The sequence below is a fragment of the Denticeps clupeoides genome, chromosome 14, assembly GCF_900700375.1.
Source record: "Denticeps clupeoides chromosome 14, fDenClu1.1, whole genome shotgun sequence".
NCBI classification, from domain to species: Eukaryota; Metazoa; Chordata; class Actinopteri; order Clupeiformes; family Denticipitidae; genus Denticeps; species Denticeps clupeoides.
This window is the reverse complement of record NC_041720.1, coordinates 14,517,457-14,755,964: the sequence shown is the minus strand read 5'-3', so window position 1 is coordinate 14,755,964 and position 238,508 is coordinate 14,517,457. Positions and strand designations below refer to the sequence as shown.

Below are 238,508 nucleotides of genomic sequence, written 5' to 3'. Positions count from 1 at the left end.
TGAGAATTACACAATAAAAAAGGGTGGGACAATAAATGCAGAATGAAGAAATATTGAGATACACTTTTAAGATTCAAAAGTTTGGATGCACCTACTCTGTGGCTGTTATGGAGAAAAGATGGAGCCATTTTGAAGAATCCAATGCAAGAAACATTTTTTGTATCGGGAGAAAGTGAAGAATGTTTGACTAATCTGTTTTGTTCACCTCACATTTTGTTCGCATCACATTTTTTATTTTATTTTTTTTAACCTTCATGGTGACTTTGTTCACTATTGTCATCATCAAAAGCCGCTTGATGAGATGCTCATTAACATGAGTGAATGATAAGAAAGTGTTCAGTATAAACCTCCAGGACTGTTGGAAACCGTCCCCGTCGTGGTGGAGAGAAGACGAGTGTGAAATTCTGCGATCACAGCAAAAGCTCCCTGATTTGGAGAGACAAGAATTTTCAACATTTTGTCTTGTTTGCTATTTTTTTGTTTATTCTATAACCCCCACGTGTGTTATTTCATTGTCCTGTGTCTTCAGTTTTAGTCTATAATGTAAAAAAAATGCAAGACTCATGAGTAGGTGCACCCAAACTAGATGGATTATTCTGATGGGTATTGTAGTGATACAATATATGACAAGAGCGGTTTGTAAAACTTTAAATTCTGCATAAACATGAAAGAAGGACCTGTGACCTATTTAGAAATAAGTTACCCTATGAATGATCATTAAATCAGCATAGTGATGCTGATAGTGACTAACTATCATGGTGCTTTTCAAACAACTCGTATTTATCAAGGATGGTAGTAACGTTCTGGGTAAGACCATTGCCAATGAACCAGAAGGCTACAAGTTACAGGTTCAAACCCCACTTAATACCATTGAGTCCCTGAGCAAGACCCTTAACCCCGAGTGTCTCCAGGGGGGGACTGTCCCTGTAACTACTGATTTTAAGTTCCTCTGGATGATAAAGTAAATGCCATAAATCTAAATGTATCAGCAGCTATTAAAAAATGTTTAGCCATTATACATTGCTCAGCAACACAAGGTAAGTAAGATGTTAAGAGATCCGGCTGAACACGCTGTGGTCCGAACTGTTATAATCTTTGTGAAATTACATAGCTGTACTATATATATTTTGATCATGAGTGAGGGCAAGTCAACATCAATAACAGCACAGGGACCGCGGGATTGGCCAGCAGCGGTCTGTCTCCTGTTCCAGGCTGATCAGACTCTGACCAATGGGACTGCGAGGATCGCCATGGCTTCACCAGCTCTGAATGTTTCATGAGTCTGCTGATGATGATGATGCGCTGTGCATTTGGTGTTTATGGGTGAGGTGAACACCAGGAGTAATGGGCCATCAGAGTAGGATCCGATTTCACGGCAGTACAGGAGAAGGGGAGACGGGAGGATGTCTGTGTAACTCTAAACATTTTTGTTGGAAGCAATGACCCTGGCAGGAATAAGGGCTCTCCAAACAATAAACTGATTACCAGCAAGAAAAAATGTTCAAGCCTGAAAAACAATGTCTCTGCTCTGTTCCTGAAAAAGTTTTTTTTTTTTTTCATAGGAATGGAATGTGAATGATCAAAAATCTCCAATGAGGGAAAATGTGTGTGTGTGATTACAATTATACAGATTATTCTGTGTGTTATACAATTATACTGTGTGTGTGTATATATATATATACAAATATATATATATATATATATATATATATATACACACACACACACACACACACACACACACACACAGTACAGGCCACAGTTGGACACACCTTTCTAGTTTCTTTGCTCTGATTACTGCTTTGCACACTCTTGGCATTCTCTCGATGAGCTTCAAGAGGTCTTCACCTGAGATGGTTTTCCGACAGTCTTGAAGGAGTTCCCAGAGGTGTTTAGCACTTGTTGGCCCCTTTGCCTTCACTCTGCGGTCCAGCTCACCCCAAACCATCTGGATTGGGTTCAGATCCAGCGTCTTTTTGTGAAGTACATAAAATGGTCATGAAAATAAAGAAAACACATTGAATGAGAAGGTGTGTCCCAACTTTTGGCCTTACTGTATATTGAGCAGTAGAGTGGACATGTTGAAACGGTGTAAAACAGTGTACTTCTCACTTCCGTGCAGTAAACAGTAAATACTTACTTCTTCGCACAGTTTGTGAATCTGTGTTGTCTGAAAATGCGGACATTACATCTCCAGCAGCAGCGACAAGTCAGACGATTTGAGTCGTGCCGTGTTCATTTTTCCAACTGCAGTAGTTTCGTTGGCCGCAAGATGGAATGTCCCAGTGTCTTGGGACCTGTGTCCTTCTAAACATGCACTACTTTGATGCAACCTAGAGAAATATGCTCATTCATATGATGAATACAAAAGCCAAGCCTTCCTGTAATGATAAGTACATTGAGTCGACTTTTTGACTGATGCACCATCTAGGTCACGATTATTAGTGAAGAACATGATGTGAGGCATCGTGGAGACTTCCTGTGATGGCTCTATCAATCACTGCTACCCTTTTCAGGGAAGCGCCACTGCCTCCCAGGCCTTGGAGTGCAACACTTGCAGCATGTGGCTGAAAGCCGACACCGGATTCCTGGAGCAACTCCCGGCAGTCAAGGACGTCTGACCCACACGCATTTATAAACACTGGGTGTCGGCGATGACCTGAAATGCCAGGTACGCCCGTCTGGTATCAGATCTGTGGCCCCCACTGGCCACCATTTCCTCTACCAGGTTAAGGCTGTACCTGAGCTGAGGCTCAAGAGCGTATTTGGCTGATTACAGTGTGTGAAGCTTCAAACTTGCTGTGAACAGGCTCACCTTAAGATTTCCTACATGAAGAGATCCTCAGATCAGAGCGTGGGAGACAGAAAACAAGTTATAGCAGATCCAGCACAGATTAAATATACAATTCAGTCAACTACTGAGATGCTGGGCACTATTTTCAAACTGGCATTAAGCTCAGAACTCCACTGCACATAGAGTGTAGTGTAAGGCAAGGTAATTTACATGAATAGGATTTACAAAGAAAAGAAAATAAACTACTACAATTTAAATCACCTAGATTGATATATTAATTGATATCTGATTGATTATTGATTGATTGATATTGGTTATGTCTGAGTGGAAATGGCCAACAGCAACATTGGGATTCAGCAGCACTACCAGTATACTACTAGTGCTAGTGTACTAACAGTATCTTATCATAACATCAGGAACCCTCAGTGGATATGGATCCCTAGGCCTGACTGAGTTCCAAAAATTGCTATTTAAAAAATGTCTCAAGCACAGACTAGAAGGAAGCCTGCTACATCCATGAGAAACAGCCATACAATAGTACATTTTCCAGGTAGCGGGCATGTGGTGAGGCAAGACCAGACAATCTTGGTGTGACTCAAATCCAACAGATGTTTAACTTACCAGACAATGGCATGTTATTAAAGCAGCAATAAAAAAATGAAAGTCTTATCTTCATTAGGAAGCACTAATTCCTCTGCATCCTGAGGAGATCTAACAACACATAGCAGTTGAGTTGACTGAGACTTTGCCAAAGGTGTGGTGACCGCAGGTATCTAAAATTTTTTGCCAGTAAGCCTTCCCAGCTTCAGGAAAAAAAAAACATTAAAAACCATTAGGATTCTAACAGGAAGTGGCCTTTAGTTTCATATCCCCAATTGCCATTTAGATCCTAATGGTTTACACTGGTTTCTCATCGTGGTTGAGTTTGATTCACAAAACCATAATTGCTCTGATTATTTTTTAGTATGAAAGATGATGCATGCAAAGGGAAAGTGGAAAAACACAGACTCTGTCTCATTTTGAATGAATCAAGAACGCGCAGGTCTTCTGGTCGCATTTGATCAGCCTGGCCTGCAAGTCTAAACTCTTACACGCCCACACCTTTCACCAAAACTTCCCCAGCGTCTTGTATTGGCTTGCTCAAATATTCGCCGAATTGTTTCGTCTCACCCCATCGGATTTGGACAAGAGCGCCGTGACTACGAATCACCAACGTGACTCAGGAGCTCATCATCTAAACCTCTCATAAGCAGAAAAGGAAGGAGAAGGGAAAAGAAATCCAAAAACAATGATGCAGAATCCTAATCAGAATGCTATATTAATTGCTCATTTGCATCGCGCAGGAGACAGATTCTTAATGCTTAATGTGCCCAAAGACCACAGTGTATCTTAACGGACACCATCAGCACATCTGGCAGTGAAATCCACAATAGCAGTAAGTGCAGGGGGTTTGATTGTGACGGGCGTGCGTTACGCGAGACCTGTGCGCTGGCCCTGTAGCGACTTGCATGCCCACCTCTTCTCCTTTCTCTCAATGTCATTTAAAGCCACACCATCGGCTATGACCGATATTTGCGTAGGTCGTCTCTTCTTGGGGAATAAAGTATGTGACTGGGCTCCAGCCTACTGCTCCTGCCTCAGCAGTGACACCATGTTCGTTCGTTTCACGAATGCCAATCAGCAGACCTGTTTCTTTTGAGGTCCCTCTTTTTAAACGTTCAGAAGGCCTGAAAACGCTGAAAGTTCTACCCGAACTTCAACAAATACACATTGTAGAAGAATCTTTAGGGTTCCATATGGATTTGTTTGGATTCTAAAGAAGTGCCTCTGCCTATCATGCCTCAGCCTATCAACACTGTGTTAGCAATGAAGATATTCAGCGAATTGGTTTGGTGGATAATGGATAGCCGAGATAAGAGAATACAATGTTGCATGCAGTGGGACTAAATGAATGACATTCTCAGGAAAAGTGGGTCTTCTAGATCATCAACAGTGGGCACAAGGGGTGGGTGCTGCAGCAGCCAGCAGGGTTCCCACATCCCAGAAGGCATGTGAAAAGAACAGGAAAATAGCACTACAGCACTACACTCGATGGACAGTGAAGTTGCTCAGGGGGGAGATGCGCATAATCTTCCCATCAAACTCAGCACAAAGGTTTAATATTGTCCTTACATTTTACTTTAAATAAATATATAAAATACGAAATCTTTGTATATATGTAATGGGGGAATGAAGAACCCCACTTTCACTTTCCAAAAAAAAGGTACACCTCAGATTAGATTTTTAGTTTGGGAGATATATGTAAAAACATAAATAACATTTATTAGGAATATATCAAAATGATCAATAATACAAATTTTAGATTGAGGTACAGTATTATGCTGTAATGAAACTATAATAAATGATAGTACAACAGTAACATGACATGGTCTTGAATTATAGCCTATTTGTGGTTTGTGCTTTCCTTGGCATAGACCGAGTGATCTGAGTCACACCGCGTTTTCCTGGTGCGCCGCGGCAGTCTGTCGTTGTTCTGCGAAGGGCTGGCAAGGGAGCCCAAGGGTTTCCCCTGTGTGAGGTGACAGATGACTGAGTCGGACGGGTTTTCAGGCCTTGTTGTCTAGGCTCATAGCTGTACAAGCCAATTCTTGCAAGTTCTGGAAGTTCTGGCAACTATGTCATGACCTTTCTGTTGATATATAACCCTTCAAAGATAAAAAGCCTTCTAAATACAGTTATTAAGATCATGGATATTTTGAAGATTCCAATAGTATTAGTATAGTAGTAGTATATTTAGTACTTGATGAATCTGTTTTTTTCAGATTCGCCTTTTTTACCTTCTTGATCTCTTTGTTCACTATTGTCATCATCAAAAACCACTTCATGAGATGCTCATTAACATACAAAAAGCATCAGAGGTGGGTAGTCACGAGTTACATTTACACTGTTACATTTACTTGAGTAACTTAACTTTTTGAAAATAATTACGTCTAAGAGTAGGTTTACAAACCCATACGAAACATTGGCCAGATAGATACAACACATGAAACCGTTTCACCAACCAGACGCAGCCATCCAGTCACTTTACCGCATTTAGCGGCACAAACTCTTTACAAAGCACAGAAACGGAATAGAAAAAATGGCTGATGCGACTAAAACCAAAGGTTACAGAAAGAGTACAGAATCGGCATCTTTCATATACACCGTTTAAACCTGTTTTTAAACCTTTTTTTAAATGACACTCCTGACACACTGCTCCCCGGGCGCCTGTCATGGCTGCCCACTGCTCACCAAAGGTGATGGTTAAAAGCAGAGGACACGTTTCGCTGTGTCACCGTATGCTGTTCTGCAGTGTTTCACAATGACAATCACTTCACTTTCAAAATTGATTTATGATACATTTGTAATTTCCCTAAAGAATCACACTGTACATTCGCTCACACACTGTGTTAGTCAGCTGCATAAGCATGGGCTGGGTGTGATATTTCAGGTAACAGCTGAATCTGTGATCTGTCTCACTGTTTATCTGTGCTGTGTACATGGTTGCCATGGTGCCGTCAAGTTTGTTATGGGCTCTCTTTATCTCATTTTGCAGAACATGGTTCATGTTTGGCCATTACCTTCTTGCTATTTACCTGGACAACTCATAGCTCTCTCCTTCTGCAACAGCCTGCAACCTTGGAGTAACAATAGACAACCAACTCTCCTTCTCAACTCACATCAGCAACCTTTCCCACTCATGTAGATTCCTTCTCTACAATATCAGACGAATCCGCCCTTATCTGTCAACACAGGCCACCGAGATACTGGTTCAGTCCTGGGTAATCTCATGACTGGATTACTGTAACTCCCTTCTAGCTGGTCTACCTCTATGTACCATCCGACCTCTACAACTACTACAAAATGCAGCAGCACGACTGATCTTCAACCTTCCCAAATTCTCCCACACCGCCCCTCTGCTACGTTCCCTCCACTGGCTCCCAGTAGCTGCACGCATCAGGTTCAAACTACTGATGCTGGCCTACAAAGCCAAACATGGAGTAGCACCATCCTACCTCACAGCCCTTATTACACCTCGCACTGCACCTCGTATACTCCGAGCCTCCAGTACTGCTCGCCTGGTCCCTTCATCTCTGGAGGTAAAATCCAGACTCTTAAGTAATTAATTAAAGTGAAGTGATTGTCACATGTGATATACAGCAGCACAGCACACGGTGCACACAGTGAAATTTGTCCTCTGCATTTAACCCATCACCCTGAGTGAATAGTGGGCAGCCATGACAGGCGCCCGGGGAGCAGTGTGTGGGGACGGCGCTTTGCTCAATTGCACCTCAGTGGCACCTTGGCGGATCGGGATTCGAACCGGCAACCTTCAGATTACGGGGCCGCTTCCTTAACCACCACTGGGCCACCACTGACCCCACCACTGATCTTCTCTGTCTTGGCCCCTCGGTGGTGGGGTGGAACTTTCATACAGCAGCTCAAGACCTTCCTCTTTAGAGAATATTTAGATGGGGTGGTAGTAGCCTAGGGGATAACACACTCGCCTATGAACCAGAAGACCCAGGTTCAAATCCCACTTACTACCATTGTGTCCCTGAGCAAGACACTTAACCCTAAATTGCTCCAGGGGGGGACTGTCCTGTAACTACTGATTGTAAGTCGCTCTGGATAAGGGCGTCTGATAAATGCTGCAAATGTCTGATAAATGCTGCATTAACTTGGTAACCTTCTTATTGTCTCACTTATGTATAGACACTTCAACAGAGTGAATAAAAAGATTGTATTCATAGTTGAGGGTCCTAATGAACTACAACTGATCGCTTCATTGATGGTAACATGGAAGTACATTGTAAGTCGCTCTGGATAAGGGCGTCTGCCAAATGCCTTAAATGTAAACATAAAATGTACATGTAGATTACTTAAATTCTTCTAATACATTAAAACTGAATCATTGTAACATTGTCTCATTTTCAATTACCTTAATAATGTTCCCTCAGGAAAATATCACAATGCACAGTACAGAAAGCTGGTTGGCCAATTATGCCAAATTCTGATATTTAATCTGCTGCCCTTTGATTTTAGAGATTCCGTCACTGCAGTGCAATTCTGAGATGTTACAGGAACAGAAGGCCTTTAGTATGTTCTGCTTGTGGAGCTCTGGCTTTAGTATGAAGCAGTCGGCACTCAGGTGTTCCAAACACATTATTATTTCAATCTCAAGATCAATTCCAACAATCAAATGGCAAAGTAAATCAGTAAAGCAGTATCTGTGTTACGATGCAGGGGTCACTATAAAGCACTGCATTTCAATATTTAGAACCCTAATGTACACACAGACCCTGGTGCATCCTTAAATTATTATTATTATTCCTTACAGTATACATAGCATATGGATGGAGTTACAGGGACCCCCAGGCTCTATGAAAAACCCACCTGTGTTCATTTGACCTATGTTGCTGCCCACACAGACCAGTTCCTAAGACCCGTAAGCTCCTGTCAGGGCTCAAACAAACAGGCACATGTGTGCTGGCCCCAGGCCAGTGGGGGAGCTAGCACAGCGGTGGCAGAATGGGGTAGGCCGTGCCAAGACCGACCCTGTTTGTTTAGCCCTTTTGGCTTTTAACCTCTCTCCGCAGCCCCTGCCATTCATCACAGCGCTGGCTGCTCGTCTGTGCAGAGCCGTCTGCTGGGCACGTTGTGGGGGGCACTGGGCGGGATGACACAGAACTCCGGAGTGAACCCTCTGCTCTATACATGTAGTCAGAGGTCGTGGGTTACAAGAGGCCGGACACACTTTCCTGCATATTTATGAGTGTTTACTTTAGGCTGTATTACATACGTACACCAGGAGGCTGCCGTACGTTTGCATTTAATGTGATTCATTTTGTAGTCAATGTAAATGATTGACATCATTTTTATTTTATATCTCAGAAACTGAGCAAATAGCATATTTTTTGGGGCTGTGTAAGGCAGCCAAAAACTGTTCTGATTAATCACCCCATATAGGAACATTGTATTAACCAAATCAAAAAAAAAAAAATCATGCTTTAAAAATCACTTAAATGAGCTCCAGAACGATGGGGGTGGCAGTGGGGGGTGGTAATGGATTTGGGAACCAGTGTTGGCAATTATATTTGACAGGAAGTAACTGAAGCTTGTTACTAGATGACGTACTAAAAATGCCTCTAGATTTGCCCCTACGAACATATTGGAAAAACATTCCTGACAAAGTCAATCATTTTGCAACAGTGATGCTAATCTCATCAGCAATAAAGTCTTAGGGGTGCAGTCATTTAAGCCCTGCAAAAATTGTTTACTCCATTATTCAGCACTGCAAAGTTATCTCATTTTCACCAGAGTTCTTCTATCTCCTTTACACAGTTCCAAATGCACTTTATCCAAAGCACGAAAATGCAGTAATGTACTCCTAAATTAACAGCTTTGTGTGTCAGTAATGGGAGGCTTGGCGTATTCTCAGTGGTATTAGTGTATTAGTGCAATTAATCTTTATTGATTTAAACCAACATAAGCCCCGTGGCACACTCACAGAAAGCTCCGGAATTTCAAAAGAAAGCATTAGCATCTTATTAAGCATCACTATTCATCACCAAATACCTGCGCTCATACTCATTGTACCCCTCAGGCTGATTCAGAACTCTCAATGGGAGCCAGAAGTGGGGGCCGCAAAGGGCAAGACAGATGTTCTCCACCCAGGAGCCCCAGCTTCAGAGAAGGGATGGGGATTATGTAGCTTTGCCTTTATGTTTGCCCCTCATGAGTACGGGCCCTGGCAGCTCCACAAAAGGTCACAACCCCCCTGTAGCTATTATCTGCAGAGTAAAAAAAAAAAAAGAAAAAAAAAACATCCTAATGGAAAACCCCACTGCTATATGGGGTCTAGTGGGGTGTTTATCTCTATATTGATGCATCACTGTCAATCAAAAGTCATCTCCTATTATGAGTCAAAGCTACGTCAATGGCACACGGACCCTTGTGTGTTTAAATGTTCCGAAAGCATCACTAACGTGGTTTTAACGGAGGTGGTATGAGTGGTCTGGGGGGTGACTGCCGTTCTTCACAGTGTATGGGGGCCTGGGGCGAGGGATGGAGGTGTGCAGAGAGGAGCTGGTGAAGGGGAAGGAAGAGGCTGATGGGGGAAAATAGGAAGAAGTCGTTTATCCGTGAGCATAAGCCAGTTCTTTCTGTTTGAAGACGTTGTTTGCTTTGGGTCTGGCCTGTTTCCTCTCCCTCTCAAACTATGAAACGAAGTCTCCCCTATTAAGTCAGTTAAGTCCAAAGGCGTCTCTCAAGAGCTAGATAGGGAATAACTGGGGACCACTGTCTAGCACTAGCCAAAGAAGAAAAGATAATCAAATAGCTTCCAAAATCAACACGCTGTTTTGAATTCACTTCTTTGATAGCCACATGTTCTTTCTTTCTGTCTTTTCTAGGACATCAAACAAAACTTGAAAGGGACTTTTAGCCTCTTATGGGGAGAAAAACTTCTCCCTACCTTGTGTTTCTGATGCTAGATGACTGGTTAAGAAAATCTTCAGAAATGTCATGTCTTGTGGGCCTTCCCACTGGTTAGCACTTACCTAGAGTGACCCAGTAAAGGTGAACAACAGGTCAACCAGTGGGCAGGGATCTCTGATCCAAAAGAGCTTCTGTAGCCCAAATATCTGGCCACCTTAATGCTGGTCAAGATAGAACCAACAGTTCAGCATGCAACCCTTACAATGGGCACACAGTGGAAGAAGGTGGCCATGTATGATGTCATGTCATGTCTGATGGCCAGGTGCGAGGAAAGACTGCAGCAGGATCGACTTCAGGCAGAAGGCGCATCCCCAGGGGCCGTGTAATTTTCCTGATCAATGTTCGGTTGGGAAACGTTGTGCCATGCTGAACACACACACCCCTCCATGGCAACAGAATTGACTGGAGTCAATTGGCTCTTTCAGCAAGATAATGCTCTCAGTCACACTGCAAAAATAGTGCAGGAATCCTCAGATCTAAACCCAATTGAGCATTTGTGGGACATCTATAGAAACAACAGGGTTTAAAAGAACCTGTTGTTAGCATCTTGCCAAACTGTCTATGATAAACCAAAATTTGCATGTCAATAACTCTTAGCGGCTACTTTTGATATCAAAATTGAATTTTTTTTCTGTCAGGGTATTTTTTGCAGGTTTCTTCGTAAGGGCTTGCCACAGCAGATCAACCGGTCTGACTGTCCGCAAATTTGATTTGGCAAAGGTTTTACGTCGGATGCCCTTCCTGACGCAACCCTACTCACCTACACTGTCACATGTGCATGTTTTCTTGGTTTTCTTGAAACCTTGAGAGTCCATACCTCAACAGATCCGAGATCTATAATTTCCAGGGGTGAAATTAAACCCTCCCCTCACTTGTGTCATCTTATTTATACATTTTTTTCTTTGGAGACTGCGTGTCAATATTTTTGGCATGAGAAATGCTCACACTCTAACGTGCTGGCTGTGTGAAGTGTTTGATACTCCCAGTGGAACGTTCTCGGTGTTCCTCCTCGCTCTTTGATAAAAGGATCCATCTCCCTGACCCCTGTAGTCCAATCCTGCACCTCTCTTTGGGATCAAAACACAGAAGTGTTGTTTTTGGGCTAGCCAAGCCGGGGCGTACCCACCTGCCTGGCTAGTGTGCCTGGTGTGTGTGTGTGTGTGTGTGTGTGAGCGTGTGAGTGTTTGAACGGAGGAATCTTTTTACAGCTGCCAAATGCAGTCGCGAGCCAGACCCCACCGCTTGTGTGAAACGTGTCGCCGATATTTGTTAGCGATAGCGTTTTCTTCAAGCTTTCCCGTCTTCGTATCCATTTATACCTGTTGGTCCCTTGCTTATTCATTTTTTTTTAACATGAGCTAACAGCTAATATAAAGGAGAGTTTTTTTGATATAACATTCCTGTTAGATTTTGTTCTGTGAACGTGGCATGGCAGCATGTTTTGGGTGAAAGTTCAGAAAAAACACCAATAGGAATTGATGAAATTATGCAAGAATGTCTGTCTGCCACCCACCTTCACAGCTGTGCTATGCTGCCTTCGGCGGTGGCTTGGTCTGGATTTGGATACTTTGGAAAGAATGGAGAAGACTTGTATGCTTCCATTCTATTTCTCGATAATATTAAGCATATCTCAGAATGATCTGAAGCTAGGAACCTTTTTTTTTTTTTTGTGAAAGTAGGGCACATTCTATGCTCTAAGTGCAGTGCTATGCTCTAAGCGTGGGGCTTGTTCACTAGTGTAACATCACTGGCGTTCTCAAGATGAACACGAATGTCACAACCAAGGTGTGCGGAGAGAAGATGGACACAGAGGTAGGAAAAAAGAGTTTATTTGGTACACATAAAATAATGGGAAACTGAAACACCACTCCTCATGCTGAATCAAGTCCTCTTAGGTGCTGGTCTGTGTCAGTCCAGGCTGCCAGGCCCATGCCAGTCTCCACAAGTCCACATGTGATGGCACACACTCACTCTTACATTCGCTTGGGCTGCGTGTTGGAGATCCATGCGGTACAGTGTTCGGTCACTGGGTAGTCCGGGACCGCCTCCCTGGGGGCAGACGTGTTAGCAGGGACATGCAGGGGCAGGGCCTACACATGCCCCAATTGATCCGCCCTGAGGTTACCATAGTTGCCGGAGCCGCCGCCATGCCATGGAGTCAGACAGGGAGGACCATTATTGCCTGCAGTGCCGCAGCCCTGGGATCGCCATCCTCTCAGCTGGTGATGGGGAGCTTGTTCGCTTCGGAGTGGTGCCCTTGAGGGGGGGCCTGATTAAAAGGGTCCTGACCGCTCCCACCTGAGGCTAATTGAGCAGGGGTGATTAGGACCTGTTAAAGACAGAGCGCCACCGCAGGACATGGCTGCTGCATTAATGCGGAATCTTACTATGTGTTTGTTCCTGTCAGATCGACACGTGCCTTAGGGGTGTTTTCCTTTTTAGTTTATTTCTGTTCATTTTGGCCCTCGTGCCGCTTTTGTTTGTGTTTATTAAAATGCCTTACATTAAAATTACATGCTTCTGCACTTCCTTCTCTTCACAACCCTGAGATGCAACAATGAATACAAAGATAAAACGAGAAAAAACCCACTTGGTGGTTATCTGTATGTCGAAGCAGAGAAACAAACTAGACTTTAGTTTTGTGTAATTATTTCTGTCACTTTGGGTTTAAACCAACCAAAATGGGGAAGCTGCTGTCAATCATCAGGCTCCTCCCATTTTAAACTCTGTTGTGTTCTGGTTGTGTTCTGGAAAATACACACCAAAAAAAGATGTTAGTTTGTCTTCTTCAAGATTCTTCTTTTATCAATTCCCTAAAAATACTGGGGATGCCTTTGTCCTTGCACAAGCAAATCAGCGCCACCTTTTGAAAATAGTTCCTTAAATGACTGCTATAGATATATGTAATGCCTCGCTGAAACTGTAGTGGCCAGACATCTTAAAAAGACAGTGGGGTAGACGGGGCAGACTGGCTAGGGTGCTGGGTAGATTATTACATTACAACTATTCATAAAATTGTCACGTCCATGCGGGCATGACGCGGCGGGTGAACGGAGAGGAGGACGAAGAGTGACGAGGAGACGAGGAATGAAGGACGCTTTCACCTGACATCACGGAACAGGGGTTTAATGGTGAAGCACAAGACAGGGGAGACATCCGAGACGTAGACGCTGGTGAACACGGAACATAACTTCAAAGACCTGACAGCGGACAGAAACGAACAGGGCAGCTTTATACAATTAACACAGGTGAAAACGATTAGGGAACATTACACAGGACAACAATGAAACTCCGGTCCGGATCCTGTTCCGGACCAGAGTAACCCCATTTCGGACCGGATCCTGACAAAAATGATGCTGGTACCAGCAAACTGGGACATGCCGGCACTCTTTGAGCACTGGTTGTAATGGAAGACAAAGACGCTGGTTTCCGCTTGGTGATCTGGTGTCCACCCACAGTCTATATGCTGGTTAGGGGAACTGGGAATGCTAAACGTGACCTTGATCTGGACAGGCAAGTTTGGAATATGGATGCGTGGATTAAGTAATATGCCAATCTGATCTCCAGGGTTCCTGGCAAGGTTATCAATGTAATCCTCCTGAATGCTGACCTACAGACATGCTGTGATGGAGATCTGTCTGGCCGAAGCAGATGTTGTGCTCCCACAGCTGCCTGAACAAAAGGGCCGGGGAGCGGCAGCTCTCAGCAGAGGAAGTTGTTTAGGGAAAGAGGCATTTTTTTGTTTTCCAGAGACCACGCTAGCTAACACTCTCACTGTTCTGGTTCCAGTCTGGTAATATAATTTCCATCCTGGTAGAGGCCAGACAAGGGAACTTCCCATCGCCCCCAGCCAAAGCCAGGTCATGATACAAGGGGCGGGAGGGAAGAAAGTTCAGGCTGGGCTTCAGAGGACATGATGAAGCTGGCAAGAACATCTGGACCTGGCCGGTCACCATGCTGTCTGGCCCAATGCCCAGAGGGTTGGCACAGGATGCCAGGGCTTTCATCTCAGGTCGGGCACGTGGTGGTCGCTGCAGAGCTGATTTCCCTTAGGAACCTTCAGTCCTTGGGAAGAAAGCAGGTGGGAGAACAAGGGAGGTGTGGTCCATCTGCTGCTTCAGGAACATCACAGGATGTTCACAGGATGTTTTCCAAGTGATTTCCTCTTTCGCTGTGATCATATTCATATTCAGGACTTTATTTTTCATATTTTCTCTCTCTCTCTTCTTTGTTCATTTACTGTCTCTGCCATCATCCTCCCAATCTCTGTCACATGCTGTTAACAGACACAGGGAGGTGTTGGGACGTAGTGAGAGGAGAGGTGGCAAGTTTTACACGTTGAGTGTGTCTCCAGCTAAGCTGCCACTTATAGCCCTGTCATGCACTGGTGACACAATTGAGGCGAGCTAAATTTCTCTGTTCCCTGTAGATATACTCAGAACTGAGACCAAGGTCTTTGTAATTAAAAATTGTGTTTACAATCATATAAGAACAAGAACCCCAATATCTGAGGGATCTTGTCTTCAAATTAAGGCTGTAACAGGGCAGCTGGTTATTACGCTGTTTGTGTAGACGATTAAAACAAATGGTTTCAAAGAAAATGAAAATAGATGCATTGTGTCTGATGATCCATGTTGAATTTAGGGGAAGTAGAATGAGCATGAGTGTCCATTAATATTTTTTTTTTAGTAATTGTTCATTACTTGCAACTAATTCAGCCAATTAGGTTAAGGGTAAGGAAGCAGACCCCTTATCAGAATATTGTGGGTTTGAATCCCAAACCGCCAAAGGTGCCACTTAGGTGCCACTGAGCAAAGCACCGTCCTCACACTGTCATGGCTGCCCACTGCTCACTAAGGGTGATGGGTTAAAAGCAGAGGACACATTTCATTGTGTCACCATGTACTGTGCTTGCATCATAATGACAATCACTTCACTTTCACTCGCCTATGAACCAGAAGACCCAGGTTCAAATCCCACTTACTACCATTGTGTCCCTGAGCAAGACACTTAACCCTGAGTGTCTCCAGGTCCCTGTAACTACTGATTGTTATTCGCTCTGGTGCATCACAAATGTAAATGAAGGGTGGGCACCAGAAAGATTGTTTGATTTATTGTTTATAGGGATGGGATCTGCCTCCAAGCAGATGCTTTTTACCAGCCAAGATTGAAAGCAGAGAAAAGGGAATAACTGGTGGTTTACTGGCGTTTTCTCTTTAGGAGCCATGGCTATTGATCAGTTCTAAAAATACTCATTCTACATCAATGTTTTTAGCTGGAGGCCGAGAGACCCTGGTCAGATACAGCCAATGACTCTCTGGGCACTGAAAGCCATATACCGGCATGGGTTTGAGGTTAAAAGGAGCTCCCCATCCCACAGTGCATGTGTTGCCACATATAGAGTGTCAGTGCAGCACCAGAAGAAGACGGTTGCATCATCCTTTTCTCTGCAGAGGAAGAGTGGGAGTCTGAGGAGAGTGTAGCTCGACCTCCAAGGTCACCTCTGGGAATGACACCGGTGAACCGGGACTGGCGCATGAACCAACGAAAGTCAAATGCAGATCTTCGATTCCAAGTGAATCAACCCTCACCTGGGGCACTGAGTGAAGCCATGAGGCAAATATACAGCAGAACTGAAGACAGTTACATTACATTAGCTAATGCCTTAAGATCTTCAGCATTCTCAAAGCATGATTCTTAATTTCACTCAATCTTATTGGATTAAATGCACATTCAGAACTTCAGTTTGTGGTAATTTTCTCTCCAAATTTTCATACTTGGTTGGAAACCCTTGTAATTGGTCACTTCACCTTCATGCATGTGGGTTTCATGACAAATTAATAGATATAATAGAATCGCAGTCGACATGTGCAACAAGGTTCCTGTTTCGGAATATTATATAAAATACCCAACAATTGCCAACTGACATATCAGTATCAGTATTATTTTTTTTTTGTTGACTGTCATCCACATCCAAGTTTGTGCACAAAGTAGATTTTACCTTTAGTAACAAAGCAAATATAGGTTATTCTCCTAATTTTTTAAAAAAGTTAGTGTTCTAAACAGTGAGAGTGATTGTTTTTGTCATTGTCATTGTTCCCTTGTACAACGTAACATATACACATCCCTGTTGAAGTGAATGTTCCTTCATTTTGGGGGGCAAAAGCCCAGTGGAGGTAAATTGTAGGTTTGTTTATGAACCTCAGGATATCAATGACATTTAATGACCCATCTTTTCATAAATACACTTTTTTTTCACAAAACACGGCACTTTGCATTGCTTTTCATAGCACCACAAGCATAGAAGCCCTTTGTGTAGCTTATTGGCATGTCCTCGGGCTGGGGTGTGGTTGTGTCTCCCCAGGAAGACATCAGAGGAGCTATTTCAAGTTGTCAAACACACAACGTTTCTGTCTGTTTGTGCCAGAATGGTAGCAGCACTCCTGGATTTTGGTTCTCGTGTTGTCCCCGTCATAAGACCTGTCTGTGAACTCAGTGCAATGCATGTCCCAGGTAATGCAATTAAGGCAAGCAAAGGAGTTTTTAAAAAGAGGGCTACACGGCTTTTATGCATGCTCCTGTGAAGTTAATTAGCCCTTCTAATTTCTACCTCTTTCTCCAGTAGAAAAACGTGATCTTGATATCTGCCAGAGCTTAATGGAGTTAGGGGTTGTCATTAACATTGGATCCTTAACCAGATTGATGCTCTAATGGATCTGTCTGACTGCTGCTGTTGAGTCATAAGGGTTACAGGAAATCGCAGGCCGAACTCAAGACTGGCTTTTTTTTTTAAAGGGACTGTGCCATACAAGTCCATTAAAAAAAGCCTTTTAAAAAAAGCCTTTAAAATGGCTTTATGAAGGGAGTAGATCAAAAGGTGAAGAAATATGAATACATGAATACATATTGTACATTTACAGCATTTATCAGACGCCCTTATCCAGAGCGACTTACAATCAGTATTACAGGGACAGTCTCCCTGGAGCAACTTAGGGTTAAGTGTCTTGCTCAGGGACACAATGGTAGTAAGTGGGATTCGAACCCGGGTCTTCTGGTTCATAGGCGAGTGTGTTACCCACTAGGCTACTACCACATATTCTGGAAGAGTTTTCTAGATGCAGAGCACATGGAATATTCACATCTTCTAATGTCATATACATTCGTTCATCTATCAGAATGGTTGTCTTCTTGGAGGGATGGGTCAAAGTGCCTGATGTTCCAGAGAAATAAACCACAGCATTTATAGTCTGATGAAGCTGTGTCCACCTAAACCCCACTGAAGATCCATAGGAATCTTCCACCATGTCTACTACCATTAAAATGTCAATGGGGAAATAACTTGCATTGATTTGAACTGTGTCTCTGAACAACAACAGGACTGTAGAAACTCTTCAAACTTCCTCCATCCCTTTGACCTTCCTCACACATGCAACAAACCAGAAGTGATTTGTATTGCTTGGAATGGTTTGGCCCGTTCTCCATCCATTTTTTTTTCTTCATTGTTGTGGCTATCAAAAGACCATGGAACTTGTTGTTAATATTTTCTTCTGTTCGAACTGAGAGAGGTCTCTCCCTCTCTCTCTTTCTCCACTCTGCTCCCAAGGCCGATAATAGAAAGTCCCTTAATGTGCGCACTGGCTTGGGAACAATAACATTTCCATTGTATGAACTCTCGAGTTCCTGTCGATAAGGAGCAGGCCGCTCAAAGCCAGGCTGTGTTTATGCGCATTTGTATGGGTGAAAACAACGAGCAGCAGTTTACAGGGGACAAGTGTAGTGTATAAATAGGCAACGGTGGATAAACATCAAAGCCCAGTGAATTCCATGTGGTGAATATTCCATGCCATGTTATATGAGAGGCCAGTGAGGCCTGGATCAAAAGAGAACAGTGTGCCAAAAAAATTTGGTCATGTAATTGCACAAAAAAGCAGGGTTGCTTCTCCTCTGCAAGGTAGGTGAACCCACACTTGCCCGCACAGCTCCAACACTTCTCAAAATCTCGAACGAACATGGGGGTCATGTGGGATCACGGTGTTTAGAGCATTACTGTAGTCTGCAAACAAGATCATGACAGATCATGGTCCTGCGAGGTCATGATAGAAAGACAACTCATCGTCTTATGACACAACTTCTGACATCTGTTGATGTCTTGATTACGACCAACTTTTTGTCGATCACTTTGGATCGAAACACAATCCAAATGAGCAAATTTAATGTATGTTGAGCCTGCTAGTCTAAAGACTAGTTTTCTAGTCTAAAAGTCTAGTCCTTTTGCAATTCATGCTTTTTTCTTACATTTACGGCATTTATCAGACTTATCCAGAGCGATCAGTAGTTATAGGGACACAAGTGTCTTGTTCGGGCGAAACACAATGGTAGTAAGTGGGGTTTGAATCTGGGACTTTGTGCCCTTCTGGTTCATAGGTATGTGTCTTACCCACCAGGCTACTTGAAAGCGAGCTCAGTGTTAAGGGTGGAAATTAAAGATCGATTTGTGTAATATGGTGTGCTCTTGACACCTAGTTTATCAGCATGCACAATGACACTTTCACAACTCCTATTGTGAGCAGAGCACCTCGTGCATTTGCATTTACATTTACAGCATTTATCAGACGCCCTTATCCAGAGCGCACCACGCATTTGCACCACTGAACCAACGCTCAGCTCTGAGGGCAGCGCTTGAGGCGGGCGGAAACACAAACACTCTCAGCAGAGCGGCGAAAGCCAAGCAGCTTGCATTTCGATTTTTTTTCTTTGTCGGTTTGATGCCTGGCATGTGGCATAACAGAATCAGCCAGTGATGCTACCATGGAAACGGGGGTTTGGGCTATCCTGTCCCCAGAGCTGTCCTGTTGCTGACTGGTGATGAAGCACACCACACCCTGGCCCGGACATACAGTAAACTAACACACAATATCCAAAAGAGCACCAAGGTGAAAGTTAATATACATGGATGATCATTTAATTACCAGTTGATCAGAGGCTAAAGACGGTCGTTGTTCATTTAATATGTCTGCATTTTGCATATTGTCTGCATTTTGTACCTTTCCTTACCTGGTTTCGCAGCTGGTCTATATAGGTCTATGCAAATGATTGTCTGACCTAAACCTTTTCAGTACATCTCTTTCATACGCATGTACATAATATGACAGGTAGAATGAGGGAGAGTAGCAGGGTTTCTTCCCTTGTCATACAAATCCACATGTTTTAAGAGCCTAGCCTCTGCCTCCCATGGAACACTTTTATGCTTTTGATGTTAATGCTATTGAGCTGTGCTGAATTGAAATGTCATTTCTGTCCCCACAACTGAACCAATCCAACTAATGGAGGAATTTATGAACACTCTGATTATGAACATATGAGTTCTTCACTAGCTATACCAATGCACCCAAGAGGAACGTGGAGGACACTGCATCGAACCAAACCAGGCTACAGGGCTGCTATTTGATGGATTTTAATTTGTGTATATCATAGTTGATTTATACACCACCTTATCGTATGCTTGATGTGGCGAAATCTGCTTGTAAATTAGAAAATAACAACGTTTCAGTGTGTATTTCGGCATCTCTGTGTTGTATTGAACAATGAACGACCTCATACTGGATGAATTTCTCTGTAAAATGAATTAAAATATAAAGGTGCTGTTTACTGCAGATTACTGGTTGTATTATAAGCTGAGGGTCCCTTAATTTCAATTGGAATTGGAAGTTTTCTCCGTCCACCAGGCACCTGAAGAGCTTGAGAGTCTTGAAGCGTCCGCTGTCCTCTGAAGAGCACGTAGCAGAATGTGTTCCATGTTGACACTCTAAAAATAGACTCCCCCCACCACCACCAATGACCCCGCCCGCTCCCGGCTGAAGGAGTCTCAGCTCCCCCCTCAACACCTGATCAGATGACAGCATGAGAGGGACTGGAGCGGGGCGTGGGCTTCAGTCCGAGGAGGGGGTTCAGACGGGCCTCTGGTTTAACTGGGAGCCATCCCCCTGTTCCTGTTTACTCGTAGCTTCTAGAATTGCGCGCTTCACAATGTCTGGAGGGCCGACAATAAACACATCACTGTTGTTCTCCTCTGGCTGCCATAACAACAGCTTCCAAATAAGGCGCCCAGTCTCGCTTCAGGGAGTTGAGGAGGAAGTGGCAGCTCACAGCAACGCCGGGCGGGAACGGGAGAGGGGGAGAGCGGATCGGGAAAAAGGACCTAACCGGGTGCACAGCTGTCCGTGCCCCTCACGGTCCCGCTGAAACCCCCCATCAACACTGAGAGCAGGAGCTGAGAGCTGAGAGCTGAGCTACTGGCATCGCCCATTTGCCACACACACACACATACACAAACAAACACATTTGTGTATGCATTTTTGTGACATTCTATGGTCAACAATGTTGCTATGTCACTTTTATTGTCGTGGTGAGATTAATTTGCAATAAATTGTTCTAATAGAAAAAATAAATATGATAATAATCTTAAAACGAATACATAAATGGCAAAGAATTAATCCTGACTACAGTTTGAGATGGCCTTCATGCAATGAATTTGGCATCTGGGTTGTGGGTCAGACCCACACAGGAAGTTAATAAAACTGTGTTAATTGCATTAATTTATTTGAATGTGTTACATACTTATACATTTATTGCAACAGATGTGTTGATGTTGGCACACAAAATTCATATGCAGGTAAGCAGGAGTGAATGTGAGCATAAATTAGTGGCTCTACTGCTGTAAAGGTCCCAGGTTCAAATCCCGCTTACTACCATTGTGTCCCTGAGCAAGACACTTAACCCTAAGTTGCTCCAGGGGGAGACTGTCCCTGTAACTACTGATTGTAAGTCGCTCTGGATAAGGGCGTCTGGTAAATGCTGTAAAAATAAGTGTCTGATGACTGGGGTCATGATTTGAACTAGGAAATGGGCCGTTATAGACAAACTGTTCAGACTCTGATGTTCCTGTACTGCGACTTTCGAAAAATTCAATTTCAGAAGCTTTCTTACAAATAAATGTTGAACTGTCCTAAATGTTAAATGCCCACCGTGTTACAGCAATGAACTAAAAACTATGGCATGGGAACCTGCAAGTTCTCAGTCTTAAGTCTGTCCATCAGCACCGCCTGATGTTTTATCCTGTCCTCCCCACACTCTGCTCCCCGTCGCCTGTCATGGCTGCCCACTGCTCACCAAGGGTGATGGTTAAAAGCAGAGGACACATTTTGTTGTGTCTACATGTGCTGTGCCGTGTATCACAATGACAATCACTTCACTTGCGCACACACACACACACACACACACACACACACAGTTACAATCTGATAAACTCATCAACACATAAATGCACAGTAGATGAGTATTTGTACAAATGCACACACACAATCATAAAAAAGCACAGATTCACATAAACACAGACAGGGTCCAGCATTCCTGAGAGTGACTGGCAGACATCTGATGGCCTTGCAGGCTCATTATCGGTGGCTAATCGCCAGCGCCGTTTAGTGTTTAGTGTGTGTGTGTGAGACAGCATGTCTGCGGTGCAGTAAGCAGAGTGACTGTGCTCTCTAATTCTCTTACAGCCTGTCCAGGGCCTGAAGCCACACCCCGCCCTCTCACACACACACACACACAAACACTCTCACAGAGACTTTCATGTCTGCCTTTCCCACGCTAGCCCAGAGACCCAGTCCTGCATGACCCAGCCTGGCTGCAGGAAGCTGGGAAACTGTGCGTGAATTTAGAACGACATCCTTTATTTATGTGTGTGTACTGTTTTTAATGGATCTGTGTACAATCTTTGTTGTGAGTTATATATATATATATATGAATGTGTTGTGTGTGTGTGTGTGTGTGTGTGTGTTTGGGGGGGGGGGGGGTTCCCAGCAGGAGCGGTAATTGGTGTCTCAGACATAAAAGGCAGCAGAAGATTAGCTAGTTGTGTGGACTCCCCTCTGGCTGAAATGAATTAGAGGATATTACAGCATTAAAGGTTGTGGCCTCCAACAAATAACACACTTTGCCGCTAAAGACAATGTGTAACACACCCCCTTCCCAGTCCCCAGTCTGCTGCTCACTCAGGTGCAGGCTGCACCACCAGCATTATCACCACCAGCTCGCGCTTTCCAACCTTTACCTTTTTTCTTCTGTACATGACCTGCCATGGCTGCTTAGACCATTCTAACATTCTTTAAAGCCAAAGCACAGCCTACATTAGACAAAAAGCAGCAGCCATTCAGCTACGTTATTCATAGAGATGGTGCACTTCTCCCCATAGGAAGACAGACATGCTTTCATTCACTTAATACAATGGCGCTTCATTCTCAATGAATGCATAAGAATACATTTAGAAGTAAACAAACTGTGTTAATTGCATTAATTTATTTGAATGTGTGAAATGTTTATACATTTACTGGAACTAATATGTTCATTTTGACACACACACACACACACGCATACACACAGCCATTGTAACTTGGGTCATGACCTATTTATGAAGCTGATGTTCCTGTAAATACGTCTCCAAATTTTAAATACATTCTCCAGTGTTTTGGGTAAATGTTGAACTGCCTTAAACTCACCATGCTGTGCCAGCCTTAAATAAGCTTACTTACTGTGCATGGATGCGGTATTATTGCTCATTAGTTCGACATATACAATGATATCCTGATTACCAACTACCACTAGTTACATGGTTATGTAATTCATTATTGCTCAGGGACAGGACGGTGGCATGGTGACTGTGGTCATATGAACTTGATGGTTCTGTCCTCATTCCCTTCAATTAAAGCAAAATGCTGAAAGTGGCATGAACTTTCACGTTATTTTAGCACGAAGGAAAATACGACCTTCTGGAATCCATATTGGAGTTATGTGAGCAGTCCTTACTGGCATTGCTGCTCCGTTCCTCAGCCAAAACCGTGGATTAATATAGCGTGATATACAGTCACAGGTGTTAGGTTAGGTTCATTTTTACCGTGGCTTTTGGACGTGGCTCAGCCAATCCGATTGCAGAACCAACCAGACGTCCGCACAATAAACATTATTGTGTGTATGAGCTTTAACGACACCCGTATCGTTTACCAAAGCCCAGTTCAGGTCCTGCATCACGCGGGCACCAAGTGAGATTTTTTCCGTGCTGGATTATCCACGCCGGCCCGCCGCTTTCGTCTAGCTTCTGTGGGAACTGTTGCTACAGCTGTTCCTTCCCGGGTCAGTCGCATCCACTCTCCGGCTGGGGTCTTGTGCAGTTGCTCTCGTCACTTGACCTGAACCTGTATGGGCCGGCTGCATGCGGCCTGCGGCCGGTTCTGGTCAGTGACAGCGTTTGCACGAATGGAGACGTTTCATCCATTTATGTGCATATGTGCAGTGGTGGCCTAGCGGTTAAGGAAGCGGCCCCGTAATCAGAAGGTTGCCGGTTCGAATCCCGATCCGCCAAGGTGCCACTGAGGTGCCACTGAGCAAAGCACCGTCCCCACACACTGCTCCCCGGGCGCCGGTCATGGCTGCCCACTGCTCACTCAGGGTGATGGGTTAAATGCAGAGGACAAATTTCACTGTGTGCACTGTGTGCTGTGCTGCTGTGTATCACATGTGACAATCACTTCACTTTGTTTCTCCTTTTTTTGAGGATTCATCGAGGATGAATTATGGCAAAGTGTCCTGTATGGCAAGTCCTCTGCTCTCACCCCCTTTTTGTCAGTTACCCTCGTAAGATTAGTCTGATCCCAGACAAATACATATGATGCATTTTGTGTTTGTCAGTGCAACCATTTGTAGAGACATCTGGAATGTTGGTGTGTCTCTGCTGTTGCATGTTTCGTTTCATCGGTAGTTTACTTTGTGTGACGTCGGGCTGTGAGCGTCCCGCGTCTGGCAGCGGTCGTGTCTGACATGCCAGCTTCTCAGCTCACACCCGATAAGAGAGTGTGCCGTGGCGTGAAGTGTCGAGGTGGGAGAGGCCGTGGAGCCTGACCCACTCAACAGAGGCACCTCTCTGATGAAAGGCTGAAGCACACGGACTGGACGAGGAGTCTGGGCTGGCTGCTCAGGGCTGTCATCACCTTATGGACCAAACAGAGCACCACATGTTCCATTAAATGTTCAAAAACACAGAAGAACTTTGAAAATCAGCAACGCAGGGAGACATAGCCAAGCCAGAGATGGTTGGGTGTTGGTTAGAAACGAGTGGATTACAGTAGAGAAGCTACACCTGGATCCTGCCGACCATTCAATTCTGTCTTGCACTCATCGGCGCTGACACCATGCGCCAAGCACCAGTCATTTTGGGATGTGTCTGGAGACCTCTAATGACCCTCGTGCCTGGAACACTTCTGGATTCACAATGATTTTTCCTTTGGCCCCATTGACCTCTATGTAGCACAGTGGCAGACATCCTGGTGATGGAAACACAGGCGCCGAAAACCGGGAGCCTTAACAGGGCTGATATGAACTTGCTAAATGACAAAATGTTTTAATTTTTCAAAAATTTTCGACATTTTTTAAAAATCATTCTTTTGTTCTAGTACTACTGTAGTACACTCAGTTTTAATAGGCTGGTGGAGTAACAGCATTAACCAGAACAATAAGCATTCATTGTTGCTGGTTTTAGCTCTATGTTCGCCAAACCCATTCTAGCATACTGGACCAAAAATTTGTCAAATTCCAAAAATGTCATCCTTTTCTTTACTGAAGAGAATTTAGTTTGTCGTTCAGACACCAGTGGTGTGCTTTTTAACTGGTTTATCGCTGTCCCACCCGACATTTGAGGAGCTGTGTGACTCTTTCATAACTGTGCCTGGAAATGAGTCCCTGCGAGGGAAGGGCGGCAAATGAAATCTTGGCAGCGCACACAGAGCGGCGAAGGGATGAGGTGTTCAAGTCACATGAAAGCCGTAACCAGATCTCATTCTCGTTTCTATCTCAAAGTGGAGGAAGCCCTTTATAGTGACTCCATAAAGGCCAAGACGGAGACGAGCCCTCCGCTATATTAGTTGGCTGATAATTTCACAAGTAAACTATCAGGCCAAGTCCACCCAAACATGGACTATGGACACTTGGCACAACTGAACGACCTGGCACTGTTTGAGAAAGAGGATATGATGGACCGCTTTTATTTGTAATGAGCTAATCCAGCACACGGAGCCAGAAGTGAGGGTGGAGCCGGAAATACAAATAAATGGGTGGATAGAGAAAGGATTCACGCCATAAAAGGCGAGTAGAGAGAGTCTGGAGGGGGTCGGTGCCAGGGCCATCTGACACCAAGCCCCCTTAACCCTTGGGAGAGGACCTGGCACGGGCAGACGGGTCAGAGTGAAGACTTACCGGTAGGCTGGATGTGGGCAGGAATTCTTGCTTGTATGGTAACTGGGGGGTGAGGGATGTTCTGAAGACAGGAATAGGCTGTTGAGGATAGGATCATGACCCCCTCTGTAGGGAACAGGAACAGCTAAATGGGGACACCTCAGCCAACGCTGGACCTAGATCTACTGGTGGTAAAAGAAAAACTGGCCCTGGTGGCGGTGGGGGAGTCAAGCCCCTGATCCTGGAGGTGTGAGGCCACAGCGTTAACCATTGCACTACTATCCTGCCCCAGACGAAAAATGCTTTACTGTGATAACGCACCCTGCCACACTGGTTGTGGTTTGCAGAACACAACAATGAGTTCAAGGGTCGAGTCAAGTTTGCAAATTTTTCAGATATCAATGCAGTTGAGCATCTGTGGGGAACACTGAAACTTGCAGGACTTAAATGACTTGAATGAAATTATGGTTCCAGGTGCCACAGAATACCTTCAGAGTTCTAGTGGAGTCCATGTTGAGTTGGTCCCTCGGTATCAGCTGGTAGTAGTAGTCGTTGGTTTTTATTGTCATTGTCTGGGTTTCTGGGTAATGTATACTTGCGTTATAATTTCATTTGTGTAGGTTGGAAAGGGCTCTCGGTTTATTTGTATTGGGGTTTTTTTTGTTAAGTTATTTACAGTAACTCATGTTGGCTTTTCTTTCAGTGTTTGCATACCCAGTAGCCTCAGAGACACTAAATAATATTTTACACTTGTATGAACTGAACAGAGTTCAAATCAACAACTTTCTAAATTTAAGTTGTCTTTTTATCAACTCATGTGTCATGTTTCGTAAAATGCATAAACATGCCATTTATTTGCATACTTGATACCACAGTGCATTCACCTCACATCACATTTTGGATTTCCATGGTGGGGACAGACCTATGGCCAGTCTACACATTTTATAAGTGTCACATAACTAATGAAGATATTTGCAGAAAATACTGGACTAATCATTTTAGGAAAGAAACAGTCTCACAGTGATTGGTCCTGTGGGGACCTGGATGTCCATGACAATGATGTGTCCTCAATTTCAGAAGTTTTGATTGTCTGAGTGTTGGTAGATTCGTCCCGGACATGTCCCCATCACCTCAGCCAGAAAGGTTTTAACGGGCATCAGCGTGCGTAGTCTTCGTTTCCGGAGCTGTGCTCACACTGCCGCCTGCTGACTGTAGCGAGGTCTGCAGCTCCTGCAAGCAGAACTGCCTAGAACGTGCTCAGGAATGCAATAAAGCGGTTCGATTTATGTCTGACACCGGTGCACATGGCACTCCATTATAACTAAACACGAAGGGTGTCGGCTATTGCAAATAATATGAAGTGGCAACAAAGCGTGGAATCTTTTCAAGCTGCAACACATTCGGGGAATGCACCACAGATGGCTCGGGCCCGACGCTCGCAGGGAAACACTCACATTTGTTCATGCACAATCATTCAGTGTCTCGGGGTCTTCTGAAGTCCACATCTCACCGCTTGAAGCTGGTGAGCTGGATGCGAGAAGTGAAAACTTGTGTCCACACGGCCACATGGAGCTGCTGCAAGGGGAGGTGGGCTGGGCCGCTTAATCATTACTAGTGTCCCCCCCCTCCGTCCCAGTGCTAATGCACAATGCACAAGCCAATTAATGGGTTGTCATACATTTACAGCCTGTTTTGTGAAGGCACAAAAGGCTCTTTCTGGACGCGTGTGATAAATCAGTTGGTGATGTCATTTGGCAACAACGCAGGACAATGTGATAGTGTGACACTGTTTTAATGGATGGGATTTGGTGTGTGTGACCCCCCCCCCCCCCCCCCCCCCCCAACACCCCTGTTCTTCCCCGTCCCGTGCCCTGTGGTGCTGGCACCGAGATGCTCAGTGTGTTGGTCGGGGTCTGTGAGCTGAGCCAGCAACGGACACAGGATCCCCCCTCGGGATCTTCACCTCTGTCTGAGGGACCTGGAGGTCTAACACTGTAGGGCAGCCGTTTTATTTATTTTTTTTTTCATTTTTTCCCGTGAAATACCTCCATGGTTTCTTTTCTACTTTTCTGCCAGCACCCCTTTGCCTCCTGTTTCTGTTTCCTCAACGCACTCGATTTCGCAGGAACACATGATTCAATTCACTTTCACCTTCTTTTCCTCCCCGCCCACGCACTCACACGCCCGTTTATTCACCCAAACCTATCATCTTTCATCTGCCTCTGGTCATTGTTTTTATGGAATTCTCTCTTGCAAGAGCTTGCCTTCCGCGGCGGCGTTAACATATTAAAGCGTCCGCCGTTACGCTTATATATCCTTTTGGTAAAAGAGGACCGAGTGTGTCTGTGTTGCGTTAACACTTTTTTTTATCTGGGATGAGACAGGGAAGCCGTGTCCCTGGTAAAGACGCATCTTTGCGGCAGCAGTGGTGGTGCCAGGGCTCAGATGCTGATAAACTGGGAGGGATTCATTGAACTGCAAACCTGCTAATGGGATCCCTGACAATATAATTAGACTGTGAGGTTGATGGGAGAGTGACGGTTCTCTGCCTCCTCTGCTCCACTCTCCACCCTGCTGACCCCTGACCCCCCGCCTCACAAGAGCATCCCCCTCATCCGCCACCTCTTTATTTCGCTCTCTCTGAGCCTTCATTTGTCTGTGCATTAGTCGCATCCACGGTGGGATGTCAGGAAGGGGGCGAGGTTAATATGTCCCCAAAACACCTCCCTCGCTTCACCAGTCCCCCCCCCCCCCCCCCTCCTGTTTTCATCGACGGATCAAGGTTCCACTTGGCTAATGGCTGACCTTTCTATCGCGGCCTGAGAAGGTCCCTTTATTGTCCTCCACAATACCTGACATTCATCTGCCACTCTTCTTTCAGTCCATCATTATTAGGCCGCAGAACCCACATGTCCCCAAAACGTCATCTGGAGGCTACCTACCGCATCCAACGGTGGGGGCGGGGCAGGGGCCCTGTCCCTCTGACAAAGTGTGATGTTGAATTTTCTTTATATATTGAATATAAAGCACTACTTTGACATTCTAAAGTGCCGTTTTTACCCAAGTGGCACCGTTCTAAAGCATAACATAGGATTTTGCAAACGTTTAAAGCATTAGGAGTGGTGTTTTGTTTTTTTTACTTGATGTGTGGCTGTTTAGCAGAATGACACTGTGCTCTTCAATATGTCTACACTCACGAGCGCTTGTCAAAAATAGAACCAACTGCCTGAGCAAAAAGAGCTGTAATGATTCATTTCCATGTCTAAACTACGTTTTTATGCAGGGACGGCATGGGATTGGATGTCTTGGCTGGCATTTCGTTGTCGGTGCCATTGTCGGAGGGATTTGGGACTTGTTGGCGTTCCCTGATGGTCCGGTGCACTCTGTTGGCATTGCTGATCTCCCAATCCTCATCTTGATTTCCTGTGGGCTTACAGCCCCCAAATGAAGCTCTTCCTCTCCCCGAGCCGGTCACACCATACTCCCGCCGCGGGAACAAAGAACGGGAGATCCAGGGGCTTTCCCTGCGGACAGCTACACATCTCTCAGCCGGACCCACACCGGCCTTGGTGTGGAAGACGGGGTGCACTCGAGGGCACCGTCGGTGATAATGATTTTTTTTTTTTTTAAACTCTTTAATTACACAGCCATGAACTGGTAATCCAGGTTGGTGTTGTCTTGTTGGAATGTGCCATAACATTTACTCCAACATTTCTAGATACCTTTATGATTTGAAACGTATTTTTAATTCATTTGTAGTACCATAGTAGCCCAAATATACCAAATCCCTGGATTGAATTTTTTAAGAATAATTAACAGTTACTAAATATTGTATTGCACCATCTACTGGTGTTTTGTGTTTCTCCAGCTGTCTCCAACAGCCACTTTATTGTCAGTCATAATTAGCAAAAAATAATGCTGTATTGTTCCATTGCATTATGGGAATGAGGGATTCCACTGACTTTGTAAATGGACTGTAAGTATTCGGCACCCAATTAGAACATCCCTGGGAGTCTTTGTTGGAGCCGCTGTTCTGCAGACATTCAACCTCCCCCAACCTTCTGTCCCTGGCGGTCTCTGCTGACCTCTCCACTGAAGGCCAGCATCTCCTGAAAATACAACCCCACCTTGAGCCCCCGGATCATGTCTCTATTCAAAAACGAGTCACAGAGCGACGGAGGTGCAGGGACAAATATAGGTACCCGTGACAAAGTGTCCAAACTGGACACAGCTGTGAACACCAAGGCGGCGAGCAAAGTAAGGGGGAGGGGGTTTAAGACTTTGTGGAGAGACCCTGCTGGGACCCCACTGGCCGACATGTGGCTTCCACCCATTACCCACGATGCCTATGTGTCTGTACTGCTGAAGTGTGACGGGGGAAAGAGAGTCAGGCTTGACCTTTGAACCCACCACTCCGCAGGAGTCTTCCCCCTGTCCAAGGCAGCTCAGCCTCTTGAGACACATGGGGACTGTGGCCGTCAATCAAATTGAACAACAGTAGAAGAGGAACAACAGCCTTTTTTTTTAACTTGTCACGTCTCATCCTGTTGGAAGCAAATGGTCAATTTTGATTCAATAATGGACACAAGATTCCCAGTAAAGAAAGACATGTCCTCGGAGGAAACCATTTTCTTTAAGGGTTAACCCAAGCATTGTCTCTGAATACACCAGTGGCCAGTAAAGGCTGAAAATGAGGTATGATTGTGGCTTGTCATGCATTGTTTCTTTCTCACCCTCCTTCTCGCTGTCTTTTTGTGAGAAATTATTCCAGCCTTTGGGTGTAAGCAGGGTATTGATTGATATTGATTGACCCATAACTGCATCTGAATAGTGCAGAGCAGCAGGGATGTTCCCCTCGGCTCTGTCTTCCTGAAAAAGGTTATGGTGATCGCAGAGTGAGGGGGGTGGGGTCAGAGGCAGCAGGTGACCCTGGTGGTTCGATCTGTGAGACACGGGAAGCCAGCTGGGCTACCAGGACAGGTCTGTTTAGCGGAGACAAGGAAGCCAACATTTTATTTAGATTTTCTGTATTGCTCATTATTGATGAGTGGGAAATACTGAGCATATATGCCTCTTATGACAAATGGCACTATGTTCGGATAGTTCGTACAGCCAAGAGACATTCATTTCTTGTACAGATATAAGGTTATATGATCATAAAAGACCATATTTCTTTCTGCAGCTCATACTGTCCTGAACCTTACAGCAACTAACAGAACCCAACTAACAGTGGAAGGCAGGATTAAATATAAATATATCATTTGTAATTTGTGCATATTTGTTACAGCAACCAAAACAATTAATGTGTACAATTTAAAAGAATAAGAAGGAGATATGGATTCTTTGGAAGAAAATATTTCAAATAGAGGAAACCTGAGAAGTAAGTGATGAGTTTGTATAGAAATGTGATCCCATTGTCTCCAGTCCAGGCAACTGAAAGGTCAGAGGATGCTGTCACAGTTGTCCAGAACCCGAGAGTCAGCATCCTGAGTGGGCAGCTGCTTCACTTAATTTTACCCAACCCATGGTCCTAATACCAATCTGCATGTGATTATATCTAAAATACAATACAATACAACACAACAGAAGCATGCCAACAGTGGGAGGTGTGCGACTTGATCTTAGTATTAATAAAGATATGTCCGTGACCCTATTGCGGCCATGCATCACATAAGCAACTTGTTTGTGTGAACGAATACAAATTCTTACATTTACATTTACAGCATTTATCAGGTGCCCTTATCCAGAGCGACTTACAATCAGTAGTTACAGGGACAGTCCCCCCTGGAGCAACTTAGGGTTAAGTGTCTTGCTCAGGGACACAATGGTAGTAAGTGGGATTCGAACCCGGGTCTTCTGGTTCATAGGCGAGTGTGTTACCCACTGGGCTACTACCACCCTTCTTCTAGTGGTGCTTCCTCAACTAACACTGAATACCCATAATCCTCTGTAGCTAAGATAGCTAAGAGACTTTCTAGCTCTATAGACCTATTTGTTTAAATTTTGAAAACTCCATGCTGACTGACACTCATTTTGATTGTCTTAATAAATTACCAGGGTGGTAGTAGCCTAGCCTACAAACCCTTGCCTATGAACCAGAAGACCCAGGTTCAAATCCCACTTACTACCATTGTGTCCCTGTGCAAGACACTTAAACCTAAGTTGCTCCAGGGGGACTGTCCCTGTAACTACTTATTCTAAGTCGCTCTGGATAAGGGTAAAAATAAATAAATGTAAAAATAAATGATCCAAAGACAACACTGAGAGGAAGGAAACTCCATATCATGAAAGAAACTACAAACCATCAGCAATATCTAGTGGTGCTTCCAGATAAAATTCTGATTACCAAACATCTGAATGCTCGATGATTACCAATCCAAATTCTATATTTGATAATAATACAATGTCACATTACGTGACCATCTTTTCCAGACTTGTTTGCTTTGGTACTGGTTGATTTACATTTTCCGGCATTTACCAGACGCCCTTATCCAGAGCGACTTACAATCAGTAGTTACAGGGACAGTCCCCCCCTGGAGACACTTGCTCAGTGGTAGTAAGTGGGATTTGAACCTGGGTCTTCTGGCTTATAGGTGAGTGTCTTACCCGCTAGGCTTCTACCACCCTACCATACTGTCACCCTGGTTGATGTGGTGAGCCAGGCCAAAATCGATCTTGTGTGGCGACGGGAACACTTTGTGGGTGATGAATGGGTGTGTTAAAGGAGGACTGGTGGGTGGACACCGCTAATGCCATTACTCCTGTGAAACGGTGCGCCTTTGCCACGTGCTAAACGGATTCCGCTTCCTTCAAACAGATCAAACTGGCAACAGCCATCCGTCAAGCCGTCCATCAAAACCCGGGACGATTGTTTCCCTTATTGCTTTCTGTCTGCCGTCACCATGTGTGGGTCGGGTTCGACAGCCAAAATAATCCTGAATGCGCGTAGTCGCTGTTCTCCAGTGACAGTTTCATAGCTCTTGTTACAGTATGCTCCGCTCTACCCGGCCCTCTCCCTAGCGGCTGTTGACCGGGCCACACCACACACGCCGCACAAAGGCGCTGCTTTGTGTCGGCTCATATGAATTTCTCAGAAGTCGTTCCGAACGCGACGGGAGGGTAGACTAGCATCCCCAAAACCCCCCCGCCAGAATCCATCAGAGGCCACCGGGGCACAGAGAGACTGTGTTCCAGCGCCGCGCGCATTAGCCTATCTGGGCACATCTGAAAACAAACCCAACAAGAACACATCTGACATTTGCATTCCGGCTAACCAATCAGACGTCCAGACAGAGGACGACGAAAAAAGAAAAGAGTTCTCCCATGGTTTTCATTACCAGGCAGCGCTGGTTTGTCTACGAGTGGCGACAGTCCGCTGACGTTGGGGAGACGAGCCGCCGTGGCGTCACGCGGAATCCGGGGCCCGCGCTCTCTGTTGTGGCGGGACGTTTTCTGAATGATATCATTGGGTTTCATGGTGACTTACAAATGTAGCTGGACACGCATGAAGCAAAAAAAAAAAAAAGGCCACAGAGACAATGGGGAGGCTGGGGGTCCCGTCGCACCAACCCTAAACCCTGTCACTCTGCGCCTTTGGACCTCTGCCAGGACTAATCAGACTCGAATGGCTTTTGGCATTGGGGTAAAATCATAGTTCTGCGCTGACCACGTTCTGCCTTGGGTGACTGTAGTAGCTGAGATCACTCTTCCGACTTCCTTCCATAATAATGGAGCTAAGCGGACAGCCAGAAAAGCATCACCACGTCATAATTGCACTTCATCATATCAGGATTTAGCGCTTTTCGCCTGCATCAGCTTTTGAAAGGTCGATCACATGGAGAGGGGCGCAGTCGGCCGCAAGTGTCATAATATTTGGGTTTTGTGCCATGACAACAGTCTGTTCGGATGTTCTCGGTTCATCCAGCAGCTGAGATAATGGCACGTTTTCATTTGCTGGTATTATTTGCGCTCAATTTATAACACTAGAATTAGGGGTGAATGGTTTATGGCTCAGGAAGTAAAAATGCTAAATGATAACTTCTCTGCAGTTTGGGGGTCATACTTGCCGTCTTGAAGCAGCCATATTGCTTTAGTTTAGATAAATAGAGCTGAAAAGTGTTATTTACCAGATAATTAGTCCTGGGGGTTATCAGTCAGCCAAACATGAATATCATTTTTTGCTCCATAACTGCTGCCCAACAAATGACAGGGTTTCATGCAGTGGGTTCACAGCCCAATACTACTTGTGAAATTTGTGTGTGTGTTTTTCTTAATGTTCAATGTGAGTGTCTAGCTTTTCTTTAACAGAATGGCCAGGGACTTTTGAAAAACTGTAAATGTAAAGTTGTTACTCACTGCTGATCCACATACTGTATTTAATGGGAAGTGGGAAGGATAACAGCTTCAAGTCTGTTTTGGTCACAATGTTGTGCTTTAAATACACACTACACAGTAATAACACTTCTACATTTTCTTATATCTACATTCCTTATCTTATGCATACAAATCATGTCATGCAAGTTGTAATGTTGTAAAAAATCCAAGAATTTCTGTAGATACTAATAATTGTATATTTTTCCCCCTGTAGGGTCGATTGCAGGTTTCTTTGAAAATGCAGTTTGGATTTGACCCTCAAACCGGCTCACCTGATTTTGAGGGTATAAATATTTTTGTGTTTCGATCCAATGAAAGTGCAGAATTGCTCCTGGGTATCCACCACTCAAAATACCTCCAGTTGGTGATGGAACAGAGGCCACAAAAGAGGCTTGTGCACATGACAGACGCCCGAGGAGCAGTGTGTGGGGACGGTGCTTTGCTCAGTTGCACCTCAGTGGTACCTTGGCGGATCGGGATTCGAATCAGCAACCTTCTGATTACGGGGTCACTTCCTTAGTCCACCAGAGCCCCATGCATTAGCATGCAGAGCAATGCAACACTATGCAATGACGATTAAAGACATTCTGCATTTCATATTGCAGGCAACGTGTGCAAATCCCAGGACTACAGCGATCTTTACTATGTTGGTATTCGCAATGCTTTTGACCCCATCTTCAGTAAAATACCTGTCACCTTGTTCTTGTCCACAATTAGTCATTTTATGACAGTTTAGGCAAGCCTGCATTCATTCCCTCTCTCCTTTATTCCATAAACCGCATGAACATGGTGCCGAGTAGGGTGTTCTGCTCTGGCTAAAGCAACTATTCCATTCAATGTATTTAGCAAACAGTGGGTAAAAAAAATCTACTTTCTAAAGCAAACAGACACATTAATGCCTTAGAAGCAGAGCATAAAAGGGGAGATCGTGTATTGGCACGTCAGACCTGTGGCTTAATTGGTAATGGCACAAGAATGTGCTTCAGTGAGCGCTGGAAACAAAAAGCTTCAGTTCGCGTCATCTCGCCGGAGACCCCATGCATCATCGGCCAGGGGCAACGCTAGACCCATTCCGAAGCGGTTAAACCCAACGGGAGCCACTGGTGACGGGCCCGAGTTTACCACAATGTGAGCTTGACTTGATTTAATGTGGATATAACCAAGGCGGGCACGCCTCACTGACAAGTTGGCCTTGGGACTGAGCGGCATCACTGGCAGTCGTTTTTTTTTGTTCTTGATGTGTGCTGTGCGAATCCAGACTGGTGGTTTCTGGCACAGGGCGTATGGCGGCACCCGTTCAGTCTGGTCTACTCTTTTGTGTCGTGGCCTTCTAATAAAACCAAAAAAGAGAAAGAGAGCCCAGCCACAGTAAAGGCATTATGGGGGCTTATCTTGAGTCGCCACAAGAGGGAAGGCCATGTGCTTTCCATTTAGACACGATGGAGGTTCACAAGAAGTCCCACAACCATCCCCTCCCCCATCGTCTACGCCAGTCGTGGTGGATGTCCCAGCCACCCTATTACAAAACCCTCAGCTCCAACCGATTCCCCAAAACTCATTAATTAATGCCATAATCTCCAGCCATGACAAGTTTAGCGTCATGCGTGGTCCCGACAAGTTGCGGGCATTCCCCTGTAGGTGTTTACGGACAGAAATCGCCAGGGAAACCGCTGTGGATGAGGTGTATGCTGAGGGTGGGGCATTGGGCCATGGATGGCACGTGCTGCCCGGGGTTGTGCGGGGCGTGGATCTACTCGCCCTGGTGCCGCAGGCAGCCCTACTGCCCCATTGCGTTAGAGGCGCCTGTTCCTGCATGAAAAAGCGAAACGCCCGACAGCAGAGCCAAACCCATGCAACTAGGCAGCAGGGCCCGCGGTCTGATTACTGTACGTCCCTCCGGTAAAACCGGGGCAAAAACAAGCCGGCTGTTGGGAGCTGGGGGTGAGGTGAGGTTTTTCCTTATTTGGGATTCATGAACCAATCAGCCACAAAATTAAAACTATAGACAACCGTAGAAATGGCATCTAATGGGCATGTGACCATCAGTGGTAGATAGTTTGACAAAAGAATCAGTTTTTTGACAGAATATGGGGGTGCAGGCAGTGTGATAGGTCCTGCATCCATCCATGCAACCTAATGATTGTTGCAGGCCAATTACATCACTGCATGGCAATAGTGTTCCGAAAGTCCTATTGACTTAGAGGACTTGCAGTCGGTGGCAGAAGGGGGCACATGGCGACATTAATACTGTTTCTGATCTGTATGTGCATTACTTCTTATAGACAGATATTAACGCATATAAAATTAGAGGGAACTGAAGTAGATATGAAAGCCTTTAAATGTATTTTCGAAGTATCACGCATTGTAGCGCATTCAGGGCTGAATTCATTTGGAACTTTGTTGTAGTGTTTCATGTTGAGTAATAGGGGACATTATTTTAGCCTCTTCGGCAGTCTGATAATGCCCCCTTGAGTCCAGCTAGAAAACTACGTCTTCGATGGGTCTTGATAAATACATATTTAATCATATAGACAGTAACCACAGAATGGATTAGGCCCATTAATTAATGAATTTCAACACCAACCCACCTTCTTCAACATGATGTGCCACTTATTAGATGATCGGATCAACTAGATCTCAACAAACAAGGAAAGATTTGAGAACAGCTTCTACTGAACTAAATATTTTATCTTTCTTCGACATTTAAACCCTTCCTAAACGTTATTATTATTTATCTAATTTTAAATACTTGGTTATATACTTAGTTGGTTGTGATTTTTTTTTTTTTTTACCTAATTTCAGCTAATGAAAGTTTTTGATGACAATTGGAGTTTTGATTAAAATGTGATTAGTTTTTTGAAGAATATGAATGACATTGTGTTATATTTTACACTGGCACAGAAAACATTGCTGATATCTCATTTTTTTTCCAAAATGTATTTTGACCAGTGATGGACAAAAAGTACACAAACCATAAACTTGAGTTAAAGTAGGGTTTGTCACGGTCTACGGAACGTGAACGTGAGCACGTGTAGGAGAAGACGAGGAACCCCAGTGCGGTGGGACGCAAGGAGGCAGGTAAGTTCCCTCCGACTTAATCCGGCGTAACGGATTGTGTCGTTCGCTTTGTAGTACAATTTAGTACTGGACAGGATGAGAGGAAGGAGTTCAGGAGAGAGGGTAAGGTAAGGTCAGGAACGGTCTTACTCTTCGAAGAAGGAGTGGATCCGAGTCTCGTTGACATGTGTCAATCAATGACTGAGCGGCGGGCAGTGGCCATCTTGCCAATTTATAGAAGTCACGTTACATCGTTTCCGTGTTGCTGCTCCCAGTCACATGGATGGAATCATGTGACAGAGTTACAATCTGGAGCTGAACAATCTGATGTTTGTGGCGATGACAGTGGACTTCAGGAGACGTCACTCAACACTGCTCCCTCTCACCATAGCTTTTGGTTCCTGGGTACCACCATCTCCCAGGACCTGAAGTTGGAGACCAACATCTCCCTTTTGACTTGCTGCCCTCAGGCAGACAGAGAAGACCAGGACCAGCATACACAGGAACAGTTTCTTTCCCATCGCCGTCACCATCCTCAACACAAAAAATAAATATGTTCAAAAAAGAAATATGTTTTTATGAAAGTTTTTTTGGTGTTTTTAATGTTTTTCATGTTTCGATCATAAAAAGTACAGTCTTTAAAGGTTTACTTTTTTTTTTTGCTTTTATATCGATCTTGGTGGAGAATTGGTGCATTTTGAGCCAGTCCCACAATGAGATCTGTGCTAATTTTTACATCTAATCACCGATACGTTTGCAAGCCATGATGGAGCTCGTTTGGAAAAATGTTCTTGCTGGGCAAAGCATAAGAAAGGAGAGGTAACCTTTCCCGCTATGATGTAATTTTTGATCATGTTTTCTATTGTTATTTATTGTTACTGTTTGTGGTGTTATTTCACTTTTTTTTCATGCTTTTATTTCAAACATGATGAGGAGGTTGTCTGCACAGCACCTGGATGATGCTGTCCCTCCACCTCTAAGTGTTCAACCTCCATTTCCTGGTGAAATATTCTCCAGATTTTTTCTTGTGTCAAAATGCAAACAAGAACGCTGCAACAAATAAAGAAAAGTGCACTGTGTGCAAGAGAAGTGCTGCTTGTGTCAGGATTGACTGCAGCTGCGCTCAACACCGGTGGCCAATCCTGACAGCGCTTAAATGCCGGATGTTTCCGCCCCTCCCGGGTCTCCGGCATTTTCGTGAACTTCACTTGCACGAACTTGACCTCGTTTTGGTTCAAGTGTATTTTGAGTTCTGGCAATCGGCACACGCCTACGGGTTTGTTTACGTTCTTCATTTAAGTTCAATCGTTTTCGGCCACCGCGCCATTCTTTATTTGTGTTTATAGTTTATTTGTTAATAAAACCCCCCTTCCCGGTATGTCAGACCTCTGCGCTTCCTTCCCCCGTAAGTCCGTAGTCGTGACAGCTTGGAAGTTTCACCAGTGCAATGTCGGCCTCTGCTGCCCTTCAAAGTTCCACCAGAGGCCAAAAGCACCCGGACTTTTTAGGACTAGAAATAAAGAGAATCTAAAAAGTAACTGCAGGTCAGGATTCCCCAATTCTTTATGATTTTTTTCGCTCCCTGTAGACAGTTGTAATGTTGTAACTACAGTGCAAAGCAAGAGAGACACATTACACAATACAGATGTTACCAGGGGTGGATGTGGTAGACGAGGCCAGCACAACAGTACGGCAACATGAACCTAAATGCCAAAAACGAACAGAAAAATTAAAAATGGGTCACGACTTAGAGGGTGACGTGGTGTTACCAGAACCTGAACTTCAGGTTGACTGGCCAGTACCAAAGGACATTCCGGAACTGAGACATGATGGTACTAGCCTAGTGGATAACACACTCACCTATGAACCAGAAGACCCAGGTTCAAATCCCGCTTACTACCATTGTGTCCCTGAGCAAGACACTTAACCCTAAGTTTCTCCAGGGGGACTGTCCCTGTAACTACTGATTGTAAGTCGCTCTGGATAAGGGCGTCTGATAAATGCCGTAAATGTAAATGAAACACTGAAACCGTGGTTCGATAAAGAGCAGGAGGTCAATTCTATAAAAACCTTACCCCCGTGAAGGGGGCAGTGGTGGCCTGTGGTAAGGAAGTAGACTTAACAAGGTGCCACTGAGGTCCCTCTGAGCAAGGCACCGTCCCCGCACACTGATCCACGGGCATAGTGATCCACAGTGGCTGCCCACTGCAGAAACATGGAATAAAGGTCTGATTTAGAATTTCTTTTTGTTTCATTTTTGATAACAGAAACTATTTTTACTTGGATTCCTGGAAGCCTTCTTAGTTTACAGCATTTTATTCACATTCACAGCATATGGTATAAAGATTACATTTATTTAGGATGTTTTGTAGTTTCTTCTCTGGGGACTTTTAAAGACCCCTTGCTGGCTGAAAAGCCTATTACGGGGATTATGAGCAAAAAAACACAGAAACCTTGCTGGTCTGCTCCATTTAACCCCTGGATCTGAAGCACTGGACTGTCCATTTGGTGTGACGAAGGCAGAATCTGCCATCGAAATGTCTCTCAGCGATAACTGGTGTTATTTTGGGTCATTTCAGAACCCACAGCATCTGATGGCCATCATTTTGACTACCCAGAAGACCTGATTCCCTGAGGCTCATGTTCGAGACAACACACCAGCACAACATATCAGATCTTTATAGCATGTGAAACATTTAATGAAAATCATTAATATTATATTATTAAAATATTGCATTCAGTTTCTTTTTTGTAATTATTACTTTGGAAGTTTGGGAAACTTTAGAAAGGTTGGTAGTAGCCTAGTGGGTAACACACTCGCCTATGAACCAGAAGACCCGGGTTCGAATCCCACTTACTACCATTGTGTCCCTGAGCAAGACACTTAACCCTAAATTGCTCCAGGGGGACTGTCCCTGTAACTACTGATTGTAAGTCGCTCTGGATAAGGGCGTCTGATAAATGCTGTAAATGTAAATGTAAATGTAGAAAGTCCTGTTTCTATTTAGTACTGAATCCATATTGGAGAGTTGACTTTGAGATCTGAATCTGCAGATACACACTTTTTTCTCGAATGGGTGCACTGAGCAATGAATCCCATCATTTGGAGGTCTCTGTGTTTTTGCGAATGGTTTGCTTCATATCATAGACCTGGGAGGGGGAAGAGATTTGAGTTCAACCTGCAGTAATTCTGGGATTTTTAAGTCAGATGTTCTTTTTCCATGTTAAGTCAGAAGAGGGGGCTGTTGGACTGAAAACAACCTAGATGATGCACTTGTTGCATTTTTTTGTGCGTTAAAATAAAGATTGCATTGTGTTGTATTATGATAATCAATAAGCCACAACATTACTTACTTTTCAGCTTTGTTCATGATCAATTGGTGATGGACGGTTTATGGCATTAATTAATCTATCTTAATTAGTGTTCAGCCACCATAGTAAACAGATGGACAATTCACAACTGGCCTCCTCATGGACTGACATAAAAAGGACACTTTTATTACAGAACCGCCGAAAAGAATGTTTGAAATAAAGTGACGGATAAGATCCATCGCTCAGGAACCATCGGGAGAGTCCCCATCTCCACTCGGGGGAGTAAGAGGCTTTTTTACTGATGACTCAAAACCATCTTCCCTCCCTCGGCTTCAAAACATTTTGTCTGTTCACTGTCTGATATGAAGTAGCTATTGTTCCCATCATGCTTTGCAGTAGTTAGCAAATCACACAAACATACTTTTATTGGTACATACGTGTTGCCAAGACACAGTCCTGAATTACAATTTATCGCATTTCAGGGCTGATTTAATGATTGCAACTAATGATCTGACTCACACCATAATAAGACTGCGTCAAATAAATGAGGGAAATCTAAAATGCATGAGCTGTTGCACTGGAGGTTCAGCACTGTGTGGCCCCATGTTTGATGGCCTGGTCTTGGTGCTCCAAACCTGTTTCCGATATATAAAATATCCGTCGATGTTGAAGCATTAGGCTGAGGCGTTTCAGACCACACCACATAGAACCACATGTACAATCATGTACAGTATATGACAATATAATTTAGAGCAGTTTGCCCAACCCGAATGTCTTGGGAACGTGGGAGGAAACCCGCGAACGAGGGGAGAACCGCACCAGGTATACCACGGACCACAAGAAACTTGAAAGGCAAACATGAGTTGTTGTGTGTGTGTGTGTGTGCATTACAGTCCTTTAAAAAGGCTGCCTTCCATGGGCTCATCAGGAGTTTGTGACTAATGTTCCACATTACTCCTGTGCTACTGCATTTTTATTCAACAGTGTTCCGTACTCCAAGTTCCACCTTTCACGTTCTTTGTTCCATTTTCACCGTTCCATGTATGGAATCCTGTGTTCTCATGAAGCCGGTGCTCCATGTTCACCTGCATGCTTCTGTGTGATTCTTCTTTTGGTTTTTGTATTCATCACTCTGTATGGATCAGGTCCGGATTTCTGTTGTTCTGTGTTCCACTGTCAGTATTCCAGAATTGTATCCGCTTCACTCATGATTCATTAGAATTCACTCTCCTTTGTCATTTTGCATCATAATACAAATGGTAAATATATACTTCATTCTAGAAAAATTGTGGAAACTATTATGGACCAAAACTGCTGAGAGCCACTCCAAAATGTATTAGTGAATTTGCTCTGTGGGTTTTCTTAAAATGCTATTATTTGATTTTAGCTTTATTTTTTTGCTATTTTCAAGCACTTTAAACAGTAAAGACGCTGTGACAAGGCTGGGGTTTGGTTCTTATCCTTCCCAATACAGACAAATTGGTGAGTGGGTGAGTGAGGGAGGTACTTTCTAAATTGTCTGTGTGCATAGAGAATTGAGGGCTGGAGAAACACAGAGATCCATCTGCTGTTGCTGGACTTCCTACAGCATGACAGTGAAACGATATCCTCATCGAAGTTGAACTCTACCTCTGATCAGACATGAAATGGGACATGACATCAAAGAACTCAGCCATGGCCAGCCATGTGCATCTAGGGATTGTTTACGAGCACTTAATCCATCAAACAGATATAAATCAGTAGAATAGAACATGTTCTTGTTCTCTTACAACTCCCCTATGCCTTTAAAGGTTACAACCCCAGTAAAATGATCAAAAAACAAAACAATAAAAACAATGAGCATGAATTATGGAGTATGAAAAAGTTCACAGATACTCTAAAGAAATAGTCCATTAGATGTTAAGTGTCTATTAAATGTTAAGATTATTACTTCATGTGGGTTTTTTGGACTTTTTCTGCTCTAAAAACAGATTTTCATGGGAAAGTCTGAGGGATTTATGGAGTGGATGTGAAATAAGGAGATTCGATTCGGGTCTTGGAATGATGGGCCCATCTGGTCACTGAGAGGGGAAAAAAAGCTGTGAATCACTTGAAAGTGCATTAGTAAAATTTTACTACAGTGACAGGAACCTGGAATCATGTAATAGACAGTTAAGCACCGACAATTTAATTTGGACAGAGACGTGTATCTACTACTGTTGAAATTAAAATACATAATAAATGCTGGGCATGAAAACCTATGATTGAATGTACAATGAAAATCTACGTTTCTCCCATAAGGAGAACTTTTCAAGCACTGTGCAAAAGTTTAAGACGGAAGTGAAACTTTTCTTCCCAACTGAAATTGCTCAGGAGGGGACTGTCTAAAAGTGTAAAACACATAAATATGTGTTTGAATGATTAAAAGGTGCAAATGGTGTCACGGCCGAGGGCTGGAGAGGTAATGAAGCGCAGAGGCTGGACATCGGGAACAATGGGATTTATTATGAAGAACAAAGAAAATGGCACGAGGGCCAAAAACAGGAACAAAGGGACAAGAAAGCAAACACAAACTGGAATGTGCGGTAAGTCTCTGTAACACATTAATGCAGCCGCCTCGTCCTTCGGCTGCTCCCTGTATTTAACAGGTCCAGTTGTCCCTGCTCAATAAGACTCAGGTGGGAGAGATTAGGACCAGCCCCTGGTCTACACAGTACCCATGTTCCCTCAAGCCCACCGCTCCAAGGCGACCAAGCTCCGTCACCGGCAGCAGGGGAAGGCGGTTGCAGACACCGCAGGGTCCCGGCACTGTAGGCACTGGAGGACCAGACCCTCTGGTTGACAATCTGTCTGCACAGATCCAGCCCCTCAGGCAATCTGCACATCCCTGCTGGTGTCTCCAGCGCCCCTCCCCGTGTCTGGCAGGGAGGCGGTCCCAGACCCTCCGGTGACTGTGTACTGTACCGCAGGGCGGAACCTTCCGGGACCATGCAACGCCTGAACGTCCCTGCTTATGTCTCAGGCAGGAAGGCGGTCCCAGAGGCACGTCCCTGCCTCCAGGGTAGTTAGAGACATGCAGGCCCTCTCCCTGCTTGTCTCTGCCTCTTTTGCGTCCATTGGGACAGTCATTCTTCCTGCCCGTCCCAGCTGGCCCTGGCTGCCACCACCTCTCTCTGTAGTTAACAGGTCCTAATCGCCCCCGATATGCCTCAGATCGGAGCGATTAGGACCTGTTGATCAGCCGTATGAGCGGCAGTCGCGTGGGCCCAGCCCCTGAGCCCACAAATGGCAACAATACATATGTCATACACATATGTCATTGTTTCACAAAAATAAGGACATTTTGCAATAAACTGTTTATCAACGAAATGAATATTGTTTACAGCTCCAGTGTTTTTATCCTGATTCGTATGTCAATTTAACACCACCTACCAGCCCGTAATTCCACATACCTCTTTCTGCTCACACCAGTTTTTCTTTGTGCTTCTCACTTTTTTTAGGCTTTTCCTGTGTGACCAGTGGAAAGTGTAAAAACGAGTAATATATAATCCTGTAGGTTGGTAACTGACAGACGGTTGAGGGTCAAGGGACAGACTCATCATCACAGTCTCAGTAATGGCAGTGGGTAGGAATGACCTCACTGGCTAGAGGCTCCTGTGAACAGCGCAGCTGTGATGCGAGTACTGGACATACTGCTCAGCTGGACCTAGATGGGACGCAGAAGTTGTGGAGCTTTGTCCAAAATGGAACGTGTTTTACCTTGGATGATGTTGCTAATGACTAGAAGTTGCTCTCACCACTACAGAGGCCTTCTGTAGCAGAGATCCAGAGATTCCATAAGGCCTGGGTCTCCTTGGGAATCAGGGGTGAACCTGTGATGTCCATCTGGATCAGATTACACCTCTCGCCTTCACTGAACAACTTTAAAATCAACATTTCCTCAATTAAAAGCAAATAACATAGCAGCAAATTCAAAAATTGTTAGACTAATTACATTTTATTGATGTAATCTGTTCAATTCTGACATACTGGAGAGTTAAGGGAGAGGGGGAAAGTCACATTTTTATCATTTCAGAGGTAAATGATGGATGATAGTTTATTAGTCTACGGCTGGATCAGAGCTGGCCAACATGTCCTTTTTTCTTCTTCTTCTTCTTCAATTGCTTTTGGAATACAAGCACAACTCCCATATCATGACGTGTACCAGCACAGAATGTGAAGCATGGCAATAAATAATGAAACCAGGAAACTGGCAGTCCACTGCAGGGAGCCATGAATTTCTCCCTATTCCAGAACTTCACGCTTCTTCACGTTAGCCACCCACTCAAAAGACCTCTTATATTTTTATCAAAAATTTAGTAAAAAAAATGATAACACAACAATTGATTTGCTAAGAAAATAGTGCAACGAGGCAGTGACACTGTTTTTTAATATCAGCCCTGGGACTCTGGAATCATTGCTCCGCTTGAGAAAAAAAAAAAAAAATTTTTTTTTAGATTATACGAATGATTTATATTCACACTACTTAAAAAATTCTGTCTTGGCTGACAGTACAACAGAAGATGTGTGCCAGCTTTGAGCTGTGTTTACGCGATTGTGCTCTATTAGAGCTTTATTGGCTATAAAGTACTGTACGCAAGTAAAATTAACAAGGAAGAGTGTGAGCGGATTGTCTTACAAAGCACTGCCTTGGCCCGTTTCACGACTTTCACGTCGGTCCAAGGAAAAGTAAATCTGCTTTCGTCTGTCTCATCACAAAGAGTATCATGATGGTATCATTTAAAAAATCTTCCCCTCATCCAGTATGTAGGAAGTATGAGACTGGTAGGTATGAGGTGCACGGTTGCTGAGTGCAGTGACTGTGGTTTGCAAGAAATGCCAGAGATATGAAGAGCGACAGCAGTTTTCTGCAGGCCTCAGCACTGGGCCACGGGGCCACTGCTGCCCCCCTCCATCACATGCTCCCCAGGACCGGAAACAGTTGGCACAGAGAGAGAGTGGAGAAAAGAAGAAGTTTGACATTGATCCATAACAGGAAGGTCCTGAGCCAAATACTGTAAACATCTCGAATGGGGACACCAAAACCAGGAATCAAAACCATTGCACGCTGGGTCCCGGGGTCACCAGCAAGCGGAGGTTCATGCTGACCTGTGCGAGTACAACTGGGCATCTGTGAGAAAGGGGAAGATGGTGTTCTTCTGAACGGTCATATTTGTTGTGCTGTTGCCATTTTCACCTCGGCATGAACTGATTGGGCTGGTGCTGCTGACTCAGCAGCTTTTAACTTCAAGCTTTAATGTGCATAAAAAAAACACACACACACATAGTACAGTTTGCTAACTAGTTTGCTTTGATTTATGAAGGTAACATCAAAATCAGAAAATTGCACCCTGTGGAAAAATTCTTAACTCCATTTCCTTGCTTGCTTAGGCTTAATTTTTGGACATTTCTCAGTCAGCATGATTTTATACACAATTATACTGAATTAACCAAAACATTTGGTGATTAGATGTACATTTTACCCTAGAACTGAAATCACTTACTTACTTATAGAAATACATATTTTTAAATAACCTCTTTTTTTATATTTTAACTAATATTTTTGGCAAATGAGTAGGATTTTTTCTGTATTAAAAACTAAGTGGAGCAGCTCGAAATAAATTCATAAATTGATCTCAAAATGGCTTAATACTTCACAGATTTTTGTTGTCTTGAAGCTGATCTGATGGAATTGACTGAATTGCCTCCATCAATTTTCGGTGCAATTTCGGTTGTATTTGGGCAAAACCTGGCAACACTGCTCTTGTGTTGTTTTTTTTTTTTTTCTTGTCAATAATAACCTGTGACTCCTCTCACTTCTCGTAAGGTCAGAGTGAACATCCAGGGCTCTAATGCCGTCCATTACCCCCCCTGAATGTGCTGCTGGCATTAGACGGGCGATGCTTGCAGGGATGGACGATTACAGAAACAGCGTGTGAGGATGGGGCACCTCGTTCAGAGGTGATTACCACAGAGGAGCCCGGAGTACAGGAGAGGGCTACAGGCTCCCTCTTCACCCGCTGGCCATTAACTCCCCACACGCACAAGCTGGCGCTGATGCTGGGGTCGTCATTCTTCGTCTTCATCTACCGTTCACTATTATGCGAACGATAGACTGATCTCACAATAAATAAAACAAGATTCAATAAAAAAAATAGAGAAATGTAATTAATATTACCATTATAAGTGTGAATGTTATCTTATTTTTATGATTTTGGTTATTGGATTTTATGAAGGCATCCCTAAAATCAAAAATATAGTTATGCGACAGGCAGATTATAAGACAGCGAAGGCGACCTGGAGTTCGGGTAGCAGATGGTTCATGTCAGCTTTTCCAAAGGTAGAAATTATGTTATGTTCAAACCACCAACTTCAATTTAACAGACACTGCAGCACAGCACACGGTGACACAACAAAATATATCCTCTGCTTTTAACCATCACCCTGAGTGAGCAGTGGGCAGCCATGACAGGCGCCCGGGGAGCAGTGTGGGGGGACGGTGCTTTGCTCAGTGGCACCTCAGTGGCACCTTGGCGGATCGGGATTCGAACCGGAAACCTTCTGATTGCGGGGCCACTTCCTTAACCGCTAGGCCACCGCTGCCCTTCTTTTCTCTTCTATTTTTTTCTTTACTTTTTTTTTTAGCTTAAAAAAATGAGAACAGTAAATGATTCTACCTGTTGAAACTCTGGAGAGAACTTTCCATCTCTGGGAAATGCAACAACATTCGACAGGCAAGAATGGAAGTAAAAATCCAGATCAGTATTTTCTTTTGACAAAAATGAAAAATGTGAATACCACCGTGTACACAACATGGATGCATCTATAATACAGATCCTGGTGAAACATCCACAGAGAACAGGAATTCGCAGATGATGTTCAAGTTCTTTTTATCTGGTCAATTCACGTGTTATGTCAGTTCAGGTTAGTTTAGGTTAGGTTAGTTTAGGTTGGGTTACTTTAGGTTGGGTTAATTTAGGTTAGGTACGTTTCGGTTAGTTTAGGTTAGGTCAGGTCAATTTAGGCTAGGTTTGGTGGGGTGACTCTAACACCTGCGGGGTTTGAGGTGGGCCCGCCGGGCCTTTTTTACGACCCCTGTCCTCCACACTTTCTGGGAAAACCAGCTAATCTCTCAGGATCTTGCTCAACGCCGCCCTTGTGTTAATGTTGTTGTTTTGCCTGCCGCTCCAACAGCTCAGATTAGAAATATGATACGACTGAGTAGAGATGTTGTAGGAGAAGGGTGGCAGTAGCCTAGTGGGTAAGTCACCTGAACGTTCACAAAGTCCCAGGTTCAAACCCCACATCCTACCATTGTGTCCCTGAGCAAGACTCAGGGGGGACTGTCCCTGTCACCACTTACTGTAAGGTCGCTCTGGACAAAGGGCATAAATATATTCGAGCTGTTCTGAATAGGAATGGAAGTGGCAGCTGGGACGTGGCTCGATTATTATCGATTATAATCAACGTATAAAACTCCCCCCCCGGGGGGGGCAGGCCGTGCAGGGCGGGTGTGGTCTCGATGACGTCGGACGCCGTCCGCTCCCGCTATGAATGCCCCTCGCGCGCGGCGCCGGGAGAGAGAGCTCGCGCACGGCGCCGCCGACGTGCGCGCTCACGAGGTGTCGCCTTTTTTTTGGGGTGTCGTGTTTTTTTTTTTTTTTTGGTTTTGTTTTTTAACGCGAGGTCGCAGCACATTTAACTCCCCTCCTCCCCAGACCACGCGAGGAGACCGGGCTAACTTTCGTCCAGACGACAGGAGCGACGCAGGCACCCCGAGGGAGGTAAGGTCCTCGCCTGTCACCGTGTCGCCATGACGTGTCGCCACTCTCGCGTTAAACGGGCAGCTCAAAGTCCGACGGCAACTTGTTGCGCTTCACGGCTTTTAATGAAACACTTTTTTTTTTTATTTAAATGTAAATGTCCCAAAAAATACCTTATTTGCTCGAGTATTGACGACTGGGGTTTAAAGTTGTCGCGTCTGTTTCTGTTCGCTTTGGACGTCGCGACCACTTGTTGCACAAGTCGTGGTCGTCAGGGTCCAAAAAAAAAAAAAAAAAAGAAAAACTAGACCGGTGTAAGTGTCGCATGACGAGTCGCTGTAAACGGTGACGCAACGTGAATAATTAGGCTCTTAATATTCCATCCGCCACATGGGAATCCTGCTGGAATTCCGGAATTGGAACTCTGCTCTCCATTTCATCTCTATCTGTTTGTAGGGTCCTCAGCCTTCACGCACCCTTTATTATGTAAGACACTTGTCAGGTCCAGAAAAATGTGATATATTACTGGCAGGGCCTATAATTTAGACACTTTCTGATGACATGATGCCATCAGTGTCACACGCGTGAGGTTTGAGGTGGCTGCGTGGGGATACGTGCAGGGCCTGCGCGGATGTGAATGGTTTGTTTAGAGCTGGTGGAGGCCGCGTGGGAGTTTTCCGCGGGGGTCAGCAAACTTTGGATGTATTCCGGACCCCGAGACGCACGCACGTATTCACACAGACTCAGAAAGTGGGAAAGAGAGAGAGAGAGAGAGAGAGAGAGAGAGAGAGATCGTGGCAATGGCCGTGGGTGGGGGGGGTGACCCCACTTTACCCCCGTTGAAGTTGGCTTTACATTTTACATGCGTGCTAGACGGCACACAGTGAAACGAAGGAAACCCGGTGCTGCAGGTAACGTTTAAACAACGTCACACAGTGACATAAAGTGCTCGTGTGCGGCACAGACAAACTGGGCAAGCAGGGGACACAGGCAGGGCAAGAGTTTACACTTAACCAAAAAAAACCACGAAGACAGCGATGAGACAGACAGCGCTAAACAGGTGAAGTGAATAATAAATATGTCCATATGCACCGTCCTAATTCTCCAACATGTGGACACCGACAGGAAAGCGTTCTCGAGACGGGTCCTGAGAAGTGCCCCGGCCTGCCAGTCAGGCCTTTCATTTTTTTCCACATGCCGAAGACTTGTGACGCAGAAGTGGGTCCCAACGTCCCAACGTCGGGCCGCTATAATTTAATGCGCCGTACGTAGAGGAAATATACAAATTCCACTGCGGCGGGAGTCGATGGTCCCTTCATTCATGGGGGGGGGTGTCCTGTTTTATAAAAAGACCCAGGTGGTCAACTCCCTAAAAATTCCTTCCAGGAGATAACAAAAAAAAAGGTGCAGGTTTCACTTGAGCTCCATTGTGTACGTGCGGCGGGGAATTTCTCACCCACGCAGCAGCTTCTCGTGGAAGCGGAGCAAGGAGTAAAACTCCGCCGATCCATCGATCACGGCTGTGACCGCGTTGTCTAGGTGATGGACTGTGCGGTAGCAGCTTTGCTCCAAGTGCGGTGCATCGCTAGGTTAGCGGCAGCATTAAATTGTCTGGACGCTGAAGTCGTCGTCAAGCACTGGCTTCCTAAAACGGAGATCTTTCGAAGACTAATTGGAAATGGAAAAAATCCGCACCTTCCAACATGTGGACACTGGACCGAGCACAAAATGCGCAACGTGCGAAAATGTGTTACACTGTGGAGGGGCGTACCAAGAAATTCTCAACCCCTCTTTAACTTTTCCCAAAAAACATGGAAGCTGGTACATTCAGTTAATTGCTTGTTGAATTGAGAAACGTCTATATGTCCGTGTAACACATGCACCTGTAAGTCTGTCTTGTCTGGCTTCTTGCGATTGTTATTTATTTGTTTGTTTGTTCGTTCATTCGTTTGATTTATTATTTGATTGGGGTGCGATGTTCATTTGTTCTCATTTGAAATTGAAAAAAAATTATAATAATAAAAATAGATGTATATCTTCCCCTTACTATGAATCAGGTAAAAAGTGCCAGTATGTACGTCGAGATTTGAATAGTTTGCTTTGTAGGGAAGTGCTTTTCTTAATCTGAAGCCAAGCCTGATAATTTAGTGTTCAGATGGGGAGTTTTGGCAGAAGTGGAAGGCGTTAAACCATCAGCACAAGTCTCATCCTCGTTTTACCTCGTGATGAGTAAAATGTGGAAAAAAGGATACAAGGATTTGCAGAGTCTGGCTCTGTGATTTGTGTGTGTCTGCAGTGATCGAAAATGGTAAAGCGAGACTCACAGATGTTGCACAGATCAGCTAACCTGCGTCCTGTCCCCTTCTGATGGGTGAAAGAAAAGGGCGATGCAGTGCAGTATGCATGGTTTACAAGATTTACTGTTGGGAGGATGGGTTGTGGGCAGTGTGTCATAAATTACCAAAAATAATTGTATTGGATAAGTAGGTTTACTTAAGGCATTTGACTCAGTGGTTGCAACTAAAATTGAGGACATAAAAACAACATTTGTAACACTGCAATTGTGTTCTTTGTCAGCGTAACTGACGTCCACAAAAAGTTATCTGATGAGAAGCCCCATCCATACGAGAGATTTGCGTCAAAACTCCACCAAAACTCCAGGCAGCACAAACTAGAAAGCAGGTGCTGTAATTTCAAAGCCAGCAGCCAGAGAACAGAAGTCCCACAAAGGGAGAGAGTAAATAAATTTTTTTTTTTTTAAATGATCCTTGCCATGTCTGTGCGACTTGTTTCATTTATACTAAAAAGTTGTGTGTTTGTGTTGACTTCCCCCCTGCTAATATTTTGGATGCAACTTAGGAGTTTTACTTTTTGTATCACATTTTTTCTCAGGTCTGTAATTTATTTTTCTTTCAGAAAAGTGTTTAATGTTAGAAAAGTTTTGTTCGATAATTCGACACAAATCTGATTCCATAAAGGAGTTAGATACTAACAGACAGGTTTCTGTGGTTGTGACCAGCATATAGCATGTGACCAGCATTGTGTTTATAGAGTCAGCAAGGCCAGTTGTAGTTTCTATGGCAACAAGTGTTACCCCAATATCACATCTCATTTACAGCAAAAGGACAACATGAAAATAAAGACAAAGATTCTCTGTAATTGTTTGTATCCTAAACCATTGAACAAACTATATTATATATATATATCAAAAATATATGATATTAATCAAAACATTTAAAAGGGCTGCCAATTGATTTAAAAAAAAACAACTTAATTACACATTTTGCAATGAATATAGATAAGATAAGATGATCCTTTATTAGTCCCACACGTAGGACATTTACATCATCATGGCAGAAAGTGGAGAGTACAAGATAAGAGCAGCAAAAAAAAAAAAAACTATATCACAGACAATATGCCGACTGTATAATATAAAAAAAAATTAAATGTACAAATAAATAATCAGAGAAAATAAAAAACAGTGGATGTGTGTATACATTATATATATATACACACACACACACACACATACACATGTTGCACATAAGAAAAATGTAAATTGTGTATTGGATGTGTACGTGTTAGTCTATGTATATACAGTACAGGCCAAAAGTTTGGACACCTTCTCATGTGTTTTCTTTATTTTCATGACCATTTACGTTGGTAGATTCTCACTGAAGGCATCAAAACTATGAATGAACACATGTGGAGTTATGTACTTATCTACCAATGTAAATGGTCATGAAAATAAAGAAAACACATTGAATGAGAAGGTGTGGCCAAACTTGTGGCCTGTACTGTATGTGTGGTCGGCTGTTGTAGAGCCTGACACCGGTTGGCAGGAAAGACCTTCTGAATCTCTCCATCCCACATCGTAGCCTGCCACTGAAGGAGCTGCTCAGTGCTGTCAGGGTCTCCTGCACAGGGTGGGAGATGTTGTCCAACATTCTCCGGTCACCCACCACCTCCACTGGGTCCAGAGGGCATCCTAGAACAGAGCCGGCCCTCCGGCTGTTCCAGCCTGTTCAGACTCCTCGTGTCCCCAGCAGGGATGCTACCTCCCCAGCAGACCACACCGTAAAAATAAAAATTGTGGTAAAGAGGCTTAGATGGTGAGTGACAGGGAGATGAACTAGTCAATTTTTGAAAGTACACTGACAATGGACATAATACATCCGTCTACTGGGATTCATGGAATTCTCCACACGCACACAAATATACGAGGCCAAAAACATAAGACATCTGGTTGATAATTACTTTATACTTTTTTGCTTTGATTGAAACATTTTAGAGATGAAACTCGTAGTTGTGGGAACATGTCAGGAAAACATGTCAGTCTGTTTTTGAGAGTGGCAGTAAAAATACAGTAAAGAGTGTCCTGACTTTCCTTTTCCATGCATTGTTGCTGGTTTTATTAATGAAACGCCTAAACTGTCTAACATCAGACCTTGGGACGCCGCTTTCTTTCACTTTCATTCTGTCCTCTTCCCCTCAGCTTGCTCCGCTCTGGACTCATTTAAGGATATGAGAAACATCTAAAAATGTTTTAATCGTCCATTCCTCAGCTACAACAACTTTATATTTCCCCCCCTTTTTGAATTTTTAAAAGGTTTAAACCTACAATGCTACAGCTATCCTGGGTGTTTTTGTCGGGATCAGCCACCTTTGATATCACACTATCTGAGATCAAAGTGCAACTGGTTGAAAAAGCTTCGCTGCTCATTCTAGACTAGAGCTGAACCTGAACGCCTCTGGATCTAGCGGTTCAGGTGAAAACCCTTTCTGATAACTAACATCGCATAACTGGTAGAAATTAGCTGTTGATCTGAATGCTACACATCAAAAAAAAATATTTTTTTTTTTTTAGATGTAAAAGTAGATTGAAAATAATGCATGCATTTAGATGCATGATGCATGTTAATACTGCAACTGTTAAGGTCCTTTTTTTCAGCTTTATTTTTAAGTTGCATTTGGGGGGAATTTAAAAGAACCTGGAGACATTGTTTGGGAGCCATTGCTGCAGCAAGAACTTACCAGCTAATGTGTCTGTGTTGGTACATGTGTCTGTGTTGGTTGACCTCTAGGTCAAGGTTGTGCAGGTTAATGCTACATTTGCGCTGGTGTTTGCGAGTGAGTTATAACTGTGCTCAATGCATCAGTGTCGTGATGTGTATAGAAATGAGAGTAATATGATGTTGATACACAAGCACTGTGGCTGATTATTAATAAATCTTGTGGTTTTGGGTGCTTATACCAGCACTTTTACTCCTGCAATTTTTTTTTCTTTATTGATTGATAATAATGATACAGATAAACATAATAACATGATACAGAAATAAAAATTATATTTTTGTAAGCCAAAGTTGCTGGCATTTTCTTGCTGTGGTCCTGACCTCTAAAATAATGTTTGGTTTGACATTAATGGGCAGTGGTGGCCTAGTGGCTAAGGAAAATGTTCAAATCCCGAGCTGCCCAGGCTGCCACTGAGGTGCCACTGAGCAAGGCACCGTCCCCACACACTGCTCCCCAGGCGCCTGTCATGGTGAATGGTAAGGTGAATGGCTAAATGCAGAGGACACATTTCATTGTGTGGCACTGTGTGCTGTGCTGCAGTGTTTCACAATCACTTCACTTTCACCTCACTAATGGCAACAAGGACTCTAGAACATTCAGATTCAAAGGGGGAGGAATTCATACTTTAAATGTCAAAGTCTTTCTAAATTCATAAGGTTTTATTTCTTGACAGGGATGCTTGTTCTTTTCATCCCTATTTGTCTCTTTTTATAGTTTAGCATTTGTAGACACAAATGCTGTGCCTTTTTTAAGGAACCACATCCCTCAGTGGACGTTTTCCCCGAGCCCCAGCCCAGAGGCTGCCATTTCATTCTTCCTCTTCCGTAGTGGGGAGTGTGAGAGCGAAGGAACATTACATCCTTGGGCCTCCGTGCAAAGTTATGTACCACTGGCCAGGGGCCACAAGATTCCCTCCCAGTGGGTGCGTGCTAGGTAGTGTCCAGAGTCCATGCAGTTCCTTTGGCTGCATCCATCCTCCCTAGCCTCACTCTTCTGGATCTGGCTTCTATATGGGGGCATGCGGGGGGTGAAGGAATGCTGTGGCCAAGGTCAAGGCTTTAAATGGAAAGGAAGAACTCCCTTACTTTTCTGCATCCCTTGGAGATATTCTTCTAGGATGCAGTATTATTTTTTTCAGTGGATCATCAGAAGAACGTCTATTAAAAGTTCCCAAAGTATTGCTCAAATTGATCTAATTAATTTTTTATGCATGTTTTTTTCTCAATTTGGCTTTTATCTGTTTCAGTTTTTAGTTTAGTTTATAACTGATATTTTGTATGGTTTTATATTTATGGTTTCAAATTTAAAATGTTAATATCATATTTTTAGTATTTGATCATAGTATTTAGTATTTGATTTTTAGTATTTGATCTTTATTTCTTTAATATGCCATACCTGTAAAGATTGCATGAATGGTGATAATAATGTTATTATTATTTCAATATTATTGTTATCTCTGCACAAAAAAATTATGCAAAGTCATAATGTATGGGGGTTGCACCCAGCAGTCTCATCTAATTTGCATTTTGATCATAAATGCTAAAACATATGTGACGGTCTTGCTGGCCTGGATGGCTGTCTGGATGATTCACCGTGGAGAAAAGCATCAGTGGGATGTGTGAGCGAGACCCCTACTTGGTGTTTAATAGCACTTGGTGCTTTTGTGGGTCCTTCTTATGGTTACAGTGTTGATCGTTTCTGAATATTGGAATTCTGCAACAACAAAATCCATAATGCAACAGTCTTTTACAGCCCTGAGATTACTGATTGGATTATTCTGGTTTATAATTTATGTATTATAATAATTACTCCTGTTTTCTCAAGATCCTTTTAACATAAAAAGACAGGCTACATCCTATCTTGGTTAAACCAAAATGCTTTTTGTAATGAATACAAACCCGTATGATGAATATGTCACGGAGGTCAAAGTCTTCACTTGACTGAAGCAATTTCACTTTTGGCAACCATGTGCAACAGACCTCCATTTTGTTCCAAAATTGAGGCTAGAAGTATTTATTTTCAAAGTTTGGCCCGTTGAAGGCAGCGAAAGCTACTCAGGGCAAATGGATATGCATATGCAAATATAATTGTTTTGTTTTGCCACCATTCTAATTGCGCTGCTGGTGTTTTCATAGACAGTCTTGATTATACCTTGCCTTGTTTTAATTGGGTTTTCTGCGAGTGCTTTGTCTAATTTGGATTAAAGCTGCTGCTGGGTTTCCCTGGTAAAAAATTACAATTAAAACATCTGCTCCTAATGGTGTGGAGAGGGCGTGGAATTGAAACAAATTTCCCAAAAAGCACGCTTTAGAAGTTGAACCTATTCCGTTGCAAGTATAAAGCATTTATTTCTCGTCACGGGTTACTCGTCACATTTTTACATATGAGGAAATAATGTAATATCTTAAAACATTTTTCCATTTTCTTACTTGCACGTGAACATGAAAGCAAGAAAGCCATCACAGAAAACAAAAAGAATTCATTATTTTGAACACCATTTTGACTCCAGCTATCGCTGTGTTATTATTTATTACAAAGTATTATTTGTACCTGATGTAAAAATCAATATAGAGGGTTAGAAAAAGGTTTTTATTTAAAAATAAAAAATGTTAAGAAACTAACTTTTTATTGAGACCAATTTCAGTGATTCAAAAATGTGTAACATTTTATAGGGTTTGGAAGATACAGAGCGAGGTATCTGAGACCATTCTTCTTTACAGAATCTCCTGTGTGCTCTTCTCTTCTTCAAAACCCTAAACATCAAGCCAGTAACCTTATTCTACTAATGAATGTTGATGTGCAGAAGTACGCACTGATATGTTTGGGCAGATATATGCTGGGATTTACCGTTCAAGTACAACAAGCTTTGTGGAATCAGCGATAAAAGCCAAGCAGCTGATTCAAAAAGCTGCATGAATCTTTCAGTGTGTTTAGGTAAGCACTCTGATTGGTGAACTAATGAATGTAAGTGCATATTTTAGAGGCATTCTTGTTTCTATCAGTGTCATTTATGTAAATCCTGAGAGCATACTTGACCTTTCAGCAAACAAGCAAGTCACAAGACCTCTATTATAAGCCTTTGAAAATAAGCCTGTAAATAATGTAGCACCGTGGAAATGGACATTTCTGGACATTTCTTGTAATGTTCAGAGTCATACCCAGAAAGAGCTTTCTGCTAAAGAGCTGAACTAACTTGTTCGGTTCATGTTTTTTTTTATTCTCCTAAGAAAGCGGAGTGCAGTTTGTTGTTGATATATTTTCTATGGGAAGAGTCTGTAATCATTAACTTATCCAGCCATCCTTGCGTCATAGCAGATCAGATTTAAGACTCGCTGTCCACAGACCAAGGCTTTATGTCTTGGTCTAAATTGCGAGCTTATTGACTGCAGGAGCCCAGTGTTTTCATCAAGCCATATTTTTCACAATGATCATGTGTTTTGTTGCTGTTCTAATTTTGAATATTTTTTTTTTTTTTTTTTTTTTGCAGTGGCCGCTTGATAACCTGAATTATTCTGGGATAAATCTGTGTCAGGGCTGCATTCGTAGCCATTCGGTAGTGGGTCACTAGCGTCCACGTCCGACAGTGGCTGAAGATTCAGTGATGTCTGAATGGTGCTGATACCATAGATCTGCCCCCACATCTGCACCAGCATGTCCGATTTCTCCGACCCCCTCCTCGTACAGCCTCAGGAGTCGGACTCGAATCAGGCGGTGAAACGTGCCATCTCTCCCCACTTCACCTCCACCTCTCCGGCCCTGGCCATGGAGGGCCATCCCATCTGCATCCCGTCGCCCTACACAGACCTGGGGCATGAGTTCACCTCGCTGCCTTTCTACAGCCCCACTCTACTAGGCTATGGGGGACCAAACATCTCTGACTGCCCTTCAATGAGGCCGACAATCAGCCCCACCCTCTTCTGGTCCTCACACAACGGCCACGTTTCACCTCTGGCAGTGCCCCGCTCTCAGTCCCGCCTTCAGCACAGCCAGCCGACCCATGGAACTTGGACGGAGCTAACATCCCGGGGCTCCACCCCCGAGGAGACCAGGTAATGGATTTATGTTTTAAACCACAGCAAGAATCAGGCAGATTGATACTAGGCTTGTTTGGACTTCACTCAGTTCAAAAATTCTGTGAGGTGCAGCATTGCCCCCAGAAATGGAGCCAATGGAGTAATAAGAGGAAGAATAAATAAATCTAAAACACTAAGGCTCTAAAACACCAAAACTACATGTTTGAATCCTTGGTGATGTTGAAAAATCATCAAGTACAAGAAAAATCCAAAAAGATATATCACAGAGTATTAGAAATAATTTAGGACATAATCCAGCCCAGAAATGCTTCTGCGGTCCTTATTGAATTGAAATCATGCATAATTATCCACCACTGTTTGGCAATGCCTGTAGACCATGGCTGTAATTTACATGTTTTTGCCGCAGGGACAGTTGCTCTCAAACGTTCTCAATAGTTTGTCTTACGGCAGCTGATATCACTTCACCTTCACACTTAAATTGAATGGAGTGCAGAGTCCCAACCCAAACGTATAGCTTTCCCTAAAAATCACTGGATGAAAAATCGTGTTTGTAGATACCAAAATGTTCCCAAATGTACTGAACACTTTTATTGCCCCTCTTTAATATACTATAAACTAAACTATACCTGTCAAGTAGGCCTGTCAATCAATTAAAAAGCACAACACAATCAGTAATGAATTAATAATGGGATTAATCAGACAGTTCCTCCTGGGTTTTAGGCCCTAAAACTCCTCCACTGTCCAGCTTCATCTTTATTTGCTTGGCACTTTTTGCATCTGTATCAGACCCCACAAAGCAAGTAGAGAAAGTGTAGCAGTGTTTATTGGAATATTTTTGGAATATTTGTCACAGTGATCAATACATACATTTTGACAGCCCTAGACTGAGAGCTTTACAGCTCTAGTCTACATAGCATGCAGGATTATCCCTTTGTGCGTGTTTATTGTTATTAAATATAACCTCTAGATCTCTGGCGGCCGAGGTTGAATTTTTCTGCCCTGGTCGATCAAAAACGAGCCACTTTAGATGGAGAATACCACTGATTTATTAATGATTTCTTTATGGTGCGATAAAATGAGAACTCTCCTGATTCCTCTGTTCCTGCAGCAAGCCTCTGGGCAGGAGGGCGCACGAGGCTGAGGACAGGGGGTTGGCAGGCATGAAGGCTGACATGCACTTCTGTGCCGTATGTAGCGACTACGCATCCGGGTACCACTATGGAGTCTGGTCCTGCGAAGGCTGCAAGGCTTTCTTCAAGAGGAGCATTCAGGGTACAGTACAGAGCACTCTGGCCATTTTTTTGCAGTGTGTCAAGGTGCTTTTTACAACCACAAAGGGTTCAAATTGACTCAAATTCTTTTAGCTTTAAGGACAAATTGGTCACGTTGCCTTATATATCCTACCCGCTGCCAGGTCCTGGTATAATGAGATAATCAATGGTCAGGGCCTTGGCAGAATCAAGTTTGCTGGTCTGCGTCATAATGCTTAAAACTATAGTGTGACTATATTTTCAGTTGTGTGCATACACACACACACTTTTTTTGGTTTGGACCTAGATGTAATACAAAGTAGCAGTGAACTTGTGTGTGAACTTGGCCGTACTGGCTTTATATGAGTATTCTAAGCAGCTCCTTTCAGTCATTGTGTACTCACCATCTCGGGACTCAGCCGCGGCCTCTGCCGGAGTCTCTGCAATCACTCTGCCCACTGACTGCGTCCCCTGTGGGGGTGCGGTTCTGGACCGGAGCAGCCTGTTCTCAGTCAGGGATCGGTCCACCACACATCATCATTTTTTTTTTCCTTCCTTTATCTGTGTGCATGTGTGTGTGTGTGTGTGTGTGTGTGCATGCAACATAAACTCCCTTCCATCAGAATACTGGCCGCCCCTCCCTTCCGAAGCTTTTCGAAGGTTGGATAGTTTTTTTTGTGTGTGTTTTTCTGTCCTTGCCCTTTTACAGCCACTCGTGTAGGCTGATCCAACACTGTCATTTCTGGAGGAACAGAGGGGGGTCAATGACTAACGCAGAAAATCCAGCTGATTCATAGCCGACGCAAACCAGGAGGACACAGTGTTAAGTGGGATATGTTTGGGAGGCAGAAATAAAATTGCTTCCTGTGCGTGCTGGACCGTTCTGAAGTGCTCTGCCAGTGTTCTTGGTTTTGGCGCATATACACACACACACACACACACACACACACACACACACACACATATATATATATATATATATATATATATATATATGCCAAAATCAAGAACACTGGCAGAATATATATTTGAAGAACATGATGTTCTAATCTGTATTGTAAAACAAAACGCCCCATTTGCTCAATTAATCTGTAAATCTATAAAAATCCATAATATATCCAATAATTCATCCTGGGCTCTGCAATCATTTCAGTCAAGAATTGACTGTATGAATAATGATACTTGTTAGAAGTTGGACATATCTGTATGTCATAATAGGAAGGCACATGGTACAAGTTCACATAAGGGCAAAGTGGCTAAAATAAAACCGAAATTAAAATAGCGTACTCACAAGCTAGGGTATTGTTGGCCAATAAATGACCGAGACCAGAAACAAACAGCACAATCAGGACCTGAGGGAGCACTTCAATTGACATTTGGTGTTAAGTTGGAGCAGAGACCCTATCCATGACATTAGCCATCTCTATCTGCATTATAGTAGTACTATACAAATATACTTGTAACACAATCGAAAGAATTTAACTGTGGAGTTAATTAAACAAAAATTTTCCTGACATGCCAGCTTCCTCTTGGCATGCTTAAAGAAAACCTCGGTGTGAGGAGACACGTGCAACTTGACGATGCCCGCAGTCCCTGCTGCGTGATTAACCAGACATTCCACTTCCCACCAACATCAACACTAGACAAAAGGGGATACGATCAGGTCTTTCCAGGAAAGTCCACTGGGAGTCAAGTATGTGAAATAATGCACATCTACCACACAGCCATCTCACCCTAAACCTGTAATTACTCAAACAATTGGGTGTAATCTTACACATTTCATTTTTGAAATGTTACAATTTTACCATTTATGGTGCTTCAGGATGGCTGCATACCACATTCAGTGATTACCGCGGTAATACTTACAGTACTGACTTTAATGTCATCCAACATGTTTCATTAGACTGGTAGTGACAGGACAAGCAGAAAACGTGCTGTTGACAGTTGGAAGTCCTGCCTTCACAGAAACCTGTTGTGAAAATTCCATTTAATCAAAAAAGCATCAGTCCCACATGATTATAGGGTTTGTTATCATTGCAGACTCGTGTCACGGACCCATTATTGTCCTTTTTCATTTCATAGGACACAACGACTATATCTGTCCTGCTACCAATCAGTGCACTATTGACAAGAACCGCCGCAAGAGCTGCCAAGCCTGCCGTCTCCGCAAATGTTACGAAGTTGGCATGATGAAGTGTGGTAAGTCCCCCCACACCCACCCCAAAGTCCCTTCATTTCTCACTCGTCCCCCTTTTTCATCTGCTTCTTTTTTAGTAATCCTAAAAAATCCCCGGCCAGGGTTTTATTTTTGTTCATCATTTCCTGACCTTGAACTTCAGGCAGTGTTAATCTAAACCTGTGTTTGCAATTCAGCGGATATGGCTAATTAATCACAGGACAGGAAGTTGAACTTGGTTAAAGCTGGTGGTATTAGTATAGGTGATCCTTGATACTGTTTGAATAGGTATAATGTGTTTGCTATTTACTTAAAAACCATAAACTGGACAGTTAAGCAGAGATCAGACATTTTTTTCAAAGAGGAAAAGGAACATGTTTAGGGTGTATATGAAGAATAATATCAAGTCTAATAATAATAAGCCTAAAGTTGACTATGAAAGTGTGCAAAATCCCCCTTTTTGTATTCCTGCGCTACAGTGCGTGGAAGTTTCTGTGAAAGACACCCTTCGTATTCATTTTTGCTGGTTTTGTAAGGAATGCATTTGTTGTGGATATTGTCCAAAATTTCTGCTTTCAGCCAGGAGGGGGCAGAAGATGTTTGAAAAAGTTGAAATGTTGGTGGGGGGGTGTTGGCACCATCATTTGTGCACTCTGGCTCCTGCAGGTCAGGTGATGCTGTTGTCTGCCGACCACTGACTTTACAGGGATGAGGCGGGACCGGGGCTGCTTCAGCCGAAGTGGGACGCAGCAGAGGCGGCTAGCGCGGTTCTCAGGCAGGTCAGGAATGGGAAGCCACAAGCAGGCAGTGAGCGATGGTCATCTGCCAACGGAGCCGGAGAAGGTCAGCAGCTCGCTGACGCCGGAGCAGCTAGTCTCCTGCATCCTGGCTGCAGAGCCTCCAGAGATCTACCTGAAGAAGGACATGAAGAGGCCCTTCACCGAGGCCAACGTCATGATGTCCCTCACCAACCTCGCCGACAAGGAGCTCGTTCACATGGTCAACTGGGCGAAGAAGATCCCTGGTCAGTCTGTGTTCCTTAAGCCTCCTTAAGCCAAAGAATTCCTGATGTATTTCTTACTCAGCATCATGAAAACAGAGGACAGGTCTTGGTTTAATGTGTGATGCAAAGTAGCATCAGCATCTAGTCTTTTTGCAGTGCCATGATTGGGAAAATCTTTACCAACCGAGACTAGTGTCTCGTGAGTTTCTCCAATCATAGCTGACATTCACAGAATGGGAATTTCAGTACAACACATGCTGGAAGGAAGGGAGTTGTAGTTCATTTTATGTAGCTACTGTTGCTACTGAAGCTATACGATGTAAAAAAATTATACACGTGTTCTCTTCGTTTGCAACATAATAAGTAAAACCAAAAAAAGCCTATGAATACTGGACTATTATTGCAGTTATGGTTCCACATTGCTGATCTTACATTTCCCCAGTTCACAGACATGTCCATGTAGGTTGAATTGGTTCCTGATATTTCCTGATTTCTGTATCACACCCCTTTCCCAGAATGTCAGCCTGCCCATTTTCACACTGAAGATGAGCTGTCTCTGTTCCTACCCCTGAAGCTGGTGAAGCTGCAGTAATAACTGCAGAACCCTAATCATGTAAAAATGTGCAGGTCCGTTTTTACACCTGAGGTGCATGTCTAACATTTGGGTCAAATTTTTTATTGCACAGTAGATGTAATGAGTCTGAATGTATTTTTGGAGAGGCTTGGAGAGACATGGAGTTGTTTGAGAGTAGTTGTTGCAGCAACTAGAAGTTGCCTTGGCTAATAGCACAGACGTATGGCCCCTTACAATGGACCCAATGGACCCTTACATTTTCAACCCACCCAGGGATGAAAAATGTCTTGGGGCAGTGGTGGCCTAGTGGGTAATCAGAAGGTTGCAGATTCAAATCCCAGAAACGCCCCACACGCTGCTCCCCGGGCGCCTGTCATGGCTGCCCACTGCTCACCAAGGGTGATGGTTTAAAGCAGAGGACACATTTCATTGTCACCGTGTGCTGTGCTGTGTTTCACTTTACTTTCACAGTCACTATTCTCCTTCTGTTTTGGCTCAGCATCCCATCAAAAATGGTCCCCGCCCGGAGTCTGACCTGGGATCCCATGGGCTTCTCCAGGTCCATGTTCTCAGCTGTGGATCCCTGAGTCAGACAGATGATTCAGCAGCTAATAATTCAAGTTAATTGTGTGTTTCTAGCAGACTGTAGTTCTTATCTCCAGAAAACAGGCTTCATTAATGATGGCGGCTGCACTGTCCTGCCAGACATGAATGGGAAGCCTGTTATATAATTTGATGAAATGAAGTTTAATTGGATGGACTGTTTACAGCCGGTCCTGTGGCGTCTGAAACTGATTAGAAACGCAGCGCCTCCCCAATGTGACACAATCAAGACACAAAAGTTTGTTTGCCAGATTTCTTTCACTTCTGTCTTGACCAATACATGCTAGTAAATACTGAAGGACATTAGCAGTGCTGTTGTCACATGCCATTTAAACACAAAACGGTGAACCGCAGGCAATTAATGTGAACTGTGACAAGAACAGAAAGTTTTGAACAGGCGGGCCTGAGGGTCTGCTGATAATGCGCCAATGCTCACTGATATTAACATTTGACCACCACGGCCTTCAGATGCAAATTTTATTTCGGGTTGCAATTGCATTAAAGCAGTAGAGTTCAAAATCACACACAGAATCTGCATACCGTCATGGACATCTTTTCATGCCATTTTTTTCAGAATTTTGTGCTTTGTGTCTGTGATTTATGTGATGATGATAATGATGATGACAAGAACCCTTTATTGATGCTGCAAAATACCATGTCAGTAGTAGCAACTACTACCTAAAAGTCTGCCCATCAACCCGACCATACATATACACAATACAGTATCACATTGGGGGTGGACCGGTCAGGATGATCAGAAAAGCAGGTGAGGGTTACATGATGAGAGAGGAGGAGAATAAATGAAACAACCCAGACTGTGCTTCAATGGGGAGTACATTGTGGGAACCGAAAAAAAAAACCCACCTCAGCAACATAAGCGCATATACTCTACACAACATAAAACGTAAAAGCCATTCGCAATAGCAAATGTGGTGGGTTGAATCAACACTTGTCGCTATTGTTAACTGTAATTGAAACTGACAGGGTCCCTACGATCATTAAAAACCTGGAAAAGTCATGGAATTTGAAAAGAGAAATGTCCAGGCCATGAAAAGTTTTTGAATATGAATTAAACATATAAAGTTTTAGAAAAGTAATTGAAATCCGATTGACACATGAATGTATAATGAAGTACATAATTCCCATAAGACTGCGCAAGAAACGTTTTTTTTTCTAGCCGTGTGCCTCCTTTTCAAAGTCTTGTAAATTACGGGTAATTATCTACGGCGGAACATGATGGAACCCATTTTACTCGTCTCTGGCTGCGCGAACTTGGAGGACGAAACACTGTCGTGGTCAATGAGATTTTGGGGAAATTTTTTTTCATATTTGCACAGATATTTCAGAGAACATGTGGTCATGAAAATTATTTTGAAAAAATGTGTAAGAGCCCTGAGCTGGAGATGGAGCCAGTATTCCCAGTATCTTGGGCCTGATCTAGTAGATATGTATGTAATGATATGTAATACATATAGATATGTAATGGTACAAAATAAGGAACTGTACTGTGTTCTTACATATTCTGTATCTTTTTAATGAGAAAGTGCCTGAGGTCTCTGGTTTTGAATTGAACAGCAGTCCTGAGCCGTAGGTTATGGTGTGCAGTGCTGACTTTTGCCGTTACCGCTGCAGCCTGCAGATTACGTTTCATACAGTACAGCCACAATAACAGCATGAGAATCAGCAGATAAAAAGCCCTGCGTAAAAAAAGAACAAATTATGCAGGCCTTATTTGTTATTCAAATAAACTGCAAATGCACTGGACTTTTGAAATAATTACATTTTGTTCAATTTTGCACGGCATTGTTCTGAAAGTGCAATTATTTCTGTATTCAGGAAGCCAGCAGGACTTCGACTGCTAGCCTGGCCTGTACCGGACTTTTCCTATTTGAACTGATTTGAAAGAGGTTGTCTCTCATTTGATCCACTTGGCACAGTTTCGCTTATTTGGCAATGCTCCCCAGGCCATACCGTACTCTTCTAACAGGCTTTCCAAAAAAGCAATATCTCTCTTGTCACTTCTACTTCGGACCCTATCAGATAAAAAAAAAAGTAAAAATATTAAACCGTGCGATACTGGTGCTGTAAACAGATAACATTTGGCGGTGTTGTGCTCAAGTCCACAGCTGGTCACATGATGCTGTGACCATAAACGATGTCCTCATGCGGAGCGGTGCGTAAACAGATGCGGATCCCAGCAGCCCCCTCAGCCAGTCGAAATGGACGCCAGGCGGTGTATAGCGTTATATAATACAATAAAGTAAAAGGACGTGGGAGTCATGGGAGCAGTTTATCGTACATTGAATTATTTACCGGAACCTTTCGAGCATGGTGGTCTGTTACCTGGTGATCCACGGTGTTTCCTGTTCCACCAGTGTAGTCCAGCCCACCTCTGCCTAGTCCAGTGTAACAGTGCGTACTGTGCCAGGCTGGTGCTCGAAAAAAGACCATGGAGACATGACAGGCTGGCAGCTACTGCAGAGCTGGCTGCATATAAACTAGCTTATCTGCCAACAAACTGGCATACATCTGAATTACCGACGCCACAACGCAAGCTGTCATTCCAAACCAATCCCCGTCTGATTGATTTACTGATCCACAGCCGCCACCCGATCCCTGCACCCATCATCACAGTGGTGCGGCGGTCCGAACTGCAGATGCCGCCTTTTCTTTCCAATCTTCAAACATGTGGAGGTTCGGTGGTCCTGGTGTGTGGACCTATTTGTGTGTGTGAAATGAAAGACGAGCAACGTGATGCCAGTGACGTACCTCTGGCCGCCACACATGGCTGGGATGTCACACTCGATGGCAAAATGGTTTAGAAAAATGATGGATTCTGCATTCAGTACACATCACATGGTACAAGGTAGTACTTATTTTACCAAAAAATCCACTTATAAGGATGTCTTTCTGCTTCTCAGGCTCAAGTGCAGATGCAATTTGACAGACAATATTAAATAATATTCATGTTGACATGCTGATATGGAAAAAGTAATTCACCGTCCAGAAGTATCGCAATGGAAAAATAAATAAATGATATTCCAGCACAGCTGCTGTTCACATTTTGCACGTAATTTATATGCATTCTAAAACCATCTTATCCATCATTAATTTGGCCAGCTAATGAGGTGGTGGCCATATTTATTCCACTACGCACACATAACACACACCGCAGACACCAGGTCTTAAACTAAGACAAGCAGTGTGCTGAGCAGGGGAGCTGTGTTGAGAGCAGGCTGAAAAGACGTTCTCTTATCTTCACTTATCAGTTGAAAATTGATATATGGTTTAATGGCGCCTCTTTTGATTGCGCTTTCCGCGTTGGGAACGTTGGCATAAATCAAGCCATGTGTGTGAAAGGGGGAAAAATGTGTGAATGATGGAAGAAATAAATTAACATGTGGTTTGGGAGTTTCTATCAATTTCAGCACATGAGATAAACAGCTTTTATTGCATAGTTTTTGTTGCTACTGTGCCTACTGCCCACTGCTCTCACTGGGTTAAATGCAGAGGACTCATTTCGTTGTGTCACCATGTGCTGTGTTTCACAATTACAGTCCCTTTCATTGATTTTTTTTTAAATGCTGATACAACGTCCTGTTATAGATCTTGCTGAAAGTGTCTTCTGTTGAAGTGCGGGATCCTCCTCTTTTCCACAGGGTTTGTGGAGCTCAGTCTGGTAGACCAGGTGCACCTACTGGAGTGCTGCTGGCTGGAGGTGCTGATGCTTGGGCTGATGTGGAGATCTGTGGATCATCCAGGAAAACTCTTCTTTTGCCCAGATCTCATCCTCAACAGGTATCCATCTGTCCGCTTTCCCTTATCCTGTGATTTTAGTATGTGTGTGTCTGTGCGTGTAAATCATACATTTTATAACAAGACTAAAAGTGAGCGTGCGTTTTGAAAGGCTGACAATATGGTGGTCATCTAAAATGTCTCATAGGATGCAACACAAACATTTTAGATTGCTGTGTCTGTTTTACAGAAAACTTTTCCTCGACTTGCCACCCATGCTTCAGAATTCAGACAAAACTTTTCCCACCCAAAAATGTAAAATAATTACTCAACAACACTATAACGTTAGGCAAATTTATTTATTTCTTTTTAAGATTGGCCCATTACTAGTGTAGGTGTCAAATCTTGATTTAGTTTTTATGACAATACTTTTTTTCTAAAATTTCAGTGGTTTACTCCAAATTCCTATGGCTAAACATACAAAATTGTAGGAAAGAAAAATAACATAACAATTTTCTGTCCGTAAGGGAATTTGCAGCTCTGTTTTCACATTTTCAGTGAACTGCAGAATATCACAGTATGTACAGTATCACAATGTATAGTGATATAATCGAATCGTATCGTGACTCACGCACCGTGATACCTATCGTATTGTGAGATCCTTGCCAATACACAGCCCTAGTGAGAATGCATGCTTTTTTTGTGTTAAGTGTTAATTGTTGTCCGTTCTCTCTTGTTTTGGGCAGAGAAGAAGGCAGCTGTGTGCAGGGCTTTGTGGAAATCTTTGATATGCTGCTGGCAGCCACCTCCAGGTTCAGGGAACTGAAACTTCAGAGAGAGGAGTACGTTTGCCTCAAGGCCATGATCCTCCTCAACTCCAGTAAGTAAAAGTGTGGGCTGTGTGTTTAAAAAGTCTGATTTCACTCCCAATAATGTGTGCAAATGCAGACTGAAATTGCTGATAAATAAAGACAAAGACCTAACAGAAGGATGCGCGTTTGTCTTCAGAATCGAAAAGAAGCATGATGAACAGAATAGTAGTTTGGAGGGACGAGTGGAAAAAACATAGATACTTCACTGTCGTTATTATGAATATTGGAATAAAAAAGGCACAAATACACTGATATTATTTTCATACGCTAATGATATCCATATTGTGTAATTCATTGAATTTGCACAGTTTGGAATGATTTATACTGCTATTAGTATTGATGTACAACAAAACACTGACTTGATTAGATGAGTTGCAGGATGCAATGGGCATTTTAAAACCTGCTGTGTGAGTTTTTACACTTGCGCTGTGTCTGACTGACCTTACGGGCAGTGAACACAAACAGGTTCCCCATGAACGCGTGTGCATGCACTTTTTGAAGACACATGACCTCATGCGATCAACAGATTCTTGCAGATTGTATGTCTGTGTGCTGCCGTGAACTTGGCCCTCCATCGATTAAATTGTCTTAGGCAAGGGCCTATAACTCAATCAGAAGGTTGCTGTAATCGTATCCCTGAGAAAAGGGAGTGTTGTATTGGGCAACTGCTCTCATCCACTGCAAAGACCTAATAGGAACACGGCACAACTGTTTTGTTATAACACACAAAGTGCCAGTCGGTTCTTTGTTACCACAAACCGTTTTGGTTTTCAGATTCTGGGTTTTGGTTCATTAGGATCTGCTCTGCCAAAAGGGACTGTGTTATTCCATCTGGAGGACAGGGCTCAGTTGGGAAGCAGAGACGTACGGAAAACATTTGCTTGAACAAAAGTAAAATATACACTGTGGACACTATTGTCGAGCGGCAAAAAAAGTGCAGCACTACGTTTGGGGCTTGTTCACTAAAAGGTCAAAGGCATCTTCAGGATTTAAGCAAAAAACAAATGCAATCTTTAATGATGCTTGCACATATGGCATATTGTAAAAGTTTTTTCTTTTTACTTCAATAATATATACATGCAATACAGGCCAAAAGTTTGGACACATCTTCTCATTCAATGTGTTGAATGAGAAGATTCAACACACGGTAGATTCTCACTGAAGGCATCAAAACTATGAATGAACACATGTGGAGTTATGTACTTAACAAAAAGTGGAGACCTGGCCTCCACAGTCACCGGACCTGAACCCAGTCGAGATGGTTTGGGGTGAGCTGGACCACAGAGTGAAGGCAAAGGGACCAACAAGTGCTAAACACCTCTGGGAACTCCTTCAAGACTGTTGGAAAAGCATTTCAGGTGACGACCTCTTGAAGCTCAATGAGAGATTGTTAAGAGTGAGCAAAGCAGTAATCAGAGCAAAGAAACTAGAATATAAAACATGTTCTCCGTTATTTCACCTTTTTTTGTTAAGTACGTAACTCCACATGTGGTCATTCATAGTTTTGATGCCTTCAGTGAGAATCTACCAATGAAAATGGTCATGAAAATAAAGAAAACACATCGAATGAGAAGGTGTAGAAACTTTTGGCCTGTACTGTACCTACCAAGCATTTTTTTTGTGTTTGATCTACTTATGTAAATCCTGAGGAGGCGTTTGACCTTGACCTTCTAGTTCCCTGTGTGACTGATTTGTGTGTGTAGACATGTGTCTGGGCTCGTTTGAAGGTGGTCAGGAGCTTCAGAGCCGGGCGAAGTTGCTGCAGCTGTTAGACACGGTGACGGATGCGCTGATGTGGGCCATTTCTAGAAGCGGCCGCAATTTCCAGCAGCAGTCCAGCCGCCTCGCCCACCTGCTCATGCTGCTGTCGCACGTCCGCCACCTCAGGTACCACCGTCACTCTTTCTACCCACGTTGTCTTCTGCGCACCACTTTGTCTTCAACATTGGCTGTGGCTTGAGGTCATCATTCATTTTAATATTATTGAACAATGAAACTGCAACCCCTAGTTTTAGACAACTGTTAATTTGCATAACAATTCCTACTACTACTGAAGTGTTAAATGATGGGATTATGTAACAATAAACTGAGCAGCAATTGCACGGAAGGACCCTGAAAAAAAGAAATGCTGATGCTCTCATTTTAACAATATCTATAGCTTCTCATCAGGCCAAAAGCTAGTTAGTTGGTAATAAGTGCTGACTAGCTGGAGAAATTAGGTAAATGGTAGTAACACACACTGTTGTTAAAAAAAAATAGTTTGAATGGAAAGCATTAGAGAATGAAATAAAGAAAAATGAATTGACAAAAAATGATAGCGGTGCATTTGTTGTTTTGGAACTCACTGATGACGTCCTTACTTCATAGTAACAAAGGCATGGACCACTTGCACTGCATGAAAATGAAGAAGGTGGTCCCCGTGTACGACCTGCTCCTGGAGATGCTGGACGCCCACGTGATGCACAGCTCACGGCTACCCCCCACTATCCCACCGGACACGGTGCTGGGAGAGAGCCCCAGTCCCACAACCCCTCTCGGCAGCCACAGACCACAGTGGCCCTCACCTGGGCTCGGGGACCCCAAAAAGGAGCCGTGAGTGCCATGTCTGCTGAACTTTTTGCCGCAGTACACCTTAACCGCTGGTCCCAATGGCAGTGTTTACAGAAACTGCCATGGTAACATTAGTATATTTGTATAGAGGCTGAATTCCATTTTCTTTCTCTCTTCATCAGTGGCCCTGAAAAGTGAAATCTCAAGGAGGGACTGCTCTAGCGGAAAATGGACTCTCCTACCCACAAGACTTAAGGTCTTCATTAAACTGCACTCTAAATGAGCTCATCACAGGGGACCCAAAGAACTGCATCTCATACATTTGGAATTTGGACAGAAATTTGCGGTTTTATTAATTTGTTGTTTTCTGAGAAGGTATTTGTTTACCTTTTGTTCAGATTTTTCTCGGATTTGTACTATTTACCTTTAACTGACAATCAGAACGTTGATCAGCCTGTACATGAGCAATCTGTACATATACCATTTTTTTTTTTTTTTTGGTTGTTATTTTTTAGAGTAAATGTGAATCATATGACATGTAGCAACCTGCCTTCACATGTACAATCAGAACCGTCCTCTCAATACTGTGCTTCAGTTTTTTCATAACGTTGTTGAAGCTTCATTGAAGCATCATTGGTCAACAGTAGTTATGATCGTCTAAACCTGTGTGCAGAAAGCCATAATGTGAAAACAAGGCTGAGCTAATGACCCACATAAAGGTGTTTGAATCTACGCGTTTAGTCAATCCGTGCCATTTTATCCTTGAAGTGAATGTAGGAAAATGTTTGCACATGCTAACTTCAATTTCATTTGCAGTACTGGAATGACAGACTGTAGCATTGACTTTTGTAAATGCCCATGTTGTGTACATTTATGCTTCTTTTAACTACAAGGTTTGTAGTTGTTCACAACTGTTGCCATCATTCTGCTTGCCACATTTCCTGCTTTGATGATGATGTGTGGTAGTATTTAAAGCCTTTGAGATACGTACGTATCCCTCACCAGATCTGTGCCTTCTGACATATATTTTTGCTTTGGTTCTTGTGGACCACAGATTCCTCAGCACTATTTAACCAAATACAGAGTTTTTAAACCGGCAGTTTATTCAGGTTTAGAATTACTTAAAAACATTCACTTCACATAGCCACTGTCCTAAGGTGGCCAGATAGTCCATTTCAGGGAGGACTCTTTGACAGGAACTATCAGTTGAAAGGACCTGGAGAAAGGGCCAGTCTCTTCTAGTCCTGCACATTTCACTAATGCTAATGTATTTCAATCAATAAAACAAATTCATTGAACACAATCAAGTAGAGGAGCTCATCACTTTTGAGTAGTTTGTAAATTAGCTGGAATTGTCTTCCTTGACATGGACTTGGCCACCCTTTACTGTTCAGCCATGCTGTACACATGACACCACTAACACCACTAATCCACAAGTTAAGATAGTAGTCTGGCTAGTGTGAAGCTAGCTTAACCTGGGTAGTTTTCATATGTTTTTGCTGGTCATGGGTACTGGTCTTTGTCAGTCACGTATGACACCACCGAATCGCCATTTTGGAGCGAACAAATGTAGACAAAGCTCATGATGATTGTAATGGTTTGTTCATTTCAAACATCTTCAAACAGGAGAAAGGTGAAGAAAAAAATATAATCATTAAACAAACAGATCCAGAGAACACCTTACCTTTCAAAGATTGACTGAAAGTTGACCAGTTAGTTTCACCATCTCAAGTTTTTGTTATAATATTCCCTTAAAATGTTTTTTTATCTTCTTTTTTTCACTAAAATACTGCTTGTATAAACATCTTAATGTGCGTTCTTATGTCTTTTTTTTCATTTCAGTGTTAACCAAACCAAAACGTAGAGTGCGCATGAATATATTGCAGTAGCACAAAAACAGCGTTATTTTAATAAAGCAAAAACCAGCTCTAAATACGTCTTTAGACCACGCAGCACTGTAGCAAGTGGAGACCGCATCGCATGCTAACGTTGTTAGCACATTTTGACAAAATGACAACGGCTCTTTGTTCTGTTTACGTTTATTCGGGAAAGATTTTCTTAGTGAATTTCAAAATCGAATGTGACATTTAGCAAAATTCTTATTTGGCATTAAATGCAGGCCGTTCACGATGAAGAGTTGCACTACGGTGTTTTACTGAGAAACGCCGAGCACCATGAGTGCCACTGAGGATGCAGTAGCTTTTATTCGTACATTTCTGTACTGCTGGGCTCTTGCAGAGGCACTTTTTACTTTTTTTGTATGAGCAGTGAATGTCTCTCTGTTGGGGTCCAGAGCACTGATTTTTGGACCCACGCAGGCTTTTTAAAATGTATTGTGAGTGCTTTAAATGTCTGTAAACTGAATTCTGTATAAATGGCTCACAAAACGCCAATGTATGTATGTTATTTTCTGCTGTTCTCTCAGGGCTTGAGATTTGTCGCACATAAAACGTTATTAGCTTTAGACTGTAGTTTAAATGTTTAACTGTATTCATGCATTCTTGGAAGATGTTTCCTTGACAAAAATCACTTTAGAAACAAAACATGGGGCTAGATTTTATATTATTTTTGCACATCCAATTGTCAGGTATGATATTCACACAATGCCTTCATAAGTACACCATTGGCGGAGCAAGTCAATATTGAAAATAGAAAGTAATAAGTACTTGGAGTGGATTCTTTGAGAAACAAGCAGACCACTTACTGTTGAGTGTAATTTAGTGTTTTTGTCAGGTTTGTAGCTGGCACATATAACACATTTAAAATTAGCAAAGAATGACATTTATTGCATCAAGACCAAAGTGCCCCATTCAACAGTGCACTGGTAACTGTGGTGATTTTATGTACATTATACAGACATGATAAAATAAAAGCCAAATGTGATTGAGACAGTTAATTTATGGTAAGCTTCTATTCATATATTGGGGGTAATAATCACAATTAATAGCATGCAAAGATTTGATTTACAATCAGTGCTGTAGGACTCTGGTCCTATACAAATGTTTGGCTTGATTGGGCTCAGAACCATTAAAAAATGAGTGTCTGTCAAGCCCACTCCACAAAGTGCATACTACACAGTTCATAGTACACATTAGGCAGCACTTTACAATATATATTATCATGTGCAGCAAAGCAACTCGGTCACACTTGGAATACATTGAAAAATATATCAAACAATTGCAGCAGGTTCCAGACTGATTTTGCAAATATAATTTTTTCTTTGGAATTTATCTGCCCAGGCCATGAAAGGGCTGGACACACTTGTTACTCGCTTATCAAAAACCGAGCGCCATCATATATATAAAAAGTGACAATTCTGATCATGTTGAATGTTTGCATGAAGGAATAAGTAGTATGATTTTTTGAGGGAATAAATACATCAAATGTATAAATAGAAAGAGTTAAAAAAAAATCTTAAAACAGTAGCGCACTATTCGAGTGTAAAGCGGTTGATTCTGTCAGATTGAATGCATTTGCGCGAAATTTGTCTGTATGTGTGTGTATGTGTGTGTTTGTGTGGCCAGTCTGGTGACATCACAGGGAGTGACCGTAGTGTTGGAGGTCATGTTGGGGGCGGCCCGTTGGTGTAGCGTAACATGGGATGGAAGGAACGGGCAAAGTTGTTGGACAGGGTGCAGCTGTAGTCGTCTTCAGAGAGCGGCACCAGGCACGTCAGCACCAGCAGCAGCAAGAAAAGGAGGTGCAGGGGGAAGGCGGCACGCAGAACCCGATGGAAGAAGGACGCCCGTGGTGTCTGGTCACGCTTCTGCTCCCTGAAACGCAGCCGTAATTTTAGTGGGTTTTGTATTTGTGAGCCATGTTCCTATGGCCCCTCCGACCAGAACCTCAGTCGGCTTTTAAACTGTCACTTTAGACCGTGGCAATATGGCTGTCACTTTGACAAAAAAAAAAACTCAATATATTCCAAAAGCAACAATTTAACAAAGGCAGGTTTGCGGGGAAAGGAGCGAGGGACGTTTTTGAAAACCTAAGGAACAATGGAGCGCTGGTTCAGTACTGGCAGCTTTTAGCACTGACTGGTTAACAAAAGGTTGCACTAAGGGGGAAAAAAATGTTTTTTTTGGAACGTTGGAAAATGGAAACTAACTCCTGCAAAAAAGGGTCGCCATTCCATTTCACATCAATGTGGAGATAAAGTTAAACATTCACATTCTTATGGCACAATGTGAGAAGATGGAGCAGATATGGCAGCAGACTGATCCATGGTATCGTACCTGGTGCCTGTGGTGGGTCCTCTTTCTTCGGCCTCAGCTGGACTTTCCTGCAACACACAACGTTGACATTTACATCTATGGCATTTGGCAGACGCCCTTATCCAGAGTGACTTACAACGTGATTTCAAGTTACCATTAATGAAGTGATCAGTTCTGGTTCACTAGGACCCCCGACTATGAATACAGTCATTTTATTCACTCGGTTGTAGTTTTTCTCATGTAAGTCAGACTGTTTGAAAGTTACGAGTTAGTCGAAGTATTCTCGAAAGAGGAAGGTCTTGAGCTGCCGTTAGAAAATACTCGGTGACTCTGCTGTTCTGACTTCGAGGGGAAGTTCAAGGTAAATTATTGGTTCATGGACCAAAACTAGCTACTAGACTGTACTAATTTATGTGTCAATATATTAAAACCACAGCATCCATAACTGTCCATCCTCACCAGGCGCAGCTGGACAGTGTCCAGGTCTTGGGTGACCTGACGCAGCAACAGGCGTAGCTTGTTCGCGATGACGTGCAGCTTCTCCCTGGCCTCGCCGCTGTCCTCCCCGCTGTCCTCCGGCAGCAGCTGGCTGGTGATGTCCTGCAGGGAGCCCACCTGCCTCTGCCTGCTCCCAAGCTCCTCCTGCAGTGCCTGGACGCGCGGGGGGGGACGTGTTCATTAACTAAATACTCTTCATGTTGTTCGGTCATTTCAAGCAGCAGGGTTAACTTTTTACCGTGTAGGCCACATCACCTTATAATGAACCAGATTAGCATTTTACCTGCAGGGAGGCTCGGTGCTCTTGCAGCGCTGCAGAGGGCGTGGCCTGGTCGTGGATGTTCACAGCGAATCGACGGCTTTCGGCATGGGGCAGCCACAGCAGCAGAGCATGCATCGTCTCATGGAACTCCTAGGGTCAGAGGTCAGATTGGAACTTGTAGAATGGAAGTGTGCATTATCAGAAGATGATGTATTGTGTATATGTGTATTGATCGCTTTGCCCTCACCTGGCAACGCATGAGTGTGCCGCGCAAACTCGCTTCCCAGCGCTCCAGGCCACTGCGGGCGTCGGCCCAGCCCTGGTTCATGCGGCGTAGGCCGTCCTGCAGGTGCTGAGCCTCTGCGCTCTCCACACCCCGCTGCAGATCTCCTCCTCCCAGGTTGAGAGAGAGCATCATGGCCTTGTAGTGGGCAAAGGTCCTCTGCATTTCCTGCAGGGCAGAGGGAGGCACGGGGTCTGGCATTATTGGCCTGTAGTTGTTGGTAAAAATGTGGCAAATGTCACATGTCAAATGTCACAAATGTCCAATGTCACAAAACCAGTCGATTAGTGATTTGAACGATCCCCCCAACCCTTTCAGTACAAGGAAACTTTCGTAACAAACCAGAGCTAGATAAAGAGATGGACAAGGCGAGAACACAATACTTCCCAGTTGTATGGAAAACATTCCATACAACATCGTTAGAACGTTAGATCCTAATTACTAGGGAACCTTGAGCAAACTTCTTGGACCTTCCACTGTTTGCTGAGTGGTGTTCTGAAATGGGAATTTCCTTCTCTGCTCCAACTCAAAGATGATCCACTTATTTTACCAACTTATTCAGATCCTGAAATCTCCTGAATTCCTTAGACAGCTATCTTTTCTAACAAAAGCAATTTGAAAAACACAGTTAGAAAAGGCTTCGATAAAACACATTTGATTTCTGTGGTCTTGATATGAATGTATTTTAGTCAGAGGTCAGTGACAGATTTAAGCGGAAAGACAAAAGGTCTGCTTCGGCTGTACAGATTTTATTAAAAATAATTAAAATTAGATTGTTGTGCTTAAAAGTATCCCAGATGTCCTAACTGTACACTTGACTGGAAGAGATTTGAGAACTTAATAAAGAGTGCAATAAAAAGAATAAACTGAATCTAGTTGGTTCAAGTTCTGGGTTCCATGGATCTGGGTTAAAGATCAGCCCCACACTTAGCACAGCCAGCAACTATTTGTCTACCTTTAACTGTTTTACTCGGTCCTCCATGGCTTTCACGCTGATGGAGGAGTCCGACCCCAACAGCTGCTCCAACTCCGGTGTCACCTGACCCAGCCAGAGAGTGATGTCCTGGAGGTCAGAGGTTGTCTGCTGGGGAACTCGGGACCTGCGCATCTCCTCGTTCATTGCCTGGGCCTGCAGCAGCTCCCAACGTTCTATCACACCTGGCAGTGAGAAATGGAGGAGACTCTTTCAGCCAAGGCAACTGTGTTTGCATGGAACATGGTGCCTGTGTGTGTGTGTTTGTATGTAGCAGGGTTCCTGTATGTGTGTGTGTGTGTGTGTGTGTGTGTATGTGTGTTTGTATGTAGCAGGGTTCCTGTATGTGTGTGTGTGTGTGTTTGTATGTAGCAGGGTGCCTGTATGTTTGTGTGTGTTTGTATGCAGCAGAGTTCCTGTATGTGTGTGTGTGTGTGTGTGTGTTTTTGTATGTGGCAGGGTTCCTGTAAGTGTGTGTGTGTGTGTTTGTATGTAGCAGGGTGCCTGTATGTGTGTGTGTGTGCGTGCGTGTGTGTGTGTTTGTATGTAGCAGGGTTCCTGTATGTGTGTTTGTGAGTTTGTATGTAGCAGGGCGCCTGTGTGTGTGTGTGTGTGTGTGAGAGAGTGTGTGTGTGTGTGTCTTTGTATGTGGCAGAGTTCCTGTATGTGTGTGTGTGTGTGTGTGTGTGAGAGAGTGTGTGCGTGTGTTTGTATGTAGCAGGGTGCCTGTATGTGTGTGTGTTTGTATGTAGCAGAGTGTATGTATGTGTGTGTGTGTATGGGGGAGGGTCGTTACCGGACTGTGTGTCCCCAGTGCCCAGGCCTGTGAGACCCTGTTCTGCCTCCTGTTCTTCATCCAGGATCAGGGAGACACGCTTCATACTCCTAATACTGCCACTGCATTCTGACATGAGACGGGCCTGGTGCGCACACACACACACACACACACACACACACTTCATGTATTAACATTTTATAACATGTGCCATGTATGTATATGGCAACATTGTGGACGTGACCTAAAATGACCCAAACTGAACTAATAAATGGACGCAGATGAACCCTGACCTCTTCAAATTGCCAAACGTGACATTCATTTCCTATCATGCTGCTTTATTTATGGCCATCTTTGACACACACCCCTGTATAGTGTGTGAGTGTGTGTGTGTGTGTGTGTGTGTGTGTGTGTGTGTGTGTGTGTGTGTGTGAGAGTGTGTGTCAGTACTTACATAGCCCTGTGTGTAGGGTGTGCTGGTGTGTGTGGGGGAGGGGTGCCCGCTGTCCGACGGGCCCTGAGTCCGGTCTGGGCCTTGGGTTGCGTGCCAGCTCTGAGCTTCTGATGCGGCCAAGCCTGGACCTGGGAGAAAACGCCCACAATCGCCTCAGCACACATCCCACCAATCACAGCAAGCCTCACGCTCCAGAAGCAGATGAACTCCCAACTCTTACTATAACTTTACAACAGCAGTGACTCGTGGACATTTCATCAGTCAATAAAAAAAGCTATTAAAAAATAACCAATTTATGATGGAGCAAAGATCCCTCTCCACCATGGCACATGACTCATCTTTAATACCACTGAAATATCATCTTTAATATCACCGCCAATCAGAAGTGGCTGGATTGATGAAATGCTTTGTTGTTTTGATAATGCAGCCATGCAGGTGACGGGTACAATTTATGGCGGCAAAATGACATCATGCACAAGCGTTAATTGAGCCCCAGACGAATCTCAAGACACAGCAGCAGCAGCAGCAGCAGCAGCGGGGACAAGAACGGGGATCCTCGCTCAACCCTCCACCCTGCAGGACACCTCCGGAGACCTGCGCTAACAAGCTCCGCACGCCCCGTTCATTCAGTGTGAGGAGGAGGAGGAGGAAGAGGAGGAGGAGGAGGAGGAAAGCAGCTTTGATGACGTGGTCTAGACGAAAGCGCAGGAGAACATAAGAGAGGGAGAGGAGGGAGAGAGGAGGGGTTTTCGGGATTTTTTTTTTTTGCGAGCTGGTGCCAGGCTGCTTTTAGCGGCAGAGAGACACATGCAGAGACGGGTCCCTACCCGAGGTCTCTCCCAGCAAATGGGAGGTCGCTTTTAGAAACGACTGTGCGCTCTCAGTCACTTCCACATCTGGAGGGAGAAATGTTGGTCAACTGGGCAGAATGGGTGTCTAATTCATGGACAAAACCAATCAGGGTAAAGATGGTCTGGGTTGTAGAGCTAGGAGTGAGATTTTCACAATTTTCAGTCCCACTGCTTGAAAAAAGGTTGATAATAAATAACTTAAAGAATATACAGTTATACAGTATATTTGCCTGAATCTCATTAAATCTATTCAATGTTTCATATTACTGTTACTGAGGATTTCTATCCTTTTAAAGAGCTTTTTAAAACCTTTATATGAATGTTTATTGGGACCAGTTTCACATTCACAGTGGTAAAATGGAGAAAGTTCCTTCGTGTTCTGGTGTTTCGTCATAAGTATAAAATCCAGGGCGCCGCTGTTTTTGTTGCTGTTGATCAGACAGCAACGTTATTCGAGATAATATCAGTTCCACCTCGGTCTCTTGTCATTTTGGCACAGCGTGCTACATCTGGGCCCAACTAAATCGCAACAGCTACACACTACAATGGTGCAATCAAAAAAAAAAAGTATTCTGTAAATGCTGAATTGAATCCATTTAAAATCCGGTATACAACACTGTAAAAGATTTTAAGATGTTAGACTCTGCAGAATATGTTTCCAGTGTGAACAGTCTTATTAATGTAGGCTGGATTGTTAAAAATAAATAGGTTTTCTCACTGACAGCTAGGCCGTTTATTAAAAATGTACATTTGGCTTTCTGCAACCTCATTGCATTGGTGTGTAACAGGCGGTGTATAGCTTAAATTCGTTGCCATGGTTACCTGATAGTGAACTGAAAAAGTTGCCATCCTCGTCATCCTCGTGTGAAGAAGATCCGCCCACGTCCCCAGTGTGATCCCACTCTAGCGGAATGGAGTCCACGCTGACGGGGGAGTCCCGGCCTGAAGGTCGCACCGAGGGGCCTGGGAGGCAGATGGGTAGCTGGCTGGATTGGTCCCCATCTCCTGTCTCCACCCCAAACAGCTCAGGCTCCTCCTTCAGCTCCTGCGTTAATTCATGTCCCACATAATCAAGTTTGGGAAAAAAGGTGCATGGACGGATGGATGGATGGATGGATGGATGGATGGATGGATGGAACGTCTACATGTTTTATGGTAGATTTCATACCGGATGTGGGCTGGTGAGGCGCTGGTAGAAACGGGCCACCCTGCCAAAAACCTCCTGGCAGTAGGAGTGCAGTTCCTCCAGTTCATCTTCTATGAGCGCCGCGTCCAGGGGCGAACTGCGCTGGATCAGCACTTCCCCAAAGACAATGAGTGCATCGATCTTCTTGGTGTTCAGGGTGATTTGCTTCTTAAAGCCCTGCATCCAGTAAACACAGTTAAGGACTCAAAAATACAAAGAAATGATAATACAGAAAATGATGCAATAAAAAAAATGCAAGGAAACAAAACATTTTGGGACAGGAAATATCTCAGCAAAAATAAGTAGAAGAAACAGACAATTGCAGCTGAAAACTGTGTGTGGATGGTACTCATCCTGCACTACTCGTTCCATTACATAATATACAAATGGGAATGAGTGGATGTGCTAGTCTGGCACCGTCCAGGACAACAGTTGGACCACAGGTGAAATGAAGGTGGGCCAGAAGCATCCAGTACGTTGGTGACCTACGTTCAGCTGCTTCATCTTGTTGTGGGCGTCACTCTCGGTGAAATGCTCCACGTTGGTCAGCTGCAGGTCCATTTCCGTCAGCCACACCAAGAGGCTCTCCCGCGTGCCCTCGAACGCCTCTCTCTGCGCGGTGAAGTGCTGCAAAGGCAGGGCCAGGTGGGGCAGAGGGCGAGGGAGGGATGGGTGATGAGAGATTCATTGCTTTAATTAAAACCCGAAAAGCCCCATAAATACACACTCACACACACAAAAAAAAACCTTCATGCCCAAACAGCAGCATTTTACTCAGCACACCACATCCAGTTCATGTAGGGACAATTTATACTAAATTACTAAATCAATTATGCAAAAAAAAAAAAACTTTTTCTACATTTTTCACAAATTTGTTCCAAAGAAAAAGGCTAAGTCACAGAAAGTCACATTACTTTACAGCGCCTTATTACACTGCTTTTCTCTGTATAAGGCAAGTGCAGTGAGGCGACTAGTCTCATAATTCCGTATGCCTCACCCGGAGTCTGCGTAGTACAGCTGCCACTCGCTTCTGCAGGGCATCCCAGCGCTGGTTGCCATGGCGCAACATGGTCTTGAGCTTGTTGCCGCCGTCAGTGCGGTTCTCGTGGGCCAGTCGCCGGTACTGGCTGTTGATGAATTCCAGTTGAGTGAGGCGCTCGTTTACCTCCCGCTGGAACCCCTAAACGGGATGAATTAAAGTATCGTGGTAAAACACCTAGTGGGAAAATGGCCTGGTTTTTGTATGGCTTCGGTGTGATGGGTTGTGTGTTTTGGTTATTCGCACAGAATGATTTGCCAATAGTCGGCATGAATAATCGCAAGCATTATTCCTGAAACCTCAAATCTCTTGAGCTCCTCCTTGGCGACGGTGTAGAGCACATCGGATGAGTTGGGGTCAGCCGCAGTGCTCTCGGCGTCCCTCAGCCACTCCTCATAATGTGAGAAGTCATCTTGGAACTTGCACCACAGTCGCCACGTCTCTTCGATCCTGCACCACATGGAGGAGAGCGAGAGGGCATCTGATCAGCCGAGTACAGTCTCACACCGGACGCACCAGCGGCCTGTATTAGCCCAGTGTTAGCAAGATTCGCTGATTTGCATGCATTCGGCCAAGGTAATAAAATTACATTTTATGTTTATGGTATTTATCAGATGCCCTTATTCAGAGCAACTTACAATCAGTAGTTACAGAGACAGTCCCTGTGGAGTGGGGGACACAATGCTAGTAAGTGGGGTTTAAACCTGTGACTTTGTGGCCTTCTAATTCCAAGGCGAGTTGTGTTACCCACTAGGGTACTTCCACCCTTGTATATTTATTAACTCATCCAGCACAAAAGGGAAAAAAACGACTCTAAATTTACCACTCTTTACAATTTCAATGAGTAAAAAGAATTTGAAAGAATTTCCACTTGACCTACAGAGTTTGTGTGGCTTGACTTGGCCTGGTTTTAGAATCAGTGAGACACGTTCCCATCAAACTGAATAGCAATGTCATTTTTAAAAGGGAAATAAAGAGCTTTTTTGAATCTACGGTGCTAAGATTAGTTGGAAAGAACAAATTAAGGTGAATTACATTCTAAAATCTATTTTGCGTTGTCTTTGTAACTGTGATGTCCTCCCTGTATAGAATTCATTTAGAATTAACACGGTGCTCAGAACGCAAGTTGATGGGACCAGTATTCAGGTGATGCTCTGATCTTCTGGGTTACAGCACAGACAACAGGACGGTCCAGCATTCTGACTTAGTGTTTGGTTAGAGGCAGTAAATTGCTTGTCTTCATGAGAGCGGTAGTGTTGACGCGTCCCTCACCACATCCTCCTCTCCATCGACGCGGTGCATATGTCCCTCCAGCGCTGCTCCAGGCTGCGGCTGGTCTGCTGGATGGAGTCGTTTTCGGGGTTGCCCTCACACGCGTCCTCGTCGCGAAGCAGCACGTCGCACAGGTTCAGAACTGAGGTCACGCCCTCTGTGTGCTGCTCGATGTCCCACTGCAACTCCTGCACAGCGTTCGCCACAGCAGAACATGATATCACAGCCTTGCTGACTACTGCTTGCTGGTTCGAGAGGTGCCACACCCAATCATATACAAAAACACGAGTGACATTATTTTCGGAGAAATATTCGTTCATAGAATTCATGGTGTTTTTGGTCTGAATGAAGGGACTGTCACTGGCAAAATGCATTGACTGAATGAAATGACATGTATTTTGTGAATTTTAATGGACAGAGTGACTTTCAGATGTTGACGGAACACATTTTGTCAATGAAACGGTTGACAAAATGCAATACCTGTCCCTTCAATACAGATTCCGTCCACAAAATGGCATGTGCCGATGCCCGTTGCACAAAATGAATCACTACTTGTGTACAAGTACATGTGACAGTAGCTTTTCTTTCTGTGGACAAAATGAATCAACGTGTTGAAAAGTTGATTTTGTCGTTATGTGATCCCTTTTGTGGCACATTATCTATTTTGTGCTTCTACGCTGAGGCTGTGTTTTCTGTTTGCACTCAAGCAGAGCTGGAACCACGTCATGGGAAAGGGGGCACGTAATGCGTACCTGCTGCTCGGCGAGCCTCCGCTGGATCTCTTCGCTGTGGTAGGTGCTGTACAGGACCGGCTTGGCCAGTTCGGCTTCGATGCGGCACAGCCACGAGCACAGGTTGCACATGTTCTTGTCCAGCTGCTGCACGGTCACCAGAGTGTCCCTCAGCTTCCTCACCCTGGACGCAGTCAAGTTAACAGCTTCAAAGTTACCAAACAACCCAGAAGAAGGGTCTCTCACCACGGTATCTAAATCATGTCGGTCAGACTCCCCCCCCCAGAAACTCTTTCAGCTACTCAATTTAGAGATGACCAAAAACATTAATGTTTCTATTAGTGATGCTCCAACATGAAAACTATAAGTTGAACCAAAAGTGAGTGAAGGATTTAATGAAACTGAATAACAATAAGCTGGATCAAACACATACTAAATATGAAATTATTATCTCTCATAACTATGGACAAAACACTGGATCAAGGGTCACAGCTGAAAGATGTCTTAAAGTCCCAAAAGACCCCCCCCTTCACTCCTCTTAAGCTTTAAAACACACCATGGCAACGTTTTTTTTTTTTTTTTAATCATTAAAACTGGTTGCTATAGCTACCCTCACTTAAGGCAACTTGAGCACCTAGCACTCTCAACTTCAGGAGAGGACCTCGTCATTTTGTTCATGCATCTGCTGTCTGATGAGAGGGACATTGTTCATTAAGACATGCTGGTGGTGGTAAACGTTATTAAAAGGAAAGGACAGGACGATCTGTAACCAAAGAACAAAGGTGACACCCCTGGTCGTCCAAACGAGGTTCTCATACCTATCTGCTCATAAATATTAAAGATCAAAACTCCAATCCATCGGTCTGTTCTGCCAAAAACGTGTTTTAAAAGCAACGTTTTTCAGGTCAAAAAGAGACCTCCCACTCCCTGTCCTTTACTTTTCATCCTGTTGGACACTTCCACTGTGACTTGGCCTATCTTACGAAGAAATTTTGGTTTCAAAATAGACAACCCAGAGGAGAGAAGTGCTACTGAGAAGTGCATTGTTGTAAAGGGTCAGATCTTGGGTTTATAGGCTCCACTAGGTAACACAATGATGTGTGGCCCTTCCCATTGTTCTGGCTGACGGTAACAGCATGGGCCCTTGAGTTAAGCTGCTGCAGATGTGTGCATCTCACAGACACGTGTCCCCCCGGCAACAGGGGGGGCTGTGGCGGCTGCTCCTATTGTTCCCACACCACCCCCTGATAATTTGAGGTGACAGCCAGTCGCCCAGTCCCCTCTAGTGCCCCCCTGGATGGATGTAAAGGGACAATGTAAAGGGACTAGGCTTTGGCGTAATGGCCCATAGGCCATATGGCAAAGATGGGGACCGCGTCGCCACCGAGGGACACGCTAACACCCCCACTCCCAAAATAAAACCATCTGTTTGGGTGTACAGGGATCCTCACAGCAGCTAGACATTACATGTGTGCAACACTCATGACAGGAGAAGTTTTGGACCGTTTAGAATATTCCATTTTTGTTTTCCATGAACAAAAAAAAAAAAAGTTTGAGTATTTCAGACCTACAGTAGTGTACATTTTGCAACTAGTGTTAGACAGGCCATGGATCTTTCATTAATGACTACTTATCACCATTATTAATCAAGTCTTAATGGCAAACAAACCACATTACTGTATTATTCCCAATCTAGACAGTCAATAAAAGCGGTGGTTGGCTTACATTTACAGTCTAGACAACAATGGCAGAAAAAAAAGCAAGGCGTGTCATCTTTTCAGGTTTGTCTTAGATTCTGTCCAACAGAATTGTAATTGTAAAATTCAATTTTGTTGAATATGTGCCATTATAAGCCATTGAGTGCAGGTAACGTATGTTGATGAGTGTGTACACCTTCCAAAAGTAAAACCTGGAATTGTGACATCACTAAGGAAAACAAAAGGTCACTGATGCAAAATTTTAGGATAGTCTTTTTCACATAGAATCTTAATTTGCATGTATCATTTATTTATGCAATTTCTGTAATAGAAACAATGAGTAACTTATTCTAAAACTATTTACACTGAACAATTATCAAATGCTCAGTGCTCCAGTAGACCGCAGCAGCGGGGAAACGACCTTCCGCAGTATGCGCTACGCTCATCGCCGGGGAGCTAAATTTGGCACTGTGAGTGTAACCGCGCTGCTGCTAGTTTGAGAGCGGAACACCCGCGGACCACTCAGCGAGATAACAACTTAACGAGAACACAATTTTGTGCAATTTGAAGTCAAAATCAGCACCTGGAAACCCATGGGTGCATTATAGCACACCGAAGTTGCGAATGGATTATGATAGCACCTTCCCGTGGATTTAACTTGGCCAACGATGTTGCCCACAAAGAGGCTTTGTAGAACAAACATGATATTTTGTTATCTTCTTCCATGGTCATATAATTAAAAACGCTAAAAAACACTTTATAAGCAAATGTGACAACAAACAATGTGACAGTGACGAGGTCTTGGGGGTCTTGCTGAAGGATCCCATGCGAGAACAAGAACTCACAAGCCTCCAAGCACTGAGCCACAGGTTCTAATGCACGTTTCAAACTCACGGCCTGCTGGATGAATCCCGCAAGCTCACTTTAGATAGATTTATTATTATGGCCTGACGATATGATGCTCTGATAACACACAAACTACAGATCCCATAATGCAGTGCGCACTTTGCACATTGCTTTGGTGACACACAAAAAAAAAGAATTTAGAGCTGCTTCACAACCCATTTGCCCTTCTCGTGGGATCTCGTGGGATGTGGGAGTTTGTCACCCCTGCTCTAATGGATCTCTTTAGCAATAATAATAAGCCAACCTTCAATCACAGAATGTTCAATAATTAATAAAATAAAAATGGTCCACTATCTACTCACCGAGCCTCAATGTGGTTGACAAGGTTCTGCCAGCGTTCGCTGACGGTGCCCAGAGCACCGCTGATCTCGGCCTCCTTGGCCTTGTCGCTGGCTGACAGCAGTTGTTCTCCCAGCTGCTTCAGGTGGCTCTTGTTCTCGCTGAAAAGGTTGATCTCCTCCATGCAGTCCTTCATGGAAGAGATAAGAAGCACAGCGTACCTTTCAAGCTACTGCGGCCATATTTTCCTGGTGGGGCAGTGGTGGTCTAGCGGGTAAGGAAGCAGACTCGTAACCAGAGGGTTGCATGTTCTTGAACTGAGGTACCAACCCCACACACTGCTCCATGGCTGCCCACATCTCAGGGTGGTGGGTTAAATGCAGACGACACATTTCGCTGTGCCCTCACGTAGTACACGAGGCGTGTTAAAGAATGTCACATTCACCAGTTTGCCTATAAGAACACATTACTGTGTGACATCTAGAAACATTGGGCAGTCACCGGGTCATCAAATCGTCCCTGAGCAACACATTTAGCCATGGTCATGCTTGTCCTCCCCTAAAGATCCCACCGTTTTTCAGTGTCCATGGCAAACCTGCCACCCTCATACTCCTGGCACTTATTTTACTCTAATCAGAGATTTCAGTTTCATTGCTCACAATAGAGGCGCATCATTAATCTGTAGCCAGCCCCTGTGTGTGCTAATGGCCGACCTGTCAGCACAGCCCCTACAGCCGATGATGAAAGAGAGGCTATTGTACCAGAACAAAGAGGCAACTAAACGTGCATTCTGCCCTAAATTCCCATCGGAGCGGGATTGCATAAGGTTTTTTTTTTCTTTTCTTTTTAAATGCCTGAGCATATCTGAGTTATTCTAGTTCTTCTCTTCACTCACTGTATTTGCACCCCCTGACCCACTTCCCAAATAAGCAATCCAGAAACCTGGGATTTCACTACAGATTCATTTACCAGCCGTTGCTCTGAGATCTTTGGCCAGGACATTATGTTAATGAAGTTACAACTTCTCGCTACACCACAACACACACACACCGCCTCATCCTAAATGGCAATACAGTTATATATATGTACATATTCACACGTATGGCATTTTACACGAATCCTGCCACTGAGCAAAGCCCCACCCCCACACACTGCTCCCCGGGCGCCTTTCATGGCTGCCCACTGCTCACCAAGGGTGATGGGTTAAATGCACACAACATTTCACTGCTGTGCTGCAGTGTTTCCTGTATCCTGTTTCCATCACAGATGGAACTATTTTTCACTGGGACATACAGAACTATAAACCTAAGAATTTGCTACGGTTTGTGTCTTTTTAATGCTGTGGTTACTACTGGAAATAAAAAAATCCAGAGGATGCGTTCTTCAGCTCTCACCTTCTTCAGTTTCTCCACCATCTCCTCGATGCTAAGCTGCTCATTCCCATGTGACACTTTGTTGTCCATGTGGAGCAGCCAATCGCAGAGCTCCTTGTTCTTGTCGTTGAAGATGTTCCAGGCATTGAGGCGGTCTGCTATCTCCTGCTTGCGCAGGGACACCTGCAAGTAGTTGTAGGTGGATGTCAGCTACCCTCAAATGATCAGCTTTCATAAAACATGGACTCTTCCACAAGAAATGGTAAGGGTGTGCTGAATAAAGAGCCATCTTGTCATTTATCTACCCACCTGCAGATAAATGACAAGTGAGAAAATTTTAAGCCAATCCATTATCGATTACGACTCATCAGTCTTACTGACAGGCCCAAATAATAATAATATTGCAATATTTAAATTCAAATAGAAAAAAATCTAAGGCTACATTCAGATATTATGAATGTCATATCTTGAGATTGCTGTACAGTTCACACTACAAAATTTATACTACATGACTGTAAGGTGTCGGGAAAGTTTCAAATTTAGTGGTCTAAACTAGTCTAAACAAATATCCCTGCGTGCTTAAATATACATTAGAAAATGCACCTGCTGGTACGAACACTGATTCGAAGCTTTATGATAATGGTTGTACACGGTATTAATCCATTAAAACTATTTTGTTCAGGATTTTAAAATTGTTTTCAATAAAGGACATAACTCGTTGTTGATCACTTGTCCAATGCCTAGTTATTATGTACTGTGCTCAACATGTTTGTTAGTGTCCCTTTTAATTAATATTCATACCATTAGCCTAATTCTGACTGGCTGACTGAACCCCTGCCACATTGATTGAGTGAGTCTTGACCTGTTTAGAATATTATGTTTTATTGCCTTTTCATTAGCTGCTTGTTTCTGCCCTTAACATGGCAGTTAGCTGTTCCCCTGGGGCAGCAGGGAGTGTGTTGTTGGGACCAGGGTTTGTTTTTCTCCCCCTTCGAACGTTGACACAAAAGCCCCGTCACCAGTGGAGCGTTCGGAGGACAGCCGGGCCATCTGCTGTCCCCCGTCCACTGACTGCCTCCACCTGCAACCTGTTGGCCTACAGCCGTGGAGCGCGCACACACACACACACACACACACACACACACACACACACACACACACACACACACACACACACACAGACAACTACACTGCATGCCATTGTGAGCAAATCTGATGGCATATAATCAGACAAATATGAATGCATGAACACACACCTATACACTGACGAATCTAACGCAGCCTTTAATGCACTTTAGCGCAGCAGTTACTTCCTTTGAGCACATTACGGTCAATCTAATGAATACAACCGTTTAAAAACGTCCCCAGGCACCCAGCGCCCGCGATGACACAGGAGGCTACATTGGGTCAGAGGTCAAAAAACACAGAACATGGCTGCAGTTCACGTCAACGTTGATTCGTCGATGCAGGTAAAGACTGTTAGCAATTTTATTAAAATGGACAAGCTACATGGCAGTTTAAGAACAATAAAAAAAAGTCTGTGTGTATGTCCTTTTTTTTGATGCACATGTTATGTATTTATGAATGAACTTTCTTACTCTAATATGTGATCTGCCACAACTTGACTAAAATTATAAACAAGATGGAAATTAATCACTTTTCATACCATCTTGCCCTTTTTAGAGTCAGTGTCTTGATTTCCCTCTCTTTTTGTGTGTGTGTGTGTGTGTGTGTGTGTGTGTGTGTGTGTGTGTGTGCTTTTGTTCTGAGAGTCTGAAACTTTCCCCCCTTTTTCTGAGAGACCCAAGACCTCTAGTAGCAGGAGAGTCATTGTGTCCCCCTCGCTGCTGCTGGGACAACAGCCACATGCCTTTTCAGCATGTCTGCTCTCTCTTACTTTCCCTCTCCATCAGTAAGAGTAAAGCAACTAAAACCACATGACTCTTACACACACACTTGCTCGCTCACCTGAAGACAGAGATGCTCCCACAGGCCATGCAGCTGATCCAGCTGTCCCTGCAGCAGGGCGGTGTCCCCTGCCAGCACGTACTGGGACAGGTCGGCCCTCATGGTTCCCAGTTCCCTCAGCCCGCTGCTCCAATGCTCCAGAGAGTCCTGGTCTCCCTGCATTAACACAGCCGGCACAGCGTCAGTTGGCCAGGCCCCCGCGGCGCCACTCTCGTCCTCGATCCCTCGCTGCCTCTCCCCGACTCGCCCGCTGGCCTCTGGGATTAAGGCCTGATGACCAGAACGGGGGAGTGGAGAGAGAGGAGGTGGAGAACTTGGTTGGATTTGGGGGTGAGAGAGAGAGAGAGAGAGAGAGAGATAGGGGGCAGGGAGGTAGTGAGAGGAAGGAGGGGTGGGTAAACCCATAATGACTCAATGGGGGTGACGGGGGGGGTTTTGTGAGTATGGAGAGCTCCAGTACCTCACAGGAGCTTGAATGGCACTGAAGCACCCATCCAGACACTCATTCAGTGGGATTTTGATCAGCACAAAATAATGAGATGAACTCATCTGAGGGGACTGTGATTCCATCGCTTTAAGTGTTTGTTTCAACTTTCATCCTGATTCAATGGCCATGAAAACTCTCCATTAGCATGTCAGAGCGGGTCACTGTGGTTGGGAGCTTTTTAAGAAATGCAGGGGTGCATTTTGTTTTTTGGACCTGGACTAGATGAAAAACCATCTGCTTTTCTAAGAAATAAAGGAGCAAGAAGAAAGAGATGAAGAGGTAAATTGCTGTCACCTTGGAGAGCTTCTCCTCTGCATGTAGCTCAGCCAGCTTCTCTGGCAGCGGCTGCTCCAGCCTCGTCTTGATCTCCTCCAGCTTCCGTCTGCTTTCATCTAGCCTGGCCCCGCAGCACCTCCAGTTCTGAAGAGTACAAGGTTCATATAGCTCTTTTTAGGTGAAACTTTGCATTGTGATTTGTGTCCCTTTATTCTGTTAAAGTGTGTGTGTCGGAAGGAATTGGGTTTGGGGGGTCCTGGCTTGTCTTGGACACTGTTGGGGGGACTGATCTAAATGAATGGGCTATCCATTGGTCAGCAAAGACAATCCTATTCACCAGCAGTCATTTGCAAATGTCTTTGTCTAGAGAAGCGTATTTGATTTCATCACTGCCAATAAACATAAAAAGAAAAGTTTGACTGGTATTATAAAAAATATTTTATAACAAAAGTATTATAATATAGAGTTAATACAATAGGAGCTATTGTTATATAGTATCCCTTACTTTACATTAACAAACAACGTCCTACAAAACAAGATTGTCATGTACATTGGTAAGTAAAAGTATTCCAATACTTATACATGGCTGCCCACTGCTCCCTCAGGGGATGGGTTAAATGCAGAGACCACATTTCACTGTGTGCGCTGGGTGCTGTGCTGTCAAATGTGACAATTAATCACTTTCACATGTTTTTTTTTTTCACAAACCAGTGGTTGTTCAATACCACTCCACACGACTGTAAATTCAAATAGTTTTATCCTCCAGAGCTTTTATTTTGCCTTGTACATAAATGCATGTATTACTTCATGAGTGGCTCTAGAACCACTGCGTATTAGACTGAGAAGGTCTTCCTTCCTTGGTTTCCACCATGGTGTGGAGAGATGCTGCTAATTTTGCAGTACTGCGTTTCTGCTGGCTTCCCTTGTCCTCTGTTATCATGACTCTGATCTGGATTTCCCATGCACTGGGGCTGACATAAATTGTTTAACTTGGCCAGCCGGACCTGACCTCTGTGAGCTGCTTTCCAAGAGGTTGGGACAACTATGGTGACCCACACCCTGCGAACCAGTAAACAGACTGTGATGTCACCTCTCTGAAAGTTATCATCAGGGCTTAAAGCACAGCCCTGGTGCTGTAATGTTTTGAAAAGTGACCCACAGTTTGGGAACAGAGGGGAAAAAAAATATATAGAATCCCTGCATTAGTAGAGCAGTTAAAGAGGGTCAAAGTTTATGTTCGTTCCGCGTGCACTATGGGTATTAATACAACAGATGGGATTAGAGTAATCTGTCGGCAGGATCTGGAGATGCATCGGCATCCCAGCGCCCCTCTTGTTCAGACAGTGAGAGATTCAGCTACTGTCACTCTTCACAATGCTCCCCAGCACAAACAGAAACAGCTTGGTCCAATATAGACACTAGAAACTATTCCGTCATACGGTCATTTGTCAGGCTGCAAAAACAGTCCCAATCTGTGTCCAGTGACGTAGATTCTGTGGTTTCATGCCATAGTCTATTGCAGATTGAAAGCCCTGCTGTCCCATATGTGGATAATGACAAGAGTATAGCCGATCTTCCATCCTGTGTAATTTGTAATGGGGGGAGTGGTATGTAGGTCAATGGGAGCTGAGGGGACCGACATGACAGCAGCAGACACTCGTTTGCCCAACCCCTAATATACAGAGGATTTGTGAGGGCTGAGAACAAAGAGGTATTTTACACGAGGTGTCATAGCTAATCTCACAAAGGACTTGGATTAAGATGCCTTTTTTTGGGGATTGGAATCCCTGTCTATGCTTAATATGACTTTCCTGTCATTTATGTCCATGCAAATATCGACCACAATAGAAAGTGCACATAAATCCCCTTGGCATCTGTTCAGTAACAAAAAGAGATTTTGTTTTCACATTGGTCTTTTTAATATATAAGACACTATGATTTATTAGGCTCTGAATACAGATTTTTGCTTCAAAAAAATGGTTTTTTGGCTGGCCACCCATTGACACCTAGCCCGATAAACCAATGTTTACCTCCATGACCGACTCAGCCAGTGTCCTCCTGTTTCCTAGAAGTCTGAGGGAGTGTTTCCAGGCTTCCTGCAGGGTTTGCAGCTCTTCCTGAATATTGGCACGGGTCTGCTTGCTAGTTTCAGCCAGAAGTTCTTTCCCAGCCTGCTGAACCTGATGGTAGAGTTCACCATGGCGATGAAGCACCTTCTCAGCCTTCTGCAAGGTAAAACCAAACTGTACGTTAAACCCTAAATCAATATACTCCACAAAATAAAAATGTGGCATCCCACAAGGATCTTAGCTTCTATTTTGGTAGAACTTTGTTAGAACAAATCTGTTCCTAAACACATTCTGACACATCAGTCAAATACCGACCATAGTTGTTTTCAGTCAGTATGTTTTCTCTCTGACATGTTTTGCAGTTTAAATATTGTGAAAGACCATCTGGGTGAACCATGTTCTTGTCTTGTCTGGTGTATCAATGAAGGAAACGTTATTTTCTAGGGAGATTTCAACAGGAGAGGTCACCTCTACATTAGCTACCTCAAAGTTCTTCAATGTGTCTTGGAGTTGCTGTACACTGCACATAGCCAGGCCAGCAGGGGGCAGTAGAGGCTCTACATCCCTCAGAAGTCTCCACAGCTTCCTCTGGCCAATGGACAACAGCCTTCCCTGTGCAGTTAGCCGCTCCAACAAGGTCCCCCGTTTCTGGGCCCGAGGCAGGACCTTCCGCCAGCGGTCCTGTAGCTGGGTCAGCTTCGAAACGAGGACATTCCTGCTGCTGAACAAACAATGGCTAGGTTCTAATCAGGATGTCTAATTAAGGACATGAAAAAACAATGACACGGCAATGATTACACCAGCAGTTCTTAATCTTGCTCATCATGAAGATGGCTTTGTCTTGGCTCCATGAAAAAAAGGATGCCGTGCATGCATGCCTTCTTATCTGAATCAATACTTTCCATATGATGTAGTCTGGAATGATGGCTTTTGTGGACCGAAACAAACTCTGTAGAACTCTGTACATACGTAAAAGTTACAGTTTGGTGTGCCCTGTGGTGGGTTGGTGCCCTGCCTTGGGCGAGTCCCAGCCTTGTACCTGATGACCCGGTTGTTAGGCTGATGTATATGCATACAAAAAGACAACTGGGGCTTGTGAATGATGATGGGGTGAAAAAAGTTATCTTCCAGCAGCCAGATTAAGAGACACTGATTATGCAAGTACTTTTTCTTTGAACGTTTTGAGAAACCACAAGCACCATGTGAGTGAGGACCATTGCTTATTTCAACCAATTGCAGACCAGTTAAGACCAGTTAATATATTTAAATCCTGTATTGGCTCCTTTGCAGTCTTTAGGGAACTAGCTTTTTCTTTTTTTATTTAGGAGACAAATAATTTAAGATCGGTTTCCATGCTGGCAGAACAGAGCACTTTATTTCCTGACTGAGATCCAGCCTGTTGTTCCAGACCTGAGCATGGAGAGATGCTCCCCGGAGTGAATTACGGCCCCAGCTGGAAGCCAATTACGCTGCTAGAAAAAAATGCAGCCGGAAAGTCTCCATTTTAATTACTTACACAACGACAAGAGGTATAAAAAAATGGTATGGGAGGGATAAATATTATACCCTGATTTCTTAACTCACTCACTTTCCATAACCGCTGAGCATGTAAACCCTACACAACACTGTGGCCCAACACTGTACACCGTATATACTAAAATATATTGCAACTTCACCAATTGATTTTCTAGTGTTCTAGTGGGTAAGACACCCGCCTATGAACCAGAAAAAGTCACAAGTTCAAACTGCACTTACTACCATTGTGTAGCATTGTCTCCAGGGGGGACTCTACTCTGGATAATGCCACAATTTTGAAGGCAGTAGCTATCTGAGTTTTTCTCCTGCTTTGCCTCACCTGTCTTCCATTTGGCTACCCTGCTGAATCAGCAACAGCTCACTGGCCACCGAGTGAAAGAGCTGCTGTCCCATCAACACCTCCGCTTTCAGCTTCTGCAGGGTGAAACGACAGAGTTGAGTAACAGCACTGCGCGCGACTTCAAAGGACCCCCAAAAAAAGTTTATGGCTGTAAAATACAGTTGTCCACAGCAGTAGATCTGAGTGCCGAAGAGTTTTATCCGTCACCTGATGTAAAGCGAGCTGTTCTTGAAGAGAAAGCCGCTCTGAAATGATATCTGTCGCCAGATTGCGCTCCATCCTCTCCAAGAGGGACATCCAGGCTTCACATTTGTGCTGCAAGCTCTGGGAAGGCAATTCCAGGGCCTGCATCGTCCTACACCCACATGCAACACATTTCAAATGGTTGAATCAGTTTTTTTCATATGAGGTGCAGAGAGCAGATTACAACGTACATTTGCATAACAGAGCAACATTCTGCATTGATTTCATCTTTGGCCAACATTAAATCAGATTACAAAGTACATTTGCATAATATACATTTAACTTAAATTGCTTCTTTAATTGCATTTTTGTTGCACTTTTACATTTAAACACACATTTCACATTTATTATCATAATTCACTCACCGATATCTCTCTGTGACCTGCGAGAAAACCTGGACCCACCGTTGGTTAAGTGCTTGAAGGCGACCCGCTTGCTGTTCACTAACAGGGAGCCCAAGACTCACTTCATTCAAGGCGCCCAGATCAGGGGTTAAGGCACTTAGCTCCAACAGGCCGATCTTTTAAAAAGATAAAAAAGAGAGGCGTACTCAATTTAAAATGTTATATTTCTTTATGTAATAAATGCATCTTGCCCCACAGTAAAGGTCTCTGCTTTCTCGATTCTATTCTTTGATATGGCCATGTGAACAACCTATTTAATGCTATTTAAAGAATGGAAATATTAGTTCAACCACAGAAATGGCAGATGCACTGAAATATGCAAAGGGTTAGTAAGGAAAAACATTCTGAATTGTTATAAATTTGTTTTTTTTTTTAAAGTGTCCATTGCACTGATGAAAGAAACGTTTAAATCAGTTCAGTGCTAAAAATACTTTCAAATGTTGTATGTGTAATTTTACATACAATCTTAGCCCGGCCCACCAACCAAACTCAGCCTGGATTGTCTGACAGAGCACATATAAAACAAGTGCCCTCTAGCAATGATTTAGCTTGCTATCTATTGTTAAAACACAGCAACACATGTCTAAGAAAATCACATAATAGCTCAGAAGGCCAAATATTCACCTTCAGTGTGTCCATTCTGAGGCCAGAACTGAGACAGCTAATCTCCACATCCTTCAGGTTCTGCTCTAGAGTCTCCAAATTCCTGCTGATGCTCTGATACAGCTGAAGGTCCTCCTGTGTAAATAGGCAAAAACACACATCGGACAATTCGGTCACTCTCAAATACCATAGTTTTCTGTTAAAAGGAGGAAACATTTGATTCTCACCTGTAAATGTTTCTGTCTTCTACACACCTCCTGGCCCAAATGAACCAGGTCACGTGATAACAGTCTGGTTTCTGATTTAATCAGAGAAGATCCTTCAGTGTCCAACTGGCCAATGAGATGCTGGGCAGCCTCCAGCACCTCGCCGACTCTGGCCTGTGCGGCCTTCACCTCCGCCGTAAGAACCTGCTGAACAAAATCTGGATTAGCCCTACTGTACTGAGACAGAGGATCGCCCTGGACCACTTTCAAGGTCTCCAGTTTATTTCAAGATTTCAGGGGGGGGGGCCAGACTCACTCATCCCATTCATCATTGGGCTCAAAACAGAAACTACTTTGTTAAATTGTCAAATATCACCTTTAAAGCAGTGTTTTAATACCTTTGGCAGAAATGAATAAAGACCAGTAAGTGTCCAGAGAGCTTTTTTGTTGAATTAAGACCTGAATTCTCTAGCGTTCTGTAACAAATGAACGTCCCACACAATAGGGGAAAAAGCACAGGTGAGGGACACAACTATGCTGGGCACGTTTACGGAAGCTCACACTGATGATGTCCATGGCATGCTGAATATGCTGAACAGTGTCCTCTTGTCCAAATGAGGGTCGGGACTGATCCTCGATCTGCTCCCAGAGCTGTTGTAGATGGGTGGAGAAGGCAGCAACAAGACGGTGGTACTCCTGTCTGAGCTGCTGCAGAGTCTGGGCATTCTCTAGCTCTTCCCTCATGGCCTTCATCGATGCTTCCCACCTGATGGAGCGAACAGATTAAAACATTAGTGAGTGCTAAATGAATCCATTCTATATTAATCACCACCGATATGGAGATCCACTCTCCCATGAAGGCGTGCCTGTTGGACTTTTTGCCCATGCATCCAGAAGAGCATTTGTGTTAGAGGAGAAGGCCAATCAACACCATGCCTAAAGTTGAGGTGAAGTCTTGGTTTAGTGCAAAACATGAACCAATCCCTCTAAACTGAAATAATTCATTCCATTCACTAGAACAAAGGTGACCATTATACTAGTCAGGCAGGTAATGTTCTCCAGCCAAGCCAGCAGAGCCAGAAAAGTATAGACATGCAAATAGACATAATATTTCTATAAAGAACACGTACGTCTTTTGTTAGTTACTCACCGGGTTTTCTCCCTCTGCACCCGTTCGTTCAGCAGCAGGGCAGCACCAGGGCTCACTCGCTCCCTCAGGCTAGACAGTACGCTGTTGATGAGGAGCCACAATTTCCCAGCTTCTTCTGCCTTTTCCTGGAGCATCTGTGGTTAGAGGTGCAGCGTAAAGTATATAGATATTTAGTCTTTTAATATGTCCCCACTCCATGCAAATATGACAACTCTATGTCCTATTTGTTCTAGTCTCACTGTAACTCACTGTCTTGTCATCTCGTCTTTCTGTATACTCGACTGTATATACAGTAAAGGCCAAATGTTTGGACACACCTTCTCATTCAATGTGTTTTCTTTATTGTCATGACCATTTACATTGGTAGATTCTCACTGAAGACATCAAAACTATGAATGAACACATGTGGAGTTATGTACTTAATAAATAGTGGAGACCTGACCTCCACAGTCACCGGACCTGAACCCAGTCGAGATGGTTTGGGGTGAGCTGGACCGCAGAGTGAAGGCAAAGGGGCCAACAAGGTACTAAACACCTCTGGGACCTTTTTTTGTCAAGTACATAACTCCACATGTGTTCATTCATAGTTTTGATGCCTTCAGTGAGAATCTACCAAGGTAAATGGTCACGAAAATAAAGAAAACACATGAGAAGGTCTACAAACTTTTGGTCGGACTGTAGCTAAGATGACAGTAAAGCTTACTTTGAGCTAAATAAAATGGCAGATTCATTCAATTCCTGAATTTAACCTCCCAATTCAAGTGACTCGGAATCAGAATACGAGGGTGGAGAAGCGGAGCCACCTGCAGCCGTCGTATACAGTCCCTGCTGTCCTGCAGTGTCAGGCGTGGATATCGGCAGCCCAGCTCCACACTGTAGAAGGTCCTTGCAGTGTTAAGCGCTGCTTCTTCCAGCAACTTCTCAAAATGTCTCCACTGATCCCAGACCTGTTGCAGGCTGGGTCTCAGCATTTCCACCTAAAATTAAGAATGAGATGAGATTCATCTGAAACGAGAAAATGTTTGTGTTTATCTGATCCAATTCATAGGTACAGGTATGTGCGTTAACCTGTTGTGTGAGAACAGAGTAGTTCTGGATGGTTCTGTCCAACTGGTCGCAGAACGCCACATCGCTAGGGTGCTCAGTATCAGACAGTCTAATGGCCTTCAGCTCCTGAAGCTCAGAACACTTCCCCTTACACTCCTCCTCAATGTCCTACAGTCAGACATACAGAGAGGAAGTCAACAAAGGTTAAGTGAGGTGCAACCCACACACTGTATACTCAGACACACACCGTACTCAGCTATTTATCCTTCCCATATGTATATAGAATACATTTTTGGTAATTTCTGCTATTTCTGACACATTACTGTATTTTTGAATATTTTGCATTTTTTCTGTATTATTTTCTACATGCATGTCTGCACTGAAGGAGCTGCTTTTAATGGCACATCTATTTAATGACAAGAAAAGGTATTCTATTCTAAGGTTTCTTAGAATACCAAATGAACTGGCTCAAAAAAACACACACTATGTGTTCTGACCCATTAAAATATAGCTGTTTTAGTTTGTATCTGCATGAACATTATTACATGAATGCATTTTCGTGCTTGTGATATTATAAGAGAAAATCGGTGAATGCCTTATTAAAAGGAAAACGATTTGAAGCCATGTTGGTGAGAAGACCCAGACCCCAGCCGCACCCTGACGTCTCACCTGACATTGCTGCAGGGCCTTCTCCACCTGTGACCAGTGGTCTGGTTTCTCGCACTGACCCAGCTTCCGCCTCTGGGCTGCAACCCAGCCGCCCAGCTTCTGCAGACGGCCCTCCCGGCCTGCACAGACGTGCAGCTGCGCCTCCACGAGACGCGTCTATAGTGAGGAGCAAATTCTCAATTCAGACTCTTGGGATTCGATGGAGACTGAGCGGTCCAGTTGGCAGGTGAGATTACTTTAGTCTGGAAATAGAAGCCACTACAATTTTCCTTTTTTTTGGACAAAACATGCTAATAAATACTCATTTCCACTCTGTAGCACAACTGTAATTTTCCCTGCTGGCATTACAATGGACAGTAACATCAAGTGTGTCTGGCTCATTTCATCAGGACGTGTCTCAAAACAGGGTGTGAAGTTCCAAGAGCAACCTACTGAACTTGTAAGGAGACATTAAAAGGTTTAAATAATATGAGGTGATGCACTTATGGTTTAGCATTGTAACATTCCTGTTAAAAATGAGCCTTTCTAAAAACAAGTTCAATGCAAACTTGGAAACATGAATCCACTGGTTTCTACAAAATATGGGACCCGTAATATGGGAACTTTTATCCTCTACACTGCAGGAATTTCCTATGCCAGGATCTTTTTTTTTATGACTGTGTACCTGAATGTTTTTTCTTTTTACATTTTGTATATGTATTGTTTGTGTGTGTGTGTTGTTCTTTTCCCTTTTCTAACGTGAAGGGTGTTGATGTTGAAAATTCAATAGACATATTCTATTTCTATGTCTGATTAGATCAGATCAAATGTCGCCAAAGAGGGAAAGGTTTGAGAGTGTATTTACCCCTCCTATTTCATCCTGTTTTTAAAAGTGTACTTTTAAATAGCTATTTTTAAATAACTCGACTGTGTATTTCTCCCTCTGTTTAACCATCATGCTCTAATCATGCTCAAGTAATAGTAATGGATTAGAAGAACTGAAGCTAGTTCCTACCTGGCCATTTGATGCCCTCTGCACATTGAGCCAGCGTAGGTTTAAAGCTCCAAGCTGTTCAGCTAGGGTTGAACGCTCTGTATAACCAGCCAGAATATCCAACGGCATGTCCTCTTCCACCGACTGATTGAAGAAGTCCAGATAGGGCTGACGGCTGCTTATCTCTGCCTTACGATACTATGGAATAATAATCATGAAAAAAAAAAACTATTAAAAAAAAAAAAATTATACAAAGAAAACAGTATGATGTATATAGATAATATAGATGTGGCATTAATTATAGAATATTTGACTTAACAATGTGACAGATTTTATAGTTTTATAATTATACTTGGAGGGTTATTATATGGAATTGTTATACACAACAAAGTATTTAGACTATATTATGAACATGTGTATCTAAAATGGAAGGAACCTGATGATTGACATCCTCATTCTGGATGATTTAAACCCACACCTCTCAATAAGTCACATCAGTGCCCCTGTAAATGTGTCTTGGATTATGTTAGGATGGCGCGGTGGGTCTTTCATATACTGAATGACAGCGAGGGAGACAGAAACCTGACAGCGCTCCAGTTTTCCAGCGAGTTCAGCTGCACCCAGAGCCTGGAGCGTGTCCCCCACATCTTCCTCCAGCCTTCCTTCCATCTCGGCCAGCCAAACATCAAGGTCTGACATCAGCTCATGCCGCGGCCTCGCCGAAAGGACCTAATAAAAGGGAGATAATAAAGCTTTCAGGGCCTGGGTGGTAAATCAGAGTCTGCGGAGATAAAGGCGTACCAGCAGCTGCGCGGTAACAGCGCTGCTCTTGTTTCTCCTGGAGCGGAGCGCCGGTGATCCGCGTGCCAGGTGTTAACAGCACAGCACAAAGGCGGAGGCGAGGGGGGGGGGGCGAACCTGGAGCCCTCGACTCCTCATTATAAGGGGCGAGTGAGAGAAGAGGAGGGAAGATGGGAGAAAGGGGGTTGAAGGGGAATCTGTGCCGCGGTGAACTAGCCTTCGCGTCTGAGGGAGAGAGAACAGGCTGAACTGCGAGAGAATGGGAAGCCCCAACGGGTTATAGGTGAAGGGCGTCGTGTGGGTGGATGCTGGACACTAGAGGACAGGAGGGCAGGACGTGCTCGGTCACGTTGTGCCGGGGGGGGAAGTGTTGTGCTTCGTGACGGTGTCCGTTCTGCCAGACGGCAGCGTGTGAATGAAGCACTGGAACAGCACTCGGCGCCACGCCCCTAGGTCTCTAAAGAGAAGCTAAATGAGTCTGTGACCTTTCCAAAACTATCCGATTATTTCAGTACATCGTGAACAAGAGAAAAAAACGCACTCTCTGCTTTTCTCTTGTCTCTGTGCTGCTGTAGGCACTAAAAAAGTTCCACTTTATCAGTACATTTGTTAAGCTGTGACATACTGTTCTACAAAAATACTGTTTACTGTTTCAAGACTTTTATCCCTTTAGGCAAATATTTCTTAAATGCTGAAGCAAAACGCTCATTTTCTGACCCGGTGGTCACCAATTAACAATAAAATCCCAAATCAAGCAAATGAAAAAGAACAGGATAGTTGTTATGTATTACTCAGAACATAAAAGGGTTACTCCACCTCAGGCCTCACCCACCTGCTGAAGCCGGCTGTGGACAGCCGGTAGCCTGGACGCCAGCTCCGCCCAGCTCTGTTCCAGCTCTGCCAGACATCCACGCAGATGTAGAGCCTCACCGTCAGTCAGCTGCAGCAGCTCTGAACCAGCCGCGGTGGCTGAAAGCTTTTGAGAAGCTCGCACCTCAAAGCCCATACAGAAATCCTGCCAGACAAAGCCACCAACCCAAAATGATTTTTAATTTTTTTTTTTAAGTCGACAGTTTGTTCATGTCACAATTATATAAAGGATAAAATAAAATGAATGCATGGACTACACATACGTTACACAAGAGCTTACATTGCTTCTGAATTATGTGTATTTGTACGTCAATGAACTATTTATTTAATTTTAGCCACCATAAGTTGAGTGACATGGGTTCCGGAAAGCTCCTGCGGCTGGGAGTCGGGGAGGAAGCCCCACGTCTGCAGCTGAGATGTAGCCCCGCTCATCCACTCCTTCAAAGCCCGGGAGTCACGTACAAACCTACAGAGCAGAAAAGGCAAATGTATAGATTAGTTCATCACAAAGTTCATCTTATGAAGTACTGCAAATGAAACGCCTAATCGTTTGCTCTTGATTTGTAAGTTCAAGAAATGCGTAAGTTTTATTATTAAAGGTTTCCTGACATGAAAATTTCACTTTGAGGGATTATTTAACATTAATACGAGTTCCCCGAGCCTGTCTATGGTCCTGTAGTGGCTAGAGATGGCGATTGTTTTGGTCATTCTGCTTCACCATTCAGAGAGCGGCAGCTCAGATGGTCGGATCTGGAATTTGTCCCCTTATGTCGTGATTTCCTGTCTGTGACAAACATTTGGTTTGATGAATAGTGTCGATGATGTTATTTCCGCAAATTAAAAAAAAATTATGTCAGGGGACCTTTAAGATGAATTCATCACACACATTTGTGGCTTTACCTTAATCTATTGAACAGTACTCTCTCCACGTCTAAGGAGTCTGATGTAATTAGCCTCTAGAGTCTAAAGCGAACCCTTTTTGGCAAGGCAGTCATTGAAACCCCGAATTATGAAAATTGGAATACATTCATTAATAAGTTCCAGGTGATTGTTGATATGTCAGTATTTTTAAGATAAACAAAGAAACTTCTTCCAACCATAATTTAAAAACCTATCTGTGTAATTACACCGCAATCAGTTATATATGTGAGAGTGTGTATAATAAAAATATAATGCAGATTTTTCTAAAGTGTAGTATTTTATTTAAATACACCGAATCACAATCACACACTTTTATGTAAATGAATGAATAGACCAGTTCATACTTTTATATTTTCTACAGATTTTCTACCTGTCCCAGTGTTTCCTGCACTGTTCTGTACAGAGCTCCTCCTGCTCCAGCTTCCTCTGGACAGAGCGCCAGCGCAGCAGAAATGCAGTCCAGCACGGCCTGGTGACGTTACAGCCCCTCCTCTGTAAGGCCCTTCCCTGATCCAGAATCAGGCCAAACTCGGCCCTGCTCTGCTCAAACCTCTCCCGCAGTCGCTGCAACAAGTAGGCAATGTGCAAGATTGAAAAGAAGAAAAAAGGATAATATATGGTGGCAAGAATGAAAAAGAACCAAAAAAAAAAAAAAAAAAAAAAAGAAAATGAGAAATTGAATTACCACCTTCATCCAAAACTACCTTTCACAAAAAGTTATACTCTAAGCGGCATCAGCCATTCCTCAGGCCCCGTTTTTCAGTTTGGCCGGGAGTCTATTTCAGACCCTCCCCTGCTCCGAGCCCATCTCCGGCTGAGTAAGAGCTGAGTAATTGCAGGGGAGGAAATAATATCTGAAAGCGCGGAACCAGGAGGGAGGTAGAGGGTATTTGGTACATGAAGTTCTGCCGTTATGCAGTTCGTCGCTCAGTGGATAATTTGATTTGGAATGAAGTGTGCCACGGCCACAAAGAGAGGGAACACACGCAATCCGTAGCCCACAGACCTGTGCTGAACTCAGTTCTCTCATGTTCCAGTAAAACTCATCTGCCCACAACAAGGAAAAAAATACAGCAGCAGATTAGATCTTGTGCTGCAGCAGGAAAGTTAGAATTTCATGTGAAGAATGAGCCTGAAAATACAAAATTATAGACTAACACCCCAAAGGCTCACAGGGTGATGCTAAAAAAGTGGGACAAAAACAGGGATCCGCAACCCACATAATGTACAGTACTGTGCAAAAACACTTTAAGCAGATGGGAAAAAGATGCTATAAAATAAGAATGCTTTCAAAAATAAAAGTTTTAATGCAGTGAATGAACAGAAGAGAATTTTCCACCGATCAGTCCAGAGCACCTGCTGCCATAACAAATGAGGTGTAAATTAATGCACTTTAATGTACATTTTTCCAAAAGTGCTATAATATATGCGGCATCTGGGGCTCAATCTGGATCTGGATGCTTTGTCTGGCTCACATTCTGACATTGCCTGACAGGTAAAAACTGCAGCAGTGTCATCCAAAGTAGGCCTTATCACAATAAAAAGGGATCCAATGCTACTGCTGACTATCATAAAGAGTAAATTATATTGTAAAAATAGTGCCGACCCATACAAAGTTTCAACCACCATTCTATTATGACTTATGGATTTTATATATATATATATAACAAGGGAGCAAAGGAGATTTAAACCAATGAGCCTTGGACAATTCACTATGGAACCCTGGGGCTGTAAGTCATGGTCTCCTAAGTCACCTTCTGGGCTCTCAGCTGCTCCTCAGGATCCTGGTCTGGTAACTCACTGGACATGCTGTCCTCCAGGTCATCCAGCAGCCTGCTCATGTGACCTTTAGCCTCCTCCCACTCAGTCCAATCCTGTAAGTAAATAATTTACACACATATAGGCCCAGTACTCGCCACGTAGCTGTGTCTGTCTGAACTGAATCGTGTGTGTGTGTGTGTGTGTGTGTGTGTGTGTGTGTGTGTGTGTGTGTGTGTGTTAGCACGTGTGTGAACTACCTGGAGGATCTGGTGCATGCGGCTCCCCTCCTCCAGACCCCGTTCCTGAAGCACTGCAACCTGCTGCTCCAACGGTGCCTGACCCTGCAGCGCCCCCTCGGGCAGCTGCTGACCCACACGTCTCAGCAAGGCCAGCTGACCGTTCACCTCCTGCAAGTACTTCTGCCGAAACATAACGGCCACAGCACAAGCTTTCAGGACATGCTACTGCTATTATTTTATAAAGGTGCTAAATTAAAGGGTTAAAGGACACATAAATAATTATTTATTTATATACTTTATACACACATAAAAAAAGGTCTTAGCAAAACCTTTTCGTTGAGGAAATCTGAGATTTCACTAACACTGTTTATTCTCATGGATAATAAAAAAAGAAACCATAGAACTCAAGCTTTTGAAACTTCCCAAATGTTTACACAAAAAAAAATCACACCACGGCCACGGTAACTGATCACGGGTCGCTTCAGATGGGTCAGAATGTCCTCGCAGTCAACTCGCTCGCTTAAGAAGTTACAATAAAATGTCCAAAATACCAAGGACTGGAGTGGATACCTGACCTGCTCAGGCAGAATTTCAGTGCACACGCGGCCTGTTGAGACCGAAGACTTGAAGGTGTCCTGTGGTACATGACAACGTGTCAGCAGCAGATCCTTTAAAATGTGAGGTGAGATCTCCATGGATTTTGCTAGGTTTTTTTCTAGTATGTCTCAATGGGTTTTGACAGGCCCTACAGTTGACAACCCCCACATTTGACCCTTTATATTTGACACACATAAGGAAAAACTCTAGGAGAGAGGAAAAAAAAAAAAAAGACAGGAAGAAACCTTGGGAAGGAGTGATACAGAGAGGGACCCCCTTCCAGGGTAGAAGGAGCCTGCAAATGGTGTCAGTGCAGGGCTGGTGATGATTTGTCCAATAAGAGAAAAAAAGTCCAATAGTTGTAGAGGTGGAGAAGTCTAAAGTGTAGTATAGAGCATCTGTCCATGCAGAGTAGGTTTTAGTCCAGTGTCATGGTGCACATTACATGTACTGGTTCATTTGAAACCCCACTTACTACCATTGTCTCCAGGGTGACTGTCCCTGTAACTACTGATCGTAAGGCGCTCTGGAAAATGCCAGAAATGTGAAGCATGGTAGTTCTGATGCGTACTGTACCTTGTGTCTGCTCAGCAGACTCTGCAGTTGACTGGGACTGTGAAGTGGTGAGTCCAGACTGAGATTTGACTCCAACTGAGTCAGACTGGTCAGACCATGCAGCAGAGCTTCAGCGCAGAGCTGCATGTCCTCGTTCTGATCCGCGGTGTCCAGCCGACACCGCATGGAGCTCCACACAGGCTCTGGGCCAGGCTGCAGGACAACACACAGCACCAGTTACACGGCGACTAGACGTGTTGTTCACTACTTTTCTAACCCACCAGCAAATCAAGACAAAATCAAGAGATGGGAAAGTTCTGAAGAGTCAAACTTCTTGACAGAGCATATACACTACTGTAGAAAAGTGTAGGGTAATTTATGAATGTTCTTGTTTTGCCATTAAAAAAACATGAATAGAAAACAGAAAAGGGTTTGAACAGAAAAATAAAAAAACGAATAATAAATAATCATTAAAAAGTTAAAAACAAAGACATTTTTTAATTTGCCTAAACGTTCGTATGGTTGTGTAATTTGTACAGTTTGCCATGTTTCTGTAGAAACTCCACCTCTTCCGGCGCACGTCTGGTCACAGTTCCTTCTAACATCGACACCGGACTCTCCAGCCCCTGCCTTTCAGAGGGACCACTGAGGAGGTGGGACAGGTCACCTTTGACTGTGGCGCCCTCTTCAGGCAGGCCAGAAACCCCGACGTGTCCACCCTGGAAGCTGGGATGTTATAAGTGGGATGCTATTGTGCAACGGTTCCCGCAGAATCTCCAGAATTTCACATTTTACACAAAACAGACGTGTTTCTGTTTGAAGTTGTTTAATACTGTACCCTGCGGTCGCCTGGAGGTCGATGTCATGTGTCACAGTAACGCTGCCCTTAGGGGTTTCACTGAGATCCGTCTGCTTTTTCAGATCGCCCTATAAGCCACGATGACAGAAGAAAAAAAATCAAAAATTAGTTTCCTAACATCCCAGTGCAACAAGCAGGCTGCACGGCACAACCACAGGGGAATTTTAAACATTCCGATGCGGATCTAACTACCACCCCACAACTACAGAAGTCCTCACTGTATTTATCTTGCACCATCCTAGAATGTGACACAGCAGCGGCTTGTTAGCCCAGCCAAAGACTTGCAGTTTTATTCTATATACAGCAACAGAATCAAGTATAAGCCTGAAATATTACAAATAAATAAAACCTGAACAGGGTATTTTCACCACCGTGGCAAACTGGGGACATTCGTGTAAGAATGTAAGATTCACCAAGTTCACCAATCAAAACTCTTGAATAAAAGTAGTTTAGTAGCTGATGTGGTCCCGAGAAGACTATAACAGAGATCGGGTTTATGATGTCCACTGATGTCCACTGAAGTAACATTTCTAAAATATTGCACAAAGACATCTATAACCTACCTTGTTATTGTTTCACCTAAAGATAATTGTTTGCCTTCAATGTTTTGTGCTCATGATCATTTTAAAGATTATCAGACTGTGCGCCAGGATAGACATTACAGACTTATTCCACAGTCCTGTTAAAAAATAAATAAATAGAATAGCCATATCCATAATTAATCCCAGGAATACTTTAGAAGTAGATTAGAAGATAAATACTTGGAAGTGAAAGATTAAAAGGAGGACTTGGGTATCTGCACTTGATATTTACATTTACAGCATTTATCAGACGCCCTTATCCAGAGCGACTTACAATCAGTAGTTACAGGGACAGTCCCCCCTTGGAGCAACTCAGGGTTAAGTGTCTTGCTCAGGGACACAATGGTAGTAAGTGGGGTTTGAACCTGGGTCTTCTGGGTCATAGGCGAGTGTGTTACCCACTAGGCTACTACCACCCATAACAAGACTTTTCGTCCATGGGTGGGCTTGAACCACCAACCTTTCGGGTAACAGCCGAACGCACTAATCGATTGTGCCAGAGACAGTATAATGTGTGTGTGTGTGTGTGTGTGTGTGTGTGTGTGTGTGTGTGTGTGTGTGTGTGTGTGTGTGTGTGTGTGTGTGTGTATATATATATATATATATATATATATATATATATATATAATATACAGATAACTAGCAAGTGTTCCCTTCTTGATTTTACTGCTTGTTTAGGTAAATCCCGAACACGTCCACGCCCCACACATCCACATTTGTAATATGGTGGACATGTATTTTTATATATCGCGTTTATTTGTGCAAGGTTGACTCACCTGTCTAGGTTCCTGATTCCTCGTGTCTACATGAGGAAGGACTTTAGCACATGGTGACGGGGTTGTGACAGGTGACACCGTCTCACACTGCGGTCGGCCTTGCATGGTCTCAGCGCGCGTCTCCGTAGGCCCAGCCCGGCCAGAACCAGGCGCGACTGCAGTGTCCACCTGAGCCCTTGATTTGCTGTTCGTTGTTACTGACTGTGCGGCTCTACTTCCAGCATCAGGTACCGGTACCTGTTGCGGTTTGGGTCGCGGTACAGTGGTAGATAACTCAGCCCTGTGAGCTGCAGGCTCCGGGATGACGGACTCTGAGGAATCTGGTCCCTCTGAGGCCGTGTCAGACCCTTTGAAAACTGGGCCAGGGTCTCCTGAAGAAACAGCTTCTCCCAGATCCATAACTTCTGCAACCGCAGTTTGGCCAGATGCAAGTGGCACCGTCTCCTTGGTGACGGACTCTGGAACGGTGCTTAGCAATCCTGTTTCCTTAGTTACAGAGTGACTCCCTTTGGGAGTTGAATTCTGAGAACCAATATGAGAGTAAACAGCACATGAACAGAGTCAACATAATTAAAGCAAGACATAAAACAAAAGTTACTCATGCGGCATCATGTCCAGCCTTAAAAGACGAGAACAAAAGAAACAAATCAAAAGCAAAGATACAGCATTTCCACTGACGGCGCACTTTTAGCTTTTTACCTCTGCCAATGATGCAGTAACTACTGTAGGTGATGTACTTCCAAATACGTCCCCCCTGAACACGTCTTCTGGGTCCTGCTGGACAGAATAGAGCATTGATTGCGCATTTAGACATGTGATTGAGCAGCTCTGAGCTGAGAGAGGACAGCTGCCCCTGACAGAACCACAGAGGTTTCTAAAGAAGGCCACTTCAGGCCAGACGTACGCTAAAAATGTTGTCTAATACATGCGGAACACATGCATGTACATAAACAGCAGCAATTGAAAAAAAAATGTTCTCTGATGTTAGATACGCAAATTTATCCAGAGAAATACCAAAATATATTAAAATATTTCATATATTACAATTACAAGTATATTTCTATCCGAGCAGTACTTATATTTACATATTTAACATTAATATATAAGTACATCTTTAGTTAACAATATATCATTAGTACTAAGTACAAGTGATCTATACTATATTTTTACCTGACTGGTTGATTCCATTCACCCATTTATGCCTCTATGATTTACTTTTCCCTGTTTTGGTGGGTTCATAAATATGAAGAGGAGCTCTACTGACTGGTTCTGATTGGTATTGGGCTCCTCCCTCCTCACTTCCTGCATATTATGGGAACTTTGTTCGATTATTTTGCGCCCCTCGGTAATTTGGTTAAATTCAGCAACGTTTCCTCTCTATCACATGACTGTTTGAGAATCACAGTATGTGATTTCCACCAAACTTTCACACAAAAATGGCACCAAACAGATGAAAAAAGGAAATGGCGGAAGTGTCCCAGAAAATCTTGCCAAAGATTTAGATGAAAGAATAGGACGGGAAATACTTTTATGCTTCATATTTTACCTCCGACACACTGCCTGTTAGTGTCTCAGAGGATGAGGAGTCAAGACTGTCTTTATCATCTTCATCCTCGTCCTCTGGGCTTTCCTGAGCTTCCTGGTTCAGTCGATAAACACACAGCATGCAAATACACATTGACCCATGCCTCAGTGCATTTTCTCCTGAGCTGTAGTTGATTAAAAACTGAACTAACCTCAGCACCACCGGAAGACAGGGGGTCTGGACTGGGCAGCGCAGCACTGGCAGTGGTACTGAAGGACAGGTGTCCCTGTTCCATGGTCTGCCTAAGTTCTGCCTGTTAACACAAACCACAAGCGTCCGCAAATCTAGTTAAGCTTCACTTTTACATTAATGATAATTAGTGATGAAAAATTTGAAATACACTTTTCATTACGAGTGGCTCAGTATTGGTTCCAGTTCCAGAACTGCATAACATAGAACATAGTCATGCTAGGTGGAGGTCGGAACTACAGTGTATTCAATAAAGTTGAATAGGTACAGCTAGGCTTAGAATATATGCCGTTTATAACTTGATACATCACAAAGATTACTGATATATACATCAGCAGATAGATAAACAGCATTTAAGAATGCATTACCAAGATTAGTGTTCCATTAGCCTTGAATTTGAATGTTGGAGCTGGGAATGACATAACATCCAAGTAGACTGTATTGAAGTTTACAAGTCAAAAAAACAGCTAGTTTAGCCACAAGCCATTGTAAGCAAGACCGACACAGTAATTGACGCATAAAGACACAGAGGAAACACAGTCAGTGATATAACCTTGACCAAACATTTCTTCATGGCCCACTAACATAGATTATGAGGTCAGGGGTTATGGAGTACACCCAAAATCTGCATTCAGGGGACGTTCCAGGTGGAATGCACCATTTGTTTCCAAGGCCTATTGATTTTGGATATTTCTCTTGTGGTCACAATTAAAAAAACTGAAAATATGAACAAACAGGGAAATACACATATTATGCATCTCATTTAATTGAATACAATGAATATACAACAGAGAGACAGTAAGAGCACTAGTATGGGCAATATTGGCAACCAAGATGGGACGGCTACCTATAGTGTTTGTAGTATTCAACCCTGGGTTGGATTGTGAAAGGGCATGATTGGCAAGTCAGTATTGATAACCACTTAAGGGCAGTACAAGCTATTCCTGAAGCATTAAAAAAATGCACACGCAATGGAATGAAACACTAACCCTCAGACAAAATCTCCATCGTCTATACAAATGAGCATTTCTACAACCATGTAAAAAAAACACTTTTTACATTATTTCTCAATCACTGGGTTTTTGTGAGTTAAGTTTGAATAAAAATTCCAATTGTCATCAAAATACAGTTATGTTACAATAATGCTAAATAACCAAACAAACAGATGCTTATCATGCTGAAGAAGGAGGACATGGGAATGGTTGCCATAGAAATATGACGATTTTTCCTTGATCTCGTTTCCACAAACATAATAGCCAACACGTACCTGTAGTAAAGTGCTCTGTTCCTGAGTGATCTGCTCCAGGTCCTCAACAGGCTGTTGGAGCTCCTGAGCACGCTGGAACACTGTAAGGGTCTGATCGGCTCCACTGGGGAGTCCGAGGTCCGGTCTACAGTGCTCAATCTCAGCAATGGTCCTCTTCATGGAGCGGATGTTGTCCAGAATCACCTTAAGAAAGACAAATGAGTGTAGGATTGGACTGTTACATAATTAATATTAATAAAACAAACCTGCTCACATGTCAAGTCAAACTGACTTTGGAAACTCATGACAAATAGTATTGCGGTGATTTCATTTCAGGATTTGACGTTTATTGCATAGCTCAAGTGTAGGGTGCATAGGTTTGGGTGATCTGTTTTTTGAAAAATGCCTGACATGCAAAGCGAGGGGTAATGAGACTGACCTGGCGGTTCCGTAGATGTTCCTCACTTGATATGTGTCCTGTGTCCATGGTGGACAGGATGGTTCTAATTTTGGAGACATTTTTTTCCATCGTCTTTACTTCAGCTTCAATTGCATCCACTTCCTGCAATAAGCACAGATGCACAAATATTCAAGCGAATTTTGCACACATACATTTACAGCATTTATCAGACTGTGCGAGATATTTCAAATTTTTATTTCTATTATGATTTGCTCACTTCTGCCACATGCTGCAGCTGTGCCAGAGGACCCATGATGCTTTGCTGCATGTCTGTGACCTGCTGGTTTGCCTGGTAAAGTCGCTCTTGTAGTGCAGTGGTGTCGCACACTGCAGAGATTTCATTCAACATGGGAGCAAACGCCTCCAGTGCTGTTTTGATGCCATCAGAGTCGTCCAGCACCATCTACAGAAAAATATTTTATTACGTAGATCCGTATTAAAAGTAACTAGAATAAAATGAGGTAATACAGAGTTTATGTTACAGAACAAGTATATAGTGTAGTGTCGGGCTGACCTGAAGGGAGTTTGTGTGGCCGTGGAGGCACTTTGCAGTAATGTAGGTACAGGGCATGTTCAACCAGGCCCGAGCCTGCTTCAGCCAGTGTGAGGCGCTGTTCAATGTCTCCTCCAGTTCCTGAAGGCAGACAGGGATCTGAACGGTCAAGAAAAGAAAATATCATAAAACAATCTGGTATATGGCAGACGTACAAGCAACACTACCAGACACATACGCGAAGACTAGAATTCTGGGTACTGTAGGTCACGGAGGTCTCACCCTGCCAAGAAAGGTGGTCCTCTGCTCAGCTTGCTTAGCCACAGTCTGGTAAAGTTGCAGTGGATCTGTGAGCTTGTCCATGAGCTTGTGCGCCTTCTCCGGCTCCTCGATGGCCACCTCCTGCACCTCTGCTTCCAGAACCGCCATACGAGAGTGCCATTGGTCCAGCTCATCCCAGACACGCTAACCATGCACAAGGTAAAATTCAGATTTCTGCCTATACTGTGGGTCAGAATACTGGCTTCCATTCATTTGTCCCAGCTCCTGATATTTTGACATGATAATTGGTTTTTAGAAACTAATATGAAAACTATACGTACCCAGTTACAATGAAGTTGGGACTATGTGTAAAATGTGAATAAAAACAGAATTCAATGATTTGCAAATCCTTTTCACAGGATTTCCAACCTGTTTCTTGCAATGTTTTTTTGCAATACTCATTTTGAATTTTGATGCAAAACACTGGAAAAGTTGTGAAAACACCTGTTTTGAACATGTTGAACAGCTTAGTTGGAAACAGGCATTTGTCATGATCGGGATTAAAAGGAACGTCCTTAAAGGCCTCAGTCGCTCACATTTACATTTACTTTTACATTTAAGGCATTTGGCAGACGCCCTTATCCAGAGCGACTTACATCGTGCTTTCAAGTTACCATGGATGAAGTGATCAGTTCTGGTTCATTAGGACCCCAACTATGAATACAATCTTTTTATTCACTCTTGTTGTTTTTCTGTACACAAGTTCGACAATAAGAAGTTTATAAATTAATCTAAATATTCTCTAAAGAGGAAGGTCTTGAAGATACTCAGTGACTGAGCTGTTCTGACCTCGTGGGGGAAGTTCATTCCACCACCGAGGGGCCAAGAAGGAGAAGAGTCTAGATGAATGTCTTCCATTTACCTCCAGAGATGGAGGGACCAGGTGAGCAGTACTGGAGGCTCGGAGTATACGAGGTGTAGTGCGAGGTGTAATAAGGGCTGTGAGGTAGGATGGTGCTACTCCATGTTTGGCTTTGTAGGCCAGCATCAGTATTTTGAACCTGATGCGTGCAGCTACTGGGATCCAGTGGAGGGAGCGTAGCAGAGGGGCGTTGTGGGAGAATTTGGGAAGGTTAAAGATCAGTCGTGCTGCTGCATTTTGTATGAGTTGTAGAGGTTGGATGGTACTCACAAGCAAGGACAGGACAAGGTTCATCACTTTGTGAACATCTGCATGGGCAAAAAGTCCAACACAACAAAAAAAAAGTTCAAAAAATCCGCAAGGACAAAAAACAACATTAGATGCCCGTGACCTTCCATCTCTCAGGCAGCTCGACATTAAAAACCGAGTCCACATTTCAAATCATCTATGGAAATGGATGTTGTGCCCACCTGGCCAATGAGCAAAAAGTTAAAAAGCCAGCATCTGTGATGGTATGGGCGTGTTAGTGCCCATGTCATGGGTAACTTGAACATCTGTGAAGGCACCATTAATGCTGAAAGGTATATATATACAAGTTTTGGAGCAACATATGCTGGCATCCCAGCAACGTCTTTTTCAGGGACGTCCCTGCTTATTTCAGCCAGACAATGCAAGGCCAGATGGGCCTGCCTGCAGTCCATATTAAAAAAAAAAAAAAACAGAGACCCTGGACTGGTTGTAAATCAAGCAAGAATGGGAAAGAAACAATTCAACAATTAGTGTCCTCAGTTTGTTAAAAGTTGAGGTGGTGTAACACAGTGCCTGTCCCAATTTTTTGGAAAGTGTTTCATGCATCAAATTCAAAATGAGTGAAGATTTGAAAAAAAAAAAAAAAAAAAAAAAAAAGAATAGTTTGTCAGTTTGAACATTAGATATCTTGTGTTTCTTGTGTATCCAACTGAATATGGGTTGAAAGGGACTTTTTATTTATGTTTTACACAACTTCATTGAAATTGGGGTTGCACTTTTACGCTTTAGATGTCTTCAGAGAACATTAAATGATCAAATAATTAATTCAGACAAAGCCACGTGCCTTCAGCTTCCGCTCAGCTTCAGTGACAGATGGGCTGCTCTGCTGTAACAGGGCCTGCACCTCCTCTAACCCCCCCGTGACCTCTTTAACCTGGTCACCCAGTCTGTGGAACGGGCTGCTCTGCTCCAAAGCAGCCGCAAGCTGCGACAGCAGGAGGAGAAATGTATGAGCAAGCCACAAAAATATAAACAGCACTCTCAATTTGCACAATTGCCAGTGACCGGACACAAACAAATGGTGGAAAGGAGGCAGTACCGCTTCCTCAACTTCCTTCAGTGCATGCGAGACTTCCTCTAGTGGGATTTGGATCTCTTGTGGCTTGTGGGTGGGTCTCGCATTCATTCTGTCTATGATGCCCTGTAGTTTGGCCTTTTCGGATCCCAGTTCTATCTTTAACTCCTGCAAGAAATTAAGAAATGAAGCTGAAGAAAAAAAAATGTAAATTTCAAACAATAAAAAAACATTTTTTTCTCTTCTAGGTTGCAAGATGACTGTGGATTTTAGTCTAAAGTGATATCAACAGCGACCATCGTAGTTCCTAGATTGCCTGTTCCAGTGACAGCAGTGAATGAACACCACCATCACACATCAGTGTATGCATTTCAAAACGTTCATTTAAAACACTTGACTACCTCAGACTTTAAAACTATACATGCTTTTAACAAAACATCATAATGCTGTAACTGACTGTGTGTTACACTCACACTGGCAACAGTCATATGCTGCCACTGGTGTACTTGTTCTCTACAGCCACAGCACACCAGTCTCATGACATAACCTGGATTCTATTATATTTACATTAACGGCATTTATCAGATGTCCTTACCAGAATGACTTACAGTCAGTCCCCCTGGAGACACCCAAGGTTAAGTGTCTTGCTCAGAATCAGAATCAGAATCAGAAAACTTTTAATAAAACTATTTATCAGATTGGTGATGGCCTAGTGGCGGCCTAGCGGTTAAGGAAGTGGCCCCGTAATCAGAAGGTTGCCGGTTCGAATCCCGATCTGCCAAGGTGCCACTGAGGTGCCACTGAGCAAAGCACCGTCTCCACACACTGCTCCCCGGGCGCCTGTCATGGCTGCCCACTGCTCACTCAGGGTGATGGGTTAAATGAGGAGGACATTTAACCCACTGTGTGCACCGTGTGCTGTGCTGCTGTGTATCACATGTGACAATCACTTCACTTTTTTAACATTTTTTTTTAAATTAATCCTGAAGGAAATTGCTTAGGGACACAATGGTGGTGAGTGGGGTTTGAACCTGAGTCTTCTGGTTCACAGGCGAGTGTCTCCTACCACCACACTATTACTGCATAAATATTATTACATGTCAAATTAATAGTATTAATTTTGTATTAAATTTCAGCTGGGCACATAAATGTCATGCAATGTTGGAGTGAGAAGGGAGAAGTGCTTGTTGGTTTAATAAATGAAACTACTCAGTGCAATGGCCCGGAACATACAAACAGACAAGTGCGGGACCCAGGGGAGACCCAGGGGAGAGACTCACATATACAATCACCTGACAAGTCCAGAACCGCCTAGGCATCACAATATTCTGCTGTTATTGGGGTCACGTGATGGGAACGGGAAGACACCAACAGGTGATTCCCATCCTATTTAATCAGCGCAGACCACGGAATCCTCACTCCAACACCAACTCTTCCTACCAACCAATCTGTTTTCTTCAACATCCTATCTATCATCTTGTATCCTATACACCTATTCAAATGCCAACGCCGGTGGGCATTGCGGTATCAACTGAATCCCTTTCTGAATAGGCGTGGTAGTTGCCTAGTGGGTAACTCGCCTTTGAACCAGAAGACCCAGGTTCAAACCCCACTTACTACCATTGTGTCCCTGAGCAAGACACTTAACCTTCAGTTGCTCCAGGGGGGGGGCTGTCTTTGTAACTACTGATTGTAAGTCGCTCTGGATAAGGGCTTCTGATAAATGCTGTAAATAAATAGTGATGCTCACCAACTATTTTGCTCAACTCCTTGTATCACTTACATTCCTGTTCATCTCCACTGAATTCTCTTCCACCCATGACACTGTTTCGTAACTTGGTCAAAAATTATGTGCACGTATTTCTAATGAAATTACCTGTGACTAGTTGATTCTTATCAAATGCCTCATATAGTTGCCAATATAGTTACTGTGAACCACCTTGACTAAAAGGTGGATAAAATGTAGTATTTCATTTGTTAACATCAATTTCAACAAAACTGCACTATATCTAATGTTAAATTGTAGGGCTGTGTGTTCAATCGCTCATACAGACTCATCAGAGCCAGTGAGAGAATTCAGTGAGCAACTACCTGTAGGCGAGGAGCATCACTGTGAGCATCCAACAGAGGTCGAAGGAGCGTCACTCTCTGCCTTACAGCACCAATCTCCTCCAGGACCCGTCCCCTTTCCTGGATCTCCGAGAGAACTGCCCTCCGAACCAGCACACATTGTTCTCTCAGGCTGTGAAAACAAAAAAAATGTTAATTACTGTGTTTCTATGTTCATATAAAGTATAAGCAATCAAATGAAAATGGAACCATCTATTTAGAACCAGATCCGTATATTTAGAACCAGAACCTGTCTCTAAAGTCAGTTTGCAAATGGATTCAGCAGTGAGCTTGTGTGTACCTCCTACAATGATTTTGCAACGATTGCAGCTCTTGACATATCGGGCTGATTGTGTCAGTGTCCCTCTGTGCAGAGCTCCCCACAAGTCGGGTGATGAGTGCCTGTGAAACAACCAGGGCCTGCTGCTCCTTGTCCAAGCAGTCCTGCTGCATCTCGGTCAGTGCCAGTAAACTCTCCAGCTCCGCCCGAGCACCTCTGACTGAAGAGTGAAGATCAGGCAACTCACCGGTCGCTCCTTCAAGAGCCAGTTTTCTCCTCTTCATCTGCAGGACCATAACAGAAGTTTGACTTGGGGAGGTTAACACACCAAAAATGTTCCGTGCAACGCTCCACCCAGTTAACTCACGCTTGAAACAACATCAGTCCACTCCTGCTGTGCGAGCAGTGAACGCGCCATAAAAACTCTGACTCGGTGCTTCAGTCTGGCCCAGCGCCCCCAGAGAGCTGCCACAGCCTGTTTCACCGGCAGCCCGCAGCCAAGCCTCGGGCAGCTCCCTCTCAACTCTTCCAGTCTCCCTGCCAAGCACCACACCTCCTCGTGAAGCGCCTGTGACAGATAATGAATCACTGGTTAGTGCCCACGGACACGGCAGTACAATGCTAGTTAATGCCCCCAGACATTTCTAACGTAAACACAGGCAGAATGCCGGGCTGGTTTAAGGCAGATGGGATCAATATGCAATATTTTGATAGCCCTTAAAAAGAGATGGAAAGGTGTTGTGGATGTACGTCCTCATGGCTTAGGTCATTTGTACCATATACGTACCTTAGCCTTATCATGCTGCCCAGAACAGTCTTCCAATGACGTGACCTCACAGGCGAGGAACTCTGAGAGTCTGAACTCAAGGTTCTGTAAAAGGTCCCCAAGCTCCTTATGATGCTGCATGTGGATGTTCTGTTTTTCTGATTGCCTACAGAGAAAGTTTTCAATTCTTGACACATTAAAGTCACGGAACGTTTCCGAGTTTGTGGCAGATGTGTAGTGGTAATTTTTTATATTCACCTCGCTAAAACATCCAGTGCTAGCTGGGCCTGTGCATCCAGTGAAGCTCCTTTCACCAGCAGGCAACTTAGAACACGTATTTGCAGCTGCTCAGTTAGGGTCACTGAGAAGCACGAATTACGTGGAACCAGGTTACTGACTTGATCCATGTGATTTTGGAAACCGTGCCGCATAGTTGCCAAAGCCTTTTGAACTTTCACTTGTTCCTCTACGCAGTCCCTGTTGCCAGTCAGAGGCAATAAGAACCTGGGCTCCACCCCCTGAAGAAACTGAACTGCTCCTCGGACTGCCCACTGATAGTCCTTCAGGGCTTGCCACGCCCTAGTCAAGTGCGCCTGGAGAAAAAGAAGTAAATGCTCAGTAAACAGTCACAATTCAATTCACGGTAATTAAAGATTTAAAAAAAACATACCTTTCTAATGTTTGAATTATTTAAGATCCTCTTTCCTTGATGAGACAGTTCTGGATAACCTTCCAGTTCACCCTCATTCCTGCACTTCAGGAGTTCTAATATTCTTAATGCGGACTCCACGAGGTTTTGGTATGTCAAGCATATCAGTAGCTCTCTTTCAATGGCATGCTCACGAGGATGGAAGCAGTTGGCTTGTGATAGTTCTTGGTCAGCTTTATGGAAGAGATTATTAATTGCAATGAGGTCCGTCGGGAAACTGAGGCTCTCTGGTAGCTTGATCTCAATGCTTTTAATCTCGTTCTGTATTGTTAGCTCCCAGGTTGCAAGACTCTCTACAGTCTGGTGGACCTTTCTTCGTTCGGAGGTTAGCTGAGATGGGTAAAGGTCGCCGGAGATTGCTTCTAGCTGGTCAGCAGACTCCTGACATGCAAGCTTAGCTAAGGGTACATAAACCAGGACAGCTTGGCAGGTTCTATACAACTCACCCAAATCTTTGCGTGCAGCAGGAATCTGTGTGACGCGTGATTTTAATGCCTCCTTGAAGCATTCCATTCGCTTTCTGCACATTAAATATTTCTGATGCTCCCTGGCATGGAGTCTGAGAGTCTTTGTCTTTGTGAGAAGGTTGTTGATGGTCTGCAGAAGTGCCTTCCTCTCTGACTCTTGGCAGTATTGCAGCTCCTGCACATGGCACTGATGCTCCATGACCATATGATTTTTAGATTCAATATCTCCAAGGCAGGTGCTCACATCTGGGAACTTCAGCCTCTCCAAGTCCACAGATATCTGACTTAAGCTTTTCTGCACAGTGGCCAGTTCTTCGTCTGTTGCCTGCTTGGCATGAAGTAGCTCCTCAAGTTCCCAGTAAGCACCTTGCTCATGGTTCATAATTCCAGCAACCTCTGCTTGCACAGTTGAGAGTTTGTCGACAAGGTAGTGGCTCTCATCAACGCTAAGTTCACAAGTCACATCCTTTATTTGCTCCAGAAGGGTTTCAAGAACCACAGCCTGCCTTTCTGCTTCCTTCAGGGTAGAAGCATGCCACTGAAGTCGGAGCTGAAGATCTGATATATTACCCTTAAACACGGTGTCACTTGCTTTGTTGGACTCTTTGTCCAAGTATTCTCCAACCCACGTATTCACATCATTTATCTGACTCCACAACTTTTCTCTTGACTGAAAGGCTAAGTTCATGTCCTTTAATGCATGGTCTATCCTTTCCAAAATGTTCTTATAGGCGTTTTGAAGCAAAGACATCACGAAAGGAGCTGGACTTGGCACCTTTACATTCAGTTCTTCCATCACAGAAAGCATTTCAGAATGTCTGTTTGAAATTCTTGACTGCAGCTTCTTCATGTCCATGATCTGATGATGTACACGGTCAGGGAAGAGAGCAACCTTCCTCCTGCCTAAAAATTTACACTCTACTTGCTTAGCCCAAGCGAGAAAGTCCTGTATCACATCTACAAGCTTAGCTTCTGATGGATCACTGCTGGTGGTCTGCCAATCACTGAGGTGTGTCTCAGTTTCTGCCAACTTTGCTTGCAAACTCTGGAGAGATTTTGACATGTCCTCCAGCTCCTTTTTCCCCAAAATGTTCTGGTTGAAAGCTTCAAAACCCCCAATCATATGAAGGTAATGTTCAATGGATGCTGCCCATTCAACACGCATGACGGTCTTGTGGATGGTCTCAGTGCTGTCCACTGGTGTTGAGAAGGACTTTGAATCCTCAAGAGCATGCTCAAGCTTATTTTCTAGTTTCTCAACATCCTGACAATATGCAGAAGCCTCCATGGCACAGAAGGTGGCATGCCTCAGGGTCCTACTTGCGGTCCCTTCCAAAACCAACCATCCCTCCTGAAGACCCTTAACATGGGCAAGGAGAGCTGCAGGTCCATCAGCCTCACCTAAATGGACAGAAACTTGACAGCATGTCTCAAGAAGATGTCCAAATTTACTTTTCTCTTCGTCCATTCTCTTCAGGAATGACTGTAGATGTTCTGCTTGAATTGCGCTACTTTCCAAACATGAACTGATTCCAAAAAAGAAAAATTAAAAACACATAAGCATTCTCTATTTACAAATGCCAGGTCCAAACTTCAATGTGAAAACTATGCATAAATAACTATGCAAATATATTTATTCTTATCTTCATATGCTATTCTATTCTGTTAGCTCTTGTGTATATGATATTGTGCTCTGTACTTTATCCACAATTTAAAATGTGACCTCTGATTTCCCACTTACATCTATAGCTGATTAATCTATATTCAATACACATCTTGTAAAATTATATGTTACATTTGTGTTACATTCATATCTTTAATTTACCACATATTAGCATTTTTTGTAGATCTCTTTTTAGTGAGATCTTGAACTAATTGTCTCCATTGTCTAGACTCTACACAACTGTGTAATGTGTATTTGCTTGTCATGTGTTTTTCTAACATTCATTTGTTTGTCCAATAAGCTTCTGGATAGTAAAAAAATCTATCCATCAAAAAAATCTATCCATCAATCCATCTAAATGCTTGAAGTCAGGATTACTTTTTTCTACATGGATTATCTGGTAACTCACATGTTCAGTGTTTCCATCTCTGCTGTGAATCTCTGCAGAGTGGCTCGGAGGGCCGCTGTCTGTTGGTTGTACTGCGTGACCTGGAGGACCTGCGCTTCTTTGATTTGCACTGTGGCAGAAGCATTTAACAGGGCAGCCTGCAGTCTGCCCTCCATGCTGTGCGATGTCCCTGGCTGCATGTCCTGGCCGCCACCAGCAACCATCTCCAGCACAAACTGCCTGCAGCTCTGCAGCAAAATGTCAATTATGCAATTCATTACAGTCAGCAAACAATTCCAGCAGCATTGACTGCAGTGAAATATTTCGTAACCATTTATTTACTTATTTTTGGTGCTTACATTTGAAATGGGTGTCAGGAATGTTTGGGTTTACTCAACCACTTGTAGTAATTTTGAGTTTGAGTTAATGGATGGTTTGGCCACACATGCTTCTGATCATTCTTCCTCTGTTATATTTCACCTACAAGTCTGTTCTCCGTGCTGTGGACTTACTTACGAACAGGTTATACAATAAAGAAACCTGCCCCCCAGTAAAAGTGTAAAGTTTTCTATAGTGGATAGAGGAGATAGTTTCAGGTTGCCAGATTGTCTGGACAAGATAAAGCTTCTCAACTACAGAGAATTCCATATTTGAACTTAATCTTGATATTTGAATAAATTATCATAGAAGATAACAGACATCTGATACACCCATGATTTAAGTCCCAAGTCAATTCCAAGGTGCTAGTAGCCTAGTGGGTTACACACTCATCTATGAAACAGAAGACCCAGGTTCAAACCCCACTTACCACCATTGTGTCCCTGAACAAGACCTAAGTTGTTCCAGGGCAACAGTCAATGGAAATACTGATTGTAATTTGCTCTGGATACGGCGTAATAAATGATAAATGTTGTAAATGTAAGGTCTAATCTACCCGGATTGAAATCATCATTACCAAAATAGAAGACAAGTGGGATAATTTGGTATATTCTCCCAGATACACTCTAATCTTTACAGGTTTTTTAAGCTTCTATTGAACCAATATGGGGTGTCAAAATAAAATGTTCCTGTTCTGTAGTAATTAAACTTAATACAGAGTAGGTGGTAAATTTCATGTATGTCCACTACCTCAGCCTCGTGTAGCTGCTGGGCCATGGCCTCAGGGTTGAGCTGGGTGGGCTGGTACCTGCAGGCCAGCACTCTGTGGACTGTGTGATTCAGACAGGCCTCTGCTTCTGTGGGTATGGGTTGCAGGAAATCACTGTCCTCCATTGAAGGCATTTCCTGCACAAAGGATGGTTAATATGACCAAAAAACCATAATCACCACAGAGACCAAAAGACATTACAGGAAACCCCAACAGTCCTATGAAGTTCCCTCCCGTAGGACCAAAGGGAACGTCTTATCATGAAAGCCTGTAACCATCTCACTGCCATGAGTATGCACACTATGGGTATTTTCAGATATGCTGATGCCATTTTAACTTTTAGCTGATCTGCCAATCTTGTAATATTTATTTTGCGCACAGAAAAAACATCCATTACAGATGGACTGTTGCCACTGAATTTAAATCCGTGTTTCATCCCAAAAAATAAACACTCACCAGTGTAACACTGGCGTCCAGCAGTGGCTGAACATCAGCCAGCATCTCCAGCACTGTGGTTCCTTTCGCCACACCCAGGGGCAGCGTTCCATCTTGCTCAGTAGCAGAACCTTTGCCTGAAGGAGCTCTGTCCTGGCAAAGCACAGCTTTCTTGTCTCTCCCATGTTCTTGTTGCTGAGGAAACATGGGGACAACGAGGGTGACGGTCTCATTCACTCCTTCAGACAAAACGCTGAACTCTGACTCCTTTTGCCATCCTCCAACCTCAGAGCTGTAAGCGCTCAAACAGCAATGAAGCTACATCTGAGCCAAACACTCCTTGCAGGGTGGTGTGGGGGTGTGGCTCTGGGCCCTTGAAGTTACAAAAAAAAAAAAAAAAAAAAAAAGTTGCACTGCAGGAACTACTAGTACCAGGGAGTTCGTTGAAGGAGGGGTGGTATCAGTGTGTTTTACTGGCGTGTGCACTTCCGTACTCTGAGGGTAAACAACAGATAGTGTCTGTTGATGACTAGAGATTTGGCCGTAGTGTCTATTCTATGTCTAAACTATACCCAAGATGCATTTAAACAATGCTATATATCTAATGTGCTATATATATATATATATCTCACCTCACTTGCAACCATATTATTGTGAAGCTTTTGCATAAACCTTGATAGCATTGTTACATTCTTAAAAAAAAAAAAAAAAAAGCCCCTGACAAAAACTGTGCATGAAGCAGAGACTCCTAGAAGTTAAAAATCTACTTTTCGCACCCCTGAAAACCAGTCTGACAATATGTGGTGGAGGGTTACATGCATGGGTAGTAACTTTCATGCGCACGGACTGAACAAAACACTTTTCACCTTAGCAAAAAGGCAGACACCCCTGATTTCTGTGGTTCCGGAGCTATTTAGGAAAACATAAGACATGGGTGACCTTTTAGATGCCTTAACTGATATAGTGGAATAACTGAAATGGGCTTTTAGTCTATCCAGTAGTTACAGGTAGAGTCCCCCTGGAGACACTCAGGGTTAAGTGTTTTGTTCAGGGACACAATGGTAGAAAGTGACCTTGACCTGTGATTTTGTGGCGTTCTGTTTCATAGGCGAGTGTCTTACCCTCTAGGCTACTACCACCCCATAATATATGTCTAATAAGATAAAATCTGCATTCTTCTGTGATGTCGGTGGCATGTGGTTGATCAGGGGCAAAGCCTTCTATAAAAGTAAGGTTTTCAATGGGAATTTTCATGGACCTCTTAAAAAGAAATGACGAATGCTGAAGTATTATTCCTTGAATTGTTCACAACAGAACATGGCCACTGCTACAGCTTGGCCTGCCTTTTAGAGCACTCAGTACTCAATTGTGTACTTGCCCTCTTTTAGCACAGCGACAATAAATAAGAGCAGAAATACATTTTCCAGTGGTTAGCTTATAGTGCATCACTATAGATGTCTGTAAGGCTGCTGCATGGTTATGTCTAGAACATTTTTCTTCATATATTTGTGTTATGTAGCAATTTTAATCAGCAGTGTGTGATAGCAACCAGGCATCAAACCTCAATAAAGTGACTGAAACGATAGGAGACGCAATGGCAATATCAAGACAAGACCACTTTTCGAAATGATCTTAAACAATACTATTAAAAAATGATATTTAAATAGTCAGTTCTTACAAATTAAATATTATCATATGTTTTTTTTTCATAAAGACAAAGCCAGAATTTTGTTTCTTTTTTTTCAAGTTTTGTTCATACTTTTCCTGACATGACATTCTTTAGTTTCTCAGACAGACAGCAAGCGAGATAGTGTGAGGGACACTGAGGGTGGTGACTCGATTGGTCATTGGGAGTGGGTTATCTTCCGTGGCTGTTGTCCCTGGCAAACGTAAAGTGTGTTGTGTTTTTTTTTTTGGTGTCCTGTCTTAATTTTGGTTTTAGTTTAGTCTTTGCATAAAGATGTCATTTTAATTTTTTATTAGTTTTAGTCACTTAGATGTTCATTTTAGTCTAGTCAAGTTTCAATGGAATAAAAGTCTGAAATTCTGTCTACGGTGCACATTTCTAATGAAAAGACAAGGCTGGAGAACAACGACGTATTTAACTCACCACGGATGAGAACTAGACGTGAAGCATTTTGGGTGAGAGCAGGGATGTACAGCACCACTTACAGGTGTGGAGGGGAGGGTTAAAACAGCGCTCGGGACGTGGATCACAACATTTCAGAAAACGCTCCCGTTTGGATGCAAGTTTTTCAGTCCTGTGAACTGGGGCTTATTCTCCACTTCAAATATAAAATTATTGTAAAATGCTATACACCTTAACTCAGAAAATTACACTTTTACTCATAGAATTACCTTGGGGTCCCAGACTGATTCAGGAACGTCCGTTTCTTCTTGGATGTGCGAAGGGAGTCTGGTGGAGCGTGAGGGACACTTTCCTTGAGGATCTTGTTGCTGGTGATGGAAACCTGTGTGAGACGTGTCCAGCTCCACTGGCTGTGCACCACTTGTCATTCTGAGGTCCGTAGCAGGGATTCCTGTCTTGGGTGACTGACTCTGTGTGGCATCGGTCGTTTTACTCTCACTGGAAGTAGCTCTAATTTTTTTAGACTGATTGTCTAAGTTGACTGGGCCAAGCAATTCTGTCCTGTTTAGAGTGCAATTTCCAGGTTCCTCGCCTCTTGCTGTCGCCTGTGCAGAGTGTGCTGGGACAGAGCTCTGAAAGAGACGGGATCCATGTTCATCACCCCCTGCTGAGGTTTCTGATGTGCATGTGAGCTCAGCCTGTTCAGAATGGTCGATTAATTTGACAGAAGACCCTGTGTCTCTAAACCCTTCCTTCTGACTAGTTTGTGACCCAGCAAGGTCATGCTGTGCAAACTCTCTCTCAGTAGGATGTGCATGGTCTTCTGAGGTCTGCACGGTGTGCTGGGAGCTCATTACATCTTTGACGGAAAGTCTGGGAAATCTTGCTTCCTCTGCCTCTTGCTTAATGGTCTTTTCATCTGAACATTGGGAGGGTTCTGAATGCCTGAGCACACTGGCATCTGTGGTTCCATTTTCATGGTGATTGGCATTTCCTGGACTGATGGTCAACTAAATAAAAAAAAAATTTAAAAAAAAAGAAATGAAGAAGCACAGCAATCACATACTTCTCATGTTCATCAGCCAATCAGTTATGAAGTCTCTAGGTCACATAGATCTGGACAATATCATCCTATAAATAAGGGCAGAATATTAGGGCTGAAAAAATTAATGTGTTTGTGTGATTTTAAAAATGATAAAAGCCAAAATATTTTAATTAGCCTATAAATATTTAAAAATTGAAACTCTGGGGTTATTGGGATGTGTGTGGTTACCCGCTGACACTCCCCACCCCTCAACATGGTGTCATTATATTTTCTGCATTGTTGTGCTGATAGTGGTGGATTGAGTCCTTTGGTCAGGACATTTTTCGTTTATTTCAACTGTGAAAAAGAACGATTTGCTTCTATCTGCTGACATATTATGAAACTATAAACTTTCTTCTGAAATAGTGTTATTTGGACAAAAAGCGAGGACCAGGGTCTGGGTGACATGTCCAACACAGACATGCATCTAGTTGTAGCTCACCTGTGAAAGAGCAGACAGGCAGGTGTCACAGTTACTCAGAGCGTCTGATCCATCCCTCTCCAGGCTCTCCAAAATCTCTGGTCCCACGCTGTCTGTGAGGAACTTTCTCTGAAGAAGCACCTCCTGCAGGGCCTTCCACAGTTCCTCCCCACGTTTCACCTCCATCTGGAACACAGAGGCACGTGCTTAAGAAGCACATCCTGCAAAGCCATAAACTATTATGTCAAATGATTACTTTTTTCTTCCTATTGCACAAATGCCATATTTTCCATGGAGTTCAAGATATAACATCGAGCGGGTTATAAAAACAATAAAAATCCACTACTGCTTCTTCATACTGTCAACTGCAGACTTTTAATGGCCCACAATGTTTACTGAACCATTTCTAAGAAAGAGCCCACGCAGGGTAATGGCCAAGCTAAACTGACGTCTCAACCAGCACTTCTCAGTAAGCACTGGCATCACTGTGGGAGAAACCGGACAACAAACCTTTAGCGTCCCAAAATAATGGCTTCTACATTTGACCAAAGTGCCTGCTTTATTTGGCAGAGAGAAGGCTGAGTGGGTGCTTGTGTTCAAGCTATCTGCCGCAGCGATCCATGGTAACCATGGACCTGACGTCCTGTAATGAAATCAGCATAGGCGCTGACTAATTTTTTGTACTTAGTGACCTCGCCAGAGCTTGGGCTCCCAAGACAAAGTACCAGGAAAGAACAGCGCCGGCAGACGTGGTTCATTCATTGCATTTTTCTCAAATCCTAGTCCTCACATCTATCTTCTCGTGCATTCCTTCTGCATGACAGTTCCGCTATGAAATCCCAATTATTCGGGTGACAGCACACCAAAAGCACTGCAGCTGTTTCATAAATTTCGTTCCAGTCCCACCTGCTTGAAGTGGTTTGAAAATTTACAATGACATTTATTTATTTATTTTTTACACACATATGTATTTTGAGGAGTTTTCCAGGGGTTGAGTAATAAAACAGATGTTAAGAAATGTATTTTATTATGCAAGTTAATTCTAATATGAACCTGATGCACAGTGGTACAGTGAGTTCAAATAACTTTTTTTCAAGCAAGATTATGTTTTATAATAAGTTTAGACGTGAAGGCATGGAATTCTGTGAGATAATGTGTTCACCTATAATTTATTAATTGCTTCAGTTAGCATCTGAAACATAATAACTTAAATGGACATTGTTACTTAAATGGTTTGTTAACAGTACGTCCACACACATACATGCTTTTGTTGACATCTACAGCATGTGCAATGTGAATTAGTTATATTTTAATAGAATCAAAGGCCTTTTGTGCCATGACCCTTTCAGTTCATCAGTTGTAAGGTTTTTGACTTTATTCATACTGGTCTGCTTTAGTTTCTTTCTTTTTTTTTTTTTTTTAATAAACAGCAACATGAAAATGTCCAACTTCTGAATCTTACATGATGTTGTCCTTGTTTCGTGTACAGACAGTTTTATAGTACTTTTAATTAGTCTGTATCTTGAATAAGAATCTTGAATTGTATATTGTATTACACGTTACTATTTCTGTGCCACACAGTGGTTGTAGTTTCCAAGTTCTCGTTTACCTGGGTAGAGACGGAACGGTTCTGGCAAGGTTCAGACTGAGACTGATTCCACATCCGCACGGCCTGGATGGCTTCCCGAACACCGAGGGCCGTGCGCTCACGGCACAACCTCTGGCTCTCGGCGAGGGCCACGCTCAGGCTGCAAAAAATAGTTAACCATTACATCATTAATATATTAAATTTAATATAATATTTCAAACAAGGGGTAAAACTTTAATAATTAAGTATATAGTTTTAGTCAAGGACCTTAATATTGACAGATACTAATGTACAATTGATATATGTATCCCTAATACTATCTTATGATACAGTCTCATGTGGTCTGGGTTCGAGTCTCACCAACTGCGCGTGTAAATTATTGTGGCCTAGCAGGAAAGGAAGTGGACTCTTAACTGAAAGGTTGCGTGTTTAAATCCTGAACTGCCAAGGTTCACCTGAGCAAGGTGCATTTCTTTAACCATCATATTATTCTTAATTAAAAATGGATCACGGGCCGCAGTTGTCCAGTGGGCCGTAGTTTGGACACCCCTGGTACATAGGATGGAGCAAATGAAAAAACTAAAAAAATTATTACAAAATTGTAAATCACACAGAAGCACAGAGTAATGGGCGGAGTGAGCACCTGTCAGCCTGCTTCGTGAGCGAGGTCAGAGCAGATGCCAGCTCGGTAGGAAAGTCGCTCTGTATGGCCGCTGAACGTACAGAATCTTGCAGGTTGATCAAATGCAAATTAAGATCCTGCTTGCTGCTTTCCAGGTCCTGAAGAGTTGAAAGACTATATCTGTAATCTGCATTTTCACTAACTGCAATCACATGGAAGCTCATAGAACATATCAGACACAGTCTGAAATCTTGTGGATTATGGATTCAGAAATAAATAAAAAAAGTCACAGAACCTTCAGATTGGACCAGTGCTGTCGCAGCTGACTGATGTCATCCTGCTGCACTCCAAAAATCAACTCCTCCTCTAAGGCCTCATTCAGGTTTTCTGCCTCCTCTTGCAGGCTGGAGATCTGTTCCCTTATACCGGTGTCCCCCATGTCCTGCTTGTCCTCTTGGTTCTCCGATACGTCTTGAGCAGGCCCCTCCAGCAAGGTTCTCTTGTCTTGAAGAATCTGGAGCTCTTTGGCCAATTCAACTTGTCCTTCTGGAGAGAGGCTGTCTAGCAGGGAAGCAGCCAAGGCATCAACCTTTTGGATATTGTTGTCCACCTTTCCTAAATTCTGAAAGAGTTACAGAGTTAGTTGATTATTACAGTGAGCTGGACTGAATCTGAACACTGAGCACAGGCTTGATGTGCAACTCCTTCCAAGTCCTTCAAATGACAAGCATGATAGATATGTAATCACAGAAGTGCAATTTAATAGATATGCAAAGATCAGGAAGCAGGCACAACAATTTTGGCAATGTTCATTTCAGCAGAAAAAGGATAGACAAATGTACTTTTCACACCATTATGAATGGAATTTATGACCAATTTCATGTCACACAGAGTTACATGTAGAAAGAATAATACAAAATAAATTAATTGAGACTTTTTGCCACACCTTTATCCTTTTGGATTTCAAATGTACACCAAGCATGCCACCATGATAAAGTGACAGTCCATGGTGCTTGAGAGGAGATTTTGCCGATCTGTCTTCCTGGCCATTGACCAGTGGATGGTTATGAACTACTGGTGTGGTAGTAGCCTAGTGGGTAAGATATTCGCCTAAGAACCAGAAGACAACTTACTACCATTGTGTCCCTGAGCAAGACGCTTATAAAAGCAACTTAATGGAGTTACATATAGAACACATCCTTACAGTGAGAGCTTCACTTTTGTTTGTAGACTCTGTTTGCAGGGAGTTCAGGTCTTCAGTGCACTGCTGTAGTAGCTGGACGCACCGCTCCTCTGTCTGGGCACCGTCTTGTAGAGACATGCGCATCTCCTGCACAGAAACACACAAACAATACGCTGTTAACACAGTTCTGCCATTAAATGCTTTTGGAAACATCGTAATTACATACGGCCATCATGCATATTTTGAGATCAATTATGGTATTATGGATATGCTGCCTCACTTTGTCAGATCAATCAAATGTATTACTACATGTGCATATTGGACATTTCTCTCCAACCTCAATTAGGCTTGGGTGTTTCTTGAAGACCTAAACATTCATGTGCCAGGTTGTAAGCTGTGTAGGTAGCATTCAAACTTTCTGGACATGGCATTCTATGCTGACAAGTGACATTATTGCATTAAACATTTCTCACATTAAACTTTTTGACCAAGATGGGCTGGTGGTTCTCCAGGGTGTCCCAGGATGACTCTGTCCAGCAGGGGTCCCGTGTCTGCTGAGCCAGCTCCTTTCTCTGGGCACTAAGAGCAGACAAAACCTGGCCCAGAGCTTGTGCTCTTTCCAACAGACCCTGGGCCCTCTTCGCAGTCTGCCTCCTCTCTGCCACTCCAGGCCAGGGGAAGATTTGGGGTAGGCTCTCCATCTGGGTCTGGAGTACCTCCAACCCACAGCACGCCTGTTGCCTCTGGTACTGGCAGGATGAAGCTCGCTCTGACATGCCCTGCAGGCATCTGGAGAGAAATAGACTTTTGCACCAAATGATTCCAGCAGGCTGCTACATAGGAAACATGGTGAACAGTGTGATGTTTCCAGCATTTCACACTCAACTTTTCTGACCACTCTGTGTTTACCATATGTGTATAGTCCAAGCGTGTTGCCAGGATGGTCAGTGTGAATGTGCTTATGCACTAAGAGAGGACACTTATGCATTTCAAATCTGAAAGCAAAGGGACATACAATGCATCGGCCTGCTTAGTGTGCCTCATTTCTCATGTCCACAAAGCCAGAGCTTTGAGCATTTCTCATGTCCACAAAACTAATTATCTACACAGAAACATTCCACTGAACAGGATGTTAACCAGGGTAACCAGGGATGGGGCAATCAATTACTGTAGATACCTGCAGATTCATATTTACCCTAATCCTAAACTAATAAATAATCAAAATGCAACTTTTTTTCCCCCCGTTTCTGCTTTAAATTAAGTTTCATTTTTATCAGAGTAGTTGCAAACAAAAGTCACTGTACTCCTCCTTTATGCTTTAATATACTCCCAGTGATGTATCTCTGTATTAGTATTATATTCACAGACTGTTTAGCTGTTCACAGACAAAAAGCCCTCCACTGCTCATGGAAATCCCTCAGTGCTTGGAGACACCTGCTCTAGGCATGAGGCTGCAGTAAACCACATAAACTTTGTATTCCATAGAATATATGTGCATTTCAAAGAAATGCTTAAATACATTTTCAGTCAAATTAAATCATATGAAAATGTTCTAATGCGCTAAAGCCACAGTATTTTTGTGTGACTGAATGAATTTGACACACTGCAGCACAGCACCCAGTGCACATAGTATAATGTGTCTGCATTAAACCCATCACTTTGGTGAGCAGTGCGCAGCCATGAACGGCACCTTGCCATTTCGGGATTCAAACCAGCAACCCTCTGGTTATGGGTCAGTTTCCTTACCCGCTAGGCCACCACTGCCCCAAGTCAAGCACTGTGCTTGGATTTTAATACAAAGTTTTAGCATGAAATACAAACTGAAGAGAATTAAACATAATTGTAAGAATTTTGTTCTTTTAGATAACCATCGCTAGTGGAGAATTCAGGTTCTCCATGTGCCATTTAAATTGTTTCCTCACAAAAAAAATCTACATGCAACCCCGACAGGGGTTCCCAGTGATTGGACGTGAATGAAGCATGGAGTGCTGAGAGGGGTCCAAAGCCCTAGGGGTCCTAACACTACAGCATGGATGGTGAGCTGTAGATGGACATCTACAGCATGGATGGTGAGCTCTCACATTTTTTATATTTCTTTATTTGAAGGCTTCAAAGCTTCCACATACTACTGTTAATTGGATAAACTTTTCATGACAACACCATTTCTAATCTAATCTAAACTTAACTCAAACAGTAATGATTTTATTTGAGGATGACATGAAAAATAATCATTAATTAGATAATATTGCATAACTACCTTCGTAGAGTCTCCACCTCCTCCATCTTCTGTGTAAGCATCACTCGGGATGCAGAGAGGCTTTCCTGTAGATGTGCAGCATCTGCAACCAGATCCTGCAACATCTCCGGTCCAGCCAGGCGGACCATGAGGGCCACTTCCTGCAGGACAGAGACAGCCTGCTCTGCCTGAACCTCCAGCTCCTTTGAAGATTCCTGTAGACACACATTGGGGGTGGTTTTTGCAACACAAATGCAAGAAAACATATTACCGACTTGCTAAATAGTATGTCACAAAAGTAAGTACACTTGTATGGTATCTTCCCATAATGCTTCTATGCTCACCTGGATCTTCTGGTCCTCTGCATGGCTGAGAGTGTTGACAGAATCCTGTATACGCTGCAGGCTTGACCAGCACTCTGCTAATTTTTTGCCAACCAGCCCCTTTGCTGCCATGAGCTCCCTAAACACATCACTGGTGTCACAGAACAGCTCCATCACCAGCTCCATTTTCTTCCTCAGCTGGCTCTCAATAACCTGGTGAAGGGAGGTGGGTGACTTAAATGACTGGACATTAGCCGTTTTAAAAGAATGTGCTGTAAAACAATCTAATAATGCATGTTTAATTTCTTGAAGAGTAAATTGTACATCAAGTACACTGGGGAAGTGGTGGCTTAGCGTTTAAGGAAGCAGCCACTGAGCAAAGCAACCGTCCCCACACACTGACATGGCTGCCAACTGCTCACCAAGGGTGATGGTTAAAAGCAGAGGACACATTTCATTGGCACAGTGTGCTGTGCTGTGTATGACTTCACTTTCACTTCACTTTCAAGTGCTCAACCAAACACAGTGTTGGCCTGAACAAACATTAAAAATAGACTTACCGAACTAGTTATCACAAAAAAAAAAATACCGGTAGATGGCGCTAAACATGACATTTCTTTTAAATAAGTGTTTAAAAAAGATAAACGTTTGGAAAAAAGGTCAATAAGGTCATTTAACTAAATCAGACAATTATCATTAAGGACAATTATTATTAGGAACCATTCTTAGACTTTTGACACTATTCTTCGGTTGATCCCTACATCATGCCCGACATGATAAGAATGGCACAGTGGTGGCCCGGCGGGTAAGGAAGCAGACTCATTGTGGATTCAAATCCCAAACCACCAAGGTGCCACTGAGGGTCCCCTTAATCAAGTTACTGTCCCCACACACTGCTCCGCGGGCTGCCCCATTGCTCACTAAGGGTGATGTGTTAATTAAATGCAGAGGAGACATTTTGTTGTCACCTTGTGCTGTCCTGTAGGGTTTCACAATGACAATCACTTCACTTTCACTTAAAGGGAATAGACATGTAGGTTGCACATGCAGCCGTGATGAATGCATGGCAGCTGACAGACCTGCAGTTCCAGTGGGTGCTCTTTGCTCTGAAGAAGTGTTTGGATCTCTGAGGCTCTGTGATGGAAGTGCTCAATGTTCTCCTGCTGAGTCTGGATCTCCTCCTGTAAAAACAGTATGTAGCAGGGGCTTTAGAGGTCTATTGTCTTTTACTTGCTCTCCATTAGAGGCTCTCCTCACCCAAAATATGTCAAAACATTGGATCCTACGGCTATAGAGAATTGTCAATGGTTTTGGGTTTTGTTGATTGAGGTGCCTGACAAGGCTGACATGCCAGACAGTGTGTCTAGACACTCACTCTCGCTTCCACATCATTAAAATTCAGCGAAGTGCAGCCGACTAAGAGAAGAACCTTGAACAGTCACTGGCCATCGACCACATACCATTAAAATGCGATTTGCAACACTAATGAATATCACTAATGAAGCACAATATTGTACACTAGAGAAGGGAATGTACACTAGAGAAGGGAATGTACACTAGAGAAGGGAAGCAAAGCTCCTAGGTCTCAATTATTGAACATGTTCCTATGTTTAGTTTATATATGGCCAGATTTTTTTATTATTATAAACTTAATATGGGAATTTAACATGACCACACCTACACCAACTACACACACTGACAAGATATGCAGTTAAATATAACGCAAACCATGAGCAAAACAGAAACATCACATACATTTGTTCATATGACATTTTCTTATAGAAGTTCTATAAATAATAAAAAGATTTTAGAGTCATGTATGAGAGCCATGTATGGCGTATTTTCCATATGAATTTTCAAACACCATTCTTCATGAATTTTCTAACGGCATAACTGTGAAGTCACTGAAAATATGTTATAATATGTGTTGTTCACAGAAAATGAGCCAAAGATAAGGAATCTCAGGCTTAAATTAAAATACATTTTTCTTTTGGTAAATGTTGAAATTGGTCTCACAGACCTGAGGAACCGACAAGGATTCATTCAGTCCATTGAGTAATCAGTATCTGGACATTACCCAGAAATACATTTCCGTTTTCTGGAATATGCCAGCTGCCACATCATTTGATTTCTGTAACAGCATTCCTTGCTGATGTTTCATTTTGATTTTTACCTATTAAATACAGTAGTGCTGTGCTCACCAAATGAGATTTTATTCTGAGCATCTTTTTGAACCTCTATTTTAGGAGGCTGTGCTTCTTCTTCCTCTACTCACTTCTCAGCATTTTGCCAAAGAGATTAGATTCAGGGACCCAATTTGATGTAGATGCATTTTGACATCAGGTTAAGGGCAACAAATGTGGAACTTGGGGCTATTTTATTCCCTTATTCCCTTCCCTCACTCATGGAAACGGTTCAGTATATAGGCTTTACCTGCATGCTAGTGACCTCCTGTTCACTCTGAAGCGGCCGTGTCTGGGACAGTATTCCTAGTTTCTCATTGGCCCAAGCCTCTACCTCTTCCCCCAAGAGCAGCAGTTTGTCCCAGAGGGACAGACCCAGCTGTAGATTCTCCAAGTGGCTGTCAGTCCGTTCCACCACCTGAACCAACAGAAGCAACCAGTTGGCTATGTAGATGCAGTTATGTCACATAGAAGTCCGAGCTGGACAGAGAACATACGTCCAACCAGCGGTCCATGAGGGCGTCTGCTTCATTCTCAAACGGGGTGTCAGGGCCTTCTGGAACCTTCTTCATCTGGGACTGCAGCTGTCTACAAATGACCCGGATCTCCTCCACACCATCCCCGAGACTACTCAGCTCAAATTTAATCTCAGTCACCTAACATTACGGACAGAAAAAAAACATTCAAAATGTTTTATAACAAAACATTTTTTTTAACAAATCCTGGATCACCAGAGAGGTTTGACAAGCAGCAGGAGACGTTCATGTGAAAAACGGCAACCGTAATGCGACACTGCGATCTAGTGGTGAAGAAAGGCGGCACGCTAACATTGGGGGGGGGTTAAGGTGCTTCTCACCCTGCCAATGAGGCGCTGCAGGTTCTCTTTGCCCATATAGGATGCCTGCTCGCTGACAGACTGCTCCGCCCGGTGGAGGAAGCTCCCCAGGCGGCTCCGGCAGCTCTGGAACGCTTTCAGTAATTCAATGAGAGACTGGCACTGCTCACGTCTGCAATGCAAAAACATCTGACCTTTGAGCAATAATATAAAGTATAATATAATATTCTATAACAATAACAGTAACAAAAATAATAGTTATATGACACCTTTCATACAATCTTTGCAGTTCAAACTGCTTATTAAAGAAATACAAATATTGTTACAATACTTCTAAAAGAAAACAAAGGACAATAAGAATTAAACAGAATTATTACAAGACAATGATAAAAAAACAACAGCACTAATAATTGTAATAAAATTAATTAAATAAAAATTAAACTTTTAAAAATATCCACCAAGATATTTTATTAAAGATTATTGTGTAATTTTGGTCCATTAAAACTATGATCACAGAGAGATAATTATTCTAATAATCATTCTGAAAGGCATTCAGTCATTTATCTGTTTAAAACCGGTTTAAAACCGTTCCACTGCCCTTAAACTCACTTATGCTGGACTTGAAATAGTTTTGCATTTTGTTGCCACCAGACTGAAGCCCTGTTCACTGACTGCAATCTTTGGGGTTTCTGATGTACATTCTCGCCATTATCTTTTTTGTTAAAATCCTCGCTGCTGATTTACACAATACATAAATCATATTCTTATCATCACCAATTTTTAAACAACTGCTTTCTTCTAATGCTCACCTTTCTCTGACAACCAGGTTTGTCTCTTCCCACATCACCTCCAACTGTCTCAGGTCTCCGGCTGGGCCAGTCGCCTGCGCAGACGCTTCCCGCACACTCTGCAACTCTGTGCTCAACGAAGTCAGTTTAGTCTCCGTCTCTGTCAGAATACGGAGTCTGAGATGGGATCAGAAGCAGGAGAAATGCTGTGATAACAACAAAAGACATGCCATCTCCATACTGAGCTGGTTTCAGTCTGGGCAGTCAGGCTGCCACGGTTTCATAGTAAAGCTGGACAAAAGTAATTAACTCTAGAAAGTCTTTCAACGATGGAATCGACAAGTTAAAAAAAAAAGTATTTTCAAACAGCCTTGTACTAATAATCAGAAAAATATATATTTGATTTCTCATTGGAGCACTAAAAGTGCTATGTGCTTCTTTATAGGAATATTATACCACAAGGGCAAATACAACAGAAAAGGAGTGACTCTGTAGGGGCTGGACAACTTGACAGTAAATTTATTAAACAGGTCTCGGGGGGGAAATTAGGACTGTTTTCTCCTGTGTCTGAGTGTATAAAGCTGCCCTGTTCATGTCTATTCACCGTCGGGTCATTGTTAAGTGTAACTTGTTACTGGATGTCTGCCCTGTCCTGTTCGTCATGTATTAAACCCCTGTTTTAGTGACGTTGTGCGTATGCGACCTTCTTTATTGTCATGTCCAGCCATCATTCCAGATCAACTGCCTCGCCATGTCAAACCAGCGTGACATCATCTTGTTGAAGGTGTGTTTGTGTTCACCAAAAAATGGAGACGCAAAAGAATTATAAGCCGTTATTTTCAAGAGCTGTATCCATTTTGTATCCATCAAATAGCTATTAAATTCTGTGTTTTAAGTGAAGTCATTGAGATACACAGCAGCACAGCAAACGGTGCACACAGTGAAATGTGTCCTCTGCGTTTAACCCTCACCCTTGGTGTGCAGTGGGTAGCCATGACAGGTGCCCGGGGAGCAGTGTGTGGGGACGGTACTCAGTGGCACCTCAGTAGTACCTTGGCGGCTCGGGATTCGAACCGGCAACCTTCTAATTAAGGGGCCACTTCCTTTACCACTAGGCCACCACTGCCCCGCATTTTTAATTTGAATCTGGTAGAGGGAGGTGTGTGACTGTGTGACTCACCTCTGCTGTAGTGCAGGTAGTGTTGCCTCCTTCAACACCTGCCTCTCTGCCACTCCCTTCAGCTCCCTGAGCGCTGCCTGCAGGGCCCTCCTCCCACGGCCCACCAAACGCTCCCCCCTCTCCTCCTGGTCTCTACCCTGCCCACAGTCCTTTTCACCTTCATTCAGCCCCTGAGTCAGACGGGCGTCGGCATCGTCCAGGCGTCGGACCAGAGCGGACACCACATCCTGCACGGAGGCTGGGGATCCCTCTAAAGTCAGACTGATCCCAGCCTCGCCCAGCAACACGGCAAGCTGTGGAACCTCAGCTGCTGCCTCCTGTAACCGGTGGCGAATGGGGCCCAGTGGAGAGCGACCAGTCTGGGAGGACAGAGCCTGCGTGATCTCTCCATTAGCCTCCTGTAACTTCAGGAGAAACTTCTCCAGCATCCCCAGAGCAGAATCAGTCCTCTTCAGACACTCGCCGAGCTCCTCCATCTGCTGCCGGAAACCCTGTAAGGCTTGCTGGGCTCCAAAGTTAACTTGCTGAAGGCCAGGGTCACGAACTGAAGTGTGACTATTTTCCTCACTGTCGGGTAGCACAAGGTGGTCCAGTTCATTGTGAATGTTCTCCTTCAGGTGCTGTGGAGGTGAAATTATTCAGCAGAATAACATTAACATGACTAACCAGTCCCTCCAGTATTTGAAGGATTTTTTCTAAATCAAAACCACAATTACTGTATTAAGCAGTAATTTTTGTCGCTGGCCGATCCGCACTAGCTGCTCAGTTTGTGAGCACATGAGTACAAAGCTGTTAGCGTGAACCGTGCATTTAAATACTTTAAAGGACATTTAAACGCATGCATTTTACTAACAGGGATGAACAACAGCTCCCTATCTTCCAGTCTATGTTCATGTGCGCAGGTGTCATAGCTAGTTGGGTTTTAGTAGGGTTTTCTTGTCCCAGTTTGAACTTTTGACCCATCCCAGGTAAATTGCATAGATGCTCATGTTATTAACATGCACTAATAGTAGTGTCAATCTAGAATGTCTTTAACTGCAACAGCACATATGATGGGATTAAAATATATTGTGCAAAACAAACTAATCCAATTCCAGTCTAATACCTATAGTAAATTAATGGAATATGTTATTGTGTTTTCTTAAAGCAACACCTTTAAGGTTTCGTGTAGACTTCCAGAATCCGCAAGCGTAAACTCGATGATATCCACAGGCTTTCGAGTAATTTGGTCCAGTTTGTCAGAGATAAGAGCAATCCGGACGTCCGCTGGTTCCATCAGCTTCACCACAGTCTCCAGGACTTTCATCCTACGCAGGAGACAATGCACAGAATCTTCACAGCACCTCTGTTTCTGCTTAAAATTAATTTCTTCGATTAATGAGGTAATCTCATGTTGTCAAAATAAACTCCATCCTAACACCCTAATCCCTCTTATTGTGTTGAAGATAAGCAGCTTGTCCGGGATACTCCCCCCTGGTCCTCTTCCACTATTCTATTCTTTACAGATTATGATTGCAAAAATGAGAGCACACTATTACCAACCACTAACCAGCTACAGTTGCCAACCCAAAATGCTGTTAATGTGGACAATTGGACAGTAACACTGTTGCTTGGAATTCTATCTGCACCATCTACAGAAAATTACTAAATATACTTACTAAATGTCAACAGGTAATGGAAAATGCATTGTTTAAAAAAACACGACTGAAAAGGGAAATTAGGCAACTAGTGGACTACATTTGTACACTTGTAATCACCCCCTGAGTGCAGGCATCGACTAATGTCGATTATCCAGATGACATTAATCTGCCCGATTAATCAACTGATCGCTGAGGTGAACTAGATATGTTCTATGTGCGACCACACTGGACATATTGTGTATTCAGTGTGTAATAATTGCACACCCGGTGTGCGTGACTCACCTGGTCTGTAGGCAGATCTGCTGTCCCCTCCACTGCTGAGTGAGCTCCGTTCGGTCCGGCTTCGTGCCGCTGCCATCCGCCATGTGTGGGCTGCACTGAGAGAACTGCAGCTCAAACTCGAACCACAGAGCCGCCGTCTCCTGCCGCAGAGTCTGGAGAAACACACATTCAGCTGCTCAGAACGCTGGTAAACATGGCCTACTACTGTGTCACAAGGGTGATTGATTAATTTAACTCACTGACTGAAGTGAATTAAACTGAAGTCATACTTTGAGCAGACCAAGGGTTCCATTTTTACACTACAGATTGCACTGACAGAATCAGGATATAGAGTAAGAGATTCAGAAAGAATGGGGTGAAGATGGGAGTTTGATGGCACCTGCAGCTCGTGAAGGTGTGTGTTAAGGGCTTGCAGAGTCCCCGAACCCGGAGGGAAGCCAGCCTGAAGCCACTGAAGGTTCTTCTGCAACTGTAGCTGGAAGGAGGAGTAGGAGGCAGCATACCTAAAAAGACAACAACAGGAAGTGACATCAGGAATATGAGGCAGAGTATGATTATGACATTTATGGCATTTCATCAGACGCCTTTATCCAAAGCCACACAAAATCAGTAGTTACAGGGACAGTCCCCCTGGAGACACTCAGGGTTGAGTGTCCTGCTCAGGGACACAAAGGTAGTAAGTGGGGTTTGAACCTGTGACTTTGTGGTTGTCTGGTTCGTAGACTGCTATCTTACCCAATAGGCTGCTACCACCCTGATTTATAAATGTTTAATTTATAATTATTAATGTTTTTTTTATAATTATAAACTACAAACCAGTCTATTTGACTATTATAAATGTAATACACAATTACAATGTTTAACTTGTATAAAAAGCTATGAAGATGCTATAAAAATAAAAACTATAAACGCGCAGACCACTAAGAGGTTATCCTAAACAACTCAAAAGTAAAATATGGCATTTACCGCACATGTGCTTCCTGGTGGGAGGAGCCTTCTTCCCATCTGGAAACAGTCTCAAGCTGAAGAGGGGTCTCTTTGTCCTCCACACTGGCACCCTGTTGATAAAAAACCCAACGCAGCGCAGGGTCACAGGGAGACTATCAGAAGCACGTGCACATTGGTTCCCACTGGCCTATCCACTTATAGCAGATTAACGCCGAGAATGTTATAGCTGGCTTAAGCGGGTCACCGACAGCCAATCAGAGAGCTGCGGCTCTCTGAAAGCGTGCTGGTACAGTGGACGTGCCAGCATGAGGTGAGTGTATGCATTTCACACCCCGGAGAAGAGAGGCAGGTGAAAAATATTTATATACATAAATAATAGAACATATTATATTACTTAGGTATTTGGTTAAAGGAATTCAGGAAATGTATTTATTAAAATGCGTACGTGAGAGTGGACCATGCGTTGTGGTGGGTCAGCTGGCTGGACAGCCTCTGTCAGCAGGGTGCCGTCTCCGGTCATCCACCCCCTGCTAAGACCACACCGTGCGTTCAGACCACCAGAAGAGTATTCATCTTGAAAAAGCATCCCTATACACATGCCAAAATAACTATGGAAGCTATAGAGACCACGCTGCCTTTTAGACATCTCGCTGTGCCTAAAAAAAAAATCTTAAAATATGATCATATTTGTTGTCTAGATCACAAACGTATATTGTTACACTGGAATAAATATGGCATTAACCCTTCCATATTCAATATAAACTCTCACCCATCCAGCTTGGACTCTCCTCCCGTACCACTGCAAACCTCCAGCGTCTGAAGGGTCTTGGCCAGGATAAGGGGCTTTGAGGGTCTCAGTGTGCGGCGCAATGTTTCCAAATGTCCTTCAGACTCTTCTGAATGAAGACATGCCTGTGACAAAATCGGCAACGCCAAGGCAAATGGCATAAAATTAAAGACTTTCCATTTGTGAATTAAAAATAGTGCAGAATTACACCATGTTTCTGAGAATAAGCAGGAATGCATCAGATTTGTAGAGGAAACTCCCTCGCATGCTCTGATCATTATTGGACTCTGAGGTTTTATTCCAGCAGTGCAGAAAGACAGATGCAAATCCCAGCTGAATGCGGTCCCGTGTCTGATCCAACTACAACGCGTCCATCATGCAGTGTTTCACGGTGCGCCCGCGATATGCTGTACAACCCACACCATGGGATCATCATGCACTACAGTGTAACGGCAGCAATCAAATGGGCGATGGGGACTCGGTTTGAAGATAAGCGTTCAGACGTAACGATGACCGCATGCAGACTGGACAGACATGCATGGAGACGGTTGGTTAGTGTACCTCTTCACTGATCACTGAAGGGGCATTAGTGTGTAGCGCATGCCTCAAGGCGGGCTGGCTACCCGACTGTCTTCGCTCAACCTCACGCCAGAAGAGTGGCATAAAGGCTGCTATTGCTAAGCACACAGCCTAAATGACGAGACACAAAAGACGTGCTGTGGCAAGTTAAACTGCTGTCTTTATATTACATTGATCTCTATGTGGTTTTATTTCAGTATTTGCAAACTGAATTTTGTGCAGTTGCAACCACTAATCTTGATTATACAACTGTTCTTTATACTAAATCTGGGGAATAATTACTTTTATTTTTTTATTTCTCTTTTCCAGTGTTATGTTAAGTTATGTGAAGGTTGTTTGCTCACTTCCCACTGACGTCTGACCGTCAGGGTCAGCAGCTCAGCGTCTCTCAGCTGAGCCTCAGTGCAGAAGGGTCCCACGCCCTCCACAGCCCCAAGGAACTCCTCCAAGATGTCAGGCTGGAGAAGCTTCACTGCGCCCTGCAAGTCGGATGAGTGGAGTTTATATACAAACACACACCCGTTCCGAGGCGTATATTATTTTGATGGTGAGTCAAAGACGTTGTACATCAGTACATTAAAAATGTCTCACTATGATTTTTTTTTTCATCACAACAGCCATTCACAAAAGGTTTTGAGAAATAATGCTTTACAAAGCAAATGACAGTTCAAATGAAATAACACAAAACTACTGAAAATGAAACTAGCTTATTAAAATATTTCTAAACTATAAAAAAAAAAAAAAAAAAAAAAAAAAAAAAAAAAACTCACATTCCTTATTTAGGAAACTTCTATATGCAGTAATTCGTAATTAATTCAGTTACTTTTGTAAGGTATTTATTACAAAAATGAACCACAAATGTTCAACAACTGCGACAATGTTGTTAAGCTGTTATAACAGAAACAAAGTTTACTTGTGACAATGACCACATGATTCTGATTCACCTCTTTTCTCCTTGCTTGCTGTTCAGACAAGGTTCTGTCACTGAAGATGGCGTTGACCTCTTGGATGTGGGACTCGATACGACATTTGGCTTTACTCAGCCGGCTCCTGGCCAGAGCCTGGGCTCTGAGGTAGACCTCGCTTCGCTGCGGAGCATGAGACGCTTCCTGAATATTGTGTTTCATATGAATTTTTGTCTGCGCTTCCGGTTGGGTTTGGAGATGGGACCTTGAAGAATCTACTGAACAAGGCAGCAGCTGGAACTCTCCGGAAGTGTCCAATGGAGCTGAAGGAGGAGCTGGTTGATGTGCCTGTGAGGTCTCCTGGGGACAACTAGGTGTCTGAGGTGAGCTCTGACTCTGAGATGTGGATTGAACCTTTGGAGAGAATTCAGCAAATGTAGCCCTCTGGGGACCTGGCTGGATGGATGCACGGACAATGACCTTGGGTGAGGGCTGACCCCCACTGGGACCTCCTTCCCGCTTCCTTGCGAAACAACTAAGCATCTCCACCATACCCTAAGAAAGAACAAGGTGCCTTAAATTCGTTAAAATTTCTAGTTCATAAATCGCATGTAATGAACAAGAGTTTCTGTCCAAGATACGTTAGTGAACGAAAACGTCTACATTTAATAATTTAATCCAAATGTATTTTATGTATGTTTCTGTGCTCCTATGTATGAGTGACTGGTGATATAACTGGTGTTAATTTCGGAAAAAAAAAAAAAAAAAAAAATCTTTCCTTTTTTAATCTACAAATATAAATTTTTAAATATTATATTTTATGGAAAAAATTGTCTAAGGAACAGTAATACAATTGAGAAGCCAGTTTCAGGGTTTTCATCACCTGGGTCTGAGACACAGCCTGTTTAACTCTGTCCTGCATGCTGAGCACACTGAGGTGGGGCAGAGCAGAGGTCTTCTGAACTCCAGTCACCAGAGTCTGGAGCTCCTGCTGTTCCACAGTCAGCTGCCCCTCCAGCTGCAAGCCTCGGGAAATTAGGCTCTGGAAAAAGAAACAGATATACGTTGTGATATTGTTTCGATGCAGGGACATCAAATATACAAATGTTGTCCACCAGGTGGTGCTGTCAAGCCTTTTCTTTAGTGAGGTCAGCAGACCTCCACTCCTGAAGGTGGCGTTGTACAGCTGGGTACTTTGAAATGTTGACTGGCATTTCAGACAGATTAAAATTGCAAAACATGACGAACCGATCACAGCATATTTCAGCTCATTTTTACAGAATATCGCAGAATATGTACAGTATCACAATATATATACCCAAGTATTGCGAATACGTACCCCTAGTAAAAACGATAAATTATGTCTTATGTTAGTGTTGCTATTTATAGGGGCTAGAAAACGGATTTGATCCCATTCCTCTGACATCGCTTCTATCACTTCCTATTACCAAAAGTCAGCAGGCAACACTGGACTGGAGGTTTACATAATAGCACTAAGAAAAAGAAATTATTTTGGAAGATCACCCAAAAGGATTACTAAATTCCAAAGACAAAATGTTCCCTGTATTAAGACTAAACATTTGCACAATGCAGTACAGTAAATGTATACCTTCCATTCATTCTGATAAGGCATAATGTTACTATGGTGTGGAAAAGGAGGTGATTTCAAATCACGGCTGTATGACACAACTACTTGGGTAATAATCTCACTTTGGCTCTGCGGTGGGACCCCTGATAGCCCCTGTGCTGCTGCTCCTTTAGGACCTCGATTGCTTCTGAGGCTTCAGTGCCCCAGTGGTCCAGTTCAGCCAGTCTACCCTCCAGCAGTGAGGATGCACACTGCAGACCCTCACACGTATGCTCCGCCCGGCCCAGAGACTCCCTCATCTGTGTGAAGTCCATACAGTATACACACACACACACACACATACACAAACACACATATACAAAAATAATTACTTTCGGCCCAAATACGTATAGTGTGCCAGGAAGCAGACAGCGGATTTATTCAAAGTACACAGGACAGGACACAGGGACAATGACCTAACAGTTGTCACGGCCGCGGCCGGATTTCCAGGTGGTGGTGTGAGGAGTGTCCCCGTTTCCAATCCCCCTGTCCCAAAGCTAAGCCCTGGATGAGTGTTGGTGTGTGATCTTGAGTTGGATGTGCAAATGAATATATATTGTATGGATACACGCCTGACACAACTCAGCCGAAGACCTTCTGGAAATCAGGAACACCAAAGTCAGGCCATGACAATAGGTCTTCATCGATGATCAATGCAATGTATTTATACATGACTTCCTTTCAGTTTCCTTTGGCTTGGCCATGGTCTATTTCATAAAGTGTTAGTGACTAATGTTTCAAATGAATCGTACAAAACTACCTCAGGCAGTGTGTGTTTGAGCTTCTGGAGAGAGTCTGCCGGGCAGTGTGAAGAAGGTGCAAGAGAATCTACATCCACTTCTGATATCTTCGAAATCATGATCTACAGATGACAACAAAAGAAAAAAAAGAGAAAAAGGAATTATTTTGTCCAGTAAAAGAAAAAAAAGTGTAATAACTAGTTGAATAATTCTAAAGAGTTTTTTTTTTTTACCTGCAGTTTCCTCCTGTAGTTGCGCAGCACCACAGACGTAACATCTACAGCCTCCCTCAACAACCACCCGGATTCCTCCACCACGGCCTGAGCAGCCTGGACAGAGGGGGGCTTCTTGGCTCTGGGTGGAACAGCCTGAGTAGAGGGAAGAGGTAGGGGGTACAGACAGACAGATCATATGCTAATTAGGTCACAGTACTGGTGTCTGAAAGCTGTTCTTAAAAAAAAAAAAAAAAACAAACATAGTCAGATATTCAAAGAAGCCAATAACGAAAACAAGCCAATAAGCCAAAAATAAAAAATAAAAAAAAAAAGGTCAAATTTTTTAAGGTGTAGAACATGGGGCAAGGCCAGCGCTCCTCAAATAGTGACTCCAGGGAACATGCTTTTTTGAACTGAGTAGCAGTGAGTTATTTGCATATTGGCTCACTTGAATACTTGCAATATTTGCAATATGAGGTCAATAGCAGTCGCAAAAGCATTTCACTGCATATCATACCGTGTATGACTGTGTATGTGACAAATAAAATTTGAATTTAACATTAATAGAACTAGGTGTTACAGAAACTGTTGTTCAATATGTGTCCATTTTGCAGGCACATCACATCACTGTCACACATGACAGGCACATCACATCACTTTTTTTTTAATTCTGGGGATGCACGTGACTGTATTTCTTGGTGCTGGTCCCAAGCCCAGATAAATGGGGAGGGTTGCGTCAGCACAATTAACAAGGTTTTGGGCTAATGCGTATGAATCAGATGACAAACCGTGCTGCATAGGTGTGCAAAGACACAACCCATGGCCCCTCCTAAAACCATTCTTTTGGTGGCATGAGGGTCATACTCACAAATTTGATGCGTTTGATAAACTCCGCCCACTGCACATTGATCTTGCTCAGCTCGTCTGCCAGGGTGTAGCTGGTGGACGAATCGGTCACTTCAATGAGGAAATTGCCCAGCTCATTCAGCTTGGCTTGTTGAGCACTCCGCTCGGCCAGGCCGGTCAAAGTCCCCTGATATGATGAAAGTCAAAGATGAGATATTAGGCTGAGGTTTAGGACATCCGATCCTGCCCATCATACAATTTAGAAAAATGCTTAAAAGCAGGGAAGGGGTTGAAATGGAAATTGAGAAGAGCCGTGCATCCAACTGTGGAGCTAAAAGGACATCCAAAGGATGTCTTAAATGACATTGATAAACTGTGGACAGCTGTATTAAATACCCCTCTTAGCTTTGGCATAATGCTTTCAACCACATCAACTGATCTGTTGGAAGTGGTTTTGTGGCGATTTTGTCTATCTGCTTCAATGCAGCTGACTTGTAAATTCTACACACACCTCTTTTTCCTTGGAGGCGACACCTTGAGTCTCCTGTTCCATCCAGACCTGTAAGGCGCACAGGCAGTCCCTGTAGGACCCCCAGGCATCCAGCACTCGTTCCATGGTGCCCCCAACTGCCTCTGACACCTCAGTGCTGGCAGTCACCTCCCCTTCAGCCTCCTTAACCTGGCGATTCACCAGAGGAGCATCTTCAGCTGCAGGAGCACAAGGAGGAAAGATGGTGAATGATCACGTATCATTGTGGTCGTCTGCTGCAGGGGATCATAAGCTGTTCCATGGCATGACATTCCACATGCCTACAGCTGTACAGACCTAGTTCCTGTTAAGGTTATGTGTTAGAACCGTGTGTAGAAACATTCAGTGTGGGAAAAAATGGTCTGAATGGCCGAAAACACAAAAAAAAACGAACAAAGTGCGCAGCTCGCATTATTCAAAGCATGACAGGGGAGTGTGGGCTTTTTCTCCATAAAAAATGTAATTGTGTCAAGCTGTACTGAGGGCACAACTGGAAAAAATAATACATTTAACAGCTGAACAGGATTTATGAAACATAAAACTAAATAAAAATACACTTTCAACTTGTGGGTTATAACACAAATGAACACAGACTCAGGCTGCAGACAATATACAGTACATGCAGACACAATATAAATAGACACACATGGAACTAATAACAAGGATGTGGCACCTTCTAGTGAAGGATGTGACACACTGGTAATCTAGGAATTTTATATGGGGGGGGGGGGGGGGGGGGGCAATTCCACCTCATTACCTATTCATGGGACCAGTTAATCCTGTTAATCGTGTGATAGGCTACACAAATTCTGCAGTAATTAAATCATATACAGAAGGGCTTTAGCATGTTCTCACTAATCTTCAGATGCCAAAGCTTTTCTGAAGCATTAAAGTACAATGCTACAGTGTGACCTACTCCTGCACAAGCAGAACGTGGCACGCGCACAAAACTACACACGCAGTCTTACATAATGCCGTCTTGCTAGTGTAGGCTCCGGCCGCCTTTTTCAGCATTTGGAAGGTGGCCCTCAGCGTGGACACCAGGCGCTGCTGGTCTACCGTCTCCTGGAATGACATGAAGCCTCGTATAATCACGCCATTGCCCTCCGCTGCAAAAGAGCGCACCGCAGACACATGCTAACTCACGTGCCAGTCCTGGAGGAGGGCACGCACAGACTCCTGGTCGGTGTATGGGCCCTTCCAGGTGCCGAGCTTGGTGTTGAGCTGACCCAGTAGACTGTAGAATGAGTGCCAATGCTCCTTGTACTCCAGTTTTATTCCGTGGTACTTTGCTGTCACCCTGGCATTAGCGACTCTGTGGAGAGGCAGGATGCTGGTTGACCAGGCGTTTTTTCAGTTTGTCACAGGCCAGAACATAAATCACAGCGTTATTCAATGTATTTGTGTGATGCATTTGATACAAGAGGATTAGAATGATGTCCAACCGTTTCTCCAACTCATCAAGCTTGTCAGGAGGAACCCAGTTGGCATCACTCTCACTGGAGTTGGAGAAGGAGTGAAGGGTGTTCAGGTGCTCGCCCATGTCCTCCATCAAGACCTGAGTAACATTAACCACTCCATAACCTTTTTTTTCATGTGAACTTGCCTTATTTCAACAAAACGGGTTCGAATTTGAGTCACTGGTAAATGAAATGACATCAAACTGGTTGACAGAGGAGAGTAGACATTTAAGGATAGAGACCTTGAGCTGCTCTTGTTTATCTCTGGCCTCCCTAGCTGCACGGGCGTGGTCTTGAGCAACCTCGCCCTCCTCTGCAAGCACCACCTCCACCTGCTGCAGCCATTGGCCAAGTGAGTCCAGAGGGGCTGGTAGGGACATGTCCAGCTGGGAGTTGTACTGCTGCAGCTGCATAAAACACATTGTACATACAATCAGTACACAGCCTGACAGTCCAAATTCACCAGTCAAGAGTTCACACCCAGGCTCAAGTGCAGCTTTGTACCTTAAAACGTCAATGGATGAAACACATGCAATGTAATAATTTCCAAATTATCAGGTTATAAATCCCATTAATCTGATCAATAATAAAGTAACACCTGACAATATAATGATTTGGATTTATATTTACACTATCGTACGTCTGCAGACTGCAACTTCGTATGTGTAACTTCAATGTCAGTGCAGCACTGTGCAATATTCAGAAACAGAAAATGAAAAAAAAAAACGAAATACTATTATATCATTACACATGATTATAGCATTTCTTGTTTCATTTCTTGTGCTGGTCCTGAGAGCCACTAGATCAAGTTGTACTCAAGCTATTCACAAAAATACTATCTGTTATTTCATGTGACCTTCCTCGGCCACTAGAGGGCGCCACCAAATTGTGTTTGTCCGTGTGCCATGCTTTGCTTTCTTGTTCATTAAAATCTACTGTCTCTCTTAAACTTGCATTGTGGCTGGCATTTCTGGCAGCATGACACTAACACATGACACCAGGCTTCTCACCTTCTCTGCTAGAGAGTTCCAGGCCTGCCGGAGGGCATGCTGCTCTTTGCTGGCCCTGGCGCTACGTGTCATGGCGCTTAGCATGGGGATAACTGGCCGCCGCTGCTCATAGAAGGACGTGGTGAAGGTTTGGATGGCCTGTGAATGTCCCACATACACATTGCAATTCTTTATTCTACACACAAACACAGGGGCACATATTTCTCTGTGAAGGTCTTTGTTAAGGCCGTGAGTAAAAGAACTATAAAACTGTGGCCTGTCTTAGGTGGCGCTCCAGTTCCGCGTTCCAGTCCGGAGCTTGACGCCCAGATTGTGTATAAATGTAGCCTCGTTTTCGGGTCATTGTGTTTTACCTTGTCCTGTCTGTATGTGCATTGTTGAGCGTAAATCCCTTGTTTTTTTGTGAGGTGAGATATTGAGTCCATTTTCTTGTCCTGCCATTATGACAAGTTTTTCTCCGTAACAAAACAGTTTCCATATCTAAACCTAACCACCCCCTAAACTTCAGGAATCTAACACTAGTCAATGGATTTTTAGGAGAGGTTTGGGGGAACTTACAAGTGCGAAGAACGCACTTGTAAATCATCAAAAACTTTATTAACCATGTAGTGCTACCCATTCGCTGTGTATGTGTGAAAAGCAGACCGATGAGCACTAGATCCCATGTGAATGCAGAACCAGCACCCTGAACTTACCTGGTACCTTGCAGCATAGCCCGCCTCCTCAGTGGAGGTCCACACTTCTTGCAGCTCCTGATAGGCCCGCTGCAACCATGTGGTCATCTCATGAGCCTTCTGACTGGGTGATGCCTGTGTCTAAAGTTGTGAAGCGATTGTTGTCCCACTTTGAAATATCTTGGACGTTCTTTATCTACAATTTACTTAATAAGTTCTCCTTCACGTAAATATTATATTAAATGATAATGGACAAGAGAAATGTAATGACAGTTTCCATGTTTAAATTTTTGATAGATTTGTAACAGAGTACACCTTAATGGCACCATGCTGATTCTGGAGCAGCTACGTTTCTGTACCTGGTGCAGTGGGGAGGCTGTGATGCCAGGGGCATAGCAGGAGTGCAGGCTGACAGGAGAAAGAACAGTATAGCGCTACACCCCATCGCCAGCAGCGGGAGGAGGAGGTTGAGATGCACGGAAGACAGAATGAACAAAAAGGTGTAGAATATAGCAGAAAATGTTCGAGTTGGGAATTAGTAGACAAAGGAAATGCAAGAGACAATCAGTATGTTTACCTGAAAGTCGTCATTAGCTGAGGGAAGATTATTGGAGTACTGGAGGAACTGGGAAACGTAGGTCATGATGGACCTCTCGTCAGGGTCATCAATGTCAATGTCTAATGAGGGGAATAAAAATTCAGTTATATACACAGATAATGTGGTTAGTAGGTGAGCCCTGTGGCAAATGGATATTCCTTTCTAATTCACACTAACTATCCACTTGCTGACATGATCTCCATGCAATATTTAGTGGTTTGGTTTAATAAATTGATTCTTTGAATAAGACTGATTAATCTCTATTTCAGTAGTGCTAATTGTTAGCCCTGACCATGAATATAGGCATAAACTGAATGGTTTTGTCAAGTGATAAATCATGTACTAATGTGCATTACTGTGCATATGAAATGGAAATAATTTCTTTAAAAGCTTGCAGTGGAGCAAATTCTCTGAAAATCACCCTCAGGTTCAAGCAGTCTGGGGATACGGAGCTCCTGTTCGGCCAGGGCGAAGGCCTCCTCCAGGTTTTGCCTGGACGTCCTGCCCTCAGCCACGGACAGATCAACCAGGTCTGGCCGGAGAGAGGAGAGTATGGCCAGGAAGGCTACACCACTCCTCCAGCTGGACTTAAAATCCTTTACAGTAATGGAGCAGCCAACCCTATCAGATACATAGAAATTGAAAAATGTAATTTTCATAGGACATACAGAATAATACCCAAATATAACCACATAAATCCATACTGTTATTTTCATCTAGGAATTCAGCACCATACACATATTCAGCAATGTAATCACATGTAACAATGAAGTAACTCCTGGAATAAATGCATGGAATTAACATGCTAACTGGGAACCTTTCATGGCTGCCCACGGCTCATTTAATGCAAATATTGGTTTGGGTTTATGAATATATTTGAACCTATATGTATAACTTTGACCCTGTGTGGAGTCAGTGGAATTTAAGCACAAAATTATAGATTTTTTTAAAATCATTCCATGAAAAGAACAGTTCAATGAACAATTACCATGACAATCATGTCCATGATGAGTGCATGGCAATTTCAAATTAAACTTCTGTTTCATTGGACTGAGGCACTTAATGGGGTTTAAAAGAACAAGTTGTTTAATTTTTTCCTGAAACACGGCTTGTGGCACTGACTTGTGGCACTGTTCTCTGGCCCACAGCAGCAGGGCTTTCTTGGCGGTAAGGCGGAGGCGCGTGTGCAGTGGGGACCCGCGTTGAGGGGAGGGGCAAGCAGGCACCGGACTGCTGCTGCTGGAGTTGGAGTCCAGACTGGACAGGGAATCCAATGAGGAGTGTCTGGACCCAAAGGACAGGGTACTGGCCAACTCCTCTATCTGTGGAAGCACAATGAACTGCCGGTCATGTGCGCTGAATGTGCGTGGCATAAATGAATCTATTCATTATTTGTGCTCTAGGATGCATTGATGACTCCTCAAACACAGAGATACATAGTCAAGTTGGATAATCCAAGCCATATATAATACGAGCCTACTTCTCCCTCTGAATTCCAATCCAATCTTCCATCCTGTCTGGGCACATTATATTTCCTTTGCAATTTTTTTTTAAATGATACAATACACAGCCTATGGAAGACTGCACAGACTAGAATTTTTTTTTTCAACATTTATAACTGAATAAAAGTATGTGATGTGCTAAGAAACTGTACATAGAAACAGCCATTTCTAATAAAGTGGTCGAGCAACTGTACTTTATGGTTATTTACAGAATACTCACGTGGCAGTGCAGAATGATGGTCCAAACGAGGCCGAGTATTATAGCCGGTCTTCCCTCAATGATGTCAGAAATGTTGATGTTCACCAGCTTGATCTGAAACACGGGATACAACAATATTCACATACACTGCATACATTTTCATTACAGGCCTGTCGTGGGAACCCTGTCTTACCGACTTCTTCCTCAAAAAGTTCAAGGCCTTCTCGATGTTGCCCCTTTGCTGGAAGATCCCAGAGCCTCTCTCTCGTTTCTATAAAATTCCGTCGTATTTGGATTCATCAATCAATACGGTTTGGTACCAGGCCCAGGCGGTATACAGGGATATTTTTTTTTAACTCACCAAGCGTTGACCACTCATGACCTCCAGCAGGTCCAGCAGGCAAGACCCGTCTCGAAGGTCCGCAAACAGATCCAGGACCAGGGAGGGAGGCGTCCTCTATAACACACAAAGAATGATAAAACTGCATCTGTACAGCCAGTGTATCTAAATATGCAATTTAATTCATCATTAGATGATAACAGCCTGTTGAACTAAAACCTTCAATTGAATGAAATGGGCAAATTGAAAGGCAGGTTATCACTTGTCTTGGAAGGCAGCCTATTTGTGCAGAAGGGAAGGCGCCCGGGTGCAAGTGGAGGTGGAGAGGCACAGCATCAAGTTGCAGCCTGTTCGGTGCTCCACTGCACTGACTCTATAAATAAACCCCAGAGGCCCTGGTCCAGAAGCTGCTGCTGTGTTTCAGACACTGGATCAGTTCAGCTTCATACTAATCAAAAGTGAAACAGTACTGCTCGCCTGGTCCCTCCATCTCTGGAGGTAAAAGGAAGACACTCATCTAGACTCTTCTCCGTCTTGGCCCCTCAGTGGTGGAATGAACTTCCCCTCGAGGTCAGAACAGCTCAGTCACTGAGCACCTTCAAACGACAGCTCAAGACCTTCCTCTTTAAAGAATATTTAGATGAACTTGTAACTTTCTTATTGTACAGAATCTACAACAAGAGTGAATAAAAAGATTGTATTCATAGTTGGGGTCCTAGTGAACAGGAATTGATCTCTTCATCGATGGTAACTTGAAAGCACGTTGCAAGTCGCTCTGGATAAGGGCGTCTGCCAAATACCGTAAATGTAAATGTAAAGTGATGGACAGTGGCATGTGGGGTAAGGGTTTCAAGGAAGGTTACGTACGTAAAAGTCAACTGAAACTCATGGTCCTGTGTGGGTTACGGCTTGTTAGGTTTAACGTGATTCCCCTTCACATCCAGATAAAATTGTGTTCATCACAGTGCAGCATTGTGAGGGGAAATGCCGTGGCAAATAGGATTGAGTTTATTCATTTTGAACGCCCACAAAAAAAAAAAAGAAATACAGAAATATTATCAAAATTATTTCAGAAAACTCAGGCACTATGAATGCATGTGACTGTGTTTCTTGGTGCCAGTCTTAAGGACAAAGAAGAAGAAAATATTTGACATAATGTGTCTTTTTTTTTTTTTTTTTTATAAATGCAAATGCTCTGGAGTCTTTTCAGAACTGCTTTACTACACAAGTGACTGAGTGACTGATTCAACTGAAAGAACCACACTAATGGGATCAGCTTTTAAGCAGCTTTACATTTTGCATGTCTACAAAGACACACGTGCCTGGTAATGTTCTCCTTAAGTGGTTACAGTAATAACAGAATATTATTTTGACCTTTATACCAGAATGTCACCGCCGCTACACAATGTGGCTCCACGTCTAGGTGACAGGCAAATGTGTCTTGCGTGTAAATAAATGTTAGACTGTGGTCAGGGTTGGGAGTTTCTTCGTCACCAACTCACCTTGGAAAGTTGGGCATTGACCCAGTTGGTGAAGGTCCTCTTCTGAATCTGCTCCTGCTCCACTGCAGGACACAGAAAATCATGGCGTACTCAGTTCCACCGGCGAAAATGTGCATACCGAGTTTCAGGAAATACAGTAGTTGTACAGAAGCCATGTGACACAGACCGGTCCCGCCATTGACAAGTATAGACCGGTCAGAACTCAGATCGACTTACCAAACGCTGAACGGCGAGAGGGCGCTACACCCAGGGGGTTTTGGGCCTCCATTTTATCGTTCTCTGTTTAATTGTGAGTACCCCAATGACTCTCGCTATAGTCTATATGCGCCAGTTGGCCAGGTACCCCTGCCCCGCCACAGAGAAGGCAGCGCCTGTGCTGGTCTCTGATAGCTTTACTCCGCTCCTTCCTGCGCTATTAAAGGCAAAGGGGTCGCTAGTCATTGGGAAAGGCTCCAGCAGACTGATCTAAGCTGTCTCTGTGTCTAGAGTCCGGAGGGCCTAAAATTAAGTTGGGAGTTGATTATTATTATTATATTGAGGAATCAAATCCAACGGGATGGTCCTAGTTGTTAAACTCAAAAGGCATCACTCATGACCACCTTACTGCTCATTTATGTTTTTCATTTATGTTTCCTGTTTCCTTTTTTAAGAATTTTTGGTGCAGGTTATGGTCAAGTACTATGGATTACTTGAGGTTTGGAGACTTTTTCTTCTGTTTCATCTTCATTTTCTCTCTCTCAGTATTATATACTGATTCCTACACCTCTGCAGTAATATCAGTTATTTTATTCATGTTGATGAAGACGTGCAAGACGTAACTGACACAAATAAGTAGTGAATACATTTTAAAAATTGATGTTCTTTGTAAGTCACTGCAGATGAAGTCATGTGCCAAATGTAACTTTAATCCCACATGTTCTAAAACTAGCCGTTAATTCTCAGTCTGAGAAGGTTCACACAAAATGTTTTCAACTTAACCGTAAATGGATAAGAGGCAAGAGGCAAGTGGATAATGTATGTTAGAGGTCACCCCAGTGAGAAACATGTATAAAGATCCTAATAAATGATTCTTTAAGGGAATTAAAAAAAGAAAAACATGAATCTATACTAAACTAAAATATGAATCTATATATACTGCACCACACAGGTTAAACTTAACATGCACTTGGCTAGGAGTCTAGGGTGTTTGACAGGTTCTCAAAACGGGATTTAAAAAGAATAGCTGAACTATTGAGTATGTTGCTAGTGGAGATGAAATCATACATGAACTGGTTGCAGAAGACGGGTCAAAGCCAAACACAAATTCACACCAATCAGTGCTATGTGTAGCGGCCTGTGTGTAAGTAAAGGGCCTCTGCCAGCAAACACAGTCTTGTTATGAAGTCATTCAAAATATGGCTCTTACTAACAAAGCTGCTAAAGAGTAAGACCCAGGAAAAATGGGTTCAGTGGCGATAAGATTAGGTATAAACTTGACACTTTTTCCATCCATAGGAAGTTATTAATATATTAAAAAGGTCTTTCGTCTCAATGTCGTACTGAAACCACATCAAACAGCAAAAATAACACTCGTTTACTCATAACGCATATCAGGCTTTAAACGATAAGTAACAAATTTTGAACCGAAATGTGGATGTGGTTATGGGGTAACTATGTTGTCTGACGAAACAGAAAACCCAAACATCAAATGAATCACATCAGGCCAGAGTGTGACTTAAAACTCTCCGTGCCAGCATGGCAACCAGACGGTTGCCACAGCAAACATCGCGCTGCTGGGCAACCGTGCATCCTGGTAGATCCTGGCCGATGCAGATGTGTTTAGCAGAACCAGCGAGGGCGTTGTAAAAATGTGGCAGGCAGCAACAGTGGTGCAAAAGAGTCTCAGAGGACTAAACTAACAAATAAAAAAAAAAAAAAGATAAAAGTAGATGGCCATGCTCCAATTCAAAAATACAAAAAGGTTCTCAACATAGCTGTCGTTCCATCATGCTGAGAGCTTTTCATCATGCTGAGAGCTTCCAATGCAAGTCCCCATGAGCTGGATTACTGAGCAGCATTCCCCTACTGCCCTCCACTGACACTGCCTTCTAAACAAGATGTGGAAATACATATGGAATATATATGGAGGATTATGTTATTTATGTTATTATTTATGTTAATTATGCTATTCCTGAGTACCGTGTGATTTTTACGTTTTAAGACAGTATATTACTGTAATCTTTCATAAAAAGTAGTGTAATAGCAAATTGTTTAAATTATCCTTTCAGAAATATGTGTTGAAAAGTAGATAACTTGATTGCAAACATGCATGTAACTTTAAGTAATGAGTGCTGTAACTATGTCCTATGAACACAGCAAGCTCAACTTTGGAATAATTTAAGAAAAAAGATGGTACCATTACCCAAAAATCTCAGGAATACTAACAAAGAAAGTGCTGGAAATGGACCCACTGTCCAATTTCTGCCCCAAAAACTTCACCCACAGCTCAGTACAGTAATGATTAACTACCGTATTTGGCAGCCGAAGGTGCAATAAAAGGGGACAAACCAACTTGTCTGATCTTGTGTGAAACAATTAGCCTATACTGCAAAATGTAGATTTTAAGTCCCCTATTATGAAAATTTCACTCTGAGGGAACAATAGCCTGTCTATGGTCCTGCAGTGGCTAGAAGTGTAAAGAGTGTTTTGGTAAATACATTTTTTTAGTTCAGTCACGCGAGACTCTGAAGATACAATGGGTTCATTTAATTTTTCCCACAATAAATTCTTGTCTTCGCCAAACATTGCTGTTGGCGAGTGGTGTTGATGATGTCATTTCCGCGAATGTCCGCTCACTTCTATTGGCCGCTCTCCTCCTTGTCCCGCCCCTCTCCTCCTCATTACCATTTAAAGCTACAGACACCGAATCGGAGAGTCCTGGGGAAATCTCATAGTGGGACCGGATAAAAGTGCCTGTAATGCTGCACCACAGCTGATTTTCAGAAAGGGGCTTCAGCTACAGTATGAGGGGTACACTAAGACTGATACAAAAACTAAAAAAAATACCATTAATACTGGGTGATGGCCAGCACCTAAAAGCAGAATATCACCTTTTTAGGCAAAGATCAAGGAGGAAGAGCAAGACACAGAACTATGCTCCATACTTTCTGAGACATTTCGGCCATGTTGCCATAAAAATGATTCTATTACAGATAGACCTAGACCTGACTGTTATAGAGCTGTGCATCTAGATAATTGGTTAGCTGATTAGCTTTTCGAGCATGCATCCAAGTCCAACATCCCAACAAACAGCTGACATCTTCTTGGGAAGCATAAAGATGTGTAGCTCTAAAGGTGGTGGGCTCCCAGGGAACTAATTTGCAACGCCCTCAAACAACATTATGAAGAATGTCCATGCAGCGATGTAGAACAGACATTTGCACAGCTGAGTTGAAAACTAATTTTAGCAAATATGAAAATCAAGTGATTCATTTACAGGACTAAATTCCCTGACCTCTCCCTACCAGATGCACTCAATGAATTCTGGGGTGGTAGTAGCCTAGTGGTTAACACACTCGCCTATGAACCAGGTTCAAATCCCACTTATTACCATTGTGTCTCTGAGCAAGACACTTAACCCTAATTGTCTCCAGGGGGACTGTCCCTGTAACTACTGGCGCTTCCATGCTTTCCTCCTGTTCTATTTTAATATTATACATCTGTAATATTATCTATTAATGCACCGTTCCATTTTGCACAGCAGTATTTGCACTGTTTTACTTCGCACATTTATTATTAATTTCACCTGTTTAGCGCTGTCTGTCTCGTTGTTGTCTACATGTTTTTTGTTAAACGTAACTCTTGCACTGCCTGTGTCCCGTTTGCACTTTATGTAGCCCGGTTTGTCTGTGCTGCACACGTGCACTTTATGTCAGTATTGTTCAAATGTTACATGTAGGACCAGGTTCTGGAGAAACATTACTTTTCACTATGTACTGTCTAACTCGTATATAGCTGAAATGACAATAAAGCTCAACTTCAAACCTAAACAATTTATGAGGAAAATTTGTTTGTCAGGGTATTGTAAACCGAGACAACCATACACAACAGAATATACTGTATACAGTATATACTACACCAACAGAATAGACTGTGTGTGTGTGTGTATATGTGTGTATGTGTGTGTATATATATATATATATATATATATATATATATATATATATATACACACACACACACACACACACACACACACACTACATCAACTGAATAAACTGTATATTTATACACACACACACACACTACATCAACAGAATATACTGTATATAAGTAAAGTCTGTCAGTTTTATAAAAAGAAAAGTATAACCATTTGTTGGAAAGAAACTGGTTGGTTGATTTTCAGCTTTGGATCACAATGAATGGGAATGAAGTCCTACCAACCTTGCAGCACCATGCGAACACCATCGATATCCAAAGGGACCCCCCCTTCCTCCATTGGGGAGTCCTTTGTTCTGCTGCCTGACGCCATGCCTCTCAGTGGTGATGGTCACTCAGAGCCCACAGCCCGCATCTTGAAGCCCTGCAGAGAGACAGAGAGCAACCGTCCTTCACAAGTCAAAGGAGAAATGCTGCAAAAAGGAAGCAGGACTAACTGACTGACCGCTTGACTTTCACTTTTACTTTCTCTGTATCCTTCACCTTCCTCTTACAGAAAAGTCCCCTGGCATATGCTGGATATCACTTGATGTTAATGCTAATGAGGAAAATTCTGTTGTAACTGAAATACAGCACATGAAGAGTCTGGGGGGATTTTACAGTCATATGTGCCAAATGACCAATGAGGAGGCAGGTCGCTGAAGCTAAAGCCTACGAAGTGTAATTAAACCAGACGACCTGAGTCTGTATGTCTAGAGCTCTTCTCAAAATCTCTTTGTTGTAGTAATCGAATAAAAGCTGCGCCAATGGAAATAACGAAAGCCATTGGTTCCTTGTGATCTCCACCTGATCTAATTTCATTTTGTCTCATGATCGAGGGAGGGAAGGGAGGGAGCATTTTCATATCCAAACACGTCCCATCTCGGAAAGAGAACAATGTATGCTCGCTCCATTGAAACTACATGGATCAGTGTGCCAGGCAAATGCGCTCTGCGTCAAAGTTTGACTACAACAGAGCTATGCCTGAGCGTCTGGTGTGATATGGACACCTACAGAACGGAGAACTCGGGCCTCTAATTATAATACATGGCTTAAACAGAGCCTGGAGACTTCTTAATGAGGCCTTCTGTTGACAGTCTTCATGGTCACACGGGCAAAGAAGCTTACGATGAATTCTACACACGAAGTACCAATATCGAGCACTTAGGACAAAGTAGCTCTTACATAAGGTGTTTATCTGCACATTCACATGCATGTAGACATACAACATGCACCAGACAAATATACCAGAAATCATAACAGGATAAAGAGGTGGCCCACCCTGCGCCCCTTGTCCCGCGACCCTGCTTGGGAAATAGCAGCAATAGAAAGCAATAGAAATAGAAAGTGAAGTAATTGGCATTGTTCAACACAGCACAGCACGAAATGTGTCCTCTGTATTTAACCATCACCCTTAGGGGAGCAACGGGCAGCCATGACAGGCACCTGGGGAGCAGCGTGTGGGGATGGTGCTTTGCTCAGTGGCACCTCAGTGGCACCTCAGTGGCACCTTGGCAGCTCAGGATTCGAACCAGAAACCTTCCGATTACACGTCTGCTTCCTTACCTGCTAGCCCAGCACTGCGCCAACTGGGTGGGTGAGTGAGTGAGTGAGTAAAGAGATGCCCAGGTCAAAAAAAATATTCATGTCACCCACATCCATCTCAGCATGGTGTCATTTTGTGGCATTTTGTTTGTGCCTCTGGCCTAGTTACAGTCGCAATGCTTGGTCACCGCCTTTCAGGTCCCAGAAAATGCAGAAATACCAAGTAGTTGGGCCTAACTGTGAATATGGCATATATGGCGTCATGGCATATATACAAATGAATACCACAAAATGTTCAAAGCATGTCCCCTGTTCCATCATCATCAGTTCTCTAAAGGACCTTTTATGAGACAGTAAATTTCGAAGGGTGGTAGTCAAATAAAATATTGATCTTGTTTACATACCCAGCCCAAATATTCATTACATATATTTCCCAGCCTCGACAGATAGACAGCAAGTATACGTCATCAAGAACCAATCATTTCAATCCAAGTAAACATATTAACAGAAAAGCAGACACACATTTACATGAACTCCACACACACAAAGCCAGTGTCATGCATAACGGCTCATACACATTTGAACTACAGTAAGGATTACGAGCATTAAGTCTTAAGGCACACAACTGACTCTTCAGTATCTGAACTTGAAGTTGAGCTCATTTCAGCTATATACATAGTGAAACGAAATAACGTTTCTCCGGAACCTGGTGCTGCATGTAACATTTAAACAACGTTACACACGGACATAAAGTGCACGTGTGCTACACAGACAAACTGGGCTACAAAAAGGGCAAACAGGGGACACAGGTAGTGCAAGGATAACATTTAACCAAAAAACATGTAGACGACAATGAGACAGACAGCACTAAACAGGTGAAGTAAATAATAAATGTGCAAATTAAAACAGTGTAAAATATTGCACAGTGAAGACCACACTTCAAAATGAATAAAAAAAAAAAAAAACACAAATATAAGTAGAGTGGATGGAAATGAATCAGTACACACACACACACACACACACACACACACACACACACACACACACAAACAAACACCTGTTACAGTGAAGGAAGAGTGCCGGAGCTTTTTTGATGCTTCTGATTGGTGGAGAAAAGAGCCACTGAACAGGCTTCAGTGACAACATGGGGTCGAATCGGAGGGCAAATGACTGTCCCAGCTCAGGTCCTGCAAGTTAAAAGCACCACGACCTGCTGGGAATCTGCAAATCTTGTGGTGAACGTCCCAGCGGCCTGATCACAGGATTAAAAAAAAAAAAAAAAAAGCCAGACGCCCCTCATTAAACGGGACGGGAGGTTTACAGGCCCTGGCGTAGGACATGGCGGGCCCTTGTTAACCACCAGGCTGCCGGGCGGAGGGTAACGTTACAGGCCATCGCACCCTCTCACTCTCGCTCTCCACGCGCAGCATGCGGCCCCCATGTCCAGCAACGCTGACAACTGTGTCGGATTACACCGCCGTGGCTGCTCCGGCAGAGAACACGGGGTCCTTTTTTAAGCTATTATTACCGGTCGGCCTTCCACTGGCAATTTTATTTAGGTGGGGCGCGTGATTTTTATCTAGCGGCCCATTTAGTGAAGAGCATAAAAGGTGGAATAGTGGAAAAGAATTGCATCACAACGCAAAAGCATCTAATTTCGTATCGGTTCTGACTTTTTGTAATTAATTACATGCCACAATTAAATAAAACAAGCTTTGTAAGAAAAGGCACGTCTGCAAGACTACTCTGGAAACAGCGGTGAGTTGACGTCCCATTTTCAAAGCACCAAATGTTGCGTGATCACATTTACAGCATTTACCAGATGCCCTTATCCAGAGCGACTTACAATCAGTGGTTACAGGGACAGTCCCCCCCCCCGGAGACACTCAGGGTTAAGTGTCTTGCTCAGGGACACAATGGTAGTAAGTGGGATTTGAATCTGGGTCTTCTGGTCCATAGGCGAGTGTGTTACCCGCTAGGCTACTACCACCCTGAAAATATGTGATCACATACACGTTATGCAGAAAAGTAGGGTTTACGATTCGATACGATCTGTTTTTGCATTGACATCCGTGTTTACTTGTATCCTGCTGTGTCCCGTCCGGTCGTTGATGTTGATGTTACACCGCACCGTCCATGTTTCGCTGTTTCTCGCTGTTGTTTTTTGAGTTTCAGTGAATAATTCAGTAGATCCCCCGTTTTCTAGTCGTGCATTTGTGCCCTCCTTTCGCACCCTGCACCGATCCCTCAGACATTTTCATTTCAAATTATAATTGAATTGAATCGCACCTCTAATGCCCACATGTCCGACCAGCATTTTTTTGTTGCCTTGTGGTTCTGGAAGCCTGACTTCACCTTGCAGTAATACACCACGAACCACGGTAAATTTACTTTAGTTGGGTAAAGGAATGCAGGGTTCTCCCTTTTCCGATTCAAGGGGAAAACCTGTCCGTGCCGCGGCTGCCAGACCAGACCTGCTTTCGCTGCTGTGGGTGTGGTAGCGGTAAGTATGGGTGGGACGGTGACCGATAAGCTGTCATGAACCAACACAGGTACACCAGAGGCAATGGGGACAGAGGTGGAGTACAATGAACGAATGGGGACATGTGTATCCTCCAGAGAAGGACACAGCTTGGGGTCAGCCATTGAGGAACATTCTAGAATAATTCTCCGGAATAATAACTGGGAGTGTTAAAGTGCACATTGCTTTAGAACGAACCAATGTCCTATTATTTTGACAGCTTTAAAAGTTTAACTACAAAGCAGGATCATTCTAAGGATGAGAGGACACGCCCACAATAAAAATAAAAATCGGTTTATTATTTGGATGGTTGCTGTGATTGGAAAGAATGCGTGATCATATTCTACATGTATTTTCAACACTGTAGCCCCAACGCAGGCGTGCAAATGGTTTCAGCTGCACACACGCCCATTCATTCGGGCTGATTGAGATGCTGAATCAATGGCATTTTTCACGTTTAGCCCGTTCCGCTCATTGACAACGTTGACGGACACAAATGTAACGTTCCGTCAACGTAAAGTGAAAAATAAAAACCCTATCATTAATTATAATAACAGGTACTTACTGCAGCGCAGCTTCTGCACGACTCTCGCCCGCCTGGAGCAGGAGTTGCAAGCCGAAAGTTTGCTGCGCACGGCGCAAAAGCGCGCGCCCGCGCCCGTAATGACAGTAGAGCGGCGCCCCCGAAAATCCGCGGCCCCGCCCACACAGTTGTTCTTTACCCGAACAAAGTCAGTGCTTGTCACATGCTCTTACGTCCACGAATGGCAGAATCGGCACAGTTTAACGTCGGCTTTGAAAACCACACCATTAGGAGTATTTTGCTACGTATAGTATGGTACTCGGAAATTAGATTTTATATTGTTCTTGCTGTTGTTGTTGTTGTTGCTGCTGCTGCTGCTTGGTACCGTAATGAGTGTAATACTCGCGCATAATGTTATGGGATGATGGGTTAGGTTGACCTCTGTACCAGGATCTGTAAGAATGGAGCTCGAACTTACGACTTTATGGTGTGAGGAGAACAGTAACATAATTACCCATGGACTACAGGCCTCTACAGGATCTACATTGCCTCAGAGCCTCCGTAAGCTATAGGATATTAAGTTAGTGAATGTCTGAATTCCTGAGGAAATCCAGCAACCTGACATGAAAGATTATGTTTACTTCTAATAACTGAAGGAAATCCGCCAGCAGAGCTTAAAATAGTTGAGGAAAATAGTTGGTTGTAAATCTGTTTTCTTAGCTCTGCAACCTAAATACTTAATGCACCTGATTCAGATTTTCTGAGGTCCTTTGAAATTGGAATTAACGTTAAGTACAATTTTCACCATGAATTGTGATACTACGCCAATGACATCTTGAAAAGCCTTTGGGTGTCTGTTAAATCCCATGCTATTGTTACAGCTCTGTGATTCCTGTGTTGTGTGGCAGATTTTATTACATTAAAAAAAGAATAAACAATAATAAAGAATAAATACAATAAACAATGTAAATATAAGCAGTGGTGGCCTGTAATCGGAAAGGTTGCCAGTTCAAATCCTGAGCTGTCAAGGTGCCACTGAGCAAAGCAACGTCCCCACACACTGCTCCCCAGACTGCCCACTGATCACCAAGGGTGATGAGTCAAAAGGAGAGGACACCTTTCATTGTGTGCTTTCACTTCACTGTCACTCGTAAAAGGTGATGCAATTCACAATATGCATCTTTTTTTTAAAGATGAACAATATAAAAACCGCCATAATACGGGAACAGCCATAATAGCATAATATGGGAAGGTATGGGTTTGGAGTAGATTATAATTTTAGTCAAATACAGTGACACTGTAATTCTGTGCAAATGACAACAATAATCTGAATAAGGTCATGATCACACACAAAACCCAACAAGAGAAGTGTCCAAAACACAAAAAGCCTGGCAATACTCACTAATGATGACATAAAACTACCGATCAAAATAACCAAGCTGGACGAGCCACTATTGACAAGTATATAGTACAGGCCAAAAAAAAACACCTTCTCATTCACACCTTCTCATGACTGTGGAGGCCAGGTCTCCGCTTTTTGTCAAGTACATAACTCCACATGTGTTCATTCATAGTTTTGATGCCTTAAGTGAGAATCTACCAACGTAAATGGTCATGAAAATAAAGAAAACACATTGAATGAGAAGGTGTGCACGAAGCTGCCTGCTGTTCCCTGCCCGGGCCACCAGGTGGCGCTCTAGCCCGCCGCGCCGCTCGCTGGAAAAAGTTTCTCCTGGTCGCGCAGGCCGCACGGCTGGGTCGGGGGTGAGTTTAGATGGACGCGGCCCGTCTCCCTCCCCACGACGGGGCCGTGCTGTCCGTGGTGGACATGCACACGGGCGGAGAGCCGCTGCGGATAATAGTGAGCGGCCACCCGGAGGTGGCGGGCGACACCGTGCTGGCCAAGCGGCGCTACGCGCGCCGCCACCTGGACCACCTGCGGAGGGCGCTGCTGTTCGAGCCCCGCGGCCACCGCGACATGTACGGGGCGCTGCTGGTGGCCAGCGAGCTGCCGGAGGCCGACCTGGGCGTCCTGTTCGTGCACAACGAGGGCTACAGCACCATGTGCGGCCACGCCGTGCTGGCGCTCGGCCGCTTCGCCGTCGACTACGGGCTCGTCGCGGAGAAGAAGTCGCCGGAGACGCAGGTCAACATCCACTGTCCCTGCGGACTGGTCCGCGCCTTCGTCCGCTATTCCCACGGCAAGTCGGGGGCCGTGAGGTTCCACAGCGTCCCGGCGTTCGCGTTCGCCACAGGTGAATACGGCAATATATCGCGATATGTATCGACACAGGCACATCAAAATATACATATTTTTGTGCACAAATTTAGAGTTATGCTGTTTCGGATTATTCATGTAATTTGATATGGTGCAATACAGGATCACAAATCATATCCTGTCCCATGTATCGTGATACACACCCCCTATATATATGTGAATAAAAACTAGACCATTTATGAATAGGATGAGAAACGTGGCCTCGGACGTTACATTTACAGCATTTATCAAATTACCTTATCCATGCGACTTACAATCAGTAGTTACAGCAACAGTCCCCTCCTGGAGACACTCAGGGTTAAGTGTCTTGCTCAGGGACACAATGGTAGTAAGGGGGATTTGAACCCGGGTCTTCTGGTCCATAGGCGAGTGTGTTACCCACTAGGCTACTGCCACCCTGTGTGGGCGGAGTTTTAATGCTTTGCATTGCATTGGCGTGGATTTCCTCCAGGTTCTCCGGTTCCCTCCAGCCTTCTTAAGGTGTGCACACTGGGTGGAATAGTGTGTGTTGTGTGTGTGTGTGTGTTGTGTGTGTGCGTGCGTGCGTGCGTGCCAGGATGGGCTCTGGCAGCCGCAAGTGAGTGAAACATTATTCCCCCCGATTTCAGATGTGAGCATCTCTGTCCCGGGTCATGGAGAGGTCACGGTGGACATCAGCTATGGAGGGGCTTTCTATGCACTTGTCAGTGCTGAGCAACTTGGTCTGGATGTCAGTAAGTCCAGGACCAGGGATCTAGTCGACGTTGCAACTGCTGTCACTGCTGCGGTCAAGTCTGAGGTAAAGAGAGAGATTTTTTAAGGTATTAAAGGGAAGATTTTAACATTAAGTGAATCCTATGGTCTTCTGCATAAGATATAAAGAAGAATTTCTACATGTGGCATTTCTATGCAGTGGTGGCCTAGCAGGTAAGGAAGTGGGTTCAAATCGTGCCACTGAGGTACCGTCCCCACACACTGCTCCCCGGGCGCCTGTCATGGCTGCCCACTGCTCACTAAGGGTGATGTTTAAACGCAGAGGACACATTTTGTTGTCACCCTTGTTCAGTGCTTGCTGTGCTTCACAATGACAAAAACAATCCTTTCTGCTTCTGTTAGGTGAAGCTGCATCACCCCGTCCATGAAGATCTGTCTTTCTTGTACGGCACCATTCTCACAGATGGAAAAGATGCCTTCTCGGACACGCCCACAGCAAATGTGTGCGTGTTTGCTGATGCTCAGGTTTGTCACAGAGCTTTTTTACTCAGAATATTGGAGATCTTTAATGCACCATGTCCCATTTTACTCCCATCTTCAGTACACTGTTGGTGTGACAGTCGACACACACTTATTAATGCAGGTTACAGAGAACGCGCTATAATAAACATGACGCATGGGGGGTGTCCAGTAATGCCATGTCAGGATTTACAGAAATAATCAGAAAAAACAACTGCTTGCCAGTTACCTGTATCTGAGGAACTAACTACCCACCCCAGCATGTCATTATTTCTGTCACTCAAAAAACAAACTTAAAGGATGTTTTTATAGACAATGTTCAAACTAGGAGGAGCCAATAAACACCTATCAGTGGTTTTATAATTTTTTATTTATTTTTTTTTTACTGGTCAATTTCACATCCAATGCACTGCATCCTTTGCAGGATATTGATGAACTTTGACCTCTGTGCATTGTGACTCATTACCATGCAACCAATAGAAACAAAGCGTTGAAGATGGCGGTGGGGTTGATTATAGCAGTGATTATAACTAGATTATAGCAATTTAATTCAACCATAATATCACGTGATCTCAAGACCTACGTTTCAGATTGTGTTCAGTTTTGTTAATTTACATTTACAGCATTTATCAGACGCCCTCATCCAGAGCAACTTACAATCAGTAGTTACAGGGACAGTCCCCGGTTCTTCTGGTTCATAGGCTACTAGTACCCAATAATGAGGTATAGTTAAAAAATGCATCGTAAGGGTGGCGCTAGTAATGGTGTTAACCACACCTACTTTTAGAGCTTACAACACAGAGCATTAAGTTTTTTAAGAATCTGATTTTGTTGTACCTTTATCAGGTCGACCGAAGCCCCACAGGATCGGGAGTGACAGCTCGTATTGCCCTGCAGCACCACAAAGGCCTCATTCAGCTGAACCAGACCCGCACCTTCAGGAGTGGGGCTACTGGATCACTCTTCACGGGCGAAGCAGTGCAGGTAAGATTCGCCAACAAGATTCGGCTTTCTAAAAAGTGTAATATTGTGTGAGAGGCCAACTGAGTGGCTGCAACTGACTTAAATAAAATATATAATTTCCATATTCTTTGACAATGTGATGTTCTATAAAAAGACCACCTCGGCCTTAATGTTATTCTTAAATCACGTACCAGATACATGCAGAGTAATTTAAAGGACAGTCTGCTCGATTCCCATCACAGGAAACTACTTGTGGAGACTTCAAGGCGGTGGTGGTGGAGGTGGGAGGCCATGCTCACTACACCGGCGCCGCAAGCTTTGTTCAAGAGAGCGACGATAGCCTAAGTGGTGGCTTCCTGCTTAGGTGAATAAAGTCTTTAAGTTTACTTAAGAGTTCAAACGTGGTGCATTGTGTTTTATTTAATCCTGATGCACTATTCAATATAACACATATGCACTGAACTTTGAATGTCTGGGTTATGGTAATAATTTGTTTCAAATGTCTGCAAAACCTTCAGTTTTTTTAAATACGTCTTAAATATTAGGACCCATCTTAAATATGGGGCAAATAAAGTAAATATTTGGTAATATTACAAAATATTACCAAATATTTTGGCTTAATTTTCTAGTGTGTCACCCACCGGGTCAATAAAAACCCCTCCAGAGAGCCATGTTTTATCCCATTTATTTGCTTCAGATCCATCTTACAATGGAAGGCAATTTAAATTACAAAAGGAGTTTTCTCTCTCATATTTAATGGAAACAATTTTATTTTACACAATAAAACTAGACTTGAAGGAAAAGAAATAAAGTCGGCACTGGGATAGAGGAAGAGCAGACGGAAGGAGTATTGCATTGGTTCACTTATCCTGTTTTTAAATTAAGCCTACATTTTTATTTTAACTTTGCGTGTGACAAAGGTGACGATGACTTGAATGCATAGTGTCCTGTAGTGTCCACAGTGTTTCAGAAGAGGGCCGACTTGGGCCCTGTAAAAACATCCTTAGTACAAAGTTATGTCACACGGCTCTGCCGTCGCAACACAGCCATCTTCGTTTTGGGGGAATTTCTGCAGGAGATATCCCGTCATGGCGGACATTAAACGCTCTGTATAAAAAAGGAAACATGGTCTGGTTTTCTTCCAGAGGAAGATAAGTCCGGCTATCTGCTCCTCTGTAGACTCTGTAGCTCCTTTGCTGCAGCACTCTGCAATGGATGTCACATAAAAAAAAAAACTAAACATTGACATCTTTGTTTAAAAAAAAAAATGGTACAGTATCCGTATAGTTTAAATTATGAAGTGGAAGAGCTTCAGCGTCCAGGAACCTGTTGCCGTAGCGCCCTGGCTGTGGCCATGGTTGATGGGATGAGCTGTACATGCAATTTATGTTGCATTTTCTCCTGTTCAGCCGTACCTCAGCACTGTAACTTTAGCCAAGAAGGCCAGCCAGTTGTGCAGTAGCACCGTAATCCTCTCAAATGAAGACCAGCATCCGCAGAACTAAAAAGTTCTCAGGTAGCAGCCTCATTGGATGATTCATAATTATTCAGTAAAGAAAAACGTAAGTTTTGCTACTTTGTAATGTTTGTAAATTATGGAGCATTCCTGGGTCGCTGTCCCCACAAGAATCCTCTGGTGTCTGAAAGGTCAGCGTGTTAGCGTTTGTGGGTGGGTGGTTGGGTTTAATTGATGTGCTACCCACCCCCACCACAGGAGGGCAGTGGAGTCCAGATAACAAAATGAAAAGCGGTGACGACGAGGGGCTGTGGGAGAGGTCTGGGCCTGTTTGGGAGTCGTAGCTCAGAAGTTGAGCTTGGTGATCGGCCGCTCCCTGCCCGTGTCGGTGGTCTGGCTGTTGATGCGCTTCCGGTTTCGCTTCATCTTGGACAGGTCCTTGTCGAAGACCTCACCAGACCGCAGCGCCGAAACCAGGTCGTCAAATTCGCCTCCATTGTCCTCACCATTCTCCTTCGCTTTCCGTGCCTTGCGCTCCCTCTCCCTTTGCTCTTTCAGCTAGTAAACACAAATGAGATAGTAATTAGTTAATAACTATCAATAACTATAAAACAACACATTTTCAGTCATATTTTGAAAATCAGTGAGCCAGATCGTTTTATGAAAAGGCATTTTGTGGGAATTGATAAATCAGTAATATGTATGTTTAATTGTCATGTCATCATTTTACCTGAGCCTCCATGCGTGCCCTGCGCTCCTCTTCCTCCTTACGGCGACGCATGTTTTCATTCTCCTGCTGCGCTTCAGTGAAGGCCTGCAGGAACTGGTCAAAGATGCCAAAGAATTCATCTGGCTGCATCTTCACCGCGTCTTCGCCGAAGTGCTTCAGGGCCCTCGTGAACTGCGCCGGGGGGGAGAGAGGGGGACGAGAGAGCCGGTCAAGTTCAGGGTCATGTGCTGTGTGCAGCCGGGTTTACGAACCCTTTACTCCCCATGTACCAACCAGCCTTCCAAATTCAACAGTGTCACCAACTACCTCTAAGCGTAGCTTTCATCTACACCACGTCAATATGTATGTAGAAAGAGGAGGTCCAGGTGGGACAAAAACAGCAGCAGTGACTCACGGTAACAGTGGTTCAGTAAAAAAAGACAGCTATGGCTGTCAATCGTTTACATTTTAAAAAACCTAATAAAAACTAATAAAGCCTTTCTATAGTGCAAATTTAGATCTAGGACAAAAACAAGTGTGGGAAAGAGGCACAAACAGGGAGCATCAGGGCGATGAGCTGGTTCTTAAATAAAAGCACCCTGCAGACTTACTGCAGATTTATTGGAAATGACTAGACTGCCCCTGCGATTTCATGTGTTACTGCTCCATTCTGTCGGAATCCGCAAACTGAAATCTGAGCATTTCAACCCACATGTGAACATTGAGAATAAATGCACCTTAACCCAGTCACACACTTCTGGCATCTTAGCAGTGGTAGCCACGACTCAAGGCTTTCAACGACTGATTTAATCCCAAATGCTGGGGGCAGGGCCTCTACATTAAGCCATGCTCTGCTTTGGCCGGGTGGAGGCCTGGCCATTCCATGATCCCTTTGATGTTTGTTTATCACTGCCATATGGAGCATGCAAACAGCGGGCAAGCACCCTTCTTCACAAAAAGCAGATTATCTGAGAACTCTCTAATGGTCCATAAAACCTACTTCAGGTCAGGCTGAACCTCACCATCTACAGGACATTTGGGGCAGCCTAGAATACCCAAAATACACAACCTGATTTACAAACACCATGAGGGACATGATGACCCTAAAAGAGGATTTTACTACCTGCAACAGGATAGACATTCACATTTTTTGTGTCACTTTCCACTCTTAAAACCACATCCCTGTAGGACTCTGGGGCCCAATAATAGTGGCAGGATCCCTCCATGCTGTTTGGGGTCAAAGGTCAACTCCTGCACCCAGCATGTTAGGTTGGGCTCAGGGTTAGCAAAGCTTGTTTCTACAGCTGAGGCCTTAGGGGAAACCAAAGGGGCATTGCTTCTCACTCAGCTCCTCAGCATGGAACGTGTACACACAGACACACCGTGGTGTCGATGGGGCAGTGGTGGCCTAGCAGTTAAGGAAACGGCCCTGTAATCAGAAGGTTACCAGTTTGAATCCCGATCCACCAAGGTGCCACTGAGCAAAGCACCGTCCCCACACACTGCTCCCCAGGCACCTGTCATGGCTGCCCACTGCTCACCAAGGGTGATGGTTAAAAGCACAGGACACATTTTGTTGTGTCACCATGTGCTGTGCTGCAGTGTTTCACAATGACAATCACTTCAGTTTCACATTCTCACACACACAGAGACACACACACTCACCAGTTCTTTGGCTTCCGTCAGGGAGTCTTCAACATCAGAGAAACTGAAGCTAGCAACCGTGATGAATTGGCTGACCACTGACACAAACTTGTCACCGTTCTCCTGAGGGCTTTTCTTCTGGAACTCCAACTCCTGAGAGAACAGTAAGGGACGAGAGAGAGAATGGACCACGTTAACAGATGACACTGTACAGTAGGATCCAGGAAGGGGAGGTTGTTGCACATCTAAAAGGGCAATGGAACATTCAATAATCTACCAAGGTCTTCCCTTCAGGTTCAGAGGAACCTGATTAGCAGAATGTGGTATTGTCTCTTTAGATGATTTCCATGGTGTGAACCAATGTACATCAGCAAGCAGAAAAGAAGAGATGACCAGGAATAAAAACAGTGGCACTCACGCTCTCCACACTCTTCAGGCCACTGCGGAGGTTGTTTATTTCCTTCTCCAGTTCAGTCATGCTGCAGAAGAAAGAGAAGAAGAAAAGCGTCGAGCCATCACATGGTTGACCGGCCATGCTGTTTTTGCCATAGTCATCGATTAAGATGACTGTAACATCAGTTGTGACCTCTACAATATCAAGGTTGCCAATCTATTACAACAAACACCAACGATGCTGTGAACCTTCACCCCAAGTCAACAGAGACAATGGCCCCCCATGACTAGAGAACAAGTGCAGTCTTCTCTCAAACTTTGCGTTCTAGCGTCGCGGTGACACCAGAGCACTGACCCTGCCCGCGTGTGTTCGCACCCAAGAGAGACTACACAAATCACAACTCAATGGCGGCATTATTTCACCCCAAAAACAGCCGGGCTATTGTGTGCAGTCAAAGAGCACACACATACACAGAGGACGTCCCACCACAACTCGAATTCTGGGACTTTTTACCGAGGGGACCTCGCCTCACACAATACAGGGCAGAGCATGAAACGGCACACACTGTGCGCCCTGATCTGACGGCGTCCCGTAACGACCCGCATCACAATGGCACTTGTTCCAGAGGTAAAATGATACACAAAGAAACACCAACCCTCCCTCCTCTCAGATGAGGTCAAGGCGGCTTGTGACCGAGCGAACGTTACGACATCAGCATCCAGCAGTACCCATCAAGAGGAGCCTTCGTTAACAATCTTGTTCGTCTTGTCTGAATGGCCAAGGTCGAAGCCAACCGCCGGTCGTTCAGCATTACCTAATCCAGCCCAACACAAATAAACGGCACTTCCTTTCATCCGCGCAGGAACCATCATTACGCATAATGGGCCGGTGTGCCAACGCGGCCGCGGCTGGCCCCCGTCTCTGGTTTCAAAGGTCTGGCTTACGCTAACTTAAAACACGTGCTGTGTGAGGAATTCGCACACAACCCTGCACCGAGAAGTCCTCGGGCCACCTAGCTTACCGCCTTGATCTCCGCGAGGCGGTTTTCACCCGGGACGAAATTTCACGCCGCGTTCGGTCACATCGGGGATGCCGGGGTGCTGTGCCCCCCGCCCGGTGGTTTTGCACTTGTCTCGCTGTGAAAACATTGTCTAAACGTCTGGGTTACGTTCGACCTCGGCGCTGGACAATATCTTTTCAAACCGTGCCGTTTTTGGCCCGGATCTTAATCAAAACAGAATTTGGAGGTGTGCGACTGGTCAGACGTAAAAGCAAACATGAATTCACACAGTTCCGTGTCATTAACATACAGATGTGTGTATTTTATTTGGAATTGGAATGAAGTCCTTTTTCTTCATTTATTAGCTAATGGGGGATTGGCAAAATAACGTTTCATTTCGATGCCACATTGCAAACAGCAAATTGTCTGTACTTACAAAAAGAAATGACTGTGTTAACCCTGAAGCTTTCAATTCCAGCTACTTGCACATGTGACTCACACCAGGATGAAAATCTCTCCAGCGGTCAAGAAAGTCCCTTTCGACTACAAAACAATCCTGCACACCATGCATCTAAAGTCAAGAAAGACAAACATAGAATATCAAGGTTGCCTGTTCAGACCACCAAGGTGCCGTCCCCACACATTGCTCCCCAGGTGCCTTTCATAGCTGCCCACTGCTCATAAAGTGTCACAAACAATCACTTTCAAAGTTTAACCAATGCCAATTTCAGGCATCATCATTGAAGTGACTATCATGATTTTTTATATTGTAATCCTACACATCCTATCAAAATGTTAACATATTCTGTGAACACAAAGATATTGCATATTCCCTGGTCTGGCCAAAATAATACAAAAAAATGAGAATGCATGTGTGTAAGTATTCCCAGCCTTTGCTCAATATTTTGTCGATGCACCTTTGAGCGTAATTATAGCCTCAAGTCTCTGAATATGACGCCACAAACTTGGTACACCGATCCTTGGCCAGTTTCGCCCTATCCTCTTTGCAGCACCTTTCAAGCTCCATCAGCTGCACAGCCATGTTAAGATCTCTCCAGAGATGTTCAATCAGATTCAATTCTGGACTCTGGCTGGGCCACTCAGGGACATTCCTTTCATATCTTGACTGTGTGCTTAGGGTCACTGCCCTGCTGAAAGATGGACCATCGCCCCAGTCAGAGCTCAAGAGCGCTCTGGAGCAAGTTTTCATCCAGAATGTCTCTGTACTTTGCTGCAGTCATGAGAGTTCTGGTAAACTCCAGGCAGGCTGCCATGTGCCTTTTACTAAGGAGTGGTTTGTCTGGACAAATGTGTCCTTCTAGAAGGTTTTCCTCTGAACCACTGACAGAGTGACCATCGCGTTCTCGGTTACCTCGCTGACAAAGGTCCTTGTCCCCTGATGGCTCAGTTTAGGTGGCCGGCCAGCTCTAAGAAGAGTCCTGTAGTTTAAACTTTTTCCACTTACAGATGATGTAAGTGTGCTCATTGGGACCTTCAAAGCAGCAGAAATGGTTCTGTAACCTTCCCCAGATTTGTGCCTCAAAGGTCTACTGGAAACTCCTTTGAGTAAGGGTAAGGAAGTGGAGCCGTAATCTGAAAGTTGCCGGTTCGAATCCTGAACTGTCAAGGTGCCACTGAGCAAAGTACCATCCCCACACACTGCTCCCCAGGTGCCTTTCATGGTTGCCCACTGCTCACCAAGGGTGATGGTTTAAAGTAGAGGACACTATTGAGTGCACCGTGTGCTGCACAATGACAATCACTTCACTTTCACTTAATTTTGAGCTTACTTATGTACAAGTGCTCTCAGATTTTTTTATTTGTTAAAAATTTGCCAAAACCATTATGGGGTGTTGTGTGTAGAATTCTGAGGTGAAAAAATTAATTTAATCCATTTTAAAATGAGGCTGTAACATAACAAAATGTGGTAAGAGTGATGCGGTGTGAATACTTTCTGGACGCACTGTATGTAGTGAAACCTTGGACTGCACAGTACAATTGTTTCCTAAGAAGAACTATGTAAGGGCCATAAATCTCAGTTCTAGAGAGCATTGCGACCACCTACTTCACTTTAGCTGCTTCTGGCACGTTCTGCAGTTCCTCTATAATGAGAATGACTTTGGGGTACTTCTTCTCCAGGATCGTGATTAGGTAGTGAAGCAGAGTGATATTCCTACAAGCAAAACAAATAGAAAAAAAGAATAAAAGTTTTTATATATTACAACAACACACTGACACAGTTAAGACACGCTCTCGTGGATATCTCCAAGTCAGCTGAACACTTACTTGTCGATGCTTGACTTTGTGTCGGCAATCTTGTTGAGCGAAGAGACTTTGAAGCCGTACGCGTTGCCTCTCTGGCCCTTGTTCATATAGTTGCCAAATGCCAGCACCACCTCCAGGAGCTGCTTCAGGTTGCGGCTCTGGAGAACCTCCTTGGATGCCTTGGCCAGTGCTGGTAGAGAGAAAAGCCACATTGTTACAAAGGTCCTTTACAGTGTGTTTGAGTTCATGGCCCAGTGTCAAAAGAATCATACTTGAGCGATAAGATCATCGTGGAGCAGCTGACAGACTCATAAATTTGGGTCATGATGCTCCTATTTTGGGTTCATAAACAGCTGGGAATTTGGTAGTTTCTTACAAGCTGCAAAAATGCAGCCAGCATCTCAGAGTTCAAGATTTGTGACGTGTGCATTACACACTTCACCATAATTCCTATTTATTTTATTAACTGATAAATTATAGATATATGAATTATGGAATAATGATTCGTATCTTTTCAGTAGTAACAGAATTGCAATAACCAAGCACTTCACCAGAAATTGAACAAAGACAAAAGACGACGATTTTTGCTAATTTAATACTCATATCAGGCACAAAGAACACAGCATTAATACTAATAATACAACCTTCAACTTTAGGTTTAATTTCAGCAATCCTCTCTGCAAACTTCTTTTTGAAGTAAAGTGACTGCAGCCTCTGCTGGTAATGGTTTATCCTGTTTGAAAGAAGAAAAAAAATAATAAAATGACTATACATTTCACTGGTATGAAACGAAACAGGCAAATTACACAGGACGGCATGTCACAAAAGCAACTAAATCGACAGTTACGCATCAAGGGTCTGAAATAGGCCACAAGACCGCCGTCTCTGAGCGACTTGAGGGCAGGCCCTGCTACAGAGAGAAGGAAACACTGGGCTTTTGGCTGAAGCTTAACGCCGGCCAGCGAGATTGATTATCGGAGCAGGAGAGAAAAGAAACTGAGCGCGACCCTGCCGGCTGAGCTTAACACTCCGCCGCTGCGTTCCGCACCCCGGTGTTGGGAGGCCTATTGCACACTGATCAGTGTAGCCAGCTGGTTTCCCCAGAGGAAGTGTCACCTCTCATCTTCTCTTGCTCCCCCCCAACACTCCAACAGTAAGATGGAAAACAAATAAACCCTTGACTTTACTGGTGCCCTGGTGAAAAGGGAGTGGTTGCAGCATGGGAAAATAAAGGTGAATAGTTTCCTAGGCACCTGTAACTATGGACTGATAAAGCGTAATCTGAGAGACGGTTGTTTTTGCGGCTATAGTTAGTGACTACAGCACTTCCATTCAGAAACAAACAAAAAAAATCCCAAGATGGCCCAACCCTTTAGTCTTTTATAAGGAATATGAAACATATCAGAGATTCGAATCGGTTATACAACAAAAGTTTCCTTTAAGGGCTTCCAGTAGTTTTCTAACACAAATCTAACAATGAATGGAAATGACCACTACAGATCTGTTCTCTGGTTCTAAAGGGCTTCATTAAGGGCTTTTATCTTGTGGATGAACACTGTTAACTGGCGTGGCTGCATAGCTGCAGCTTATACAACACTTTGAGGAACAACTTCGTGAATGTGGGCTTACCTGCTCATCTCATAGAGGAAGCGATCTGCCTTTGCCATGCGGTCGAGTTCGTGCTTGTGCTCCTCCAGCAGGTCCATATCACTCTTCTCAGGGACAAACTTCAGCATCTGGAAACGCCAATGTCAGTTTTCATCCACTGTCATGAAAACTGTAGACCTGTAGACAGGTTTAGATCCTGCGTTCCAAACATTCATAGACCCACCTGCTCCAGCATGTCTTTTGGCAAATCCTCCTGCTCATCCATGGTCAAGATGGCTCTCTTCATCTCCTCATTAGACAGCTTCAACCTGGAAGACCCAAACAGCTTATTAAATGCAAGAGGACACATTATTACAGTAGAATAATATGCATTCCTCAACGAGTGAAAGCTTTTTCCATTTAAAAACCACCCCGCCTCAAACAGACATTTCGCCGTGTCCCAATCTGTAGAAGCACAGGAAGCGTATGCCTGATTCAGCCTTAAATTACAACCTGAAAATGCCTACCCTCCAGCAGAAGACAAGATCGAGCAGCTCTTTGTTCTTAATAAGGGGTAATTCTTGCCAGTTTTGGTGTCTTAAGTGTTTCTGTTCCAAGATTTGTTTGCAACACAAACTCCCTGAGGGGAAGTAGCAGTGATGTCTGATTGTGACAAAGAAGTCCACACATCTGCCTTTACTTATCAAAAGAAAGAAATAAAGAAATGCAAGGTTGTTCATTAAAAAAAAAAAAGATGATGTAAGATGATGAACAGGACCCACAGACTCTAGAAAGCTATTGAGAAATCCAGTCGACCAGAACCCACCCAGGCTCTGGACGGTGACCAGCGGAGAACCTGAATGACATATGAGGCCATCTTTAGGTTGCGGGAAGCGAGAGGGAGCCAAAGCGGGAAGCAGGTGTCCGACAGGCTCAACTACAGCTGGAAAGCGTGTTCTGTTCTGCTGCCAGCATGCGAATGGAGACGGAGTGGAGGGAACACGGGGACGGTTTCCCAGACAAGAAACGCGGCCAGAGAGCTGTTCACGTCAAAGGCCCAACTCAGCTGAGCCAGACGATGCAACATCACTTCATATGCAGTGAGTTACTGTTTCAAAATGGCAGGACAGGGGGGGAATCAAACCCAAAATTCTCGTGTTTGTAAGAGAGCTCCTTGATGTGACATTTTTTCTCTGATTGCTTTAGGGTGGAGTGGAAAAAAAAAAAAAAAACCTTCAAAAGGCCATTAGTCGATCAAAGGCACAAACGCAGGTTATACACAAGGGCAAATTCTGTGTCGCCAGTTAACCTGCATGTTAATCAATTGTGGGAAGACCCACATAAGGGAAATCAAGGCAGGATCCATTGAAGCCCTATAATCCCTAAAGTCGCTCCAGCGTTTAACCGGCTTTCCTAACAACAACAACAAATCCATCAAGGCCTTGTTTTCCAGAAATGCATTCACATAAATGTAGTCAAATTGTCTGCAATCAAGTAAAAATAAATCTGATAAGGGGGTAAAGCAAAAGTTGCACTCTTAAGAATTCTTGAAATAATCTAAGACACAATAAGAAGATTTATTTATGCCATCTTGAAATTAAAATAATGTTAGGAAACGGGGGGACTTTTGACCACACTGTCTTAACTTGCGTTACAAATGTGTTTCTGCGTAATGTTGCGTTATTGATTGATTTTATTTGGGGTGGTTTCTGTGTGTGTGTTTTTCGGCCATCGTTTCCTTTTTGTTTATTCTAAAACCCACATATCACAATGTCATGTGCTCGCTCCTCGATCATCCGAGGCAGCATTACATTCAGTTTGTGGGACTTAAACAGCAAATACTAGTTTGCTGTTTACACTGGTCTCTACGTGAAAACTACTACAGTTTTCATTTGTAGAAAAAGAAAAATTCGGCTGTAAACTGAATTAGCCGAGGCAGTTGTGGTCTTCTCTGACCAAGACAAATTTGTGGAAACACAGGCCGGGTTGTAGCTGGCACCAGGTTCCATAATAAATCGACTCCCAAACCAGAATGAAACTGATTCAGTGCGCAAGGAGTACATGTTGCTAGATCTCAGCTAAAATTGATTGAGCTTTTATACCAAAAAGTAAAAATAAATAAAACAAAAGAACCTTTAAAATGTAGTAATGCCCAACCCAGTGGGATGAACCCAAACCCCTCGTGGTGCTCTGCATGGGTGGTCCCTGTAAAGCCTCCACAATGGCACTTAGCCAGCCCCCGGGATTTAGTAGTCAATAAAACCCATTAGCTGAAATGAGATGGCCAGAGGGAAACGGGACCCTTTTAAAAAGCTTATCGGTCTCTCATAGTAAGAGTAGTAACCCATGTAGAGTGAACCGCAGGTGCCACACATGTGAACATCACCAAGAGTCCTGCTAGGTTGCATTAACAAAACAGGACCTAGTTTCCGAACACACCTCTGTCTATGTTGGACCATTCCTTGAGTTGAAAAAAGTTCGTTTAAAATAGCTGCAGGCGCACACCGACTCCTCACCCCCTCCACAAAGACCGGCCGAGCACCCCGTGGCTTCTTCCTCCCATCTGTCAGATGAGCACCCTTGAAGTGCTATCAAGTTCTCTGCCCCAAAAACACACTTAAATCACCAGAAATGTTACCACTGGAATGGAGAGCAAGTGCCATTTTTGGTTTGTTTCATGTACCCCCGCCCCAACGCATCGACTCTCCCTCTGGATGTAAATCTTCTGCTGGTGGACAACGCCAAGCCACATTCAATTAGCGAGACAACACAACTCCCCAGAAAGTTCCACTGCGGACTTGGACCAAGCTGCTCCAGTTCGGTTCACAGATAAAGTTCTCAAACGTGGCGCTGTTTGATTTAAGAAATTTATTGCTCCCATTACTTGAAATCCAAGCACTGGATATTTAATAGGCTTTACACATTGACACCCCCCCCCCCTCCCTCCTTTCCTCATTTCACTTGTACAAACACAAGGCTGTAATTACGCACCTTTTACACCATTAATTAATAAACTCTTCGTAAGCTGCGGACCTGCCCACAGCAGCGAAACTCTTGCAAACCCGGTCTTCATGAAGTGGCCGGAGCGCAGCGTAAATGGAGCGTGCTGGAAAGGGTTTATAAAGGCGGCTGCTGGGTTTGTCCCGGGCTGCCAGAAAGACATTATTAACCAGGAAACCTAAGCCAACAGCTTTCCCCCATTAAAAACGTTAAATATCGCTCTTGGCAGAGGGAGGCGTTGTGTTAGGTGTGAAAAATGACTCTGCTGCACAGGGAGGACAAAGGAGCCACACATGAGCCACATGAGGTCCTGCCGGCTGATTATTCAAGGCTCGACAATTTGATTTCGCCCGAAATATGAGGAAGGAAGCGGCTTGGTTTGTCTTGAAGACGTGGGGGAAATTAGTGCATGGCTAAGGTTACCCACAGGAAACGACATCAGGGAGCAGTATCGGTGCAGGACGCGACCTCGGTTCAGAGAACCATTGTCACATTGGATACAGAATCAAGGGAAGCCGTAACACCCCGACTTACCGAGACAGAAGGATGTTGCAGTTTTGGGCACGGCGGCCGTCGATGACTGACAGCTCCTTGACTTTCTTGGAGCTCAGGGTGTCGTCTTCTGTTTCTTTCTGTGTCAGGTTCAGAGAACAGTTAAATACATTCAAAAAATAATGTAATGACATTTGCACATAATTTTCAGTATCCTGAGATGTTAGCAGGAAATTTCTTAAAACAATATGAAAAAATACACATACTTTCAAAGTATTTTTTAACTATTCTTAAGGAAGGGACAGCTGTCTATAAATCAGTAGCAACACGCCTGTATTTTCGAAGGAGGACGAGAGGAGCTGCAACAGCAAATGTCTATAGCATCTATTAAACATGTTGGGGTTTCTGTGTTTGGTTTCGAGCTGCTTCCGAGGTGTGTGGTAGCCTAGTGGGTAAAACACTCACCTATGAACCAGAAGATCCAGGTTCAAACCCCAATTACTACCATTGTGTCCCTGAGCAAGACACTTAACCCTCAGTGTCTCCAGGGGGACTGTCCCTGTACCTACTGATTGTAAGTCATTCTGGATGAAAGCGTCTAAAAAATTTGTAAATGTAAATATTCTCAGCCAGTAATGTGAGTATATAAATGCTTAATGCTAAAAAATGCTTTCAGATTCTGATCTACCACGCAATGGCAATTATTGACATATAAGTTTGTTAGATTAATTCAAATTCTCTTTGTGATATATATTATATTTGCTGTATGAATCCTAGCATGTTGCAATACTTAACTGAACATCAATTTCCTACTAAAATATAAGGAAAAGACAAGATTTTTGCAGAGTTAATTAGGTATCAAATATATATTAAGTTGAGGCCCAGCTCACCGAAATTTGTAAGCAAAGGATGAGCATGTACAATTTTCAATATTCAGATTTATGTTAATGATGAAGTACTTCTGTGTTCCTTCCTGCAGTGGCTCCTTTGAGATTCAAATTTCTTCTAAAATGTACATTACCAGAGGACACATCCTCTACGATTTTGGTCATATCGCTTTAAAAGGCAGGGCTGTGTAACTCGGAGTAACAGAGGAACTCATGTGACTCACCTGTCTGCTACTACCGACCATAAAGAAGTCCTAAAAGGCAGGCAAGAAGCAAGGAAGATGCGGCAGTCGTTAGAAGGATAGCGCAGTTTGGTGAATCCAGCCCAAAAACAAACAAAAAACAAACAAGCTCAAACAAATGATCAGGTGACCAATGATGTGGGGGGAGTGTGCCCTCCTGACCAAGCAAAGGCTCATGGGAGTCATGTTACATGTGCATAGGCAGGTGCGTGCAGGTAGGGCTGCAGGGGTTAACAGGTTTTAATAGTTTAATTACTGTGGTTTTACATCTGCCAGCATTTAAAACAGGATCCAAAACGGCAACTGAACATGTTTTGTTGGCTCTGACATCTTAAGTCAAGCATGAGGGGCACATACCAAGGCATCACATGAAGGGGGAAAAAAGGACAGATTCATTGTGCAATAATGGATTAGACTCATAACAGTAAGTATTCTGTGCACACAGAACAATATGACATGGTTCCCCCCCCCCCTGTGAGGTTCTGTCTGTTTCCCCTGGTGACACCATGGTGATCAGTATACATTATTCAAACATCAAGGCAGTTCAAATACCATGCTCCAGGGCACCGTGTGCTAGTCTCACCCCACTGAATTAAATGTTCAAATAAAAAGACTGCCTGTCTCTTTTTGTTCAAAAAGGTCAGGGTGAAAATTTTTATTACTTAAGTCAGACAACAGTTTGGACTAAGAATCAACTCCGATGGTGAAGTTTTAACGTAGGTGCATGAAACTTGGTACCTTTGACATTAGTGGATATTTAATTTTGCAAACTGAATTGTATGATGGAAAATATCATATAATAAAAACATAATAAATATTAATAATTAGAATGTTTCATGCAATATTAAGTGCAGAATTATTATTATTATTACAGAACTTTTAATGTAGAAAAATAAATGTAATAAAGGAGCACAGGGAAAGAGAACAAAACAGAGCGAGAAAGGTGGTACAGTACCTGTTGTCTCTGGTAAGCTGAGAAGGTCTTCTCTATGTCCTCCAGGTCAAGGATCTTAAAAACCTTGCCATCGTCAACATCGGCCCACACTGTGCCCTCCAGCTTGTTCTAGGAGAGTACAAGCAGGTATTATGGTGTCTTAAAATTATAAATAAACAAGTAAACAAGTAAACAATCAAAATATACTATTATAGTATTAGAACCTTACACATTTACAATTTCATTTCCACTTTTTTTTTTTTAGCAGTTTCACAAACAAATCAGTAGACTACAGACTCCCTTACCTCAGCCAGCTTGGCCCAGTTGAACGACTTGAGTGGGTTGGAGGGCTGGGGTATGTTCTTCTTCTTAAGAGCAGATCCCATGGGAGCTCCAGGGGGTGGTGGAGCTGCTCCAAGGGGTGGACGTCCAGGGGGTGGTGGCGGTCCACCTGGAGGTGGGGGTGGTGGTGGTGGCAGGCCGCAAGGTGGAGGTGGAGGTGGAGGGAGCATGCCGGCCATCATCGGAGGCGGAGGAGGTGGCAGTGGCCCTCCTGGTGGTCCAGGGATGAGGGGAGGACCTCCTGGGACCGTAGCGACTTGTCTCTGTAGAGATGGAAGACAAGCATGACATGATGAGGTGAACTTTATTTGCCTATTCCTAGCTTTAAATAAATAATATACCCATTTAAATGATGTGCTATATTAAGTAAAACCCATACAATAATTAATAACATTCTAACATACCGTGCTGAGGTCATGCAACCGGGTTGTGAGATCAGTCACTTGCTGTTTGACCAGCTTGTGTTCATTGCTTTCCTTCTCCAGCTTCTCCTTCATCTTGTTGAGGGTCTGCATCATGTCTTCCTTCTCCTGAGTTTTGGCGTCACATTCACGCTCCTTCTTCTCCAGCTTCTGCTGAAGCTCATGGTGCTCTAAAAAGCAAAAGCCAAACAAATGAACCCACTGGTTTCTCCATCTAAAAAAATGTTTATTATACCTCAATTCTGGGTAAGTCAGAGTAAAAAAAAAGTACAGACCTTTTCTCATTTTCTCAGCCTGCTCCTTCCATTGCTTCACCTCGTTCTCATTGACAAGCCTACAGAGACAATGTCTGAGTTCAGTGACCAAGAGATGCACTGCATTCAAATTGTATTATGCCACAAATAATAATAGTGTGTGTGTATATTGTGTATGGGTGCATATGTGAATGTAAGTGCTATAAGGTAGTAGTTCTCAATCCAGTCTGAAGTTTGGGTTTTTTTCATATGTGTTTGAGTAAGGACCACAAATACGGGGGGACTGGAGTGGAGAAGCACTACTGTAGGAGACTCTCAGGCATTTTATCAATTCAGGTTGCTTGAATAAGATTTGATCCAGTCAAGTCTAGACCCTCAGAAACAGAAAGACCTGAACTTACATGCGGACCACATTCTTCACATTGAAGTTCTCCAACGGGGTCACGTCAGGGTCATGACCCTTGTCGTTCTGCAGGACCATCTGCTGGACTATTCTGTCCAGGAGCAGCCAGTACTGCACAGTGTTTCCACTCCTCTTATCTACAGATGGCAAAGTGAGACCAGACCATCAATAATCTCAGGATATTTCAAAAGAAAGGTCTGAACATGCATTAGTTTAAGCAGTTCTCATCCTGCTAGGATGTTTAAACTGACTAGGCAAAAGCAAGAGTATTTCCTCGATTGTAAGGCACATATTTTACAGTGCTCTGTGGTTGGAAGGCTCCTGGTTGGTATCATGGAGATGTACACATGGTTTCAGTAAAATCCATGTTCATTGCTATGGATTATGTGCAGTGGTATTTAGTCCTGGTCCGGTAGCCTGCCTGTAAGATTGGTCATTAATAAGGCAAAATAATAACAAAATGCCCCAAAACATTAAAACCACTGCTAAAAAGAAGAATACATCTACAATAGTGCCTGTCAAATGTAGTATGTATTAGATAGCAAGTGAACAGTTCTTAAAGGGCAAAAGGACCTGAATGACCAATATGGACAAAATCATAAGGCCTTCCTCAGTTCAAGCTGATGTATTCTGAGTGTGTAAAAAACAGACTTTTAAAATAAAAAAACAGATTTTTAAAAACACATTTGTCTGGCCTAAGTCAAACTAAGTCAAACTTTTCGAAGTCAGACTAACACTTCCAAATAATGCTACTCCATCATGTTTATTTTCAATCGGACCCGAGCCAAAGTGCTCTGCACATGCTCCACAGTTCCCTCACCAAGCTTTGCCCCAGAAACGACAGAAGTTGTGTTGTTGGCACCATCCAGGACCATACGGCATCAAATTTGTCAAAAAAAAAAAAAAAAAGTGTACAGCATGTATGAAATATACATGACTGTAAATCTGATTGACATGGTACAAATTGTCCCTTAACTAAATTGTCTGTCTATTGCTTTGCTCCGTGGTGTAATTGGTGAAATGGGAAAAAGTGCAATACTACCTATACAAATTCACAACCTATCGTACCCGAGTTACCCCTTCCCATGTTTCTCCTTCCCATGCTAGTATACTGGGAAAGAGGACAGCATTCCAATAAAAAGGACTCGGTTCAACTGTGCATGGAAATGTCCTGACTGCCTTTAATAAAGGTTCCAGTCCCAATATGGGACTACAAGTTTGTAGAATATGTTCACTGAGCTAAACAGATGTGCGTAATCAGGAGACACGGGAGACAAAGGGTTGAGAGGGTAAGAGACATTTAGAGATAATTTCACTACTCAAAAGCAATTACAGACCAGAGGGGCGAAGACAGCTCCCCAGCCCACTATTCCGGAGGGGCAGACCAGCTGCGGTCTGTCTCCCCCGCTGGGCAGGAGGAAAAATAAAAGGCTGATTGTACAAAGGAAGAGAGCAAGCGAGGGACCGAGAGATTGGGGAAACTCTATACTGTGGGCGACTGCAGAGGTCAGAGCACCAAGTTTCCGCTCGCAGAGGTCAAGGTAAACAGAGACGCTAGTGATCAGTGGCCGGCACTCACGAGGCATGAGGAGACAGTGGTGGATCACGGAGACAAAGTGTGGGTAGGCGTCAGTGTGGTTCATCTTCTTCCGTATGAGGTCAAACATCTGAGTTGCACTTTTAGTGTCTACATGCACCTGTCAGATGAAATATATTTACTTAGACGGCCAGAAATGTCACCACAAACAAGAGAAACAACAGTGAGGAGTGTTTACACTTACGCTTTCAAAGCGTCTGGCCAGCGACAGCTCGTCCTCATTTCGCAGCATTTCAAAGTAGTCTAAGTGCCTACGGGACAACAAGCATGTTCCAGATAAATCAACATGAATATAAACACTGCAGATCAAACTTAAAACCAAACTTATTTGTGTAAAGACTCAAACACACCTGTCTAGGGTTGCGTTTTCGTGGGACCTCAGTTTATCGATAATGGGCTGGATGCCCAACATAAGGAACTCGTACCTCAGGTGCACCCTGAACTCTAGACTTGCCTGGGGGCAACACACCACTTAATTAACACTGTGACATTTGACGGCGTACACATGGTACCGAGAGCAGACCCCGGCAATAAGAGGATTTTGTCGAAAGGGGCCTACCTCTCCAGCTCCTTGGCTGAGGACCGCGTTAATAAACGACATGATGGCCGTTTTCAGGTTGACCTCATCCCTGTATCTGCCTGTGTTCCTGTCCAAATCATTAATCAGGGTCTGGAAGAGATAAGTGCACCATGGTTACATCTGTGTGCTGTCAAGGGAGCAGATGTCGAAGGGGAGAGAATAACAGGAAAGACTCATTTATGTTAATACTGTGTACTGTTGTTTTTTTCTATGCTGCAAATGTAAGATTACGCTACTATTTCCAGAAATATTTTCTGTGAAAGTTCTATGTGAACTTTTTTGATGTAAATACATTTTTTAATAAGTACATAAGTAGCTCTGCAACGCTTTTATTGGGTAAAAGTAGCTCATGTTAGATAAAAGCTTGGAGACACCTGATCTATATATTGTAACATGCCTGATTACTGAGACCAAACCTTGTTAATGAACAATTACGAGTTGGAAGTGAGGCTTGAGGAGATACTGTTTAACATTTATGGATTAACTGGTTTCAACCCCACCAAATAAAAATCCACATCCATGCATGGGTTTTTTTTCTCGCCCAAATAGAAAACTTGACAAATAAACTACAAAGGCAGCACATCTATAAATGTCAAGGAAATCTGTAAAAGCAGCAGCTGTGATTTGAAGGGTGCGGTTCAAATGATGTATTATGATGATGATGTAAAATGGTGGTATCTTATACAACTGAATACATACCTGAAAGCGGGTCCTCTCACATGCAAACTTCTGGTAGTGCAGCATAGCCTCCAGAATTTTCCGGTGACCTCCTGGCACCAGGCACACAGCACCCATGATCTCCAGCACAGCCACCTTGGTTTTGATGTTCTCTGTGGCCAAACTCTGGGCAATGATGTTGATGCTCTCTGTGTGGGAGAGTACATGGGCGCGGCCCTGCGAATTGTTCATTAGTGCCTTAATGCAGCCAATGAGGGAGGTGTGGATCTGGGACTCGGTGGTCTCGAAGTCCATGGTCTTCAAGAAGTTCAGGATGCAGGTCAGACCATCCAGGTCGATGAATCGTGTCACAAACCTCAAATCAAATAAATGATTTTAAAAAATATATATTTTTTGGAAGAAATCCAATATATTTGCACAATCAAATATTGATCCGTCTCAAAGAAATGGAGTGCTTTAGCCTGAGAGGTAAGATGGGGTCATTGTCACTTCGAGGACCTTCATGGCAAAAAAAAAAAACTGAGGATTAACTGCCCTTCTATTGCAAGAGGAAATGAAACCTTCAAGTGACAGATGAACTCGAAAGAACTGCCCAGCAGAAGGGGAGCTAGTGTTCCTAAGACCTCTTGAGCACCCTTGACAAAAGCAAATATTATGATGAATGAGGTCAGCATAATGAGTAATGGCTTGAATTAGTGTGGATGCAGCAAACTCAGTCCACGTCCCTATTTTGCTGTAGGGGGGGGATATTACAGTCAGGTAGCCGACAAACAATATGACTGTGTGGATTAAAGTATTTTTGCATTGAGACTATAAATTACTGAATGTTCTACCTCATTGGCTGTGTCCGCAGAGCTGTTTTGAGGCTTTCTATTGTTTTATTCCTTTCCTCTTCGTCTTCCTTCTCCAGAGACAGAAGAGTTTTCCTCTGGATAAAAGAGACAAAATTACCAACACATGTCCAGTGATTAGCATGAATACACACTCAAGTCATACTTAAAAATGTCATCAAGGGTTGCCCTTCGATACAAAGGCTGTTCATTCACTCTATAAGAGTCGTTGAGATGACACACAATGATAGTTTAAAGTGAAGATCCTCCTTGGGATTTACATAACTAAATTAAATCATAAAAGAACCACTTGGTAGTTATCTGTATCTTCAAGACAAGAAACCAGCCTTTTTGTTGGTGACTTTGTTTGAAATAGTGCCAGTAGTGTTCAACTGGCCAGCAATATTACAAAAGGATGACCTGGATTGCGATTTAAGTAAATCTATTAATTGTGTAAAATACGTATTCCAAAATGTGCAATATGCCTGATTACTTTTTACAAAATAGGTAATAGGTATTTTAGGTATAAAATAAAAAATAGGTATTTTATTTTCTACAACACCAGAACAAAAATCAGAGAAAACATTCTAATCCTGATGCTAAACCCATAATCTCTTATCATAAGGAACCAACAAGTTCTGCCTGGCCTGTAAACTGCACTCTGGCGTTGGTATCATTTTGATATCAAATCTCACCCTCTTGGATTGGCTCCCAGAACCATATAAACGCGCCAATGCACCACCCGCAAGTGACAAGCTGAGCCATGTTGATTTCAGTGTAATGACCCCAAAGTCAACTCGCATTTTTATCTTTTTGTGGTAGAAATTTGGTCATGAGGTCTGTGTGCTCCATTGACAATAATGAAATTGCATGTGCAAAATATGTTGCATGCTATTTAAATTTTGTACACAGATACACCAAATAAAGGAATACTTCTGTGCCAATTCACCAAGCCTGGCACCTGCATTTTATCAATTGTATGGTGAACTCATCATATTGTGTAACCAGTTATACTCACAGCTGCCATGGAGTTGATCTGGTCGATGTAGTACTCTGGCCAACTGGTTGCACCTTTGTTCTCTTCTTGTTCCTGGAGGAAAAAAAACAGAATGATTGAGAATGAGAGGCCTGGCTCTTTGGGGACTTGTAAGCAAATACGTGCCACAATTCATCAAGTCATGTTAACTGGGAGCCACTGGGAGTACAAAGCTGTCAGCAAGCTGAGAGCTCTAACTTAAATTATAAACTCTGGGATGATGTCGGGAAATTACATGGTGGGAATGACGTCTAAAAATGTATGAGGCACTACAGCCAGGAATGAGCAGGTATGGAATGTTATTCCTGGGACAAGACCTGCTGACTGAGGTGGTGGGAACTGGTCCGGATGGTGTTACTACGACTGACAAATGTAGCAGGTCACTGATTTGACATCGATATCAGTGACCTTGATTTGTCCTGTTCCTGCCCGTCCTGGAGCATTTGTGAGTGACGAAGGCTGGAAAGGGGTTTAACAGGGACCTCGCCCTCACCTCAGCAGACCCGACAGTGCGCAGAGACGACCGCTCTGCCGCTCGCCCACCCTCTCAGGCTACCACAGCAATCACATTACACAGGCATTTCCTCTCAACAGCAGAAATAACTTAAGCACTTCAGCAAGTCATTTATCATGAGTGGCAGAGACCCAGAGACCCACTTACTCATTTAAGGGTCCAACCTTTTCACATTGTAGTACAAAAACGATGAAATATGAAAGAACGCACAAGAGGTAATGTTAATACCTCTTAATAATAATAAAAGAAAAGAGTAAATTATTCATATTTGAAGACCTTCAAAGCGGTAAAAACACTTTTACACTCATGGCTTCTCTCATCCACCTTAATTCAGACAATGGGCTGTTTTTCTGACAGTATCGAAACAGTTCCTGTGTTGAGAACTCATTGCTACTTTTAATAATTATTATTATTAAATAATAATAAGAGACAAATCTGACACATGATTCATACTTAGTCTTTATCGACAGAGTAGGTGTTAAACCATTTGATTGGAGAACTTGAGAACTTTATAACATTTAAAACATTTCTATCATTTGTAATTTGTAGTGCATATGTGAAACATTTAAACCCTACATTTATCCTCAGAAACAAATATCTAATATTTTATTTAAAAAAAAAAATCACATTTTTTGTGATACACACACAATTTACATTAACATCAGTGTTTGGATCAATATTGAATAAAGCACTACGAAAAGCTCAGTTTTGGGTCACAGTGCCCTCAATTTACTCTATCCAGAGTATATATAATTCAGGAAGTACATATAGAGTATGTTTGTACTCAGAGCAGACCTAACACATTAAGTCCAGCAGAAAGCAGAATTAGACTCGAAAAGTAGGGCGGCACAGATAACGGTCCCGTTTTATCAGCCGGGGTTGTACTGAGAATCCGTGACCCAGAACCCGAGAGCCGAGAAACTTCAGAGCCCCAGATTCAGAGCATCTGCTTCAGGAACTACAAGTAATGAGAGATGCTGCGCAGCCACATCAGCTTTACAGATTTTTCATTAGCACTGTACAAAACAGGTAACACTAAAGGGGGGGGTAAACCAAAAAATAAAAAATCTGAAAAACTAATTATACTAATAAATAACCGGCAGGTTCTTGGAAGGTTTAATGGCTCTCTGTGACTAATTAAGTCAGCATTTAAATGCTGCCACGGACGCCGGGCACACTGTGTTTAGAATTTGCGCTTGAATGGACAGACCTGGCATGAGACACTCTGCTTCCACAAAAGCCCCAAGTGAGGAATAGCAGTGGCCCAGTGGGCAGATTACAGGCAGCAGGGGGATGCTGGGAACACGGCCAGAGGCTCAGGTCCATGTCCCGGTCCTGCTGGCTCCATCTAGGCTCTGTCGCCAGTTTCTTGAAAGCCCTGGCAGGCACCAGAGACACTGACCACATGGCCTCTGACCAGCACAAGCAGTGCTGCTTTTGACTGGAATACTGGGAACTCCAGAGAGTCTTCAACGTACTCCTTTAGACTAAATCAGGGCAGTTGCTCAAGATCAAGTTCCAGTCCTGTCCACCTGGTTAAACTGTAACATCTCTGGAGTTGCTGAAGCAGAGAGTCTGCACCCATGACCTCAGGGGACGAGCTTAATGGTTATATTATTGTAATGGGGGTTGGACCGTCGTGAACCAGGATAATGGACAAAACGGAAAGTTCAGTGCACCACCCCTTTGACTACAGCAAGTGACCCTTGACCCAATGCCAATGGCCTTATCTCTATGGCAAGAGTCCAGCACAATAAGTGCTAATGCCCTCTCTGACCTGACCTCATTTTACAGTAAGGACACAAATATACGGACAAGGAAAACGTCAAGACCTTTCAGACAGGTCCCACGGCTGGTTCTGCCAAGTATTCTCGATCGCATGCGTCGAGGAAACAGACTGAGATTACATTAATTGGAAGTCTCCCCGAACACCAAGCATGCTGGGAGTCGGTGAACTCCATGGGACAGGCTGCGCACCCAGGCAATCTTCAGGGCCGCCGGCTCGACTGCTGACCTCTGCAGGCCCCGTGGAAAACAAAGGCTGCACCTGCAAAGAGAGGCCTTTCCTGTTTGCTTTGGAACACTGAGGGCTTCCCTTCCTACCCATTTCACTCCCTCGCTCTCTCACTCCCTTTCTAGGGAACCGTGCCAAGCCCTGGTACCAAGCCAAGAGCGCTGCTGAGTCGGCATTATTCACATTTGATGTCCACTCCTGAAACCCCTCTTTCTCTGGTGAACCGTACTAATCTGGCCGTGCAAGTTCTGGTTACGCCAAATTTGTTCAGATACACTCCAACTGGCTCTAAAAAGCCATGACATTAACCACTGAACTGAAAGAGACCAAACGCTTGACATAATTGGGATTTCCTCATCCATGATTGAAAATGAAGTAACATGACGGGTGGTAGTAGCCTAGTGGGCAACACACTCGCCTATGAACCAGAAGACCCAGGTTCAAATCCCGCTTACTACCATTGTGTCCCTGAGCAAGACACTTAACCCTAAATTGCTCCAGGAGGGGACTGTCCCTGTACTGATTGTAAGTCGATCTGGATAAGGGCGTCTGATAAATGCTGTAAATGTAATGTAATGTAATGTAAATTACTGATAAATTATTGAAACTCTATGACATCATAAGCCACAAAATCCTAACTTTGTGTAGGTACTTTGAGGTACACAGTCAATTTTCTTGAAAAACACCAGGTTCAAAAGGAAAAAGAATGCTTCAAAAGGAGGAAAACTAGTCTCTAGTGGGATGAAAACAGACACAAATATCGGCGATGATGATCTGAGTCTAAGATGAATGAACTGAGGTCAAAGCTGTCCCAGCATTCATGAACTCCCACTACATGAGGCATGTTGGTGCCAGAACCATTGTCAACTTGGCTAAATACCAGACACATGAGTCAACCTGCCAGAGAAACACCATATCTATAAAACTATATAAATAACAAATATTGTTAAAGGGGCAGTGGCGGTTAAGGAAGTGGCCCCGTAATCAGAAGGTTGCTGGTTCGAATCCCGATCCGCCAAGGTTATACTGAGGTGCCACTGAGCAAAGCACCGTCCCCACATACTGCTCCCCGGGCGTCTGTCATGGCTGCCCACTGCTCACTAAGGGTGATGGTGAAATGCAGAGGACACATTTCTTTGTGTCACCGTGTGCTGTGCTGCAGTGTATCACAACAACAATCACTTCACTTCCACTTTTTTACAGTTGCCACAGGCCAGGCTATCCAGGGAAAGCTCTGTTTTAAGTAGTGAATATTTTGACACCAGGCCATGATACAACACAAATGTTTTTAATTCTGTTAGCAGTATAAAATTAGCACAGTAACCGGTGTGCCTTGATATGTTCAGTCTGTCTAATTGAGTTTCATCATTCCCATGATAGTTTCTAAGAAGGACCTCTAAATGGGGCAGGGCAGCAGAACCGGGATTGGCAGATTGACACTGAGCTCTGGAAACTGGCGGAAAGGTTCCGGCTACTGACAGACTTGCACGGTCGATATAAAATTTAGACACTATACTTCATTTCATATCTTTTGGCTTAATGGGGCATACAGTGTGGGTAGAGCCTAAGCAAGAAAAGAGTGCGGCAATCAGCAGGATGTCCTCATAGCATCATATGGACTTACCTGCCAAGAGCATATTTGGTAACCACACTGTGGAAATGTCGAAGCAAAAATAATTTCAGTTCATAACAATTACTGTTCTGATGGCTTAACAATTTCTATTTTTCATTGTTCACCAGTCAAATAATATTTCACTTGTGATACTTAAGGCATGATGACTGTTTTCTTTTACCCACCATCTCTTTACAATGGGGCACAAGACTCAATTCTCCACTCCCTTCCTTCACATTGCAGAAGTGCACATTCCTCCCATTCACACACGCAGTCATCCAATAGAATGCCAAATTAAGCTCATTTTAAAACAGCTCATTTTACAAACGGGCATGTCATTCGTATAGTCACAGGATAAAACATTTATTGAACAATATTGAACTAGTCCTGGTAGTTCACTCTTCTTTATTATCTGAATGATTATTAATTGTGTTCCTCCCTTTAAATAATGACTACGGAAGGCTGTGCTAACTTTTCCACCCGAGAAATTCTCAATAAGCAGTCGTGGTTTCCTGCTCTCCAGATGGAACTTTTAACTGGACCCCCAGGATGTCAGCATGCAGCACAGCACACCTTTAGATAAGCAGCCGGAGCACCTCTCACGGGTCCAACTTTCCTGTCAAAAACTCACTCCATTTAGGCACCGGCTCCCCTGCCACACCACCTGGGGTTAACAGCAGGATGTGGCCATGGATGCACTTTATGAGGGGAGCTGGACTTGCACCTGTCTGTGGAGCAGGCCTTCTGAGGACAGCACAGTGCCAGCATGTTTCTGGTACATTCATTTGCCTTTGAGAAAGGCCACCATGCGTGGCTAATGGAAGCAGTCAGACAACCGATAGCCCAAGGTTGTTTGGAGTTCATGATGAAAAACTGGCCCTTAACCACCTTACAGGGGCAGTGGTGGCCTAAGGAAGTTTCTGTAAGGAAACAGACACGAAAATTGGAAGGTTGCCGGTTCGAATCCTGAACCGTCAGGGTGCCACTGAGTAAAGTTCCGTCCCCACACACTGCTCCCCAAGCGTCTTTCATGGCTGCCCACTGCTCCCACACACATTTCACTGTTTGCACAGGGTGCTTGGCTGTGGTGTGTCACGTCACAACTAACTACACAATTCTACCAAAATAGGTATATTATTGATTTGATATAAAAATAACCATTTACACAAGATTATTCTAGACTCTTCCAGAACCTTAATTAATTAAACAACGACAACAACATTTATTTCTAATATAGCCCAAAATCACTGTCTCAATGGGCTTTGACAGGTTCTACAGTGAACCCCCCCCCAGACATTAAAAAAATCTCTACAGAAAAAACAGTAATGAAAGTACAAACAGAGAAACAGAGAGGGACCCCTTTCCAGGGTAAAGTGAGCCTGCACTGGTTTCAGTGCAAGCAAAGAATATCTGTGTCCTTTAAATCAGCAATTTGCAAATTCAATTTGTTACTAAATAAAGCAAGATCTTTCACTTACCCCCTCAACACTTCAGGAATAAACAGCTTCTGTAACTAAACTTTATTAATGCAGTAACTAACCACAAAGGGAACGGAACGGGCATTTGGACCCAGAAAGTGGGGACATTTACCTTCTTCTTGCTGCAGTAGATCTGCCATTTCTTCTCAGCTGGCAGGGCAAACATGGCCTCTCTGTGTTTCTCTGTGAGGTCGAGTTCATCCTGTGAAAGACAAAGACCAATACTGCATGAAGAGCATAAAAGAGCCATGAGACGTGTACATTTATGCCATTTTGCAGACCCCCTGATCCAGAGAAACTTGCTCAGGGACACAATGGTAGTAAACTGGGTCTGAACCTGTGACTTTGTGGTTTTCTGGTTCATTGACAAGTGTGTTACTCACAAGGCTACTTACAGTGCTTATTCAATAGCAATCAAGATCCTAAACTCACAACATAGTGCACATTTCACACAAGGGTGCAATAGACTGTAAAAACCCAGTGTAATTTGTATATTCGTGTACTGCTTTTTGATGTGTTTCTTATTTAAGTCTGTCTTTAACTATACACCTCACTCAGTGGAGTTTCTCCACTGTACGTATCAAAGGTATGTTGGAAAAATATTGGTTCTTAGAGTAAGCCGGGTAAGACAATGACTTTCCAGCCTGCTGAAACTTGACCCAAGGGGTATTTAAGGTCACCGAACAAAACCTGTGCCACGGTATCTCCAACAGCACAGCATGTGAAACCACAACAGGCCCTTCTTGTTTCCCCAAACTTTCCTCTGTCCTACAAATACTTCCTTCCTCCGCCGGTGAACAAAGCTGTTGGAAAGCAGAGACAAGCAGAGAGAGAGGATGCGATGGAGAAACAGACACACGGGGGGGGGGACTCTGATGAGATCCTGTCCCCTTTGAGGTTCGCATGCATGATTGAATGTGAGGCTACAGAGAGGGAGGTTTTCTATTCCTCTCCGAACTGTTTCACTGACATTCTAGTATTCTTCACACAACACGCACAATGCAGAAGACCCCAAGGACTCAAGAACAGTCCTGCATCTGAACACATACACGTGTCAGGAGATGTAAACAGACAGGCCAACTTTCACTAAATCCAGAAGACAAGCCAGCTGTGGACATATTGGCCCTACTGTAAATCACACAGGGCAAAACAGCACACGAGCAGCATGCCCACAAATAACATACTGTACTCACACACACACACACACACACACACACACAGTGGCGGCCTAGCGGTTAAGAAAGCCTAGTGGTTAAGGTGCCACTGAGCAAAGCACCGTCCCCACACACTGCTTACTGGTGCCTGTCATGGCTGCACACTGCTCACCAAGGGTGATGGTTTAAAAGTAGAGGGCACAATTCGTTGGGTATCACAATGACAATCACTTCACTTTCTCACACACACACACACACACACACACACACACACACACACACACACACACACACACACACACACACACACACACACACACACACACACACACACACACACACACACACACACAATGAAGCCACGCATATTAACAAAATATAATGATAACATCCTTATTGGACCAAAAATGACATTCCCAATCCCTCAATTTAATCCCAGTAGTCTAAACCAAAAAAAAAATCAGCTCTACACTCCCACAATGCCTCATGAATCGATATGCAGCAGCCCCCAATAAACACTGCTCTGCTATGCATCCGCCTCATTTACAGGATTAGTAACCTGCTTCTTCTGCTCATATTGAAATAGAAAAAAAGAGAGATGGAAAAATAAACCTGTTGATTTGGGGGGGGGGCGCACTGACTACAGCTTCTCTGTAGAAAGAAGGGCATCAGTTTATTTCCCTGGTACCCTGCGGGTACCGTTGGTCCTGTTAAATTCCCATGGTACCGTTAAATTAGTACCTGCACTGTTGTGTAACTGGCGGCGCATTCTTTGGCAGCCGCACTCTCCCCAGCAAACACGAGACAGATGTTCTGGGTGTTACAAGTTAAAGACTTCGTGCAAAAGTTATCAAAAACGTTCCCATCCCGCAGCCTCCGCCTGCTGCTCCCCGCCCGTTTAGTGATGGAAATGACTGCATGGAAACAGAGCGCATTTGAATATTTCAGGGGAGTGAAATACGTCCTACATCTTTATAATAGCAGACAGGAAAAAACACTGCAATTCAGGCCATTTCCTCAAACAGGGAATTTGCAGCTAGAGAAGTATTAGCAGTCGTTGACAGATTACACCTCATAAAGAAAGAGCTCAGTCTTCTGTATGCATGAGGACAAATATTTTTACCTAGAATAATGAAATTAATCATAATGAACAGTCCAATAATACACAGATCTACCCATAGTACTGTAAAGACTTCCCATAGAAGACATTTTTGTCTAATATTGTTGGTACGTGGTCTAATATTCAAATTTTGGGTAAAACCTGATTTCTGATTGATGGTATTGCCATAAATAATTCTTATGGTCACTGGCAATCAGAAAAACTTGTCCTACACATTCATGATCTAGAGCGGAGTTAAGAATACTCTTCAGTAGAATTCATTTTATACACAGTAATTCACACAAAACTGTGACTTCTTCTAAATATGCTTAGAAATCATGCTGACTGGTTGCTTCTTGTTACTTGTGTGCTCCTTGCACAGCTTCACCGGTAATATTGGAAATACACATGCCAATGGTGTTTGATTTGACAGCAACAATTGTTTTCAAGATATGTTCAGGTCCCCAGCCTCCATGCCTTCGGGACCGACTGATTTAGCAGGGGTCATAATTAACAGAGAACTGTGGAAATTTTGTGGTCTGAATCGCAGCCCAACTCTCTAATCTAGTGCAACATCCATCTATATACCACAAAAATGCAGGTCTACCTGGGGCTTTCTTTCTTTCACTTCTCAGTGCCTCCTTGAAACTTAATGGTTTCCTGTCTACAGTGTCTTGGTGACAGACACATCCTTGCTATCAACTCGAGGGAAGGAGGAAGAGGAAGTGGAAAGGGGGGGGTCTCAGTTCCTGTCTTGGTTCCACCTTGGGGTGTTGGCAGGAACAAACTGCCCTGTCAGCACAATTTCTGGCCCATCCCTAATGGTGTGCACGGACGGGTTGAAAAGACACAGAGCGTGAATTATTCTTAAAAAACGGAGACACCTCTTCAGGAATAAAGACTCGCTCATGCCTTTTTTATGAGGGGAAGTCCAGAGCACTTGGCGGCGAGGTCATGCGATACCGCGGCGTGTGCTGCTTTGACTCGCACAATAGAGCTACTCTGCCAGATTGCTCAGCACGATGCCAAGACCACAGCAGCTGGCGAGATCCTTATCTCATCACCCAGGCATCCGGAGACACAACACGATGCCCTCAGCTGAGGTGTGCTGAGAAGGCAGGAGACGAAACCTCGATCTGATCTCGGCACACATCGCTCATGCAGAGCTGCAAGTGACAATAAAACCGGACCCCAAAGGAGCATAATATAAACAACGAACAACGTCTCTGTAGCAAACTCACCTCAGTCCCAGTAACACGAACTACCCATAAACAGTCACAGGCGTACCATGGCCTAGGCAGACCCAGCCACTTTCGCCATCATGTAAATTTATGGAGCAACGAGGAGCCGGTGTTTCTAAACACCCCCGGCATTAGCAGGGAAACAGCTGGGTACAGTTTACAAGACAAAAGCCTGGTACGCCTCTTCTTGAACCTGCATGTCCATTTATGGCATTCATTTAGGCACAGCACATCTACATTTAAAAATAAAAAGAAAATATTATGTCTAATTTTCCAATGGGACTGAGTAAGAAGAGCAGTCAGTTCCATCTATGGAATTCAGATTTGGTGCAGGAAACATTAGTCTGTATATTAGAGCTGTCAACTGATTAAAAAAGGAAAATGAACATAGACACACAAAAGATTAATCATCTATATTGGGTCCAGCCCAAACGCCATCTCCATCAATAGGGATTGTCTCAGGCTAGGATGAATTTTGCATTTGCGTTATAAGTCAGACCCACACAAGGGGTCTGTATCATTTATTTTAAGCAATTACATTTTTATAAATTAATTGCAATGGTGACCACATTCATTTTTATATCCTTATTGGATATATTTTGAATTACACCTGCTTTCTAAATGAAATTTGACCATCTGCATGTGTGCATCCCAGTGGATAACCAATGACTGAAATATGCCAATCAAAACGTACCTATGCTTCATCACTTCTGAATATTACTGCCATCTACAGTTCGAAAGACTGAGGGCTGCGGAACCCGCAAACATGAAGCTGAATTTGCGGATCCATTCTGAGATGTAATATTGTACTGTAATATTTTAAAAGGGTATTCTTTGGCCCATGTTTCATGAAAATTGAGCCAGTGTTTTTTAAATAATCCTGAACATAAACTGCACTGAAAATGTCCTTGGTGAAGTGAGCAAAATGATCTAAATCCTGTACACTCTTGCAATTGTTTCACATAAGCAGCTCAGAAGAGCATAATAAAAAACCCTGATGTGTAGGACAGAACATTCATTACATAGGACATAACAGACCTTTTGTGCAGAAACTATTAATTTGGTGCGTTCTTATCCCCTCAAATTTGAACAGGGTTCGTTCAAAAAGTATGTTCCAGAAATTATTGTACTAAAGTCAAGGCTTAAGTGGTAAATTGTTTTGTCCTGTGAGTCAACCTTCCGGTTGCTTTGCAGACCAGAGTACAGAGGTTGTATTGTGGTGCTGAGCGTGCAATCCAAAACGAGTTTAAGGAGGAAGAATCTACTGCTTTTGTGACCAGTAAGTGCATCCAGAGGTCCACCACACCATATGAGACTGTTTATCAGCTGTACTTGGCCAACTAAAGGAAGGAATTAAGGTAAAATAATAATGTGTGTGTGTGTATATAAATATATATGCATGCCAAGTAAAGTAAATATATAGACACACACACACATAGCTGAAATATATGCATGTATATATGCTTTGCTGGTTCCGATACCAAATTTCTTGGACAAAAAGCAAGGGTGGGGAGTGTATTGTTGGCAGATGTGCATAAGAACAAGACACAATTGGGCAAAGTCAGAAGAGTGGTCAGGCCTCTCAGTGTGAAATATGGGGGACAATTGGTGTGAAAAGGAGGTGGCTCGAGGGGGTGGCCTTAACATGGTGCAATTCAAAGCAGGGCCTCAGAAAAGAAAAGGCGAGGAAGGGCCAGACAAAACACAGAGCAATTAGCCTTGAACGAGAAACGGGAGGCAAAATACAGGGTGACTCAAAGAGGTCTATTGATGTGTAAAGTGGATGTTGGCGGCACAAGAGTCCACCAGCAGCGCCAACAAGACGCAAGCGCCTGCCAGGCAGAGTGAGAAAAAGAACCAGGAGAAAGGAAGGCGGCGGCAACATGGGCAGAAAGAGAGTGACAGAGGGGAGGGGGGCAGGGGTCTGTAATCCTATATAAGAACAGGCAATCTGTAATTGAGCCGTAATTAAGTTAACTTCAGCCTGTTTGAAAAGAGTGAATTAGAGAGGGGAGGTGCAGATGCATAACACATCAGCATTCATTAGCCCATTCATTCAGTCGGGCACTTCCTAAGTATAGCATACAGAAACGTTCACTTACAATATGGCGTTCTGAAATATTTAACATAGGGTACACTTAGGGCAAAAATTTTTTTTTTTTTAAAAAAGGCCCCAACAACTGATACAGCGCTACATGCTAAGTGTGAGGTTTGTTCGCTAGTGTAAGTTAAGACACCCTCAGGATTTAAATAAATTGATAAAACAAGAATGACCCAGTTAATATGACCCAGTTGGTGTGTGGTTTTTTCCTCTCACTCAGAACACTCCTTTAAAAGGAAACCGATGATTGACACCTATCACGCATTCAATTTCCTCATTGTGGATCAATTTGTTGTTTTATTTCTTGTTTTATCTATGTATTCCCACTAGCAAACAAGCCCCACGCTGAGCACCACTTAATGTTCATTTACATTACAGTACAGTACAGAACTGAAGCAAAAAAATAATTAAAAATCTTCTTTTTCTTATATGTTAAATGACACGTTGACTAGAAATCTGAATTGGTCATCTTGTCACAATGCCTACAAAGTTTTCCTTCGTGATGGTGAAAGATCAAAATCCCACCCACTACCCCATTTTACATCATAGTGTTCTGTGGGAACGTGAGCAAAACACATCTATGCCCTGATGACTTTACATTAAGAGTAATGGTCAGATACGACTCCCCATAACGAAAAAAATTGTAATTAATCTTCTGAACACTTTTTATGGTAGAACTATATTTTCGTGACTAGCTAGCTGGCTATCCGAATAAGGACTTGCTGCGGCTTGGAACATAGCCCGTCTATCAACGTTTAATACATCCTGCACCACAGCAACCTGATAAACAGTCACATCATCCACCACCTCCCCATTATGGAAGACCAAGTAGGAAGGACATTTTCTTATCCAGCCCATGTTGTTTATATCTGACACATTAGTGGGTTTCGTATCTGAAAGAGACTCTTGTCTAATCTTGGGCACATGAGGCGCTCTGAAGGCCTTCATGATGTATTGTTAAATAAAAGACACAAAACATTATGACATTAAATAACAGTGCACACTCAACGATGGTGTAATTTGTGCTCCCTTGTACTTCATGGGGTTGACGTTTTTGTTTTACTAATAAGTCAGTAAACTATTAGAACGTACCACCAGCTCAGAGAACATGGCATCCAGTTCGTCGTAGCTGGGCATGGGCAGCGCCGGCTCCATGACCTGCAGGGCGAAGTCCTCACGCAGCCGATAGGTGATCTCTGGGTGGTCATTGCTCTGGAAACAGCAGAAAATGAACGAGACGCCCCGCCCGCCACCACCGCGCTTCCTGGGCGCCATGGCTGCCAATCCCTCGGGGGGGTCAGGGGGTCGGGGGATGGATTATTGCCTGTACACACTCTGGATCAGACTGTCATCACAGGGACCTGCATTAGAAGAGAGCAAAAAAAAAAAATGGATTGCAGATTAATCTTTTGTGGACAGACAGACATTTTATTATCATTTTCAATAAGTAGGAGGAAATAAAAACCAGGAGCCCTACATCCCACGGAAGCTTACAATGGCCTCGGACCCGATCAGCTAAAAGAGGGACGAGCCAATGAAAATCCAGATAAATGCTGTGGATTATCATTGGAAGGCTCTCCGTGCCTCCCTGCGGAGTCGTGGCGATTGCGATCAGCGCAGTTTATTTACAGGTTTGGTTTCGCGTGTCTTTCCAGGATTTCCAGGGCACTCTGGGATATACAATAAGCAGAGGTTGCCAAGACGACCCCGTTCCTCCAGAGCGGAAGTGATCGTGGGGTCAATTTAAGCAAGACACGCCCAAATTCTCAAATGAGGAGTAACTGCCAAAAAACTTCTGTGAAAGCAATCACTGGGGTACAAAAACTGAAAATCTTACACACACACAAAAGCGGACAAACTTCTGCAACAAACCAAAAAATTGTGAAACCATGGTTCTTTTCTCATGTTTTACCACAAGAGGGTAATAAATCTGGATCTAAAGGTTCATTTAATTCAGTTTTTACAACTTTTTTGTCATTCACAAAATGAATTTCAATGTGAATGATGCGGCAACGTACCCTCAAAAATAACCTCCTGTCACATTAAAGTAATAGTAGTTCATTCATGAAACTGTGCTGGCACAAACACCCCGGGTTCCTCCAAATCAAACTCAGTCTTTTTTTAACTGTGCTTTCATTTAGACTGGAAATATGGGCATGAAATTCAAGAATTAAAATATCATAATGATCTCACTGCGTAACTGCAGTGAGCATGCAAAATAAACTTGCAGATTTAAAAAAATGATTCAGTCTACCACTCTCTATTCAACCAGTGTAAATGTATGGCTTTAATGCATCTGTGTGGTTTTGTCTCATTGTCAGAAAACTTTTCTCTTTCTTGAAAAACTGTCCGTCAGCAGGGACTAAAGTGGACTGGAAAGATGAAGCCAAACTGAAGTAATGAGAAGAGGCGAGTGCTAGTTTCACGAAGTCGAGGGAGCGCATCCCCGAGACAGGAAAGAATAATCCACAAGCTCCTCTTACAGCGGGATGGGGCCGGCGGATGCCAACAACTGACCGCCTGTCTGCCCCGCTCCCTTCAGCTGGACCTGAACAGCTGCACCTCAAGCCCACGGACTGGTCCGCAGTCATCTCCAGAGAAATATCTGCACAGTCCTAATAACGCCAACTGCTCCCCCACCCACGCTCGTCCTTGACCTCAGATGAAGGAGGCTGCGCAAATACACGGGAAGCCTTTCGTTCGGGCCGTGTCCGTACGTGGCAGCCTGCCGGCGACATGACGGGGTTATTATCGTGACTGAGGACACGGTCAGCGAGGTAGTGAAAGGTGCGGATGAAAGTCGGCACGTGTTGCTGTCTACAGGAGCAATGAGCCTTGACATTTTTGGCACAGACTCATTTTATTCCCATAGGACTCCAGCAATCACGGACAGGAATCATAAACAATGTACCGTTGATGTTTTCCTTCATAAAACTTGAACACAGAAGTGTGGCTGAGGAATTGCTGAAAAACTCATCCGGAATTCAGCTAAATGGAACGTGTCTAACACACCCAATCATCATTATTCACCAACTAGACCAGTGGATTTGGAAAACAAATAATAATTTAAGCGTATTATGGCATATTATATTCTTATTAATTGTTTTCTTTTAACATTAAAATGTAATGTGTTGAAATTTTTTTGTTCCTCAAAAAAAAAAAAAAAAAAGAGTGAGAAATTCCACTCTCGTGATTCCCATGAAAATGTCCAAATCTGAAAAAGGCTTGCTCGGACCCCGGTGGCCACGAAGAAACACGGATAAAGACAGTGACGTCCTCCGTATGATAATGTGCTACTTGCATTTTTTTTATTTGAAATGTTTTACTCTTACACTGGTTCTTACCCTGTTTGCCCCGGAACTTTGCCTTGTGGATTTTCCCCGTGTCCGTTTTGATTTCCTGGTTCCGGATCTTGCTCACGCTCCCCTAACCAAGCCTCCAGCACATCGCTTCGAACAAATGGATTACACAGTAGCTAGAACCCATGCGCTCGCTCGCCGATCAGTGCGCTCTACACGCTCCTGACCGCCACATATACGCGTACTCGTATCTGCCTGCCAAACCGCTGTGAATTTATAAAATTACTCCAGCAACACACTAGCCAAGGATTTTTTTATATATATCATAAATGTAAAAAAAGAATATATGCACTGTTGTCTTAATTTTACTTGTCAAAAAGGATCTGCGGCTCCCGGTGCCTTTTCTTTTGTGGAAACCAGGTCCAAATGGCTCTTGGAGTGTTAAAGGTTGCAGAACCTTGAACTAGACCTGGGAAAGAACACAAGCCTGTTCGGTTCCCCTGTCTGATTACAGCAGAGGTGGTGGGCTTAACCCTTGCATCACTTACACATACCACATAAACACAACAACACCTAAATCCCTCAACCGATATGCCAGGGAGGTGGGAAAAACGATTGCGAAAAGTAGAATTACAACACGTTCGTGCCACGTTCCTCCCTGAGCCTTGCCTAACACTGCTTGCTAAACAGCAGCGGCTTGGCAAACTTGCCAAAGTACGGGGATCCTGACAAAAATCCAACAAGGCAGCCATGGGCCAAACCAGTGCACTCTGAAGTCCAAACCGCAGCTATCAAAACCGTACATTTGGGTAAATTCATTGGAAGTGTCAACAGCAGCGCTTTGCAGGTTCTGAGCGATCAGTGGGAAACGTTCGATTTCCTTGGGCATGAAAAGAAACAGATTTTGAGGTCATTCCGGTCCATGGGCTCCCGACACAACAGAGATTTCCTTCTGGACAACCTTTGGGTTCTGGGCTTTGTGGTTCAACACAAGGGGGTAATTGGACCTGAACTGTAAGCGGTTTGGACTACAGCAGCGAGAGAAGAGTCTGCAATCACGACAATGGTGAGAGATGAGGGAGGATAAAAAAAAAAAAAAAAAACGGCCAAGAACCCAAATACCTTCGCTCTGACCAGAGGAAGAGACTCGGTTGCAACAGAGATCAACATTCCAGCAGCAGTTATGCACTGGAGTAAATGCATGCCTTTAAACGCATGCACGCACATGCCCTTTTAAAAAAAAAAAAATGACCTCCCACCTCAATCCAACAGAATTCTCCGCATTTCAGCGCAGTTTACAAAAAAATACATTTTTCAGTGTGTTGCATAAGGCTGAGGAAGATCACATGGTGTTGTTTTACATTCTTATCAGTGGTCAAACATCTAATGATCCTCGTCTCCACAAACCTTTGCACTACTGGAATTCCAGAGCCTAGTATTGACCCAACCAGGACTGAAGAGGTCCAGGAAGGTTGTCCCCGTTGTTTGTCCCACGCTCTCAACGCATGTTGTTTGTTCCCCAGTTGCGGGACCAGGGGACATTTAGCCATGTCCTTGCCCAAAAAGCAAAAACAGCTGGAAATGGGGCTGTCACCAAGGGAACAGGCCTTTATCTCCTCGAAGCCACATGTGTGTGCCGACGCAGCGGCGGGGCGCTGGCATTTCATCTCCTCCGTGCCACAACAGGTCAAAACAGCTGCGGGGATAAGGGCTGGAGGAGGAAGCTGTTAAACGTTGGAAAAGTCCTTATCACTGACAGCGGAGCAAGGTGAGAATGACCAGCTGCTGAGGGAGGAAGAAAGCAAAAAAACGGCAAGGCAGAGGAGAAATGTGATTGCCGAATAAGTAAAGTGAAGTGGTTGTCACAGCACACGGTGCACACAGTGAAATTTGTCCTCTGCATTTAACCCATCACCCTGAGTGAGCAGTGGGCAGCCATGACAGGCGCCCGGGGAGCAGTGTGTGGGGACGGTGCTTTGCTCAGTGGCACCTCGGCGGATCGGGATTTGAACCGGCAACCTTCTGATTCCGGGGCCGCTTCCTTAACCACTAGGCCACCACTGAGTCTGTATGACAGAGGTTAAACACTAACAAGTTTCAGAATACACCTAACCATTAGAAGCGGCACTCTACAAAGCGCATCTCTTCTCCCAATGATCATTTATGCATGTGCAACGGCAACGCCAGACCGTGGCTTCATTCTGGCGGCATACATAGGCTCCAAATTACTCACAGTTTCTTCCTACTCAGTGACAAAGATGCATCTATTCCTGGGCTTTCCCTCACAGCAACCAAGAAAAGGGTTAGTCTGGAGATTTTTTTTTGTATTTTATTTATTTATACTTTATGAATCCCGAAGGAAATTGCTTCTCTGCATTTAACCCATCACCCGGGGAGCAGTGTGTGGGGACGGTACTTTGCTCAGTGGCACCTTGGCGGATCGGGATTCGGACCAGCAACCTTCTGATTGCGGAGCCTTAACCGCTAGGCCACCACTGCCCTAAATTTTAACCCCATCACTCTCTGGACGGGCAACTGTGGGCTCTTTTTCACTGGAATTGTTTTAATGGAGGGGTCTGTAGCCCATATTCATGGAGCCAGCCCTAATGTTACAGCCCTTTTTGGCATGGGACCACCCCTAAAACACCCCTAAAGCTGCAGTGGAGCATGACTGACCTACTATTTATTAGTGTTTTGAGGGAGAGATATCCAGGGGTTTGGGGGACAGTTTTTGTAGCTCAAAGGGAAAGTCATTTTTCTCTTGCTGCACCTTTCCCCAATAAAACTGCTAACAAGAAATTTGCTCCCACTAAACCAGGCGCTGGAAAGTTACTAAGCCAACCTTAGCGTCTCATAATTCCGCGCCACCCCACATGTAATGTGGTAATGTGGTAAATAAATAACACCCTCTCACCGCCCCATACGGACCTCCTCTCACAAAGCTAGCTTTTATAAAAGGCTCTCCGGGAAACAATACAACCCTTCAGAGCGTGCATTTACATTTCAAGGCTATCAGAAGAGCACTGTCGTTGTTGGGCACAGATATTTGCCCGACTACAGACGTTCATCAGCATGACCCATTCCCAGTATTTCCCCCGAAGAAACACGAACACCTGTTATTGCAGCTTGCAGATGCGGCGGCCTGTATAAACACTGCTCGGTTACGCGAGACGTTAGGGGCACAATGAAAAAGCCATTAAAATCTCCTGTTTCAGGATGCCAGAGTGAGACTGATAAGTTGCACGATGAAGTCATGCATTTAAAAAAAAATAAATGTAAATAAACAATTAGCCTGAAAAGGAAATGGCTTTTCTTGAATTTCTGCCTATTTTCGTAAGGCTCTATAGAGTTAATTCCTTTCTGAAGGTTCTGCAGATGAATTGGCACGGGCTCCCAAAAAGTGTCTGCGGAGAGATATTGATGCTTGTGAGGCCGAGGAACGTCGGGCCAAGAATAACAACGAAAAGGCATAACTTATTCTATAGTGCTCCAGGCACAGAACAATAATGTTGACACTCCCCTTATCAGAAAGGACTTCATACGTGCAAATTCACATCAATCTCAATCGCACCAAATTAGTCCCAAAATCACCAGACATAATGAGTCTTTTAAAGACAAAACACACTGCACCACATTTCTGAACAACTGTTTTTTTTCTACAGTGGTTCAGGAGGGGGATTAAGTTGGTAGAAGTTGTAGCTGAAAGAGCACACGGTGAGCTGCCATCACAGGCCCCTCTGGCATGGTCAGCGTGTTTGTTTTGACACGCCATTGACATCTCCAAACGGACCACCAGCAGCCAGCGCCTTCCGTAGACCTGCGCTGTTCCCATTCATGTACCTTTTCGTTTTAAACCTTTCACAATATTTATTGAGCCGTAAGGATTCAATAACTGATTAGAAAATGGTTCATCAAAGCACTTACTATAATTGTATATCACTATTGCTTACCATTGTGGTTAACTGACTAAGAAAGCAATCACTTAAACTGGGCAGATCCACATAAAATAAGGCGGCCTTGAAGGTGAAGACCAGTAACATAGCAATGGTACAACGTGCATTACAGAACATGAGTCATTATTCTGTAGAAATATTATATCTACATCATTCTTGACTCTTATTCCTTCTCCAACCCAAGCACACTTGGATACACACACACACACACACACACACACATATACACACATATACTTTTTATGTTGTGTAGAGAGAATCTAAGTGAAGTGAAAGTGATTAGTTGTCACGTGACACCACAGCACAGCACCCCCCCAGTGCACACAGTGAAATGTGGTGTCTGCATTTAACCATCACCCTTGGTGAGGAGTGGGCAGCCATGACAGGTGTCCAGGGAGCAGTGTGAGCAGGGGTTGTTGTTTTTTATTCTCCTCCTCTCTCCTCATGTAACCCCCACCTGCTTTTCTGATCATGCTGACCCCAATGTGATACTGTGTTGTGTATATGTATGGTCGGGTTGATGGGCAGACTTTTTGGTAGTACTTGTTACTATTGGCATGTTATATTGCAGCAGCAATAAAGGGTTCTCATCATCATCATCATCATCATTTTTCACCAATGTTACACCCATAAGAATTCAAAATGCTTGAATGAAAAAACTTAGTTTGATGTTTGGTTTGGTAGCCGCTGCGCTCCTGATGAGGAGGAGCTTCTTCCCGCAGGCTGTCCAAGCTCTCAACAACAGTACATAGAACTCATGCACTTTCACCTCCAATCACTCCGGTCTCTTTTGCACAAAACCACTTTGCACAAAATCACTTTGCACAAAATGACTCTGCGCTTTTAGGTCCTTACTGCTCTTTCTTTATGGCTCTTTCTTCTTTCTTTAAACACTGTAAAAACTGTAACTCATTTGTACACCTTCACCCTACCAGTTACACATATTTTATGTTAAAGACGTAAAAGTGTAATACTTGGTTATGTTTGCAATATTTGCATATTGGTTCACTGTTTACTTGCAACATTTGCAATACTGTGGTCTGTAGCAGTTGCATACACATACCGTGTATGACTGTGTATGTGACAAATAAAATTTGAATTTGAATTTGATATCAAGCAGAGATGTAATTCATACAAGAGGTGTTACCAGTGGTGGATTTAGGTATTTAGGTGTAAACAATGCAGCATCTCATGCGCTTTGTAAGCCTTAATTTCTATAAAAGTATTCATGTAAAAAAAAAAGGCCAAGTTAAGTATTTTGCTATTGATGACACCTTAAAGTCGGGTGGTCCCACCCATTCCTCAAACCATTAATCAACTGCCAGGAAGGGCCATTAAAGTTGCTGCTGGTTTGTTTTAAATTATCTACTCACAAGTCCACAAAGACAACCAAGGTCAATAACTTAAGTTGTCACAGTGTGACACTACAGACAGACAGAGCGTGTGAAGCATTAAGGGAAACGAGGGTCCCACTTTGGCTTCACTTTGAGTGTTAGTGCAGTAAAAGTGCTAATCTGTGCCCAACCCCACTCCTCCTCAACGAGCTTACTATTCCCCCTCTAGGCCTGCCCGGACAAGATGAATTCTTCATAGAGCCAGCGGGGCGACACAAAAAAAAAAAACCCCACGCCCCATCACCATCTACCGTAGGGACGACTATCTTGCTGTCTCTTCCCAAGGAAGCCATTTGTAATTCAATCAAAGCTAATTGCATTACCTGAAAATTGCAATATCATGAGGTATGTGCTGCTACCAGCAAACATTCAACAGAGCAATTTGTTTGTTTAACTTCGAAGGGTCTTTAGTTTAGCAGTACCGAAACGTTATAACAGAAGCCAAAATTCCTGAAGAAATTTTAATGGGCCTGTCTAGGCGTTGGCCGTTTGAGCAGGCATTCCTAATACAAGTGTTGTAGGACAGGCTTGCTGAGGATTTTCTAGATGGTTGCTATGGTTCATGCAAGTTCATGTAAGAGTTTGTGTAAATAGTGTGATCTTTGAAAAGCAGGGGGAAATGAGTGCGAGTCTGAAACAAAAGCATTAACGAGTCAAGGGTGTCTCCTGAGGGCGAGATCTGAGTTTTTGTGGAATTTGGTAGAAGCATCTGCAAGTGGGTGGGTGTTTTTAAAAAAGTAGTAATACTAAATTAGCATTCAATGCATTCCTATGGGAATTTCACCACATTTTAGCACATAATTGCTTTAGCACGATAACTCAAACGCTTATAAATGTAATAGAACACCTCACACAATTAAGTACTATAGCTATTGGTACATAGCTTGGCGGTGTGCACGCTGTGGTAAAATCTGCATGAAGTGCTTTTATTTTGATTTATCATTTATTTGTATGTTGTGCGTAATCTATTGGTCGGACCGAGGCAACCCATATGTCAAAACGTTTGTCTCGACTCTTTGACCTTCTGGCCGCAAGGTCAGAAAAAGTTGATTTTCAGACTAGAGTAAGCATGTTCTGAAAATTTCTTTTGAGATATACTCACGACCCATAGGCCCCACAGAGGGGACGCATATGTCAAACCACCTTTTTTTGTGTCTTTGTGAGACCCGTAGGCTCCACCAAGGTGACCACTCACATCGGTGGAAATCTGTTTTGCGCCGGCAGGACCAAATATTAGGAAGAATAAATTCTACAAAAAAAAGTCAAAAGCTTTGACACACCTACTCACCAACACACTTGAGGTTGTGTAGTTAAAACAAAATAGTTATGAACAAAGGCTTTTCAAAGCAGTCCACCTTCTCTCTGAAGACAGGCTTCTCTCAACCATGTGAATTCAGACAACGGGGATGGTTCTCCACCTGTCCTGAAACAGCTGATATGCTAAACACTTGCCAGCTCCTTGTCATTCGCCCTTGATCATTCGCAGCTTGTGAAGAAGCATATGATGATGACGACAACACAGAGTACAGCAGTCATGATGCTAAAGAGAGGTAACTGAATAATATTCTATTAAAAAAACTATTTGCTAAATTAAATCCCTCAACTAGCCCATAGTCTCCATAGACTAGGTTTGTTGAAACATTTGACTGGGACATATGCAGGCTTAAAAGGTTCCTTACATGTTCTTGATTTGAATCAAGAATGTGCTGACAATGCCGCTCCTTTGACTTAAAAGCTGCTGTACAAGTCCCCAATATCACATGATATTCTGCAGAAGTTGCTGAACTGGAATTTAGGTCTTCATGCTAATCCGGCCTGTCAACAGTGCAGGAAAAAGACAGAGATGAGTCTGATGGGCTGATGAGAACCTGTGCTCCCAAAAGGCCTCAGATTACAAAAGTAATACTCAACCTACAACACAAATGCACAGGTTTCTTTTGTGTGGGGTTTATGGGGGAGCAACAGTACATTAAACTAACACTAGATTATAGCTGTGCTGCTTAGTTCATTACAGAGCCAGGTCAGAATTAAGGTCAAAATTAATTTAAAACAAGACATGCGCATGTACAATATGCATTACCATACAAAATTGACAATACAACGGATAAGGATGGCAAAATTTTGACTTTTAACCCAATTAACCTTATGAACAACGTTACTAGTTTCAATGTGAAACTGTATTTTCCCTTCTACAGTATTTATTAATGTGGTCAGACTTTAAAATTAAAAGTACATTATGTTTATATTATTCATACTTAAACATGATGCAGGCACACTACTCATAGTTTACAGGGTCAAACTAGAAAGTGAAGGAACGAGAGTAAACACTAACTTTATTATTTTTACAACTAGACAATAAAACCTATAGAACAAAGTTTAAAAGGAATAATTAACTTGTATGGTACTATACTATATGTCTGTATTTTCTCTACATCTGTGTGGTGGTGTTACCATGATGTGTCCCATTTGTATGCAAGTTATGAGGGTCAAAGCCCCAGGGGGTTGTGGGTGTTGTGTAGGTAGCAGCTCTGAGGTAACAAGATCACCAAGGGACAGAGCAGAACACTCTACAGTGTTACCATGACGTGCCTCTGGATGTGCACGAACGATAGGAATTACAGAAAGACACACACCTTCAACATAGTATAATTACAGACCTCAAGGCTTGATGACTAGAGATGAGGTCACGGATTCCTCAAAAAGAAAACATACAAAAGACCAAGGCATGTGTGTGGTTTAAAAAATTCTCTCAAAACTGGAGCCATTGGTGTCATTACACTTTGAGAAACTCAAAAGTAAACCCTGTCTTATTCACAAAATGTCTATCGGCTAAGGAGACATTAGGCACCATGAAAGCAGGACAGTGAGTGTATCACATACGACAAACAGACAGTTTTTCCATTAAAGCAACAGAACACATAAGCAATAACTAGAAATTATGAATCAGGCAAGCGAAAACTAACGTGACGCTGAGAAACATGTTATTAAGTCACAGGGCTGCTACATCTAGCAGCATAGCTGCTAGGTCTTTACATGCATCTGACATGCATACACACACTCACACTTCAAAGGGAACGAATTCCACACCTTTGTCTGTCTAGTAATTCAGAGAAGAAAAAAAAAGAGATGAGAGAAAGACAGATCAGGTTGGCCACTCATCACCAACTCCCTGATAACCATTCATCAAGAGAAACAACAGATAATCTCATCCCCCTATCTCTCTCTCTCTCACTCTTACACACACATAGCATCAAGCAAACCATTAAGCTACTATTGACCTAAATTTTTGTTTCTTACTGTGACTATGAAGCTAAATTGTAGGCGTGGCACTCAAATTGCATTTAACAGCTATTTGTTTCCGAGCATATCACCATCCAAAGTGCAACGCAAGCATTGCTGCAGAGTTCTGAACACACCCGTAAGGGGTTTGAGTAAACCTGACAGGCCACACCCTTGTGTACCAGGGCCCTGGGTTTCTTTTTGCATAAAACACAAAATGTGGTGAGAAAGGGTCATGACCCTCAAATGCTGAAAAGCTGGTAGGACCAGAATTGGGGGAGAATGGTTTGCTTTCCATACTAAGAAAACTGTGAATTTCAAATTAGTACCAAAAATCAAATCAACATAACACATGCAAAACTGAACATTAAAATGTAGCAACACCAATGTAGTTTAGAAAGACTTGCTTTCTGGCAGATGAGCATGATTAGGAAGTAGGAACTATCAAACAAAAAAAAAACAGAACTTTATAGCAGATGTGAAGCTGTAACAATGGTTTAACAAAATTAGCATAAAGGCCCATGATGCTTTTAAAAATGTTATTGTTTGCATTTATCAGACACCCTTATCCATAGTGACTTACAATCAGTATTTATAGGGACAGTCCCCCCTGGAGACACTCAGGGTTAACTGTCTTGCTCAGGGATACAATGGTAGTAAGTGGGATTTGAACCTGGGACTTCTGGTTCATAGGTGAGTGTGTTACCCAGTAGATTACTACACTTTTAATGGCATGAAAGTTCCGCATGTTGATGGCATATAGCAAAATTTGGTACTAAAGACACTATTTTACATTGATTATTATATTTAGTCACCTAATATAAACAATGTAAAATGATTTTACTGCTCCATTGTTCCAGTGGTATCATCATCGTGCTAGCAGGTTCACCAGATCCATTTCTACCCACAAGAGACCATGTGCATGAGCTGCCGTGGTGTAAATACGAGAGGTATGCGGTACAAGCCTCCTTCGATATCCCGTTGCAGCACTGGCACCAGCTGCCCATCCCTCCCCGTGCTGCAGTTGCCATGGCAACCCCGGCCGACCTGTCAGTGCTCGGCAGTCGTCTTCCACCCGGCATCCACATATCATCTTTTCGTTTAACCCGTCTTGTGCATTTCTCATCTCTCCTTCGGTGAACTGCCTTCTTCTGACCTTGAGCATTTTAATGGTCTTTAAAAGCCCCGCCTCCCTCTAACCCACGTGCTAATCAAACCGCGGCTAACGAGAAGAAACAGTCTGACATCAGGTCCTTACCATTTGCGCTTAGTGCCAAACATCATCTGTAATGGTTCCAGATGTGGCATGCCGTTTATTGCCGAATTTATTCAGTCTTTCTCCAACAGACTGCTTAATCCTACCGTACTCAGCGGGTAAAATGACTGAAAGCCCCAGAGAGGGTCCACAGCCACAGCAGTGATGGATGGACAAACCCCTAATTGCTTTGTCCTGCATATTAATGACTAGTTCCAAAAACCAGGGACTACAGTCTGGGGAGAAAAACATGCATGATTTGTTTAGCATGATCTTAAAATATATATAAAATAATCATTATTAAGCAGTGGTGTGTCAGTTGTGCTCGGAGTGCATATACAAAACATTATTACAGAAAGCATGAAAGATTTTTAAGAAATGGAGGGGGATAAACAGCACAAGGCACTGTGGCAAGAGATGGGCGGATATGAATCGAGGCCAGTCTATTTTCAAGGTGATCTTCCCTCTCACTGGCCTCCTTATCTCCTCCCTAATAAAAACCTGTGCCGGCTCCCACAAACATGCACCGGGCATATCACAGACACGCGTACACAGACAATATGCAGAGGCCATAATACCATTGTAAACTACGCCACATGTCAGAGTCCACCACCCTGATGCTTGGAACACCTCCCCGGTGAGTGACAGACAATGAGCAGACCTCGCCGGCCCCATGCAGAGCCAGGGACAACATGGTGGCACTGACAGCACAGCGCTGGACAACGGCACAAGCAGTCATTTCCTCATTGTCTCTTACCTGCTGATCTGATTTGCTTAAGCATCCCAGCTTAGGCAGACGCTGCCGGCTTCTGAAAGCAACGCGCAGAGGGACCAAGGGAGAGGCGGGAGGAGGAAAAAATAAAGAGCCGGCTCTCATTAATTAAAAAAAAAAAAAAATTCATTAAATTAAAACAGCTTTTGAGGTTGCCAGTTTCTTGAAGAAAAAATAAAATCCAAACGGCAACCAAAAAGCCGCGCGACGCCGGCGGCAGAGATAAGAGCGTCCACCCTGCAACTCCGACACCGGCACAATCCGCTCCTCCCTGCTACTCCACACAACCCCCTCTCCACCAACTGCCTCCACCCCCTCTCTCTCGCTGCGCACACACAGATGTTGCTATCTCCAGGCCCCTCCCCATTTCAGCACCCCGACTCCTCATAGGACGAGGTCGTGGCCGGGCCGACGCCCACTGCCTCTTCACTGCACTGCTGCCTCTGTAGCCACCACCCCACACACACGAGACCTTACGGTTTGCTGAGGTGTTTAGGGTTTGTTTGGAGATTCAACACAGCTTTACTGTCAGAGGGTGAGGACGTTAAAGAAAAGCCATTATTATATATATATATGTATATATATATATACACACACACACACACACACACACACACACACATACGTACATACACACACATATATACATACATACACACATACATTTATACATATATATATATATATATATATTAGTCCTTTTACTATGGAGAAAAAAAAAAATGACAAAACAAGAAAATATTTCCTAAATGTTTTCAAAAATGTTTTTCCCCATAAAGTGAGAATAATATCTTACTAGTCAAAATTACTGGTTACTGGTAGCAAATAATTAAGATCCCATACTAAAAAAAAAAAAAAATCCACTTAATTAGGAGAAACTAAAGATTTTAATTTCTTTCGCAAGCCATTGAGGGAGAGAGTGGTCCTGATGGGTTAAGTCATATGAAGTGTATTAACCCCACATGTATCATCTGAGAAGGCGAGTATTAGTGTCCTTAAAATGTAATATTACAAACTAAATGTTAGGTAAGAGAGATATGTTATACTATTACCAAAATACTCCAATTATATCATGAACGGGATTAATGATTGATTGAATGATTGATTGGCTGAAAGTAAGAATGAGTGCTATACTTGTTTGCTGCAGTCACGGTCACAAAACTTTATGTTCTTTATTATTGAATTTTGGCTGTTGTGACATTAAAGATGAAATAGCTCCTTCTTTGACCCAATCGTTCCTAAGTAAAGTCATTCAGGCAGCTGCAGGTCATGTGACGTTGTGAAACTAAACAGTGTAATAAGGCGGAAGATTTAATCAGTGATGCTATCACCGTGAGGTCCCCGGTGAGCCAATCACAATGCACGACTGGAATTAATGCCACAACACTCCACTGCGGTCAGACGGTTTTACATTTCACAGACGCTGGACATATGCAGGCCGCTCTACTCAGGGATGTAAGTGTTTACTCACAACACAGCAGCAGAGGAGGGAAGCAAACAACACAAACATTAAGACTTGCTCACATTATATTACTCCATACACACCACACAAGCACAATTTATAGGCATAACATTGTGATTACACATAATTCTCACCAAAATGAATCAAACAGTTTATTCATTATTTACAGTCAAAATACAACAATATTCATACAGTGCTATAAGCAGTAATCTTGGTAGAGTATGTATGAAATGTATGAGATTAAACCAAAACATTATTGAAGATGAGGAGAAGGATGTAATAACTAATCGTAGCAACAGATGTAACAGGGATAATCATGTCAGTCATTCATGAAGGTTCGGTTTTACTGTAAGAATTCAGCATCCCCTCCACAGTGGCCGGTTTAAAGCAGGGGCAGCAGCTGGAACAGCCACGCTAACCCTGATTTTAACCCCCATGGCTACAAAGAGGACAAAAACATGAAGCTCACCTCCCGTGGCGAGTGGTGAAAGCTCGTCTGAAAGCTCGTCCCAGTCATGCTGGCAGAGAGCCTAAGGTTATGGCTCATATTCAGCGGCAAGCACACTGACTGACGCCCATCAATCAGCCATTGTTTGGAAAGTAGGTCTGGTGAGTAGTGTTACAACCAGTTCATATTCAGACCAAAAAAAAAAAACAAACAAAGATCACCGACACGCAGTTGACTGACGAGTACAGACAAGTTCAATGGTATTGCCATAATGTACCATTCTAACCTACAGGAAAATGTCTCCTGAGCAAAACGTTACGAAAGGTGTTGATCAGAGCAGTGATGACAAAATATTTAATTCTGATACTTTATGTGAAGGGAAAAAAGTATAAAAATAAATAACTCGCTAGTGGACCTTCCAGGTTCTGGTTTCCTAGTTACAGGGATGCAGAACAGAACTCTGGGCCTTAGAAATAAGCAGTATTTCCCTCATCCAGTACTTCCTTCCAGGTGTGTGGTTCAGAGATTTTAATGGAAAATGACATTTTTATTCAATTAGGTCATGACTCAGTAATCATCCTTGTAACGAATGTGCCGTCAGATCGGATGGTAACTAGTTGTGGCCTTTAAATACTTATCAGGAGGCCAGTGAGAGGGAAGATCACCTTGAAAATAGACTGGCCTCGATTCATATCCGCCCATCTCTTGCCACAGTGCCTTGTGCGGTTTATCCCCCTCCATTTCTTAATGGAAGTTTTGGTAGTTTGGTATCTTGTAACACTGGACTGGAGCACTGCTCCAACCTCAGACCCTATAGTGGCACCACAACCTGTTGTGGGCTACTGTGTCAGGATGAATGAACAGCAAGTCTCATGAGCGTCATGATAATCGTCTACATCAAAGCATTTATGAAGAAACCCATGCAATGAGCCCAAACAAATCGGCGGCATTTCATTTTATTGTAACTGTACTGTGCAGCTCGTTTTCAGATTGTTTGTGGAATTTCACAAATTGCTCTTTTCACCATTTCTAAACTCAAAATCTATAGAAATCCAACGAGAATTGCTGGTGTCTTCCTCGTATAAGTAGCTTTGGATAAAAGTCAAGTAAATTTGCTATACTCTTTCCAAATACACATTATTATGTTCAGCTTCAGACCTGATAATGGTGAGTAAACTAGCACCATTACAAAAAAATGATAGAAATTCAATTTTAATGTAAATTGATTTCTTTTAGAGATTCCCACCAAATGAGGTTAATGGGGATAACCCTGGGCCTAGGTCACCATTTGAAAAAGTGAAGTGATTGTCATTGTGAAACACTGCAGCACAGCACAAGGTGACACAACAAAATGTGTCCTCTGCATTTAACCATCACCCTTAGTGAGCAGTGGGCAGCCATGACAGGCGTCCGGGGAGCAGTGTGTGGGGACGGTGATTTGCTCAGTGGCACCTTTGCGGCTCGTGATTCAAACCGGCAACCTTCTGATTACGGGTCCGCCTCCTTACCTGCTTGGTCACCACTGCCCCAAATGGATAATTTAGGGAACCATTTTTCAGTTGAGTCCTACATTGCTTTTAGTAGTCTCCTCAACCACAAGTTGTCTTGAGCGGAGTTGGCTATTTTGCCACTCATAACTAGATGTCACAGAATTTTATAATTTGCACTAGAATTTCACAAGAACACATCAAGAAATCAATGAAATTCTTGCTCTGAACTGTCTTGGTTTATTGTATAAACACAATAGATTTCAGACCAAGAGGAAACAAAATCACAAAAGAACTGAGAACTGAGCGACTAACCCAAAAGCACAAGCAGAAATACACTCCCACAAAACACACGTCACACACGCCTTCGCTCCTTTCTTTCATTCCATTTGACCAAACACGTTTACATAGTACACACGTACACTTCAGCTGTCAAAGACTTTCCCCCCTGTTTTCAGGAAACAGTTTGACACTTTTTGAAGGCAAATCAAAAAAGTGTGAAGTGTAAGACCAACTGCAACTCAATTCCCAATGTGAAGTGTGTTTAAGAGGAAAGTTTAAGTGTGTATGTGTCTGCATGTTTCCATACGTGTCCGTAAGCCTGCAGGTTTGGACGTGCCCAGCCTGAGCAGCTCTGTCTGCGAACCATCTGGATCATACAAGCGAGGCCTTCACCCCAGGGGTCCAGAGATGACACCATCTCCAAGACCTCAAAAGAATGACGTAGAACAGTGGGCCACAAAGTCATCAAAAAGTATGCGGTAACCACCACCGCTCAGTCATCATGGTAACACGGCCAAAAAAAAAAAAAAAAAGGGTAGAGACAGCTGGAGCAGACAGAGCGGCGCATGTTTTTGGTGATGAATAATGAATGCGATCGGACGAGCGATAGTGCAGCATAACAGGTAGTTCCAGGAAATACATGTGTAAGCACAGCAGGAACCAGCTGACGCAGAACAGGTTTCCCAGTCATGAGATCAAACAAAGGGCCAGAAGTAAACACCATTTCACCTGCACACAGACACACACACACACACACACAAATGGTTATTGGCCAAAACTAATTAAAGATCAAGACACTCACATCATCTGGAATGAACCAGTCATATAGTTTCAGCAGCAGTAATAAAACACGGCAATTCAAGAAACCTCACTTGCATCTCTAGTACACCAATCAGCCATAATCTTATGACCATTGAGAGTTGAAGAAAATATTATTGATTATCTTGGTACAAAGGCACCAGACAGTGGGTGAAATATATTAAGCAGCAAGTGAACATTCTGTTCCGGTGACTATTGACGGAGGCCTAAAATTGTGATGACTAGACGACTGGGTCACAGCATCTCCAAAACTGCAGCTCTTGTGCGATGTTTCCAGTGTGTAGTAGTCAAACAAAGTAGACCTACAAACTAGTGAAGAAATAAAAAGGTGGCCACTGCAGGCTGGTCTGTGTTGTCTGATCCAATAGAAAAGCTACTGCGGTTTAAACTGCTGAAAAAGTTGGTTCTGATATAAAGGTGTCACAGATGCAGGACTTCCAGTGGAATGGAGAGCATGGAGCATACACAGGTTGCTCTTTGGATCAGTAGCTAGTCTCCCTTCGTTCAATGTCAGGTGGTGATAACTTCGATGCTTCATGGCCGAGACATTAAAATGCCAAAACAATGCCAACATTTATGGATAGGCTTTAAAACGAAAGAAAATGTGTTCCCAATGAAGATTTTTTTCTGCGTTAATGACCTTGAACCACTCGTTAAATGGGTATGTTTTTCATGGTGACCAATGCATGTGACCTTTTGTTTGTTTTTTTTTTGTATGTGAGTTTTTGCATGATTGCTCTTTGTGACCGTGGGTTGAAGGCATTTGGTTCCCTCAGGTTTGCAGTGTTTCAAATGCATTATTACACTTGCCAGCGCTTGCCTGCTTTGTTTATGAACTGGTGTCAGCAGTCACGTCATGATGCCCACAGAATCACCGACGAACTTTTATTTTATTAGTCGAAAGAGTTCAACTCAAACTTCAAAGTGGCAGGTTTAATACCAGGTTTAACACAGGAACACTGAAGTTAAATTCAATACCTTTAAAGACCTATTTTCTTAAAAGACCTTTTGAATATTTCTTCAACAGACTTCAACAACACGTCTTGCAATAACTGGTTACATCAGAAGAAAAGCTATAATTTATATTCCACCGTGAAAGCCTTAAAGAGAGCCCAGAACACTGCTGAGCATCTGGTTTTCAATGAGCCAAAGATAGACCTCCATTGGCGTCCAACTGATGCCCAAAAGGTTTTTTTTTTTTTTTTTTTTATTTCTGAACATGAAATAAACCCATATGCAATCCAATCCCATTTAGGCTTTTCCTGTAATGGAAATATATTAAATGCAAGAAAAATGCAAAATAAAAAACAATTTCCTTAATTCCATTAAATATACTGTCATCACACGCTTGTTTGCTAGTGTAGTCAGGACTTCAGATTGGCAGGTAAGAACTTTGTGACCCGTGTCAACTTACTAACCTTTGTTGGTGTGTAATAAACACAGAGATTAAAATGGTAGTTAAAAAAAAATAGTGCCTTAAATATTTACTACACAAAATGTTCTGAGACTGCAAAACTGCATACACCCACAACATGTTGACACACATTGTTTTTCTCTTTCATAGCCTTTGTAGCCATATAAAATTCATATTAATCTTTGATTTTACATCAACAGCACTGAGCAGTTGTCAGGTAGGGCTTCACAGTATTCAGAAGGTAGATTGAATATACTCTCCAACGCATAGTCAGAGCAGCTGAGAGAATCATTGGTGTCCCTCTCCCCTCCCTCCAAGACATCTACAGCACACGCCTCGATCCCACCCATCCAATGCAAACTTTCTTCAGCCTGCTGCCATCAGGGAGGAGACTTCGGAGTCTCCAGGCCAGGACCAGCAGACTGAAGGACAGCTTCACCCATCAGGCTGTCAGGAAGCTCAACTCTCTCCCGGCTCTGCCCCCACTCCCCTCTTCTGCTCCACAAACTTTCTGAACTCGAACACACACACACACACACACACACACACACACACACACACACCAGTCACTCTGTGCAGTATTGGTCCTCACTTTGTCACTTGTACAAGCTCTGTTGCACTACATTGTTCACATTGTTTATGTGGTTTGCACTCTCCACCATGTGCCCTTATTTGTATATTGTGTTTTTATAATTTTATTTATACATTTGTATTTAATGTTACTGTTTGTATTTACTGTTACTTGTATGCACCATGGGTCTGAGAGTAACGCAATTTCAATTCTCTGTACGTCCTGTACATGTGGCAGAATTGACAATAAAGCTGACTTTGACTTGACTAGTTGGTTGGCACTATAATCCATTTGATGGATGATAAATGAGTGTGTGTTACTATACAGATATAAATAATGAAACAAACCACTTTCACAGGAAAAACGGTATAATACCTCAAGCATAATACCTAAAGTATGGCAGTGTGTGAGGGCTTTAGGTTTTGCCAAATTGATTTATTACATTTTAATAAAGAGCTTAAGATTCCCTGAATAGAATTTTCCACTTAACAGGTGTGGTCAATCTACCCCAAACATGTAACCCCCAACTGAAACAGATGCAAAGATCACTCTCAGCAACAATAGATGCTTCTGCACAGACTATTATGGTGTTATGGTTGCAAAACAGGCAACGTAGCGCCAGTCACTATGGAAGAGCACTTCAATAAGTGTTGAAGTGCCTGCTAAATACAAAAAGGACTGAGAGCCAAGATGGAAAGATTGTTCGCTCTCTCTCTCTCTTTCTTTCTAATGTCAACAAGAGTGTCCAAAAACCTATCCCCACCCAGTCCAACAGCATGCAACACGACCACGCCCTCCTGTCCCGACACCATTGGATCGTTTTGCGCTTTATAGGCTAATTTCTGCAATTGAAAAATATTGCAGGTATCTGATAGGGCGACCGTTTGCTTTTTCAAAAGAGCAGCTGTGCAAACCAAGGCAGTCACAGTTGAGAAGATGTGGTGAGCGCTACAGACTGGATCTGGTGATAGCAGTGCATTATGTGGCCAACATATAAGCAGGAAACAGATAACTGCATACATCAAAGCTTTATTTTATTCAAATGCATGATGAAACATTCAGATGTACAGGCCTAGGGCTAGTCGATATTGTAATAATGATCATACAGATTCATATAAATTGTGTAAAAAAGTTATTATTATTATTTTTATGGCATCATTATTTCACTCACATGCTCCATAACTGTTAGTAAAACAATTTGTCATAATCAGAAAAGGGTCATGTAAAAAAACATATGAATTACATAATATGGTATTGAATAACTATTTAATGTTTTGAGCACATTGCGCAGCACTGTATATCATACGATATCGTACTCTTGGTTTTATTAAACATATTTAAAAAAATTTAAGCCAATGAAATGTGCTACTTTAGATATTGGTATAAAACAGTCAACATAATTTCCTTTTTCTTTTAAAGACCAGAGTTTCTTGGCGACTTCAACCACAAAAAACACATGAGAAACACTTGGAGAGGGTCTCATCCCAACCCTCTCCAGAGCTTGTAATTAGGCAGAGCGAGCAGTGTTTCAGAGGGCATGTCCCCTCTGTCCCTCACCCTCTAATCTTCCCCGAATACCACGCAACGCTGGAGCTGTGGAAAGGGCCCTTATCTCACTGAGGCGGCACTGAGCCTTTCCATCTTGACTCCCAACGAAAGAGAACATACAACAAACACACATGTATGGCCTGGTATCTTAAAATAGAGCTTCCTTTCGTTCTGTTACTGCTCAAGATGGAGAGAGATAGGAGAGAGAGAGACCTCAAAGGAGCTAATAATCAGAAACACATTCAATCAGGAAAAATGTGCGTCACTGTCAACAGGTTCCCTCGGGTGTTTTTCTTCTTAGGGGTGTTGAAATTTTACTCATAATCGATGCATTGCAATGCAGACAGTCTCATTAAAAAGTAGTGCCGGTAGCGACTGATCTGATTACGGCGCCACTCCAATGAGCAGAAAAACAGACAGCCGTCTGCACCAGGTGTTTTTCCGGCGTTTGTGGCTTCAGGTTGTAATGGTTTTGAGTCGTTGTGTTGTGGAGGAAACTCTGGTGAAGCATGCAGAGAAAGGAGTCCCATCGGGAAGAAAGAGAATCTCAAGCCGCTGCTGGGGTCTCCATCACACTCTCAATTTATTATGCTTACAGCACCTCAGTTCTGCCACGCCCAGGTAAATGTCGGTAACCGCTCGTACATGAGACGGGGACATTACACGTACCAAACATTACTGCTTTTATGTAATACAAAATGAAATAATAAAAGGATCACAGGAGCTTGGACCAGTCTGCTCAGTTCCTCTGCTTGGTGGAGAGTCGATCTGCATCAGGACCGGGGCAGATGACTAACTCAACATAGCGCCATGTGCAGTTAAAGTAGAACTACCAGTATATACAACTATTAAAAAGTGAGTGCGGACTGAACGGTACATTCAGTAGCAAATCAAAGCGTCCACATAGGGGTACGAAACCTTGACTCTTGTATTTGAAACATCATGTGACAATGGGAAACATCACAATGCATCAATAATGAGCCATTGATAATCGTAAATGAATTCATGAGACCACAACTTTGCCTTTCCTGGTGTGAAATGACACACACACACACACACACACACACACGCATGTAAAAGGATGAGTAACAATTGAGCAACTCTGCACCTTCACCTACAATAATGACAGTCACCCAGACATCATTTCACCCAAGGTCATTTAATCATCTTTAGCGCAGCAATCATTAATGAAGCAGTAACTCGTTAACCATATTTCACTGACTTTGAGATTGAGCGTGTTGAGCAAACCTCAAATATAGTGTAGATATTTTATCATAACAATAATGTGAGATAGTGAGAACAATAGTGAGAATTGATTAATTTATTGATACGTTTAGTTCTTTGCTTTCCCAAATTAAGAAATCTTTTTTCTTTAAATAAAAGAATCTGAGGCGACTACATTCTGTAACTTTTAGATGGCAATGAACATGGATCAACCAGTCAGATTTCAGAGCCACTAATGACTATTTTTACATTTCACATGCGCTCCTATTGTCACTGACAAAAGCACAAGCGCCACTGTTCTCCATTCAGATTGATGCCAGTAATCATGCAGTCCTATAACAGATAAATAATACTTGCACACAAAGTTCAGTATTGGCTAAGCGAGTGACACAAAAAAACAAGGTTGTGTTTAGCTTTAAATTCTTAAATTGTTATGGGGGATAAAAACATGGGCGTTGGTAAAGCTGCAGCTGCTCAGAACATGCTTATGACGGATTACTGCAATTTAAGGGTTAATGGCTGCGGTTTAACACTGAAAAAAATAATAAAATCCCCTGATCCAGATGGAAGACTTTCACTCCACTGAACTCATGGGAACAGTTCTGGTTAAGCTTTCATTAGGCCAGCACATGGTCCAGCATTAGGCAGCCTCGCTCTGTAGCCATTTCCTCACTTGCTTGTCCACAGTTGCCTAACAGAGCAGCACAACACGTGCACTGAAAAGAACCAATGAGGGGGGAAAGGGTCTGAGAAATTATATTGCATAGCCTTCACCCTCCACCATCCGGCCTAAGCATCAGCATTGCAAATTGGGGACAAACCAATTGTGCTTGTGATTTTGCTTTTTAGGCAGATGTCCTCTTGACACAATCATCATTATTCAGGATGCGTCTGAAGGCCAGGGCTGGGCGTAAATAAAAATGACGCTAACTGCTGGCTCACTGCATTTTGCTGGGTAAGCAACTATGAGGTGTGTAATGCACCTCTAAGCACAAGTGCACAACACCATCCATTAAGCTCTTTAAAGAGAAGAGAAGCTAAGAGAAGAACACAAAAAGGAAAGATGAGGTTGCTATAGGTTGCTTCTAGTATGGTAAAAAGGAAATGATTACATGGACGTGTGTGTAAGGCAGAGAGAACATGGACCGTGGAGAACATAGGGTAAGTGGTGTAAACAGTCATAAATTGCTAATGGCTGGACCTGACTGGTGACCCATGGTGCTCTATAAGTAGATGTGTGTGTGTGTGTGTGTGTGTGTGTTCGGCACCTTCTCTGAGGTAACAACAGATGGGGAACAAGATGGTCCAAAAGTCTAAACCACTTCTTGTCAGCAGACTCCGTAAAATCTGTATTTTTTGTTTTATGCAGCCCTCACCTGGCACAGGACACTTCCTCAGAGTCAAACACAGGAGAGGGAAAAAAGGAAACCTTTGGACTTTCAGCCCTAATGCAGTGGTAAACCAAGCTCTGTCTTTAGCATTCGTTACAAACCTTTTGCACTCACAAAGGTGGTTCGACGAATGCAAAGCTCTGCCAAAACACGTGCGGAGCCTGATAAAAGTCATCTTACCTCGTTTTAACCAGATAACCCCTATCCGGATCTGCGGGAGAGCAGGTAGGCTGGCTCGCCTGATAGCATCGTGCTAACGGTGCCTCAGGAAGTCTAAGGTAAAATGCTTAGCTTAGCACTAGCTCAGTAATAAGACAGGTATGCCTGCTGAGGGGGAAAAAAAATCTGCATAATGCTGGAAACTGGTGTAGAGCGGAATGACCAGCATAAAAACACCGCTTAAACTGGTCAAACTTGCTGGTAAGTGTGAAAACATACCTTAAGAAGGTCAAGCTAGCTGGTCCTCCAGCTAAATTCTTAATAGTAATTTAGATATGTTCTTGCGACGACGAGTGCTAATTAAACGCAACATTATTCTGTACAGGTTTGGACTTGCTTAACCTCACCGTAAGTAATTGTTTCTGCTTCCACCAACAATCTGCCCCAGACATCTTAATGCACTACATATAATGAAATAAGAGCAGTGCCATGTAACACGATAAACCATAAAGTCTTTCTGTTGTTCAATCAAAACAGACACATGTGAGGTGGCTGGTCCCATGGCAGGGAAGGACCTGAGTTGCTGCCATCACAGTGTTAAATCTGCGCCTTGGCTGCTCCGCTTTCCTCTCTGCTGCAAAGAGGACACCGGATTTAGGACACAGCAGCTCTAAAAACAGGCCACCGTTTGTCATTGGCACTGCAGTGGAACAAGGGACACGCTGCAATAATCTAATCTTAGGTGCTGAATCACAAGGTTCCACTCAGGGGCTCCTCTTCATTAAATTTCAGTTCAGTTGCATTGCAGGAAATACATTTTATGTATTTGGATTTGGTAAAAAAAGTTGTCTATGCCTTAAAATACAGTAAGCAAAGGTTGGTTTTCTTTTTTAATCTATGTCATTTGACTGGGAGACCTGGCCTGGTTGTTGTCTAGACCAGTCAGCGCCTCTAACTGAAGGGCATCCAAACGAGGCCAAATATTAATTAAGCCACCTAATTCTTGGTCTGATTTGAAAGTGCGAAACATGGACTGAGCCAATTTATGGTAAGATAACATAGATTTGATCCCAATGCTTCCTCAGAACCAGGAAGCAAGGACATGATGGGTCTACTTTAAGCAAAAATACACCCAAGGTCAGGCAATTCTTATACTGGTGCTGCTTCTTCGATCACAGTCAACATGTCAAATCACGTTAAATGCCATTACTGTGTAGTGCAGCAGTTCAAAGTGCCCAAAGATCTTGAATGTGTCAATGAAGAGCCAAAAAACCTTCAGATACAGTTTTCCCCAATAGCTATTCCCAGTCAAAATTTGGAATGGTATGGAACTCTCCCAGATCTTCTCCTATGTGTAGCCAGCCTTTTTGTGAAGCATGTGCTTGTATGGGCAGACATTGTTTGCAACAGCGATATGATCTGAAAAATCAGTATGGTTACGTGAGCCCCTGTGGTGCGGTTCACGATAAAGAAAGAACAAAGATACCTTATCGGTCACTTCACAGACCAGGAAGACCACTTTAATCCCACAAGCTATGTGTCACTTAAGACCGTCCCCCCCAACCAACCTTGCTGAAACAGACACCCACTGGGATCAGAGGGTCTGTTATCAACTATAAACACGAAATAAGGTCCCCCTACCCTCCACAAGAGACCTCTGTAACTCAGCAAACATCAGAGTATCACTGGGACATTGACGCGGGGCACATGTGCATTTGGGACTGGAGGCAGAGTTAATTAACTTGTCCCTTCATCTCCACAACAACTTGCTGGACATTGCAGAGGCCTTTGAATTAAAACCACTTTTTTTTGCGACCCTGGAGGACCAAGCCATTCAGGTTGACTTTGAAAGTAAACCTTGTGCCCTCTTCTCCCCTTTCCATAAAAACGTTCAGAGCAAAGCAGACAGATTTATGAAGGCTCGCTCTAAACCCCCTTGAAGCCCCCAACCCTTTAACAACCGTCTTCATATCTGATGAATGGTATGGGCTCTCCATCTGACACCTTTCAGAAAAATAACCCAAGGCTTCCATATGGTTGCTTAAGGCGACATGTTATCCAGAAGCCCCATCATTACTCATTTTTAACAAAACCATCTAAAAGGGTAAAAGTGTAAAATTCCATGCTGCCTCAAATGAATAAAGCATAACTCAAGAAAAGATGGTAATGCTTCCTGGACACATTAGAAAGATTGAAACACTTTAAAAAGCAAGACGAGAACATTCACCTCAAACAGAAAAGGTGATCAACGATGACTGACATGACGTAACCAGTTACCAAAAATGGAATCACAGTGTGAAAGTTAAAACGAGTCTATGATTCACCTTAAGATGTAATAAGATGTCAGATACATACACTCCCACTCAGAAAAAAAATAAGCATTGACTTCAATGTTTTTTCTTATGGAATCCTGGCACTAGTTCAACAGCAGATCCTGAGTCAGCAAGTCAGGCCTGTTAATCAAGGACAACACAGTGGATCACAGAGTTCAACATGCAACTGTGAATAGATTTACACTAATAACCTCGCTAGGACTATTTGACGGTTTAAAATGTGTTACCATATTTGGCTTTGCCAAGTTTCAGCATTTTTTATAAAGACTGCTGACTGAAAAGATCTGGCAGCACTGCAAGTGTTAATTTGCTTGTGTTGACATATTGACAAGAGGGGTTAAAAATCGTCCAGAATGAGTAAATAGGTGCATGTGAGCTGCCAGTAATCAATATGATATCGAATAAATGTTCTGTCTCATAGTGCAGTCTTATATTCCTTAATTACAGCCACATTAGATTTACCAGCAATATCAGTAAACATATATTCAGCCTCCCACCAGTTTTCACAATGACACAGAATCAGCGTGTATAGAGAAAGAGTCTCTGTTATCCGATTGCTCTCTGAGCAGAAAAACAATATTGTTTTCCATCTGTAGACTTTTGCTTGAAGGAGCTCATTCATTTGTTGAGTGAGACCAACCCCCAGTTTATCTCAAATCAAATAAAATTATTCCTGCTTTCACTTTTTAATAATTATTATTTGCGTGTTACAAAGTTAATGTTGGGAACATGAAAAACCTTTAATTTGTTTCACCTCTGGCTAAAACTTTTGCACGGTGCTGTACTTAGAACAAATGTTCTGCACAATGATCTCTAATCACAATGCATGCCCATGTAGACATGTGGCTTTAGCAAAAAGTAACTAACAAATGTATACAAATCAAATGGAATCAACATCTCCATCTAACTTCAACCCGTGCTGAGATCTTGCATTTAGATTCCAGAAAACGTAAATAACCTCTGGCCCATTGTGACCTTTGGGTCAATTTCCAAGAGTGTTTTTCACGCGTTGGCTCAACCACACGGCCAATCCAGCCCCACATGTAGTACGTGGAAGCAGCAGTGGGGCTTAAGGGAAGGGAAGAAGACTCAAAACAGGTGTGGCCCCCGAATTGGAAAAAAGAAAAGACACATCCAGAGGAAATGTGCTTATTTGTAAGATGACAGCACGATGACAGAATGTGACAGGAATTCAGTCACTAACAAGAAACTACAAAATTGCAGGTTTCATCCTAGCTGCCTGGTTTGGCAAGGAGCAGAGGCAAGGTAAAAATTACATTACATCCCATTCAATAGCTGAATATATGTGGAACCCCTGGAGACAAATACACAAATGAACACAATCCATAAACACACCAGAATCTCAATGCTTAAAGGACCTGTGACACCTCAATGCAGATTAATAGAACTGTTCAAATGGCAACTAGTCACCCAAGGTGGTACAATTTTGACCAAACATTAATGGCGATCTGCAGTAGGCCATTTGAAACCAGACCAGAGAGTGTACAACAAATGTATTACAAATAAAAAACATACAGGTCCATAAACATGGACAGCTCATTGATCACTAAAATAAATAAAAAAAAAAATAAATAATAAACACATTTCTTCATCCACTTTTCAGAGAATGAGCCAATGGGAGGTTCGGGCCCCTCTAGACCTACTTGTGGGGCACGGCAGGGAAGACGACACCCAGGTTTGTCTTGGCCCCAAGCCTATGTTTACCCAATTAGGCCCAATGGGGGAGGACATGGAGGCAGAAGGCCCATCATCACTCCCAGGTCACGGCTCTCAACTTACAGTTTAGGATACATGGAGGCCATGACTCTGCATTAATAACATGGCAGAATACACACACTCATACAGCTGGCCAACCTTTTTGTATTGTGTAGATTTATTGTAACTTTTAGTAGACTAATAATATATAGCATGACCCATAAGTTATTGATAACACAGGAAAATATATATCACACATACATACTACCAGTCAAAAGTTTGAACGCACCTAGTCATTTATGGGTCTTGCATTTTTTACATTATCGAACCAAACTGAAGATGAAATAACATATATAAGATTTATCAAACAAGACAAATGGTTTTCATTTGAGTCTCTCCAAAGGATTTTTTGCTGTGATTGCAGCATTTCACACTCTCACCACCACCTTAAATTGGACAATGGGGACGGTTTCCAATGTTTATGCTGAACACTTTCTTATCATACATTAATGTTAATAAGAATCTCATTAAGTGGCTTTTCATAATGAGAGTAGTGACAAAAACAGCCACAAAGGTAAAAAAAAAAAAAGAAAGGCGACTTGCATGTTTCTTGCATTGGATTCTTCAAAACGGACTCCATCTTAGTCTTCATAACCACCACATAGTAGGTGCGTCCAAAGATTTGACTTTTTAGCAAGACTGATCACTTCATCAAGTCAATCATTTTAGGGCACAAGAGTATCAGATATCAATATCCATTTATCTACTCTACCCAATTGTCACACCAGCCAATCCCCACCATACAGAGCTGCTGCAGACAGGAGATTTTAATCAAGTTCTTTCCAGCTTTAAATCGATGAGCAGGAAATGGCTCTATGGTTCTGGGGCGAAAAAAAGGAGGAGGGAAACTAAAAAATAACAATAGTGAAAACTAAACCAAAATATTACCTCACTTACAGCACCAGAATCCAGAAGGCTCTCCTTCCAACACAACTAAGAGAGGCTAATTCTTCATGATCATTGAACTTGGAGCTCACTTAGACCAATGAAACAATCCATGTGGCTCAATGGCCTCCCCCATAAATTAAAATTGTCCCCTGCTTCTTCAGAGCCTGGGAGTGGTTGACCTGCCCCTTGACCTTGAAAGAATAAAGAGGGGTTAAGGAACCTCAGGGAAAAAAATGCACACTTTTACCCTGAAGCTCTGAGGAGAGGAATGGGGGGATTTTTCAGCAGAAACCTCCCAACAGAGACAGCAAATTATGTTAATGCTTTATTAACACAGCATTATCTTGCCCTTGCTCTCTGGAAAGCACAACAAATACATGTTTTAAAAAAAAGGAACAGACAGTAGATTTAATACATTTTAATATCTAATAGGGAGAAAATGGTTTGGAGGATGAGGGAAGGCAGGACGGAGATCAGAGGTAATAACAGCCAGACAGCGACACCCATAATCTTCCTTTAGCTGCAGTGTAGGGCGAAGTGAGAGGAAAAACCGAAAAAAACAAATCTAAATCTGACCTTCTGACACCCCATCCCCCACCCCGACAGCGTGCCTTCAAATCCCACATTCCCCTCGATCAGGGGACACGCAGTGGACGAGGCCGGATCAGCCCCACAGCTGGTCGAATGTGAGGCGGACTGGATCGCTGGTGGTGTCAGGCGGGGCCTCAGAGAATAAATGACACTAAATGAGCCCATTGTCTGGCCCTAGTGAACCCTACCACACAGAGAAAGGGACATTGAAATGGCCAAACAGGCCTATTGTTGTCGATGTGCCTGCAGTCGATGGAAAAACCTATGGGCCGATCAGGGTAACCACGCAAAGCTACGCGTCACATGGTTTACTGAGGACACCATCTGATTTCTGAGGCCGGCCCAACAGGTTGCTGCTCCACATCACATTTAAACAAGTTAACCTTTAAAGCAGAAAGGTCAGCAGAACATCCCAGTTCCAGTCAGGCCAAACCAAACCAACGTCCACTTTTAGAAGTTAAATCTAGAGATGCACCGATTGCAACTTTGGCCGGAATACCAGACACCTAAAACTGATCCCATGAGTAGTTTTGTGTGATGTAGTACTGGCAGTAATAACTCGTTTCACATGCTGTAGAAAATTTGGAACTCAAGGACTGTTTTTGGAACCTGTGATACTTCCTATTTTTAGTGTTCTGATGTCGCTAAAACAAAGGACTGAGTACAACACTATGCTCGTATTTTGGATATATTGGTGAATCCCAACCCCTATGACATTAGAACACATGCCCTGGGCAATAAAACCTTTTTGCATCATGCCTGGAGCACTTTTAAGAAGGCTTTTGCATTTTTTTTTTCTTCTAATTAACTTTTTATATGCTTTTCATGTTTAGTCAAACTTTTTTTTTATGTCCACTGGTCAGAACAATGAGGGAAATGAGTCTTTAGTCTAAATGCTAAAGCAACAGCATATACTTTTGTATATAATCTATATACCGTGCATATAATCTATGGAATAAATCACAATTGGCTTCATCCCGAGCCCTAAAAGTGGCAAAACGGAGGATGTGTGGAAAAGTGTATCGACTGGAAATACTTTTTAAACAACCAATAAGTACATCACAAGCAACTGGCTTTTTTAAAACCATTTTTTGCTAAAGGATTTTTTAATGCATCACTCAGCCACCCCCCCTTAACTCCATTTCTTTAGAAGCCACTTTTTAAACAGTAAGGCTCAGAGCTGGTTTTATTTTTACATGCATTTTCAAGCCTGTGGCTCTTCTTTTAGTAATCAATATAAACAGATAATGCTCATCCACTCAGCGGGATACCGCCTCCTGGTTTTATTTCGACCAGCCGACCATGAAGTGTCGGGCTGTCTATGGTAGCCCATCTGTCCCCAGACCACCCCACTATAAAGCGGAAACAATCCCAGCAGTGTCTCGCCTTTCGCCTCATTTGCAAACAGTGCTTCGGGGACAGCCACGCCCTGGCCGCTGGATGGCGAAGAGGCGATTAATTAACTCTCCTCCGCCAGCTGCGCGCCCACATCACTTCTCATCTGCACTGCAGAGCAGGGAGGAGGGGGACGGTAATCCCTCTAAACCAGACGTAGGGAGTCTCGTCCGCAAAAAAGGTTTATCACGTAATTTCACTGATTACAATCTCGTCGTCTACGTCTGAATGCCAGCATTCGCCGCTGAAGCTCCGCCCCTAATATCCTGCCCTCGCTCTGACCCTCCATTTCCACGTCCCTTGTCTAAACACAAATCTGTACATCCACATGGACACAGTAAAGCACCGCCTCCGTTTGTGCAAGCAGGAGACCTCCTGTCCAAAAGAAAGACCCTCTCCGGACATGTGGCACACAAATGTTCACATGGGTTCACTGGGAAACGTGCGAAGAGCCCCCCTCTTGGAACTAACAGGGACCACAATGACATACTGTACCTCAATGGTGCATTTATGCTACACATAGTAAAAGTAAAAGCCGGTCAAGTCTTGTGGTTCTGTTGAATGTGTTGCTAGACCCACCAGACTGCAGAACGTTTTTTATAGGGCTTAAAAGTCTTGGGTAATAGCCCAGATGATTAAAAACCTGCCAAACACTGGTGTAATCACATTGCAATGAGTATGTCAGTGCTGACGCATAAAACATATTACAATACACAGGGTGTCATATAATCTGAGACACAAGACAACATTTTTTTATATTAGTTATTTCTTCATACAATTCTAATAGAGTTACGTGTATGGGCAAAAACTTAACCTCACCGCTGCAGTATTATGTGTTATGATATACCACCATTCAACAGTTTAGAGAATTTTTTAAAATGTCTGTTTTTAATAGGAAACAATTACTTGGTGAATTAAATGGACAAAATGGGTGAAAACCCCAGTCCAGGCACTGTTGATATTTGAATCTGGTAGCTGGAAATGTCTGTTAATGATGGAATATCATTAATCCATAGAGGAGCTTTATCAGCAACAATTAGTCTTCCAGTGGAATGCTGTGTTTGTTAACCCGAGACTGTCCCTGTGAACGCTTCATTCATTATGAAAAACCCTTTTCATTGATTTTAGTAGAGCTGAAAACAGTTGCACTGATTAAAGCAGCAGTAAAACCAGCCAAATTCACAGTGTTACAGGATCCATTGCATCAGCAGATATGGGTTTGACTGAATCGTAGATGTACATACATCACTAACAAAGTTTGGAAAAAAGCTTTTGGACTGTAATGTGGGATATAAAAAAAATACATGAAATCATGGCCATCAGGCCACAGTGCAATCCACTCATCATGTAACGCAACTTGTTAACACAACTAATCATCCGGATGCTCAGCAGTTTTGGTGTACATTGGATGTTGTGTTAATGAGCTGAGCATGAAAGTTTGGCATGTGAGAAAACTGTTCAACATATGGAACATGTTCACAACATGCTGGCCACATTTCACGTTAATCTGAAGAACGGTGTACATGCACACAGAGCAGAACTTCAAAGTTGACATTTACATTTTTGACTGAGTTATCAAAAAGCATCATTGTTTCAAATTCCTTTTTTCTAAAAAAAAATTTAATAATCCAGATTACCTCACTTCCTGTTAAGCAGAAATATTGTGTGTGAGCGTAGGTTTCTGTTAATGAGATGCACGTGCATGTTCAATTTGATGGTGATTTGATGGTGATTTGATGATGTTTGTGTGCACCAGAAGGAATAACGTGTTAGATGGCACTGTTGAGCCCCCCTGGCCACGCCCGGGTTGACGCCTGTCTGGGGGCGAGCTTTGAGTGAATTGTGATGTGTGGGGCAAAAAAAAAAAAAAAAAAACAGGATTTTAAAATTAAAATAAAGTTTTGCCGAGTATATTTAAGAGCAATCGAGTGGCAGTGACTGGACATTTCTAATGGAACCAAATGTGCTGACTACCACACACGCCATAGAAATGAAGGCAGCAGAAGTCGATGAACCAATTAAGGAGATCCGCTCTGGGAGCCTTGGTCCACACCGCTTGTCTTACAAAACCGCCCACTCACGCCTTTCTCAATGTGGCGATTATGCCAAGGCTGAATGGGTCAGTCTGGGACATGGGAATGATTCCAAATGCAAGAAAGACCAAAAAAAAGGTACCATCTCAACCAACTGTTGCAGATGGACTTCGCACCAGCGCTGCTCAGGCCTTCTACGTTGTTAAGATCATTTGATGGCTAAGTTGTAAATTTTACCCCAGAAGTATCTCATCCGTTATGTTATTAATTAATATAGCTCATTATAACCAAAGGAATGCGTGCTCAATAAATCTCCTCGGTACCACAGAACGTTCCGGATGATTAGAGAAGCTCATAAGTAGGCACATTAAACACCAGCTGGTGAGATGAAGAGGAACTCCGGTAAATGTGTGGCACGCAGGACATGGTGATGGCAGGGCTACTACGACAGTCGTGTATAGGCTTGGACAGACATGTACCACCGCAGAATCATGCCGCGGCAGAGATGTCACCTCCGTCGTTCCTGATGTCATTCCAAAGCAGCCCCGTGAAGCTCCGACGCTGGGAACGATCGGATGTCTCGGTCCAAATTTTAATTTTGCCGGCTTACCAGCATGCAGTGGGCGGTTTCTCAATTTACATACTTCATGGATGACTATATGTAATCTGATTACTTCCATGTCACGTGACTCTTGCCTGTGACAAGCATGCAAAATAATAATAATACAAGTAGGTCAGGGCTATACGCTGACTTAATGACATTCACCACAAAATACACTAAACGTGAGCTTTTTTGCAGGATTGTTAACTAAATATCGATCATGTCAACATTGGAATGACAGAACTGGGCTCGATACACTGCAGAAAATACTAATAATGAGGTTAAATTCGTGAAAATATGAATGATTAGTTCTGGAGACACTTGCCTGGCAAGCTGAATGACGCGGATTAAACTCCCCCAACTACGCCCATCCTCAGCCGGACGTCCCAGGCCGCCTCCTCACACCGGTTTATACATTTCGCTCCACATACTGACAGCGGGACCGGCAGCGGAGAAGTAAAATAAAGAAACTAACACAAGAAAAACTTGTTTTCGGCGCTACGACCGGTTCGCACCGACTCCGCGGCGGTGTCACCGCGTCCCCGGCGTCTGGATATCGCGTTCAACTCGCCACAACTATCGAACGGATCACGAGCCTCGTTAAGCGGTCGTTTAAATCCCCTCCACGCGTAAACGCCAGCGGCTGCATTCGCTCCGGACAGAGGGCGGGAGGCGAGGAGAGCGGCTCCTACCTTGGCCGTCGCTCGTCCATCATTCAAACGCGCGGCCCCGCTCCTCCGCCTCCGGTTTATCTCCGCTCAACGAGAGTCGACGGGCGCGGGTGACGTCATCGCCATGGACACGCGACTGTTTGCGCATGGACGGGGGCCAAGGCCCCAGGTGCATCCTGGGAGTTGTAGTCGCAGCGGAACCTGCTTCCAGGCTTCAGCAGACATTGATGGTTCTGGATCTTTCAGCTGAGCTCCACTTGCAGACCGAGATCGTTTAGTTTATAATGAACCAGATGACTGTAAAGTTACAGGTTGTGTCCTAGAGAAAGGCACAAAAGTTTTTCTGAATAAAAGTGTTTAGTGAAGTGATTGTCACTTGTGATACACAGCAGCACAGCAAACGGTGCACACAGTGAAATTTGTCCTCTGCTTTTAACCATCACCCTTGATGTGCAGTGGGCAGTGGGCAGCCATGACAGGTGGGGATGGTGCTTTGCTCAGTGGCACCTTGGTGGATCGGGATTCGAACCGGCAACCTTCTGATTACGGGGCCGCTTCCTTAACCACTAGCCCACCACTGCCCCTTAATGTAAACATAACAGAATATACCCAGAAAAGATGATTCAGAGACAAGCCTAGGCCAGGAGTATAAATCAGATAGAGTTCGTTCTTTTTCTGTTACCAAGCCAAAGCTAGGGACTAAAAAGATGTGGCTTTTCTGTCTTCAATCTTGAATAAAGGATTGTTTTACACAACATATTGACATTTGCAGGCAATGATTCTAAACATGATTCACAAGGATATTAAAAAAGATGGGACTTAAAGGTTGAGGACATTTGATAAGACCTTAATAACCCTAAAAAGACACCCACAATGCCCAGAGAACCACAGAGCTAGAAAACAGGAGGAGGAAGACTTGGCACAAACAGATAAACAGACAGCATACAATGATGAAATTTGGCTATGTGACTCAAAGCTCCTCTTTTCTCTACTCACTTTAATATTTTTTAATAGTTTTCAGGACTGTCGGGTCTTGAATAAAGGCCCCAATCATATATTGACTTGTTTGCTTTGGCACTGGATTTGATCTTGAGATGAATACAAGACAAATGAGTCTTCTGGGTGATAGAATAGTGTTCTTCAAGTTGTTCTTGATTTATATAAATCGTTAGGACCAATGCAATAAGTTCATTATAGCAATTTGAAAATAGAGCCTCCCAGCATGGGCCTGACACATGACAAAACTGTGACTGCATCCTTCGTGAGATCCTGTCTTCCTGCTGGCGCCTTCGACACTCACTGTGGTGAACATTTTTACACAGAGAATCCATGCAGTCAGTCACAGATGGTCGAGCGCCCACTGCACACTGATTACTAATTACTAAAGGACGAGCATTCGCCGACAGGAATCTCGCAGAGGAATGCGAGGCTACGTTTTAACAGGCTGCAGATTTACACGCCGTCTCTGTAACTCCTCAAGAGCTCTGCTCTGCTTCACCACTGAAAGGGAAGCGGTGACTTCACTGTGGGAACTCGCTGTGGGAGAGGAGTTCATCCATGTGGATATCTACAGTGGAGTCCAAAACTTGGAGACCACACGTCTTATCTTTTTTTAAAGCTGGGAAGTGAACCGAGTTCTACTTTTACCTACGTTTCTAAAACACAGAGTGAGGTTATTGTAGTTAAGCTGCAAATGAAACACAAATGATGAATCAACACAACATAGAATTCAACGTAAAATCACACTTTACTTTTTCTTTGTTATTACTTCCAGTTTAATCTTTAATAAATCTTGGATTTCCTCGGATCTCGTTCCTCTGTGGAACACTAAAATCTTGCTATGATAATATTAACCCTCATATGTTAAAATGGGGATAACCCAAATAATGTGAAATTAATCTGAAAAAGAAACATAATCAGTTAGAAAAGAATATAAAACAGAAGACATTTGGTCTATTGCAGATTGTGGTACATAACAAACAGATAAGTCTGGTCTTATATCTACTCACTGATAACACATGCAAAACCGCCCAAATTCCAAGTCCACTCCAAGTTTTCTGACCATCATATTGCATTCCTCATGAAAGCACCGCATTTCTTTACCGATGTTTGATATTATCTCTCCGTGGTATCGCATAACTTGGAACAGCCCGCAGAGTATTTTGCCAATAAATGTTATAAACTCCCTGTGGCCGACGCGCATGGGTTTGATTTGATACCTGCTGCGTCGTATCTTCCCCGCCCCGGGGATACAACACCATGGACACAAGGTAAAACAAACCTAAAAACTGAGGTACGGAGGAGTGCGGCCCTGGAGGATCAATGGACATTCCTCGACTCCTTCACAAATCAGTGACCTAATATGAGGCCCGAATGAAGCCTCTTAATGGAGGAATCTGGAAAGAGTTCAAGTGTTTGGGCTGCCTAATCTCTTTAGAAACCTTCATCTGGCTTGGGTGGGAGAACGTGAGTAAGGAACCGTAAGATAATATAAGTCGCCCAAGATCAAGTTAGGAAAACATTCCCAAGTCCCTGCGATTGCGAACAGCATTAGTAACAAGGCCCGGGTCTTGTGTTTGGTTATGTGTGTCAGAGGCGCTCGCTTTTTGTGCAATATGACACCGATCCCTCCATCTGAAGTGTGTCTAAACTCGGAACATTTATTTCCCAATCTCACCGACCTGGACAAAGTCATGAATGTTGTTTTTGGTTCCCACTTTTTGGAACTGTTCAAACAGACCAGGCATGGGAGAGACTGGATGTACGACCTTTGGAGCTGTGAGGCTCCGGGAGAGGTTGGTTCATTCTGGGGAGCCTCCTGCATGTGGAACGTTTCTTATCAGCTGGAAGCCTGTGAATGTTGAACATGCTGGACGTGCCTTAATGGTCAATTTTGTAACTATAGAATACAAAAGCAAACAAAGGAAATTCTGTACCGCAGTGAATTCTAACAAGGCATTAGAATGAAGTTTTCGTAAATTATTACATTGTTCAGAGATCCGATGTAAACTAATAATTATTATAAAGTAAATAGGGTTAAAAGGTAGTATATGATTATAGTATTGAAGGTTCAAACGTTGTTGTTTAACATCAATGTATCTAAGATGCTTTCATTTGATTCATGTGTTACAAAGGTAATATATGAAAAGCTATGACCAGCAAGATATTTTGCTGAGAAACATGGTTGGGGTGGAGCTGAACTGGGATCAGTGAGCTGCTCCGGGACTTCAGAGGTGAGCGCAGCACTTCCCATTTTCATCTTCACACTGTGGACCAGCTGTTTAACCCCCCCGCCCCACATGCTTGGGTGGAATTTAATAAAAATCGCAGAGAAGAGGCCTACCTGTCTTAAAAGTGGCCCTTTGAATGCTCCCTGATGGCTGCTTGTACGTTAAACGATTCTCCAACCTGGAGAAAGTGCAGATGGGGTCATTTCTCTCTCTCTTGGCTCTTCGCGGCCAGGAAACATGGGACGAGGACCAGCACTGGACACTGGACTCATAATATATGGTGGACATGAGAAAAAGTCATTGAGCGCACATCATTACGGTGATTTTTCTTTTTTTTTTTTGGAGGACTACGGATAGAATCATGCTGAGGGACAACGTCTGCTAGATTATGTATTTGCTCTGATTTAAGATCGCAGGACACCGGATGGCAGATGGACACTCTAACCCAGTCGCAGATTCTTTGAACATTATCTGAACATCTATACACTCATTTTCAAACTCGTACAGCAACATGTAATAATGACACGTGTAATAATGACAAATATTCTAACTTGTTCGCTAGAGTAAAGTCAAAACATTTGGAAAAATATACAGAATTAGCCGGAAAAGAGATGCAACTGGAGCATTTAGTAGCCTAGTGGGTAACACACTCGCCTATGAACCAGAAGACCCAGGCTCAAATCCCACTTACTACCATTGTGTCCCTGAGCAAGACACTTAACCCAGAGTGTCTCCAAGTGCGTCTGGTAAATGCGGTAAATGGGACCTGGGAGGTACCGGGCAGAGCTGTCCGGGTGTCTTAAACAGTGCCCTCCTGCCCTTAGCAGAAAACCAAGGACACGGCTCACTGCGGCCAAGTCCTGTTGGGCTCCTGCTTGAAGATCAGTATCGTGTGACTGGTCACGCTGGGCCTCCTTCCAGAAAACCTGGTCAGGGTGGGGGGGGACGGGTGGGGGCGGGCGGTCAACAGCCAGCGTCCCGATGGGATAATTGCCCTTTTGTTTTCCCCCTCGGGCAGAAGGCGGCTCTTCCCCACGTGTTAGCACATGATGCCTTGGCCAGCAGCGTGCTGCTTCCGTGTATATCTCAACACTGTCTCCCTGAATTTGACCCTTTTCGTGTTGTTACCTCCTGCCTGTTTCCTCCCAGCGCAGCGGGTCACCTCTGCGAACTGCCGGTGGGCGGCTCATTAGCGTCCGCCATGCAGGCCGTATCCCAGCAGTCGTATAAAACACAGCCGAATTAAGATAAAGAGTCTTTGGGACTTCAAAGTAAAACCCAATAAAGGTGGGGCGCGGGGCTCCTGGGCTCGTTACAAAGGAACTAATTTGAAGGTGGCGCCATATAATGACAAAGGCAAAATGATAAAATGCACCCAAGAAGAGAAAGAAAATATCTCGTACACGACTTACACTGTATAATTGGAGACCAATTTTGGTGTTCAGGTTTGGGTGAAGTACTTTCCGCCTTCACTGGGGAGGCAGAAAGACGCCCCAAAAACCGACAGGTTACTCCCAGCCCTTGATGGCCGTTATCTGAGGTGTGAGGGCAGACTGTGACAGATCACTGTAGCCGACCCAAGCTGACCCTGCTCACTCGAGGCATGAAAGGCTTGACTAATGTGGGGCAGGAGCAGATAAGTGTACTTAACAGGAGGGCCCTTAAGTGACAGGTTGGAGAGTAAAAGATGGATTCTGAGTGAAATGTATCTCACTGACGTCCATTAAACTGTTCGAAAAAAACTCATTTCTTGCCCATGTCTTGTCACAGAAACCTATGGAATAGCTGTAATAATAAAATTGATTCTGACGAGAGCGAAGTAAAATAACAAGGTTTTACACGTATCCATTGCATTTTAATTAGCCACTTTATTTTTGTTCTGTTTAATTGCTGGATTTTTAGGGGTGTTAGGGAATATCGATACAGCAATATATCACGATATTTTACATGTTGATGTTGTATCGACAACAATATCGACATCAAATATCAATATTTTTATACACAGATTTAGTCCACCAGGTGGTGCTGTCGAGTGTTGTCTTTAGCGAGGTTAGCAGAGACGAGGATCTGTGCGCGACTACAACCTCCACTCCTGTAGGTGGCGCTGTACGACTGGGTACTTAGAATTACTTGGCATTTCAGTGAAATCGTTAAACAGACCGATCCTTCTTGTATTTCAGCTTGTATATTGCAAGATGAACAGTATCACAATATTTCATTTAATATAATGATATAATAGTATCGTGACCCGTGTATATCTTTGCCAATACACAATCAATATTGATTATGGTGACCACACAGATTTTTTGCTTGAAAAACTACGTAGGCCTATACCTCTAGGCATTTTTTTTTTTATATTAAATGCAGCTCTTCAATCTTCCCAGTGACCTGCTGGGTCGTCCTATTCTCTTGGGATAAACAAATGACCTTCTGCCATAACTCTCTTTCTCAGCTTTTCTGAGGAACGCTTTGTAGGCAGGACGTCGCACGCGTTTTACAGTCCTTGCCTGGATTTTCCATCACATATTTACTTTGTGAAGAGCGGCTCCATCTTTCTCAGATTCCCCCGGAATATTTAAGACAGATGATCAGAACGTGGCCATCTGGAGAGGTTGCCCATTACTTTTTCATTTGCCTCATGATCCCACTCAGCAGCTGCCACTCAGCCCCGAGGGACTCTGGGAATGTCAGATTGGAGAAGGAGGCCTCGCCAGCTCTCGCCCCCTTGAGCTCATCTGTAACCTCAGTCCCAATTAAGTGGGAATTGCTATGAAATGATGCTTAATGCTCTGTCTTTTAAATGAATGACCGTATGTGGGTAACACTCGCCTGTGAACCAGAAGACCTGGGTTCAAATCCCACTTACTACCATTGTGTCCCTGAGCAAGACACTTAACCCTAAGTGTCTCCAGGGGGGGACTGTCCCTGTAACTACTGATTGTATTTTGCTCTGGATAAG

At 43.4% G+C, this 238,508-nt stretch overlaps 4 protein-coding genes and 1 long non-coding RNA gene across 21 annotated transcripts; 3 read left to right on the top strand and 2 right to left on the bottom strand.

Annotated features, from left to right (window-relative positions):
- The first annotated feature begins 48,055 nt into the window (after positions 1 to 48,055).
- On the top strand, positions 48,056 to 72,390 carry esr2a (estrogen receptor 2a). The gene is made up of 10 exons (XM_029002251.1): positions 48,056 to 48,159; positions 56,699 to 57,260; positions 58,354 to 58,517; positions 60,578 to 60,694; positions 61,378 to 61,695; positions 66,511 to 66,649; positions 67,333 to 67,466; positions 69,162 to 69,345; positions 69,826 to 70,050; positions 70,191 to 72,390. Exons 2-10 carry the CDS (start codon positions 56,863 to 56,865, stop codon positions 70,204 to 70,206), a joined length of 1,695 nt encoding a protein of 564 aa, XP_028858084.1. The 5' UTR covers positions 48,056 to 48,159; positions 56,699 to 56,862; the 3' UTR covers positions 70,207 to 72,390.
- Positions 72,391 to 72,553: 163 nt separating this feature from the next.
- syne2a (spectrin repeat containing, nuclear envelope 2a) lies at positions 72,554 to 160,963 on the bottom strand. 14 transcript variants are annotated; one of them, XM_029002237.1, is made up of 108 exons: positions 160,899 to 160,963; positions 156,514 to 156,652; positions 152,092 to 152,153; positions 150,611 to 150,706; positions 150,443 to 150,520; positions 150,271 to 150,363; positions 149,671 to 149,870; positions 148,970 to 149,169; positions 148,528 to 148,628; positions 148,310 to 148,384; positions 147,972 to 148,091; positions 147,277 to 147,414; positions 146,509 to 146,673; positions 146,252 to 146,364; positions 145,953 to 146,121; positions 145,775 to 145,871; positions 144,789 to 144,985; positions 144,300 to 144,464; positions 143,450 to 143,584; positions 143,237 to 143,338; positions 142,560 to 142,736; positions 141,733 to 141,891; positions 140,889 to 141,404; positions 140,289 to 140,423; positions 139,927 to 140,055; positions 139,348 to 139,490; positions 139,024 to 139,108; positions 138,597 to 138,688; positions 138,010 to 138,133; positions 137,631 to 137,782; positions 136,862 to 137,015; positions 135,709 to 136,328; positions 134,550 to 134,705; positions 133,762 to 133,912; positions 133,403 to 133,561; positions 133,156 to 133,323; positions 131,802 to 131,903; positions 130,744 to 130,935; positions 130,421 to 130,614; positions 128,637 to 128,952; positions 128,185 to 128,310; positions 127,276 to 127,602; positions 127,002 to 127,138; positions 126,380 to 126,518; positions 124,792 to 124,956; positions 123,535 to 124,275; positions 121,198 to 121,371; positions 120,723 to 120,878; positions 119,616 to 119,842; positions 117,038 to 119,069; positions 116,626 to 116,960; positions 116,389 to 116,533; positions 115,969 to 116,169; positions 115,623 to 115,885; positions 115,304 to 115,454; positions 113,237 to 113,380; positions 112,982 to 113,122; positions 110,988 to 111,170; positions 110,727 to 110,864; positions 110,430 to 110,615; positions 110,192 to 110,314; positions 109,774 to 109,956; positions 108,469 to 108,570; positions 108,279 to 108,371; positions 107,432 to 107,509; positions 106,733 to 107,254; positions 105,355 to 105,443; positions 105,083 to 105,242; positions 104,538 to 104,729; positions 103,383 to 103,544; positions 103,119 to 103,238; positions 101,735 to 101,928; positions 100,783 to 100,909; positions 100,406 to 100,588; positions 99,355 to 99,501; positions 98,794 to 98,970; positions 97,800 to 97,955; positions 97,152 to 97,298; positions 96,887 to 97,060; positions 96,084 to 96,217; positions 95,495 to 95,699; positions 94,955 to 95,137; positions 94,749 to 94,862; positions 94,086 to 94,240; positions 93,685 to 93,832; positions 93,457 to 93,551; positions 92,085 to 92,322; positions 91,563 to 91,757; positions 89,551 to 89,676; positions 88,770 to 88,925; positions 86,823 to 86,984; positions 85,452 to 85,618; positions 82,568 to 82,730; positions 81,816 to 82,003; positions 80,843 to 80,993; positions 80,502 to 80,684; positions 79,994 to 80,131; positions 79,487 to 79,681; positions 79,141 to 79,363; positions 78,295 to 78,363; positions 77,468 to 77,595; positions 77,035 to 77,158; positions 76,221 to 76,423; positions 75,230 to 75,433; positions 75,004 to 75,132; positions 74,682 to 74,873; positions 74,244 to 74,290; positions 72,554 to 73,781 (listed from the first exon to the last, which is right to left on the bottom strand). In XM_029002237.1, exons 2-108 carry the CDS (start codon positions 156,599 to 156,601, stop codon positions 73,571 to 73,573), a joined length of 20,184 nt encoding a protein of 6,727 aa, XP_028858070.1. In that variant the 5' UTR covers positions 156,602 to 156,652; positions 160,899 to 160,963; the 3' UTR covers positions 72,554 to 73,570. The 14 variants fall into 14 exon arrangements, with proteins under 14 accessions (XP_028858070.1, XP_028858074.1, XP_028858072.1 ...); XM_029002241.1 differs by having other exon boundaries at positions 92,085 to 92,319; XM_029002239.1 differs by having other exon boundaries at positions 107,432 to 107,506.
- On the top strand, positions 140,703 to 143,821 carry LOC114803016 (uncharacterized). Its single transcript, XR_003751857.1, has 3 exons — positions 140,703 to 141,017; positions 141,108 to 141,232; positions 143,456 to 143,821. It is a non-coding gene; the product is annotated as an uncharacterized LOC114803016 (long non-coding RNA).
- A 1,581-nt stretch (positions 160,964 to 162,544) lies between the features above and the next one.
- l3hypdh (trans-L-3-hydroxyproline dehydratase) lies at positions 162,545 to 199,660 on the top strand. The gene is made up of 6 exons (XM_029002192.1): positions 162,545 to 163,111; positions 163,743 to 163,912; positions 164,230 to 164,352; positions 165,193 to 165,330; positions 165,552 to 165,673; positions 199,634 to 199,660. Exons 1-6 carry the CDS (start codon positions 162,631 to 162,633, stop codon positions 199,638 to 199,640), a joined length of 1,041 nt encoding a protein of 346 aa, XP_028858025.1. The 5' UTR covers positions 162,545 to 162,630; the 3' UTR covers positions 199,641 to 199,660.
- daam1b (dishevelled associated activator of morphogenesis 1b) lies at positions 165,979 to 232,438 on the bottom strand. 4 transcript variants are annotated; one of them, XM_029002188.1, is made up of 26 exons: positions 232,341 to 232,438; positions 198,367 to 198,635; positions 191,792 to 191,881; positions 186,044 to 186,115; positions 185,029 to 185,123; positions 184,217 to 184,550; positions 183,497 to 183,607; positions 183,288 to 183,391; positions 183,122 to 183,188; positions 182,920 to 183,037; positions 181,339 to 181,477; positions 180,959 to 181,017; positions 180,666 to 180,853; positions 180,225 to 180,524; positions 179,941 to 180,048; positions 178,968 to 178,997; positions 177,899 to 177,996; positions 174,609 to 174,693; positions 174,407 to 174,513; positions 173,422 to 173,510; positions 172,799 to 172,967; positions 172,578 to 172,685; positions 169,537 to 169,597; positions 169,140 to 169,271; positions 167,496 to 167,666; positions 165,979 to 167,323 (listed from the first exon to the last, which is right to left on the bottom strand). In XM_029002188.1, the coding sequence occupies exons 2-26, from the start codon at positions 198,547 to 198,549 to the stop codon at positions 167,111 to 167,113; spliced, it is 3,231 nt and encodes a 1,076-aa protein (XP_028858021.1). In that variant the 5' UTR covers positions 198,550 to 198,635; positions 232,341 to 232,438; the 3' UTR covers positions 165,979 to 167,110. The 4 variants fall into 4 exon arrangements, with proteins under 4 accessions (XP_028858021.1, XP_028858022.1, XP_028858023.1 ...); XM_029002189.1 differs by lacking the exon at positions 232,341 to 232,438 and adding an exon at positions 211,212 to 211,522; XM_029002190.1 differs by lacking the exon at positions 232,341 to 232,438 and adding an exon at positions 200,619 to 200,758.
- Between the last annotated feature and the right edge of the window lie 6,070 nt (positions 232,439 to 238,508).

Coding starts and splice junctions, on each gene's coding strand:
- esr2a (XM_029002251.1), top strand. CDS start 56,863: ATGTCCGATTTCTCCGACCCCCTCCTCGTACAGCCTCAGGAGTCGGAC. Junction 57,261..58,353: donor TCCACCCCCGAGGAGACCAG/GTAATGGATTTA, acceptor CTGTTCCTGCAG/CAAGCCTCTGGGCAGGAGGG. Junction 69,346..69,825: donor TCGCACGTCCGCCACCTCAG/GTACCACCGTCA, acceptor CTTACTTCATAG/TAACAAAGGCATGGACCACT.
- syne2a (XM_029002237.1), bottom strand. CDS start 156,601: ATGGCGTCAGGCAGCAGAACAAAGGACTCCCCAATGGAGGAAGGGGGG. Junction 149,170..149,670: donor GCCAGAGAACAGTGCCACAA/GTCAGTGCCACA, acceptor TGTATCTGATAG/GGTTGGCTGCTCCATTACTG. Junction 97,956..98,793: donor AGAGGGCATCAAATGGCCAG/GTAGGAACTAGC, acceptor TCCTCACTATAG/ACGCGTCTCGTGGAGGCGCA.
- l3hypdh (XM_029002192.1), top strand. CDS start 162,631: ATGGACGCGGCCCGTCTCCCTCCCCACGACGGGGCCGTGCTGTCCGTG. Junction 164,353..165,192: donor GCGTGTTTGCTGATGCTCAG/GTTTGTCACAGA, acceptor TACCTTTATCAG/GTCGACCGAAGCCCCACAGG. Junction 165,331..165,551: donor TCACGGGCGAAGCAGTGCAG/GTAAGATTCGCC, acceptor TTCCCATCACAG/GAAACTACTTGTGGAGACTT.
- daam1b (XM_029002188.1), bottom strand. CDS start 198,549: ATGGCGCCCAGGAAGCGCGGTGGTGGCGGGCGGGGCGTCTCGTTCATT. Junction 185,124..186,043: donor AGATCAACTCCATGGCAGCT/GTGAGTATAACT, acceptor TCTTTTATCCAG/AGGAAAACTCTTCTGTCTCT. Junction 183,608..184,216: donor GTGAGAGGACCCGCTTTCAG/GTATGTATTCAG, acceptor TATCTCTTCCAG/ACCCTGATTAATGATTTGGA.